Source organism: Saccopteryx bilineata, chromosome 11 (assembly GCF_036850765.1).
Source record: "Saccopteryx bilineata isolate mSacBil1 chromosome 11, mSacBil1_pri_phased_curated, whole genome shotgun sequence".
Taxonomy (NCBI): domain Eukaryota; kingdom Metazoa; phylum Chordata; class Mammalia; order Chiroptera; family Emballonuridae; genus Saccopteryx; species Saccopteryx bilineata.
The window spans coordinates 35,695,596-35,961,103 of record NC_089500.1 but is presented as its reverse complement, the minus strand read 5'-3'; the positions used below and the strand labels follow the sequence as shown (position 1 = coordinate 35,961,103).

Sequence of the window (265,508 nt, the reverse complement as noted above, 5' to 3'; positions counted from 1 at the left end):
TGTAAAGTGCTTAAAACTACGTCTGGCACATAATAAGCACTATGTGTTTAAGAGCTGCTATTGTTAGAAGAGGAAATATGAAGAGAGTCTAAGGAAGCAGGATGAAAAATCTTGGATGATATGGATTCTTTTTGGTGAACTGGTAAGAACAGTTAAAGGTAGCTTTTTATAAGTAAATCAGAAAAAAACAGGAACTGCATTATTCCATATGTAGGTGGGACATAAAAGTGAAACTAAGAGACATTGATAAGAGTGTGGTGGTTACGGGGGGGGGGGGGGAAGGGGAGGGGGAGGGACACAAAAAAACTAGATAGAAGGTGACAGAGGACAATCTGACTTTGGGTGATGGGTATGCAACATAAGTGAACGACAATATAACCTGGAGTTGTTTTTTTTGAATATATGTATCCTGATTTATTAATGTTGCCCCATTAAAAATAAAATTATTTTTAAAAAGTAGCTTTTTATAATGGTCTAATTAGCTAAACCATTGCATATGAGCCTTGCCTCACAACCCTTGTTCGTGGCTCTTCACAGTAAAAATCCTGGTTAAGAAAATTCAGCCCTTTAAAGGTGGATCTCATTGTTTTCTATGCATAATAGTGATTGTTCGTGTTGCGAGCCTATTGGTTTCTAAAGTGGGGTTCTTTCTAACACAATCAAGTTATGGGCAAACTGTTACTACTTCATAATCAAGAATTTCCAAATTGAGATTGAGATAAACTTTTGAGAATTTTATATTTTTTATTCTAAGTCCAATAGAGTGTTCCATATTGAATATAATCTTATTACTCATATGTAATATATGACTATATCACAAGGACAAGGGAAAGAGCAAGTATGCATAAACTTTAGTAAAATGCCATTCATTAGTATAATGTACATATTGTTTCCAAATTTTAGTTACCTGTTAGTTTCAGACATTAAGCATTTTAATAGTGTATGATTTTTATTCTTTAACTTTTATTTTTCCCCAGGAACACAGGCTTCAGGTAAAATTTAACATTGCCAGAAATGTCACAAAATTGTAAATACATTGAGATGAGGAAGCAAATGTTGTTATCTGTTGTCTTTGACATTCACAGTACCCTTCATAGATCTTACGGTAAAATGGAAAAATACCCCTTCCTGTTCCTGGACAGGAACTGGGTCCGATGTTTGTCTGCCTTGGGCCAGCCTATGGTGTATGGGTTCTTGACCTCGTGTGGGGAAGATTTCACAACACAAGTCCAGGTGATTTTGAGAATATGTTTATTAAAGCTGGGGACAGTGAAACAAGAAGGGCCTAGGGTAAAAAAAGCAACAGGAGAGAGACTAGACAGGGCTACTTGGCTCTCCAGAAATGTTATAGAAAAGAAATGAAACTAGTTTGGGCTGTATGGCTCACTGAGAAGTCAGAGAAAAGGGCCCTTGGAGACAAGGTCAGGGAGTTAGTTTGGGTTGAGCTGCCCACTGCTCCTCTGCCGCAAGTTTCATGGGGACCCTTAAGCTTAGGAGATGCACGCCTGAGAGGGAAGAAGACGGGGAAGGGAAAGGCATGGGCGTGTTTCTGGGAGGGGGAGCGCACTAAATTTATGTTTTATATTTGTTTCCAGAGGTTATAAATGGAGCATATAACAGTTACAAAAGGTTTCCTCTTTTTCAATTATAGGAGAATTCCCATACCACCCCCAATTATCTTTAAAGTGGTGGAGAAATGGAGCATCTCCGTCTGTCGTGGCTTATACCTGCCGTGATCCTCACACCCAGACACTTCCCTTTGATGGCTTTTTCCATAGTCCTTGTTCCCTGTGATTATTTAAGAGAGGTGTCCTGAGGTAATAATTAACTCACTGCTCCCCTAGTGGGTGGAGTTCAAGTATCATATATTTTCAGCATTATTTCAAGGCAGAAAATAGGCTCCTTCAGTGGAAGGTTTCAATCCTGTAAAATGAAGGGCCTGGACTTGATCACCCAATGACTTTTCCCCATGGAACCGTGGGCCCATGGTTCCACGCCCGCCAAAGCCGCACGGTTGTCCAGTTATATAGACTTGTGAGGGCTATGACTGTAAGTTTGGGATGCCATTGGTTTCTACCAATTTTAACTGACAAAGGACAATGTGTATTTCTGGAAACTGGCTAAAATGGCACTGCCCTGTGACTAAAGCATAACCACAGTTTTCAATTGATATGGGCCACCAACTTTACAATTATGAGATTCTTGAAGAATTTTATATTTAAAATGTTTCACATTATTTTCATTTTTGTACATAGAGAGAGACTTCAAAACATTTAACATTGCTATTTCAAATAAAAAAAATTCACATTCTGTATAAAATTTAATTACACCTGATTTCAGTGATTTTCAACATTTTTCATTTCATGGCTCACATAAATTACTAAAATTCTGTGGCACACCAAAAAGATAAATTTTTTTGCTGATATTACCAAAAAGCAAACAAGTAAGAAAACAAACAAACAAAAACACCCAGGGATAATTTTGATTCATTCATACCAAACAGCTATTATTGTGCTGGCTATTGTCATTTTTTCTTAAAATTGACAATCTAAGGGAAAAGAGGCCAGAGTCCCTGACAAAATAGTCACGTATTACATGTTTTAAAAATTCTTGCACTGGTGTGCCTCTTGTGGCACACTGGTTGAAAATTGCAACCTTAATTCATAGGCAAAAATCATGCCTTGGTAGTTAAACACTCATGGAAGCACATGGTGTAAGGCCAGTAGGTGCGGCCATTCACAAGCAGGTTCCCATTAGATTCGGACAGATGGTAATGAAACTGCGGAGCCAAAAACTGGTGGGTCTTGCCTTTATTCTAGCCTTGCACTGGCGGGCGAGTAAATACACACAGTGGGAAAACACTTCCCTTTCCATTCAGGGCTCCCAAAGCTACTGACTTTCTCCCAGTTTTCCTAGAATCAAAGGTCCCCACCAGCTCAGTCACCTCTGGTTCCCCATCTGCACACCTTCACCCTGCCATCCTGGCTGCTTTCTCCCTTCTCTCTCTCTGAAAAAACATGGCCTCCTTCTTCCTCCTTCTCTTAAAACTTTTTGGCATGAAAACCCCTCCTCCAGTACACATGAACATAACAAAGCCCCTTCCTAAACAGGAAGGTAATGAGCAGTTTCACAGATCACATATCTGGGCAGCTGCCATTTTTAACAATAAAAGTGAGCAAAATCAAATAACACAAATTTTACAAACTTATTTGCCCAACATTCCACCCCCTTTGCTCACTTTGCAATCCACACTACAGGCATTCCTGTACAAAGAATTAGGCACATCACACAAATTACAACAACAGCACAAGTCATATAATTTCAACAATTACAAAGGTGCCCTTCACAGTGTCTCTCTGAGCACTTTACCCAAAGTGCAAAATGTCCTTGGAGCTGCTCCCCAACTGGATGTAAAGCTTCCTGGTGCATAAGCCTCCAGCAGAGCCATTCCCCTCCACCCCCATCAGGTCTCTCACATTTTCCAAAAGCTGTATGTCCATTCAACACAGCAGCTAGTGCCCCCTCTGGTCACAGTCCAGGAATCAGTCCACACACATGAGCTCTCAGGCCTCCCCCCTCATCCCTGCCATCCTGGCAGCTCTTAAGAAGCTGTTCCAAGGAGAAGCACATGGCAAATTGTGGCCAGCATTTTCACCTTTGCTCCAGAGAGCATACTGCCATCCACTCCTTTGTCCCACAATCTCAAAAAACTACCAGGGGATTAGTGGGTACTCCTTGCTGCTGAGGTCTCACCCTCTGGAGTCTGTGGACGGCATCTTCAGTCCCAGTCTCCTCATCCTCAGAAGAGGAGCTGGAAACATCTGCTCCCGCTGACTCAGACTCACTCTGCTGGCATGGCTCCATCTTAGGCTCCTGTGGCTGCTGGCCCTTGGCAATTTCCAGGGTAAACTGCAACTCATGAACCCCTAATTCTTTCTCCAGAGACTGCTCCATTTCCAGGCGAAACTCTCAAACGTGGTCAGTCTCTTTCTCCAGCACTTGCTCCAATTCCAGGATCTGCATCTCTTTCTTCCACGGCTATTCCAACTCCTTCCATTGCTCGGTTTGCAGGCCTTGGGCAGCCTCTTGCACAGAGCTCTTGGTTTCCTCTTGAGTAAAAAATATCCAGCCCAGGGCCCCTAAAAGGACAGCCATGGGGAACCATAACAGCACCCAGTCCTCTACCCCACCCATCAAGGGTGGTGGTGGCTCCATACCGATCTGATCCGAATCCTGCCGCAAACTACGCCATATGTATGGCCAGTAGTCACGGCCGTCATGGCCATGCATGCAAGTTCCCATTAGATTCAGACAGAGAGTAATAAGACTATGGAGCCAAAAACTGGTGGGCCATTTCTTTATTCTATCCTCGCACTGGTGGGCGAGTAAATACACACAGTGGGAAAACACTTCCCTTTCCATTCAGGGCTCCCAAAGCTACTGACTTTCTCCCGGTTTTCCTAGAATCAAAGGTCCCCACCAGCTCAGTCACCTCTGGTTCCCCATCTGCACACCTTCACCCTGCCATCTGGGCTGCTTTCTCCCTTCTCTCACTCTGCAAAAACATGGCCTCCTTCTTCCTCCTTCTTCTCTTAAAACTTTTTGGCACGAAAACCCCTCCTCCAGCACACACGAGCATAACAAAGCCCCTTCCCAAGCAGGAAGGTAATTAACAGTTTCACAGATCACATATCCGGGCAGCTGCCATTTTTAACAATAAAAGTGAGCAAAATCAAATAACACAAATTTTACAAACTTATTTGCTCGACACATGGACTCTTTCATTCACTCTTTTGGGTTCCTTGTTATCTAGAAATATTGATGCATTAACCTGCTCCTTTAATCAGGGAGAGATTGGACATTATTTAATCTTAGGACTCAAAATGACCTTTTAATTCCTGTGTTTCTGTGGACACCACTGTTTAGAACCTGGAAAGAATAAGGTTCTTTTTCAAATTATCTTCAATATCACTAATCATATTTAAATAATACATGGACTGTAGGAAGAACAGTAATACTTTGGCATCTAGAATTTAAACATAAAACCAAATTTCACCATTGAAGTAAAGTCTGCCTGCTAAAAGCATTAGACTAGAAGTTTTCTATAACTCTAAGCCTCGATGTACTTCACATTAGAAACCAAGTGCTTGATGTCATTAGAGTGATCAGTTCTGGGAAATTTTGTTCAGAGCTCTCAGATGCTTGGGGAGAGCTGCTATGGGAACATATAATTGATCACTGTTCACTTACATATACATTTCAGGATCTGGCTGGGTGGTTCAGTGGATAGAGCATCCTTCCAGTTCACCAGGTCATTTGTTTTGATCCCAGGTCAGGACACATATGAGAAACAATCAATGAGTACACATCTAAGTGGAAGAATGAGTTTATCCTTCTCTCCCTCTCTTCCTTCCTCTCTCTCTTTCTGTCTTGCAAATCGATGCAAAAGGAAAAGGAAACATACCCATTTCAACCAACAGGTGAAAATAGGCCATGGTGGGGGTAGTGCATAAACTTTTGGGAGCTTGGAGGTCAAGAAAACCAGAAAAAATGGGAATTTAAACTTCCTCTTGGTCAGAAGAAGAGTACTAACATTTTTTTGTGGAAGGGCTATACTCAATTCTAGACTTTGTGTGAGGTGTTTTATATATTTACTTCTCAAAAAGTCCTTTGTGATGAATGATGTAAAGCCAGTACCCAGGGCCACCATCACCGCCACCTGGCCCATGCAGGTTTGCATTTGATTTGGACAGACGGTAATGAAACAACAGAGCCAAGTACTGGTGGGCTATTACCTTTAATTCTAGCTTGCACCCAGCAGGCAAGAAATACACACAGTGGGAAAACACTTCCCTTTCCATTCAGGGCTCCCAAAGCCACTGACTTATCCGAGTTTCCTAAGATCTAGGTTTGTACCTCACCAGCCTTATTCACCTCTGTTCCCCATATCCTTCTCTCTGCACAAACTCTGCACAAACTCGCCACAAACTGGCTTCTCCCTCAGCACTCTGCCATCTTGACTGCTTCTCCTCTCCTCCACATGGCCTTTCTCTCCTCTCCTCTCTAATGCTAATCTAAGGAACCAAGAGAGAGCAAGCTCCTGGTCTGTCCATTTTATAGTGTAGAAATCAAAACCTTTAATCCAATATACAAATAAGGAAGTCTCTGATACAAAGTCACTTAGGGTGAAAAAACTTTAGTCTTAAAACTAAGCCTTAGGGTATAACAACCCTGCCTGCTTACAGCCTGTCCCTCACACCCAATGCGAACTATAAGCGAGCAAACATATACATCATATTTGCAAACTTATTTGACCCACATTCCACCCCTTTTGTTGGCTTACAATCTAAAGCACAGGTATTCCTGCACAAGGAAATTAGGCACATTACACAAATTACAACAACATGACAAACCATACAATTTCAACAATTACAAAGATATACTTCAGTCTCTGAGCACTTTGCCAAAAGTGCAAAATGTCCCCGGCCTTTTTTCTAGCCATTTGAAAACCTTCCCGGGGCAGGAGAAGGGCCTCCAGCTAAGCCGCTCCCAACCTCCATCAGGATATTTCACATTGTCCAAATTCATAATCCATCCAACAAAGGAGCCAGTGCGCACTTCGGTCATAATCCAGGAATCAGTCCAAGCACATGGGGCCTCAGCCACTCCCCTCATCCCTGCCATCCTGGCAGGTCTTACACTGTCCCAAAGGGAAATACGTGGCAATGGCAGTCAGCATTTCCATCTCTGCTCCAGAGAGCATGATGGCAGCCACCCCTATGTCCCAAAATCGCAGACCTATCAGGAAGATAGCAGGTACTCCTTGCTGCTGGGCTTTCACCTTCTGGAGACTGTGGATTGCAACTCCAGCCTGATTCTTCTCATCTTCCAAAGAGGAACTGAAAACACCAGCTCCTGCTGTCAGGCTTGAGTCCTGGGCCACTGCCTTCTGCTCTGTGGGCCTTGTAGTCCTGGTCCCGGCCTCCCGCTGCTGCTGGCTCTCCACAATGTCAGGCCAATCTGCAACTCATGAACCTGTGATTCCTTCTCCAGCGGCTGCTCCATTTCCAACCAAATCTCGTGAACCTGGTTGGCCTCCTTCTTTGGTGCTTGTTCCAGCTCCAGGGTCGGCATCTCTTTCTCCCACGTTTGCTCTAGCTCCTTCCACTGCTCGGTTTGCATGTCCCACGCAGCCTCTTCCACAGAGCTGTCAGTTTCCTCATGCATGGCTGTAAAAGTCAGCCAGCCTACGGCCCCCAAAAGGACAGCCACGGGGAACCATAACAGCAGCCAGTCCTCTACTCCACCACTCAAAGGTGGTGGTGGCTCCATACCAATCTGTATTGAATCCTGCCACAGACTACGCCAAATGTAAAGCCAGTAGCTGTGACCACCATCACAGCCGCCTGGCCCGTGTAGGTTCGCATTTGATTCAGGCAGATGGTAATGAAACAACGGAGCCAAGAACTGGTGGGCTATTACCTTTAATCCTAGCTTGCTCCAACGGGCAAGAAATACATACAGTGGCAAAACACTTCCTTTTTTATTCAGGGCTCCCAAAGCCACTGACTTATCCGAGTTTCCTAAGATCTAAGGTTTGTACCTCACCAGCCTTATTCACCTCTGTTCCCCATCTCCTCTCAGCACAAATTCTGCACAAACTGGCTTCTCCCTCAGCACTCTGCCATCTTGACTGCTTCTCCTGGCCTCCTCCACATGGCCTTTCTCTCCTCTCCTCTCTAATGCTAATCTAAGGAACCAAGAGAGAGCAAGTTCCCGGTCTGCCCCACTTTATAGTGTAGAAATCAAAACCTTTAATCCAATATACAAACAAGGAAGTCTCTAATACAAAATCACTTAGGGTGAAAAAGCCTTAGTCTTAAAACTAAGCCTTAGGGTATAACAACCCTGCCTGCTTACAGCCTGTCCCCACACCCAATGTGAACTATAAGCGAGCAAACATATACATCATATTTGCAAACTTATTTGACCCACAGGTGATAATATCCTTATTTGGCAGACAAGAACTATTATGCTTAGATTGGTCCAATCTGGTCTCCAACCTGTGATTATTCTGCTCCACCGTGTACGTGTGGTGCTGCAGACAGGGTGTGTAATTGCACAGAGGGGCGGGCAATGGTACATCCTACACAGAACTTACATAGAATCTTTAAAGTGGTAAATTATCAAGCCAAGCCAAATCAAATCTCTACGTCCAGAACAAACAGGAAAAAAAAAAGCTGTACTGATAAGCATGTCTGATATTGTGATTTGTAATAAGAAAAACACGTTTGGTCTTCCTGTTCCTGACACAGAGTTCCTAAACCCTTGTAATTTCCTAAGTGGTAAGAGCATTAAAAGTGTCTTGTGTTATGTTAATGAGGAGACTTTTGGAAAGCACTGGTGGTGCATGGGGGTCGGTTGCCAGGGAAACCAACTGAGATTGGAGGGTTGGAACATTCAGTCCCACCCTCTGATTTCCAGGGTTGGGGAAGTAAGGCTGGAGGTTGAATCGATAACCAACGGCAGATGATTTAATCAAGCTGCTGGTGAAATGAAGCCGCCATAAAACCCCCAAACAGTGGAGTTCTGAGAGCTTCCGGGTTGGTGAGCACGTGGAGATTTGGGGAGAGTGGCCTGCGTGGAGAGAGCGCAGAAGCACAGCCCTTTTCCCAGTTGCCGCCCTAGGCATCGCATCATCAAGCTGTTCCAGGGTTATATCCTTTTGTAATAAACCAGTGATCTAGTAAGTAAAATAGTTCTCAGTTTTATGATCTGCCCTAGCAAATTAATGAAATCTAAGGTGGGGGAGGGAGGGTTGTTGAAACCTGCAATCTATAGCAGGGGTCCCCAAACTTTTTACACAGGGGGCCAGTTCACTGTCCCTCAGACCGTTGGAGGGCCGGACTATAAAAAAAACTATGAACAAATCCCTATGCACACTGCACATATCTTATTTTAAAGTAAAAAAACAAAATGGGAACAAATACAATATTTAAAATAAAGAACAAGTAAATTTAAATCAACAAACTGACCAATATTTCAATGGGAACTATGCTCCTCTCACTGACCACCAATGAAAGAGGTACCCTTCCAGAAGTGCTGCAGGCCGGATAAATGGCCTCAGGGGGCTGCATGTGGCCCGCGGGCCATAGTTTGGGGACCCCTGGTCTATAGCCAGTAGGTCAGAAATACTGGTGACAACCTGGGCTTGTGCCTGGTGTCTGAAGCAGAGGGCGGTCTTGTAGGACTGAGTCCGTAACCTGTGGAACTGATGCTATTTCTGGGTAGGTAGTGTCAGAATTGAGCTGAGTTGTCGGGCACCCACCTGGTGTATAAGAGTTGCTTGGTGTGTATGCAGCCCCTCTGGACCCCCAATGCATCAAAATTATGAATGGAATCATTAGTATGGAAACATGGTAAAAATATGAGTCACAGTTTGAGACTACAGAGAAATTCCTCAAACTGACCACTTTGCTTTACCCAGGGACTAAACTGATCTGCCGATCTAAGGACTAGGCGTCAGACCTAAGGTTTGACTCACCCCTGCTGTTAACTGCTCCTCACCTCCCAAAAACTTAAGGCCTGGGTTCCAGGGTCTAAAGTTCCGTACGTCCTTCTGTCCCAGGGCTGATGGCCACTGCAGTTCCAAAAATAATACTTTGAGACCCTCTCTCTTTTCCAGCCACACATGTGCACACCATGCACAGACTTCCCAGAGGCTTAGGAAGGGCATAACAGGAAGGAGCAAGAGAGAGAGAAGGTGCAATATTTTCCTTCTTAACTTTTTAAATTGTTAGATTTTTTACTTTTATTTATTTAATTAATTATAATTCTTTTATTCAGTGAGAGGAGAGGAGGCAGAGAGACAGACCCTCGCATGCACCCCGACTGGGATCCACCTGGCAAGCCCGCTAAGGGGCAATATTCTGCCCATTTGAGGCACTGCTCCATCGCTCAGCAACCAAACTCTTCTTAGTGCCTGAGGTGGAGGCCATGGAGCCATCCTCAGCACTCCGGGCCAACTCAATTGAGCCATGGCTGCCAGAGGGAGAGAGAGAGAGAGAGAGAGAGAGAGAGAGAGAGAGAGAATGAATTAAGAGGGGAAGGGGTGAAGAAGCAGATGGGTGTTTCTCCTGTGAGCCCTACTGGGAATCAAACCCAGGACATCCACATGACAGGCCAATGCTCTACCACTGACCCAACCAGCCAGGGCCATGGTTAGATTTTTTTTACATATTTCCTAATCATTATAATAGGACATCCAAACGGTAAGGAGAATTTTATTTTTTACAAGAATCTCATTTGTACATCTTTCATATAACTACCTCAAATAATTATTGTTTATATAATATGCTGTTAGTTACCTTTTTTTTAAAAAAAAATCTTTTTCTAAGTGTTTTCAAATATTACATGATCTTTTGGGGTTTGCTTTTGTTCTTACTCTAATGGTCACAATACAAAAATTAAGTTTTGTCCTTATTTTTTGATATATGTATAACAAACAAAACAAAATTGACACCCAGGTTCTCAAGACTAAAGTTTTCTGGATAAATAGCTTTAGGTCAAAGGTGTTTCCTTTCTGAGAAATGACTCAGGCATCATAAACCTTAATGAGAGTTAGTACACCACAAATCAGCTAGGATTATAAGACATCTCCTTTCAGGTGGAGCCTCGGAAAACGATCACATGCAATGAACACATACGATGGTCAGGGTGGTGCTGATAATGTAGTAACTGATGCAGCAGCCTTGCTGTCAACAATATACAGCAAACAACTGCTTATCTGTAAACTTCAGCCTCGAGGCACCCTGATCACAGTGAGTCAGCCCTCCATCATTGGGCAGTATTTTATGAATTAATTTTCATAGCCTCCTCTGAAAGCCTGTAATCCAATACCATAACTATGAGAAAGGTAGTTAATATCAGAAAAGATCTGAATACATTTCTGTCCTTGGAAGCTCTAATCAGCCAAAGGAACTTATCTATTTTCTACTAAAACCAATACCATGATAACTATGAGGAAGGTAATTAATATCAGAAAAGATCTGAATACATTTCTGTCCTTGGAAGCTCTAATCAGTCAAGTTCCCTCCAGTTGTGTCTTCTTTTGGTTGCTGCTGCCTGTGTGTCATTCTTTCTCTTGGTTATAGCTCCTTGGATCATTTATAATGACAATAGAAGAAGGAACAAGGAAGGAAAAGCTGAAGAATGATGGCTGCGAGTAACAGAATGAGAACGTTTTCTGGAGACCATGCTATGAGAACCCACTGGCTAGAGACATTCATAAGCCCTATGAAGTGCCAACCTACAGGTAGCCTACAAAAAGGATTCCCCATTAAATAGAAGCCATTTAAATCCCAGCTGTCACCACTGTGCTTTTATCTCCCAGCTAGTAAATGCGCAAGCTGCGATTTGACCAGGACCATTCATTTAACCACTGCTACTTGACAGAATATATGGGAAATAAGAAAGAAATAATAGTCCCTAAAGATAGTATAATCACTGCTGGCTAGTTATAGACATCTTTTTTTTTCTTTTCTCATTTTTTGACAGAGACAGAGAAAGAGTCAGAGAGAAGGACAGATAGGGACAGACAGAAAGGGAGAGAAATGAGAAGCATCAATTCTTCGTTGCGGCATCTTAGTAGCTCACTGATTGCTTTCTCATATGTGCCTTGACTGGGGGGGAGGGCTATAGCAGAGGTAGTTGACCCCTTCCTTGTTCAAGCCAGTGACCTTGGGCTTCAAGCCAGCAACCTTTGGGGTCAAGCTAGCGAACAAGGGGTCATATCTATGATCCCATGTTCAAGCCAGTGACCCCTTGCTCAAGCTGGTGAGCCCGCACTCAAGCTGGCTACCTTGGGGTTTTGAACCTGGGTCCTTCATGTCCCAGTCCGATGCTCTATCCACTGCGCCACTGCCTGGTCAGGCAGTTATAGACATCTTAAGAGAAGTTCAGAGAGGTGAGAAAGATAAACTCCAGAAACAACTGAGTGAAAACTTGACCTTTAACTGATTAATTAAGGACTCCTTGGGTTATAAGTGAAGGAGTTACAAGTTTGTTTAAGCAATTGAGGACTTTATTGGCTTGAAATTCTGACCTTGAGAAGGCTGGTGCCAACCATGCATGACAAAATTAGAAATGTGCATGCCACCAGGACCTCCTCTAGTCCTTGCTCTGTGTTGGCTTTGTTCTATCAAACGGGCCCCCTTTCTGTGGCAAAGAATGTAGAAAGGGTGGTGCTCAATTCAGGTTCTAACAGCTCTGCCATTGACGGCACTTGGAGCTTTCTGCCTCCAGCTCCACTTCAAAAAAAATATTTAAAAAAATTTTTATTTATTGATTTTAGAGAGAGAGGGAAAGAGAGAGAGAGAGAAAGACTGATTTGTTGTTCCACTTATGTACGTATTCATTGGTTGATCCTTGTATGTGCCCTGATCGGGGATAAAACTCAAGCTTGGTGTTTTGGGACAATACTCTAACTAACTGAGCTATCCGGCCGGGACTCCAGCTCTATTTTGAAGCATTGTGGAGAAGGATTTTGATTGCCATGGCTTAGGTTATGTGACAATGGCTCACCGCCAAGGGTGAGGTGTTGTGATTGGCCCAGTGTGGCTCAAGTGTGCACCCCTGTGGCCAAGGGAGGTGTGGCAACCTGGCTGCTGGAAAAGCACCCTGGATTGGGTGCGCATTCTATTTTGTGCCTGCCATGAGTAACTGATGTTGGAATAACAAACACAAGATAAGATTGTGTGTTTCAGGCGGGTATGCTAAAAGCCAGATTTCATTTTTTTAACCAGTTGACCATAGAACTAAACTTATTGATTATCCTTTTTTTCTATTTAAAACAACAACAACAACAACAAGAAAACAGGCAGTGGAGAGAGAGTTGGGAGGGTAACTTCCTGCTCCCTGTTCCACTAGAGACATTCAGCTCGGATTATTAGAACCCCCCTCCCCCCACTGCCCATTCACAGGCTGTATGATCTTTGAAAACCTCAGGTAAAGAGAAAGTAGATAACGGACCCCAAAAGTTGGTGATTCTTGAGGTATGTCCTAAATAGTTATTCTTTTTTAAAAATTTTTTATTAATTTTAATTTATTGTGTTTACATGGATTCAAGTGTCCCATTGAATATAACTCCCTCACCCCCACCCCTGTGTCCCTTTTCACACCCCCTGTGCCCCCTTCCCTCTAACTCTTCCCTCTGGGATTTGCTGTCCTGTTAACTGTATCTCTGTGTTATGTATATATAATTTCACTAATCCCTTCACCCTCTCTGATCCCATCCCCTCATCCCCCTTCCCTCTGACAGCTGTCCCTCTGCTCCCTGTGACCCTGCCTCTGCCTCTATTCTGTTACTCAGTTAACTTTGTTCATTAGATTCTGCATATAAGTGAGAATCATATGATATTTGTCTTTCTCTGCCTGGCTTATTTCACTTAGCATAATAATCTCCAGGTCCATCCATGCTCCTAAATAGTTATTTTTTAGAGATCTTTTTCTAATTCATTAAAAGGAACAAAATGCTGCTATTCTACTTAGCATTTGAATTTCTTATACTGAATCGTATGTGCTTTCCATTCCATCTTAAAAATCGCAATATGCTAAGATTTGTAAAAGTAGCAAAAATTGCTTAATTTAACATTGGAGATAGTCTTAGTAGACAGAAAAAAGCCTCAGTTAACATTAAAAAATTTTAATGGTAGTTGAGAAAGAAAATAATAATTATAAAGAACTAAAAAAAGTACATCAGAGGTAATAAGGTCCTTTAATTGTATATATAAAATAACTGTGCAACATTTATTATTTGTACATGCAAAATGCTGTAATGCTGAAATATTCAATGATAATAAAAGATTTATTTATTTTTATTTGTGCAAATATTACTTAACTCAGGACACACAATGTGTAAGAAAATCATAAAGTCCTAACATGAGAAATAAAAGAGAACAGGAATAAATGAACAGATATATAATATTCCCAGCTGAGAATTTTAAATAAGGAAGACAATAATTTCTAACCAAATGTGATATATAGGTTTATGCATCATTGATGCATTATCAGTTGAAGTTATAACAAAATAGAAAATAGAATTTAACTATACTGCTCACAAAAATTAGGGGATATTTTATAGCTTCATATTCATTTTGAAATATCCCTTAGTTTTTGTGAGCAGTATATTTGAGAGTTACCTAGAGGACTAAAAGACTCATTATAAATTTACAAATATGTATATATTTACATCAAATTGTTCTATCATATTTGAAACATTTTAGAAAGTAACAAAAACCAAAACATTATAGTTCTGTATTAAAAAAAAAAATTGCCCAAGGCAGTCTATTTTATTGCTCATATATGATAAAATTAATGTCTGACAAGACAGATGCAATGTGACAATGGAGGGTAATGCTGCCCTCACCGTTCCTCTCTGCCTCTCAGCCTCCAGGTCTGAGCTGCTTCTATGCACCTGGCTAAGGGGACTCAGAGCCTGCCAGGTCTCTCTTTTACAGGCACATCTCAAGGTGCAGGTCACTGCATTGCCACACCTTGCATCTGGTTAGAGCAGTGGTTCTCAACCTTTCTAATGCCGTGACCCTGCAATACAGTTCCTCATGTTGCGGTGACCCCAAACCAAAAAATAATTTTGATGGCTACTTCATAACTGTAATTTTGCTACAGTTATGATTTGGAATGTAAATACCTAATATGCATTATGTATTTTCCGATGGCTTTAGGCGACCCCGCTGGGGTCACGACCCACAGGTTGAGAACCGCTGGGTTAGAGAGTAGCATTAGCTTAGGTTTTGGGTGCAGGCTTTTAGCTGAGAAGCCCAAGTTGTACGTTCCAGCCCTGTTCAGTCCCAGAGATGTACTGGGACATTGGACACTAACTCACGTCTATCAGAATGGTACTTTCTTACTTGCTGTTTCAATTGTAGCAAATTCCTTGGGAACCCAAGGTAGAAGGGAAGGCTTAGGTGACTATGGCTGACAGAGTTGGACTCGAGAATTCTTGCAGAGAGTAGAATGGTGGTTGCAAAGGGTGTGGGGTGGGGAAATGAGGAACTTTTGGTCAACGGATACAAACTTCCAGGTATTACACAAGTAAGTTCTGGAGAACCAATGTATAGCATGGTACTATAGCTTACAATATTGTTTTCTATACTTGAAAGTTGGTAAGAGAGTAGATCTTAAATTATTTTACCACATTAAAAAAAATAGGTAATTATGTGAAGTGATGGTGACAGAAGTGTCAACTAACTCTATTGTGGTAATCATTTCCCAATATACTGTATACGCATATCAAACCATTGTGTTGTATACCTTAAACTTAAACAATGTCACATGTCAACTATGTCTCAATAAAACTGGAAAAGAAAATTTATTATACCTTATTAAAATATCTTTAAAGTAATAAATATTCATTATTTTAAAGTAATAAATAGTTTTCTGCCCTGGACAGATAGCTCAGTTGGTTAGAACACCATCTGGATACTCAAAGGTTGTGAGTTCAATACATACAGAAACAGATCAATGTTTCTCCCTCTCTCTCTTTCCCTCTCTCTCCAAAATCAATAATAAATAATAAGTGAATAAATTGTAAAAAAATAAGTAAATAGTATTTTTCTGTCTTTTGCCTCCAACCGCTTCTGTGGAACCTCCCACCACTTACAAGGTCCACACACTAGTTCTGGGACCCACAGGGATTTTCTCACGTGAATTCCGCTACACGGCACCCCACCCCCTTTGCCTGTTTCAACTCCCTCCAGAGTTCTGCTGCTATGGGTTGGGTTGTGTCTTCCAAAATTCATATGTTGAAATCCTGACCCCAGTACCTTAGCATGTGACTTTATTTGAAAATAGGGTCCTTTGTAGATGTAATTAATGAAAATAAGGTGGTACTGGAGTAGAACAGATCCCTAAGTCAAAATGACCAATGTCATTATAAAAAGGGGAATTTGAACACAGACACACTCACAGGGAGAATGCCAAGATGATGGCAGAGATCAGGGTGACGCTTCTGCACATTAAGGGAATGAAAGATTGCAGTAAACCATGTAGGTGAGAGAAACAGATCCTTCTCATAGCTCACAGGAGGAACCAACCCTGCTGACACCTTGAGCTTGGACTTCCAGCCTCTGAAACTGTGAGCCAAGATATTCTGTTGTGCAAGCTACTCAGTTTGAGATACTTCATTACTGCAGCCCTAGTAAACTAATATACCTGCCAAGTCTTTTCTAGAATGTCAATGCCATGAAGGCAGAAACTGAGTTGTCTTCCTTGTCATTGTGTTACTAGGGTCCAGCCCAGAGTCTAGCACCCGGTGCTCAGCCAGCCTTTACTGAATGAGTGCCTGGATCCCTCTTCATACTGCTATTCATGCCCACAGATTGGCAGTGGAGCTGTGGCATGGTGGCTAAGCTGCGATGCTATGCCAAGCTGGGAATGGCGGTCGTGAGGACACATTTCCTTTAATGGAAGGTCGGTCACTACTGTTGCCACGGCTATTCTCAGTGGCAAGTGTCTGCTCCTCACATGCTCATCAGCTCCGTGCTGCTGATAATACTGGAGCTACCTGTGTTCTCTGAAAGCTTGTTATGCTGTGTGGCAGTGTGACCAGAGCTGTGTAGGAATTTTATAGTAGGATCGTTTCTTTGGGGTTTTTTTTTTTTTCCTTTGCATTTCACTGTTTCCCTGGGACTTTGAGTTCACAAGAGCTTCTCAGAGGAAAAATACTAGACTCACTCATGGTGTGCAGATCTTAACGTATCACCTTGCCTCCAAGAAACCTGGTGCTTTTTTTTTTTTTTTAACAGATCCTGGGGCTGATGGCTTCTAAGTAGCATGGCCTCAGTGGCCATCAGTGACAGTCTCTGGCCATCTGGACTTGCTCTGTTCTGTCTGATCCCACAGGTAAGGGCTGCCTAAGGGAAACTTCGGTCCCAATTTACATTTTAGTGCCTCAGGGTGTACTCTATAATGGTACTGCAGTATAACTTATGTTTACAAGTCCACTGAGGGATTATTTTCAATGTCCACTACTAAATGCAATTACAGGATCCATTTTTTAATAATTTTTAAAAATATTTTTTCAAAGTGAGAAGTGGGGGCGGCAGGCAGACAGACTCCCGCATGCGCCCCACTGAGACCCACCCAGGATGCCTACCAGGGGGTGATGCTCTGCCCATCTGGGGCGTTGCTCTGCTGCAATCAGAGCCATTCTAGTGCCTGAGGCGGAGGCCATGGAGCCATCCTCACTGCCTGGGTTAACTTTGCTCCAATGAAGGGAAGAGAGAGAGAGAGGAAGGAAAGGGCAAAGGGTGGAGAGGCAGATGGGAGCTTCTCCTGTGTGTCCTGGCTGGAAATCGAACCCGGAACTTCCACAGGCCGGGCTGATGCTCTACTGGTGAGCCAACCGGCCAGGGCCCAGAATCCATTTTATCCATCCATTTATTTAACAAATACTTTTGAATGAAAACGTTTTGAATTTTAAAATGGTAAGGTTCACCACCTAGATAATTCTCTTCCACATGGCAGTGAACGAATAATTTTTTTGTATCTCAGCGTCCTAGAAACAAGAAATATGATGTGATTGACTCATTTCATTAGCCCGTGTTTGGGTTGAGAGTCTTATAAAATGTCAATGGTTGTAATTCAACATGGGAAGAGATACAATACTTTCTGAGACCTATGGGAAACATCCAATATTCTCCCCGTGGAATTCTTATCTTTATCATTTAACAGCAGCCCCTGTCGCTTGACAGCAAGCTGAAAGAGGACTTAGAACTCTTTCAGAAAAACAAAAAGAAATACATCTGTAGAAATATGGGTTATTGCTAATCTTTTTTCAAAAAATATAAAACAACCTAAAAATTCCATTTTCCTCCTTCTGTTCAAATCCAATTGTCCATCTGCTCTGCATTTCTGGCTCCTGGGTGGCTCACTGTGTACCTTTTCCCGGGTTTATTAAGCACTCGTCACGCAGTCATCTGTCCTCCCAAGCCAGCGGCAGCCGGAGTCTAATTTAACAGCTAAATGACTGGCTGTTCCTCTGGCTTGAATGTGGCTAATTCGAACAATCTGCTGTCCTCTGTTCCTTTTATTTTGATTTGCAGCCTTCTGTGGATGTGGCCTCCTGCAGCAGCGGCAGAGGGCGTTTTCATTCCCGAGCTCAGTCAACAGATGCTCTGTTACTATTCCGTCAGGGAGGCGACCGGAGCACCAGAGCCACGCAAAGCAGTTTGGGGGGCAGGGCGAGCCTGCCCTAGCCGGGTGCCTCCGTGACAGCAGGGCGCTTCCTCTGACCTCGTTTTCAGTTTGAATACTGAACACACAAAATGAAGAGAGGCACGGTCTTTTTCAGTACGGGGCATTGCATAACAATGTTCTAGAATGCATGGTAAGGCACAGCGTTTTAGGATGCTGAGGCTCCTACTCGTCCGTTGTACAACATTCCCAGGCACCCCCTCAGACAAATGCTTGGAAGTACCCAGTAAATATATATTTGTGGAATTGAATTGAATAGATTAGCACACCCAAGGCATGATAAAAGATAACGATGCCTTTCAGAGAATTATTATTATTTTTTCTAGAAAGAAGCTTTAGAGTAGACACAATATCCAATTGGATCATTATTGTTAGCAAGTTAGACCTAAATAATATTCAGGGTACATTTTTCACTTGTCTGTCAAATATAATTGTGCTATTTTCTCTTTTCTTAGAATGGCAATCCTTTTTGACAGAAAATATTAGAAAATGAGCAAAACACATCATCCAAAGTAAAATTTGAACAAAAAACCCATAAACTTATAGAAAAAAGACACTTCTTCATAATCCAGGATTTATTTTCTTATGTAGCTTATACAGTTATTGTTTAAAATTGTATTATTATAATTTGATATTTGTGCAGACTTAGCTCAAGTTTCAAAGTTGTCATAGGCCTTGGTTTTGACTGTGACTCTTCTCTAAGGCCTCAGGGCATGTTGGGAAGGCATCTGTGAGGTGTGTTGAGAATTCTGTAAGATTTATTTCCCTGTGGGAGAACACTGGATATTCTCCAGGACTAACATTGGTGGGGAAAAAGAGGGCAGAATGTGAAGATTCAAGAAGGGAAAAGTGGCTTGTACACAAGGCTTATTTGGGAATATCCTGTGTATTCATCATTTATCCACTCAAAAATACGACTGGACACTTTCTCTGTGCCAGGCACACAGGCTTGGGGGCACAGCTGGCAACCAAACAAAGTCTTGGCGGCTTTCTATGAGCTTATAGGCAATGCATAGAACCACGAGAAAAATAGTACATTTTTATTTATTTATTTATTTTTTTTTGCATTTTTCTGAAGCTGGAAACAGGGAGAGACAGTCAGACAGACTCCCGCATGCGCCTGACCGGGATCCACCTGGCACGCCCACCATGGGGCTACGCTCTGCCCACCAGGGGACGATGCTCTGCCCATCCTGGGCGTCGCCATGTTGCGACCAGAGCCACTCTAGCGCCTGAGGCAGAGGCCACAGAGCCATCCCCAGCGCCCGGGCCATCTTTGCTCCAATGGAGCCTTGGCTGCGGGAGGGGAAGAGAGAGACAGAGAGGAAGGCGCGGCGGAGGGGTGGAGAAGCAAATGGGCGCTTCTCCTATGTGCCCTGGCCGGGAATCGAACCCGGGTCCTCCGCACACTAGGCCGACGCTCTACCGCTGAGCCAACCGGCCAGGGCAAAAATAGTACATTTTGACAAATGTTAGGCAAAGTCTATCTATATAAAAGAGAGTGACTGCTGGCTACTCTATTTTGGGAAGTCTGGTTACATTTCCTGAAGATGACAGTTAAGTGGAGACCTGAATAAGTTATAGAACCGGACATGGAAGATACCAGGGAATACCTTGCAAGCAGGTATGCTTGCTTTAGGAATATTTTCTAGTAAGTCCTTGAAATGAGCATTCAAAGGAAGTGCTGAAAGCTAAACTCCTGCTCTTGGGGACTTCTGCACCATTCCCACCTGTGTGATATCTTCCTTTTCCGAAACTCCTTTTGGTGCTTTCTGTGTGGTCAGCATTCTACTTATATCTGTGTCAGGGCCCTAGAGCACTTTGATGCACTAATTTCTTCACATGTCCATCACTGTTCTTTCCTGTAAGTTCCTGAGGACAAGCTTCTGTCTTTCATTTTTTAGCTTTGCCTATGGCTGGCAATTCCTGGAATGGTCTAAGTATTTAATAAATGCAAGTTCAAAGAACATAGTTGTCTCATCTCTGCAGTTAGACAGAAATGCAGTACTGTGTCTCATGCATTTGTTGATCTCCCCGAGTGCCCAGCATTGAGAGGGACAGATAAGTGGTGAGTAAAGACTGCACACTGAGGGCTCGCTTCGGCAGCACATGAGTGAAGAATCTGCCAATTGCAGGTTCCTTGACAGATTAAAGCACACCAAAGTCTTTGCTCAAGCTCCACTTGGCCTTTGAGTTTTTTCCTCAATAGGTAAAATGAAAAGATGGGCATAGCCTAGGTTAGAGGGAGATTCAGATTTTTCAGGTATTTATTAAATTTTAAAAATTGTTGCTTGATTTTAGAGAGAGCTTGGAAAAGAGAAAAAGAGAGAGAGAGAGAAACATCGATTTGTTGTTCCACCCCTTCTGTGCATTCACTGATCACCTGCCTTATGTGCCTTGATAGGGGATCGAACCCGTGACCTTGGCCTATCAGGATGATGCTCCAACCAACTGAGCAAATTTTTGAGTAGCTCAAAGTTGGAACTTACGGCTGGTTAAAAGGGGGAGAGTAAAGAGATGTGAAGAGTTTGGCGTTGGGGTTGAGGTATTGGACACAGAATATTTGTGAAAAAGGTCAAATGATGTTCTCAAGGATAAAAAATGTTTCCCATACAAGGCAAGCACGTTTTTATACAAGAAAATGATGACACAGTAATTGTGCTAGTTTGGCTTTTTGTTTTCTTGCTAATATTACATCACCGAGCCATGCAAGCATGTTGAGGAGGGGAGAATAAAAATAAGTTATCAATGCACTATTAACTCAACGTGCTCTTACCTATTAATAAGACATTGATGTCTCCTCTTATGCGTATCCCATCGAGAAGTACTTTCTCATTACCTCCAAGCGGCATACACAAAATGGCTTTTTTAATATACTCAGGCCTGTGGATGCTTGGTGCTAAAGACTTGTTTAAATGGTCAAAGATATCCTATTTAAGAAACAGGAAACACTTACACTGCACATTATCAACATGCGAATAGAATCTCATTATCCGTTAGCTAGTATTTGTGCGATTTATAACTTACTTTAGATGGAGTTTTGCAGAATTTCAGGATCTTGGCCACATCATCAGCTGAAACGTAGGTGCAGTGTCTTCGCTCATCAGTTTATTATTAGTTAGGATTACGGTCTTGTGTTTTCCAGACTGTGGAAATCTTTTAACAGGTGCTGCTAATTAATTATTCAATAAATACTTGGATAAACTTATCTTCACAATGGTGTGCTACTTGGAAATTGCTTTCAATAAAATGCAATGAGTTAAATTTCTATATTTGTTAACCTTTACTGGTTTTCTCTAAATCTCAGACAAAAAAACCTATACTGTGTCTTTTTATTTTTAGACTTGTGTTCTCTTAAAACTTTTGAAAGAAGGGACCGGGAAAGAGATCATCTCTGAAGTGACCTGTGGGAAATAAAGATGCTTCCCATGACTTCTCGTGTTCTCTTTGCTTTGAGACAAACCCGGCACAATGCGTCTGGCTGTTCGCACAGAGAGGGAAGGAGACCAAAGCAAAGCAACTGTTTCAAGCCACAGAAAAAATATCACATTATAATTTAGTGAGAATAATATGTTCATTAAGTTGCACATTTTTATTTTTCTTATCATTTTCAATGAGGGAAGGATAAAGAAAAAAACTGAAAGCTTGGAAAATTGGGTGCCTTTTTTTTTTTTTTTTTTTTACAGTGACAGAGTGAGTCAGAGAGAGGGATAGACAGGGACAGACAGACAGAAACGGAGAGAGATGAGAAGCATCAATCATTAGTTCTTCATTGTGCGTTGCAACACCTTAGTTGTTCATTGATTGCTTTCTCATATGTGCCTTGACCGTGGGCCATCAGCAGACCGAGTAACCCCTTGCTGGAGCCAGCGACCTTGGGTTCAAGCTGGTGGGATTTTGCTCAAACCAGATGAGCCCACGCTCAAGCTGGCGACCTCGGGGTCTTGAACCCGGGTCCTCTGCATCCCAGTCCGACGCTCTATCCACTGTGCCACCGCCTGGTCAGGCTGGGTGCCTTTTTAAAAAATGGTGATAGATTATTTCATTGAACTGAAAACTCAATGTAAACAGCAATTTTAAGTACAAAGATGATTTCTTTAAATTTTTTAAATTAAATTTATTGCTGTGATATTGGTTAATAAAATCATACAGGTTTCAGGTGCATAATGCTACAATGCATAGTCAGTATATTGCCTTGTGTGTTCACCACCTCGAGTCAAGTCTTCCTCTATCCCCATCTATCCCCCCTCGAAGAGAGTTCTTAAGTAGCTAGGTATATACAGTGATCTAAAGACATTTATTACTTTTGGCAAACATTTATCTTCTTTTTTAAAACACTGAAAAGCAGCGTTCAAACGGATAATTTGCTTAAACTCACCAATCCAACAACATCAAAGTTATTGGGTGTGGCCAGGGAGGGACAGTCCGACAGGCAAGGGTAGACCAGGACTAGGAAGAGAGGGGAGCTTACAACCTAGTGAAAACACGAGTTTAGGCCCAAATTCTTCTTCTGCTGGAGAACAGCCCTTTGTGGTACTAGTATGAGAACATGCGTGCTGGTTCAAACATTATTAAAGACAGGGCCAGGGTAAGGCATTGCACGGCAGAGACCAGGAGATTGAGAAAAAGACTGCTCTTGTAACCATGCAGAAACTTCATTTCTTTATTATGACTTACCTTCTTTCTTTCCTTTTGTTTTAAACTGGCCTCATCCAGCACCCTGGTTTACCTGCTTCCTTCTCCCCTGCAGGATCACTTCCTTAACCCTCAGGACAGTGAGATTTTGGTTGGCACAAAATAATCTTAGGAACAAAGCCGCAGGTCTGCTGACCTCAGAAACAGAGTTTTGGTCAAACATGAGATAATGTCTAGGCCTCAGTTGTGTTTTAGATCCAGGCCCAGAAATGTGTTAAAACCACACAAAGCAATGCCACAGCTGACATCAGGACCAGGTGCAGTGATCAACTCCATACTTCCTATCCCCACGCTGACCAGTCAGTAGGGACCACGACCCTGACCACGACCCTAATTCCCTTGGTCAATACGATTAATGTATTTTCTCTATATAACCCATCACGTGGAAGCCACTGGCGAACAAGGTCTTTGAGCATTACTCACGAATATGTTGTTTACAGGAACTGGGAAGGATTCCTGATCTCAAAAGGAAGAGGGCTGAGCACAGAGGCCAAGGTGCTGAGTGCAGAGGCCAAGGTGCTGAGGGCAAAACCAACATGACAATGAAGCACCGTGTGCAATAAGGACCATATGCAAAAAGGGTCGAGTGCAACAGAAGAATAGCTATGAATACCTAAAAAAGAATGTAATCAGGCCACACAATAGTCTATAAATACAGAAGGCTCCTTCTCAGTCGGGAAGAAGTTGCCATTAGATCATAAGTTCACCTTTCTCCATTCTTTGATTGGAGAATAAAGTTTCTGTTCTGCTTTCATGAATGGGTCAAAGTCAAAGAATGTTAGACATGAATTATCCTAGGCAGAGAGGTGCACTGATTCATACACTATCCTTTGTGGAGGAAACCTCTCTCTCTTTTTTCCTGTGATGCCTTGTTTGCCTTCTATTCATGGGTTATGGTGATAGGGGTCATATAAACACATGTTAGGTTAAAAGTGGTAGATTGGGGGGAAAATACTTTAAAAACTGCATATTTACCTGCAAACGAGGCTAAAGAAATCAGCTTCTCTATTATTTTTGTTAGTTAGACTGTAAGTCTTTTTATACCATCACATCATTCTTGCCAACATCCAGAGATTTCAAAAAAAATTTCTAATCGTGATCTCAAACCTAGATTTGAATTGTGTGAGGTTTGTCCCTGTTTTTAGTTATTTTCTTCAATGTGGAAGAACAGATTGGTGGTTGCTGCTTGTGTGTGTGCATGTTGTGTGTGTGTGTGTATTTGTGTCCTTTGTAGTCACATGACTAGTTTCTACTCTGGCATAAGTTTATGCTCCAGAGCCCCAAACAAAATTGACAAAAAAATTGATTGGCAGCAGAAAAATAGACTTTGGTTTTCATCAATAGGCACTGGGTGCCTGGGTCTCAGCTCTGGCTGCCTGGAGAGTGTCTCTAAATTCTGGATAAGCTGCGTCAAATTCATTCATTCATCAACCACTGTTTCAATTAATCAGCCAACCGGGTTCTTACTGTAGTATGTGTACTCTGTGATATGTTGACTATTTATAAATTAATAAAACATGATTCCCCTCCCCAGGCACTTAAGGACAGTTTGCTTTAATGCTTTAATTGTTTTCCAGTTATAAAAAGGTTTCCATTAAAGTCCTCTCCATATCCATTTGTGATAACAAAGTGAGGCTAATTTCTTTTTTCACTACATTTTATACTACCTAGACATGACGCTCGCCCCCTAAAACATGAATGGGGGAGGTGCGGCCACTAGAGGACCAGTCTTTGTCTGAGCATTTTCATGTTTATGCGTGCCAGCAAGACGGGCACACAGTTAACCAGCAGGGGGCGCTTCTTCTGAAATAGGAAAAAGCTAACAACCCGAAGCATAGATGTCTGGTCTTTATCCTGTTTGCCTGAGACCAGCTATACAGCTTGCCGGGCTCAGTACAGAATAAAAATGTGGAGTCCCTTGCTCAAAAATTAATTTCAAGATGGCCATGCAGAGCATTGACTCCATTGTGACTGAGTGCACAGGGCTGCACACCCACCCAGGGAACCGGCTTTGTTCTTATTATTATATGGGGTAGAGATCTCATGATTCTTATACCCTAGTTTTTAGTGAACCACAAGGCCAAAAAGAACTAAAATAGATGATCTCAAGTTACTGGCTTAGACCAACATTTCCAAAGCTGTTGGAGAAATGTTGGGTTAAATATAGTCAAGCAGGTTTTTACAAACTTTCTAAGAGCCTTTAATATTCTAGTAGGCATTATGCATTTCCAGAAGGTGCAATATAAACTGTAGCATTTCTCAAAAATTTTGGATGGGTTTGAGACAACTGCAAATACAGGCAAGAATAAGGACGTGATCCCAGATATTAATGACCTAAGCTCTAGAGCTGAGCTCTGTCCTTGACTCCTGACTCATGTATGAATATATGTCCGGTGGGATGGCTGGCATTCTTGTAGTCAACACTGGGGTGGTGAGTCTGCACTGGGTGAGTGCCTGTGTAGACACTGCTGGTGGCTTATCCAATGTCTGATGTCTTTTCCTTGCTCACAGAACCCTGAACTATTCAGGCTTAGAAACACCTATGCAACTCTTGCAGCTGGGGGTGGTCATGTAACCTAGTTCTGGCCAAGTGGAAATCTATGGGGTGGAGCTTCTGGGAAATACATTTTTTGATTTAAAAAAAACCAGAGTGATTTGGTGTGTGTCTTTTATTCTTCCCATTTCCAAGCTTTCTTTCTGTTTGGAGGTCTGGAAAAATGCTGTCATACAGGATACAAGCTATGATTGCGAGGACAAAAGCCATGGTTGCAGAGGTCAGTGAGGCTGGCGACCAGTCAGGGGGATAGCCCCTGTCAGGGATGTCCCCTGGGCAGGTCCCCACCCAGCTCACCCACTGAGGGATGCTGCATGACTGGGCTCCCGTTGCATCCTTCCAAGCAGGAGAGGGTCCAGCAGAGATTCTGCCTTGAGCATCATCGATTGCAATAAAATTGATACCTATTATTTCTCCTTATATTTCGCAGCCCCCGAATATTATCATAATATTAATCTTTTATTTCCCTTCCCCATATTGCATTAGGAGGGGGAGCAGTAGAATTTAGAAATTCACAGGCACATGGGGCTACGAGAGGGTTTAGGCCCATGCTTCAAAGATAAACACTAGCTGCCACATTTGATCCATTCCCAAGCCCTTTGTTTTGCCTCCTGAGTTTGGCTCTGGCTGGTCCACCTCTCTGGGTCCCCGAACCTGGGTGCTCCTCCCTCCAGGCCCTGGTGCTGCATGCACCAGTTCACCTATGACCTCCTAATTGTTCTCCTGAACACGGGTTTGGGCCTGTTTTTTCCAACGCATTCCCCACCCTGCATTCCCAGTGACCCTATCTGCTCATGTTGCTTCCCGACTTCCCACAATGAAGTTTCTCTGTTGATTTCGAGGTGAGACCAGACCCCCTTGCCTGCTTTGCAATGATCTTCACGGAAAGGTCTCTTCCTACTGCTCCATTTTTCACAGATGTTCTTCGCTCACTACGCTGTAATCCTACCGAACGATTTCTGAAAAGGATGCGATGTTTCTTCATATCTCTAGGCCTTTGAAAACGCGATTTTCTTTCCCCAGATATTCTTCAACTTCTCCCTCCTCCCATCATCTTCCTAATTCCTCCTTACCCTCCCCATTCCTGGTTAGATGTTACTCCTCTCGAGAAGGTCTCGTTGGGGCCCGCCAAAGGGCCGGGGCTGGCAGATCCAGGAGCCTAAGAGTAATTTCAAACCTGTCGTTAGCATTCATGCACATCGTGTTAAAAAGACAACCTTTTACTGCTCGGGAATAATGGTGGGCACTTCTCCCTAATTACTTCAATTAACCCACATAGCTTATACACAGGCCACCCTGCCTTCTCCCATCTGCCTGTGAGATCAATCCAGTCTCTCCAACGTCGTTTGCCTGGTGGGTCTCTGGTTGTAAGAAGACGTGTATGAAAATCAGTTTGGAGAATGTGTTAAAGCAGGGGTCCCCAAACTTTTTACACAGGGGGCCAGTTCACTGTCCCTCAGACCATTGGAGGGCCAGACTATAAAAAAAACTATGAACAAATCCCTATGCACACTGCACATATCTTATTTTAAAGTAAAAAAACAAAACAGGAACAAATACAATATTTAAAGTAAAGAACAAGTAAATTTAAATCAATAAACTGACCAGTATTTCAATGGGAACTACGGGCCTGCTTTTGGCTAATGAGATGGTCAATGTCCGGTTCCATATTTGTCACTGCCAGATGTAACAAGTGATGTGACGTGCTTCCGGAGCCGTGCGTCCCACGTCACTGGAAGTAGTACTGTATGTGAGCGATGCCATGCTTTGCGTCTCTCACTGACCACCAATGAAAGAGGTGCCCCTTCTGGAAGTGTGGCGGGGGCCGGATAAATGGCCTCAGGGGGCCGCATGTGGCCCGCGGGCCGTAGTTTGGGGACCCCTGTGTTAAAGCATCACGATGAGCTAACTGGAGATGGGATGAGAGAGCAACAGAAGAAGTCAGGAAGATGTAAAAATTGGGCTAAGTCTGGGTAACGATCTAAGATATTCCAGGGAAACAAGTGTGAGGAGAAACCCAGGATGGGAGAAGACAGAGGAGACACGGTCCCGGGTCTCAACCAGGGGCGTGGGCAGCGGAGAGAGCGGGAGAGCAGCGGGGCCAGGCCAGGAGACCCACTGAGACGGGTCTGGGGAGATCCACAGCCTGCAGCACGGCGCTGGTCGTGCCGAGAGCATGCTGGGCATTAAGTTCTTGTCTCTAGCAACCAATGCCGACTTCTCCTTTAGACTCCGACACCAAAATCACACCCTAGCTCTGCGACAGACAGGAGAGGACAAAACCCGTGGATGGAAGATGAATGGTCTAAACACGGCCAATATTAGCAACACGGTAAGGCAGCAAATAAACAACATGTCTTTCAAAGAAGCCGGCAGGGGTTAAACCAGAGCATTTTATCCCTTGCACATTAATTCTGATGAGACACACCTAATAGTTAACTGAAGGAGGACAACATGTACTTCATTTTCCCATTCCACACTTCAACCTCCTTTTTTTTTTTTACAGTTAGTTATCTGTGGAAGATAAGTTAGTTATCTGAACCTTCCGAACAACAAAACTATGAATGATTAACTGATTCATGGAATCGTGGTATCTCCACAACCCTTATTCACCAATCACTGACATGTGATTAAGAACAGGTAAGTATGGTTATAGAAGAACCTTTATTGGCAACTATACCGTTTCAAGATGGCAACCTAAACTAGAACTGAAATCATTGATAAGTTTACTGAATTTGCAACAGAAGTCATCTCCTTAGAAGTTGAATTGAAAAAAAGGCTTCTTTACTTTGTCAATAAGTATGCTACTTGCCTGACCTGTGGTGGCGCAGTGGATAAAGCGTCAACCTGGAAATGCTGAGGTTGCCGGTTCGAAACCCTGGGTTTGCCTGGTCAAGGCACATATGGGAGTTGATGCTTCCAGCTCCTCCCCCCCTTCTCTCTCTCTGTCTCTCCTCTCTCTCTGTCTCTCCTCTCCTGTCTAAAATGAATAAAGAAAAAAAAATAAGTATGCTACTTACTGAGAGTCGTAAAAGGCGTAGAGAATGATGCATGAACATATTTATGCAAAGACTGAAGTTAGATATTCTCTTTATTAGAATTTATCTTTTCTTTGGTCTTCCTTCTAGGATCAGTTAGGTAGGTTCATGGCTTGACTGTTGAGGTGAAGGAGGCCTGAAGTCGATGCTCTTTCTCAGCCCTAACTTGGAAGTCAGCTTTGCTGTAGTGCTACTTGATCCATTTTCTTTCTGGTAGAGGGTTTCATTGCTCAAAACCAACCCATGGAATTTAAAAAATGAAGTACAACTTTGCTCACTCAAGAGCTTCTGATTTGCACTTTTCACTTTCAAAATTCCAGGCATGACCTGTGGTGGCGCAGTGGATAAAGCGTCGACCTGGAACGCTGAGGTTGCCGGCTCAAAACCTGCACTTGTCTGGTCAAGGCACTTTCAAAATTCCAGAGACTCAAAACTCAGAAGGAGAAAGGCACCTGACAGGTTGGTTTTGCACCCAGAAAATCCCTCTATCCTCCTCCCCGTGGGCATATGACTTGAGAAAAAGAACCATACGGGCCTCATTTTCAACGTACTTACCTTTTTTTGAAACACTTTGTTTATTGGTTTCCATAACATCAGGATTCTAATGCTTTTGCTAACTACAGAAAGTGGGAAAGTGACTGGTGGGAAAACATATGTATATAAACCTGTTAGAAAAGTTGATCTATCATTGGAATCTAGGTACCAAATGAAAGTGAGCAAGGAAACCACTTCACTCATTTAAATCACTTAAAATGGGACAGCTCCTCAATTAATTCTAATGTTACATAGATAGACTACTGGAGAAAAAATACTTTTAAAATTTCCTCAATGTTATATTGTGACTTTTTAGAAGATAGAATATTTAAACGTAGCAGTCTTCACCAACTGTCAGCACTATAGCACAGAAAGAGTTCAGGGTGAACTTTTGCACTATTACCTTGCAACAATTCTGCAGCATGTGACTTTTAAACCTTTGATCTGCAAAATCAAAGGTTAAGAAATATCCATTCAACATTGAAAGGTATGGTATATAGTAAATCACAGCTGTGGGGAAATGTATAATAAAAATAATTGTTACAGAAAAACAAACAAACAAACCCAACAAAATAAACAAAAACAAAAAAGATTTGACTGCACTAATCCTGGGGTATAGTCATTAGCTGGTCAGAAAAGTCTGACACCATGTGGCCATATTTAGTACTACAGCTGCTTATCCTCTGTAAACTTGCTGGGAGCTCCTCTGGATACAGTGAGGTGGAAGGTGTGTGCTCTCTGTGTAAATTTCTTACATTTTTAAAATGTTATACCTGTTTCACTAATATCTCCAGAGTCAACCTTTGTGATGAACGAAGCAGGAGACACGGTCAGAACCTCCATGTTATTTAGAAGGAAAGCAGGGGAGTTTTCTCCTGAGTTCCAGCTAGCACAACCTGGGGAGCATCTGTTCAAGATGACCTTCTATTTTTTTTTCCCTCTTGGAAGAAAGAAGCTGGAGAACCAGGTTAGGGCTTTCCAAGAGCTAAGAAATATAAAAAAATAAAATGTTATTTATTTATTTATTTATTTTTTATTAATTTTAGAGAGGAGAGGGAGAGAGAGAGAGAGAGAGAGAGAGAGAGAAGGTGGGGAGGAGCTGGAAGCATCAACTCCCATATGTGCCTTGACCAGGCAAGCCCAGGGTTTCGAACCGGCGACCTCAGCATTTCCAGGTCGATGCTTTATCCACTGCGCCACCACAGGTCAGGCCTAAAATGTTATTTTTAAAAGTTAAAATTTGAAGAAATTAGGAGACAATGTTATAGTGGAGTGAGTACAAAATGGGGAACCGGGAGATTGTATTTCTAGCTCTGGTTCTGTTGTAAACCACCTGTGGTCTGGGGGAATCATGTACCATCCATGTGCCCTCCAGAGGTTTCATTCCTATGAAGAGGTAGGACCAGATTATTTCCAAGGTTCCCTGTGGCTCTCTGAACATCTGTGATCTGCCCGCAGATAGTATTTCCTAAGCCCTGCACAGTGTCTCTTCCCCAGCTGTGCTTCTGAGCACACAGAAGCTGTTTCTTATCTTCACCCATCACTGCCTCTGGTCCTGAGATCAATCCTAACTTAGGTCATTCAACCTTACCCACTACTTTTCAATCATGTGTGTCTTTTTGAGTCAATTTTTGAGTCAAACTATGGGAACACACTGATCTTTTTTTAGTTCATTTTTACATCCATCAAAAAATGAAGTCATTGGCTTAAACTGTTAGAAGAAAAATGGATTCATTGGTAAATGAGGCAAACTTAGTCTGGGATCTCTAAACAAGTTAATCTCTTTCTCTCTTTTATTCTACTCAGAAGTTTTATGATCCATACAAGTTTCACGTATGTCGTCCTTTTGACTTCCTTTTATCATCATCATGTGGCTGCAGAATTTTGATCTGGGTGGTGGAGACTGGCCGCCCTCAGAAATGTGATGGCATTCACGCTGACATTCGATAGCATGAACTCAAGTCGCATTTACTTTTGAAAACACACAAAGCTTACAGCATACAAGGGGTCAGGGATATGCATGGAGAATTATGTCAGCACGGAACAGTGATACCTGATCAACTTGGGGAATGATAACTTGGTAAGTTCTGAAGGATGTGTATGAGTTAGATAAGCAAGAAGTGGCTGAGGTAAGGAAACGGGCTTAAGGGAAAATTCATTTGGTGAAATAAGAATTTACCTGCACTTATGTTCTTTTGAATGATTTGGCTTTTTCTAACTGCTGATATGTAGGCTTCCAAACATATTTGATTCTAACCCAACTTATTTCTAAACTTAAGTTTACTTTGCAATATTCAATTTGGAGGAGTCATGTATCTTAGTGTGTATGCGATGTAAGTACTCCTAGGACCCTGTTGTAGAGCCTTGGAATTTTAGACCTCCGTTAATCCTATAGTTTCTTCCAGCACATGCGCCTGAAATCCAGGAAAGTGATCACTTCTGGGTTGGGCACAGCCTGCATCCCTACAAAGTAGGACAGAAGGGTTGTAGGCTTGAGGACTAAGATGGAATGAGTGATTTGGGAGTGCACTGTTTAGAAAGAAACCCAGTAAGCTTTTCCGGTGTGAGGCTGGGAAGGTCCCAGTAGGCTTAGGATACCTGATCTCATTGTCCTCCCAGACCTTTGAACCTTCCCCAAAGCCCCTCAATCAAATAGCTGGAGAGAAAAAAAAAAAAGACAGGAAAATTTAGGGCATAAATGTTGGGAAGCTATTTCATGCTCTTTGGAGTACTATAAAAGCTCTCTTAACCAATCTCCACTTGCCATTTGCCAATTTTTCTGTAAAACTTCCCAGTAGATGCCACAGCCTACTAAATGCTCCTAACTTTCTCTAGTACCCTCAACCGTGTCTGCTCACTGTTCACGCTGGATGTACTTGTGTAACTTAAACCAGAGAGAGACGATGGAGAGAAAAGCCATAGATCTGTACTATCTTTTCCCTGTACAAACATACACTTGCTTTTTTAAAGCTCACCCATTCATCCATAATTGTCCTTTGTTCTAATTCCTGATCACATAGGTACTGAATTCTGTTTGAGTATCAAACAGGTTGCCTGATTCCTAGCTTCTTCCATGCATGATAGCCATAGTCTTCAATCTCTTGTTAATATGGAATGGGTTGCATCAAGAATCCCCTCAGACGAGTTCTCTTCTTAATGAGGACGGGAAGGAGAGATTCTAGAAATTATACACTAGGCATGACTCACTGAGGAACAATTGCAAGAGGAGCAACTTTTAAAGTTTCTTTATTTATAGACATTTCAGAACCATTGAAATCAACAACTAATTTTTTGAGACATAACATACCATGTTTATCTTGAGGTACACATTGGGCCCATTAGATAATGCTCTGGGAACTAATGCAACTATTAACTGGTTGTCAACAACCCCACTTTTCCAAGCAAAGAAACAGTAAATGGTTACAAAATTCTTTGAAAAGAATATACCATTTCCATTTAAGAAAAATTCCCCAATTTTCAATTGAGTTCATTTTTTTTAGGCTTAAACAATATTTTAAATAGAACTTAATACAAAAATGGGAGCAGAGATTTATAGCTAAGAAATTATCTGAGCCCTACTACATGTGATTGTAAACAAAGGAAATGTGTCATCTGATAAGCTCATTACAAAAAATCATAGCCTAAAAATTAGAGCAGCAAAATTACAGAAGATATTTCTATGTCTTTTAAACTGAAATCACGTTTCCCTCTTGCTTCTGGCTTTCATAATTAGACGGATTTTAAAACACCAAGTTTTCAAGACTGATTGACATGATTTGACAAGAGGTGGCCTAAGCACTCCACAATACTACAGCCCCACACTCAGAGCCCCTACTCTCCACGTGCACTCTGGGAATTTACTCTTGCCCTAGCAGCCTGTAGCATTTACATTACTAGAAAAATACTTGGAATTGATCTAATGGATATAGTTTCTGAGAGTCTCATGTGTCCAACATCAGAATTAACTTTTCCAGTGAACGAAGTTGAAATGTTCTTTGAACAGTTCATGAGGATTTTTGGAGAACTGTTTGGTTTTCCAAATTGTTATTCAAAATATTAATCTTCCACTCGAGAGGCATGATGAGTAGTGACTTGCTAAGCACAGTGCTTGGAAAAGAAAGGGCCCTCCATCCATCCACACCACCCCGACTTCTCGAGGCTACACAGATGACAGACGTACAGGTGGTTCCGGAATGGGAGCCAAGGGTGTTTATGGATGTGTCTGGAAACAGCTGGAATGGACTGTCATAATATTTTCTTACAAGGTTGTTGTTTTATTTCCACACGAGACAAGAATAAACACTGCACTTTTGTGAAATGGGCAGCCTGCTGCAACTTGGTCACCTTCCACGGGGCATGTGGGTTGAAGGAGTATACATGTACGTTTCGCAGTTCCTAAGGCTGAGCAGCTCAACCTGAAGGGGAGAGGGGTGCGGGCGTTTGCGGGATTCCGAGAAAGAGCTGATCTGTGAATTCTCCCTCTGGACAGGAGCCAGCTCCACATTTTTACATTTCAGCTTGGTTTACTGCTGATTTTCTTTTTCTAAGGGGGCTGTGATGGAATTAGGCATGAATTTAAAGACCCCACCCCCCAAAGGCTCCTGTTTTGACACTTTGCCCCAAGCACTGTGGTCACAGCACTGTCTGCAGGGAAACAGCCAGATGTATTAGGGCTTGACCCGGCTGGTTGCTTGTGGGACTCTCTCCGCACCACTTGTCACTACAACACTCACAGCTCCGGGAAGGGAAGGGCTGCTTCCTCCCGGCCCCCGCTCTCCTGTCTCGGCTGCAGCTGCGCAGGCCTCCCCTGGCCAGGGGGCCGAGGTCCTCTACGGACAAGAGTTCCGCTCCGGAACGGCAATCACCTGTATTTGTGGCTTCAGAGATGCCAGAAGCTATTTATTATAACTAAAAATAAAATGACAAATCATTAAAAGAGAACGGTAGCCAGTGGAGTCAGAGTCACGCCCTGCCCCCAACACATCCCAAGTTTTCATTGCCTTGAGGTGTTGGTTTTATATCCCTTTCCTGGAGGCTGCACTTCTTCCGTCTGTGGGTTCTTTAAACTGCTTAACTCTCCCTACGTCTAGCTTCCCAGAGGATTCCATGTCTCCCCCCCCCCCAAGTCTCAGCAACTGATTTAAACTATAAATATATAAGTTCCAAGAGGGCAGGGTCCGTGGCCTTTCCCAGGCGTGTCGAGTCACCCCAGCACAGTGCCTGGCGCATGAAAGACGCTACACAAACTTTGAACCCACGAATCAAAGACCTCGGTTCCGGCTCTCAAGGAGTCTCTGTTTTCCCATCAACATAAACTCAACGTAAATATACCAGACCAAAAAACGGAAACTATTTTGTGGAAAGTTTTTGAAAAAAAGAAAATCAAAGGAATCAGTTGTTCACGTGGGACAACTTTCCTAGTGAACCCAAGTCTACCCTTTCTCTTCCGCTTGAACTTGAGAATTGTGTCCGAGGCCTAGGTGTTTAAAAACGGATTGGGCGAGAGTTTGCAGAAGAAAACACGTAGGCTTTCCAGGGCATCCCTCTGGTCTGTTTTCTTTTTCCAGGAGAAATTCCGGGAGGTGAACGTCACTATAGAAGGTGCCCCTCAAGGAGAAGGATGCTTTCTTTCTACACAGGAAAGAAACCAAGCGGTCTCTTGTCCTGGGAGTGCAGTACTGGAAACTTCTACATAGATTTTCATTTTTTTAAAAAATTTAAATAAAGGACATTTAAGATGGAAAAGAAAGGGGGCATCAATTCACCTCAATTCTAAACCACAAAATAGATTAAAAATATCTTGCATGCCAAGAAATAAAGCCATATTTGCACAGGTCTGCAAAGTTAGATGGGCGGGTCTGATCTTTACATTTATTTATTTTGGGAAGTAAGAAAAGTGAATAATAAGATATAAGCCAATCCTGCAAGTCACACTGCCGCCTCAGTCACATACTGTCTGTACAGCTAGGATCCGGGGACACACTCAAGGGCTATACGGGGACGCTTGCTCGGAGAACTGAGACTTCACTAAGATTTATATTCCTGCAAAAGTAAAAAATGATGGTGAGGCCGTTACATTTTGGAATATTTAATCACATTTGGCAAAACCGGACAGAATAATGTTCTGAAATTCTTGGAATAAAAGTATAGTAATAATGTACTATCTTTGGAAGAGGAATGAAGAGGTTTATGAACTAAACAAGTACTCATCAATACTTTTAAAAATTACTCAACAGGTACAGCCCAAATCGTTACAGAAGATTGTATGTCTGGTATCTGAGTACACTTAACAGACTCGGGGTAATGCACCTCAGACCAAACTTTCAGAAATCAGGAGAATAAGACCCTCAAACTCAGAAAGAATTTTCGTTTGATGGAAACAGTCATTTCCCCAGATATCAGCATGGGAGTATTATATGCAAAACCCAGCCGCACAATTGGCTTCAAATCAAATTTAATTCCTCAGTATTGACTTTCCACTGATTTCTTTCAAGTTTTCAGTGATGAAGCTCTAATAAACCCGAGCTTTAAAGGTTGGGGTTCTGAGGACCTTTGGGTCATTCTGCCAACTCTTCCTAAGAGAGTCAGCTTAGCTAATGGCCCCAAACCTCAGTGGATATTTGGAAGTGAACAGATGTTTTCTAAAATATCACTCAAATTGATGTTTAAAACATACACATTTGTATTGTGTATACATATATACACATATATGTATCTATCTGCTTTTTTGTTCTTCTGCTCAATAAAATTAGCAGTCATTAGAGATAAATTATTGTGGTCATAGTTTGTATTATTTCTAAGGACGTCATATATTTTCTATCAACACATGACTTTTGGAAAAATACCTTTTGATGAAAAGATTCCCCACCAAGCATGGAACATGACGGTGTCATTTCATATCACTAACATTGTCAGGCATAAGAGTAAAACAATTAGCATTGAGCAATCCAAACAACAGAGCACAGAACAGAGTTAATTGTTTAAAGTTGATTCTCCCAAAGGAAGGAAATGTTGTTCAAAAATGTGTCCCCTCCCCCAAGATTCTTATGTCCTTTAGCTTTGGCTATTTTGTAATAAATATCATACCTTCTCGCATAAATCTATTTGGGTAAGAATGATTTCTCTGAACATGCCTTTTGCCTTTTAGCAGCTGCTGAGCGTTGAGTGATGTACAAGGCACACCTCTAAGTGTCTGCACAGCGTTTTTATTGATGTACAAAATAGCCTGTTCACCATTCAGAAATGTAATCTGTATAGGAAGAGTTTCTCTTATCCCTATTTACAGAGAAGTTTTTTTAGTGCAAAAAGAACCATGAAATTGTGTCCCAGCCCGCCCCTCCTAGCACACGAATGTATCAGTTTTGTTCAATTGCTAGTGGGGGGTTATTTGGCTATATCTTGGGCCTCCAGCCATTAATGAATTGCATAATTTTCTTCACCTGCAGTTTGCTTAATTTGAAATCCTCTGAGAGGATTTCTTCTGTTAGTTGAACAAGCAGATTCCCATCAATCTTTTCAGTAACAAAGAATGATATGACATCTTCAGACAGACCAATAAAGCGTAACGACTTGGACACTTCTTCTATGGAGAGTCCAGACAGGTCAGCGGGTGGCTGCCACGGGGAGCCGTCACCACAGGACCTGGGGGCCAGCTGGAGGTGGAGCGGGGATGAGAAAGGGTAAGAGATGGAGAAGATGTCCTGCATGCCCTTTTTAACAAAATACTGGTCCTCAGAGAGGTCCGGGGACCCAGACTTGAGGTCTTCCTCAGCACCATCAATTTTCAGGGGCAAAGGAGAAGTTCCAGAGGAGGCTTTCTCTTCCACTGGCTTGGGGGCTCTGGGGGGCAAGGCAGGGCACGAAAGACTCTGCTTTGTCGTGCCAGCTGCAAGAGGTTTCTCATCTGTGCTCTCCAGAGAGTAGCTGGCTGACTTGGGACAACCGGAGACACTGCTAGTGACTTCTGCAGGGACCGAGCTGGTGGGACTGGCCGAGGGCTCACAGCCGTCAAAGTCAAAAGGTGCCGGGCAGTTTCTCTTTGGTGTGCCGGGCGTCTTCTGTCTAGGGTAACTGTAACTCCGGCTCGGGTCCAGCAGGAAGCCGCTCCTGGTCTGGCTCTCCGACGCTCCCGAATAACGGTTGGGCCACGAAAGCCTGGAGGATAGCGCTTCGGCGGGACTGGGAATCGGGGACTTCAGGTCAACCGAGTCTGTCTTCCCTCGGTTACACGGATAGCAGGAAACAGGAACGCTTTCAGAAGGACTCGTGTCGCTTTTAGTAACGCTGCTTAAAAGCAAATACAGAAAAGGAGATTAGTTAAAAAAAAAAAAGTCAAATTCCAAGCCTTTCTTTCTCTCATAGATGTGACTTCTGAGTAGAAAAATGTAGTTAGGATAATATATAATATTTCTCATTGTGAATTCAATAAAGTACCTGCTAACCTGAGTTTTATATATATAAAAGAGAATCTTTTTATTACTGAAATATATTGGTAATTATGAATACGAACATAATGATTTAAAATGCTACAGTGGAGATGGCAAATACGTAATTTTTTTTTTTAAAACTAACAAGAATAATATTGTTAGTACCTTGATCTTTATGATGAGAAAAATTCTTAAGCCATGTGTGGGCTCATCATCAACAGACCCTGTGATTGATTAGTGATGTCTGCAATGGGCAAAGGCGGAGTGAGAAAGCGGTCTATGGGTGCCTCATGCTTGCCATCCTCGTGCTGGTGGTGACATGACTGCGTCACCACTACCCATGACTCTATTTCCACCCAAAAGCCTGAGGTAGGAGGAAATGCTTCGAATAAAATGCTTCTGCTTGCCTTGATTCCCGTACAACTGAATCACATGAGCATCAAGGTTCAGCTATCTGGAGAACCAAAAAACACCTGCCAGGTGAGCTACTTAAAACTGTAACGATCACAGGGAGTTGTGCAAGTGCGTTCAGCTCTGGGCCGTGGTTTCAGAGTGACAGTGAAGCCACAGTGTGCGCAGAGGTGGGTGACCCGGCGCTGACGTGCAGGGAGACAGCAGATGGACCCAGGCCGTCCCCTTGGGAGAAGAGAAGACCTACATCCTAGCTGCCTTCACCTCTTCACAGGCTGGCAAAGAGAAGTGAGGGGGGGCGCCTACCTCTGCTTTCCTAGACATAAGAAATACCTGGAAGTTAAGTGGATAGGTTTCGACTCGACAGAATGAAAGATTTCTAAAAAGGTGAACAGCGTTTGCCAACAATGGAACGAGCTACATTGCAAAAGAATGAGCTCCCAGTCCCGGAAGGACCCAGACGGAAGCGAACAGCTACCTGATGCAATGGTCAAGAAGGGCTTCCTGTCTGGGGTGGAGATTCTGGGGAGAGAGTGAGCCAGGGGACCCCTTTAATCCTACATCCCGGTGAAGGAGCCGTCTGGCTGCTGGTGTTGACGTCAAAGTGGAAGAACTCGATGCTGCTCTGTGAGGATGGAGGGCGGCCCACGGGTTGCTTCTAAGGGAACCCAGTTGGCTTTATCACGGGATTTCTCAGACTCTGGCATCTCTGCTTCCTAGGCTTCTGGCTCTTTCATCTTAGCTCAAAACCATCTTCCTGTTGCAGGAAAACGTTTTACAGCCAGAAGGAACGTTTTCTCTCCCACCACCGGCCTAGCTGACGGCTCCCTGGACACTGCTCTCAAGACCCCGGCCCCGGCTGGTGAGGAGGGTCGTGCTGGGGAAGCGGGCCCTAGCGCGGAGACTTACATGTCGTGCAGCCCTGAAGAATAGTAGGACAAGGTGGGGCTGGGAGAGCGAGTCTGCGGCCGCGCTGGCTTGGCTGAGCGAGCCGGGATGGAGGGGCTGGTGGACAAAGGCTTTGAGCTTCGGGGCGGAACAGGTGGGGCGTTCAGGAGCCGGCACTCTTCCCTGACCTGGCGCAGAAAAGAACACTCCGAGTTAGCAACGGACTGACAATGCCACAAGGCCAGCTCCACCCCGCGGGGCCAAGACGCTGCTCCTCAGCAGTCACAGCAGGGTGGCCGGAGGGCAGAGAGAAGACCAGAGCAAACCAGAGCGAAGGGACGTGCAGAGGCCGCCGGAGGTAACATCAACGCCTTTCACATCCTTGCTGGGACGGGACGATGTTAAGAGGAACTGCTTGGCAAGTGCCAGCTGCCACGGAATATGGCAAACAAAAGAGCCAGCGATACATGAGGTCATACCCGAACCAAGAGTATTAAGAAAACAAGGGCATAAGGCAACCATGATCTTCACAGGGGTCTGAACTCTCCTATCCAGTTGTTTAACCACTGTTCAAACTGAAGTCAGTTTGATCCAAACCTTAGGGACCAGTAGACCTTGTTCAGTGTCAAAGCTCTTTCTATAGTTATGCTCAGGGCATTTCACATGTAAATGTCCACGTGACTCGCCTGGGGATCTTGTTGTTAACCTGTAGGTTCTGATTTGGGGGCCAAAGTGGGGGGCTGAGACTGCACTTCTAATAAGTTCTCCGGAGATACTACTGCTGCCGGACCATGGGCCACTCTTGAGAAACAAGACTGTAATTGGAATAATTAAGGCAGCTTTCCAAAGCCTCTGAACAGTGCTTTAGTTGAGGCATCGTAATGCCTCAACTCTCTCACCCTCCCTTCGTCTTCACATCGGAAAGGATCTAGGTGACCTGTGATGTCCTTGGCTTCAGCAAGGTCCCCTGCTGTCACTCTGGTTTGTTTTCCATTCACTACGGGCGGGCGTTCAGAGTAAGACTCTTGAATGAAGTTGGACATTTTCTATGTACTTCTCTGTATCAGACAGCAGGGGGCAGCTTAAACCTGGTTCTGCTACTCTACCCTGAAGAACACAGGTATAAACAGAGCCAATTCTGACTTCGTCAAAAACACCCTTGCCTGCTTTTAGGCTGTCTTCACCGATTTCTTCACTTTTGCCTGCAATTCCTCCCTGCCCCAGCAGCTCTGGGGTATAAAGACAATGTACTAGCCAGCCCTCATTAGCTTTGGTATTGCATTTGCTTAAGACCAAACGCAAAGGGTTCATGTTACGTGGCATTCTCTACCACCTGCACTGCACACCGGGCCTCTGACTGGCCTCCCAGGCCTGACTCACAGCCCAGTGAAAATCAGATGGGAAGAAAAGCCATGCGTCCATGGTGACCGGGAAAACCTCAATTCTAAGCGAAACAGAAGTAATTTTAAAAATCTGACCCACTGCACTTCTTTTGGGGGCTGGGGATCAATGCTCCCCCACCCCACCCCGCCCCAGCCAGAGGATCTACTGACCTACTTGCTGGGACCCACTGGTTACAGTTTTTCATCTGGAGCAGCTTTTTAGACTAAAACAAAATACGCCAACAGCTGCAGGCTTTCCCCTTTTGAGCTTTTAAAAAGATGGTAGTGGTGGGTGCTGGCAGAGAGAAACCTGGAGGAGGGGAGGTATGGGTCAAGAGAGAGGATCGCTGGGCTAGCTCAAGGAAATGCGTATTCCACACTGGGATCTTAAGAAGCTGAACCCAGCAGGACATTGGAAAGCCCTGGCTGGGTCAGCATGGTCCCTGGCTTGTGCGAATATACCCCGTTTACGAAATCTGCCTCCTTAGTGAATTGTGCAGCAACCACTTGGGTTTCTTTTCTTGCTCAGCAACATCTGTAGAAGCTAGGATAGGTGGGTGTAACTTGATGAGAGATGTGTTTGGTTGTGTTTATGCTTACAGTGTTTGTTATCATGGAAAATGTGAGAAGGTGAGTCTGTCAGTTAATTTTCTTGTTTTTAAAATGAACACTTAGTCATTCCTCAATACCGGGTTCAAGAGGAAGAAGAGGCAAACATGGTAATGCTGAATCTGATTTAGAATTTTCTGAATTTTGTAATTAGTCTTATAAATGCGACATTGCATTAGAGACTGCTTACCTAGAAGCCCATTACCGTTTGCTGAGATGTCACTTATGATATGCATTATAATGTAAAGTAATTCGCTGGCCTAGGTCTTAGAATTCAGAAAAGTCACTTCTGGTGGATTCTGACCTCTGGGAAGTCCTCTCTCCCTGTTCTTAAAACCAACCCCAGGCATTCAAGGTCACTTAGAGCTTGTTCTGCACCTCCTGCCATACCTGGACACCCAGAGGGGCATTCCGTAGGTTTTCCACGTGAGAGGAGATGGGGGGGCGCTGCAGTGCAGCGAAGCATCTGTAGGCACAGGGCCCTAGGAGGTGAGCTGGGGCAGGCGGGGGTGTTCACACTCAATTCCAAACAGCATCTGAAATAGGGACAGCTTTTGGGGTTGCCACTTCAGGAGTTAAAGCATAAATGGGCCCTGGCTGGTTGGCTCAGCAGTACAGCCTCGGCCCAGCATGTGGAAATCCTGGGTTCGACTTCCGGTCAGGGTACACAGGAGAAGCGCCCATCTGCTTCTCCACCCCTCCCCCTCTCCTTCCTCTCTGTCTCTCTCTTCCCTTCCCGCAGCCAAGGCTCCACTGGAGCGAAGTTGGCCCGGGCGCTGAGGATGGCTCCATGGCCTCTGCCTCAGGCGCTAGAATGGCCTCGGCAGCAATGGAGCAACGCTCCAGATGGGCAGAGCATCGTCCCCTGATGGGCATGCCGGGTGGATCCTGGTCGGGTGCATGCGGGAGTCTGTCTGACTGCCTCCCTGCTTCTCACTTTGGAAAAATACAAAAAAACCCAAAACCCAAAAAGCATAAACATCCATGTGTGAGAGAGTGCCTGTGTGTGACTCTTACTCTGGGAAGCTGGATATGGTCTCTGATGCATTTTCTGCTGTTATAATGATGAGGCAGTTTGGGTGTACTCATTTGAGTGCAAAGGGGAAGAACCAGGCTTATCTGAGACCCATTTTAGAGATAAGGTAGTGAAAAACAACTAAACAAAAAAATGACTTTAAAAATCCCAACCATGACAAGAATTCAGATGTCTTTCTGTCGAGGTACAAAATGTGCTACCCCAGACCAGTGCGCAGGGGCGGCCCTGGGGGGACCAGGGCGCCGAGGACCCAGCAGACCCATACCCACGGGTTCTTTTCAACTGGCTGCGGGGTATGTGCTCCTTCAAGTGAAGTCACACTTCACTGCATTTTGTGGGGAAGAGGATACGCTTTGGTGGAATGTGTATATTTTGGGATTCAGAGGCTACAAATTGTGAGGTTTACTGTACCATGTTGCTTCCTCCTACGTCCTGGATCAGCCAACACTGTCCCTTCCTTTCCCTTGCCTCTCAGTCTGATTCAACGTGGGTCGTTTCTATCCAAGAGGAGTGGAGCCACGTTGGAAATGCATTTTATCTGACAATAAAGGCAATTTACAAGTCTGGATGGCTAATCACCCCATTTCCAGTTTTCCCTCATATTCAATTTCACTCTTAAATGCTACATTTTCAGCACATTCCTTCTAAAGTCTCAGTGTGGCCTTCATTATGTTACTTCCCGTCTCCAGTGGCCCCTCTAATGGCCGGAGAAAGTTCAGCCACTCCTCCCTTCCGCTGGGGCCCTTGGCTGTCTTTTCAGCTATTTTCTTCTTGCTAGAAGAAATTATTCCAACCTTATTCATCTTTCTAGTCATTTCTCCCACCCTTCCTCTGTATTAACACACAGGTCCATCCAACGTGGTCGATTCAGTGTCACCTAAACACCTAGTGTTTTCCTGCCCGCCCCCCCCTGTTTCAGCTCCCACTGCCCAAGCCCACCTAAATGCCGGTTCCTAAGGCCTAGCCCAAATGTCACATGCTCGTGCTAAGACCATCACAAACAGGCACCAGTCCTGAGCACTGCTCCTGAACTCTGCTAACATAGTTCATATGAAGTTACTTTCCATGTGTAGTCAGTTGGTAGGGACTGTCAGTAGCATTATTACTGCCCTGTGGATAGCGGAATTTGGGGATCTGTCACCTCTCATGCAAATATGTCATAGAATACCAGGTAGAGGTTAACAGATGCCACCAAAAAAAATAATACAACAAAAGGTGCTTTTATCTTTTTGACATATACCATAAGAATGCCTTTTATATCTTTATGCGAAAATTATAGATAAAGTCATTTAGGATGGACGTTAATTTTTCATGTGTCCTCATAGAAATGTCAATCTAGGAGAAAAAAAAAATGCCCACAGATCTGGCACATGTCACCGCCATCAACTCCACCACCACCACAGCTGACCTAGTATTAGTGGAAAAGACAGTGATGGTCTTTATAAACTGGGAACTGTGGCTTCCATCGCCAGCAACCCCAAGTGGTTTACTCCTATTCTAAAATGAGGATATAATGGCATCCGCCGTGCCTGGGAGACTGGGGCCCTCTCTTCATTTCCGATGCAGCATTTAAGACTGAACTGCGCTCACAGCACGGATGGAGAGGTCTCTGCATCAGCAGGAACAACGCTCAGACCCTGGTGCTCAGCAGGGGTAGGGGTTCTGCTTTGGTGCAGGTGTCTTTATCCATCGCAGATTATGGGGGGACCTTTGCCTTTGGGGAGGTAATGTCTGGGTATGAGTAGCATGGGTGTTCAGAGACTCTCCCGGCTCCCCGTTCGTGACAGGGTCAGGGAGCACGGTGTGGACTCCCGAGGCTGCGGGAGAGCCGACACCCACCCGTGCCCAGAGCCTTGCTTCACCAGCGGTGCCTGGGTCGGAAGCTTTTCTTTCCAGCAGTTACACTTCCAGCATAATTCTCTCCTCCTTGCTCTTCCAATGCATGTCTTCCCTTTTCTACAATGCTCGGTGGTTCACTTCTTATCACACACAAGATCCCACTCTCTGAGATTAAAACAAGTGCCCTTGTTATTCATGCAGAGCTAGCCCAGGGCTCAATACAGAGCTTATTTATTGTAAATAATAATAATAATGAGTTCTCTACTTTCTAGATCAGTCTATGAGGCACACAGGATGGGGCAAAAGTAGGTCTATAGTTGTTTGTAAGGAAAATGATGCAATAATTAATGAATAATAATATAAGAATAAACTGTTTCATGTACTCACAGCTGTAAACCTACTTTGCCCCACCCTCTGTTCTTAGTGTGGCATGCATATCCAGGTGACTGCCATCTAACACAATGGCATGATTTAATAGTGGGGGTTTGAAGTCGGCTATAAAAGGTGCCTATCCTGGGGACTACCAGCTGGGATGATAGGAACCACCCATTTCCATGGTTCCTACATTCTCCAGAACATGGCCATCACCTTCCCTCTTTCTACATACTACATTAATTCCAGTTTGCTATTAATTTGTTCAAATATATGTAGTATGCTTATCGTATGCTCACCGAGCCAGTGTTTGAGTATACGAAAAGAAGTAGCTTGTGGAACTAATTGGTTGGGGGGGGGAGAAAAGCATCTAATTGAGATACAAGTTGGCAGTGTAACAACAGAAGTAGGAGCAAGGGTGAGCGGACGCACCAAGACTTTATTCAAGGTGTCAGGAGAAGAACAAATTCATAGGGAATTTCACCGAGAAGAAGGAAGAAGAAATGACCAGTGTCAAAGGTACATGAAAAACCCCACCAGAGACTCTGGCCTGGGGGCTTCGATGAGGAGATAAATGCTGGTGCCGTCTGTCAGACAGAAACGCAGAAGGAAGAACAGTCTGGGGAGAAACCAGGTTCAGTTTGAAAATGACTGAGATGATGGAGCTCCACGTTCTAACGATAGAATCCGGAGGGGTGAAGGCGTGGAGATCTCAAAGGAGAAGCGAAGAAGGCCGAAGAGGGTGGGCGGATGAGAAGGCAAAGAAGGAGAAACACAAGTGACCACATCTCATCACTTACAGAACAGAGCCATGCCCGAGTGGTGTCAAAGAAGCCAGGGGAGGGGTGAGGACGGCTGGAGAAGGAGTAAAGGTGGAAGGATGTCAGGAAGTCTGGAAAGGTTTGCATTTATGTCATAGTTAGGTCACTGGAGATCTCAGCAAGAGATCTCTCAAGATGACGCTTGAGTCAGCTGAGGGGAGCGGAAGCCCAATTCCAGTGAGGCAAAGCTAGAACGGGAGGCGAGGGTAGAGTTAGTGAGGACAGATAATCTTTTCAGGGTTACTGGCTGCAAAGTAAGGTGAGCCAGTTATTAGAAAGGAATACAGGATTGAAGGAGGCATGTGTGTGTGTGTGTGTGTGTGTGTGTGTGTATATATATATATATATATGACATGTCATTCATAGGTAATGTGTGTAAAATACTCCAGTTCTATGTAAGGTTTGAATTTTTATATATATTTTATATATATAGCTTGGAAGAAACTTGAAAAATGTGCCTGGGTATGTACATGCACCCATGTAACCCAGAGGCTGAGTGCACGTGGACCCTGGGCACATGGGCTCTCCTTTCACTGAAGACAGAAAGGAGGACACACACTCAGCTATTGCTCCTGCCTTCGCCATGCCATCAATCGCCATGTAAAGCAAAAAAAAGGAATCAATGCAGCTTATTATCCAGCAGCTAAAGCAAATATGGAATTGAAATATACCCAATAGGATACATGGCTTTGACTTTGAAAAGCTTTCTATTTCTATATAAAGGCAGACAACAAAGTCAAAGCCCAACTCCAATCTGTGGTCAAATCAAATGCATCATTGAATAGGGCTATTTTTTTTTATTTTCAGAATACCATCCAGAAAGCTTAACTTGACTGCCTACCCCTGGAACAGGCATTTAGCCTTCCTTTCCCCTATCCATTCCCTACATCTCTAACTCTTTTTAGTTGGAAGGGAACAGAGCACAGGGTAAAGAACCAATAATTTGTCAACAGTGGAAAACAACTTCCTCTCAGCAAATAGCTGCAAGTGAAAAATAATGCATGAGAATCTGTTAAAAGTACACAGCTCATTGTCATGTAATAGGCAAACAGGGTCACATGCAGATGGTTAGAGGATAAAAATTCAAACCTTACATAGAACTGGAGTATTTTATACACATTACCTATGAACTAATTTCTTTCCCTTGTGACCATAACTTTCTCTGGTACTTCCTAGGGATGAACAGAATATAAGAAAGAAAACGCACACCCCATGTTTAAGAAATAGCATAGTGATGGACTGGGGGCTTTTTGGTATGATCATGTTTCTTGGAAAGTCTTTGTTTGTTTCTTGGAACTCCCTATTTGTTGTCTATGGAAGAAATGACATGTTCACAACCCTTCACTAACGACCAAGGACACAGCTTAAGAAAAGTAAATGGTACACTTACTATGATATGTTTTTGGCTTAACTGGCTTTCTTTCTTTTTGAAAAAAAAAAAAAAAGTCAATTTAATAGCAGTGGTTACTAAACTTTTAAATCAAAGGCAGTGGGCCTGGAGACACCTGTTGATAAGGCCACATAGTTCCCTATCTATAGTCTAAAATCTATACACACCTATGGGTGAAAGTCTCCTGTTTCAAAGGCATATGGACAGTCACCAGAGAGATTCTGGAATACTTAGGCGGGGTAAAGATCACTTTGTTTCTATGCAAAAATGATTCAGGAAATATATATATTACAGATAAGCTTGATTTAAAATGGGGCTCACCTTTACTATGAGTTTTCTTCTCTAAAAGTCAACTTCAGGATGGCCAGCAATCCTAAGAGAGCAGTTTTGTAACCACGCTTCCTTGAACTTTGTAACTTTGCCTTCACTGCGTGCCCTCTGCCCTGTACTTCACATTTCTTCCCACACTCCCTCTCCCAGATAACAAAATCATTACAGCCTTAAGAAATCTTATTTATAAAGAGGCTTTTATACAAAGAGTTCATAACCCTGTCATGTACCCATCAGGGATATTTTCAGCCAAATAGAAATTAAAGTTTTATAATGACAAGGTGGCAATAAATGAGCCTCTATTTGATTAATGACACAAGGGCAGATGTGATTTACAGTCAAAATCCTGATTCTCAGATGCATACATTTCTTGTTCCGATTTTCTACACTGATGATAAGGACCCAAGACAGACCTGTGTCTGAATGGCCTCCAATTTCCAAGCCTCAGGGGAGGGAGGCAGAGGGGGTGCAGGAGGCCGCTTGCTGGGAGGCAGGAGGGCAAGTGGTTCTGAAAAGAACACTTGTTCAAGTTCTAGGGTGCTTCCACGGACTCAGAGAAAGAATATGCCATTGGGGCCGAGAATAAAAAGACCTTTCTGAACAAGGAGTATAATAATACATGACATATACATTTAAATAGTATATAACCCTCCTATTAATGCAATTTTATGCAAGTGTTATCTAAGAGTACAGATCTGAAGCAAAAACCATCCTACAGAATATTATAATAACTCTATTAACATTGTAATTGTTGAAACTTTTAATGGACACAGGAGAAAAAAATTTCTTGGCTTGGAAGGTTTCATTTAAAAAATAAATAACCTACATGAAACTGAAAGCAATTAGTTTCCAAATTACTAAAACACAATAATAGTTTAGTCCTTATTTCAATTAACAAGTGGGAACGTAGGTATATGGCTTACATAACAGAGTGCTCCTCAAAAGTTGTAATTAAAATTAATTAAATGTCAAACGTCTTAGGAGACCTCATTAATTAGTGAAATCTTGAGTGAATCCCTTTGAAGAGCAATTATTTTGAAAAGTAAATATCACTTCCAGATTAATATTTTTAGTACCAAAACTTGAACACGAATAGGTCAGCTTCATTTAAGAAAATCTGTCCTTTAATGCCTTCTCTAATATTAATACTTGACAGAGAGAAAAAGTCCATGGGCAAAATAAAATAAAAATTCAGAGTAGAATCAATTCTCATGGCCACTTTTGTCAGTTTATAAAGAAACTTATTTTTGTAGCTTTTTTTTTTTTTTTTTTTTTTAGACTTTGGGTATCACGTGAGGCCCCTGGTTCTCTGTAGGGTGGACACATCCAGGGCTGTGACATCTGGTAGCACTGTGACCTAGCCTAGCCATGCTTGAGAAAGAATTATTCAAGGCAACTGTAACTTCATGTTACTGGGGTCCACAGGATGCCGAGTTTTCTGCGGCTCCTTTTTTGACATTTTCTTTCTCTCTTTTTTTTTTTTTGTATTTTTCTGAAGCTGGAAACGGGGAGAGACAGTCAGACAGACTCCCGCATGCGCCCGGCCGGGATCCACCCGGCACGCCCACCAGGGGCTACGCTCTGCCCACCAGGGGGCGATGCTCTGCCCCTCCGGGGCGTCGCTCTGCCGCGACCAGAGCCACTCTAGCGCCTGGGGCAGAGGCCAAGGAGCCATCCCCAGCGCCCGGGCCATCTTTGCTCCAATGGAGCCTTGGCTGTGGGAGGGGAAGAGAGAGACAGAGAGGAAGGGGGGGGTGGAGAAGCAAATGGGCGCTTCTCCTATGTGCCCTGGCCGGGAATCGAACCCGGGTCCCCCGCACGCCAGGCCGACGCTCTACCGCTGAGCCAACAGGCCAGGGCCTCTGCGGCTCCTTTTTTGATTTCTCGTGATTACAAAGTTGGCTCCAGAGCTGGATAACTATTACATAACACCTAGCTTATCAAGTAGACATTTTATAGTCAGATGAAAAGAATGTTTTACTATTTCAAAACTTAATTAGGTTTTTGTAATATCTTGGAGACCTAGGAAATAAAATGATCAAACGCATACTTGGAATGTGGGGACAACTGGCTCTTGCCTGGGTTTCAGGGCCTTCGATGGTCCGGCTGTGGAGGTAGATGTGCCTGTCACCCCCATCAGCCACCATGCCTCTTTGGAGAGGCTTTCTACCCTAGTTAGAAAAGGACAGAGGAAAAGATTCCCCCCAAATCATTCTTTATCTGACCCTAAATCAGAATCCATCCTATGTCAAGTTACTGCTATTATTTACTGAATGCTAGGGAAGGTGTCAAGTACTTTGTATAACACAATGGTACAATGAGGAGGTTATTACGCCCACAGGGAAGGACTCAGGGAGGTAAAACATTTTGCACAAGGTTCGAAGCTACTAAGTAGTAGCGTGAGGATTCCAATCCATGTGTGGTTCTTAGACGCCAAGCTAGTCTCCTCTGATTATCTATCACATGCATTACAGAACTCTCTGCTTCCCATTCAGCGACACAGAGAGAGGGGACATGAGCACTCCCAGGATGCTTGGTATTTCCTTTCATGTTCTCATCAATTGTTCGGCCTGTCTCAGGCACAGACATACCAACTCGCGTCTGTATAGCTCAATCAGGCACTTACTGAACTAGGGCCAGTCAACAGGCATGAAATTTACCCTTTAATTCTTATTTTTCTCAATGCCATCAACACAGTATGCTCCGTTACAGGAACTTTATTTATGATGAACTTTCCGCCTTACACCAATGCACACGTGCTACGATCCATCTTGCAACTCAATTCCTACACCTCGTTTCTCATGGGCAGTGGGGGCATCCCTGTCCATCAGAAAGATTAACAATTTCTTCTTCAATATTGCAGTAAACCTTGGTTTAAACCAGCACTTTACAACCAAGAACTTCTTCTATGATTTCCTTTCATGAATCTCGGGAATCACTATAATGTCAACAACTAACCAAGACTAATTACACCTTTTTTTTCTGTTACTGAAGAAGACAGATATTAATTTCTGGGTTCTCAGCTCCCCAAGTGGACACTGCTGCTTCAGTGGTTTCAGAAGAGCTGTGATCCTGCAGTTTGATATTCACCGAACAGGTCAGAGGGGTCCGGAAGTCAGACATTCTATTTATAGAGTATCACGCAATAGAAAGTCTTCCCATCATTGCTCTCCAAAATGGCACTTCTAAAGAGGAAACACAAACAAAAACAGCTCCTGCAGACTGTCGCTCACAGAAGGTATCCGGGTAAATATTTTGGAAATAATCGCCAATACCCAGAAAACTGGGATTATGGAGAGAGGCCCACAATGTTATGAAATAGAAGTGTGTTTAGAATAAATGCATAAAACAGTAATGATAATCCACTTGAGACTGTCAAGTCATTCTGATTTGAGGGCACTTCGCACAATTTATGCAGCAGTGTCACCATTTAATGTGCTGGGCCTGTGCCCTCAGCTTTGGGCTCACCTGCAACAATTCTGCGGGATACAAGTGGCTGCTTCTCCTGTAAGCCTGGAACCAGAGCTGTTTACTTTTCCCTGAGACATTCCTGTTAGGAAGGGGATCATCTGTCATAGGCTGGTGAGGTAAGTGGCAATTTTGTTTCTTAAAAAACCATATTAAACAATCTTTACAAAAATATACGAGGACTATAGCCTAATTATAAATAGCCGTATCAAGTACACTTAACCCTCCGAGGCGCACTGTTTGACCCACAACCCCACTACCCAGGACACGGGTGGGGAAGCGCGGACAATCAAACCCCAGCCGACACCGAACGGCCGCGCAGGGCGCGCAGGGAGCATTCCCGACAAAGGGGAACAATGTCTCCCCGCTTTCACCAACAGAAACAAAGATGGTCAACATCTATTTGCTGGACAGAGAACCCAAATACGTTTTATAACTCAGGACATGGAAGCAGGAAGTGAAGAATAGAATTAGAGGAAAGGAAACAGACTGACATACCCTGCCCTGGGGTCACTGTACCCCTAGATCTCCGCGGGGTCACAGACTGCAGCAAAACAGAGTTCACTCGCCCATTACCAGCTCTGCTTCCCTTACTGTGAAAGACACACTTTCTCTGACTGTTCCATTGCTTCAGCACCTTCTGTTCCTAAAGACTGGGCCGGACCTGTCCCCTTCCCAGATACTGTCTCAGTTGGAAGCTGATGACCATCTTCAGTTATCAAGCAGAACAGCTACTGGACACATGGCATGTCCCTCCTCCAGGATTTACTCCACCGTAACTACCCAGAGAGTGTTTACTGAAGTCTGTGGGAGCACTCTGAATTGATGCCCCATTAAAGTTCCCTTTTGAAAATTACATGCTGAAGCCACATCTAACAATTGTGACGTCCTTTGGATCCCACATACATCCTAAAGACGGAAAACTCATTTCAGGATCACAGAACCAATAAAAAAATGACCTCATTTCAAATGTCTCATTTTTTAAAGTAAATTAAATGATTTCAGGTATTTATAAAAAAATCGTTATGATTATAGCATTCTGTAAACACTGGGCATGCTCTGAAAAGATTCTCTTACGTCGTAAGAAATTACAGCTTAGGCTGGAGGCCAAAATATTTTCTTTCCCTGTAAGATTTGCTTTTAGTTTCAAATTTAACATTTTTCTTTTTAGTATCAAGATAGAGCCTCAGTATTTATATTCTTACTAATCTTAAGATGAGCCACAGGGGGGGAAAAAAACAGCAACTAGTTTCCTATATTTAGATCTGATTACATAAATGACTCTGGGTGTGACCATCATGGATGAGTCAATCAATCAGTCAATAAACACCAGTCTCCACTATGTGCTGGGTCGGTCCAAAGTTCTATAGGAACAGCTCATGGGGTCAGGCCTCGAAGCTTCAGGTTACATCAACTACAGCTGAGTTGAGATATACTTGAAATTGCCTAGAGTTCGGTACTTACTTGCCAGAAAGTGTGTTTTCACTTTTTACCTGTTTTTTGGGAACACTCTCTGACATGGATAAAGGGACCAATGACTAAGCCCACCAAGACTTCCCCCAGATACTCCACAACCCCTACTGGGTACAGAGATCTCTGAGCTGGGGCCTTACCGTCACTGGGAGATCCTACAAGGAGCTGGAGAGAGTCTAGAGCTGCAGTTTCTGGGGAGTTCTTAGGTCCTAGCACAAACAGCCAGGGTGGGTCCTCTCTCAGGAAACTGCGACGAGGGCTCTGTGTGGGTGGCTGCGCAGGACGCCTGACGAAGAGCTGCCCGATGTCCCGGGCTGTCCATCACCCGGCTCCAGCCTTCCAGCCACCACTGCCCTTCTTCCACCCGCGTCCACCCCGTTCCGCTGGCCCAGCTCAACTTCCTGTTTCTCCTCACCTGTCAGCTTCCACACCTTGGCTCATGCCATTCTGAAGTGCCATTCTTTCTCATCTCTCTGCTTTTCCAGTTCGTACAGAGTCTCTCAGCTTATTTAAAATGTCATAATTAATCTCCATAGAACCTTCTCTCATACATTATCCAATTAGAAGTTTCTTTCCCCTCCAACTCCCACACACATTACCCACTGTAGCTCTCTTTCATTAACTACCACACTTTAACTTGTATGATAGTCATCTCTGTTCATCTCTTACCTTCCCTGTAAACTGAAAGGTACTAGAAATCAGAGTCCACGTCTTACTGATGATGGTCACATTTCTAGCACCTCACCTACTAAGTGATTCTGTGGTTTTGAAACGGGGCTCAGCACAGCTCTCAGGGTTCCAGACGGGTGTCCCGAGACCACCTGGTGGGGGCAGAGACCACTTAGGGGCACAGGGAGATCCTTTCCTCCAGTCTATGCTTCCATCAGAAGGGTTTTTATTTTGTCTTCTATTTATTGTGTAATATGTTTTTTTTCTCCCTTTCAGGATTCTACTGAAGATAGAAAAAACAAACAAAAAACAACCCTGCAACAGATATTGTCAAATAAATGAAGAGAATTACACCCAATGCCTCTAGTGCTTTCTCCTTTCAGATATAATGAAATCCAACAATCAGAAATGAATAGCAAATGGTCAGAGTGCCTGTCAATCAAAGACCATGGTCAAAACAGAGGGCCCTTTCTCCTCTCCTATAATGACATTAAAATTTGATAGAAGCCCCCTCAAGCTCTGAGTTATATTTAAGGGACTAACCGAGTTACCCTGGCACCTGGCTCTGCTCTGGCATGTGTGTGTGTGTACATGAGCACACCCACTACACTTTGATCCCAATGTAACCTCAGGGATACAAGGAAGAGATATAAATTATGCTGATGTCTCTTGATCCTCCTCCCCAGCCCAAATATACATCTACTCCTCCTTCAGTCTTGCTGGTCACTGTAAGTGCCACTAATATCCACTCTGTTGCTCAGGCTAACAATCTAGGAGTTTCCCTTGATTTTTCTCTTTCCTTCACTTCCCTCATCCAATTGATCAGTAAATATCATCTACAGTACTTCTAAAACATATTCCAAAGCAGCCCATTTCTGCCTGCCCACCAGCCTACCAGCTGCTGTGGCTCTGGGCACCGTCGCTCAGCCCTCTGGTACTATAATCCCCTCTTTCTTGTCTCCTGGCTTCTGCTCTCTCCTCCCTATTATCCATTCTATAGGCAGCCGAACAAGTCATATTTAAACCTCTCCTGCTCAAACCTCTCAAGGAGTTTATCAAACAGAAGAGTAAAACCTTAATCCCTAACTGGTAAAAAATAATCTAGCAAACCTTAATACTTCGCTCCATGTTAAGCAAATTTGCTCATTCTGATAATCTTCTGCTGGGCAGTCATCCTCTCTTTAGAAAAGAAAACAAGTTAGTGGACGACTGAGCCGAGATGGAAGGGGCGGCAGGTCACTCAGCAACGGAAAATACTTACGGCTTCCGATTTGGGAGGCACTGGAGGTGGAGGTAGGGCAATCTCCGAAGACTTCATTGCTGGTCCCAGAGTCCCGGGGGCGGGAAGAGGAGAGGTTGCACATTTGGACCGGACAGAACCTCTAAACTGATCACACCTGCTCTTCTCACTCAGGGAGCGAGAGAGAGGCTGGTGGCTGGGGTTGCTGTCCTCCAGCCACAGCTCTTCATAGGGAAGTTCTGACTTTCCTGGGACGCCTGTTGATTCTTCACTAGATTCTGGGAAAAGGTAGTCGCTCCCACTGTCACCCGAGTCCTGGTAAGGGAGGATGTCATGAGGGAAGGGGGCCCACTCTCCCCCGAGGTTCCTACAGCCATGGAGGTTCACCTCACTGTTGCCATGGAGATTGTTACCATACACACAGACAGAGAGCCGATGGAAAGACTGTGTGAGCTCATCGCGAGCATAGCTAAGGGAATTGGGCATGTGGTTGTGGCCAGAGCACCGGCCCTTTTTGGGGCTCTTGCAGTCCTCATTCCAGTCGGTTTTCACATCACGGACTGCCCGTGAATACTCATCGATGTCGAACTGCTCTTGACAGATACTCAGCCAGTGATGGACCAGGGTTTCTGGCCATATGTCCCCCTTCACCAGGTGTTCTGGGAGACTAAACTTGGGGACAGTCAAGTGCAAAGGGAAGTGCATGGGGAGGATCTTGTTATTTCGCAGCACACAGCAAACCACTACCGTCTTGGTCTGGATGTTGACGAACTTATAGCGGTGCCCCTCACGGATGAAGTGCAGGTCGTACGGATTTCTCGGCGGAGGACTGGGCACAGTCACATTCACAGGAAGCCTAGTTTTCTCCACAATGTTGCGGATGGTGTGCTCTCCCTCCTGCATCTGAAGCTCCAGGGGACTTCGGGTGCTGAATCTGCCCTTGCACTGGAAGGGAAGGCTAATGCTTTCGTTGGTCCGGTGATTCATGCAAATGAGGCAGGGCATTTTGCCTTTTCCCAGCTTGCTGATGGAATTGAGCTTCCCGATCTTTTTGAAAATTGTGTTGAGTCTTGACTTTTCCTTAAAAGTCTTTGCATAAAGGATTTCTGCCTGCCCCATAAGAGTGAGTTCATCCCCAGTACACAGAGTGATGTTGTAAACTTCAGTATCCTCATTGCATTCACCGGAAGCAACCTATGAGAGGAGAAATCAAATTTGAGGTTAGTATCCTTCAGTCTATTCACACAGAGGAGCAGAGAACTTTCCTCTTAGGATACACAGGCACATACACAAAGGAGAGGGAGGTGTTGCTCAGTATTAAATTTAGTCATTCCATTTTTAAAATAGTATTTATATGCCTAAGAATAACAAGATGACATTAGTTCAGATTTTTAAAAATATGCTTTGTTCTGAAAAAAAAATGAAATCTATTCCTTAGTAAAAATTGTGGAAATAGGCCCTGGCCGGTTGGCTCAGTGGTAGAGCATTGGCCTGGCGTGCAGAAGTCCCGGGTTCGATTCCCGGCCAGGGCACACAGGAGAAGCGCCCATCTGCTTCTCCACCCCTCCCCCTCTCCTTCCTCTCTGTCTCTCTCTTCCCCTCCCGCAGCAGAGGCTCCATTGGAGCAAAGATGGCCCAGGCGCTGGGGATGGCTCCTTGGCCTCTGCCCCAGGCGCTAGAGTGGCTCTGGTCGCAACAGAGCGACGCCCCGGAGGGGCAGAGCATTGCCCCCTGGTGGGCGTGCAGGGTGGATCCTGGTCAGGCGCATGCGGGAGTCTGCCTGACTGTCTCTCTCCGTTTCCAGCTTCAGAAAAATACAAAAAAAAAAAATTGGGGAAATACACAGGAATAAGACAAAAAGAAAATAACCCCATGAGCCTAGGTCACAGATAGCTCTGGTTAATGGTTGATCAATATTCTTCCAGTTCCTTTTCCTGTGTAGCAGCCTGTCATATGGATAATTATTTTGGGACATTAATATTTCATTATATCTTTTCCAGTTATAAAAATTGCTATCATAAACACTACTAGAGAAAATTCCTTTTTTTAAAAAAAATATTAAAATTTTACTGAATTTTCTAAAATTGGAATTGGGATAGATGTTCACTGAAAGAAAGATTAGAAAATACAGATACTCAAGTGAACACATTCTATATACTCTTAGCACCAAAGATAATCTATGTTAGCAATTTTATGTAAATAGAAAAAAGAGATGTATCAATCTACCTTAGAGATATAATTTTGTTGCTGAGTTTCTCACTATAATTGATTCATTTTCTTATGTATACATAGATAGCATCAATTGTAAGACTGATCTAACATATGCCATTATATATGATGTGCCTTCATTTATTTGACCAGTTCCTTATTGTTAGACAGATGGGTTTTCCCAATGCTTAGCAATTATAAATAGTACTACAGTTAACTTTTTTTGGTGTGTGTGTGTGTGACAGAGACAGAGAGAGGGACAGATAGGGACAGACAGAGAGGAAGGGAGTGAGATGAGAAGCATCAATTCTTTGCTGCGGCACCTTAGTTCATTGATTGCTTTCTCATATGTGCTTTGACTGGGGGGCTACAGCGCACTGCGTGACCCCTTGCTTAAGCCAGCAACCATGGGCTCAAGTTGGTGAGCTGTGCTCAAACCAAATGAGCCTGTGCTCAAGCCGGCGACCTTGGGGTTTTGAACCTGGGTCCTCTGCGTCCCAGTCCAACACTCTATCCACTGCGCCACCACCTGGTCAGGCTACAATGATCATTTTTATAGTTCAACTATTTCCTTGGAATAAAGGTTCAGAAGTAGAATTACATGGACATGGCTATCTATAGGTTTGAAAAGTCTAATGCGTATTGCCAATAGTGCTCCATCAATGTTATCCTTATTTATACTTCTTCAAGTTTATAAAATTACCTGTCTCCTCTGCTAAATAAGTTTGATGTTTACTAATATTAAAGGTAAAGCATACATCCTGTATTTTTATTTTGAATAGCTTTGATTACTGGTATGGCAAGTATTTTTTGGTATTTATGTGTCTGGCTATTTAGATCTCTTCCTTTGTGAATTGTTTATGTGTGTCTTTCACCCATTTTTCTATTGGGATAGTCATCTTATTGATTACTTTTTATGTAATGTGAATATCATTTATACTACATATTTTTCTATTTGTTGCTTGACTTTCAGTTTTATAGCTTATAGCTTCTTAAAAGTACTAACGTTTTTTTCCTTCTAAGTAGCAAACATTTTCAAAATTTTCCTTTGTAATTTCATCCTTAGATATTATGCATCTATTAGTTGAGAGAATACAGATCAGTGGTTTTGAACTGGGGGTAATTTTACCACCACCTGCTAAACCGTGGGAACATTTGATAATGTTTGGAGACACAACAAAAGATTATCCAGTCCAAATTTCAATAGCACCAAGGCTGAGAAATATTGATATAATTAACCAATGTTTTCTTCTAGAATTTTGATGGTTTTGTTTATTAACCATTTAATTTATTTAACCACTATTTCTTTGGTGGATTAAGGTAGAAATCTACCTTTAGTGTTTTAAACAGTTCACCGAGTGTCCAGTGCACTCCCTAAACAAACATTCCCTTCACATATTAGAAGTGTCCCTTTTATCATATACTAAATTTATAAAACATGTACACTCAAATGTATAAATACATATGTGTCTATTTTGGGGCCATTTTATCCTAATGACTTTTCTTCCTATTTTCCCATCAAAATTACACTTTTAATCTCTATAGCTTTATCTTACATTTTCAGATCTGAAAACAAAAGGCCTCACTTTTGGTTATTCTGACACAAAACATTTTTGGGTGGTAAGAAACAAGAGAATCAATGTCAAAAGTCAAGTGACACACTTAGAGAAAATATCTGCTACAAATATCACAGGCAAATTATATATATATATATATTCTTATATAAATTATATATATGTATATATATATATATACCTAATACATAAGAAACTTTAAAAAATGTCCAAAAATCCTCCAGAACAACAGGCAAAAGTCATGAAAAAACAATTCACTAAAAGTTGCACAATGGACTTATAATCTATGAAAAGATATTCATTCAACTTTTATAATAAGAGACATGTAAATTAAAATTACATTGATACCATTTCTCACAAGGAACAGTCATAAACATTCAAAAGCCTGAGACATTGTACTCAGTAAGGCTGTGGGGAAATGGGTACTCTTATTCATAGCTGGTGGAAATGCAAAATGGTGCAAGCTCTGTGGTGAAGAATTTGGTAATATCTAATTAAACTAAACACGTGTTTATCCTTCTACCCAGCAATCAAACTTCTAGCAGTTTGCCCTGAAGACAGTCCTTCAACAGTATGAAAATCCATATGGACAAGCCTACTCATTGTAGCAGGCGGTAGGGGAGGGAGGAAGCTGGCGGAAGCGACACAGGAGTAAGGGATACCACTGTGAGTATACTTTGCCATGGAGCTTTGACTTTTAGGAGGTATGCTAAAGTTCTACATATTCAAAAGTAAAATTAGCAGAATTAGAAAAAACACCTTAGATTTGAATACAAATGAAAACAGATGAATCTAATTATATTCCAAATGAATAAACTACGCTGGAGACATAACCCAAGTAACTCAGGAACACTGCTTTTGACTATATGTTACTAGTAGGATATGCCTACCCCTGCCCCCAACTCCCAACAAATATTGTGTTCTTCCAAGGTCTGCTTTGCATAGGATATGCATACAGTGATTTTGAAACAACTTCCTACATACTGTAGGACTGAACAAATAAGTAAATGTATTGATATTTTGGGAGCCAGAGAATTCTCTGTGGAAGGAAGGACAGAAATATGGCTTTGGAAAAGACAAGAAAGAACTCCATGGGGTTGCACTGAAATTAGTTATCAGCATTAACTCAGCATTTTAAGAAACTACACATGAGTCTGTTTAAGGTGACTTAATGGACTCAAAGTTAAGTACTACACTTTTTTTCAGTAAGACCTCAACTCAACTGTGCTTAACTTTAGACTCAGTACTGTATTCACCTTGTCTTCATGTGGATCCTGTGCTTCTACACTGTAGGAAGTTTAGAAATGTAAACAAACAAACAAATACATTTTAACTTTTTATCTGAAATAACTGCAGGTCTGCAGAAAAGTTGCAAAGGTAGTACAGAGAATTTCTGTATACCCTGAAGCTTTTCCTATTAACATCTTATATAACCATGGTACATTATGAAACTAAGAAACTAACATTGAGCCTGACCAGGTGATGGTGCAGTGGATAGAGCGATGAACTGGGATGCGGGTCCTCCAGGTTCAAAACCCTGAGGTCACTGGCTTGAGCACGGGCTCACCAGCTTGAGTGATGGGTCGCTGGCTTGAGTGTGGGATCATAGACATGACCCATGGTCACTGGCTTGAGCCAAAAGGCTGCTGGCTTGAGCAAAGGGGTCACTGGCTCTGCTATAGTCCCCCCCACGCCCCCGTCAGGCACATAAAAGAAAGCAATCATTGAACAACTAAGGAGCTGCAGTGAAAAATTGATGCTTCTCATCTCTGTCCCTTCCTGTCTGTCTGTCTCTATCTGTCCCTCTCTCTGATTCTCTGTCTCTCTCTCTATATATAAAAACAAAACAAAAACAAAAACAACTAACATTGATACAATACTATTATCTCACAAGCTTTGTTTGGATTACACTAATTTTTTCCCTCTCCTGTCCTTTTTTCTGTTTCAGAACCAAACCAGGCTACTACACTGCACCTAGGCCTTTGATCTGTGAGCTTCTTGGTCTTGCTTTGGTTTTGGGGATCTTGACAGTTTTGAAGAATACAGATTAGTTTTTTTTAAAGCTAACAAATAATTTATAAATGACAGTATTTGGCACATATGAAGGTTTTCTTTTTTATTCTCTTGACTTGGGTCACCAGGAGTCCTTATAAAGATTCATTTGCTATTAATTCTAACTTTTGGGTTATCTTGAAGGCTTTTACTTTCAGCTAGCATCTAGTTAAGCTTATAACAATATATATCAAAGGTCAGGAAACTATTGCCCAGGGTCCAAATCTGGCCCACTACCTAACTTTGTAAATAAAGTTTTATTAGGATTCTGCTATGCCATTCATTTATGTAGAGTCTATGGCTGCTTTCACTCTATGACAGTGTCAAGTTGCTGCAACAGAGACTGTATAGCCTGCAAACTCTAAAATTACAGAAAAAGTTTGCTGGCCCCTGGTATATAGACAAATGGAAAGAACTATGGCCTTTGAAAATTAATTGGCACAATACAATTAATGGTAAAATACTATTAACTAAACTACACACTGAGTTTCAATTCTGCTTTTATTGTGAGGTGGGCTCACAGGAAGTATTTTACTTTTTAGAATGTTAGTTTCTTCACCTATAAAAAGGGAATACCACTATCTACTCTGTAGGCTAAATCAATGTGTGCAAACAACTTCTTACATTGTTTGCATATGGTAGGCTTTCAATAGTGACCATTATTGTTACTTATATTAATAATAAAACATTTTCATTCTTACAATTGTTTCACACTGCCTTCCACATCTCTGTACTTTCATGTTGGTTTCTATTCGATCCACTACTGTTTTCAAGCCCAAACCACTACTACTTCTATGCATGTTCTTCTCTTCTGCACTGTGAATCGTTCAAGTTTTTTATTGATGTTTTATCCCAGAATAAGACTTAATGTTAGAATAGGTCCTGAAATATCATTACAGTTATGTCTCAAAGGAAGTGAATGTACTAGTCTTGAAAACGCTCAGCTGCATTGCTATGCTTCCTTCTGATTGAAACTTTGTGAAAAACTTGGCAGTTCATCCACTTGGATCAGGATGGAGACAGGGATGTTGAGAGGCAGGGTTCTCATGAGACTTGAGAAACACACACGTTCACTCTCAAACAAACTAGTTCCAGCTAACATATAGGAAAGCCAACAGCTTTTCTCAAATATGAAGAAATAATAAAGTAGATGTCATTTAGCTCTTTAAATTGATACTTACTATAATTTTCCTAATTTATCTTTATAAATATACTCCTTTCAGAATGAATAAATTACAAGTCTAGTAAGTACCTCACACCAAATGAATGGAATGAGAATGTCTACACAGCTTTTGAGATACAAATCAGACAGTACGTGCACAGATTAAACAGATGAAAATTATCTCTTCTAAATGGCACTCTGGGCACATTCAATAGTTTTGTCAACATTTTTGTGTATGTGTGTACTTCTAAAGGAAGTTATTCCTATTCCCATACATAAAAATGCATAACATATGCGAGTACATCTGTAATTTCATGCCCTCAACTCTGATATCATCATTAATGTGAGCAACTAGTTCTGAAAAAAAATTATGAGACTAACGTACGGACCAATCTTGTGATCACTGTCAATGACAGATGGAGATATCTCATAAATAAATGTTCTTCCTTTGGCAGTTGAGCCAGTCTCTTCTGGTTTCTACAGATGTGATTTATTTGCATAATTTCTTTCCTTTTTAATTTTTTTTAATAGCAAAAGAAACAATGTGTTCTGTCTAAGTGCTCTGGTATGCATGCCTGGTTAACATTTCCAGTTTCAATGTTTCCTGAGAGGAAGTAATTCAAAGTGTGTTATCTAAACAACTCCAATAGGTCTAATCCAGGAAACTATCAGGGTTTTACTCTTCATAATAGCATTCAGAATTAATACTCTATGGTCAAGCAACATTTTAAAGCACTGATAGAAAACTTCACACAGATACATACACACACACTTTCTCTAAGAACAGTTGTTCTGAAGATCGAATATGTAACACAGATTAAAATTTCATATCTTGGGAAAAATCAGGATTGATCTGACTGATCCATAAATTAAATAGACAACATTTGATTAGTATTAGCACATTTCTTCCCAAAGTTCAATTTTTGTAACTCTTTCCTTTGGGAAAATGGCAGAAAATGAGAAAGAAAGGGTATGAACAGTTCCGATAAATGTCAATCCTGAGCCTGACCAGGCAGTGGAGCAGTGGATAGAGTGTCGGACTGGGATGTGGAGGACCCAGGTTCAAGACTCCAAGGTCACCAGCTTGATTGCAGGCTCATCTGGTTTGAGAAAGGCTCACCAGCTTGGACCCAAGATCGCTGGCTCGAGCAAGGTGTTACTCGGTCTGCTGAGGGCCCATGGTCAAGGCACATATGAGAAAGCAATCAATGAATTAAGATGTCGCAACGAAAAACTGATGATTGACGCTTCTCATCTCTCTCTGTTCCTGTCTGTCTGTCCCTATCTATCCCTCTCTCTGATTCTCTCTCTGTCTCTGTTAAAAAAAATAGTCAATCTGGAGTGTCTTTTTTTGTTTTTTGTTTTTTAACAGGAAATAGGGCAAGAATGACAAGTACAATGGCAATGATTTAATCTGTGATGCGCACCAGATGACTTGCCAATTGGTGGTTTTTCAGAGGAGGTCTTAAAACCTCAGATGACATAAAAAGCACCAGTCTGTCTTCAAACACTGAAATAATTAACTTCACAACTGTATCCAATTTGTCATTCTGAATAAATCTTAAAAACAAATGACATCTGATTCATAGTAAGAAAAGCATGCAATTTTTGAAGACTGAAAATAAAAATAAAAATGAGCTACCTCTAACTTCATTCACTTTTCATTTTTAAAATTCAGTCTTACAAAAAAAAATTCAGGTTGCACAGTAATCAATAATTTCTGATCTCTCTGTATGAATATAGTCATGCACCACATCATGAAGTTTCACTCAACAATAGACCACATGTGTGACAGTGGCCCATAAAATTATAACGGAGCTAAAAAATTCCTATTGCCTAGTGACAACCTAGCTGTTATAACTTCCCACTGCAACACACTGCTGATGTGTTTTTGGTGATGCTGTTGTAGAAACCTACTACACTGTCAGTCATATAAAAGTATAACACATACAATTATATACATACATTGTACTTGATAATGACAATAAATGACTGTTACTGGTTTTTACTATACTATAGGGGTACTTGGGTTACGACAGTCTCGATATAAGACATTTTGAGTTTATGACGCTCACTCCCATAAAAACTTTAAAAAATTGAGATGTGAGTGTTTTGGCTTACTCCGTTAGCGTTATGCTTACAGACTACATGGGTGAACTATTGTATATAGTAGTTTGATTGCATGTGGTAGAAGAATATGCAGTAACGTGGCATATGAGTGAGGGAATTGGCGTCCCCCAGTAGGCTGACCTATGCCATTTTTTGGCTTAGTTGTGTTTTTATGTTCTAGATCATGATTTTACAACTGTGTTAGGAGAGGTAAGTAACTTAGGCTAGGATATGTTATGGCTTACACCAAAATTTGGGTTACGTCACTTTCATAAGAACAGAACTGTGTTGTAACCTGAGGACCCCCTGTATAGTTATTATTATTGTTTACCACTTCTCTCTCTCTCTCTCTCTTTTAATTCAGTGAGAGGAGATGAGGCAGAGAGACAGACTTTCACATGTGCCCCACCCAGGATACACTTGGCAAGCCCACTAGGGGGCAATGCTCTGATCATTAGGGGCGTTGCTCTATTGCTCAGCAATTGAGCTCTGTTTAGCACCTGAGATAGAGGCCATGGAGCTATCCTCAATGCCCCAGGCCAACTTGCTCCAATTGAGCCATGGCTGAAGGAGGGAAAGGGGGGGGGAGAGAGAGAGAGAGAGAGAGAGAGAGATATGAGAGACAAGATGCGATGGGAGCTTCTCCTGTGTGCCCTGACTGGGAATCGAACCTGAGATGTCCATGTGCCGGGCCGATGCTCTACCACTGAGCCAACCAGCCAGGGTTTACCATTTCTCTTGATTGCATCGTTTTCTCTTGTGCTTGATTTAGTCTTGTGTTGTTTTGTATAGTAACATGTGGTGGAGACTTATAATTTAGGAGCAACAGACTACACACAGCCTAGGCGTGTAATAGGCTGCACCATCCGGGTTTGTGTAAGTACATTCTATGATTACACAACGATGAAATCACCTAATGACGCATTTCTCAGAATGATATATATCCTTGTTAAATGGCACATGGCTGAATAGCCAAGAACAAGGCAGTAAGCTTAAAGACCTCCGCGCAGTTGCTGATGTCAGGGCTTACAGTAAAACCTTTCGGACCTGAACTCAGTGCACTTGCTCCTATCCAGTCACAATCCCATCCAACCTGCTTACTAGTTCCCAGCCCACAGTGGGATAGAACTAAAAATTAAGACTAGAAACACAGACTGTTAAGGCAAGAATTCTAGAACAAACATAAGAGGCAACAAACAAAAAATTTAAATGAGACCGTAAGTAACCACAAAACAGGGTTTGTAGGGCCTCTCCATATAAAGGCAAAAGTCATACAAGTCTCAGGAGATGAGGGTAAGTTTTCAATTTTGTTCAGACACTTCCTTTAAGACGGCAGAAAACTGCAATACACGTACATTTTAAGAAATTGAATGGAAATGAGAGTCATTTCAGGCAGGGTTTTTGTTAAAATTTACAGCTACCCCATAAGCTGGCTATTTAGAATTACTCATGCTCTAGAGGCTCCAGAGAGGCGGTAGAAAATGCCAGAGCAAATGATCCCTATCCTTTTGAAAACTCTCGAGAAAAAAGTGTCTTCCTGACATTATTATAATCTCACACCATGAGGAGATTTCTCTTCTGAACTATCAAGATAGAAACTAGGAATATATCTTAAATGAGGGATGATGGTTATGATTAAACTATACTCTTAACACAGAACAACAAACTAAAAACAAAACAAAACAAAACAATTCCCAAAGAACAATAATGTTTCAGCACCATTATTTTGAATTACTTTACAGGACAACTTTGGGACCACCAAGAATGCGCCAAAAAAAAAAAAAAAAAAAAAAGGCTACTAGTAAGCTGTTTTTGCGTTTTAGAGGACAAACGCAATCAGAAAGATGGCAGAAAGTAAAATAATTATGACAAGAGCAGAATCACAAGCAGTCGAAAACCTCCCCGTTAATGTATTTTCAAGGCCTCCTCTGTAGTTTGTTCTGCTAAAATGAGTAAAGAAAGTAAAATAGGTTTAATTTGTTAACTTCATTATGTAGGGAAATAAGCAGCAGTTTAACTCGCTGGCAGAAGAGGGAAGATCTTTAGTACTTCAGGGCTTTTTCAGGAGCAACTTTAACTAGGATAACTACTATGTTAAGATAAAAGGCACACGGATAGCCTCAAATCCATGACTTGGAGGAGAGAAAGCTGATTCTCAGTAACCTGAAAGCCTTAGGAAAGAAAAATTCAAAAATTCAGCATCAAGTTGCATGAATCATATTAAAGTTTAGAACTTTTGTTTATTTATTCAGTAATGTATTTTAGCCACTTTGATATATCGTTAACATTTTTTTTAAGCAACAACACAAGAACTCAACTCTAGTCTTGTTTCTCTATTAATACTGGTTAAGATTCTGGGTTAATATTTTACAGCAGTATTTTTGAAGGGGTTCATTTTGACATGTGCTAAGCTAATCAGGAACTACACGGATGTTGACAGAAGAAACATCAGGTTAACTCATAGGAATTCATTTTTAAAACACCGACAAGGTACTCCGGTATGAAATCGGATGCAAAAATCTACACGTATAACATTCATAAAAGCTGCCAAATCCTGTGTATCAGATCACAAATGTTTTAGAAACTCAAAAACAAAAGGATTTGGTTAGGTAATAATTATTTAAAAAAAATGAATTAAATATGCAAATTATTGTGTCAGTGTGAAAAACCATTCTAATCACAGTTGTAAGCCTTAGCAGAAAGATGACCAGGTTGAATTAGGAGACCTAGCTTTGCTGCCGAGTAGTTCTGTGGCTGCTTGTGAATCAACGAAGTCAGCTTAGTGTTCATATTTGTTACAAGAGGGAACAGGGCTAGGTGACGTGTAAGGGCCTTTTAAAATTTATTGATGATAAAAACTCCACATCTGTAAACTTCTACCCTGTTAGATTATCTATAATATTTTATCATTTTATTCTTGGTCATGTCTCTCAGTACTGAGAAGCTTAGCGATCCCTTAAGTTGTCCGAATGTTATATGATTATTTTCCTATTAGTAAAAAAAGACAACCTTGACATCCTTCCTCCCACAAATGGCAGCTCTGCTGCTAGACACTGACATCCCTGCCAAGAACAGGTGTCAAAGCCAGTAATCAGGAGCTGATATGCAGGTGACAGGATTGTCAGTTCAGCTCCCTTCCCAGACCACATGGTAATGGTTTTTAAGAGCTCCCTGCATGCTGAAGTGCTAGGCTTCACATCTGACTGAAAGCTCACATGTCCTGAGTGGGGCACTTTTCCCCATTGAGAGAATGCAAACTTGTTATTTTGCCTCTGGGGAAATATCTATGTGAGAACAGCTGAAAGCTTGGACCTTATTAGCTGGAACAAAAATAGCAACATTATAGCATCCAGATTAGGGTATTTGGGTTCCCTCTGATTTGAGAGCTGTAATTTTAATGTAGAAAGCTTTTGGGCGTCAGCAGTCAAGTCAGGATGCCTTTTACCCACTTAAAAAGAGTTGCGAGCCTCCTCAAGCCAAATCTGAAGGCTGCCCTTCCCTCCTCTCTCTCCACAAATGACACAGTAAAGACAGAGCTTAAATTAAGACTTAATTTGTTAGTTATTATTTTGATGGCAGAAAAATATTGTGTGGAAAAATTTCTCATCATCACTGGGCTGAGTTTGAAAGGTCAGAAGACATTGGAAACTATTCACTCAGTACCAGTATAATCAGTTTCCAAATAAGTATTTGAGGTGAAGGGGTATTTGGAAACAACAATAACAGCAACAAACAAGATACCATGTTCTAAATATTAAGAGACTTGCTATCAAGTACTAAATAAAGAGTGAATGAAATAATTTGTGGTGGGCTTTTTTTTTTTTTTTTTTTTTTTTGAGAATGTGAAACTTATTTTAGTATGATTTTATGTTTTAAATCAGGGATTGGCAAACTTTTCCTTACAGGGCCAGATAGTAGTAACTGTCTCTGTTGTAACTCATCAACTCTGCTGCTGTGTCGTGGAAGTAGCCACAGACAACACTAAATGTACGTGGGTGGCTGTGTTCCAATAAAACTTTACTGGCAAAACAGGTGGCTTCCCCCAAGACTGTAGTGTGTTAATCCCTATAGTTAAGACACTTGGAAAGCCCTTTGGTGCCTTACTTCATTTAATTCAAACGACAAATCTATCACGTAGGTAGTGTCACTCCCATTTTGCAGGTGAAGACACCTGGGCTCACGGGGTCATGTGATCTGCACGTGGCACAGTCAATGTCTGAAGCTGGGATTTTCAACTCAGCTCTGATCCAAAGCCTGGGTTACATGACACAGTCTGGTGTGCTTTTTAGATAACAGCAGCTTGTTTAAAGAAAGATATATGTCAGAAAAATGTTGGTGCTGCTATTTTTCTTATTAAAAGGTAGAGGAACGAGTCTTTGGTGGGGAAGGCCAACTCAGAAATAGGGTGTCTTCTGGTCTTCCGGGCAAGATGGCAGCATAGGTAAATGTGGTACTCGCCTCCTCCCACAACCACATCAAAATTACAACTAAACTACAGAACCAGCATCATTCAGAACCGCTTGAAATCTGGCTGAACGGAAGTCCTACAACTTGGGAATTAAAGAAGAATGACAGGAGGGGTGGGGACAAGACTGGGCTGGTTCCACACCCAAATCAGGAGAGATATCTCTGCTGTAGAGGTCCTCCCCAAGGAGGAAGGGGCCCCAGCCCCACACCAAGCCCCCCATCCCGGAGTTTCAGTACCCGGAAGAGAAGTCCTCATCATTTCTGGATGTAAAAGCCAGCAGGGATTGAGGCAACGGTGAAGGAGAGCTGCAGAAGTCCTAGGCAGCTCCCCTTAGCAGCGGTTGCCGGGGTTGCGACCCACAGGTTGAGAACTGCTGCCTTAAAGGGCCCAGACACAGATTCCCTCTGAGTTCCAGTGCAGGGGCAGCAGCTTTAAAGGCACCAGGGACATATGGGAAGGACTGGATTGTCTGGCACCACAGTAAGAGCTTGGGAGGCACATTTCTGACAGATAAAAGTACTGGCAGAGGCCATTGTTCCTTTTCTGAGGCCCTCACCACAGAGCTGACAGGCATATCTGAGTCTCTATCAACCTGGCTTACACTGCTCACCCTGTCCAGGTGATTTCCTGAGACCCCTCTCCACCAACTTGTGGGTCTGCCCAAGCTGTTTCCAGAGGCTTTTTCCAAACAAATGTCTTCTCTTGCCTCATGCTTCAGACTTTCCTAAAATCTTCAAACAAGCAGCATCTGGCCTCTGAGTACCATGTACCTCACGTTAAGTGGCCCCAGGCTTGGCACTAACGGCAACCAAGCGTGGTTCACAGCTGGGCACCTCCAAGCCCAGCACCAGAACAGCTATCTGCACACTGCTCTGTAGCTCACGCCAGGGGCCCCAGGCAGGGCAGCGGTGGTGGCTGACCTTGCAGTCACTCCTAAGTGATCATTCCTACCAGAAATACTTCTGTCATTTGGCTTCTGGGACATCTACTGTACTTGCTTCACCATCTTTCTATCATCTCACTGCTACGCATTTCAATCCGCCCTCTAGACCCCAGCGGTGGCCTGTGCCAAGCTCAGTGCTCACTCTCCTCTCTGTTATCCAGTCTCCAGGGCAGAGCTTCTCAGCCTCGGCTCCACTGGCAGTTTGCGCCAGATCGTCCTTTGCTGTGAAGCTGTCCTGTGTACTGTAGGCTGTTTCGCAGCATCCCTGCTCTTTTCCTACCAGGTTCCAGCAGCACCTGCACGCCGCCCTCCGCGAAGCTGTGCCAATCCAAATTGTATCCAGACATCATCAAATATCCCCTGGGGGTAAAAATCACCTAGGGTTGAGTACCACTAATGTAGGTGAACTCAGCTAACCCTAGGGCTTCAACTGCCTTCTAGGAGCAGATGAGCTACAAACACATGATCGAAGCTCAGACCCTGCCGCAAGCTCAGACTTGTATCTTCAACTGTCTTCTCTGTCATTATTTAGAGGTCGTATTTGACTTGTTTATTGTGTGCCACTCCAAAAGATTGTAACCTTCTGGCAGGCAGGAACTTGAATAATCACTACTTATCTCCAGAGCCTAAACAGTGTGGGGTATACAGTTGGTTCTCAAAATACAGTGTGTCCGTCAAGTCATGGTGCACCTTTGACCAGTCACAGGAAAGCAACAAAAGATGATAGAAATGTGAAATCTGCACCAAATAAAAGGAAAACCCTCCCAGTTTCTGTAGGATGATGTGGCAGCATGTGCGCATGCGCAGAAGATGACGTAACACCATGAATACAGTGGAGCAGCCCACGGCCATGCCGGTCGAGATGTGGACAGTACAGAGGAAAGTTCAGTGTGTTCTGTGGCTCGCTAAATTCGAATCCGTGACCAAAGTGCAATGTGAATATCGGTGCATTTATAATGAAGTGCCACCGCATAGAAATAACATTACTCGGTGGGATAAGCAGTTGAAGGAAACAGGCAGTTTGGTGGAGAAACCCCGTTCTGGTAGGCCATCAGTCAGTGACGAGTCTATAGAGGCTATATGGGATAGCTACCAAAGGAGCCCTAAAATATCTGTGCGTGAGCCCACATCAAACTGCACTGAATAGGTATGAAACTGGGAGGGTTTTCCTTTTATTTGGTGCAGATTTCACATTTCTAATGTCTTTTGTTGCTTTCCTGTGACTGGTCAAAAGTGCACCATGACTTTACGGACACACAGTATTATGAGAACCAACTGTATACCCCACACTGCTTAGGCTCTGGAGATTATTTACGTGGGTGTTTATTCATTAAGCACACAGACTTGCATATTTCTTTACAAAAATTTTCTGAGGTTTCTTTATCAATTCTTCTTTTGGTAGAATTGAATAATATATTGATTATTGCAGCTGAATGTGATGGCATCTTTAAACTTTGTAAGTAAGAGACTGCGGGTATTAATATTTATGCATGCATAGCCAGGAACTAACCCAAATCCAGGCAGCTCTGTGGATGATATAAGCTTGTAATCCATACACTTATTTGAGGCTCTGAACCATGTTTTTCTTTTTACAAAAAAATTTGGGTACAATGTACATAACATAAAAGTTACCATGTTAATAATATTTAAGTTCATAGGTCATTAGTGCTAAATACATTCACATTAGTATGCTGAATTCTTAAGAGACATCTTTATTCTATACATTTTAACCAATACAATATGGTATTCTGTTAAATCTACCAAAATATATTCATTTCAATATTACTTTCAATCACTGCTGACTTCATACAAATTGACAAAACATAGCTGCTAAAAGCATCTTTAAAAAAATCTTTAACATTAAATATATGTTGCAAAAGACTGAACGTTAGGCCCTGGCCAGTTGGCTCAGTGGTAGAGCGTTGGCCTGGCATGCAGGAGTCCTGGGTTCGATTCCCGGCCAGGGCACACAGAAGTGTCCATCTGCTTCTCCACCCCTCCCCCTCTCCTTGCTCTCTGTCTCTCTCTTCCCCTCCCGCAGCCAAGGCTCCATTGGAGCAAAGTTGAGGATGGCTCCATGGCCTCTGCCTCAGGCGTTAGAATGGCTCTGGTCGCAACAAAGCAACGCCCCAGATGGGCAGAGCATCGCCCCCTGGTGGGCATGCCCGGTGGATCCCGGTCGGGTGCATGTGGGAGTCTGTCTGACTGCCTCCCCGTTTCCAACTTCAGAAAAATACAAAAAAAAAAAAAAGACTGAATGTTAAATTTAATACTTGATGAAATATTAAAAATTACAAAACATTTTTTTATGCTTGATTTTTCTTCATCAGGAAATGAAATGTTTTCAGAAAAAGGCTTAAAATTATTAGCTTTCTTTTCTAAATATTTTCCTCCCATTTAGGTAATTCTAAATATAAATTTTAAGGAGAGATTTAAATCATAGCAAGACACTAAATGGATTAAAATTTGATTAATTTCGTAAATTTAAAAATGAATGTGTTCTTACAAATCATCAATGTAAATTAATGAATATGAGTTGTCTTGAATACAAGTCGACTGGGCCAGTTAAGGACTAACAATTATAAAGACTTTAATATCAGCTTATTGTTTTAGTAAAAAAGTTTACGAAGTACAAAATTTCACCCATTTTAATAATAAAATTAAAGAAAGTAGTCTATAGCAGCTATATTTCATAACTGGAAGAGGACTTAGCCAATTAAGTGGACAGAACCACTTCTGCCATAAGGAGGCTGTCTTGAGCGCTCCCTCATTTCATGGGGTGTGTGGGTGAGTGGTTCACCCACAAAGACAATGCTGCCCTCTTGGGCTGAGCTACCAAGCGGTCTGTTTTTCACACAGAGTGAATTTCTAAGAAAAACGCATCTCGCCCTCCACATCTTGAAATGTTCAGAGAACGTGACTCAGTTGGACTTCCTGCTGAAGGGAGGTGAAACAGAAAGGCCTTTCTACGGGAACACTTTCTAAACGTCCCAGTGTAACCGTGGCTGCTGCTGAAGAGATAGATGCAGGGGGTTTGCAGGCAATAAGGCTGGGCCTGGGTGGTGGCATTTCTTCTCTGGGTGCTCCCTTTCTGAATGCAGAAGAACACAGCATGGGGAACACTATTTAGCCTGTCTCTGGCGAACAAAGGTCAGTAAATACTCACTGGCAACATTCTATACATTAACTTTCCCTCTGTAGACTGATACAGATAGTCTACAAAAAAATGGAATGATTACATGGAGATCTCAGGCTATGCTCTCGAAGTCTCCCTCTCTTTCTTTAAGTAGGTGCCCAGTATTAGAGTTTTCATATGCATTTTGCTTTCTCCTACAAGTGAAGCATCCAGCCTCTCAGAAGATCTGGCTAAATAACTGCTACATATTAGCGAATAAAGTCCAAATTAAACAAACGAACACTTTTGATCTGTCTTAACAGTTATCCTAGCAAAAAATAATGCTTAGTAAACATACTTGCCTGTGTGGGCATTAGCTACAGCACATGCAAGTCTTAAAAGACCCGTTTTGTTCATTAATACCTACACATTAGGAAGGTGAAACTCTCCTATGAGGCCCAGATGGGCACTTTCTGTGGACATACTGCCCTCAATGTTGCATTATTTTAGTGAGGATAAATATTTGAGTCTTCTTAAGCTACCTTCACGTTGAATGTTATTTCCTCCATGACGTACACGCGCTCAGGAAATGCTTTAGCCACCTCCTCCACACTGTTGAAATATTGCACTGGCTCCTTTATATCTCGGTCCTGTTCCAGCAGCTTGAATTGGCCTAAAATACACGATAAACGGAAGAGATGTCAAATGTTTATGCCGGACAGCTGTCACCTTGGTGACAGCATCCCCCCCCCTCACTCCTACTCTTCTTGTCAAAGGCTTCTGATCATTATCATTTAAAAAAAAAGTTACCATGGCAGAAGGTTTTCTTAAACATTGGCTTAAAAATAAAAACAGACATGTGTTTTTTCTTTTTTTTTTCCTGCTTAAATTTAGAGTTTATTACCAGAGGACCCAAATCACAACTGAATGGATGCTCACTTATAATTCGATCTCAAAGTGAAAACTCAGTCTGTTATAAATGGTTGCTCATTTTGTTTTTAACAGGAAGTCATGTTTTCATTTGAGTGGTAATAACACGAATACATACACGTCCATAGTCTAAAACCAAGGCCATGTGGCTTGCGGGACTAATTTTTTAAATTAGTATTCTAAAAGTTTGCAAATAGAATAAAATAATCTAGTGACCATCAGCTTTCACAAGTATTCTTGGTTTTGACCCCACGAAGGTGACGCTGAGGGCTCCTGAGTCGATATAATTTGGGATGCTGCTATGACACAAGCATGAAGCCTGAGCACAGAGAAGCTGGGTAGGGGGGTAGGGAGAGTCAGCCTTCTTCTAATGAATGAGCCACCGGACACCTGCAGCAACCAGTGGCTTCCTTCTTTCCGCTTTATTGCTATGTATGAAATCCACGAGAGTAACAACACTATTGGGGTATCCATAGTTGGGGGGATTTTTGAAGAATTTTGAGCATATTCCTAAAAATATCAAGGAGCTATTATGTTGTTTACACATTTCCAATATTCATAATACCACTGCTACATTCTAGAGGAGTTGTTGTCAGTTTAGAATAAAAGACCATATACAATCAAGTCAATGACACAATGTTTCTCAGCAGTCATTTTCTGAATGTTGTTTACAACATAACACTTGAGAAACTTGAAGAGGAATTAAAAGCTATTCTGAGGCTGGTTTCTCAGCAAATGTGCATGGAGCACCACGCAGAAATAGGGAAACTTTCATTCATACTCTCAACACATTTATTTTTAGCATTTATTAGGTGGAGGCATTATTTTAGATGCTGGAAATAATGAAAACGTAGACTGGGTAAAATTTCTGTCCTCCTGAAGCTTACACTGCAGTGGGAGACAGATGAGAAGCAGAATGAATGAGTCGAGTGTAGAGTCTGTAAGAAGGGGGAAGGTGCTATTAAAAATAGGGCAAAGTGAGGGGGATGGAGAGTGCAGGGTGGCCAGAAGAGGTGTGGCTGAAGCGACCTGTGATGTAGATGGGAGCTGAGTTCCCAGAATTATAAACATTGGCCACAGCCTCCACAAAGACCCTCCAGTAAATGGTTGTGACTGCTTGGCATGCTGCCAGTGTGGCTACAGTGGGATAAAAGGTAAGAAAGAAGACTCTCGTCCCTTTCTCTCATTCTTTCCCCCCCTGTAGCCAGTGGCTTGGTTGGTTTGAGTATCAGTCCAAGCGCTGAGGATGGCTTGGTTGGTCCGAGTGTCAACCTTAGGCACTAAGGATAACTTGGTTGATTTGAACATTGGCCCCAGATGGGAGTTGCCAGAGGATCCCGGTCAGGGCACATGTGGGAGTCTGTGTCTCTATCTCCCCTCCTCTCATTTAAAAAATAAAAAGGAGACCCTGGCTGGTTGGCTCAGTGGTAGACCCTCAGCCTGGCGTGTGGATGTCCTGGGTTTGATTCCTGGTCAGGGCACAAAGGAGAGCCACCCATCTGCTTCTCTACCCTTCCCCTTCTTGTTCCCCCCTCCCCCTCCTTCAGCCATGGCTCGATTAAAGTGAGTTGGCCCTGGGTGCTGATGATGGCTCCATAGCCTCAGCCTCAGGTGCTGAGAAGAGCTCAGTTGCTAAGCAATGGTGTAAGGCTCCAGATGGGCAGAGCATCCCCCCCACCCCACCCCGCAGTGGGTTTGTTGGGTATATTTCAGTAGGGGCGCATGCAGGAGTCTCTCTGCCTCAACCTCCTCTCACTGAATAAAATAAATAAAAATAAAAATAAATAAAAAAGGAAAGAAAGAAAGAGAAGAGAGTGTCAGAGAAATAACAGGTGGTCAGATTGTGGTCAGAACTGTAGCTCTTCATCTGAGTGCAGTGGGAGCCACTGGGGGAGAGGAGGTAATCTAACCAACATTACAGAACACTCTCGTTGCTGTGTTGAGAACAGCAAGGTGTGGAAGCAGGGTGAGGAAGTTCCTGCGATCGTCCAGGCAGCAGACGGCAGGGGCCTGGGAGCAGTGAGAAAGTGCTGGGAATGTGCCCTGAGCAGCTGAAGGGACGGAGCTGCCACTTACTGAGATGGGTCGGACTGGAGAGGTTGGGGTGAGACCAGGGGCTAGGTTGGACAGGGTGAGCCTGAGATGTCTATTAGACAAACAGAGACATCCCCAAAACTCTCAAATGGACATGCAAGTGTGGAGGTCAGGAGAAAGGTCTGGAAATAATAAATCTGGGAGTCATCAGCACATGGCTGCTATTTCAAGCCATGACCCTTTAATGATGATGACCCTGAGCTTAAGTGTAGACAGAGAAGAGATCTCAGATTTGAGTCCCAGGAGGCGGGGAAGGACTGGCCAGGGGAGAGTTAAAGGAAACTCCAGAAGGTATGCATTCTAGAAGTCAGGTGATCCGCGTGAGGAGTGAGAGCGATATCAAGTGCTGCTGACAGGACTGAGATAAGAGGACTGAGAACGAGAATTTAGCTGCTTGTATATTTATCTGGAATAGTTGGGCCACAAGCCTGGCTGAATTAGATTTAAGAGAGAGTGACAGAGGAGAACTGGAAATAACAAGGGTGGACGCCAGAAGATGTTTGGGGAGTTCCGTGGTGGAGGGAGAAGAGAGATGGAGGGTGGCCAAAGGGAGGTGCAGTGGGATCCAGGGAGGGTTGTTGTTTTCCTTAATATGATGGGTGCTGATGGGAGTGGCCAGCAGATGATGAGGAGCATTACTGGAGCATGTCCTTGCGTAGGCGGGGGACACTGGAGTGGAGGGGCTGGCCTTCCACAGCAGTTCATCTGAGACAAGTTCCGGTGGCAGCTGGTGGAAGCCGTCTTTTATTGCTTCAGTATTTCCAGCGAAAGTCAGACTGAAGGCATCAGTTGAGAATAAGCTTGAGAGAGAAGGTGTTTGAGTGTTAAGGAAAGAGGAAAAGACCGGAAAAGGTCCAGTGAGAGTGAATATCATAATCCGACTGCTGGGCAGCCATAAACTCCCACCTGAGGTGCACAGTCATGAATTAAAAGTGAAATCAAACTGTACAGTTTGGTGTGTTCTTCTCCAGCTAATATCTGATCTACCGGGGTTGGCATGGAGCTGGCAGAGACTTGGAATCAGCCAGGATGGTGAGATTGCCAAGTGAGGTGTGAGATGTGGGAGAGCAGAGGGGGCAGGATGTATGGAATTGAGTGAATATGACAACAGCCCAAGGAACCTGACCTCAACTAACACCTTAGAAGGGAGGGAGAGGATGAAAAGGGGAGTGGGATTAACGGATGGTAGGTTCTGATGGAGCTGACTTCTGTACCCTGGAGGGGTGAGCTCAGGACCAGGAGGGAGTGAGCTCAGGACCAGGCAGAAGAAAGTGGTCAGAGAACGGCATGCATGCAATTGAGATATCACGGGAGCGTGCAGTTTTTGGTGTCGATGTGGTTGGTCTAGGGCGCAAGCATGGGAGGCAAGGCTTAGGTGGTGAGAAGCCAGGAGTATTACAAGCATCACATACGTAAGCATCAGAAGAGAAGTATTGCTAGAGAGAACGGCAGTGAGCCAGGAGTGAAAATGAGGGAGAAATGAATGAGGAATCACGCTTGGCAGATGACTATAACACTGATGGATAGTGGGTGATGGAGGCTGATGACAAGAGACTTAAAGGTGAGGTTGGCAGATGACTATAACACTGATGGGTAGTGGGTGATGGAGTCTGATGACAAGAGACTTAAAGGTGAGGTTTTAGGGAGGACTGAAATGAAATGAATGGTCAGGTTTGTAATGAAGAGCATAGAGACCAATTATACCCCTTCAACTTTGGGGCAAAAATAAAAATAAAAATAAATAAAATAAAAATAGAGCTGTCCCTGGGAGGGCTTCAGGGAAGCAGGTTTTCAGAGGATATTCAGGTTTGGATTTAACAAGATGAAAGTAATTTCAGAGAAGAGTTTAAGGATATAGGGATTTTGCTGGTGATGGGAGAGTTTTCAGGAGGTAAGGGGTAGGCGATGAGGACAAAACAGAGAGGCACCTAAACGTACTATAACAGCACATGTACCTTTCAGAAGTATACAGAGGCAAAACAATACATTTGAAAATACACTCAAAATATGTTAATTATATCCTTTTCATAAAAAAAGAGAGTGTTTTAAAAGTCAAAAAGATTATGGCAATTTCAATATACTTATTTAAATGAAATCTGCCATTGTAACAAATTAAACTTTCATTTGCCTCTTACTTTGTCCATGTACATATTCTTAATAATTATGAGGAAGCTACGGTTTTCTACTCTGTTCCTTCCCATATTTTTTTTTACATTTTAACTATTATCCTATTCTTACATAATTAGTCTGAGCTAGGCATGTGCCTAATTTGAGTGCAAACTTTGCCACTTACAATTTTTATGACACGACAAGTCTCTAATCCATCTGAGCCTTGCTTCCTTGCCCATAAAGTGGGGACACTTCAAAGGGCTGCTCTGAGGATTAACTAAGATGACGCACTGGAAGTTAGAAAAGAAACCATCTAGCAACTCGCAGCTCCTTTGCTTCTCAAGATGGGGAGATTTTTCTTTATCTTTCTGGTTTACATTTTTTACATAATTTTCTGGGGTGGGATTATTAAATCAAAGGGTACCACACGATTCTTTGTGTTTAATATGCATGGCTATATTGCTTTGCAAAACTCTTAAACCAATATATATTTTTTACCAACAGCCTACACATACTCCCACAATCTACCAGCACTGAAAATTAGACAATTCCATGAGTATCAAATAGCATCTCTTTTCCGTATTAATCCGCATCTCTTCAAGTATTAGTGAAGTTAAACATTTCCATGGTTCTTGTGAAAACAATTGTATAAATATATAATAAACATATCTGATATAGTTGAAATTTCTCTTAACTTTTGGAGACATGTATCTAAGAGTCTACTGGATATTTATACTTAAAAAATCCCCTTAGCACCAAATTCAATGAAACACAACACAGCACCTCACATGCAATAGGTGATTAATAAATGTTTACTGAACAAAAGACAGAAGCTACTTTAATCCTGGTATTGGCAACAATAAAGCAATGCCAATAGTAACTGCAGGTTTTCAAGGTTTATTTGTTTATGAACATTAGGTGAATATCACTCATCAGAGTACGAAAGCAATGGGATATTATTGGCCTACATAAAAATCATTATATGAATACTGTACAAAACCTCAAGAAACATATACCGTATCTTTCACTCCATAGATGCACCTGACCATAAGACACACCTAGTGTTTTAAGGAAGAATATAAAAAAAATATTCTGAACCAAATGGTTGTTAAAATATTTAATAAAATACCGTATTTTTCACTCCATAAGATGTATAGGCATTTTCCCCTCCACTTTTTGGGGAAAAAAAATTGCATCTTATGGAGCAAAAAATATGGTACTTTTCAGGAACCAATCCAACCAAAGAATAAGTAGATAAGCAGTTAAAATGGAGCCAGGGTGAAATAGACAGTCTTCCAGCATCGGATGTGATACCCAAGGCGACAAAAGTAGTCATCAGGGAGAGTTCAATTGTTTAGATCCGCTGGATCTGAATTACTTAGGACTATTTGACATAGACACGATATTTGCCAACATTTCCAATTATCCGTAATTGTGATTTCTATTTTCTAACAAATTAGAAAATAGAAAAGGAAAGAAATTGGATGCGGTACCTGAACACATTTCAAGCTGATCTATCATTAAAGCAGGTATGGTTTAGAAAAACCTACAAATAATTTTCCATGCATATGAACAATTAATTTAAAATTTGTGATCAATATTTTAGAAACATTTTCCTAAGACGAGGATCTGTATGTATGCCAAACATTCATTAAGTGGTCTACAAATGTTCAATCTCTGAGCTAAGAGATTACCTGAAAGTTACACGGCTATACTAAATTCCATTCTATCTTCAGAAATGCATTCATAAGCCAAGGTGAGTCACTGTAACTTAACACTTCTATATCAAACGAGACATTACACTATAGAATAGTCATGCCCAACAGAAATACAATGAAAGCCATATATGCAATTACACATTTTCTGGTCATCACATTAAAATAGTAAAAAGATATTAAGTTAATTTTAATGTCTTATTTAAACAAATATATCTAAATTCAATATAAGAATCATTAATAAGATATATTACATTCTTTTCTTCAGAGAAAGTCTTCTAACTCCTGTACATGTTGTACACTGTAGCATACCTCAGTTCACATTAGCTACATTATAAATGCTCAATATCCACACGTGGCTAGTGGTTCTATATTAGTGTCTGTCTAGAACATCTCTGCATTGCCTTAACACTGTGAATTCAGATACTGTCCTTAAATAAAGATCAGATGATAAAGTTCTCTTAGGGAAAAATGTATCTCCTGACAAAATAGTATGTTTCTTCTCATGACATAAGAGTATTAGAACTTATACTTTTTCTCACCCATTTTGTCATGATTGCTGATATTTTGGTTCAAATAATAGAGCCTGGGTTTCTTGTTATAACAACATCTATCTCTTTAACACCATTTTTCTTCTCTCCCAACTTGGGGGCTTGTTCTTTAAGCATTTATTTTTCTATTATATTTGTGATCTTATATTATTTAGCAGTTGCAACTTTATTTTGGCTCATGATCAAATGAATACTCTATTTGGTACAATTGTGGTGTCAATATAGAGCTGTACAGTGTCTAAACTTCATTCTCACCTGTATTTGTTGTTCGAACAGAAAGGAAAACTTCAGAATCACATATATGGGAGCACTTAAAAGAAACTATTCTGAGAACAATGAACATAAACAGATGAAAGAATAAGAATATAAATTAAGCTAACAGCTAAATATGAACAAATGTTACAAGTTTTGGCATTTGAACATACTGTACAGCAAAAAAAATAGATTCCTTTCATTCATTCTTTTAACTGTGTATTGACTCTCCAAGAGTCAGTTGACTTCTCCCTCCTCTTTTCCATGCTGCTTCTTCACACTGTTCCAGAAGACTTTAGTTTCTATGTTTCTCTGTGTCCATGTATCATTATTTTAAACATTTTCCTGTCATATGTTTAATTATCTAAAACCAAATAATTATTTTACATGTTTTACACCCAATAGTGCCTTTAAAATTTAAACATAGCAAATGTCTTAATGTAATATTTTAAATAGTGGGTCACAGTATATATGTGAATTTTTCCTTGAAGGGGTTGGCAAACATGTTCTACGAAGATTTTAGGTTTCAGGGCTAAATGGTCTCTGTTGCAACTTTTCAACTTGGATGATTTTTCTCGAAAGCCGCCATTGACAATATATAAACAAATTTGATCAGCTGTGTGTCAATCAAACTTTATTTACAAAAACAGACGTCAGGTCAGACCTGGCCCTCAGGCCACACCATTTGTGGACTAGTCCTGCTGGCCAGAGCGAAAAATCTAGATCTGGGTAGGAACAAGAAGATAAGACATTAGAAGTGAAAATGATCAGGCCTTACATGCAAACTCTCCTAAAGAGTTATACTTAGGTCTCTGGTAAGGTACTTGAAACCACATTCTAAGTGACCCATGTTTATTTGAGAATGGGAGTTTTCCCTTCCAACAGGAGTCTAAAATCAAGAAGTGTAAACTGTAACATTGGATTACATTACGAGAATGCAAATCATCACAAATGTGAATGCCCACACCCTCTCCCTATACATATTTTACAAGACCAAATGTCTACAAACTTTTACTTGGCTTCTCTTTTATCAAAGACTATGACACTCTTGGAAGAATCAGGTGGAAGTACTTTGGGAAAGATGCTGGGCTACTGTGTTGCTCTCTTCGCTGTGACTGCTGTCAGAGTCAAGCCCTGGAGACAGCCTAAGAGTTAAGAGCCAGTTCTCCGCCAAAATGTGAAATCAATTTACATAACACATTCCCACAACCCCCACAAGGAGGAACTAATTTTTTAACAGACCATTTCATGAATAACAGAGTCTTTGTGCCACCAAATAAAAACATTTGGAGATCGCTGAGACATCTGTTCTGAGATGTTACTGTCAAACTCAGTTCTCCAAGAGGGAGGAAACTGCATTGTCTTTCGACAGCTTTGATGATTTCATAAAACGTCTCCACTGGGAGGGCTATCCCATCTGCAGGACCCTGAGAGGCCCAGGAATGAAATCAACACCAGTGACATGCTCATCTATCAGAGCTTAAATATTATAAATTTGAGGTAATATTTAAAAGGAAAGATTAGTCTTCTGCATTGCTTTCACGATGTGTTTCTAAAACTATATCACATAATTAATATGGTGACAAGAAATAACTGTCATACAGAAAATATCTATTTTTGTATGTGTCACTCAAAATAATCAGTGATTTAACCTCAAAACAGATGCACAGTAAGCAGAGCTAAGAGGCCCCAGTCCTACCTGAGGTGTCTATAAGTTTTGATCACCTGTCCAAGGCCAAAAGCGCTAGTGTACAACATACTCTTTTATTTTCTTGCTTAGACATAAAAGGTCACTTGTCAGAAATGAAGAATGGAGATAAATTTTGCCAATAAGGAAAAGAGAGCAACAATGCATGTAGAATTAACAGGGAGAGTTTGAGGTGGTCAAATTCAGGTCCGTCACATTTGTCACTGGTTGTAAAGTTGTGGTCAGTGGTCTGTGGGGAATAGGTTCCATGCTACTGGCAGAAGATGGGGCTCCCTGGGACTTGTAGGTCCCTGGTTCCCATCCTTGCTGGTAAATGGTTTCACTGTCCACTGTCGCTTCCATACAGTGGTCGACTTTATGTGTGTAAATAAAAAGAATCAGAATGAGAGCCGAAGCCTTTGGTATCCATTTGGGGGCCCATCACTCAAATGAACAACAACAGTATGCTGGCATTCCCCCCTTGCAGGGGGCAGGCAAAGGCCGCACAAACCAGCACAAAATGAAAAAAACTAGGAGAGAGAGTAGCAGCAATAAAAATGGCACCAGAATACCAAAACAACCTGCAAATGGCTAAAATGGTTAAGAAGGAATCCTGGAATGCTGAAAACGCCATGGCCTGTGTTATTCAGTGTGATACCCCAGCATTTACTGCATATGACATGAAAGGGTGCTTATTAAGCACTGAATCAATGAATGAATGCCCAGAGACAGGCCACTAACATCAAGTTAGATGGTTCCAAGTCAGTTGTGTGAATGGGATACAATCTGGGTTAAATAACTGAATCTTAAGACCATTCCCAAATGTAAAGAAAGGAACAATTCTGAAGTCATAGAAAAAACAAAGCAGTTGACGTTTTTCAGAAAGCCAGTAAACCTGAACAGGCATCTGCAGTTATACTCAAGAATTAACTTGACAAACATTCTTGTATTTTTATCTCTAGGTATGCGTGCAGGCTGGAGTTTCTATAGGATTAAAATGTAAAAGTAGGATTGCCAGGTAAAAGCTAAGCACGTTGTTATTTTGAACTGCACTAACAATATACTGCGCTTTAAAACGTTTCTGTCAATGTTCACTTTCACCAACAATGCATGAAAATTCATCAGTGCTGGTGAACCACTTAGCTTCCCTTTCTGGAGCAATGTGAAGTGTTCTGAAGATGACTTAATATATGTAATTGCCCCAAATTTCAAGTACCAGAGGGTCGAGGGTGAAAAGTAAGTCTCCTTCCCAATCTTACTCGAAGGTATCATCCCAGAGGCAGCCGCTATCCGTCCAAGCAGAGTACCTGGTATCTTCTATCTGCACACATAATTCCACTCTTTTCAGAACAAATGGTAGCATTCTGCTCAGCTTTTTATCATCCATAAAAATCGGTTTCATTTTAAAAGAGCTGCACAGTATTCTACACCGTGCAAATACCGTCACTAATTTCACCAGGCCTCTGCTGATGGGCATTCAGATTTATTCCAATCTTTTGTGGCCACAGTGATGCTGAAGTTAATATCCTTGCACTACAGGGTTTGTGTATTAATGTAAGTACATTGGTGGGAAGTGCTTACATGTGGAATTGCTGGGCTAAAGGGTAAGTCCATTTTTATTTTTGATAAATATTGCCAAACTCATTTTCATGGACTTTGTGCTCACTTACATTCCTATTACCAATGTGTTTCCTCATACCCTTCCTACCAGCTTATCGACAAACTCTAAAAACAATATATCATTGCCAATCTGATGGGTGAAAAATAGTATCTCACTGGGGGTTTAACTGCATTTTTATTATAAAGGTAGATCTAGTTCTTTTTAGAAATAAGCACTTAATTTTTTTATATTCTGTGAACTGTCTGTTCATTTTCTTATTACCAAGTTTTGAAATTTCTACTAATCTTTTTAATTTAAAAATTAAAAACACAAACTTGAAATACTATTACACAATACCTTCTATTCTAAAATCTGACTCTTTATATCATCTATAGTTAGTTCCTATTAGAATTGGGTGGAGAGAGGAAGAGTGGAGACAGAATTGGGGAAAAAAAAGATAAAGAACAAATCTCAGCACAGAGGCTCAAAGCATATAGCCTCAGAGAATCAGAATAAAAGCCAAAAAACAAAGAGAAATCATCAACCAAAATATAATAAATTTCATAATAATGATCTGTGGGTATTTCTATTTATTTCTCCATCTGAGATTACACATATAGAACAAGTGGTCAGAATTTCAGTTCTGAAATTCTGTTCAGGAACTTAACCAGGTTTAACGGGATTCCAAATTAAATCATTCTAGGACACGTATTATAACCAGCCAACCTACTCCACACCATGCCAGTGGTTTTCTCATTTTTTGAAAATGAGAAAATAAAATTTTTCATCACATCTGATTGTTTAGTTGCTTCTTCAGAACTACCGGTATCAGAAATTTTCTGAGGCACAATGATCATAAATATCATGGAACCTAAAAAAGGTTTGTAGACCTGAACAAGGCTGCTAACATGTCATGGTGGAATTTGGCATCACCTTCACTTTTCTTCTTGGAGACTCATTTTTCCGAAGTCTTGCCCTTTCTTTCCTTTCTTTGCCCTCTACACCCACTGCTACTATGCTGGTTTCGATCCTCGTCACTTCATAGCAGTGTTATTGCTTCAGATTTTAAGCCCAACTCTCTCTGCCCTTCCATCACAACTTTACTCACCTTAAAACACAACCTGAGGCCCTGGCCGGTTGGCTCAGCGGTAGAGCGTCGGCCTGGCGTGCGGGGGACCCAGGTTCGATTCCCAGCCAGGGCACATAGGAGAAGTGCCCATTTGCTTCTCCACCCCCCCCTCCTTCCTCTCTGTCTCTCTCTTCCCCTCCCGCAGCCAAGGCTCCATTGGAGCAAAGATGGCCCGGGCGCTGGGGATGGTTCCTTGGCCTCTGCCCCAGGCGCTAGAATGGCTCTGGTCGCAGCAGAGTGACGCCCTGGAGGGGCAGAGCATCGCCCCCTGGTGGGCAGAGCGTAGCCCCTGGTGGACGTGCCGGGTGGATCCCGGTCGGGTGCATGCGGGAGTCTCTCTGACTGTCTCTCCCCGTTTCCAGCTTCAGAAAAATACAAAATAAATAAATAAATAAAAAACAAAAAACACAACCTGAGTGGGTTTCATCTCTTTCAAGAACCTACGTGTACAATACACACTTGCAGACTAAACAAACAAATAAAGTATAAGAATTCTTCAATTTCTAACCCAAGCCCAAGCTTTCACGTGCCTCCATGGGTTGGCTCCACGCATCTGCAAACGCTTCCCCCACCACCTGTGTACAATCAATACTCATCCTCTCCCCTTTGTCTTCACTCATGTTCTTTTTTCAGTCTGTGTAGAATTATGATTGTTTCAGTGACATTTTAAAGTTCTGTGCATGGCAATCTTTCTCTCTTATTCTGATTCTTTTCCCACTTTCTCAGGTCTTCCGCGAGACTTCCTCTATCACCTTGGCTTCAAGTACCACCTATAAGATGACAATGTACCAACTTTCCCTCCAGCCAGATCAGTGCTGAATTCTGCATCGGTTTACTCAACACTCTAACAGTCCTACCACAAAGATCTCAACACTGACACAATGCAAAACTAAGCTCATATTTTCACTTCTCGAACCAAGCAGCCACCCAAGTCAGAAACCTGGGTGGTCATCCTTGACTCCTCCCTTTCCCTAATCTCTCAGCTCTAAATGGTGCCAATGCAACTTTGTACCCTCTCCTGTATCCATCGCTCCCTTCCCATCTCCACAACGACTGCAGATTCCTAATCACATCATCTCCCACTGTGGCCAGTTTTCCTAGTGGATTGCTCGGCCCCTTGACTTCCATTCCAGAAAACTGTCTTGTTACACTGCTGCTTAACATTAAAATCAAATCATACTTTAAATGAGGATAATCTATCTGCAGAGGATTTATTATAGCAGGACTACTGATAACAGTATGGGTGGGCTGCAGGGGTAGCACCGTGATAACTGGGGACAGCACAGAGATAAAGATAGTACAGAGTTGAAGACACCACCACCAGAAGGCCAGAAGGGAAAGGAGTAGTTACTGGAAGGAGTAAGGTATGTAAATAATAAGGTTACCTTCAGAAGCAGATATGAAGCTGTTGCCAGTGATTCTTTAAGAAAGGAAGGCAGGAGAAGAAAGACTTTGACCCCACTCTCTCTTCCTGCCCATTTCCTGCTGGGACTATTTATCCATTGTCTGAACTCAACTGGAACTCACAGGGCATGAGAGTCTGCTGATTTAGCTGTATAGGTCAGCCTCTGGGGTAGAGAGGGTGGAGGCATCAGAGAATGGACTGGGGTGTGTGCCCTTCCATACTCTGATTAAAAGACTTTGGGGGCTCTCTACCTCCTATAAAGATTAACTTCTTTTTTTTTGTATTTTTCTGAAGTGAGAACTGGGGAGGCAGACAGACAGACTCCCATATGTGCCTGACCAGGATCCACCAGGCATGCCCACTAGGGGGCAATACTCTGCCCATATGGGGTGTTGCTCTGTTACAACCAGAACCATTCTAGTGCCTGAGGCAGACACCATGGAGGCATCCTCAGTGCCCGGGCCAACTTTGCTCCAATGCAGCCTTGGCTGTGGGAGAGGAAGAGAGAGATAGAGAAGAAGGAGAGGGGGAAGGGTGGAGAAGCAGATGGGTGCTTCTCCTGTGTGCCCCAGCCAGGAATTGAACCTGGAACCTCCACACGCTGAGCCAATGCTCTACCACTGAGTCAACTGGCCAGGGCCAAGTTTAACTTCGTAATGAATAGACGGCACTCCAAGATCTGGCCCTCACTTTCCTCTCATGATGCTAAAGCTTACCTAGATCCAACCATGGCAAACTATGCGTCTTTTCATCCTGAACTTACTATCAGCAATGCTCCTCCTCCATTCCTGGGTTTGGTCAATCTATTTAACCAAAATCAATTTACTCATCACATACCCTATAAATAATTTTTATGTCTCAGGTATAAGATTGGCCACATTCTTTTGTGATTTCATTATCTATCTATATTTTATATAAACATGTATAATTTTATTGTCCTTATATGCTTACATATTTATCTTTGTACACTAAATAGTAAACAACTCTCTACAGAAAGCAGGGAATGTGTCAATCACCTTTTTATTCCTAGTGCTCAGTACTGTGCATGACGTGCAGTAGGAAAATCAAGGATGGCTGAATGAAGGAATGAATTCAAGCATCAGCTCAAGTCCAACACCATCCATAAGGTTTCCCTGACAACTTCACCCCATGCTGATCGTCACTGATACTCATTACCAGGGTTTAATGTTTAATTATCGCCTACTTATTTTTGCATTGTTTTCTTAGTTAGACCACAAGTACCCTGACAGAAGAAATCATGTCTTTGTTTCTCTGAAAAGAGTTTCTAGTTTGAGTCCATACTAGAAATTTAATAAATGCTTGCTTTGAGGAGAAGGCATTTAGAGCAGAAGAAATATATATTTCTTGGAGTCTCAAAATCAAATCAATAACCAGAAAAGTGTGTAAATTGATAAAATTGATAGAAAAGGTGGAGATAGAGACCTCATAGCTCTAATTCATGCTTATTTCCAGAGGCAGGAAATCTAGCTTTCATGTAAACATGTCCAATTTTTGACGATGTTTAGTGGTTGTCTCAAATAAAAAAATCTCATTGAACCAGGGACCACTGTGTACTTCTAAGAGACGAAGGCATAGCTGTGGTTTGACCAAGGGCTTAGAACATCACTGATCTGGGTGATACTATATGTAAGTGGATGATTATTGGTCAGGAACTGCTCAAAAATTTTAGGTGGGAGGTCTAGGCTCTTGGAGCGCTTCATTCTCCCTTAAATTGAAACCTTAAGTGGGAGGCCTCTGTTTATAACTTTTAGCATAAACATTATGAGCAAGCTCATTTAAGGCCGATACTGTTGACAGCTTTCTGTCTGGATGTATCCTGAATTCCTTTAACTTCTGGTTTACCAAATAGGTTCAATTAAAAAAAAACAAAAACAAAAATAAACAGTAATAAAGTATGGTAGGCCTTATCTGACTCTGAAAGCCAGACTATATAAAATGACAGCACTGACAAAGGACTAAAGAGAGACTCACATACCAAATGACCAGCTTCCTAAGAAAGAGACTGATGAGACGTGGAAAGACAAAATAGGAAAGCGCAGCCCGAGCCCCTGGGCCAGAGCCACGCCAGGAAGCATCCCTACGGCCAGCCTGCTTTCTCACCACACATTACCTCACCCAACCACCCAAGGACGTAGGCGGGGATTATTAGAGATTTGACCTATGAGGCAACTGAAGCCTGCAGAGATTAAGGAATATGCTTTGGTCAGTAGGAAATCCAGGATTCTAACTCATGTGCTTTGACCTCAGCTCTACCTTTCTTACACTGCTGCTCCAAACTGCCAGCACCTCCTTCCTTAGGAGGAGGTCGCCAGGGTGAGGGGCTGGCTATGCCCTGCCTGTTACTGAAAAAAATACACAAAGGTTTGAAGGAAGAAGGGTCATTTACTATTTATATTTTCAATAAATCCTTCTCTGACAGAGTCTGAAGGGCTATTCAGATTGTTTTATTTAATCCTCAGAGTGACCCTAGCAGTTGATTAAATGATAAAACCTATCTTCATTTAAGTGTAACTCAGAGTGACTGAAGCCTGAAAGGTACCGGTGTCGCTGAGAACTCACCCCCGGCTGGGGGGGTCAGAGCCAGGTTCTCTTAATTCCTCTCGGGCACTGTAACTAGTCACCAGGACGAACCATCTGCCTTTATGAAGGATAAAACACCTACATTAAAAAAAAATCTAGTCAATTCTATTTGAGGTACTAGCCTTTTTGAGAAATAGAAAATGATGTTTACTTAAAAAATCAACAGCAGCAAAAATAAGATATATTTTTATTTGTAGAACTTAAAATCCTGTATTATAAAAAGTGAGGAGGACAAAAAGCACTAGACAATGGAGAGCAGGAAAGAGAACATGAGAAAGGGAGAGATGAAGAGACATTAGAAAAAAAAACTGAGACAACAAAATCTACATAAGAAAAAAACATTATACACAGATAAACACAACTTTAACCTAGACAAAGGAAAGACCACACCCACGAACACAGATGTACAAAATACAGATGTTACACAACACACACTGTAGAGCAATGCTGTCATTTTATAGCTATGGGCAAAACTAAAGGCAGACTGTATAGAATCAAAGTCAAGGTCCAGGAGTTTTCAATACAATGGTTCTTATGATACATGCTTCTCCTTCATGCCTTATGGAAGCATTTAAAAAGGAAAAAGAGAGCCAAACTGCATGTCCAAAGTGTAGGGAGGGTGAGGAAAACACCCAGGGTTTGAACATTCCACCATTATTTCTCTATTGAAACATGACCCCATTCTTGGCTTCTTATTTGCTCCCTTTTCCACAGCCCAACAGTAAACTCCCACACACCAGAGGAACCGCAGAGGACAGACAATAATACAAGCAGCTGCTCAAGCTGTGGTTTTCATTAGGAAAAAAAGTGCCTTGATTATAAGGGATGTAAGTTTTTAACCTGTGGGCCTAAACTGAAGTGATTAAAACTCCATGCACAGAAAAACGAAGGGTTTCTTAAAAGTATGATTAGAACATACTCAGCATTATCTATGGGGGTGAGAACAGTCCAAGTTTTAACACCCACCTTGGCTCAGTGCGTGCACTTGGATATGGAAAACTAGTGAAAACAAAATATAAAAACCTATTTGTATGGGTCCTAACTTGCATTTCTATGAAGGTTAGGGATATATTTTCACTGAATTCTTTGGCTACAAAAAGCAAGGCCATTAAAGCCATGAAAAGACACAGAGGAGTCTTAAAATGTGTATTACTAGTGAGAGAAGACAATCTGGAAGGCTGTACATTCTGTGACTCTAAATATATGACCTTCTGGAAAAGGTAAACCTACTGGAGACAGTATAAAGATCAGTGGTTTCCAGGGATTAGTAGGAAGGGAGGGATAAATAGAGGGAGAACAGAACATTTTTAGGGCAGTGAAAAATACTCTGTATGATATATGATGGACGATACATGTCATTATACATTTGTCCAAACCCACAGAATGTACAACACCAACAATGAACCCTAAGGTAAACCGTGGACTCCAGGTGGCCAGGGCATGTTGCTGTAGGCTCCTCAATTGTAACAGATGGACCGTTGTAGTGGGGGCATGCTGACGATGGGGAGGTACGCATGTGCTGAGGAAGGCGTATACAGGAAAACCTCTGTACCTTCCCCTCAATTTCGCTGTGGACCTAAAATTGCTCTAAAGAATAATTAAGAACAAACAAAGCAAGGCAACTCCTTGAAGGATACAAGAGTGAGCTAAGGTATAACACAGTGGGGAATTCAAATAATGTAACAACCAGTTCTCTGCTCTAATGGCCGTTTTAAGTATAAAAAAAGATTTACTGAAAGGTAGTTTATTATTTCTTGCATTTAATATTTAAGAACAATAAAGGAGGTACTTGAAACTAGATTATAAGAAAGAGTTTTAAAATATTAATAAAAGTAATAAATAATACCAGACAAAAAACAATAAAACTGTTAAGATATTTTCAATGACAGCTTGTCATCCCCTGGTTGTTAGGTACTTTTTCTCTTTGCGTTAAGATTTTTACTGCAGTAACAAATGCAAGGGAATTAAAATGTAGCATTTTGTCAAAGGTATAATGAGTTTTATGAAATGAATAAATAAATATTACAAGCAGAGTTCCATCAAATTTTTTTCACCTACGGATGGAAGGAACATTACTACTGGCACTTAGAATACACTGTTGTGCAGATGAACATTAAAAAAACACTAAGGAATGTAAATTTGTAATTTCCACATTAGGCGGCTGCCCGGGCACACATCTTAGAGAGAACCCTGATTACAAATGCCATTTTAACAACCGGTTCACTGAACTCAACAAAAAATTAGGTATCGGTTCTACTTAACTGGTGTGAACCGACTGAATCCCACCACTGGTATGACGCCAGAGCCAGGCACGGTGTATTCTCACAGTTCAGTACACGGGTTGTGACTCCGATTCAACATGTACTCACTAGTTATCATTCTGCCTCCACATCTTCCCACAGCAGTTAAGTGCGTGAACTTCTAGAGTTGAAATCCTGGCTTTCCTTCCTATTGTGCAACTTGGGTTAGGTCATAGTCACACACACCTCCATCTGTCTCCTAGTTCTATATAATACACCATGGCAATAAAGCGAACACCAGCTTTTGGGATGATTAAACACATCGAAAGGGCTTATTCACACAATAGGTGGCACATGATAAGGAAAGGATCAGCGAACATCACAGGGAATTCAGATGTGACAGAGATATACAGTGTGTCCGTAAAGTCATGGTGCACTTTTGACTGGTCATAGGAAAGCAACAAAAGACAATAGAAATGTGAAATCTGCACCAAATAAAAGGAAAACCCTCCCAGTTTCTGTAGGATGATGTGGCAGCATGTGCGCATGCGCAGAAGATGACATAACACCGTGTATACAGCGGAGCAGCCCACGGCCATGCCAGTGTAGATGTGGACGGTACAGAGGAAAGTTCAGTGTGTTCTGTGGCTTGCTAAATTCGAATCCATGACCAAAGTGCAACGTGAATATCGGTGCATTTATAACGAAGCACCACCACATAGGAATAACATTACTCAGTGGGATAAATTTGAAGGAAACCGGCAGTTTGGTGGAGAAACCCCGTTCTGGTAGGCCATCAGTCAGTGACGAGTCTGTAGAGGCTATACAGTATAGCTACCTAAGGAGCCCTAAAAAATCTGTGCATGAGCCCACATCGAACTGCACTGAATAGGTATGAAACTGGGAGAGTTTTCCTTTTATTTGGTGCAGATTTCACATTTCTATCGTCTTTTGTTGCTTTTCTGTGACCAGTCAAAAGTGCACCATGACTTTACGGACACACTGTAGTTGTCATGAGTGCAAAGGAATACAGTCATGCCGTTATCCTGAATTTCTTACTGGTTAGGATAAAAGTGCTAGCTCCTACTTGTATTAAATCTGGACAAACTCCTCTGGAAGAAAAGTCCTTGAAAAACATTTTAGCTTTGACATTGTCACGAAAGAAGCGGCGGTGGTGAGGAAGAGGGAGAAGAGAGAAATGCAGAGGACGGGAATTAGGGCACCAGGGACACTGCCACCTGGGTGGAGCCTCCATCCTGGGACTGACAGAGAACGGGAAATCCGTGTTATCTTTTCTCTGACAAGCTGCCCAGTGAGACCTCTGCTCAGTGAAGAGCAATGGCAACGGAAATGTCTCCTAGTTAAAATACAATCGCCCTAATTATTTATGACCATAGTGACTGTGGATGCGAGTCCTGGGCTTATTAGGAATCAGTCAAAGCTGCAGTAAAAATGGAACTCCAGTAAAATAAAAAGACCCTGCATGACTGACAGGCCCTGCTCTGTGGCATCTTTTCTTTTTACCAGCAATTAAAAAACGGAGAAGCGATAGCCACGCTGCTGCTCTGAGACTTGCGGATCCCATTTGTGTTCAAGTGTTTTAATGAATGAGCAATCTTTCCAACGCTAAATACTACCTTTGTCCTACACTCCTGAAGCAGCCAATGGCTTTCCCCTCCAGCCCCTCGCAAGAGAACTACCCTCTCTTCTTTTGTTTTCTTTAGTCTTTGCTGACAAAACGCCCCTGCTCTTGCTCTCTGCTTCCAATCCTTCATTTTCATCCAAATGCCTCTACTTTTATTCACCGCAGATCTAGCTTATTGAGCATTCTGTCTTGCCTTTCAGGTTTTGTCCCTATTCCATGTTAAACAGGCTGTGGTGCAAGTGTAGGACTTTGCTCAGTAAAATATTCCATCCAACAAGGGCAGTTATGTAAACAGGGCTGCTCCTGGCAGGAAGGCCCGATGGGGTAAACAAGGCTGGAGAGAAAAAAGTACTCAGAGAGGAGCGACTTGTCAGGGCACAGAGATAGATTTCAAATAAAAATACTCTTGTTTCTAATGTGAGATCAGGCTTTTAATAAACCCCCATTGCTGGGGAAAATTTAAAAGGACAAGGAGGACTGAGTCAGCAACTCTGGTTTCTGAAACTGCTTTTAAGGGGACTTTTTCATTTTCTGGTTTCATAATTTTATTTCTTTAAAAATAAACACCAAAACATTTCAAGTGCCAAGGATATGAACAGGACACTTTAAGAGTTTATAATATTTAAGAACCTATATATAGTTGCCGAATGGAAATTATGGCTAATAATCTGTCAATTAAATAAAATATGTAATCATCAGAAAATTAGTAGACTGTCCCCATGTCAATGTTTAGTGCTTACTGCTGTCTTCATTAATATTTGGCCCACAGGAAGACCGATGAAAATGCAGTATTTACTTCACAAACAAGAGCATATATAGGAAATCCACTATACTAAGGTGATGATCACTCATGATGAAGAAAACAGGTATCAGTAAAAACAAACAAGAGATGCATTAACTGAAACTGGACACCAGCAAATATGTGTGAGAAGGAAAAATGACTAGAAAGTTAATAGGCTTTGTTTACAATTTAACTGTAACACATATAGTGTGAACTGATATTAAATGTCTGAGCCCAAGTTCATAGTATGAAATGCAGAATGTGCTGGTCAAATATTTCTGTGTAAATATAAACATACCTGCATTTAGCAAGACATTACTTAGGTTTAATCTGCATTAGTAGGAGGCAATGTGAGTAGTGGACAAGAGCCCAGTGTAGGAGCAGGCAGACCTGAGTCTCCGCAGTAGATACATGTTTATAACCTTGGGGAAAGGACATCTTTCTCTGGGCTTCAGTTTCCTCATGTATAAAATGGGAAAAGTGCTACCTACTTTATGGGATTATTGCAAAGATTAAAGGAGATCGTGTATGTCCAATACTCAGCAAGGAGCAGTATGTACTTGATTAACATTATGATGATTAATATATTTTTATTATTAGAATTCAGTAACAGAATTATGAATAAGACCCTGAATTGATTTTTCCTCCTTCTTTTAACTATTAGTCAAAATAATAAAATAATTCAAAGTATATTTCATTACTTATGACTCTGTCCAAGGCAGTGTGCAAAGTGCTAAAGATATTTCAGGCACTCAGAGATTAGTACAGGTAGGTAGAAAAATACTTAGCAATAGGTGGTATTTTTCTTTATCTACACATAGATTTAAATTTTTCCAATGCCTATTCAATTTCTAAGATGTGAATGATTTAGTGTAGTTTATTTTGCATGCCTTGCAAATAATTCATAAATCCAAATAATTGGATAGTTCATAAATCCTATCACTGAAAGATACAGCGGGCTGGGACCTGAATTTACAACGGCTGGATATGGTCGACACCCTGTAGGTGGAACAGACAATGTCAACAAATAATATTTTCTTTCAGCAGTTACACTGTATTTCCACCTAGGGTCCAGCTGACCTTTTCCAAGGCCAGGATAAGGGGGTGTTGACATTGTTTCCATGAGTGTTATTCTTACTACTCATTGAGTGGCAGCTTATTCTTCTAGACATCTGAGTCATCTAAACTTATACAAACATTTTTGTGGAATGAAGTTAGAGAGGGTTGGAAAAAAAATCTTTGCATGATAAAGATAACTGGAAAAGACTATTTAATTTCTGGTGTTGGTGAAACTGACTCACTATACAGAGAAAAGACTAAAAACGAATCCTCACCGCAGTGTGATTCTTGCTGCCCGCCCTTGTGTGTTCTGTCATACAAACACACAACAATAAGAATGAATTTTAAAACCCAGTGGATGTTTAAAATAGTGCCGAATGAAAATAAAAAGAAACAGGAGATGTAAGTCACAATACAGTTTTCTGTAGATTTAAAATATTTGCACATAAATCACTGTACTTTTGTAAAAATACATCCAAAAGAAAAAAGGCACAACAAACACATTAAAGTGGTTTGCATATGGGCAGGTAATGTACTACCAAGACGAAACAGTAAAATACAATCTTCCCTCACACTTCTATTTCTAGAGAGGAAGCTCTACCACTAGTATTTTTAAACACTTATTTAATATATCAGGAAGGAAAGAAAAAAGGAAGAAGTGAAGGAGGGAAAAAAGAAGAAAAAAAAGCTTTGAGTTTCTTACAGGTCAAACATTTGGTTTTATCAACAAATTAAAATATTCTTTTTTGAAACAACAGCTGCCTTCCAGCACTCTGTGAAATTCCATCTAGGCCCCATAGAGACACACTCTGACATAACCTCCCCTGGCCTGTGACGTGAGTGGAACTATCGCTCAACCTACCCACGTGCTTTAGCTCACACACAAAAATATCAGTTCCTCCTCATTTTATTTTATGATTTCCACCAAACTGATGTCACACAGAAAACAAGGTAACTTTTACACTCTTCAGTTCTATTGTAATTCATTTTAGGGACAACAAAAATCTAATTATTTCAAGAACATTTATTCTCTGTATTTAAAGAAAACCGACAAAAATTAGTTTTAGAGTTATAAGCCTTCCTGTGTTATACATACTGCGCTTGGAACTTCTCAACTGGTTTCAGAGCCTGGCTGTAAAGAACTGAATATGGCTCTACCTAGACCAAGGATCCCTACACAGACCAAGATGAAATTACTAGTCCTATGAAAAGTAGGTGAAAATGGATTGAAATCGCTTCCAGGGATGTTCCCAAATGTATATTAAACTGTTATATGTAACACTGTGTAAAAATATGAATGTGAGCAAAATAGAGGGCTTACAATCTCAGTGTGGAAACAAAACATCAATATATGAAATATGAAGTAAGGAAACAAGGCAACAACCTTAAAATCTAAAGGAGGCATATAACTAGTGGCTTTCAAACTAGTATCAAATTCAACTGGGGGGCTTGTCAAAGCACAGACTGTGGGTCCCCACCCCTATCTCTGCTTTCATGGGTGTGCGGTGGGGACTGAGACTCTCCTTTCCCTTTCCCTTTCCCTTTCCCTTTCCCTTTCCCTTCCTTTCCCTTTCCCTTTCCCTTCCTTTCCTTTCCCTTCCTTTCCCTTTCCTTTCCTTTTCTTTCCTTTCCCTTCCCTTTCCTTTTCCTTTTCCTTTTCCTTCCCTTCCCTTCCCTTTCCTTCCCCTTCCCCTTCCTTTCCTTTCCCTTCCCTTCCCTTCCCATTCCCTTCCCCTTTCCCTTCCTCCCTCCCTCCCTTCCTCCCTTCCTTTCTCTCCTTCCTTCCTTCCTTCCTTCCTTCCTTCCTTCCTTCCTTCCTTCCTTCCTTCCTTCCTTCCTTCCTTCCTTCCTTCCTTCCTCTCTCCTTCCTTCCTTCCTCTCTCCTTCCTTCCTTCCTCTCTCCTTCCTTCCTTCCTTCCTCTTCCTTTCTTCCTTCCCTTCCCTTTTCCTCCCTCGCTCCCTTCCTCTTTCTCTCTTTCTCTCTCTCTCCCTGCCTCCCTCTCTCCCATTCTTTTTTAGAGTGAGAGGAGGGGAGATAGTGAGACAGAGTCCCACATACACCCCGACCGCAACCCACCTGGCTACCCCCATTTGGGGCTGATGCTTAAATCAACTGAGCTATACTTAGCACCCAGGGCCAATGTTTGGACCAACCAAGACATCCTCAGTGTCCAGGGCTGATGCTGGAACCAGTTGAGCCATTGGTTGTGAGAGCGTAGAGGGAGAGAAAGGGGAGAAGGAGAGGAAGAGAAGCAGAGGGTTGCTTCTCATGTGCGTCCTGACCAGGGATCCAACCTGGGACATCTGCACAGCAGGCTGACACTACCCACTGTGTGAACCGGCCAGGGCCAAGACTCTGCATTTCTGTAACAAGTTCCCAGGTGACGCTGCTACTGCCCATGCCCACTTTGAGAATGCCACAACAACTCAGAAATGGCACAAACTGTTAGGGGAGAAACAAATTACAATGGCACTGTTGGGACAGAGGAGAAGCTGGGACACTAGGGAGACCCTGGAGTTGAGCTGGCCTTTTGCATAGAGAATATGGAGGTGGAAGAGTGGGGAGGAGAACATGGAGGTGGGGAGAATTCCTGAGCATAGGTAGAGCTGTGTGTGCGAATGACAAGCAGCAGGTGGCAAGACAAGTGGGAGGACTCAATCTACTGCAATGCAGTGAGCTGAAGGCTGACCCGAGCAAACGGCTGACCTGGATGGCCATCCTTCCCACTGGGCTTGCCCTGTCCAGGTGCCATCCTATACTTACAACTCCTGCGGCACAACACTGGGAGACAGGACAGCTGAGAGCCCCCACCAATGAAGGCTTCAGTCTGCCTGCCACACTTCCACAGCACTTATCACAATTCCTGGGAAATAATAACTACAGAATGAGCTATATAAACTGTATTTCTCCTAGTCGCACGTGAGAGCTGAGACTATATTACTAGAGTGTTACCAGCTCTGCATAACAGCTACCTACTGACTGAATGAAGGCTGGTGTGCAGGACCTCAGACCCAAGCTAGTCCCATACACAGAAACTACTGCTCCGGAGCCCTTAAGACCGGCCCATCGCACATGCGCGGTACAGTCCTGCTGCACCCTTCCCTGGGACACTGGCACAAAGGAGAAAGAGTGTGAGTGACCAATATGGCGGTCTAGGACACGGATTGAAATGACAATGACAGAAACCGACATAGCATTAGAAGGATCCTGTTTAGGGAACAAAAATAAACTTTTTTTTTTCGAGACTTGAGGCTGAGAAGATAAAATAAGAAAGTAGAAGTATACTAGTGGGTAGATGAACTTTGAAACAGGAGAAGCCCAATTAAAGAGTCAGGCCTACTGGAGGGAACAGGGAGCTGTGAGGGTTAGGGGTCCTGTTAGGATGGAGAGAGGGAGACATTTAGAGGAGGAGAGAGAAAAAACAGGTGCTGAGTTTTGAGGTCTGCATAGGAGAGAAGGAACCACAGAAGACAAAGAAAGGATTGAGAAACTAGAGGGAAGGAGGAGAGGGGCTGTCAGGGGGAATGGGAGAGAAGTGTTCAGAACAGTCCCCTGAGTGCCCGGTGTGCCCGAGCCAAGGAGCAGAAATGGAAAAGACCACAGCTCTGACCTTTAGAAGTCAGTATGACTGCAAGAGCCAGGTTTCATTTAGGGAGTGCCAACTGAGAAGACCAAGTCCCCTCCAGGCAGTACTGGGACCAGTTGTTCAAGCCAGGGTTTGAACACTTCTTGAGTAACTTACATGACTTCATGAGCTCGGAACACAAACTCAGAAGGTGGAAACATAGCCTACTCTTTTTCATTCAAAAGATCCCCAGTTACTTCAAGTCTGTACAATTTACCGCAGAGAGGCAGCTGGTGGATGGCTATAGATTTCACCCTCTGCAGCATTAGCAGCGTCAGACACTTTTCTTGGGTTTATAATGACCCTTGATCTGGTGCTGATTTATTTATTTTTTTAATTTTGGAAATTATCTCTAGGTTTCTGTCATTGGTGTACATAATGGGGAGGATGGAGGCATTGTGACCATTTGGAATGAAGACTCAGGTTTCTGTGCAGACTGGTGTGTGATCTGTACAGAGAAGAGCGAAGGCTATTTCTGTTCCACCTAAGCCTGAAAGCCATAACCACACAGGCTGGCTCCTGCCGTGCTCAGGAGGGTGACTCTGGGCAGGATCCATCGGGGATGGATGGACCATATTGTGTACTGAGCAGTTAAGAACATTGTGAAATTACAGTCAGAAAGAAGCAGGTGTCTGGAGAGAGGGAGAAAGAACAAAAACCCACACACACTATAACCGAGCCAAATACTTTAATTCCCAACCTAATTTAGCCCCTTTCCCATCAGGAAAAAAAAATCTATAAGAGAAGAGAGAGCTTTACAGAAGGCTTAGTCAATCAGACCCTGAGGGGTGCAAATTTTCGAGGTGGTTCTGATGAGTGACAGGAAGCCTGGTGGTATATTTAGACTCCACTGGGAACAACCATGAGACAGATGAGATGTCAGAATTGTTATTTTTGTAGAAATATAATCTGCTGCCAAGTTCTTCTATACCCAAACTTCCCACCTTAAAGGAAAAAATAAATAGAAAAGTACTAATACTCAAAAAACAGTTACATATTGAATGGGAAGAGGATGGAGAAGTGAAAACAGAGACGGTCTTGATACTCCTCCTGCCCGGTTAACACATGCAGAAGAAAGCTCCCACTTCAGGTGGCAGAAGGCAGTTTTCCCAGAGTGGGGTCCGCTTGGGATGAGGGAAGTCACGGAGGGAGGACCCTGGTTCCAGATGGAGTCATTTCAAAGGGCACACACTGGCTGTCCTGACACAGCATTATACATATACTTATGATGCATATTTTTGCTGGTTTTTGGTCTCTGACAAGTGACAAAAACTAAGGATATCCTAATCTTGTCTTCCTCCCTTCTCACATCTCTTGAGCAAACCAGGGAGATGATGACCCTATTAGATGATCACTTCTTTGCACTTTCTCAGTGAAAATCCTACAATTCTTCCAATTTCTTTCGTACTGGTAGAAGAGGAGAGAGGTTTTAAGTAAGTGACATGTGGGACACCCAGAGGGGGGCCTGATACCACCCTATCCTTGTTGGCTAATGCCCACCCAAACTAGGCAGTTTTTAGGAGTGCTATTTCCACCCATTCCTTCCTTCCTCCTCAACTACAGCCACCCCACTGCCAATTTTCAAATTGGCACAATGATTAATGACCCAGGCAAGAACTTAATTTCCTGTCCAGTAGTACCAGGCTGATTTCCAATAAAAGAACTCACTCAAGCCCACTATTTCCTCTCCACAGCTTCTAATCTCTTATTCAATCGTGGGCATTCTTCCCTCTCAGTATGAAAGCAGAATCAATTTTCGAACTTCCATTTGGTGAATATTCCAAAGAATCTCGGAGAATGCTAAAGCTAGAAAGGACCTTAAAGGCAACGTAATTCGGCCTCCCCTTTTCCTGCGATTCAAACAGGCCTTGAGGTGAAGGCCCTGCCTCACATCTTCTGTGTGCACAGGATCCATCTACAAGGGAAGAGGGGATTACTACCATCACAGTACACAGCTTGGGCCCTCACTGGTCTCATTATGAAGTTACCTTTAATGAAACAGTCTAGTTTAAATTGGGAACTAACCACCATGGGAGAATTATTTCTGCAATTATGGGCTCAGGCAAAACACAAACAAAACAAGTGTCAGCGAAACCCTCTGAATACAGCAGCACAATTACCATGTTCAATTACTTCAGTACTCGCTCTTTCAATACCCACTCCAGATGTAATGAGTTGTCCTAATATGAACTACATGTATCCATATCTTGTATTTATTTCTCAGACGTGCTCACAGGTAACTCCACTGCTTTCTGTGAAATTAATTCTGAAGAAACAGAGGTTCCTAAACAAGATGCTGATGACTGCACAATACAGTACCTTCCTTAGCTGCACAATTTCCAGATAATTCCGGTTACAATTCAGGAAATGCTTTCTGGGTTGATGCTTAAATTATCTGAAATTCACAAATGAGGGTATGCAAACAGCAGGAATGGTTTGGGCTGAGAAGTTAAGGGGTAGGAGAAGGACCATAGTAGCAAAAGAGCGTGTTGCCAGCAGCAAACTTGACATTGGTAGAAAGAGTAATGAACATGAAGTTAAAAGACCATAGTGTATATGGAACTTCACTTACTGGCTTTGTGCCCTTCGCCAAGTATTTTGTTCTTCTTGAGGCTCAGTTTTCTTATTTGTAAACAAGCAATAATTAAGATCTATTGGAATGCTGTAAAAATCATGTTAAATAATATCCATGAAAGCGCCAATCACAGCACCTAACCAATAGTGGTACTCTGTAAATACCCATTGAATTTAAATCTCTTAATCCAGGGGTCGGGAACCTATGGCTCGCGAGCCAGATGTCGCTCTTTTGATGGCTGCATGTGGCTCGCAGACAAATCTTTAATAAAGAAAATAATAACGTTAAAAATACTATAAAACATTCTCATGTATTACAATCCATTTATTTTCTACCGCTCATGTTCATGGTTGCAGGTGGCTGGAGCCAATCACAGCTGTCCTCTGAGACAACACCAAATTTTTATTGGATAATGCATAATGTACACTGGTTGTTCTGAGGTAAGGAAGTAAATTTCCCTCCTTTTAATCAAGTAGTCAGCTAGCTAATTGTAGAAACCCTTTTGACGAAGAAGATGGCTAAAAGAAAAAAATATGATGAGTATCGTACTTTTCAGTAGGAATGGACAGAGGAATTCGCCTTTGTGAAGAGAGCAGGTTCTGCAGTGTGTCTAATATACGATGATAAAATTGCATTGATGAAATGGTCAAATATAAAGCGGCACTTCGACACATGCCATACTACACTTGCATTGAAATATCCGGCGGGGGATAGCAGGAAGAAAGCATGTCAAGAGCTACTGTGCAGAGTGCAAGCTAGTCAGCAGCAACTCTGTGTTTGGACCCAACAAGGTGACTGGAATTTGGCTACCTTTGCTGGTGCTTTAGCAATTGTGAGAAACAGAAAGCCATTCACAGATGGGGAGTATGCCAAAACATTCATGCTTGATGTTGCCAATGAACTTTTTGACGACTTTTCAGATAAAGACAAGATAATCAAATGAATAAAAGACATGCCTCTGTCAGCAAGAACTGTTCATGATCGAACCATCATGATGGCAAATCAAATTGAGGCAACACAAGTGAAGGACATAAATGCAGCATCATTCTTTTCTCTCACTTTGGATGAGTCAACAGACATAAGCCATTTATCCCAGTTCAGCGTGATTGCAAGGTATGCTGTTGGTGACACACTACATGAGGAAAGTCTTGCTGTTTTGCCTATGAAAGAGACAGCAAGAGGGGAGGATTTATTCAAGTCTTTCACTGAGTTCGCTAAAGAAAAAAATCTACTGATGGATAAATTTATTTTGGTGTGTACTGATGGTGCTCTGTGCATGGTGGGGAAAAACAGAGGATTCACAGCACTTCTTCGTGAGCATGAAAAGAGACCCATCCTAAATTTTCACTGCATCCTACATCAGGAGGCGCCTTTTTTTTTTTTTTTTTTTTTGTATTTTTCTGAAGCTGGAAATGGGGAGAGACAGTCAGACAGACTCCTGCATGTGCCCGACCGGGATCCACCCGGCACGGCCACCAGGGGCGATGCTCTGCCCACCAGAGGGTGATGCTCTGCCCCTCTGGGGCGTCACTCTGCCGCGACCAGAGCCACTCTAGCGCCTGAGGCAGAGGTCAAGGAGCCATCCCCAGCGCCCGGGCCATCTTTGCTCCAATGGAGCCTTGGCTGCGGGAGGGGAAGAGAGAGACAGAGAGGAAGGAGGGGGTGGGGTGGAGAAGCAAATGGGCGCTTCTCCTATGTGCCCTGGCCGGAAATCGAACCCGGGTCCCCTGCACTCCAGGCCGACGCTCTACCGCTGAGCCAACCGGCCAGGGCCCAGGAGGCACTTTTGTGCTCAGATGTGTGCCGAGCAGCTTAGTGAGGTGATGTTGCAGGTCATTCAGGTGGTCAACTTTATTGTTGCCTGAGCTTTAAATGATTGCCAGTTTAAAACACTGCTGGATGAAGTTGGGGATAATTATCCTGGTCTGCTTCTGCACAGCAATGTGCGTTGGTTGTCAAGAGGGAAGGTGCTCAATCATTTCTCAGCTTGTCTGAGCAAAATCCGGACTTTTCTTGAAATAAAAAACGTTGAGCATTCTGAGTTAGCTAACACTGAGTGGCTCCTGAAGTTCTACTATCTCGTGGACATGACTGAACATCTGAACCAGCTCAATGTGAAAATGCAAGACATTGGAAATACAATCGTATCCCTTCAACAAGCAGTGTTTGCATTTGAAATAAGCTGGAACTCTTCATCACTGACATCGAAACAGGTTGTTTACTACACTTTGAAAAACTGAGAGAGTTTAAAGATGCATGCACAGCAAATGACCCTGAACAACATCTTGATCTCTAGCAGCTAGCGGGCTTCACATCTAATCTCCTGCTGTCATTCAAAGCGCGCTTTGGAGAATTTCTTGAGTGTACTCGTCTTTTTAAGTTCATCACCCATCCACACGAGTGTGCAGTGGACAGTGCTGACCTGAGTTACATCCCCGGTGTCTCCATCAGAGATTTTGAGCTACAATCTGCTGACCTGAAGGCCTCAGACATGTGGGTGAATAAGTTCAAGTCACTGAATGAAGATTTGGAAAGACTTGCACGACAGCAAGCAGAGTTGGCGAGCAAACACAAAGCGGGGAGAAATGAAAAAACTTCAACCCGCGGACCAGCTGATTGTCAAAACTTGGAATCTGCTTCCCATCACATACCACACACTACAGCATGTTAGTATTGCTTTACTGACAATGTTTGGCTCTACGTATGCATGTGAGCAGTCTTTCTCACATCTAAAGAACGTTAAGACCAACCTACAATCATGTTTAACGGATGGAAGTCTCAACACCTGCATGAAGCTTAACCTCACCACATATCAACCAGACTACAAAGCCATCAGCAAAACCATGCAGCACCAGAAGTCGCATTAATGGTAAGAAGTACTTTATTCATCATTGGTTAGCAACAGCATAACAATGTTATTAAAAAGAATTCAGAGACTTATTGTAATACTTTAAACGTGTTGGTCTGACATAAAATGCACACATTTACTTGTATTTAGTGTTAAACATATTGTATGGCTCTCACGGAATTACATTTTAAAATATGTGGCGTTCATGGCTCTCTCAGCCAAAAAGATTCCCAACTCCTGTCTTAATCACTTCTTGTTATGCTTTCTTTTTAGTTGAAACACCTCCATTGCCATAAAAAAATATAAATATAGGGATTAACAACGTTTTATTATTTAAGTTCATATGTAGCAGTCCCAAAAAATCTGCACTGACTCAGATCTATTTCCTACTTAAAGGCACTGATGAACTAAAAATAAAATGTGGGCTATCAACAACCATTGAGATTAATGATACTGATCTGCACTTTGTAATGAGATGAAGCTTCAGACCAGATGGGCTCCACTTACTCGTAGCAAGACATTGAATAGATTATTTAACTTTCCTGAAACCTACCTTTCTCATCTATGAAGTGAGAACCGTACCTGAGACTTCACCAGTTGTTATGAGGAACAAATAATAGCAGATGCATGTAACACAGCCAGCTAGAATGATCACTGACTCGAAGTAGGTGACTAAAAATGGTAATTGCTAAAAATATGGAGTCCAGAATCCATCCTTTATGTGAATCCTATTCCTGTTTCCACTTACTTTCTGAAACAGGACACAAGCTGCTCTAACTACTGCATGGATTTTTTTATGGAAATCCAATGAGCTAATATGCTCAACTATAAATTATTAGGTATGTCTATATTCAAGGCAAACATATATTTTGGTATTGTCTTTGGAAAACGAATCCTTGGAAAACACACATTTCATCTTTAATGTCCTACTTTTAGCTCCAAAAAGCTCAAGAATTGGTATTAACAAAGTTCTAGGCAATTTCATTTGTGCAAGACCAAAGTAAACTCTGACTATAAACTTCAATTTCTTTCACACAAAGCAAGACAGATGATGTAACATTTTTTTTGGAAAAGTTACAATAGGTAGAGATGGTCAATTAGTGCATATTTTGCACTACAGTTCATTATCTGGTATACAAGCTTGCAAGTGGTAACTGGGGAGAATTCTGTAGCGCTGTGTGCTACTATGGAGCTTAGCCACTTAGGGTGAGATTGTTGCCAGAGGCTCATTGCTTCCCATACACATCACTCATAGGAAAGAAGGACAAGCTTCCTTTTCATGACCTTTGAGATCTAGATGATCTAAGGTAGAATGTTACATTTTCAAAACTAAAATCTTTACCACACTTAATATGATAATGAGTAGGGATATGAGCCTTCAAAATGCCCAAGAACTAGACCGCCAGAAGCTATTTCCAAGGGCTACAGAATGTCTTAGGAGGATATTATTTTCTATTGAAAACTTGATTTCTGCTCCAAGCTTTCCCAGCCTAACATTAATGGGTGATTTGCTCAATCATCAGCCCGTCTGCCACTCGTAAGTTGGACAGCACTTCTACCCTAGCTGGCTCTCTCAGAGACAGTATTTTGAACTTTCTTGGTTGAATGCAAAACACATTAGCTAACTAACCAAACAAACTGGAAGGAGGCATAACGCAAGGACCAAACCTGGCAGACTTTCACTTGGTGACTGTGAAAACACTCTTAAATGCTACGGGGCAGAGGGGAGGGTGACCCAGAGAGAGTGAAGGAGGTGGCTTCTTTAAAGTTTAAATATCTATTCGTCCACAAATATATCACTAGAAATGCACAACTTAGAAAGGAATGAACTGGAAGCCTAAATTCCTCCAACTTGAAATGCCCACAACCCCAGAAGGATCAAGTAAGGCATATAATTTGGAAAATTTTTAAATTTCTCTTATCCTGAATTCAGATTGGAGGTCTACTGTAAATATACATTTCTCATATTCATTCATATTCTCTTCTGCTGTCCTCCTTTAGAAATAAAGTATCTGGGGGAAAGGAGAGAGGGGGATGGCACAATTTAAAGTGAGCAGACCTAGGTTCAACCCAGCCACTTAATGACCATCAGTGGAACCAAAGTGTGCTCACTTCTCAGTTTCCTTATCTGTAAAACAGAAAGGAGCTATGAAATGCTGATTTCTGGGTGTGAGTGCACATACTTTGCTTTTGAAAGGCAGTGCAAACTGCAGAACAAAATAAGGAAACAATGATGCAATAGCAATGCTATTGAACTTGAGTAAATAACAAGTCTGGTTTTCTAAGACATCCAAAATTGTGACTGTGTCCAGCATTAGATGATCAGATTAAAGTCTGACCCTCACACAGAAGCCCTTTATTATATACTTGAAGCAAGGCAGAACTTTCCCAAAGCAGACTAACGGCATAGCCAAGGCTCAACCATGCTTCCTAGATGGTTGGTTAAACACTGTTTCTGAGAAGGCGCTTTTGGAATGGGATTAACACTTAAGTTAATAGAATTTGAGTAAAGCAGATTGCTCTCCATAATGTGGGTGGGCCTCATCCAATCAGTTGAAGACCTTAAGAAAAAGACAGGTCCCCTGAGAAGGGAGGGGGCAGGACTCAGTCAATAGACTGCCTTCAGACTCGGATTGGAACTGGGTCTCCAGCCTGCAGATTTTTGACTTGCCAGCCTCAACAACTGCATGAACCAATTCTTTAAAATAGTCAATCAACCAACCAATCTCTCAATTTCCCCCTCCCTGTCTCTCTTTATATATTTCTATATATTAATGCATATATCCTATTGTTTCTATTTCTCTGGAAAAGCCTAACACAGTAGGCTTCACCCTTTTTAATTTTCTGTAACAATAAACCATGAAAATTCATTTCATATTGTCCTTTGTTTCCACACCAATTGTTGATGTGACTGCTAGTCCTGTGGTCCACGATTGGAGGAAGCAGCACCCAGCTGTGATTCCTACCTACCGACTATGTGGAAACACTGGTTTACTGCGGCAGGGAAGTCTCTGAGGGTATGAACAGCACATCTGTATATAAGAGCTTCTCTGCAGGCTTCTAAGAAATACTTTTGAAATAAAAAAGTGCTTGGGCAGCCATATTTTGGGGCAAATAAAACTTATAAAACATACTAGCCTCAGTTAGTATTTTCTGTCACACAGTTGTGTAGCTTAGACAAAACAGGTAGATTGAACTGGATCCCCTGTGGACTGAAATTTTCTTTGTAGATGATGGACTTGCCTGGACCTATAGGCAGGACTGCTGCCTAGAACCCCTGACCACACCCTCAGCATCCACCATGTACAGACTTGTGTCTCCTCAATCTCTCTCGCTCTTGAGCCAAGTCCACCTCGAGACTCCACTGGACAGTTTCTGAGGATGCCTCATAGGCATTAAACATACACAAATCTCATTTCATTATAGTTCTCTCTACATCTGATATTTACCAGCTGTTTCTCAACTTCCCAAATGAAAGTCACAATCCATCAAGTAATACAAAACCGGGAATGCAGAAGTCATCTTCATCATTACCTCACATGCCCACATCCACTCCACCTCTGGGTATTATTAGTCTTCCCTCCCAATATTTTGAATATTTCTTTGTTCCGATCCCTCCACACCACCCCTGCTGCCTAGGTTCCAGCTCTCAAAAACTTCCATCTCTGTACGGAACTACACCCTGGCTCTGGACTCTACTGTCCACACACCACACTGGTGCTGGGGTGACCACTCTAAAATGCAACCGAATCCTGTAATTATGGCCCTGGCTAAAATCCTCTCACCAGCTTCTCAGAGGTATTTGTAGACCACTCAAAGTCCTCGGCAGAAATGACAATGTCCTTCGAAGTGCAGCAGCAGCCCTTCTCACGAGTCCTCATCGAGCCCACAGTCTCGCCTCCACCCCGACCTGCACTCACAGTTCTGTGGAACCTCCTTTCCATCTCCGTTTGGCAAGCTGCTGTGCTAGGCCCTGCGACAGAATGGTGAGTGACACAGTCGTCTTGGCCTCTTAGGGGTTCTAGTCAAGTGGCAGGGGTGAACAGAGTGTCATTTATTAAACAATCCCTCAAAGAAATAAGTAATTACAACTTGATAAATGTTGTATAGAAAAAGTGCTGAGTCAGGGGGGTCTGACCTTGTCGAAGGGCTAGCGTCCAGAGGAAGTCACTTTGACCTGAAAGATGGGCAGAGGTCTGGCTGCAGGAAATAAGAAGCCTGGGGTGACTGGGATACAGAAGAGCAACGGGAAGAAAAGAAGCATAAGATGCAGTGACCAGTAGGCAGGGCCTGTTGTACAGAGCCTTGTGGGGAGTAATGAGAACTTCCCCCGGATCTCCTTGAACCTCTAGACACCCCTTCTCTTTAAAACTACTAAATGCACTGTAAAGAGAAGGCAAGTTTATTGTAGCTCAACAATAGAGGGGGGGGGAATAACAGTAACAGGGAGGAAAACAGCAGAACATAGTACTAGATGCTAAGCACTTCCCAAATGCTTTCACGTTATTATTACCCTTACTGTGGCGTAAAGAGATGAACAGTGCAGGAGGCAAGTGAGCACTGTATGTGGACCCCGCAGTCTAGTCCTAGAGTTTGATTAGTAGCCACCACGCTACGGCCACCAATTGGTTCCATCTCCAACCCTACCCCCTTCAGTGTTTTATATACCCCTGAATAGGTTTCTCTGAGCTCAAATTCATAAAACAACCAAACAAAAGAGAACTGAAACACTGGCAATTTTTTCCTACAGAAAAGAAAATTTGATATTTCTCTTAAGTAAAAGCAATGGGAAGCCACTTCAGTTGGTTTCTTCAACATGGAAGGAACATGACGAGATGTGTTTTAAAATGGCTCCCAAGTGGAGAATGGGATGGGTGGGGCAGGCACTGGTGAACCTATCAGGACCCCACTATGATCCTCTGGGCATGTTGCTTCATGTGGCAGAATTTCCTTCTTTTTAAAGGCTGAATAATATTTCATTATATATACGAAATGTAGCTACCATTTTTCCTTTTCTTTCTCTCTCTTTCTTTCTTTTTTTTTCTTTAGCAGGAGAGACAGAGACAGACATGGAGAGAAATGAGAAGCATGAATTCGTACTTGTATCACTTTATTTATTTATTTTTCTATTTTTCCAAAATGAGAAGCGGGTAGGGAGACAGACAGATTTCGCTTGCGCCCCACCGCGATTCACCTGGCATGCCTACCAGGGGGCACTGTTCTGCCTATCAGGGTTATTGCTTTGTTGCAACTGGAGCCATTCCAGTGCCTGAGGCGGAGGCCATGGAGCCATCCTCAGCACCCGGGCCAACTTTGCTCCAATGGAGCTTTGGCTGTGGGAGGGGAAGAGAGAGAGAGAGAGAGGAAGGAAAGGGGGAAATGTGGAGAAGCATATGGGCACTTCTCCTGTGTGCCCTGGTGAGCAATTGAACCTGGGACTTCAACACACCAGGCCGATGCTCTACCACTGAGCCAACCGGCCAGGGTCTAGTTATTTATTGATTGCTTCTCATATGTGCCTGGACTGGGGGGCTCCAATGGAGCTGATGAGCTCTTGCTCAAGCCAGAGACCTTGGATGTAAGCCAGCAAACTCGGCGTGATGTCTATGATTCCAAACTCAAGCCAGCAACCCTGCACTCAAGCTGGATGAGCCCACTCTCAAGTCAGAGACCTTGGGATTTTGAACCTGGGACCTCAGTGTCCCAGGTCGAAGCTCTATCCACTGTGCCACCTCCTAGTCAGGCTCTACCATTTTCTTTATTTATTCATATATTGATGAACAATAAGGCTGTTTCCCCATCTTGCATATTGTGAATAGTACTTCAATTACTACTGGGGTGTTATTATCTCTTTGAGATCCTGATTTGAATTTTTTTTTTTTTTTTTTTTACAGAGACAGAGAGTCAGAGAGAGGTATAGATAGGGACAGACAGACAGGAACGCAGAGAGATGAGAAGCATCAATCATCAGTTTTTTGTTGTGACACCTTAGTTGTTCATTGATTGCTTTCTCATATGTGCCTTGACCGCAGGCCTTCAGCAGACCGAGTAACCCCTTGCTTAAGCCAGTGACCTTGGGTCCAAGCTGGTGAGCTTTGCTCCATCCAGATGAGCTCGCGCTCAAGCTGGTGACCTCGGGGTCTCGAACCTGGGTCCTCGGCGTCCCAGTCCGACGCTCTATCCACTGCGCCACCGCCTGGTCAGGCCTTTAGCCCATTTTAATTGGGTTGTAGGAGCTTTTTATATATTTTGGAAATTAAATCCTTTATCTAATATACAGTTTGCAAATGTTTTATTATGTTCTCTAGGTTGTTTTTTCATTCTGTTGATGCGTTTCCTTTGCTGTGCAGAAGTTTTTTTTTAATTTGATGTAGTTCCACTTACCTATTTTTGCCTTTGTGTGTTGTCTGTGCTTTTAAGTGTCTTTATCTATAAAATCATTGACAAGACCATTGTCTAAAGTTTTGCTCTGTTTTCTTCTAGGAGTTCAATAGTTTCAGCTCATATGGTTAGTTTTTAATCAAGGTCGGAGTGAGGTCCATATGTGGATATCTAGTTTCTAATACTATATGATAAAGAGACTATCCTTCCTCGTTGTGTATTCTAGGCTCCCTTGTCAAAGATCAATTAATTTTATATGCATGAGTTTATTTCTGGGCTCTATTCTGTCTCACTGATACATATATCCATTTTTATGCAAGCACCGTACTGTTTTAATTAGAGTGGCTTTGCAGTATATTTTGAAATCAGGACACATGATGCCTTAAGCTTTGTTCTTTCTTCTTGAGATTGATTTGGCTTTTCATAAAAACTCTAAGAGTCCTTTGTGGCTCCATATGAATTTTAGAATTTTTTTTTGCAAGAGTACTCTTAAACCAAGCTAATTAAAAGAACACCAAACCAAACCTGTACTTCATACAATCAATCTTTTACAGATTATATATTTTAGTAGAACATGTTACTGTTTGCCTAACATGTGTTTATATCATCTTCACAGGAAACAGTGGTTGCCACCTTGAGTGCTGTCTAGATTCATCTTAACAGTTAGATGTACACACAAGTGTCAGCAAGCCACCCACTCCCTGGCAACAAGCTGAGGGCCGCGGTCTAGGATATTCAAAGACACCTCCCACTCCCAGCTCTCCTGCCCAATCAATGCCTGCACACAGAGGCCGCTGCGGGTTCCCTTGCATCTCAAACACCGGAGCAGGGTAGTTTTTGCGATCACCTCCGGGCACACTGGCAGACTCCGGGTCCTTTCCTGCTGTTTCTGCCCAGGCTCAGATCTCCAGGGGCCTGTGCGTCCCGTCCTGTTCCGGTCTTCTCACATCCTGCCCTGGAGGAAGTCTTGGAAATGCCCAGCTTGGGAACTGATATTAATTCCACCTCTGCAATACATTTGCACAACTGTATTGCCTCCCCCATCCCACCTCCAGACCCCATCTGTCAGACTTTTTCTTTGAATTTGATCTTTTTTTGGACCCATATATCCAACGGGACTTAGATTGGGTATAATCTTGTTGAAACCTGGTCCTACACTGCTGGCTTCCTCAATAAAATTATCAACAGTTACAACTAATCATCTTAAATGGGAAAACTGTTACTACTCACTAGTCTCAGTAAACAGCAATTTACTATACCTAGACATGCCTAATTATTTGAACAATTTTTTTGGAAATTAAATTATATGGGTAAAATATTAAGCTTAAGAATTTTTTTTTTGACAGAGACAGAGAGAGAGAGTCAGAGAGAGGGACAGATAGGGACAGACAGACAGGAAGGGGGAGAGATGAGAAGCATCAGTTCTTCATTGTGACACCTTAGTTGTTCACTGATTGCTTTCTCATATGTGTCTTGACCGCGAGCCTTCAGCAGATCAAGGGATCCCTTGCTCAAGCCAGTGACCTTGGGCTTCAAGCCAGCTACCTTTGGGCTCAAGCCAGCGACCATGGGGTCATTCATGTCTATAATCCCATGCTCAAGCCAGTGATCCTGTGCTTAAGCTGGTGAGCCCACACTCAAGCCGGCGACCTTGGGGTTTCGAACCTGGGTCCTCCTTGTCCCAGTCTGAAGCTTTATCCACTGTGCCACCACCTGGTCAAGCAAGCTTAAGAATTTTTGACACAAAAACCACTTTCAAAATAAAATAAAACACTACCACATGATAAAACACATGATTTCACTTACACATAAATTTGTAGTAATGAAGTGACAGGTCAGACAGCTAGTGAATAATCTATAGTAAGAGTCTATAATTATAAGCAAACATAAAAAGTAAAATGTATGAGCAAATCAAATATATGCACAGAGTACTCTCTATTATTCAGGAATAGATTAATTATAAAATCATAGCATTTGTGAAAAGGTTAAAATGACTATAAATGAGTGGTCTATCTAGAAGGCCATTGTTAGGTACCCAGTATTACTGGGCAATTGCCTTTCACCTCATTGTTGATATCTAAACCAACACTAACATTTGGCAATTTTTAAGAACTGATAATCAGAAATGGCACCTAATAATAAGATAATAGAACAAAAAATGATATGAAAGATAAATGATAAATTAATTCAATTTTAATCTATACTGAGTTCCGCTAGTAGACCAAAAAACAGAAAAAACCTTCCAGAAGTCTTCGTACTACAACCTTGATAAGACCATTCTAACTTATTCAAACTGGCAATTAGCATAGGAAATACTAGTTTCTGGTTTAAATTTACTGAAATAAGCATATGCTTATTTGACTACTTTCAGGATGAAAAGTAACCGATACATTTCTGGCTGGGATTCACATTGCTAACTTGATAACGTTGACACTTGGAGCAACTGGCCTTGCCTTGGGTCTTGGAGCCAGGAGATGATGGCGCTACTGCCACAGGTAGTCGGAGGGAGAGTCCAGCCAGGTAGAAGCAGGTCACCTGTGGTGAAGTGGTTGATCATCTCAACGGTCTAAGCACTGGATGTGCTTTCCACTAAGATTATAGTAAGTCTATTTTATACTACACTCTGGGCTGGTTTCATTTTAACTCTGACTTGTGTTCAAGTCAGTCAGTACGCACATAAATAGCCATGTTTATTAAAAGTTGACTACAATATCAACATCAACATACTGCTTAATGTAAAACTAACTGAAAAAGAAGGATAGTAAGAAAGTATAGAACTTCAAGTGTAACAATTTAGGGGAACCCTCATAAAAATAAAATTACTGACCCTAACTGGCTTAGTTCTATCCTTCCAAACTCCCGATACAATGGGACTATCCTTCTATGAGAATTCTTTCAAGTATTCTGCAAATGTTTCATTAATAGAAAGCAAGTCCTCTTATAAAGAGACATGTGCTGTTAAAGGTAACCTGCTATATGAAAAACGTGTCCGAGCCCTGGTTGAAGGTTCCTTTGTTTCAGATCATATTAAATATAAAATTCCGATACAATGAAAGGATTTGAGCTCTCCTTTAGTGGCAGGAGAACAAGTGTTTTATTGTTCTGCTTATTTTTTTAGTGCATTAATAATATGACAATCAGAAAACTGATCAACTTATTACTTCTGCTTGTTTCAGATATTGAAAAGTAAAGGGATGTGGAATCATTGGATTTTGTAGAACTTAGTAGCATCTGATTCTAGAACTTTTGTAAGGTTTCCAAAAACACAAAGTTAATATTACAAGAATATTTATAAAGCAGAATTGAACTGCAGGGGACATAAAACCTTGCAGAAGGCCCCCAGTCTGAGAAGCTCTCCCCACAAAAGGGAAGGAGGTTGTGACCAGGATTAAAGAGAAGAGAGGGGACACGGTGTCCGCACCATCTCAATTCAGTTCAGTCTCAGTCTCAGCTTTGTTTACACTCCATTTCTGTTTGGAAATGGAATATGGAGAAGTCTGACTATAAACTTGCCCTAGGAGAGCCAAGTTTGAGGCCTTAATTTATGGGACTATACATATATTGTGTCTCCAACTGCTAGCTGTGTGCATACAATAATAAAAAAGAAGTGATTTTAAGACAGCGAAATATAAAAGATTAAAGTTTAGTAACAAGAACATGAGAGACAGCAAACTAACAAAAGGCAACTCTGGCCTATGCAAAGCAATGTCCACCGAGGGAATGAGCAGAAGCCCTTCCCTGTCCTGCTGAGCAAGGAGCCCTTACTGCTCCAGCTGGCTGCTGCTGGAGGACACAGGAGCAAGAGGGAGCTCAGGTTCAGAGGGAATGAGCAGCCTGTCCCTGCTGAGCGAGGAGCCCTTACTACTCCAGCTGGCTGCTGCTGGAGGACACAGGAGCAAGAGGGAGCTCAGGTTCAGAGGGAATGAGTGGCCTGTCCCTGCTGAGCGAGGAGCCCTTACTGCTCCAGCTGGCTGCTGTTGGAGGACACAGGAGCAAGAGGGAGCTCAGGTTCAGAGGGAATGAGCGGCCTGTCCCTGCTGAGCAAGGAGCCCTTACTGCTCCAGCTGGCTGCTGCTGGAGGACACGGGAGCAAGAGGGAGCTCAGGTTGAAAATAAGAAGACAAGAGAAACATTAAAAGGAACCAAATTTTGAAAAACAACATTTTCAAAGTTGACCTGAGAGAACTGTATTAATTAGGTAATAAAGTTTGGGTTAATTTAAGAAGACTTCTTGAGAAAAAAAAGGGGGGATTGTCCTTCTTTAGGAAGCGTTACAGGATGCAGAAAGCAATCAAAGAATAGCTACTTTAACTCAAAAATCACAGAAAAATTCCAAATAAAAAATACACATTATATGCAATGTACAAAAGTAGGAAAAAGAAGTAAGCACATATAACAGAGTTTGTAAGACAGCTCCTGTCCACAGACAAGTAATATTTAAGAGTACAACAAAATATGGAGCTTATGAGACACTTATCTTGGCCATCCACCTTGTCATGCCAGATAACAACCTCATCTGTTGAAAACTCTGTGGTATTCCATTGTATACCTAATACCTTAAGCCAGTGGTTCTCAAAGTGTGCGCCAGGGCACACTGGTGCACCCTAGAAGATTTCCAGGTGTACCCTATGGTATTCCAGAGAAATATGTGCCTGTTGGGGACCAAAAAACCAACAGGATTTTTGAAGTTTAGATTTTTTGGGGGCAGAGGTGTGGGGAATTGGTTGTAAGCTGACAGTCTGCCGAACCCCCCACCTCACTTGCCTGATTAGGTTGCAAAAGGCTGTTAAGCTGTGGTGCTGGATTGTTTACACTACCCCCCATGTTCCCTGGAAAGACTGGAGGCAAGTTTCTTCTATCCTTTGTTTGGTGTAAAGTTAAGATGATATGTATGGTGGGGGTTTTCTGTACTCAACACAATTAAGAGTATTGTATTGATGAGGAAATGAGAGTTTTTCTTTCAAATATACACCCAAACATTGAAGAACTTGCTAGGATACATCAGGCTCATGTTTCTCATAAACACAAGAATGAAAAAACTTAACACATTTGCACCAGGAGCTGCCGAATTTACTAAATCTTACTAAGAATGTGTGTGTGTGTGTGTGTGTGTGTGTGTGTATAAAGCTAATTTTTAGTTTTTTAAATTTTTTAATCCCTTTTTTACAAATTCTAAAAAGCATAACTCAAAGAATGTAACATAAAAGTGTTTTTTAATGTCAGAATAAATGTAATTTTGTCATATTTATTTCATTTAATTACCATAAAGGCATGCTTGGACTTTATATTTTTTCTTTAATATTTGACTTAATTATTATAACATATTTCTTGGAAATCTGTATATAGTGTGCCTACAATTATTTGTAAGATTTTAAATGTGCCCCAACTTCAAAAAGTTTGAGAACCACTGCCTTAAGCAATTCACCAGCTTGGGCCTATCACTGTCAGGAATTCATATTGGGAAGGCAGGATCTGGAAGTCTGACATGGTTGGACTTCAGGTCCCTTTCTAATTCTGCAAATTCACTCTTGAAATTCTAGACAATGTGATGAGTTCCAGCATAAGAATGAAACATGGGATGAGGCCTCTCGCTAATTTGAAAACTACTTTTGGAATCTGAAATTTCCTAAAACAGAGAATTCAAAATCTCTGCATTCAAAGTTGATTTTAATTTGCCTAGTTTAAACTTGTTTTGAAACTTTTTTTTTTTTTTTAATTTTTCTGAAGCTGGAAATGGAGAGAGACAGTCAGACAGACTCCCGCATGCGCCCGACCGGGATCCACCCGGCACGCCCACCAGGGGCGACGCTCTACCCCTCCGGGGCGTCGCTCTGTCGCAACCAGAGCCACTCCAGCGCCTGGGGCAGAGGCCAAGGAGCCATCCCCAGCGCCCGGGCCATCCTTGCTCCAATGGAGCCTTGGCTGCGGGAGGGGAAGAGAGAGACAGAGAGGAAGGAGGGGGTGGGGGTGGAGAAGCAAATGGGCGCTTCCCCTATGTGCCCTGGCCGGGAATCGAACCCGGGTCCCCCGCACGCCAGGCCGACGCTCCACCGCTGAGCCGAAACTTTTGTAAAAAGACTCAAGGTAGTGCTCTAGAAATTATCCAAAGGATACAGTATGCCACTCAAAGAGAAGCAAGGGCCAAGGGCCAGGTTGTGCCTACAATTAACAATACCTCTCTTAGTTTTGGCTAGAATCTGTCTCAAGAAATTCTATTATTTTGAATGAATCAAGATTTGGTGATTAAAAGAAAATTATTGATATCTCACATTATCATAAGAGAAATGAAAAGTAGGTAATATCCAACATCAGCCTAGAAAGTCAACCAGAGCTCAATTTAAAAATTAATATTAAGAAAATCCCCCTTTCCCACATTGTAAATATGTAATTTAACTGCTCACAAAAATTAGGGTATCAAGGAACTTGCAGATACTCCAATACTTTCAGCCTTTTGTATAGTGCATTTTCTCCAATGAAATAAAAGTTAGTGTTGCATCTCATTTGCTTAATTGAACAACTTTCTTTGACTTGTCATTTGCTTTTCTGATGTTCTTATTTGATAAAAAAAAACCCAAATACTTCTTTTTACTTCTTCATATTCACTTTGAAATATCCCTTAATTTTTGTGAGCAGTATACTAACTCACGAGAGGCTATTTAAAAAATCGTGTCTGCCCTGCCTGGTTGGCTCAGTGGTCGAGTGTCGTCCCAGCATGTGGATGCCCCAGGTGTGATTCCCGGACAGGACACACAGGAGTGCAACCATCTGCTTCCCTACCCCTCCCTCTCTTCCTTTTATCTGTTCCTCTCTCTCCCTCCTGCAGCCATGGCTTGGTTGGAGCAAACAGGCCCTGGATGCAGAGGATGGCTCCATGGCTAAGCTCCATGGTTAAAATAGCTCAGTTGCTAAGCAACAGAGCAATGGCCCCAGATGGGCAGAGTATCACCCCATAGGGGGCTTGCTGGGTGAATCCTGGTTGGGGCACATGTGGGAGTCTGTTTCTCTATCTCCCTGCTTCTCACTTAAGAAAAAAACCAAGTCTATTTAAAGTATAAATAACTACTAATTGCCATTTTTTAGGTTAATTAGGTACATTGTAAGAAATCTACATAAACACAAGTACCTATATTTCCTTGGTATTTACAAAAAAATTTGTCTGAGGACAAATATGTTTCAAAATTTAACATGTTTAGTCCAGTTTTCATAACATGTAGTTAAAATGTCCAGAATTATTCAATTATTTAGGCCTTTACCTGTAGTATTTTCGATTATTTATTTTTCAAAGCTCATCAGAATTTTGGATTATATGGGAATAACTAGATCAAAAGAACAAATAGAAAATAGAACAGGTTTTGTTCTATACCTTTGTTCTCCGCAAATCCATAGAATTAATCTTAACCACATTTTAAATGTTGGAAAGACTGAACTCCTCATGGTTCTTATAACTTCTCCATAAATGAGAAGTCCATTAAGTTTACCAAGACAGGAATATACGAAGTTTAACTACTCCCTTCAACTATAACTATATCTCTAAATAAGCTTTAAAAAAAACTCACCAGGTTTTTCTAATATTTATGGCTCACAGGCCAAAAGCATTTATTAAATAATTATAAATAATTACCTACAGCACAGTGGTTCCCAATCAGCTAGCCAAGAACTAAGAAGTAATGCAAGACATGTGAGAATTCGGTACATTAACATTTCCTACATACAAGTATTTATTTCCAAAAATAGGTAGATGCTGTTGTTACTGGTAATCTAAAATTCAATAAAATATAAATGAACATAACATAGATTCAAAATAAAACAAATATTTGCTGAATGAGGAAATAAAAAATTAATAAAATTTCAATTTATTAGGCTAACAAATCTTACCAGTTTCACCACCAGAAAAACTTCTAGTCATTCTGCATTTCCTAATTAATAAATAAAAATGTGTCACGTGGGCTTTTTAACTGAAACACTGTTTAAAATGGGTCCTTGATTTTGAAAAGGTAAAGTACTGAAAACAAGACATGTTTTTAAAATCCAACCCTAAAACTTCAGTGAACTCTGAAAGGACATTTGCTCGAGTCAGGGAATGTGGAACACAGCATGAGAAATCTGAACATTCCTGGTAAACTGACGTCATCACGACAGCTTTGGCACCGCTCCAAGTGTCTGAAGCAGAACTGAGTCTTGTTTATGAAGTGGGAGAAGGAGACTCGGGCTTTCTGATTTACACCTTGGCAACAAGCGAAGATAGTTAAAAAAATAAAATAAAAAGGATCACTTTTTATGTATAGTAGCTGCAAGTTTCAGCGAAGAAATAGGAAAAAGAAGAAAAAAAGTGATTTGAAAAGTTAAAAACTGCCTCCTGTACCCTCTCTGGAATGAGTCCTTCAGTCTTTCTTCCCTCTAAATATATACACACGGAGACATAAAAAAAAGTCTATTTGTGAAAGTCATATAAACACTCTACAGTTTAGAAAATAAGAAGTAAAATAACCTATAACAGTTCAACCTCAACAGAACTGCTATTATAATATACTGATTAGGTTTTTTTGGCTGATAGTATGTTCTTGCCTTGGTCTCTAGAAAAATAGTCAGGGTCTTCTAAGATATTAAATGGGGACTCAAAGATATTTAAATGAAGTATAAGGAAGAATAGGCATTTCTATTCCAAGTTGTGGATGTCCATATTTCCAGGTCTAACATGCAGTCTAGCTGGTACTGATTCAAGCTAAAGACAAGACCCGTTTCCCTTCTCTCTAGGAAACTGAAAAGAGTTTTGAAATGCAGTTTTAAAAATAGCTTTACATGTCAAGTCAACTCTTGTAGGTTGTGGATCACTTTTTAAAGTTCTAATTCGGATGTTTGTCCCTCATTATTTAGCAAGCTATAAATTGTTTTCCTTTTTACTTCATGCAATAAAAAGATTACGTGAGTTATAAAAACATCAAAGTTCATATTGTAAAAACAAGCTGAGTGATGGCCTTCTGGTTTCAAAATACACACGAAACCAAGTGGCCAGGGTCTTACATTTCTGTTCCACATTAAGTTTTACGGCCTATCGGGAATGTAAAGCATGACGTTTTAATAAAATTGCCATTTATTAGGTAAGTTTCTACTTTTTGATAAATGTACTATGTTTTTGAATGGTGTGCCTATTTTTATCTGGAAAGAGAGCAAACATTAGCAAAATAGTTTCTGAGAAAGTTGACGTAAACATTTATCTAGGACACTTTACCTTAAACTGATGTCTTAGTTCTTTGGTTAAACTTCTGGTTCTTTTGTCTTCTCAATTGCTAATTTGCATGGTACACTGTTGTGTTTACATCATTAAAAAAATTTTAAAGTAATCAATGATGCTATTTTAATGTAAGGAGAAAGTATTCTAGTTTTCATTCAACTACATTAGCCAGAAAGGAACACCCATTCACCACATGAAATGTATTTGAGTGCCTTAGTCACATGTCCTTCTAGATCACAATTATATATTCACTTTCTTGGCTTGCCAATGGTTTTAAAAGGTTATTTTTAGATTTATTACTCACTAATCTGACTCAAATTTATCAGTAGAGAAGACGTAGGCAAAACTACTGTTGCAAGCAAAAGAACAATAATTATAGCTCTTGGCCCTAATTTAACTCGGTTATAAACAATACATTAATAAAGGTGCAGACATTTCCCATGAAAAGCTGTAAAGTGTGGATTAAAGGGCCCGGACAACACAGGTTTCACACAATTCAAAAGAGTTCCTGAAGGCATATTTCATTTCATGGAGTTTAAGCAAGAGAAGTGTGGAGATAATTAAGTTCAAGGATGACCTTAAACATTCAATGTCCTGGAAACCTGGTTAATAAATATTCTAAGTAATATCTTAACAACATGAAAATGTAAGTGTTTCTAAAGAAATAACTTCTTTTGTTCCCCCAGGCTTTTTACTTGAACAAAAAAACATCACTAACACACAAGAAATTCTGCTTGCCATGACGCAACACCACAGTTGAAGTCTGACCAGCCACCCTCCATTCAAATTCTCAGCACATTCTTTGAAAAGATGGATTAAAATATTAGTTTCCATGGCATAAAGAAATGCATGTGAAAAGGAATCTTTTTCAGTGTAGGTACACAGCTGTTGATATGTGGATCTATGGATCTATGGAATGATATGTGTCTGAAAAAAATGTTTTCTGTGCAAATGCATTATTGTCTAAAATGCCCAAATTTTTATGGAAAAATAATATAAATGAAAATTATTAAAAAGTGCTTTGAGGGATAAAAACTCAAATGTTAAGGGGAAAAACAACAATCTCCTTTTCCTTCTCACCCTAAATCCCTCCTAGGCAGCCCCCAGATACCCTTATCAGAAAACAGGTAGTTACCAAGTTACAAAAGGACGGTATTCCAAAAGTTCATTTAGCAGTCCCGGCTTCAAAAACTTTTAACATTTTCCCTGGGAAATAAGATTACAACTGGGAATTAAGTTGCCAGATCAGCACACAAAACTTTATGCAAAACATAATGATACTAAGAGAGCGCCAAGAATTCTACAGGCTGCTGGGAAAAATGCATCCCAGGCCAACCCTCCAGGGGGCGGCAGGAACTCCTCCTCTTGCGCCGCCATCTGGCCATCCTCACTGACAGCCCAGAACCCGCTCTGCCACTGTCAGTCACTGCTGAAGAATTTGGGGGTACACTTCATTAGTCAGGACTGGGAAGTGGACTCAAAGTGAGCCATAGTTTCAGGAGATGAGGGACAGAACTGAGGGTTTGGGGACGGATGACAAGATGAATGGGAACATGGGGGGAGGCTCTGTGTGGGGGGAGGAGGTGACATGGAATAGAAAGCAGAATAGACAAGAGGCTGGGTCCAGGGTCCAGGGGTAAGTTAACAAAGGTTGATTTGAGTCACTGTTTATCTCCCTCCTCCTTCCTGTGATCCACCTTCTCTTTCCCCAGGACAGGATTTCAAAGACCTCTGTGATTATGAGTGAAGGCAAGAATCTTTATGGGATGAAGGGATTTGAAGGATGGGGGTGGAAGAGAGAGAATTCCAGAATTTCTACAAAATTTGGGATCTACAGTATAGAACAAGTCCCTAACAGGGGCAAGGGGACAGAGGAGTTCCCAACTATCTCCCTTCCGGAACTGCTTATATTAAGTGGTATAAATTGAGGACAACAAAGTTGCTAAGAATATGAAGAACAAAATAAAAGTTTAATTAAATTTTTTTATTAATAAGAGACCAACTCACATTCAATTTTTCAACTATAAATTTCCATGCCCCAATCAGATAGATCATCTATTGCTTCAGACAGAGTATTGAGTTTTTAAGAGTCAGTGGTTACTATGGAAATAGAAGTCACAGTAATTTTCTATTTAGAATGAGAACCTATATGGACATCTTCTTTTCCCTAAATTTTATTCCATTAATGTTAAGTTATATTTTCAAGTATTCCCATATGAAGAAATCTGCAAAAATGCCTGACCTGTGGTGGCACAGTGGATAAAGCGTTGACCTGGAATGCTGAGGTTGCCAGTTCGAAACCCTGGGCTTGCCTGGTCAAGACACATATGGGCTTCCTGCTCCTCCCCCTTTCTCTCTCTCTCTCTCTAAAAAAATAAATAAATAAAATCTAAATTAAAAAAGTGCAAAAAAGTTCTAATCAGATACTAATGAGATCAGAAGCATTTTTTCCCCCAACCAATACCTTTTGAAAGCCTACTGTATGCAAAGCTTTTTTGTTTTTGTTTTTTTTCAGTATAAGGGATACAACAGTGTTGGGTCAGAAAAGTCCTAAATGCTACTTTTATTTCTTAGTGACAATAATGCCACATAAAAGAGGGATCTCCTTAACTTTTGGCTGGCCTTTGAGCACCACTCTTTATTTACATAATAGCTATTTCATTCATGCACGGCCAACTTTTTAACCTTAGCCTATCTCTAAGACTTAAAAGAATTTGCTACACTTTGTTAAGTTCTCAAGTAACTGACATAATGTATTGAATATCTTCTTTTGTTTACATTAGGATCTTCCTTTTAGGGTTTAATTTCTGAGTTACGTTGGATTTTACATCAAGTTTACCAATAGATGAAGGCGAAAATGGTTAATCGACTTGAAATCACACCGCTTTGGCCAGTGGATTCCAAGGTGCCTTCTGATTGGGAAATGATTCTACGCTGTTCTATGACTGTGTAAAAATCCTAGCCAGTGAAAGCTGAGTCTTTATGACTTAGAACTATTAGCAGGCCAGGGAGTAGCTCACCGAGGGGAGAAGGGGAAGTAGTGAAACTTGTGAGTGGAAAAAAGGAAGAGGAGGGGAAGAAGGGACTCTCAAAAGTAAAAAACAACAACAACTATTTGTCCTTGGAATGATAATACAGCCTTTTATTAATAAATTGACTAGTTAGAAATGCATGATTGCAAATAAAAGATGTCCTACATAGTCTATGTTAAGAAATCGAGGAATGAATATTAATGAAGACATGGGTGACATATGTGACATGTAATCATCTTGATAATCTGAACTGACAAACTCACTGGCATTCTACGGTTGGAGTGAACATGAAAGAATAACTTAGTGCCAGAGGCTGGGTGTTTTCTGTGCCATACTCACGTTCTGTGTCCCCTATATTGAAATTTCTATTAGTGGTGAAAATATTATTTAACAATATAAGCAAAACAAAATTAGGGAAGGTTATATGACTTTCATAGATTTTATGTGCACTTCTAAATATTAATAGCTTAGTTTTAAAGTATGAAAAAAATCATTAAATTATGAAGTTGCCAAGTTTATGGTAATTTTATTATATAAAGCATTCTATTTCAGTGCCTAAGAGTGCCTGGTATGCAGCACATCAGTTAATAAGTGTTGGTTATGTGACTGAATGAATGTTAAGACAAAGGAGAAATAGCTACGGGCTAGAAGAATTGCAGTTTTCATCTGGGAAAGTCCAAAATTAACTATAATTGCCACTAGGTCTACCTCCACGTGAAACCTTGTTTCTTTTCTATCTACAGTGTAAATTTAAAGCTTTAATAACACATTGTAGCTAGGAGAGACAAGCTATAATTTCTCTCAAGCTTGTCCACAAAAGGAGGACCGACATTTTGATCATCCCATAATGACACAGAAGAGACCTCAGTGAGAGCAGAGTCCAACTCACTGGTTAAACTTGGCCCAGAGAGGTTAGGTGATTTACCTGAGGTCACACAGCTGGGTAGCACTTAGAATTCTATTCTTATGACCGCTTTCCAATATTTCACTAACAGTGTTTAAATAATGTTTTTTGAAGCGACCATAAGTCTTGGGCAAGATAAATGAAGGAGTGACAAAAAAAAGCTATTGTATTTGCCTCAATGATAAATTTACTACAGAGATAATTGAATCAATGGAATGTTCAAATAAATTCCACAAACAAAACTGTCTTTATAGGCCATTAAAAGAATAAAAATTGGTGCCTGACCAGGCAGTGATGCAGTGGATAGACCGTTGGACTGGGATGTGGAAGACCCAGATTCAAGACCCTGAGGTCGGCCTGACCTGTAGTGGCGCAGTGGATAAAGTGTCAACCTGGAAATGCTGAGGTTGCTGGTGCGAAGCCCTGGGCTCACCTGGTCTAGGCACATATGGGAGTTGATGCTTCCTGCTCCTCCTCCCTTCTCTCTCTCTCTCTCTGTCTCTCTGTCTCTCTGTCTGTCTCTCTCTTTCTCTCAAATGAATAAATAAAATCTTTAAAAAAAAAAAAAGACCCTGAGGTCATCAGCTTGAGCGTGGGCTCATCTGGTTTGAGCAAAAGCCCACCAGCTTGAACCCAAGGTCACTGGCTCCAGCAAGGGGTTACTCGGTCTGCTGAAGGCCCACGGTCAAGGCACATATGAGAAAGCAATCAATGAACAACTAAGGTGTTGCAACGTGCAATGAAAAACTAATGATTGATGCTTCTCATCTCTCTCCGTTCCTGTCTGTCTGTCCCTGTCTATCCCTCTCTCTGACTCACTCTCTGTCTCTGTAAAAAAAAAAAAAAAAAAAAAAAAGAATAAAAATTGGGAATCAAGATGGAAGAAAAAAATTTTAAGACAAAATAGTCTAGTGTTCATTATTGATACTGAGGAACTCATGTGTAATTATGACATACTATTAATTCCTTTAAAAACAACTCTCCAAACAAGAAGCTTATGAAAAAGAACAGAATCATGCCTCCTAGAAGCATTCTTTTGGATAAATAAAAGTTTGTTAGTTTGCATATCTGGAATAAATTTTAGGTATGGCTGAATTTTAGATGGCCATTTGACCTGGATTTCTGTTTATGATAGTTTGTCATAAACTTTACTTTAAGAAGTCAAGAACAGAGAGGAAAATGGTCATGTCTACAATCAATATTTCAGTCATTAACAACAGATGAAAAATTCAACAAACATACAAACACATTAGAAATTTCTTATTTCATTATCATCTTTTAAAATAACGACAATTAAAAATTATGCTTTTATCCTGATACTTACAAATATGGGGGGAACTAAAGACTTCTTTCCTAGTATCTTGCCAAGTTTCTTTTAAATTCACAGAGAGGACAAGGACGAGTGTGTTAACACGTAGGAAAAAAAAGATACTGTATAAAAGCAATGGATATTTGGTTAGATATCTCTCACCAAACAGAAGGAATCAAAAAGTTATAAGCCTACAAAGTTGAATATGATTTAAGTCCACACAATCGTTGAAAAAAAGAACATGCAGAAGTACAGTGACTAGGAAAATTCCACACACACTTATTATTAGAGAAGGCTTATTTTAGAAAATAAATGTGTCTGTAAGTGCTCTTTGTTGCCATGAGCAACGTTCTTACAACCACATTCGATTGCCCGAATCAGGTCATGATTACCTCTAAACAGATCTTGCCATTCTGGAAAAGCACTTTTTCTTTCATTCAGGATTTCTAAGGAAACGGCTTTCATCTTAGGCAATTAGACAGCTGGCTTCTTGGTTTGTTTTAAGGAGTAAAATGGGAAAAGAATGAATCACCACGAAGCAGGTCGGGTTAGCAATATTTTCCTATTTCAAAAAAGTTATGGTCTCCAAAAACATTTTCTTGAGAAAATGAGTAATTCAAAAGGCACTGATAATTATATGTCAGGGATTTTCAAATATGTTGAAGGACCATTCACCCCAAGCTATGTTTGCTTTCTAAACTCTTACATATAAAGCTCTTTAACTTTGTAAATTCATAAAATAAAAACACCCAGGAGGAAAAGGAGTGAAATTATTCAAGTTCCACTGCTAAGTCTTCTGAGTTTTCCCACCACAAAGACAAGTAAATGTATTTTTTCTTGGCTCTTCTCTTTGATTATTAGAATCAAAATTTACCCCTTATTTAATGACTAGATTGTTTATTTATCCCTGTGCCCCTCTGTCCACTTATATTTGTTTAAGTTCCTCAAATACATAACAAGAACAAAGTTGACTAATATATCAGTATAGATTCCCACCACCATCAGAGAATCTACTAGATATCAGACAGCATACAGATGCCTTATATATGTCTTTCAATTTTCAGTGTGCTATATGGTATGGTCCTGTCAATGTTATAAGAAATGGAGGCTCGCGGAATTAAGCCATTTGCCCCAGGCCACACAGCTAGCCAAGAGCAAAACCAGGATTTAAGAGATGGGGTGGTGAACACACAATACAATATACAGATGATGTATGCCTGAAACCTACATGATTTTATTAATGTCACCTCAGTCAAGTCCATAATAAGACCAAGATTTGACACCAGGTTTATCTGGCTAAACCAAAAATCTCCTGTAAAGTGTGAAAACCGCCTCCTAAGAGAACCATCATTATGATGATATTTGAAGATCTAAGACTTCTAGTTTTGCTGGCTAAATCCTTTCCCTGTATATTAACAATGGTCTCCATTACATGTATAATTTAGACATAAAAACCTCAATGGAGTTCTTGGTCCTGGCTGTGTGGCCCCAGCCGCCTCTGTAGCTCTGCCCCATGCCACTCTCCTCCTTCCACTCTGAGCTCTAGGGACACAGACCCTCTCTGGATTCCTTCATGCATGAGCTCGCTCTGCCTTCACAGTCCTCTGCGCACTCTGTTCCGGGCTGGCAACACTCTTTTCCCTACCTCGTTCAGGTTCCAGCTCACAGGTCATTTCCTCAAAAAAGTTCTTCCTGAACTCAACCTAAATGAGCTCTTCCTTTCCAACTCCCAAGACACCTTGCACTTTAGCTCAACATGTACCTGATTAGTGTCTCTTGTTTCTGGGCTGTGAGCTCCCAATGACAGAGACTGACTTTATCTTGTTCAACCTTGCATGTCCAGGGTCCAGCACAGTGTCAACCGTGTGACCTGAAAGGATGCCAGGAAGAACCGTCACAGACCTGGGACAAGGAGGCCTGTGCCTTCAGCTTCACCAGCACCGATGCATGCCTGAATTAATGTTACCAACAATGGGAGTTTTCCCCCTGTATAAAACATTTCTATCCAAAATGTAAAAAAAAGAATTTCATCTAAGCCACAAGTCATAAATATTTCCTTATACTAAACGCAACTATTTCCAGAACACTGTAATTTTAAATAATTTAAATGACCAAAGAAGATATAACTATCAATAACTTCTTTTAAGAAATACAGTAGGGCCCTGACCAGTTGGTTCAGGGGTAGAGTATTAGCACAGAGCGTGGATGTACTGGGTTTGATCTCTGGTCAGAGCACACAGGAGAAGTGGCCATCTGCTTCTCTACCCCTCACCCTCTTGCTTCTCTCTTTCTCACTCTTCTCCTCCCGCAGCCATGGCTCTCTTGGTTCGAGTGAGTTGGCTTCAGGTGCTGAGGCTGGCTCCTTGGCCTCCACCTCAGGTGCTAAAAAAAAAAAATGGCTCAGTTGCCGAGCAATGGAGCAAGTGCCCCAGATGGACAGAGCATCGCCCCCTAGTGGGCTTGCCTGGTGGATCCTGGAGGGGGCGTAGAAAGAAAGACAGCACAACAGATATGGCCAAATTGTTGCGTCTGTCAAATGCATCATTTGGGGGGGAGGGGGGACAGCACAATGACTACCATGACACTGTTACAACTCTAGACATTTCTAAGGCTCCTCTTTGGTAACAGACTTTAAAATCAATTTACTAACCAAACAGGAAGTCCTGCTTTTTCACTTTAGGGGGACAAGCCATTATCCCTCAGTTGGCACTGTCTCAATCCTCTGTAGATACATGACAGACACCCTCAGCCTAGTTCTCACACTAAGCTTGAATGACACCCACCCCCACACCTGGGCCTTGTCTGGCCAGGAGCGTAGAGATATGCAGCAGAGTGGACAGGTTCAGGCAGCCACAGAGGAAGGGTACAGAGGAAACACTTTCAGAGAACACACCAGGAGTGTACATCCAAAAACCGGCCTTTGCAATAATACAAATGGGATGTATGAACAGCCAAGTAGTGACCAGCAGGAACTGAGAACTGCCTGCAGAGGGCACTGCTCAGTATAGGAAGTCAGGGGCAGCCTCTGAATGGGCCATCAGGTGCCTGACCTCAGCGGAAGGGGGAGGTCCTTTCCCACCTCAGGGTCACCATAACCTTCCTCCTCCCAAGATGGTGCTGCAAACTTAAGTTTTCCACTTCTCCTGACCTGTGGTGGCGCAGTGGATAAAGCCTCGACCTGGAATGCTGAGGTCGCCGGTTCAAAACCCTGGGCTTGCCTGGTCAAGGCACATATGGGAGTTGATGCTTCCTGCTCCTCCCTCCCCCTTCTCTCTCTCTCTCTCTCTCTCTCTCTCTCTCTCTCTCTCTCTCCTCTCTAAAAATTAATAAAAAAGTAAAAAAAAAAAAGTTTTCCACTTCTCTGTTGTGCAGAACCTATGTTCTTTCCTAGGAAAACCACTTAACTCAGTACCTAGTTCAGAATGAAAGATTACCAGGGGTCACGGAGCAAGAGGAATGAGTAAATGGAGCACAAAATGAATGTTTGTGTCCCCTCAAAATTGCTATGTGGAAACCCAATCCCCAGTGTGATGGTATTGCGAAGTAGGATCTCTGAAAGGTGATTAGTTCCTGATGAGGAAGCCTTTGGGAATGGGGACTTGTCCCCTTAGAAGAGATCCCAGAGAGCCCCCTTGCTCCTTTGGAGCTGTGAAGACACACGGAGAAGATGGTCATCTAGGGGAAAGCAGGCTCTCACCAGGCACCGGATCTGCCCACGCCTGGCTCTGGACTTCCCAACTTCCGGAACTGTGAAATAAATTTGTTGTTTGCAGTCCACCCCGTCTATGACTAGCTGCCAGACTGGACTGAGACAAACACAAAGAGTGAACCCTAATGTAAACTACGGACTCTGGGTGATAATGATGTCATCAAGTAGGTTCATAAATTGTTAACAAAAAAACACTCAGGCAGCGGATGTTGATAATGGGGACTATCCATGTCTGGGGACAGGAAGTATATGGAAAATCTTTATCTTCCCTCAATTTTGCTGTGAACTTAAACTGCTATAGACTTTATAGCAGTTTGTATCGTGTCTTCTTTAAAAGGACAAAGAATTAACCACAGTTTGTGTCAAATGTCTTCTTTAAAAGTACAAAGAATTAACTAATAGAAAATGCCACACAGTTTTCTGAGGTGTTGTGTAATACATGACTTTCAAATTCCCTTGTGAGAAATATCAGTTCATGCTAACCCTCATGACCATAAGCCATGTCTGGGTGGTGAAAACAGGCCTCCAGAAGGTCAGAGTCAAAGGAAGTAACAGTAACCTCAGTCGGACCAGAATCCAGTGTATCTATTAGAAAGAAGCAGGACCAGCTACATAATTTGCAAGGCCTAGTGCAAAACAAAAACGTGGGGCCCCTTCTTCCCAAACTATTAAGAACTTCAAAACAGCAGTGGCAGAGCATGAAACCTCGCATGGGGTCTCTGTGACCAAGTGGGGTCCAAGACTGTGAAGCCAGACCTGAGAACCAGAGAGCTGTCCTCAAACTGCCCTGCTGTGCCCGAGTTCAAATCCCTCATGCTGTCACATTGATATGTTGTTTCAAAATGGCATGTGGCAGGCTTTGTGGAGGGAGGGAGGGGAGGGGAGGGGAGAAGGAAAGGAAGGAAGAAAAGGAAAGGAAGGAAGGAAGGAAGGAAGGAAGGAAGGAAGGAAGGAAGGAAGGAAGGAAGGAAGGAAAGGAAAAAAGGAAGGAAGGAGAGGAAGGAAAAACAACCTTTTGCCTCCTGCTTTAATTTAAAGTAAAACATGCCCATAGTTTTAAACTTCCTAATGTTTATGGAAGCTTAAACAGATAGTACTAAGTGTGTTATGACAGCCAAAAAAAAAAAAAAGAAGAAGGAGGCAGCCCCTGCCTCACACCTTCCAACCTGATTCCTGCCACCCCGCCTGGTGTCTACCCTCTGACTTCCTGTCGCAGAGGAGGCTATTACACCACACACTCACCCCACACCCTCCTTCTCCAGTTCTCCCAGTTTGGTTCCATGTCCGTGTGGGGATTATAATCAATAGTCAATGTTTATATCATCAGTTCACATTAGTTCACAGTGGCACCAACTGGATTACGTCACTTTCCTGTGCAACATTTCCTCCTCTCCCCTCAGGTAAATAACTGCCTCACCTCTCCAGGTGTTGAGGGTTTCTTTAGGTAACTCTAATTTTTGTTAATCCAAAGCATAAAAACGCTCTCCTTGTGGTCAAACACACAAGGTAATATATCAGTTCTCTCTTCACAACAACAAAAAAGGATGGTGACGGTCCCCTCCATCCATTCTTTTTCGGAACACCTGTCATTCAACATGGAGCCTTGTGGAGACATTCTACAGTTTGTTCCTTTTCTTCCCTGTACATCTCTCCTTTAGAAAATTCACTTTCTGAGAAAGTTCCTCATCTTTAGCTATCTGATCATGCCACTGAATTTCTTTATCTTTGAAGTATCTTTAATTTTCAAAAAAGAGCTTGCTTACTCTGCTTCTTTAAAAAAAAAAAAAAGGTTCTGTTTTTGTGTAATAAATATCCTCTACCCTCTTATCTCTTTCAGACAATCAGAGAACGTTTCTTCTGATTCCTGGATGGCATTTCTGTCAAGATTCTCTTTTTCTGGCGTGCGGTTTGCTCTGGACAGTCATGTGGCAGACATTCCTCACAAGCCTGCTTGCCAGCTCTTATCTGTGAGGGAGGCACTGAACTCAGATAAGTTTCGTGTGCACGAATGGGTTTGTTGACTAGGTGACTTTGCTAAAGGGTGATCAGTTGGGAAACCTACTATTTCATTGGGGAATCCCAAATGTTGATATCTATAGACTTTTGGGGGGAATCACTTTCCCAACAAAGAACCCTCCTGCTTGGAGGAGTTACACCTGACCAGCCAACATCCCAAAGCCAAGTGGGGAGGGTTCCAGGTGTTATGCCGAGTGTTTCATCTTCCACAGAACTCCTGTTTTTAGTACCTTCCTATGGCATCTCACCCTTGCTATGGCTCCATTCTGCTGAAAATCTGACAGATTCTGGGGGAAATTTCTGTAATTTATTCTAGAGATTTGTTACTACCTTTCATTCTCCGTTCTCTTTTCTCCTCTTCCATTTGTTCATTGTCCGGGGTTTGGTGGAGAGCAGATACTAAGGCCCCGTGCTGACTCTGCACACTGGATCCAATCAGACTCTCTCTTTGCTAGAGACTTTAAATAGAAAAACTGTTATAGCAGCGTTTCCAGCTACGGGGAACTATATGTCCACCGACTACTCTTTTTAAACCAATGTAACTTTCACAGGTGACAGACTTCTGATTTTGATCTAATGGGTAGCCCCTGCCATGCAACCGTAGAAAATGAAGCCCAGTCCTGTCAGGTCTTCTTTCTTTTTCCTCCTTATTGTCACTACCACCACCTTCCTCACCACACACAGGAACAGGTTCAAACCCAGACAGCCCACTTCAGGGGTCCCCAACAGCTAATCCTGCGATCTGAAACTGGCTTACCCCACCCCCAGAACCTCATATACCGGGCCTACTACATTTGTTGGCATGACTCTATTTTTTTTTTTTTTCTGAAGCTGGAAACGGGGAGGCAGTCAGACAGACTCCCGCATGCGCCCGACCGGGATCCACCCGGCATGCCCACCAGGGGGCGATGCTCTGCCCATTTGGGGTGTGGCTCTGTTGCGACCAGAGCCACTCTAGTGCCTGAGCAGAGGTCATGGAGCCATCCCCAGTGCCCGGGCCATCTTTTGCTCCAATGGAGCCTTGGCTGCGGGAGGGGAAGAGAGAGACAGAGAGGAAGGAGAGGGGGAGGGGTGGAGAAGCAGATGGGTGCTTCTCCTGTGTGCCTTGGCCGGGAATTGAACCCGGGACTCTGCATGCCAGGCCGACACTCTACCACTGAGCAAATCGGCCAGGGCCGGCATGACTCTATTTTTAATGTTAGAACCAGTCAAGCATAGCAAGGAAGGCAAATCTACTGCAAAAAACAATCAAAAAATAGAATATCGCCCCAAATATTTTGGATATTTGTTTACCCTCAATGAAACTAATGTAGCTACAACAAGGAGGAAAGAAAATGTTACTTCTAAACAACTAGCTCTTGTCAACGTTAACATTATGATCAACCACAAATTCATCTGGGTGCACAGGCCAACTCTCTTTAAGTTTTGATTTTAGGTAGAAAATTAATTTCAACAAAAGTGTTTGGAAATTTGACCCCCCCCCCCAATAAAAAGGAAAAGAAAGTAGAATGAAGACATGTTCTGTAAGACTTCGCATCAGTATTTTATTATTTTCCACTATCCTGTTTAAGCCAATTAAATTAGAAAATTTTGTAAACTGTTTTTATTTCCTAGTAGAGTTTATAAACTGTTCTGTGTTTACCTCAAATAAAATCAACATCAAGAGGTTAAACTGATAGGTAGAAACGGAAAGGGAAGATATCTCCTTTAAATCCATTTATCCAATTGTCTTATAAAGACATATGTGCCAGGTTAATAACTAAGATGTTGAGTATGGTACATATCTTTATATTGATGTATATTTCCATTTTATGGGTAATCATCTATATGTAATGTTTAACAATGACTTTCAAGCAATGATACCAAAATCAAAGTTCATTTTAAACCATTTCTGTCACTTTTAATAGCTACTGGAAACTACCATGGTTAGCCTGGCAAGGTCGGTGGCAGGAAGGCAGAAGATGACATCAGACACGTGGATCCTCAATATTGAGAGGAAGTAACTATGGTCTTCAGCATTTCCCATTTGAGGGGCTCTGGCTCCAAGAACTCCTATTTCAGGATATATTTCTTGTTCACTCATATCTGCATCAGTCTTCCCAATTCACACTTTGTTTCCAATCTGATTTCTTGTTCACTCACATCTGCATCAGTCTTCCCAATTCACACTTTGTTTCCAATCTGATTTCTTGTTCACTCACGTCTGCATCAGTCTTCCCAATTCACACTTTGTTTCCAATCTGATTTCTTGTTCACTCATGTCTGCATCAGTCTTCCCAATTCACGCTTTGTTTCCAATCTGATACACTGACCTACAGGCTACGCAGCGCGTCATTTTGCAGGATACGAACTTTGTCGTATCCTTTATAAAAACCTTTTTAAGAATTTCAGTGGGTTAATAACCTAACACCTACTGTATTTCTAAATTAATGTACTTTAAATTAAAAATAATATTTGAAATATTTTTTCTTCAGTTGTTAAATATATGTAGGCTAATTAATAATGGACAAATGGGATGTGTGATCTCAGTTTTTGATATATGAGTAGTAAGGCCATATTACAGAAAAGAGACAAAAATTATTGGGAAACACAAATACTTCTACTATAAAATGACCAAAAGAGACAAACTTACATGATTTGTCTAGTACTAACTGGGATAAAACTTCTAATACTATGCAAGACATCAGAGAGAAAAACCTGTTTATTTATATTATTTATTTTTATTTTTATTTTTTTTTGTATTTTTCTGAAGTTGGAAATGGGGAGGCAGTCAGACAGACTTCTGCATGCGCCTGACCGGGATCCACCTGGCATGCCCACCAGGGGGCGATGCTCTGCCCATCTGGGGCGTTGCTCTGCTGCGACCAGAGCCACTCTAGCGCCTGAGGCAGAGGCCACAGAGCCATCCTCAGCGCCCAGGGCCAACTTTGCTCCAATGGAGCCTTGGCTGCGGGAGGGGAAGAGAGAGACAGAGAGGAAGGAGAGAGGGAGGGGTGGAGAAACAGATGGGCGCTTCTCCTGTGTGCCCTGGCCGGGAATCGAACCCGGGACTCCTGCACGCCAGGCCAACGCTCTATCACTGAGCCCACCAGCCAGGGCCTATTTATATTATTATACTTTAATCTGTTTCAGTTTCCAAAGAGCAAAATTGAGGATATTTTAACTATCAAAACAAAAGAATACATACTACTGAGGAAAGAAGAGATGCTTCTAAGCAGCAATACAGACAGCCACTTAGGTACCTCTCTGTAAAAGTACCTATTTGTATCTATATTGAATCATTTTATATCAACTAGCTAAGACTGCTTTTCCAAGGGATCCTATGGTAGATACTTACAAAAGGTTAACTTACAACCTTTTATATCTGGATTCATATATAAAATTAGCTTAAGTTGGAGTAAACTGGAATTGTAGCTTGTAAGTATTCTGCTTTGTCAGTAAAGTATATGGGGTTTTGATTTTAAGTCTACACTGATGGGCTTGTCTTAACAAAAATAGAAATATTCCTGATAGATGTTTACCAGAGTTTTCCCGTGATTATTACAGAAGCATAACCTTTGTTCTGTTTTTTTTTTTAATTGTGTTTTCTTTTAATTTGGAAATTAAATTTAATGGGTGACACTGATTAATAGGGGTAGCTATGTTTCAGGTGAACATCTCCACAGTATTTGAACTGTTGATTGTGTTGTGTATCCATCACATTTTCTGTCACCATGTATTTGTCTTTACTCTTTAATAAGGCAAAACATATCTTTTCTATTTAAAGGCAAAAAAATCTTACTTAAAAATACAGTAAACTTTTTTTAAAAAAATACCAGTTATATTAAGGGAATCAAACACAATTGCTTGGATATTAACTTGAATCCATGGCTCCATTCCTTTGCAAAAGTAAATTTATAAAATAAATATGGTGTTTTAAGTGTATAGATAACCATCCTGGTAAGAGTTATCAGTGATCATCTAAATATTACTTCTAGTAGGTAAAAATGGAAAAAAATAAAATTTCTTTAGAATTTCCCTGATTCAATTAGATTTTCAACTCTTATAGGGAAACCCCTTTAATCCGGGCACAGAAAGCCTTGGTCTCAGTCTTCAATCCTAAGAAATCAGGCATTAGTAAAAGGTTTGAAACTGCTGAAAATTTTCAAATGCAGAGGTTAGAAAAATTAACTCAATCCTGCTCTCCCCACTCCAGGAACACTGGGACATTCTGAACTTTTGAAGGAGACAAAGTTGACAGTTTGCGGATTTTCTGTCAGCAGCCTCTAGAAGACAGGGTCCTTTTGAAGAGGCTCAGGTGACTTCCTGGGAGTTTCTGAAATACCACAGGAGAAGCTCTGCTGGACCTGACTTGTCAGGCGCACTCTGGTCAAGGCTATCTTTCTGGTCCCATGAAAAGCATAATTTCCATATCTCACCTCCATAAGCACTCTCCCCTGCCTCCCTCCCCCACACAGAGCAGGCAACACAGAAGCAGTGTGTTAGCAAAACAAAATCTCGAAGCAAGAACTAGAGTTATTGATTTTATAAATGTCTGGTGGTCTAGTGTTAACAGAACATTCTATCTTGAAAATATACTTAAGTTAGTAAAGTACATTTTATAAAGTTCTGATTTAGCATATAGAACTGATGTACAAAAAATGAATTTATAAAAATAGAACAAATGTTAACAGCAGTGGCAAAGTGTGAAAAAAGTACACCATGAGATGAGTATAATCAGATCAATGTTTTTAAACATAAGAATATACCCTGTGCCAGGCACATATAAGAGCACAAGCAAAACAAAACAAAACAAAACATAAAACCCTTTACGTCTCTTAGGACTTCTCAATGTATTATTTTTGAAATAAACTGACAAGGAAACTGATCTCCAGGGTGTTAGGTTAATGGAATCACAGAGTAGTGAGTGGCAAAGCAAAAACTCAAGCCCCAAACTGCTTAAAATCCATACTCTTACTCAGCTATAGAAATGATTTTAAATGGGCAAGGGTCAGTGAGATGGAATTGTCTTTACTCCTAGGATTCGGGAAGAACATTGGTTTAGAACAAGGGGTCCCCAAACTTTTTACACAGGGGGCCAGTTCACTGTCCCTCAGACCATTGGAGGGCCAGACTATAAAAAAACTATGAACAAATCCTTATGCACACTGCACATATCTTATTTTAAAGTAAGAAAACAAAATGGGAACAAATACAATATTTAAAATAAAGAACACGTAAATTTAAATCAACAAGCTGACCAGTATTTCAATGGGAACTATGCTCCTCTCACTGACCACCAATGAAAGAGGTGCCCCTTCCGGAAGTGCAGCGGGGGGCCGGATAAATGGCCTCAGGGGGCCGCATGTGGCCCGCAGGCTGTTGTTTGGGGACCCCTGGTTTAGAACAATGCTTGAAAATATAACTAGAACCTTTATATATACTGACTTAATTTTATTGGGAAACATTCCAACTGACTTTTAACTTTGATGTTCTACTCTTCTGCCGATAGACATTTTTGTTTATCTGACAACAAAATACTAGCCATCATGAAATACAGTCATTCCATACCTAAAGCTAACACGAAAGTACAGAAACTATACAAACGTATGCTGGAGGTTTCCTGTAAACCCCAATATTGAAGGATCTGAATATTTCACAGGAAATGGTTAAAAAAAAAAGTCTTTTAAAACATTATGATTTAAAAAAACAAAAACAGCCAGATCTGCTTTCTAGGTTTATGTTCACATGATTTACATTGCCCTTTTATTTTTAGTCTTTCTGAATCACCTTGTTTTATATTGGGTTTTGCTTTGTGAATACATCTTATACTGTCTTTCTATTGATAAATAATTAAATCCTATTTTCATATACTGATAAAGCTGGTATGTTTGATCCTAGCTCTCTCATATTTTATATTTATTGTTAATATTATAATTTCTGCTTTAAAAAACATGGAGACTATAGGTAAATGTTATATGGGTAAATGTCCTTTATATATTATCATGTGGAAATGGAGAGGTAGGGTTGACCAAAATTCTCAGGATGGTGACAGCATACTTCCTGGTTCATTCCATTCCCACCAGCCTGCCCCATCCCGCCCAAGCCTCCTTCAGGGTCCTTTTGCTTCACACTCCAATTACCTATTGGTCATCCGCCCCTTCACCACAGCACTTCATCTGAAGGCCTCCTCTGAGCACCAAGTCTAACTTCCTCATCAAGAAAGGAAAGCAACAGTCTGACCAGGTAGTGGCGCAGTGGATAGAATGTTGGCTTGGACGCTGAGGACCCAGGTTCAAAACCCCAAGGTTGCCGTTTTGAGAAGGGATTCATCTGGCTTGAGCATGGGATCACAGACATGACCCCATGGTCGCTGGCTTGAAGCCCAAAGTCACTGGTTTGAGCCCAAGATCACTGGCTTGAGCAAGGGGGCACTTGCTATGCTGTAGTCTCCTGGTCAAGGCACATATGAGAAAGCAGTCAATGAACAACTAAGGTGCCTCAATGAAGAATTGATGCCTCTCATCTCCCTTCCTGTCTCTTTCTCTCGCTTAACAAACAAACAAAAAAAATGAAAACGAAGTAATACCATTAAAATAATGCAAAACAAATTTGATTTCCTTTCTTTGTTGTATGAGTTAATGCTATGAAGGTAATGCACTTGTAAGTTAATTTTATTTTTATTTATTTTATTTTATTTTTTTGTATTTTTCCAAAGCTGGAAACGGGGAGAGACAGTCAGATAGACTCCCGCATGCGCCCGACCAGGATCCACCCGGCACGCCCACCAGGGGCGATGCTCTGCCCACCAGGGGGCGAAGCTCTGCCCATCCGGGGTGTCGCTCTGCCACGACCAGAGCCACTCTAGCACCTGGGGCAGAGGCCAAGGAGCCATCCCCAGCGCCTGGGCCATCCTTGTTCCAATGGAGCCCTGGCTGCGGGAGGGGAAGAGAGAGACAGAGAGGAAGGAGGGGAGGGTGGAGAAGCAAATGGGCGCTTCCCCTATGTGCCCTGGCCGGGAATCAAACCCGGGTTCCCCGCACGCCAGGCTGACGCTCTACCGCTGAGCCAACCGGCCAGGGCCTGTAAGTTAATTTTAAATGAGGAATTCCACTCTTGGTTAGGTAGGGGAGGATTCACAGAGGAGGAAGACTTCTAGAACTCTTTTACATAATATTCCTTAGATGATGCTTAAAGGCCTTAGTAGATCGTATATGGTCCTCCAGATCTGACTCTTGTTTATAGTTCAGCTCATCTCCCCATTTTCCCTTCTTCAAATCACTGGCTCCAGCAGTTTCAAATGTATAATTTTATTTCACTGAAATATACTGCTACTTTTCCCTGCTGTGACAATTCTTAGCTCCCCCTACCCCGTGGACCAACAAGAACACCACCTTGTAGTCCCCCTCCCCCATAGACTAGTTAGGGACCCTAACTAGTAGGGGTCCCTCTGTAGATGGTCTGGTGTCCGTACTTCCTTCTGTCGCACTACTTACTACCTTGCATTGTAACGGGAAGTGAACTTCTGACTTCCTTGTGCTTCGGTGACCAGTACAGTGCTTGGCATAGAAGAAAAAGTCCTCAAAAAATATTTGCTGCATAAATAAACTTATAAATAAAGTTATGGCAAGGGCCAACCCAGCAAAAGGCAAAAGGAAGAGTTTTAAAAAGATATTACATTTATACATAGCTACAGGAAGAGACCTGTATAAAATAAGAGAAATGTTTTCGTTCACTAGGATCCATCCATTCAAAAACCTAAAGGGTTGGTCATTTAGAAAGCTGTGATAATACATTTTTTTAATCCTCTTCTTCATCTATTTTTATAATGAAATCTAACCATTACATCATAATATGAGATAAACTTTGGTTAAAAGCATCAACTAAAACTAAGTACCAGTTTTGCAACAAAGAAGAATGACTTAAATTATATTTTGCTTCCAGCTAGCTGGGAGGTCTACATACCAAAACTGGGTTGGCAGCTCTGAGTTGTTGAGAGTCCTGCAAATATTCTGGAAAAACCAGTGGGTGGAATTTATGTCTTCAGTAAGACAGCATCTACTGTCAACAGGTGAAGGTAAGGTTGAGAAACAAAGTTATCATCATCATACTAGGGTCATACGCTTTACACTAAACACCCTGCATATCAAAAAAACACCCTGAATGCCAAGAGTTCTTTTTATTTAAACAATTTTAAAAGAGAGAGGAGTTATTAATGTTTGGCTGCATGGACAAGAGCAAGTTGAAAATCTACTTGAAAAGCTTCATCTCCCCTAAGCCCTTCCCTCCTCTTGTAGTCATCTAGCAGTGTTAACGTCCTTAATTTATTAACTTGAATTTCAGATTTTTCAAATCAATTCATGTCAAACAAAATCAATAACAGTAATAGCAACAGAAAGCCCACACAAAAGAAAAACAGCAGGCCCTGGCCAGTTGGCTCAGTGGTAGAGCGTCGGCCTGGCGTGTGGAAGTCCTGGGTTCGATTCCCGGCCAGGGCACACAGGAGAAGCGCCCATCTGCTTCTCCACCCCTCCCCCTCTCCTTCCTCTCTGTCTCTCTCTTCCCCTCCCACAGCCAAGGCTCCATTGGAGCAAAGTTTGCCCGGGCACTAAGGATGGCTCTGTGGCCTCTGCCTCAGGCGCCAGAGTGGCTCTGGTTGCAACAGAGCAACGCCCCAGATGGGCAGAGCATCGCCCCCTGGTGGGTGTGCTGGATGGATCCTGGTTGGGCGCATGCGGGAGTCTGTCTGACTGCCTCCCCGTTTCCAGCTTCAGAAAAATACCAAAAAAACAAACAAACAAACAAACAAACAAACAAAAAACAGCAAATACTTCCTTTTAAAATATATCTGTGTAAATTGTTTCATTTTCTGCAAAGCCCAAGGAAGTTGTCTATTTAAATAAAACTGATCAGCTACTGTTTTCAAACAGTATTTTAAAGGAATATCATTTAATTCACAGTAATAATGCTTAGGGTTTACATCAGATACTGATTTCTGAATGGCAGAGCATTGTTCAGTAGATATGTACATGCACGTAATACCAGCTGATTTGGGTAAGAGCATCCTTTTCCTTACTATAAATTCAGAGGCAATAAACTGGTTGTCTAAGACTAAGATAAATACTTGGAGCCTAAGACTTAAACTAAGCCTTTTTCTTCTCCTAAGGTATTTTATAACATCTAAGAACAGCCCAAATTCCAATGAGTTACAGAAAATATACTCCTTTGAGAAATTTCTCACACTTCCTCTGGTTTTGAGGTTACTTCTCTGTTATTTGAGGGCACTTCTATCCTGGGCACTCTCCTAGGTTTTAGGATACAAGCATGATACACAGTGTCCAGAGCACAACAGGGAGTCATACATGAGATAATCATCACACAAAGCAAAAGGTTCCCTGGAAGTAAGAGGAGCAAGCTCCTGCACAGGGAGGGCGACTAACTACCCAGGGGGACAGGCCAGGCTCCACCTGGGAGGTGACAGGATCTGGGCCTGGGGCACAGACAGGGAGAAGGGCGTTCCTGGCAACTGAGGCAAAGCCACAAAGAATATAACACGTTTTGAGACTTTCACCTGTAAACTAACCTTCAACTCCAGGCAATTCCATCTACTTGCTTAGAAAAAAAAATCTTTCAGAGCAGATCTAGGTTCACAGCGACACTGAGAAGGTACAGAGATTTCCCGTAGGCCCCTGTCCCCCACACATGCGCAGCACCCCCCGTTACCAGCCCCACCACAGTGCTCTACTTATTACAACTGACGGATCTAAACTGGTATTTCATTACCACCCAAAATCCATCGCTTACACTAGGGTTCACTCTTGGTGGTACACACTCTATAGGTTTGGGCAAACGTATAACGACACGTATCCATCATTACAGTGCCACACAGAGTAAGTGTCGCTGCCTGTAGTCCTCTTCCTTGTATCACCAGGGCTTGGCCCCTCACAGGGACAAAATGCTTAATCAACAAATGTCTGCTACCAAGGAGGAACACCAATCAACAGTGAAGTATAAGTATTATTTTAAAACATGATCAAACATCTATGAACTTGTGGATGTTCACATCTGTTCGCAAGGTGTCACTGTTGGTGACAGTCAAATAATTTCCATGGAATATCAGGGAAAAACGGTATATAGTAGAACAGAAAGAGAGGTCTAAATATTCCCTCTGTTAGCAAAACACCACTCTCCTCTTCCACTCAGAGCCATTTTCCCCCTGCCTAATTGATAACCCCTGATTGCAGGATCCCTTTTATATATCAAGGTCATTGAGTCTCCCCAGACCCTGGGGCTAAGTACGAAGTGGTTAAATGATTCATTTTAATGAATGGATGTGGATGTATAAGATTCTTCACAATCTAGGTCTAGTTACTTTTCTAGCTCATTCCCAGCCACCCCTTCTCATTCTTTCACATCCTTCTCTCTCCTCTCACCTCACCTCACAGGCACACAGAAATATAATGTGGTCTGTTAACAATAAGCTCTGCATTTTGACCAGGAATCTAAGAAATCTAAGTCCCTGGCAATAATAAGTAACAGTAAACTTAAGCAAACAAAAGACATGGCCTAGCACTTTCATTACCTACAGCTAATCAAGAAAGATCTGCTTGGGGAAGGCAACAGAAAATCGAAGAGCTGTCCTTTTGGAAGGTGGACGAGTAGTGTGCACTGGATCTCCCGGTGCACCTGCACCCTTGCGCCTGGTGAAGGAAGAGCAGAACAGCTGAGGCATCTGAATGTTGCTTTTCTTGTATTGCCTTGCCCACAAATCTCCCACACGACTATGTTCCAGCACCACTGCGTGTGATCAGAAGTCATCAGAGTGACTGAACTGCGAACTGACTTCAAGTGTGTATTCACAGGCTTTTTAAAAGAAGGGTGGGGAGAGATGTGGAATGCCTCTCACTCACATCATGAATTGGACAGTGTTCCAAATTACTTGAAATTTGCATAGGTTTATTTTTTGTATGTCTTAGAGATCAGATGGTTAGAAATTAGCCATGTAGAGAGTTGTTTAAAGCCTATCTATTTACCAATCTGAAACTCTTTCCTTTTACTTTTAGCATTAACAGACACTTGGCTGATAATGGTATTGGTTGCAGGTTAAATATATATATACCTATCTCAAGCCCTCACAGGGTTTTAAAGTGAGAGAATGATAAAAATATGGTTGCTAATAATCAATCCTTTTAGTTGAAAACATCAAGGATTTTTTTTTTTTGAGGGGGTGGTTCGATCAGGTATCAAAGTAAAGACTTCTTATTTATTTTCTGATGAACTCAATCACATCACAGGACACCTTGGACACAAAGAAGAAACCAACTATAATAGCATTAGTGAATTCTTCCAACGTCACTCTGACACAGTCATCATTTTGGCGTCTCCTGGATATAGATTTGTCCATATCATGCAGAAAATAATGAGCCAAAAACTGTGCACACAGCGGCCTGGCTGTCTGAACACATGCTGGATCCTCTGACAGGCACTTGAGATACAAGGGAGAATCTGTACTTGACCTCAAAGAACTCAAGATGTACTGGGAAAAGATCATGATGAATGGGGAAGTACAACATCAGAAACAGAGTGTTACAGGAACACCACCACCGAGGCTTCCTAGATGATGGATGACCACAGGAGGTGGCGAGGAGAGCATGCCCAGTGAAGGACACAGAAGGGAGCAGCACCGAATGTTGCAGACCTGAGTCATACAGTCCCTCACTTTGTCATACCAACTTCCGCTTGTTGGCCTGGGGATCTAGGAAACAAATTATAGCAAACATGTAAGGTGGTTAAATTAAAAATACCATGTGGTTTTAATACTGACAACCGTTCTGGCTACCATGTGGGCAGCAAATTTTAAGGGAACAAAACTGGAGGCAGTTCAAAGGCCACTGTATGTAAAAAAATGAAAAGGTTTTGAATTAGGGTAGCAGAAACATGCTCGCTCTATCTATCTATCTATCATCTATCTATCTATCTATCTATCTATCTATCTATCTATCTATCTATCTATCTATCTATCTATGGGGTTTTTAATCACAGGATGTGGGGGATAAAGTTGTGGGAAGACTCCCAGATTTCTGGCTTGGGTGGCAATGCCACCAAACAGGATACAGGAAGAAGAGCAGGTTTCAGGGTGGGAGGTAACTTTAGAGTCAGCTATGCTGAGTTGAGTAGGACACTTCTAACGACACATCTCAGAGAGGCGTGGGCCATGGATGGCGCTCAGGGAGAAATGGAGTACCAAGGGGCAGGTGACACTGAGAGTGACAGAGCTTGGAGAGGGTACCAGGAGCATGTGGTGATGTCCTGGCAGCCAAGTGGCCCTGAATTTCAAGGAGAAAAAAAAAATAGTTTCAACTGGGATAGAAAGATCCAGCAAAGAAAAGACTAGAAAATGTCCATTAAGGAGAAAGTGGGAGGCACTAAGGACCTTGGTAAAAGCTATTTCAGAAAAGCTGTAACAACAAAAGTCAGGCTACAATTAGTTATAAGGTAAATAAGTGAGAAACAGAGATGATTGATTGAGGAGCTGTTAGACATAAAAACAGGGTTAAAGGCGAGGTTCAGGTACGTTTGTTTTCTAAATCAGTTGAAATCTCAATACCTTGAGATAGCCAACATTGACATTGCGGTGACCACCTGTTCATACATTCTTCTGTGCACATGCATATATAGAAAATATTTACATAAGTGTATATGTACACATATGTACATATACATACATAATAATGCAGACACAAAGAAAATTTATTTCCAACAAGATTATTATGTACTCATAAAGTAAAATTTGTCTTTATACCTAAACCACCCTTTCTCATCAGAACATACACTTAAAACGACGAAGTACGTATAGTCTCTCTTCTAAATCAAAACCCAAGCCTTTTATGTTATGTACACTATCCTTTGACAAAAGAAATCTTTCTTACTCCTGAGAAATGTAGCACAGAACGGTCAGCTGAGGAAGAGACACACCCAATCCTATTGATTTTTAGAACATAAAGAGCACTTACCCACTGCAGACATTTCCAGGGGTTTATACACTCATATGGGTAGACCCTAGGAGCTACACTTAGAGGGCAAACCACCTCCCAGCAAGGGGTACTGACAATATACACCCAAAACAGCGGCACCCAGTGAGTCATCACAGAGGAGCAAGTTCCACCCTGTGAAGCTTCCACACCTGCCTTCTGTCTCACCACCACAAAAAGAACACACAAAGCTCTCTAGAGTGGTGTTACAATGTCAACAAAGCTGGGAATACTGGTTAAACTGGCCCAGTCAGCTGAAGGGTCACTGGATTTGGTTTGGATTTGCTCTACTAGGAAATGGGGCAGAGGTCAGAACTGCAACACAGAAAAGGTATCCCTCAAGGACCTGCAGAGAGGAGAGCATGACATGGGTCCTTAAGGAAAAACTCTGAGTGTCATGTCATTTTTTTTTTGGTACAGGAACACAGACACAAGCGGCCTCATTCTGGCCACCGCTCTCTCCTCCCTCTCACTCCTTTCCTCACCGTTCTTATGCCAGTGTCCCTTGTACAGAAGTTTTCCTAGTAGTTATTAGAAGAAACGTGTTTGATAAAATAAATACCTGAATTTTAATTTTCAAACAGAGAATGAAAAACTAAATAGTCAAATAGCCTAACTGGAGGTGACACAACAAACTGTTCTATCAACGTGGAGCATCATCCCTTTTCTGATTCAGAATGTCAAAACTCAACTCTTTTGGTCTTCATAGACATGTTTTAAGGGAAGGAAATATTATCTACTTAGGTAAGAACTAGGTCCAATTGGGGGAGAGGGGATTTCTTTCCACCATCATGGAACAGACCCAGGTACAGAGTCAAGGACCGCTTTCATACAGCAGACACAATTATGTGGAACTCAAATGCAAAGCGGTGCACTGGCCACCCCGTTCTTCAGGAAGAGTGGGTAAGGGGCACTTCCTGCTGGGCTCATCACTCCCTAATCTCCTTGGCTCAGTTCTCCAGGGCACGGAAACACTCGCTCCCAGAAACAAAGTAGAAAATGATGGAGAAGATAAAGAGGACTTGCATCAACTGGTTTGGCTAAATTAGAAAAATAATAATAATTTTTTAAAAAGTCTATATTTTCTCTTCCTCCAAACTTTCCCATGACTCTGACAAGAAACAGTGAGAACAAGTGAATTTTTCAGGTCTTGAGGGCATACTGTTTTACAATCATAGCCACCTGAAAATGAGGCATCTGGAGGAAGAAGCCAAAATGGAACAGCTGTTACATGATATGCTCACAAGTATTTCCATAGCAAGATCATGTAGGATGGTCTCTATGTGTCGTCCCCACTGTTTTTAACATTCAGAGATCGATGAACCTGGTAATTTTCCATCATCTGCTTTACAGTAAACCAGATTGACTGAAATTTATGAGAAGATTCCTATATTATTTTTGTAAATCAGTCTCCAAGATCTTATAAAGCTACAGCTAATAATATCTGGCAAATGAACATATTGCTATTCACCTTGAATAAACTATGCAAACACAGTTCTCACGATTGACAGGACAATGCACTCACAAAGTTCATTTTGCCAATACCCTGAGAGCTTTGACGCTTAAAACCAGTATGTGATTCCAGCAGCTTTCATAAACAACAGTGATAACACTGGGTTGAATTCTCACAAGTGAACTACTTTAGCTTTCACTGACAAATATGAACTGAGTGTTCACGCCATGCATTTCCTATCAGATGTTTCATGCATGGTTTTCAAAGACATGAGTAACATTCAAGTAGATGTTGGAAAGGTGACACTCTGTCACTATGTGAGGTTGCATGGCTCATAAATTCCTTCTGGCAGTTAGCCAATTCTGTAGATTGTGTTCTTTCATTAGCTAGCACCCCACTTCTTGTTCTATATCTGCTCAGTAGTTAGAGACTTTCCTTTAATTTGCAGGTTTTGTAGATACAAGTTTATGTGTTCTTGGAACAATGACTTAAATTTCATCTCCCCAGCAAGTAACATTCCCCTTGATGGCATATGTCCATATATATGATAATATTCTACCACTAGCTTATTCAATCTAAACTGATAACAATCATTATTCATCTTATGCTAGCCCTTACCTTAGATTCAAGCAAAACAATATAGCTCCAACAAAAACAAATATTGCAGTAGCTGAAATGTATATATATCTCAAGATGACAAAGGAAGATAAAAAACGATGAATGGGAAAAAGAAAATGACTGAAAGATTCTAAGAATAAAAACTATCTGTATCATATATGCCTTGGAGACCACTTCTAAATGGTAAATGACATGTAATTTAATACTTGTTCATGTCTTTAATTGTTCAACCATTTAAACGTTTATGATGTACCTGGTTCATTGTAAGGTACTGTGAAGAATGTAAACATAAACAAAATATACATATTATAATATATTCAGAAGCTTACAATAAAGTAGCAGATACATGCAGAAAGCATTTTATATACCAAGGTGCCAGACATGGTTTAAACAAGTGCTATAAGACTTATAAGTAGGAAAGCCCTTCCAACTGCAGGATGTAAAGTGAGGCATTTAGACCGGCTTGAAGGTCAGGTACCATTTATTCTAGGCACAAAAAACACCCAGTCTTCAGTCTAATTAATATCTACTTTCTTTGGAAGTGGTCAAATAATTTTGTCGAGATTCAGTACTGACTTTATACGCCCACTCGGGAGCAAGAACTGCCCTAATCCCTGCTGTGTAGTCACACGTGTACTGCCAGGTACCTTAATTTCTGTTGGGGGGGAGGCCTGCACGTACTTAGTTCAATTTGAAGAAAAAAAAAAGTAGACAGTAATCTTAAGAAAATTGTTTCATCATACCTCATCATGATCAGACAAATGGCTGAATTAAAAGTATGGTACAAACTATCTGTAATAAGATCCTCTGTGTAAAGGTAGGAGAAACTTTAAATATTGAAACAAATCTATTTAATGTCTTTTCACACACCAGCAAAGACTCACTTGTCTTACTGAATAATGGGTGTATTGATATCGCAAGCCTTCACTGGCTTCATTTAGGTCATGTGAAGCAACGTCTTTGCAATGGAGAGAAGAAGGTATTCTGCCACTATACTACTTTGTAAAAATCATAATTGGTTATTTCTAGTATATTGGAAACATTATTGATTTTTAAAACCTAATCTTACAGCTGACCACTAAATTCTGATATTAATTATAATCTTTGGTTCAGTTTATTTACTTGGATTTTATAGTATGACAAATAATATTTTCCCCTTCCCTTCCAATGTTAGAAATCTCATTTCCTTTTTTGTCTTACTAGATCAACTACAAAGTAACAGCGATGGCTGCAGAGAACACTGACATGGCTCTCAGTATATGCTAGATGCTCTTCTAAGCACGTTATAAGCTCATCTCAGCCTCCTGACAAGTATATGAGATAGGTATTATCTCCATTTTATAAATGATACAAACAGGGCACAGAAAGATCAGGTAACATATAAAAAAATAAGAGCCCCTACAGATGTGAGCCAGGACAATACACCTCCTCTGCTCATCCTCATTTGGGTATAGTACATACTCAAGTTTTGAACTGCGGAATAAGATTCAAGTGTTAGGCTGCAGCTACAGACCAAATGCCCCCTACTGCCTTCAGACATTGAGATCCTAAAGCCCAGAGGGCTAGTATTTGCAGGGAGGGCCTTGGGAGGGTGCTTAAGTCATGAGGACGAACTCCTCATGAATGAGATTACTGCCCTTATAAGAGAGACCCCCCCCCCCCCCCGCAGAACTCCCTATGAGAGGAAGGACAGTGTGAGACACAGTGAGGAGTTGGCCATCTGCAACCTGGAATGGAGCCTCCAGCAGAAGGCGACCAGAAAATGTGAGAAAATAAATCTGCTGTTTCTAAGCCACCCAGTCGGAGGTATTCTGTTACAGCAGCCTGAACGGACTGTGATAACCTCAGAAGAGGAGGTGAAAGTGCGAACCCTCATCTCGTTCCTGAAACTAATGGAATCTGTACTACCTTTTGGTTTGTGTTTTGCCATAAAAGAGGGGTGAATTTGAGCCTTTTCCAGGAATCAGAGAGGACCCAAGGTGTCTCTCGCCACCTTAATGTCTAGGAGCCCATGTCATTCAAAGTCTAGCTTCACTCCTGGGCCAATATGCACAGCCCAACTGGTCAGTCATGATGACAGTGGTCCGGGGATGACTGGGCACCAGCACATGCTTGACAGCCGCCACATGGGAACTCACTATATCATAGAGAAGATAATGTCTTCACGGTTCCCATAACAGTTAAAATGTGTTACCTGCTTTTCCTTCTACCACCTCACAAAAAAGGCTACTCACTCACTATTCAACAATGGGTATAGGCCCTGGCCGGTTTGCTCAGTGGTAGAGCGTCGGCCTGGTGTGCAGGAGTCCCGGGTTCGATTCCTGGCCAGGGCACACAGGAGAAGTGCCCATTTGCTTCTCCACCCCTCCCTCTCTCCTTCTTCTCTGTCTCTCTCTTCCCCTCCCGCAGCCAAGGCTCCATTGGAGCAAAGTTGGCCTGGGCGCTGAGGATGGCTCTGTGGCCTCTGCCTCAGGCGCTAGAATGGCTCTGATTGCGGCAGAGCGACGCCCCAAGATGGGCAGAGCACTGCCCCCTGGTGGGCATGCCAGGTGGATCCCGGTCAGGTGCATGTGGGAGTCTGTCTGACTGCCTCCCCGTTTCCAACTTCAGAAAAATACAAAACCCCAAAAAGCAACGGGTGTAAATATGTGTATCCAGCAGGTGAAGTGAAGTTACATATGCCAGGAATTCTGTTGTTCAGCTTAAGTGCCTTTATTCTGTGTGTCTATAGTTTTCTGTGCTGATAACAAGACACGGGGGCTTTGTTCAAATAAAAGAAACGCTCTTTCCCCTACCTGTTTACACCCTGGAAACACCTAGAAGACTAGACTGCATGGCGCCCCAGTGGAACATGTGAGCTTTTCCTGTTCAGTGAGATGAGAACTAGAGGAGCAGAGCATTACGTGTGTCTGTTGTCGACCAAAAAGGTTAAAGGTAAAGGAAAGGTGGAAAAACAGAAAGAACAAGTACAGCCTCAACCTGAATGTTTTCTCATACCTGAGATGACACCCTTGTTCGCGACTCACACCGCCGGCCCGTGAGAGACTCTGGAAGAGTCCCAACAAACAATAGAATGGATTCTTTTTCACTTCCGCCTGACTGATGCAATGTGCTAGTCACAAAGGGCCATCCTCACCTGCTGCCCAAGGGTTATGTCTGAAACACAAATATGATGTCATGGGAGTGAACTCCCTGCTGATGGGATAACAAACCAAACCCAGGAGGTTCCTGAGAACTTTGTGATCTGGCCACTGTGGCAGGTTTTAGGTTGAGTGCTCAGGCTTCGCAGTTGAGTGGCTCTGGGTTTGAATCTTTTCTTCACCAGCTATTGACTATAGGACCTGGGTTAAGACCTCAAGTCCTCGGTTTCCTCATCTAGAAAGAAACAGTTTCTAAGATGAAATGAGATCATGGTTCGGTGTGATGCAGGGGCCCAGCTACCACAGAGTAGGTGCTCCCCTAGGACTTGCTGTGTGGGTCTTACCTGCCCCCATGACCCCCCAGCCCTCGCACCACTGCCCAGAACCTAGCAGGTATTCAAGTATTCCGCCCAGGTCTGAATATATCCCGAGACCTGCAGCCGCACGGTTTCAACACAGTCTCTCCTTCCTAGATTTGGACTTGCTATGTATCTGCTTGAAGTTAAACAAAAAAAAGTATAGTTAAAATGTTGGGTAAGGAGAGGATTAGCAACAGAAGAGAACTGGTGATATACTTCTTCTGAGGGAGGGGCGTCTCAGATCTGGACTCCACATTGATACAAAATGCTAAAGTCTTAACCATCTATTATGTGGACCAGGCTTTATAATGTTGTTTTAATTCTTTTAAAATCTGTTTATCCTGGGTACTTACAGATATCTCCACTTTAAACATAAAGGGGGAAGAAAAGAGCCAGGGTAGTTCTGGAGAATAATAATAGCTTTGCAATAAAGAGATTGCTCCTTTGCTGCCCCCTGAATTTTTCTGCCATGACACACACGGTTGCTGTCAGTCCCATGCAGTGTGTGCGGAAAGTAATGTCAACTCACAAACTATTTAACTGGGTTTTTTGTTTTGTTTTTTTCAGACTAGGCAGTGGCTTGTTATATTTTCAGCTCTGACAGTGGTTTTTTGGACAACATCTGTCAGGCAGCCTCTATCCAAGAAAAAATTTTGATAATATTACAGAAAATGAAACTAATTTCCAATATTAATAAGACAGAAATAATAATAAGTACCTGGGTTTTTCCATCTTGCACCAGTGACACTAAGCTAGATAACTCTGTTATTATAGGAGGTTTATCAGCATCCTCAGTTCCCGCCCCCCAGACTACAGCAGGCCCCTCCCCTCCCCATGTGACTACCAAGAAACGTCTCCAGAGGTTGCCCAATGTCCTGGGGATGGGAAGGTAAGAATAAACCCTCACTTAGTTGAGCAACCTTCTTGCTTAAACTTGGTTGAGAAACCTTGTTATATTGTTAAAGAAAAAAAGTCATTTTTTCTTAAGCAAGGAAGTAACAGTTAAGAATTGTGACTTATCCCAGGACCTGGCCAGTGGTTCAGTGGATTGAGCATCGGCCTGGTGTATGGACATCCCAGGTTTGATTCCCAGTCAGGGCACACAGGAGAAGCGACCATCTGCTTCTCTTCTCTCCCTCTCCCTCCTCTCACCCTCTACTCTCCTGTAGCCAGTGGCTCAACTGCTTCGGTCATGGCACCAGGTGCTGAGGATAGCTTCCTTGGAGTGCATCAGCCTCAGGTGCTAAAAATAGCTTGGTGTACTGGAGCAACAGCCTCAAATGGGGTTGCCGGGTAGATCCCAGTCAGGGTACATGTGGGAGTCTGTCTATCTTCCCTCCTCTCACCTAACTAGATAGATAGATGATAGATAGATAGATAGATGATAGATAGATAGATAGATAGATAGATGATAGATAGATAGATAAAAATAAAAAAAATTGTGACAAATTCCATTAGGGAAGTTTTAATCTCAACAAGTCAACCTACAATATCTATACTCTTCTTCTCAGAAAAATTTCTGTATCACAATATTGAAAATAGATCATCAGACTATTTTATTCAATTCATCAAACTTTCCTACATTTTTAAACACAGAACAAAGAATTCTTATTTGATGTAGGATATAAGTAATTGCCAAATATAGATAAAGCTATTAAATATGGTGTCCATTTCTTAGAACTTGAGATTTTTGTACATTTTCCCCCTATCGTCTGATGCTTCACTCCAAACATCCTTTTCTGTGGAATTTCTATCTCTGATGTTCCTGGCCTGCTCAAGAATGAAAAGGATGAGAGCATTCTTGCCAACCTCAAATTCCAATACCTGAGATGATGGGCTAACTTCTACTAGAAAGACCCTAGTACCCCAAAAGGTCACAGAGGGGTTTGAAAAGAAATCCAAATCGGTATATTCTTACTCATTTCTTTTCGGACAGATTTTATTTTGTTGACAAAATATATTTTAAGATGAAAAAGTTTTTTAGTATAAAACAGTAGAAATAAATTAGGACCATTAGGAAAAGTGTGAGTGAGCATGTACCTCTGCCTGGGGGTTAAAAAAAGTTTGTTTCCTTAAAAAACGGACAAAAATTTAACCTCAATATCTTTTTCTGCTCTTTCCTTGCTTACGACATCTAGATATCAACTCTGACTTCATCAGCACTTCCCCTTGCCTCGGTCAGGACTTTATTATCTTTGATCAGGTCGGTTTCAACAACTTTCTATCCGGTTCCTCTCACCTTCTCCTCCTCCTCCATTCCAAGCCAGTGCAGCAGGCAGGGGGTGGGGGTGGGGAAGGGTGGTGGCCTCATGTAATCTCTTTAAAACAAAGATCATGTGAGGCCCCCTCCTAAAGCCCAGAGATTATAGTTTCCATTACTCATCCTAGAATTCAAATTCCTTCATTTTTGTTCCAAGCTTGGTTTTTATTTTATGTTTAAGATTTTATTTATTCATTTTTAGAGAGAGAGGAGAGAGAGCGAGCAAGAAGGGGGGAAGAGCAGGAAGCACCAACTCCCATATGCGCCTTGACCGGGCAAGCCCAGGGTTTCGAACCAGTGACTTCAGTGTTCCAGCTCGATGCTCAGCCCACTGTACTGCCACAGGTCAAGCCCAAGCTAGGTTTCTAAACTTATTTTCTAAATACTCTTTCCCCCTCTACCTGACAAACACTTAAATTATCTTCACAACTGCCCCCAATCCGAACCTCTGCTCAAGCCGGCAGCTTGTCTAGGATGCCCTTTCTCCCCACATTCACCTGAAGGCCGCCCCTCCAGCTCCCCGAGGGAACTGATGTCTCCTTACTCACAGCTCCACCAACCAGGAAGGGGCTTCAGGCTGTTATCTGCCTCCTCCAAGGGAACAAGAAACCGGACTTCTTCTCTGGGCACCTTTATAAACCTACTAAAAAAGTGTTTGTCCTTTAAAGAGCAGTCAATTTTAGTTTGGTCAAAACTACTTACTGAGCCTAACTTCAGTGAGTTAAGCCTGCGCTAGGTTCTGGGAGCCAGGGCTGTCTTCAAGGAGCCTTTCGTGGAGAGAGGAGTAAGAGCAAAACAAAGACTCTTGGGCACAGATTGTTATGGATTCCAAAGCGGAAGGAAGAGAAAGGGTCTGATCTATACACGTGCTGTGGGACACTAGGAGAAGTACCTGGGGAAGGTGGGTTGGACGTAGGCTGTCACAACTGCATGGTGACTCTCCTGGTGAGCCCCCCAAGTGCTAGCAACAGCGAGGAACTGAGGTTTGGCGGGGGGGGGGGGGCTCTCTGAGGAACAACACCCAGCCCAATGGGGGCCCTGGCACCCAGGTGCCCACTGGCGAGCAGCACTTGGTCCAGTGGACAGAGCCTAGACCTCAGATGTCAGTCAGGAGGGTCCTGCATTAGACGGCAGTCTGCCTTCCTGTGGGGAACGTCTCTAAAAAGGCCAGGCCGGGGAGCAGATAACGGTGCCGTAGCTGAGGAAGAGCAGCCTGACAACGGCACAGAGCCCTGCCTGGAGGAGGAAGGAGGCACGTGGGGCTGGGGCATAGGGGAGGCCCAGCGAGGGCAGCTGGGAAGCAGGAGCAGCTCTGATGGGGACTGTGGAGACAGTGTCAGCAGACTTGGCACACAATCACTGCAGGGCCTTGGGGTGGATGGAGAACTGAAATACCCACCCAGCATCACTAACTTCTTCGCTACTAGCTTTCTTTAGCTAAAAGAAAACCGGGTGGAACGGTGTGAAGGGCTGTAAGGGAAAACACAACTGAGTATTAAACTCACGGAATACAAAAGACATGAAGGGAGAAACGGAACTCTTCAAATGCCTATGTACCCACTACATTTTATTGACCTCCAGTGATTTTTTTAACATCTAGAAAATAAAAGCTCTGTGTTGATTTTGCTGGTCTCACGCTCATTGATTGGCTTGACTCACTGTTAGGGACAAACCCCATGTTCCACAGACCAGTTCTAACAAGTCAGAGGCCCTGGTGATGTTTACCTCAGTAACAACGCACATGGATGTCTGAATCATCTCTCCTCCGGCCTTAAATGTCAGAAGAGTTTGCATGGGACAGGAGGTTCGCTGTTTTTCTATGTAAGAGTATACCTGACAACTACCCAGATGGGTAAGTGGTTTAACAGAAGGCCAGCACACAATTTCACGGAGAGTGAGTCATGAAGGTAAGTAGTTCCAATTCTTAGAAATGAAGTGGGGTGACTTCAGGAAGTTTTACCAGCATAGCAATCAGTTTTGGAAGGCATTATTAAGTCTGTTTTCCACAAAGAAGAAGAAAGAAAAGAAAAGAAAAGAAAAGAAAAGAAAAGAAAAGAAAGAAAGAAAGAAAGAAAGAAAGAAAGAAAAGAAAGAGAAAGGAACCTTAAAGCAATTCCTAAAAGCTGGAAGGGAGCCTTTTAAAGGTCACACTACTTCTTAGAGGTACAAATTCAAAATGGAAATCAAATTATGAAGCAAGGCGAGCCCATCCCCACCCATGCTATAAACACTCCATTAACAGCGTGGTTTCGGGAAGCTTGTTCAAAATTTCCACCTGATGTTAATCACATTATCTCATAGGTTAAATTATACTTGAACCAGAGTTATCCCTTTCAAGCCCCGACTTTCCGTTCAGTACCAACATGCGAGTAGAAAGGCAGCAGCAAACGGCAGCGCAGGAGTTCTGACCCCAACAACCACCCCAGTTTCGTGCCAGAGTTTTTGTTCTGTTTTCTTGATCCCAGGTGTTCTGTTTGTATATGATCTGCAGTATTCTGAGGGCAAACAGGGTAAAATGTGGAAATAGCAATCGAGGGATTCCCAACTTTTTATGAAAGGTACTTTATTAATGTTTTTAGATCAAGAAAAGCCACACAGTATGACACGAAATACCTTTCCACAGTATCTGCTCATGTTCCTCCTTTCTATATTTCCCATGAAGCTTGTATTTGATTTTTTCATTTTTCTTTTTTGTTCTAATATTTTTAAGAAGAAACTAATAAAAAAAATTTTCTTTCTCCCCAAATCTTACACACACACACACACACACACACACACACACACACACACACATACCCTCTTCCCCCTTTCTATTTAAAGCACTACTACCAACAGGGTCAGCCCCTAGAAACCAGCCAGAGCTGTGAGTAATCAAGTCTCCCTGGGACACCGCTAGCTGAAGGTGCCACCACGCTGTGAAAAGAGAATCATGTCTTTCTGAGGTCACCTTTCATCGGATGGTCTCCATACCTACTTCACACGGGCACAGAACAACCCAGTAAAAGGACTTTCTTTCGCTCTTACAGAAAGTACTTAAGACTACAACAGAAGTAAGATTCAAGGAGTTCTACACTACAACGAATGGAGTCACTGGTTGCTATGTCAGAGTCAACTTTTTCTTGTTTATTAATATTTTCAAACATATAGAAAATTATGGTAATGTGGACACACATATACCCTTCACCTAGATTTAATATGTTTGATATCTTGTCAAATAGTCATTCATATTTATGGGTTTTTTGCTAAGTATTTTATGCTTTTTAATCACATGCTCTCCCTAAATAATTCAGTATGTGCCTCTAAAAAACAAAAATATTTTCCTTCATATTTATAATACTAGTATTGCATTGATAAAAATAATTCCTTAATATTATCTTGTCATGAATATCACTCCAATTCTAATTTCCTTGGGTGATTACTCTGAAGCATTGAGAAGTGAGAATAGAAAGTTATATACAAGGTTAGTAACAACCTTTGAGTCATCCTTCTACTGAAGGTAGATACTTCTATAATTTCTTTATCCTTTTTTTGAGTTAAAATATCGGGGAAAATACCCATGAGTGAACAACATTGCCATCTAGCCTCTGACCACAAACACATGGTACATCAGCTACAGAAATGCCATCATTATAGAAAGAGGTGGAGTAGGAGAGAGTAACAAGCGTCTCTCGGGGGTAAAAAATGGCAATGACAATATCCCAGACACCAAGCTATTATATTACTTATATTACTCTTTCTTCTTTTCAATAATTATTCCTAAACTAGACAGATTCTTCTGACTCCATTATTCTTTAAAACAATAAATATGAAAAGCCTTTAGCTCCTCTATTTTATTTCCTGACTTCTCTTTAACATATCGGGACTATTACCTGATCCTTGCTTGCTGTCCCATTTTCCACTCGTTCTTAACCCCCTTGTGTAAACTAGTTTGCTCTCTGTAATTAACTGAAGTGCCCTTTTGAAGACCACCACTTTCCTAAGTCACACTTAAAAGACCATTCCCTCCCCAGGCCTCCCTGCGTCCAGCAGTTCCCATATTTCGCTTGCTCCTTCGTCCACCGGGCTGTCCTGAAAGCTCTTTCTGTCTGTGCCTTCTTCCTGGTAATTTACTCAAGAGATGGGAATGTCACCTGGATGAAGATGACCCCTAAATGTAGACAAGGACAAGGTTATGATAAATATATAGTTACTTAATTTTCTCCTAGAGCTGTGTGTGAAAGGAGAGAAAAGTGAAAGCTTTAGTCAACTAGCTAATTCTAACAGATCTCTTTCCTCTAGGACAGTTAGAATGCCTTCCAGTGGAAAATGACTTCCAACCGTTTCCAGGAAGAGCAGGAAGGGAAGCAGGCATGGAGCAGGTGGCATGGGTTCCAATCACGCTTATTAGCTCTGTAATATCCCAATATACTTAACATCTCTGCATCTCAGTTTGTACTTGTGCAAAATGCAGATGATACAACCTGCCTCATGGGATGGTTGTGAAAATGACAGGTGCGAACAAAAGTAAAATGCTGAGTTGACAAAGTGCCTAGAAAATATTAAGCACTAAATAAATTCTAGTTATTACTGTGACCTAAAGATTCAATTATGAAAAATGGTGATTTCTTAGACATCTAATATATATATATTTAATTTTTCTTCTTTTCCAGGTGAGAGGAGGGAAAATAGAGAGACAGACTCCCGCATGTGCTATGACTGGGATCCACTCGGCAATCCCTGTCTAGGACTAATGCTCGGCCCATCTGGGGTCATACATGTAATAAAGCTATTTTTAGTGCCTGAGGCAGAAGCTCCATGGAGCCATCCTCAGTGCCTGGGCCGAAGCACTCAAATCAATTAAACAATGGCTATGAGAGGGGAAGAGGTGTGTGTGGCGGGGGGAAGGGTGGAGAAGCAGATGGGTGCTTCTCTTGTGTGCCCTGACCAGAAAGCAAACCCGGGACATCCACACGCCAGGCCGACGCTCTACACTGAGCCAACCAGCCAGGGCTGACATCTAATATTTATTACTGGCAAAACTGGCTGGGATAATGCCCTTTAGCACATGATATTTGTTGTTCAGGAGTTTTTCAAAGAAAGTTTGGTTACTGTCCCTCTATCACCTGAGCTTTATTCCACCTAATAGAGATAGTGCACAAAATGTTGTTCAGCATTAGTAGTTACTTTGTAAATGGATGGTTCCTGCTAATTAAACTCACAACCAGAAGAATAAAATTAGCTTGTTTCAACATTTCCTTTTGTTCAGTAATTACAATTCAAGGTTATGTTAGTATAATTTTGCCTGAGACACACAATACACATCTATATGTCTTTTTTTTTTTTAACAGGCACTGTGGATATAAATCCAGGTGCTTGCTGAGTAAGGGCCTTGCCGAATTCATAAGCAATTCTTCCCAACCTTGTGCTCCAGTGTCACTTATTTCTGTACATATTGAAGCGAGGAGGGAAGTACTGAGATCATTTGAGCTTGTTAGAGATTCTCACCGGATTTGCAGGAAGATGAGAATTTAAAAATAGAAGCCAAATGTGGCTGGAGTTTATCTCAGATGCTTAAGTTCAAGCAGCAATCTGTTCACCCATGATGACTGTATGCATTCCATTGAACCATTTATATTTCTACACACGCAGTCAGAATTCCACTACGTTTCCAACTGATAGACCACGGATACACAGGAACCTCATGTTATGGTCCATTTGGTTTCTCAAAGCTGTGTCTCTACAGAGAGATTTTTGGGGGGCTGGTTTCCAGGAGAGAGGTGACCACAAGGAGGTGACATATACTTAGCACTCATCAGGTTCCAGACACAGCGTTGTGCCATTTACAGCACTTGGAACTTAGAGACTCATCATGACATTTTCTAAGGTAAATCTCCATTTTATAGATTGAAAACTTGGGAGTTTAGAAGGGAAAATAAAATTCCAGAGGCAACGGCAGGATTTTGTGGAGCCTGAACTTTATATTAGATTTAAAGGAGAAAAAAAATTGTCAAATTGTGAATATTAAATTCCATTTAAGGCCCTACAAAGGGTCAGCATTAAAGAGGGACCCTGAGACATGAGCTGCAATGGTAACCAACTGAGCTACAGAGAAGAAAGGAATTTGACGAACAAAAAATGAACTGCAAAATGAAAATCATTCATCTTTAGAAGCTCTTGCTATAATTAAGTGGCACTAGGTTAAAAATTTTTTTAAAAAAAGACAGATTTTGTTGTTCTTATTGTTGTTTAATAAATCAGGATAAGTGGGAGGAGTGCAGGGTAAATTAACCCTCTGATAAAGTGCCAGACAGTAATTTAGACAGACTGAGTAAGCAGAATGCATAAAAATTCTGATTTCTGTACTGTACGTTTCTTAGGACACATTTGCCCTTCTAGAAGCATTGAAAAGTTAGAAAGTTTACCTAAAATTTATCTGTGATGCTTTTCGAATAAAACTTGCATGAAAGCAGCAATCACTTTTCTAAACATGATGCCAATATTTTTTGAGTGGTTTCTCTACTGTTAGCAAAATACGTGATGCTGACTGAACACATTCCCTCTCCCAGAATCGGTTGTTGGTTATACCAAGAAACTCCTTCCATCCAAAATGAAAAAGTTATTTTGCCAGAATAAGGAAAGTCTTTTATTTTTTCCCCATAGTACATCTCATAATTTCAGAATGCAGAATAAGGCGATCTTATCACTGTATCTGAGTGCAATTTTGATAAAAATGTCAAGTCACATTTATCTTTTCTCAACATTTGATGACGTTATTTCTTTTCACAGGAATATTTCTGATAAAGATTAAGGGAAACTCACTCTGAATTGTGATTTTCTAAAAATACGGAGCTTTACTACTGTGCAGAGGATCTGTGAACAGAGCTGCCCAGGGCTGCCCAGGCTGGGTACTGCATAGTTCCCGGGACACCATGTACAGAGACCACAAAGTGAGGAGTGCCACCGAGAACAGGACAATGCAGTGGCCCCAACTGCAATAGGATACTGACTGAAAAGATGATTGCTACCCACTGCAGAAAATAAGGACATGCTTGAATAACGTAGAGGGGGCATATCATAGAGATTCATCAGCCAGCTTGTACCCAAACGCTAAATTTGGGACAATTTGAGCATCAAAATAAATAAGAATAAAAATTTTTATAACACATTGAATGGAGAATCCATAACTCCATGTTGATAATAATAAGTGAATATATAAAAGGAAAAGAAGAAAACTGAATCAGACAGAAACATCAACAGCTGCCCGAGTGGGTGAGGAAAGGAGAGTTGGCAAAAGAATAGGATACATCCTTACAGAATGTCCAAGTGTTTCCTTCTAAATGTTCTAGTAACCACAAAGTAAATGGTAATAATATAGCAGACAAATCAGACAACACCTTAACCAAGTGATCAAAATTAATGGCACCAAAAGGGACATCACAGGCCTCCAGATGTGACTGTCTGAGGAAACATCCCGTACATAAGTAATCCAACCAAAGGCTTTATCCCAAGGAGACCGGGAAGCCCAAACTGAGGGCAATTCTATTAAACAACTTCCTATTTTTTTTTAAAAATGTCATGAAACACAGGAAGGCTGAGGCATTGTTGAAAGTAAAGGAGACTAAAGGGACATGACTGTTAAATTCAGAAAGTGGTCCCAGACTGAACTCTGTCCTGAAGGGGGAAAATGCAATAAAGGTCATTCTGGGGGCATCTGACAAAACTGGAACATGGACTGTAGATTAGATAAAAGTATTAAATGTCCTGAATTTGCTAATAGCACAGTGATTACATAAGAGGATATACACAGTGAATTATTAGGGGATATATGCTGACTACTCTCAAATGGTTCAGAAAAAATACTCGTGCTCTGTGGATACAGAGAAAAACCAGAGGGAGGACGGGAGGAAAGGAAGACAAACACAGAACATTAATGTTAAAAGTGTGTCAGGCTAGGTCCATGGCAAAAGGGAATAGATGACACTACTGCAACCTCAAAACAAAAAGGTAAAAAAATATGACACTATTGCAACCTCAAAACAAAAAGGTAAAAAAAAAAAAAAGAGCAGCCAAAACCATTTTGAGGGGATCAGTGTTCAGCTTGCTTTAATGAGCAGAAAAGTAATTCAACTTGTAATCAGTAGTGCAAAATAAAGAGTTAAAGCTTTAGAAACATTTCGTTCCTATCCTTATAATTATCCCCATGAACATATATGAGCCCTTACTAAGTGATAAGTACTCTGAAAAGTGTTTCATTCACGGTACCTTAGTCTTCACAACGACCCGAAGAGCAAGGCGCTCTAGTTTCCCTCACTTCACAGATGAGGAAAACGAAGGCTTAGAGGTATCGTGACTTGCCTAGAGTAATACAGACAATAAATGGCAGAACCAGAAATCTAACTAGGTTGATTGCAAAGCTGGTTGATTTATTACTATGTTAAACTTATTTAATTTCTGATTATTTATTAATTTTCTTCAAAGAAAGAGGGATGAACCTCAACCTAGGTGAAATTCTGACAAATGAGTAAAGTATGCTTGGATAAATTATAATTACAGCACTAAATAAACCAGAGAGATAAAAATGATATTTTTGGTCTCCATAATTCACTTTATATTCTTTTCTTCCAAGGGCTGAAATTTGTAATATACAAATTCATAGAAAAAATATATACCCCAACATGTCCTTCAAAATGATCTTTTCAAATATCTCATAAACCATTTGGTTCTTGTAATAGAATGAATGTTTGTGTCTTCCTCAAATGAGGTGTTGAAGTCTAAATCCCCAAAGTGATGGTATTTGGAGGTGGAGCCTTTGGAAGGGATTTAGATCATGAGGCTGGCACCCTCATGAATGAGATTAGTGCCCTTACAAGAAGAGACATAAGAGATATGATTACTCTTTCTCTACCATGTGAGGACACAGCAAGAAAACCAGGCATCTGCAAACCAAAAAGTGTGCCTTCATCAGATACCAGACCTGCTGGTGCCTTGATCCTGGATTTCCCGGATGCTAGAACAATGAGAAATAAATTTCTATTGCTGGCCCTGGTTGGTTGGCTCAGTGGCAGAGTGTTGGCCCAGCGTGTGGAAGTCCCAGGTTTGTTTCCCACTCAGGGCACACAGGAGAAGTGACCATCTGCTTCTCCGCCTCTCCCCCTTCTCTCTTTCCTCTCCTCCCACAGCCATGGCTCAAATGATTCAAGCAATTTGGCCCTGGGTGCTGAGAATGGCTCCATGGCCTCACCTCAGGCACTAAAATAGCTTGGTTGCCAAGCAATGGAGCAGCGGCCCCCAGATGGGCAGAACATCGCCTTGTATGAGCTTGCTGGGTGGAAACCAGTCTGGACATATGCCTGAGTCTGAGTCTGTCTCTGCCTCCCTGCCTCCCGCCTCTCAGTTAATTAAAATAAAATTTTGTGGCTTACAGTCTGTCCAGTCTATTGGTATTTTGTTCTAGTAGCCTAAACTAAGGTAGTCTTATTTCAAGTTTTTCTTCCTTGAAATATATTTTCTCTTCTTTCATACAAAGTGGTGGTTCTTAGTGGTCATACTTCCTTTTAGTCTTCACACCTCAATATTACTTTAAACACGTATTATTTGCAACCCACTGCCCAATTTCCCTATTCAGTGTAGTACGGCCTTCCTTGCCTATGAAGAGTACGACTAAACGTACTGTATATTTCTTCCCAGTGGAAGCTGAATGACTGTTCATAAAAAATAATATGTTCAAAACAATAAACATCTGCAAATACTTGCAGGTGTTTGGGGACATTTTATCATCTGACCCAGTGAATACCCATCTCAGAACAATGAATCCTCAACCATGAATGTATAATTTAACCACAGGAGGAGCTTTTAAAATCCTGATGCCTAGTCCATACTCAAGACCAATTCAACCAGAACCTCGGGAGATGGGACCTGGGAATCGATCATTTTAAGCTTTCCTGACAATTCCAATGTGTAGCCAAGTTTGAGATCACTACCTCAAGTGTCTGTAGCCATAAAGAATCATACCTTTTGGGTAGAGAACCAAAGGATTCACAAAAGCTTTTTGGAATTGGTCTCACTAGTTAAGGAATGGTGAGTGAAGATATGTGTGAACGTAGGAAACAGTAACTGAATGAAGACTGAGGACATGTGCTAAATGAATGTGATACACAATGGGTACATCAGGAGACCACATGGGGACAGCAGGTGACACCTGCACCTTCCAGACACAATGACAAGCTCACAAATGATAAATGATAAAAGCAAAGCTCAGGAAGTCAACTTCAGCCAGGTAATGGCGTAAATAGATAAGTATCTGGATGGCCCAGGAAACAGTGAGGCGATGAATGGAGCTGGAGTGGGAGGTTGACTCTTCAGAGCAGGAAAATGAGGCATGAGGAAGTAGACTGGCACTAGCCCTGAGGGGGCCTGGAGCAACACGGTAGAGAGGCCAGCGGTGGTCTGGAGTCTCTGAACAGGTTTGAGGAAATGATCAAATGAAAACTCTCCTTTGGAAGGAATGATCTGACAGCTACTCATATAGTTTTGGGAGAATAACTAAAATTCTATCTACAAAGAGAGAAAAACATGATAGGTTCGGTAAAATTGGATGTTCATGAAGCATAATCTTACACCTTGCTTTTCAATTTTCCACAAAAGAAGGAACCAGAAATGGGGCCTGCTAAGAATAGTGTGGATCGCACCTGCTGTGGGTCCCACACACAGGAGACACTGGGCAGCCTGAGGGTCTGACTCATCTCTGCCCCGTTGGCTTGGCTCCAGCCTGAGAGTAGTAACACTTTCTCTACTACACGTTCCTCTTTTTTCTACAAAGGCTACACCTACGGGTAAGAAATAGAATTCTAGAGGACAATATTTCAGATCAGAGAAATGCTTTCTTATTTCTTTTTGGGGGTGAAAAAAAGGATTTTTCAGAAGCTGAATAATTTCTAGGTCATACTGGCAATTAAAGACTTCTATGAATAAAAAAAGGGGACTGAGACATTCATTCATTCATTCATACAGCAAATATTTATTGAACATGTAGCATTTGATGCTGTTCTAGACATTGGGAAGAAATACAACCAGATCCCTTTTCCAAAATAAAAAAAACTCTCTGGGTACCGTGGAGGTTTCATTCAAAAACTTAATAGCAATCTAAGGCTACAAAATTTATAGCTAATTTACTAAAGTATCTTGCTACAGACCTTTATAGCCCCCCACCCCCCAAAAAGTCAAGGTCCTTTATGTAATAAACTGTAAGTACCAGAGAAAGTACAGAGTAACATAAATTCTTTTTTAAAAACTGAATTTGTATATGTATGTTCAAGCCACTAGATGTACCCTAAACTCCCAAAGAGTACTAGCACATAAATGTGCTCAATAAAAATAATACGGCATCCTGACCAGGTGGTGGCGCAGTGGATAGAGTGTCGGACTGGACCCAGGTTCGAGTCCTTGAGGTTGCCAGCTTGAGCGCGGGCTCATCTGGCTTGAGCAAAAAAAGCTCACCAGCTTGGACCCAAGGTCGCTGGCTCGAGCAGGGGGTCACTTGGTCTGCTGAAGGCCCACGGTCAAGGCACATATGAGAAAGCAATCAATGAACAACTAAGGTGTCGCAACAAAAAACTGATGATTGATGCTTCTCATCTCTCTCTGTTCCTGTCTGTTTGTCCCTATCTATCCCTCTCTCTGATTCTCTCTCTGTCCCTGTAAAAAAAAAAAAATTACAGGGCATTGTTGAGGGGAATGGTGTTCAAAGGGGGTTGAGAAGGCAGCTATTAATCCAAATTCACAAAAGCAGTGAGGTCATCTCAGCTGCCTGTGTTCCAAATGCCGCGTCTGCAGAGAGGGGCATGTCCAGGTGCCTGAACTTCCCATTCAATCCTTTTAAAACCAGACCACATCGCTCATTTGTGGAACGGTATCTTGTGAGATCGTGCCATCAAAGTCGTTCACAAAAGCAACATTCATATTGTGTCCAGGGTTATTCAAGACCCGGAGCTCAGAGGTTGGCTACACCTACTGACTGTCATTCCAAGACTACAGAGGCATTCTTTGTGTTTGTAAAATTTTTATTTAAAAAATATCTAATAAGAAGACACATTTAACTACATGCACTAATTAGAAATGCCTATGACAAAATGAACCTCAGCTTTCAATGATCAATCAAATAATCACATGGAAATGTTTGATTCTCCTTTTTCAATGTCTTTTATACTCTCTAGTTCTATTATAAACTTTCTAGTTTATAGAAAATTCCTATGTTTTCACTGTGGAGGAAAACATTAGCCTATTCAAGTCCCCTCCCCCTCCCCCTCGTCCTTCCCCATGAGCGGAGCCGTACCTGCGTAGTGCACTGGTATCTCGATCTTGGGCCCGATGACGTAGTGCCCTTCCTCCAAGCTGTGGGCGGTGATGGTGGTCCACTGGCGGCAGGAGTGAATCAGAAGGTAGTCGTTCTCCCTCAGCCCTTCGACGCATTCTCCTGGAAAATATAATTTTACATAAGAAACTTAGAATTAGCGTGTGCTTGCTCCACACTCTGCAATAAAACTTCAGTAGTTAATACTTTACTGGTGCTGCCCTGGCTGGTTGGCTCAGCGATAAGAGCGTCGGCTTGGCGTGCGGGGGACCCGGGTTCGATTCCTGCCCAGGGCACATAGGAGAAGCGCCCATTTGCCTCTCCACCCCCCCCCTCCTTCCTCTCTGTCTCTCTCTTCCCCTCCCGCAGCCAAGGCTCCATTGGAGCAAAGATGGCCCGGGCGCTGGGGATGGCTCCTTGGCCTCTGCCCCAGGCGCTAGAGTGGCTCGCCCCAGAGGGGCAGAGCATCACCCCCTGGTGGGCAGAGCATTGCCCCTGGTGGGCGTGCCGGGTGGATCCCGGTCGGGCACACGCAGGAGTCTGTCTGACTGTCTCTCCCTGTTTCCAGCTTCAGAAAAATACAAAAAAAAAAAATACTTTACTGGTGCAGAAGTTGATAGTTCATTCCAACAGGAGATAAAGTTCAATAATGAATTAGCAATAAAAAAAGGCATTCCATGCCAAGTTGACAATTTCACTCAAGATTCCATAGAAATGTTTCTCAATTATTTACAAAGAAACTTTCAAATACCTCATTTTATCTAAATAATTATATTTCAATGATTATGAAACAAATATTATGTACTTACATTAGGTAATACTTAGATGCTTTGCATATATATGTTATTGCATGTGGTACATTTAACATGGAGGTAGGTATTATGCCTCCCTTCCAGGTAGAAAAAAGATCAGTGTCCAGAATTTAAATAACATATCTAAACCCACAGATTAAATGTGGAAAAGAGAAGATTCAGGCCTAGATCAGATTGATTCCAAAGCTCATGCTCTTAAACACTACAATATAACTACCAAAAATAAATAATAAGCTTATCTCTCTGTTGAAACAGTACTTAAAAATATATGCCTCTTTCTCCTTTTAAATTTTATGTGTTTTGCCAGTTCTCTCTGGCTTCCTACCAAACTCCCCAATTAAAATTATCTTCACTTTACCATTTTCTGATGTATCCTTTTAGCATTTGAACCGATGACAAACTACTCCAAAAGTGAGATCCATTCCTTAAAACTTAAAAGATGGTTTTCTAGATGCTGAAATGATCCATCCAATTAATCTTGGTTTAGTGATTTTAAATGTTCCAAGAAAATACCTGAAAAGGCTAATTCCTTTATATAGGAAACCATCAGCCTTTCTTATTGTAGATGTTCATTATATTGCAATAATTAAAAGTTACTGGTGATTTAAGTATATGTTTTGAAATGGCATTTATAGAACCCCCCCCAACATTCTTAAAAAGTTTCAGTAATTTTTCAATAACAACAAAAAAGCAGAGATGGCTGTAATGATCAACTTATCATAACCCTAAAAGCCACCAAATCTGTTCCCAAATCAGTAACAGCATAATCTTTAATACAGTCCTAATGCAAGAAATATGCTATCTTTGTTGCAGGAAATACTAAAAGTTAAAAGCTTTACTTGTGGGGAGGGCGGAGGGAAGAAGCAGGCCTAGAAGTGGAGGCCCCTTAGCAGGAGGGGGAGGGTCCTGGTGAAGAAAACACATTTCCAAGCCTGACCCCCCGCCTGTATGCTTTGGGAGGGCCAGTATTATAAAGATGCTGTCTGGGGAGGCTAGTGGTATTTATTCAGCAGCCCTTTGCGTCTCTCAAGTACGTTAGGGCAGGAAAGAAAGATCTAGAAGCACTTCCTGTAATACAGCCCCCTTCAGAGGTCTCCATCAAAGGCAGAGGGTGGGAAGGGCACATCCCCAGCAGTTAGGAGTTCTAAGCATGGGCTTTGAAATCCAGCTGATCTGGTCTGGTCAGCACTGTGTGGTCCCGGCCGGCCCCTTCTCTTCACCCAGGAGATGGGGCGACAGTCCTTGCTTCACAGAGCGGCTGTACAGATACTTGGTGGCAGTGATGGGAACTGTGGAACACTAACTCTGTCATATTAGGTTAGGAGTAATGAGGAAACATCAGCTCTTACTTATTTACTCTAAGCTTGTTCTCCCTAAAATTTAATCCTATATATACACACTGTAATTTAGGTCGTATCGTCCTTTTATAGGTGCTGAAATGATCTTCAGAAAAGTCAAGAAACTTACCTGGAGCTGCACAGCTAGTAAGTGGCAGAAACTGACCCAGGATTTCTCTCTTCTTATATGATATATAGCTCTCCTGTTCTTCCAACACCACACTGTCCGAGGCCTTGAAGATCACTGAGAGTGCGGTGTTAGAAGAGCAGGAGGAGATGCAGAGATAGAGAGAGAGATCCTGAGTCAGTTTCTGCCACTTACTAGCTGTGCAGCTGTTACCTTGAGAACTACTGACAGCCCTGGCTGGATAGCTCAGGTGGTGAGTGACATCCGGGTACGGGAAGGTGGCCAGTTCAATTCCCGGTCAAGGCACATACAGAAAGAGATTGATGTTTCTGTCTCTCTCTCTCCCTTCTTCTCTAAAATCAATCAGTCAATCAATCAAAAAGAAAACCACTGACAATAATCCAAGAAACAGGGAGAAACTGCCCTTTGGCTCCAGTCTTGCTCCTTCACTCAACCAGTATGACAAGCATTGTTCCCAATACTTGAGACACAAATTGGGAAACAAAACAAAGATCTATGCCCTAGAACGCTTCCTACCCAACAGGAAGGAGACAGAGAGGGCTGTGAAGAACGATCAAGTTATGAATTAATTAGAAAGTGAAAGGTACTTTGGGTAAAGGGTCAGACGATCAGAAGAAAGGGGAGCAGTCTACAAGTTTGTCATTTTATCCAGTAAACATGTGTTTACTTATTTTGCCTTTAAAACACAACTTTGAGAAATAATAACAAAGAAAGGTAGATATTTAAGGTGTACAATTTGACAACCAACACTTATTGAGTATCTTTTATGCACAAAGCAGTGCGTGAGTGGGCAAAAATGAAACGATGACTTTTTTCCCTGCATCCAGGAAGTCAGATTTTTGTGAGATGGATTCACACTGAATTCAGTGTAAGGGAGGACATGAAGGGTGCTATGCCAGAGAAAGAGGGTATCTAGAGTGTAGATGGGGGCTTGAGCAGAGAAGACCAAGAAAATGATAACCGGCCCCAGCCAGGCGGTGGCGCAGTTGATAGTGCGTCAGCCGGGGACACTGAGGACCCAGGTCCGAAACCCTGAGGTCGCCAGCTTAAGTGCAGGTTCACCAGCTTGGGCGTGGTGTTGCCAGCTTGAGCGTGGGATCATAGGTATGACCCCATGGTCACTGGCTCGAGCCCAAGTTCGCTGGTTTGAGCCAAGGTCACTGGCTCAAGCTGGAGCCCTCTTGTCAGGGCTCATATAAGAAAGCAATCAATGAACAACGAAGGATTGATGCTTCTCATCTCTCTCCCTTCCTGTGTGTCTGTCTCTCTTTCTGTCTTTCTTTCTCTTGCTTAAAAAAAAAAATGTTACCATGAATATAAAACATCAGGGTTGGATTCTTCTCTGACGGATGAGATAGTCTGAGATGAGAAAGAGGCAATGGGGAGCCACTGAAGGGTTTTGGATAAGAGAATGGTGAAAACATTACTTTGGGAAAATTAATCGGGTGGTGCTAGAAAAGATGAATGGGAGAAAGGAGAAACCAGAGCCACGGGGTGTATGCAGGAAACTCGGAGGGAAAACACAGTGCTATTCAGGGAAAAGAGAAAAATGTCATTTTCTGCAACTAAATTGTTATATCATAAAAACTGTTTTAATCTTATTCCACAGTGGGCTCTAAAGAGGCAGCTAAGAAACAATTGCAGTCAAGTTAATCAAAATGAAATTTTAATGTTAAATCCTACTGCTAGCTGATGTAGTAAACTCTATCAAGAGGATTCAGAATGATTTTCAAAGCTATAAAGTAGTAAGAAATCATGGCCTATTTTTAAGCTTAAGTCTTTTTTTAATTTTTTTAAACAGCTAAACCATGTGCCTGCTTTAGGCAAAAAAAAAAAAAAGTTTCATAAAAATTGTCTAGAAATAAAACAATGTAATCCCTTAAAATATCCTAGGGCAGGCCACTAATAGAGAAATTGCATTAAGTGAATTCATAAAGTAAACAATTTTTTTTGTGATATAATTATCCTGTTGCTTAACTGCTATGTATAACATACTAAACATATATTTAGCTCAATGATGTAGTAACTGGGAGTCTAAAAGAACAGTTTGTTAAATTCCAAAATATAGTAATACTATCCTGAAGTTTCCCCATAACCAGTATGCTTCTGGGATATATTTTTCTTGTCAAATTTGAACTTGACCTCTTCAACATTAAGTCTAACATACCTGTTTAGTTATGAATCCTTCAAAGAACTAAAATCTATGAATCCTTCAAAGTAACTCTATTTAAAAAAATAGAATCGATTCCAAGTTTTAAAATAACTATTGATTACCTGGACATGCACAGATTCTGCTTGTTTGGCTGTTGGGTTAATATAATCTCCATTTCCGACTTCATCTTGTTACCTTCTCTCAGTCCCCCCTCCCTTACATTAGCTGTAACTGTAGGAGTTAATCAACGTTCCATCCCTAGACCATACAGCTTTTCTCTCTCCTTTACATTTTTTTTAGCGAGACAGAAACAGACAGGAAGAGGAGATGAGAAACATCAACTCTGTAGTTGTGTCACTTTACTTGTTCATTGATTGCTTTCTCATACGTGCCTTGACCCAGAGGTCTCCAGCTGAGCCAAGAACCCCTTGTTCAAGTCAGCGACCTTGGGCTTCAAGCCAGGGACCACGGAGTCATGTCTATGATCCCACAGTCATGTCAGCAAGTTCTCAGCTCAAGCCAGCAACCTCCAGGTTTAGAACCGGGGTTCTCAGCATGCCAGGTCTATACTCTATCCACTGCTCCACCATCTGTTCAGGCTTCTTTACAATCTTATATACCTCTCAAGGATTCACTTCCAAATCCATGTTACCAGCTACTAACTTTTATTCTGAGCTCAGAATGCAGATTTTTATCTTCTACACATTTCTACCTGAATGGCTCCTTGCCATTTATTCAGGCATCACAGATTCTTTCAACTAATACTTCTTGGAGACCAGAAGTAAACCAAGTACCTGCTCTCGTGGAGCTGACCTCTTGGCTGCGTTTTCAATCTCCTATTCTTCACTCTGTAGATTTATGTAAATACTGCTGCTGATAAAACTTTTAAGAATATAGCACTACTCATCTTATTCTTCTGTTCACATCTGCCTTTTTGGTTCTCATTCATACAGAATGAGACCTTAACTCCTCTGCCCAATACTCAAGGGCCCCTTGATCTAGTTCCAAAGGGTCTAGACCTTATGTCCTCACACCACACGATAGACCAACGAACATGTTCTCAGTTCCATATGAGGAGCCACTGAGCCATTTCACCCGCAGGTGGTGTAAAGTACCAAAGGCTACAGAATTAATATTAATATTTTAAGAGGCTTGGAGAACATTTTATTAATTTGGGTGTGCAGAGAAATTGTGAGAATAGTCTCTGTACTGTGTGATTGGCATAGCCAGGATGGCCCTTGGCATTGTATTGTAAATGCAAAGCAGAGGAAAACATGGATCCCCAGACATTCCACCACACCTGTGGGGAAAAGGGTGAATGGCTAGCCAGGTGCAGGAAGAGAAAAGCCAAAATAAACCTTTTCTCATAGCAATGAGCCATTTGCAGGCATCTGTCCCCACGGAAACTACCTATCCTATGTAAATGCGTGTGGTTAACACATGTGACTCTGGACAGAGAGATAGCAGATGAACACTAGATAATATAGGAAGGCCTTTTAATATGTAAAAAGGCATCTTTCTACCATTGTGTTGGCTTGTAAATTTTGTTTTTCCCAAAATGATGTATGGCTTGCAAATTGAACATGGTCCTATCATGTTAAAGGACATATGACTATAACCAATAGTGGTAAGAGGCTCCTAATTACAATTTTTGCTTCTGTACTTCCCACTTACAAAACTATAAAAACTAAAGAGAACAAAGGGCCAGCGCGCTCTCCTTCAGATTTCTGTCAGTTGCTGCCTTTTGGCCATGCTAGACAATAAAGCTTTGATGTGTAATCGATGGACCTTGTTCATGTCTTCCATGTTTTGGGTCCCTCCGAATTAGGCTTAACACCATATAAACGTTTCACTCTCACACATTTGGCCCTCTCCTCATTCCCTACCGTGGTCCTTACCTGTATCACCCAATCCCTACGTTCCCATTACTTCCCTTACTCAGTCTTAAAAGGCCAGCTCAAATGCCACCTTCAGGACTGTCTTCCTGACGTGCATCTTTAACATTATCAATTTAAACTGCACTGATTCTATAACTTTGCTTCTATTCTAGGATGCATTTATCAATTTCTTTTAGAGCTACACGCGTGAGGAACTTAGACTGACTTTTTAAAATGTTTATGTATATTTAAATAACATTTTAATAAAAAATTTAACACTGTGGGAATCAAAAGCAATTTTTTTCCCTTTAAAAACTGTTCTTGTTTATATATTCCTCAAGTGTGAGAAACACGGCTACTGAGGTTAAGGAACAAAGATATTTAAGACCATCAAAGCTGCTGGATGAGATCCTCTCCAAACTGCCCCTTGTTCCCAGTAGCTACAGCAATGTGGCGAAACGGCCCGGAGTCACTGCCTCACGGGTTTGCTTTAATGGTTTACTATAATACATTTATCTTCTTTTAGAATAGTTTACCCTGGACATTGACTCTCATGTTTTTTATGCTAGGCTATTTTAGCTTTGTGTGAGCTATAATTAAATTCATTACAGTTGAATGTGTGAGCTAGTGCACAACTGTAGTGCTTTTACATATGAATTACTTCATTGTGTCTGAATCAGTCCACATGTTGTGATTTTTGGCAGCTAATAAATTTAAATGTTTTTGATTTTCCACATTTGTGTCTTTTTGTTCTTGGTATTGTATTTCAAATCAGAGTAACAGGCTCAGTCACAAATTTGGGGCTGCATCTCTACAGAAGATACAAGCTTTTAATCTTTTTAACTCCTAGAATACCTGACTTTCCACTTTGCATAGCAATGATGTAATTTCATCATGCCGACTTATTTTTTTACACTTGACCTTAGCCAAAAAGCCGAGAAACGGTGCCAACTTATTTTTTTAAAGTATGCGTTTATCCCTGACTTGCTTGGTTTCTTCTCAGCACATTGGTGGGACCCTTCTCTGGTAGATGTTCATATTTGTTGACTGATTAATAAGGCTCCATTGAAACAGTCTGATTTGTCAATACATGTGTAATGAGAATCAGATTTACTGAACATGGTACTGTTTCTATCTGTTACAGACATAAACCGTTCCTTTTATCATAGCTAAATTTATCAACAATGGATAAATTAATAGGTTCTGAAATACCTGTGTTCTACTTCCTACAAATCTAATTTAACAGTGCGCATTGTTTTATTTTTACTGATGTTAAAAGAAAAGCGGGTCAAGCGATAACATTTTATTTTTACTTCCTCACTTTTATGTTAGTTAACAGTATGCTGCTTCATGCTGTGTGTGTACCTGACCTGACAATCTTTCCCATGTAGACAGGAATCCTAGTGAGTTCAATACTCAAACCACTGTCTTTCTCTTACAACGTAAACAACTGAAAGCACACCTCCACTCTCAGGGGCTGACTGACTGCCAGGCAGGACTCCTTTTCTCGCTGACTTCCCCTTTCCAGCTCCGTGGTGCCATGCCACGGAGTTCTAACCAAGGGTGTGTGAGCAGAAATGACATTTCCCATTTCCTGTCCCGGCCTTGCTCATGAAAACTGCCCACAAGCCATCCGCTGTACTCTCTCCTCAGCCAAGGGCTGAATATTGATTCCCAGGAAGACCTTGGAACAAACTGAAGATAGCACAGCTGTCGGCAGTCTGGGCTCCTTAATTAATACATAGTAGAACAAACAGCCTGCCTGTGCCCTGACCACACACTGAGCTGCGATGTGAGAAATACACTTTAACTGGGACATTATGCCAAAGATGTGTTCTCGTTTCCCTTGGTTTCAGTAGGGGTGGACTACGTTAACCAGCACATCTCTGTGCATAACGTTCAACACGCCTGATTATAATGATTCCAAAGGTTTTGTTATGCAGGCTCTTCTTTCCATAGACTCTTCATATATAACAAACGTACCTTGAATTTGCAAAGGCAGCTAGAACTAAAAATTATTCTCATTCTTTTAGTTACGTTTCATCCCATAAACTAAGGGATATAATTAAATGCTATTAAATTAGCATCCTCAAACGTTTTCAGTGTATGAAGTCCTAGTTCTTTTAATGTCTCCCAAACAAACAAGAACTATTTACTGAGAGATTAGAACATGGCACTACGGTAATATTTCTTTGGCCCAAAGAGCCACAATCCAAATGACATGGTGAGTAAAGAAAGGTTATGGGAGGGGATGGAGGCAAAGGAGGTAGAAATGATGTCACAGCAAATGGCTCCAAGACAGTGAAAGAGCAATTATAAAATAATGAAATTAAAATGTTGTCTGCAATCAAAAAGCAATAAGGGGTTCCAAAAAGTAAGTATTAGAAGAGGAGGAAGATCCTGAAAGAAACAACTAATAAGCAATTAACTAATTAAAACAGGGAGAAAATTATAAAGCAATTAGAAAGAATATGGTTACAGGAAACCATTAAAGCACAGGTAATAATTTTAAGTTCAATGCAGTAAAAAGCTCTAGGGATAAGAAAAGGTACTGCTTTTAGCCTAATGGTTGAGGTATTATGAGAAACTGTAGGACTGAAGAGGAAGAATCAGACATAGGTATCAATCAAATACAGGTATCTGAAGCCACTTGATGATAAAAGCATTAATATCACATGATGAGAACCACAGAAAGGAAAAGTCACTACAGTCTGCGGATTATGCATCCATCTGACCATTACTAAGAACGAAGACTCAGTAACTAATTCTCATCTCTCCTACTAGTATCTCACTTTGGCCAGGAACCTGCAGCACAGAAATACTTATGTAACCATGATTAGGAGGTCTGTGTTTTCTGAAAATTGGTAAGAATTTAAAGGAAGCAACTTAATTCTTTGGAGCAGAATATAGAATAATATGCCAACCTATTTAAAAAGGATATTTTATTTTTGGAAAAGATTCTGATTAAATGAAGCCAAATTATTTGCTGCCATAGCATACTGACTAATCAAAAAGTGACTGCCAGTTCCTTTATTGACCGAAAGTATTAAGTTTAGGATGATGAGACAAGTGCGAAGGAAATATTTAAATCTGCATAGCACCTATCGTTACATTGGGTGCACAAATAACAAGGAGCCCTCTGTCTTCCCTTCTAGATCATCAATTCTTTAGGCCCTACATTGTCTCTTTTTCTGCTCTGTCTGCAGTCTATGGGATGCTGAGCACAGGGCAGAGGCACACTAAATCCTTCCCACATGAACAATCTTGGGTATAAGTTGGATAGCATTTACAAATAAATTTAAGTGTGAGTTAGACATTCAGGTTTTATTCAACATTTAAGGCCCTCAAGGAAAGCAGAGCATTTAGAAAAAGCTATTATTTTTTAAAGTATTTTCTATTGAGTCCTTCCTACCCTGAAGAAAAAAAAAAAATCCACAAATCTACATGGTCTAAAATCACTGCCCTGGCCAATTGGCTCAGCGGTAGAGCATTGGTCCGGCATGTGAATGTCTATCTAGGGTTCGATTCCTAGTCAGGGCACACAGGAAAAGTGACCATCTGCTTCTTGGCCCCTCTCCTTTTCCCCTCCTGACTCAAAGGAGTTGGCCCCGGGCGCTGAGGATGGCCACGGGGCCTCTGCTTCAGTTGCTAAAAAAAAAAAAAAAGGCTCCATTGCTGAGCAATGGATCAGCGGTGGCCCCAGATGGGCAGGGCATCGCTCCCTAGTGGGCTCGCCAGATGGATACTGGTCTGGGCGCATGAGGGAGTGTGTCTCTCTGCCTCCCCTCCCACCACTAAAATTAAAAAAAAAAAATCTCTTTTTAAAATGCATATTCTATTCAAGAGTCCAAGGACTATAATCTTGGGTTCTAAGCAAGTGAAAGAGTTATTGTGTTTTTACCTATTATGCTTTACTGTGAAATTCCAACAAGAACAGAAAGAAGTAAAGATGAATTCAGACAACAAGCAGTAGTGAAGTCGAAGAACTTCATGGTAAAATCTAAGCAAAAAGGAATATATGAAACAAAAGAGAAAGATGTTTTAAAAAGAGAGAGAGATAAGGGATATATTATTACTTCTTTTCAAATGAATCCTTGGACAAAGGGCCTCTTTTTCAATGGTAGATTTACCAGGCACTATCTATCAGCAATTCTTGCTATATGAAACAGGAGTATGCCTACTTAAGTTAAACCTGAAATTTTAGGCTCTGAAATACCAGACTATACCTAATATTTAAAAGATAAGAATTCCATGCCAAGTAATTTTTAGAAAAACAGGTGAGCAACTGCAGTATCAGTATTTCTACAAACATTCAAAATAAAGGAAATCTGCTGGCACAGTGCCTGGCGCATACCAGGGAATCACATTACTGGCAGGTGAGAGAAGGGGCAAAGAGTTACATAAGAAAACTACTCCTTGGCAATCCAATAAAAGAGAGTATACAGACATTCTTCTCTCGATAGGTCTGATACATCTGGTGTGCCCTCCAGTGTTGGACAGCGAATGTAAGAGGACACTTTTGGTTAATGCGATGTATGCATTTATCACCGTGTGAGATGTTCACACCCTAGAGGCATGCAGAGACCAAGAGCAACTGAGAACCACAGAAGCAGGCCGGCATCGTCTCGGGCTCCTGCAGACACTGAGCTATGAAAAGGCAGAGCAGGCCAAGCCCAGTGTCCAGGCATATTTCCTGTGAGCTCTCCCTCACTGCCCCCAGCTCTCTGCTTCCACTAATTCAAATGAATAGATGCCAACTCCACACATTAGGTAGGAGGAGGAGTGTGAGATCTCAAAAGTGGCCGGAATCGGGCTTGGGTTATGGTTCTAGTATTTATTCACTTATGATGAGGGTAAATTAATGACTTAACCTCTCGGAGCCTCAGCATTCACACATTTGAAATGATAGTAATACTGTACATCCACCTAAGGTACCATGAAACCTGGAACTCAGAAGATAAAAAATAAATAAATAAAATGATGGTGATCCTAACAGAGTGGCACGCTCAACCTCTCTGACTCCATCTTGTTCAAGCCTGCTTTGCTCCCATGGCCTTCAGGCTAATGGCTTCTGCTTACTCTTGCATACAGACATGCTAATCATTGGAGGAATTCTGCTTGAGTTTTACAAAAAAAACCAGCCCCTTACCAGAAAACGCCTCACCAGGAGATAAGGGAAGCATGTACTGCTTATCAAAGACCTGCAGGAAACTCAGGAGCAGACTCCCATCGACTTGCCGCTCAACAGACAGGCACAATCTGCCTCCAACACCTGCTGGCGCCCAGATGTCTGGTCATCAAGCAATAAAATGTACCTTCCTCCAAACTCTGACGTTTTGCGTTTTGGGCTTTGCAAGCATTGGGCACACTAACTTTGGACTGGTAAAAAGTTGGGATAATTGAATGACAATATGCATAAATGACTCTGGATAGCACCATGTATATAAAAAGCTCACAAAAAATAAATATGGCTTTGATTTTATTTTCCTCCCCCATTGGTTCCTTTTCCCTTATTAACCTGGCTCAGATATGCTGTACAGTTTCTTTGTCCAGTGAGAAACTGCTCTACTAATGTGCCCTGATTTGCATTTTATGCTTCACTTCAATTAATAAAATAAAGGAGTGATTTTCACCAGGTATAAAATGTTGTGTTAAATCCAATAATTTTATTTCAGGGGAAAAAAACCAAACCTCAGATCAAACTTACAGGATTTTTCACTGTCATTTTTAATTTAAATTTGGTCTAGAGTCATTCCCTTGAACTTTCTTATGTGACAAATAAATCAAACAAAGTACTAAAAAAAATATGTTTACAGCTATACAAGTTACAGCAAAAGGATCCATCCTTAGAAAAAATACTTGAATCCCATAGTTGATAGTTTTTAGCGTTTTCTCACATTAAGTAGAGATCCAGAAGCTCTGCCTAGCCTTAATGCAAAACAAAACAAGAATCTGAAATAAAGAAACAGATCCACACATATTTGTCCAGTATCAACACACAGAGCCATGATTTTAACAGTCTCTGTACATTTAAAGGAGGTATCCAGATACCAAGTATACAGATACCCAAAGACACCTGAAGCTTTTACTTTTCCAGGTTAGTGGCCCTGAAGTCAGAAGCTAAACAACATTTTACCTCTCTGACCTCAAAATACATGCAGTAAAGAAGTTCGACATGAAAGAATATATGGGAAATAAAAATCAAAAAATGTTTATATATCAGATCACCATATTTTAAAGACATGTCTATAAAGATATAGTAGATCTGAAAAGAAGTACACAGCGTCTCTGATAAATGGGGTGCAACTTATAAAAAGAGAACTGGAAAGCAAAAACCATCCTTTCTTCCTAAAAATGTAACCCCCCCCCCAAAGCAAGCAACTAGAAATTTATAGATACTGACTAAAAGATATCATTAACTGAACTGGTACTATGGTTAGTTATATCCCCTACCCAATTATATTCCTTACAGATAAATGTAGGCAAAGGCATTAAGAAAAAAAAATCACGTTGACATTTAATCCTCTGTAAACAGGGCCATTTTCTAAATACATAAGCTGAGACATGGAATATGTAGCTGAAAAAATGTAGTTTCGAGTGTTCTCAAGTGTATTATGTACACGTATGCTTTTTAAAATAAAAAATCTATTTCAGTGGACCAAAATTATGTTGGCAATTATAGACAAAAGGTCACTATTTGCAAAGCTTAGACTCCTGGTCGGCAAACAGCGGCTTGCAAGCCACATGCGGCTCTTTGGCCCCTTGAATGTGGCTCTTCCACAAAATACCATGTATGGGCGCGCTACCTCGATAAGGAATGTACCTACCTATATAGTTTAAGTTTAAAAAATTTGGCTCTCAAAAGAAATTTCAATCATTGTACTGTTGATATTTGGCTCTGTTGACTAATGAGTTTGCTGACCACTGCTTAGATTATGCTAAATTTAAATAACATTTTAAAGGTTTCACAGACACTGGCAAATAAGGGGTCACAAAGCCTGGCTCAATAAATGAGAGGGTGTCCCCCACCAAAATGTCAGTGAGTTGCTATGTGACTGTAACCAAATTACTCAGAGTATTCTCAGTTTGCTCTGATAAATATATGTTTGCAATATAGTTAATCATATATAGATACATTTGATTTTCTTTTCAGATCAGGGTAAAACTAATTAAATAAATTTACCTAAATAATGTGGATACATTAAAAATCAATATGGAAAACTTTCTGGCCTGACCTGTGGTGGCGCAGCGGATAAAGCGTCAACCTGGAAACACTGAGGTTGCCGGTTCAAAAAAACCCTGGCTTGCCTGGTCAAGGCACATATGGGAGTTGATGCTTCTTGCTCCTCCCCCCTCTCTCTCTCTCTCTCTCTCTCTCTCTCTCTTTATCTCTATCTCTCCCCCTCCTCTCTAAAATGAATAAATAAAAAAAACATTAAAAAAAAAAAACTTAAAAAAAAAAAAAAGAAATAGTTTACAAAAAAAAAAAAAAAAAAAAGAAAACTTTCTGCCTCATCCCATTCTCCCTTCCAGCTCAAATAAATAAATAAATAAATAAACATACACATTATCCAGTAGAACAATGTCCAGAATGTTATTCTATTAACTTCATAAAAAGAGAATATTTTCTTCTATTTCATTCCTTCCTAGCTGCAAAAGAAATACCAGGTAGAAGGTCTAACTAAAGCCAATGAGACGAAAATAGAACAATAGCCATGAATAACAGAACTAACAACCTGTGTTCTTTCCTCCAAGTGAGATAGTCAAAATGAGAACCTGTCTCCTTGGAGTACTTAACAGCTTTCCCTGGTGGGACTCTCAGGTCAGCTGCTCTGCATTGCTGGGTGCTAAACACACCCGCCAGCCCACCTCACATGTCCTTCTGTTCTAGGTCTCGATCTTGCCTCTGCCAGGGAATAGCCAACCATTGCTCTTTTGCTTTTTTTCTGCATGTGAAATGGGAATAACAGACACACTGCGATGGATAATGTGATAAACATCTTCTGCAGCATGATGTAACATCATCACGAATTATATCAGCAAAGTAAAAGGGAACAGAAACCAACATTTGCAAATGACTTTAAGCATGATGATACTTTAACAATATAAACAAGGAGAGATTGAGGCCTTCCTTATCTTCCCCAAGAGAATGAAACCTAGATCAAGCATCACAGTAAAATAGCGCCAATTAGATTGGGCTCAGAGTTTAAAAAGAGAAATTCAATGCAATAGTTGTTATTAAGAAGACAGATGGGCCCTGGCTGGTTGGCTCAGTGGTAGAGCGTCAGCCCACCATGTGGAAGTCCCGGGTTTGATTCTCAGTCAGGGCACCCATCTGCTTCTCCACCCTTCCCCCTCTCCTTCCTCTCTATGTCTCTCTTCCCCTCCTGCAGTGAAGGCTGCACTGGAGCAAAGTTGGCCCGGTGCTGAGGATGGCTCCGTGGCCTCTGCCTCAGGTGCTAGAATGGCTCCAACTGCAGCAGAGCAACATCCCAGGTGGATCCCCATCGGGCGCATGCGGGAGTCTATCTGACTGCCTTCCCACTTCTAACTTTGGAAAAATGCAAAGAAAAAAAAAGAAGACAGATGGAAAACATACGATAAGCTTGAGAAATGGTAACACTGCAACTCTGAAGACCAATACCAGTATCAGTAAAGAGATATGGAGTGAACGACAGTGTATGTTTTCTACTGCTGCATAACAAATTACCACAAATTTAGCAGCTTAAATGTAGGTCAGAAATTTGGCGTGGCATTGCTGGGTTTTCTGCTTAGGCTGCAATCAAGCTGTTGGCTGCCTGAGTTCCTATGTGGAGCTCAGGGTCCTTTCCTAAACTCATTCTTATTGCTGGCAGGATTCCGCTGAAGTGGTAAAACTGAAGTCCTTGTTTTCTTGCTGTCCGCAGACTAGAGACTACTGTCTAAAGGCCGCTTTCAGGGCCTTGCCCTGGGCCCCCCCTGCTTATCTTGTTGACAGGGAACCTGCCTCATGTTGAATCCCTCTCATGCTCTGACTATCTCTGACCTCTTCTTCCGTGACTGCCCAGAGAAAAGTTGACTTTAAAGGGCTTGTCTGATTAAGTGGAGCTCATCAAGATAATTTCCCTATCACAAAATCAACTGATTAGGGACCTTAATTACATGTGCAATACCCCCTTTGCCATGTAATGTAACAATCTGGTATAACACCAGCAGATGGAGATCAAAGGGGCCATCTCAGCATTCCACACACACACACACACACACACGCCGCCGCCGCCACCACCGCCACCACCACCACCACTGCCACCGCCGCCGCCACCACCGCCACCACCGCCACCACCACCACTGCCACTGCCACCGCCGCCGCCACCACCGCCACCACCGCCACCACCACCAGGCAATTACACGGAAAGGAAGCCAGTTACTGAAGAATAAAGCAGATACAGAGTTTGAGTCAAGTACATATTATGCATTAATTTTGTGCTTATATAGTAACTTTCAAAGACCCCTTATATATACAGCAATTAAAACCAATTTATGCTTTGAAATATTAGGACATAGTAACAGTTATTACCTTGCCCAAGGTGAGTGCAAGAGCCAAGTAAGAATGCAATCCTGCTTTATTTTTAACACCTCAAGTCGGCCAAAAGAACATAGTTTGCTTAGACTCTGGAGACAAATAAAATCTCATAATCAGATAAATTTGAGAAATAAATGCAGGCAAAATATATTAGTCTGTATTTAAGAATAAAGTTTTAAATAATTTCCATAAAATTCACTTGACTTTTTAAAGTTAATTGAATATAATTATTACTGCTTTAAAAAGTTACAAAATTATTACTCTCTACATTTGATGCGCAGGTCAAGGTCTCAAGACTTTGTTGCTATACCCTCTTGTATTTTTGTAGGTCAAGGTCTCAAGACTTTGTTGCTATACCCTCTTGTATTTTTGTAGGTCAAGGTCTCAAGATTTTGTTGCTATACCCTCTTGTATTTTTGTAGGTCAAGGTCTCGAGACTTTGTTGCTATACCCTCTTGTATTTTTCAACCCTAGATTAGAGGGGGAAGGAAGAGAGGACGCTCTTTTTATGAAAAGGAAAGAGTCACTGGCATGGGGGAAATGAGCTCTACCATTTAAGTTCTATGCATCTCTACCTCTTGGATGTATCCTGCTGAGCCCTCTGCTCTTTGGTTTTCATTTTCCTGACCCTAAACTCCATCCTGGCTGGGATGAAACCCACCAGTTTGCTCATCCATTTCAAGGACCAGCAGGAGACCACAACTTCTGGGAGGTTTGTGAAGAATGGAATCCAAAGCTGGATGCAAGGGAGCTTCATCGTACTTAAAATCGCACTGGTTTCATAAACGTGAACAGTATGTGTTGTGGAGCTGTGTTTATTACAGAGAATCCACAACCATGAGATTCCTCAGACTATTTCTATTTACACTGATGCTGAAGTTGTCTCCTTAGTATTTGTGATGCATGTAATCTAAGTAGAGAAATATTTATAAGTACTTCTGGGAAAATACAGAAAGGGCATAAAGAAATGTTCTACCCAGTGTCCTTCAGACAGAGGGCAATTATGGAAGGGTCACTATATTCAGTTTTACCATTTCATTAGCTTGTCCTAATAGCAGTTGTACTTAGAGTTCTACTTAGTACCAAGCACAAGTCCATCCTGAGATCCTGGTCAGCATATCTAATTCCTTCTGGATATCACCAGCTGAGCTCTCCATGAGAACTTACTACCTTTCCTCCAAACGTCCCTACCTACTCCTCCTGTTTCAGTGAGTGGCAGCCCCACCCTCCCAGTCAACCAAGCAGTCATTGTCCACGGCTCTTCTTCCCTCATTACCTACATCTACCTCCTCACCACAGCTTACACAAGCCTACTGATTACAAAGACAACAGAATGTAGTTATTAAGAGTGTAGACTCCAGAAATGAGTCTCAGTTCACATACCCAAACTGCTACATACCGGCTTTAAACCTCAGTACACTATTTAATGTCTCTGTGCCTTAGTTCTCTCATCTGTAAAATGTAGACAACAGTAACAGCATTTACTTCATGGTTTGTTTGGGGTTTTTTGTATCTTTCTGAAGTAAGAAGCAGGGAGGCAGAGAGACAGACTCCCGCATGCGCCTGACTGGGGTCCACTCGGCACGCCCATTAGGGGGAAATGCTCTGCCCATTTGAGGCATTGCTCCTTTGTAACCAGAGCCATTTTAGTGCCTGAGGCGTAGGCCGTGGAGCCATCATCAGAGCCTGGGCCAACTTTGCTCCAATGGAGTCCCAGCTGCAGGAGGGGAACAGAGAGATAGAGAAAAATTGAGAGGGGGAGGGGTAGAGAAGCAGATAGGCGCTTCTCCTGTCTGCCCTGACTGGGAATTGAACCTGGGGCATCCATACACCAGGCCTATGCTCTACCACTGAGCCAACCGGCCAGGGCCTCCATGGGGTTTTTGTAAGGATTGAGTGAGTTAGTAAATATAAAGCATGAACACCAGGCACCAGTACACAGCAAACACTCAATAAACCTTGGCGAGTATTACTATTGTTGTTATTCCAACTGGGTATCTCTCAGCTCTGTCCCCCTCTGTCCTCCGCTCATACAGGAGCCCAAATGCTCTTAGTAGAAATATTATAAGGGTGTCCCTGTCTGAATTCTGGCACCCCTCCAATGTAGCTTCCATTTTGCTGCAATTCGAGTCTTCTAATGCAGCTCTGCTCTCATTATTACCCTGTTGGAAATCTGCAATGGCTCTTCACTGCTCAGAGAAAATGCTCCAACTCCATGGGGAATAGTATAAAACCTTTTCTGACATGGCCACAGCAATCACACTGGGTAAGTCTGAGGTGTGTGCGGACCGGAGAAGGGCCTACCGACGGACACCAGTCTGTCCCCACATGCTGTCTCGGGTCTCCGTCAAGCTTATCCTGTTGCCTGGAATGCCCTGCCTCCTATTAGTTGTTCAAGCTAGAAATTTCAGAGTCTAACACTGCCTCCTCTCTCATCTTTACAAGAGATCTGTTTTTTCCTCAGTTTCTTTTAGAAATCTCCTTAATGCCTAAGACAGTCTCCAGACCAGGTGAGACTTCCTCAAGCTAGACGCAGGGTCCCTTCCCAGGAGGTCATCTGCCAGCTCCTGACACACAGAACTGCCTGACACTCTCAGAAGCCTCTGCTCCCCTGGACACTGTTCACACTTCCTTCTGCTTGGGATGGTCTGTGACCCTTTCTCCATCTCGTAAACCTCATTTCTCAGTGAAGTCTTTGCTGGTATACCCTTCTAGTTTCCATCCCAGAGATGAAACTCTTTCCATCTCTTCCCTCTTGGCTCTCTGTACACTTTTTTCCCAGGGTCCTTCTCATCGTAGAGACATTTTGTATTTGTGTGCCTGCTTTCCATGCTAGGCTGGAGCTCAAGGTCTTGGCAGCATACATATTTGGTACTAATGCTCATCTTACGTTTGCTGAATAGATTCCTCTGTAACTAGCATCCTGCTGTAATTTCATATTCTTCAAATTCAGGATGATAGTCTCACCAGATGACAATATTTCTTATATACATAATTTAGTATAAAGAAAGTTTTCTCAGAGTTACCACAAAGGAATTCTGTTAGTACTCTTATCAATTTTTGGCAAAGACTGTTAGAAAAAACTGAATGTAAAAATTGGGGCTAACCCCAGGAGGCAGATATTTTTTTTAAGCAACAATTCTGATTGAAAGAGTAATAATTAAATTTGGAATTACAGAATTTTAAAAGGAGAAGGAAGTGTGGAAAGCCAATTGCCTTCACTTTACAATTGAGGAAATGTACACAAGGTCTCCGATCAGTTAGCGGCAACAGACTAGACTCCAACTTCCTGCTTCTTAGTCTTAAGCCTCTCTATCCCATTACGCCAGATGAAAAGGAAAACAAAATCGCCTGTTCTACATTGGGGATGCTCAGATTTCACACAAGCACATGTGCGGTTCACCTAAGTGGGGTATCTCAATGCCGTTTCAAAGCACACTCAGTCCAAGGGAATACTGCGAAACAACAGAAAGACAAACAGCTGGCTTTGAAGTCTCAGTGCCCAGTCTGAATCCTGGCCCGACACTAGCTAGCTGGGTAAACCCAGTTAAGTCACAATAATCTCGGAGGCAGCTTTCTAATTGAACTGTGAAGAACAGTACCTCTTTCATAAACTGTTGTGAGGATTAAATGAGAACACTGATGAGTGTATTCTATGAATCATAAATGCCACACAATTGCCAGATATTAACAAAGCAAAATGCAAGGTATTCTTTTTAGCATTGAAAACTAATCACTAGTTAATTATTTTGTTCATCCTTATATGCTTCTCTCTTCCTCTCTCTCTCTTCTCAAACTCTGGCACTTGTTCCACTCTAGAATTACTCCAGCACCTCAGTAAGGAAAAAAGGGAAAGGTATTATTTGAATAGGCAAAAATTCAGGTTTTCAGTTTCACTGCCGGTAACAGAATAGAAATATCTCTTCAAAATAGTTACAAGTATATTACCAGCCTACAAGGATATAACACAGAGGTCGGGAACCTATGGCTTGCGAGCCAGATGTGGCTCTTTTGATGGCTGCATCAGGCTCGCAGACTCTTTAATTAAAAAAAATAATAACGTTAAAAATATGAAACATTCTTGTGTATTACAATCCATTCATTTCCTACCGCTCATGTTCATGGTTGTGGGTGGCTGGAGCCAATCACAGTTGTCCTCCAGGACAACACCAAATTTTTATTGGATAATGCGTAACATACATGGGTCGTTGTACGGCTCCACAGAATTACATTTTAAAATATGTGGCGTTCATGGCTCTCTCAGCCAAAAAGGTTCCTGACTCCTGATATAACACATACCGCTCTTTATCGTTATATTCAGACTACAGGACTATAGATCCTATACAAGTTCAATGTCAATGAAGCACGGAATCCTTAAGCTGCAAGGAGTATGAGGGATCATCTAAATTCTATCACTTCTTTAAAGCACATTTAAGTGAGAAGTCTAACGAGAAAAACAAATCGGAAACCATACTGTTATATACTCTAAGTTATTTCATAGTACTTGTACCTGACCATAGATTATAGATGTCTGTTAATACAAAGAACTACACTGCTCACAAATATTAGGGGATCAGGGAACGTGCAGACACTCCAGTATTCTCAGCCTTTTGGACGGTGCATTTTCACCAATGAAATAAAAGTTGGTTTTGTATCTCATTTGCATAATTGAACAACTTTCTTTGACTTGTTTGCTTTTCTGATGTTCTTGTTTAACAAAAAAAAATCAAATCAAATGCTTCTTTTATTGCTTCATATTCATTTTGAAATATCCCCTAATTTTTGTGAGCAGTATGCATTTTGAATGTCCCATAGAAGTCACTTCATCTGTATTGAAATATATGATAAATTAAACTTGAGATAAATACTTAGCTTGTGATACTGAAATGTAAAGAGAAGTATTATAAACACTCTTGTCAGGTATTTCTCCTTGGGACACTAAATCTCACTGACCTTTATTAAACTAGTATATACATACATAGATACACAAACGTATGAATCACAGGATAATTTCCATTTAGGAAGGAAACGTTTATCATTATAAACTAAGATAAGATACCAGGATAAGGTTAAAGTCAAGGTTGACAAAAAGGAAATAATCATAAAGCTGTCCCATGTTACAAATCAGCACTGCACAAATTTGGTTAACATAAATAAATTTACCGGGACTTGATACATTTCAAACCCATATCAAACCAACAGGGCAAAAAAACCAGATTCTGAAATAGGACCAAGTATATCAAGTTATGGGATACACGTTTTGGAACCAGATAAAATCATTTTCTCTCAGCATACACATTCATAAGCATTGAATAAAAATTTAAAAATAAAGCTTGAAGCATGGCTTTATATTGCTATCAACTTACATATAAATAGAACTTGTAAACATCAGATGTTTTACCCACTTTCCTTTGTGAAACATCCTTATAACATTCTCTTAATTCAGCATGTTGTCAAATAGTACTTATTAAGCACTATTCTCAGTAAATGAAACAGAACAGTCCCTTGTTCTGGGCTGTAATTTGGCACAGACACCATCTACACAGGCCAGCCTTCCGAAGGGGATATCAGAACTGTTCTAAAGAAAGATCACAAGTAAGGCCCAAGAAAAAGGCACTTAAAATTCTGTACCAGTCCCAATTTAGTGTTTGTCACTGAGTGAAGTGTCACCCAAACGATCACTCAGCTCCTCCCTCCACTATTTTAACCCCAATGGGTTGGCATTCATTAATTCATTAGCACACACTTATCTATTCCACTAGAAATGTACTTAGGATTTTCTACATATTCCCCTTTTAAGTTCTATTAACTGAGTACTTCCCACTTAAAAAAAAAGAACTTATTTTTCCAAATAAGGATAAGCACATTTACTTAATTTACTATAGTGTCATTATGACAAAAAAATTGATTTGGAGACTCTTTTAATTTGACAATTTGTGAAAATTTTCCTAAAGAATAATTTCCCATTTTTAAAATGTAACTTACTACTGTTGGAGGTAAATAGTGATGCCAAGTATATTTATAAATAGTGTGTCGGGGGGTGTGCCTCAGGAGTCCGCTAATTGATCAGGTTCAAGAAAGTCTCTTTGGAGCAGAGAAAAAAGGGAGTTGGAGAAGCAAAAGAGAGAGACTAACATGCATGAAAGAACCAAGATATACCCAATAATACAGGACAAAGTGCTACCTTTGTGGCCAAGAGTTTAAGACAATAACGTTTAGCGAAGGCATGTAACTGAGAACAGAGTCAGTCAAGGACCCAGGGCTGTCTAGTTTAGTCAAAGACATGCTGAACCCCAAATCTGACTATAGATGGCATGCCTTAGATTCTCCTGCAATTCTGAGTCTTCTGACGCATTGCTACTATTTTCTGTGTGTGTGTGTGTGTGTGTGTGTGTGTGTGTGTGTGACAGAGACAGAGAGAGACAGAGAGAGGGACAGATAGGGACAGACAGACAGGAAGGGAGAGAGATAAGAAGCATCAATTCTTCGTTGTGGCACCTTGGTTGTTCAGTGATTGCTTTCTCATATGTGCCTTGATGGGGGCTGGGAGCTACAGCAGACCAAGTGACCCCTTGCTCAAGCCAGCCACCTTCGGCTCAAGCTGGTGAGCCTTGCTCAAACCAGATGAGCCCACACTCAAGCCGGAAACCTTGGGGTTTCGAACCTGGGTCCTCCAAATCCCAGTCCGACGCTCTATCCACTGCGTCACCACCTACTATTTTCTTTATTCCATAAAAATCCCTCTTTTAATTTTACTTAGATCTTTCACAATTTAATCAACCCAGTCTATTTAATATTACTCAATGAGCTAATGAGCTTTCCACTTATTTCACCAATTCACTCTTAAGTTTGTATTACCCTAATTGTCCCATTGTCCCATGACAGCTTCCGGGAGCTCCAAGTTTTGGAAAGTCACCCACGATTGCTGCTGCAAAGCAACAAAGTAGAGAGCAAATGAACTAGGACAGGCGCTTTCCATTGGTGAAGTTACATTTTGCAGGAAACCCGTCTTTTCCTAGATATTAATAGTAACTACTACTACAATACTTAGCGAACAGCGATTATTTTCCAGGAACCAGGTTAAGTATTGTTTTTAATGGTCAAGAGCTCTATAAACTCTTTCCCCCAAATTGATAGATGAGAAAGACTGAAGCTCAAAGAGGTGAAATGATTAGCCCAAAGCCATTTGGTTAATAAGCCAAAGAGCTGGAGAGAGAACCAGGAGCTCCTGCCTTCCTCAGCTGGATGTAGAAATCGAGGGCTCTGTCCTCAAATAGTGTCCATGGTGATAAGTAAGGTAGCTAGGGAATGGGTGTAACACCACTACTGTCAGAGACATGAACAGAATAGCTGATACAAGGAAAATGCTTACCACTCACAACTGCACAGGCCGATACTATTATATTCTGTCCTGTCACAAAACTAGAATCAGGCAAATGGAGGATCAGTGACCATCTGTATTTAAATTAAGCATCTAACCTTAGAGAGAAAGCTGACATTAAACTCACTTAGACAACTAAAGTGACTGACAAATATTTCCAATTTTCCTTCCAACCATAAAAAATGTGACCTTTCAAGGATGTCACATGATTTACTGACATGTTAAAGCTATATTTTCTAAATTTGAAAATTAAACTTCTTAGGTCTCATAAACATTCTAACACACAACAGTACGAGGAAAAGGAAGGAAAGGATCCAGTGCAATTGAGTGAAATTGCATGAAAAATATGACTATATATGGAGGAAAAGTGTATTAGAGAGAGTTCTAAAAATGGTGGTAGATTATATAAGAAGAAAGGGAAGTCATCCCTTTTACACATGTATAATCCCCTTGAAAATGCAGTCATCTCTGAGACATAGAGATGTTCCTTCTACCTGAAGGGGAACTGTTAGAACAGTACGACAGCTTGTGAATGAAGATGGTTGAAAAACTTATTTGCAGGTTTGATACATTTTACAACCTTCCTAACGACTACATACCATTAGAGGCTTTAATTGTAATAATCTGGAGAATTGAAACATGGTATTACAATAGATCGCTTTTGGGGGTTCTGCCTAGCTTAGCCCTTGACCATCAAATGCCACCCCTCCCCCACAGAGGAAGAACGCCAGGTAAAACATTTGGACTACATGCCCAACTTATGTGACCGCAGATGAGCCAATTAGTCCATTTTCCATCCTTTCTGTTTCTTGTCTTAGTCTTTTTGTTTTTAGGTTCTTATCCTTGGATTCCATGACACTCTTGTGTTCTCCTTTTCCGATTACGTGGCTCAAGTTTGTTTGCGTAATTTGCAAAGCCCTAGTAAAAGGTGACATTTTTCAAAAGCATTTATAGAATAAATTTTACGTTTCTTTGTGTACTGTACCTTCCTCTCAAAAAATGACCTTCTAAAAATGAAGACTACAATGATCCCTTCTTTTTATTAGTGGGGGGAAAAAGAACAAGGTCAATTCTGGAGATTCTAGTCTCTCAGCCATATTACCATTTACTATCTCCGTCACAGAATAAAGAGAAATGCCCCATTTCAAATCTGAATTCCATATTAGCCTTTCTGTATATCAATAACAATGAGGTCAATTAAAACTATGCATCATTCTAGACTATATTCTGAAATGTATTCCTCCACTCAGGTCTCACCAATGGTATCCTAAATCATCTTAGTAAAACTCTGGTCCAATGATCTGCCACTTAGGATTATTTCTATCATGAGAATCAAATAAATATAAAAATTTCATCAAAAAAAACCCTTTAGCACTCGGATAATAATGTCCACCTCCCAGGATCACTGTCACCGACACTCAATAACCAAGCCTAAAACTTTGCTCCTAAGAAAACAAATCCTTTCTCTGAAGGTAGAGATAGTCACCTCAAAAGAAGTTCATGACATTAAATTCTGGTGCTACCACCTGACAACACAGTACTATAATTTCTAAAGTGAATTCTAGCTGTGAAGATATGAATGAGGTAAGCCAGAGAATGCTTCAGTTTGCTGGCTGTGTTTCTGGCTTGGGCTCTTGATAACATTTTAATCTATGCTGATAAACGACACTTTACTTCTTTAATGAAAAGCACTGATCCAACTAGAGGTGATCTTTAATTCTAAATGAACAGACTTTCCAGTTCACTTCTTCCGGGTGAAGAAGGTAAAGAATGACATTCTTTAATTTCAACTGCCGTTGGACTCCAGGATGCATGTAAAAAAGCAAAACAAACAAACAAACACAGATAACTACTTGGCTACTTTCCGTACTACAAAAAATCAGTTAACATGTTCAAAGAAGACCAGAAATCATAGTCTGTCACAGACAATCTGGTAACATGAAACCGAGGAACATGAGATAGTAACATTTTGGTTTCAAACACCATGTCACAGTATTATATCGTCATTTGAACTCTAAAACATAATGGATGTTATGTAATTTTTTAAAAAGTTTTGTCCTTTTTTGTTAGCGAGTACACATTATAGGTCAAATGTCATGGCACAGTCACCAGTTGAGCCCCAGAATACTGTTTACATACCAGGACTATGGTACTTCGATGAGAATCAACAACAGTTGCTGCTGAGTGGGGTCAACGTGAGAGGAGGGTCGTAGTGGAAGCAGGAATTAATGCCCCAGGAGAACTTCACATGCTTTCTGATCCAGAAAACAGGCCAGAGGCAATCATGTTGCAGAGTTCAGGGTATCTTAAAAATGTGAAATCCAACCTTTAAAATGTTGTCTTATCAAATGAATCTAAACTGTATTGCAAATGAATGGTGTGCATGAATACCCTGGAAGGGGTGGAGGCGCTGGCCTCAGCGGCTTCGGAAACAGTATTTCTGACTTGATACTGGAGTGTTCAAGAGAAAAATACCTGTACACAAACACACTGCTAAATGTGTTTACACACACACACACACACACACAAAGGTCAAACAAGGAAGTAAATACATCGAAAGCAAGGGGCCTCAGCCTGGCTGGGACTCTCAGAAAAGCCAGACTTTTTAGTTTCTTTTGAGACTCCAGGTAAGACGACTAAATATGCTACCCCGTCTCTCCACTAAATGCAGTTACCAACCCTGGACAGGACCCATGGAGCAGCATTCAGAGGGCTCAGAAGAGCAAGTGCTAACAGACAGACTGGGGAAGGAAACAAGAATTTGGCGTAGCAGAACACCAGTCTTCAACCAGTCCAGTGGCAGTGGCGGCGGCGGCAGTGGGGGCATTGGCGGCGGTGGCTGCGGTAAGGGATGGGGCAGGTCCATAAAACTCCGAGGAAGGGAATCCTCTTTGACCAGAGTAGTGGTGGTCCCAAGACAATAGGCACATCACCACTGCCTTTTTGTCTCTCTGTCCTCTAGCAATGTGGACACAGGTGCGATTGGGGGAAGTGCAGGGAGGAGAGAAAATACTAGAGCTTTTGACATTTTGGCTAGAGGAATGGGAAGGCGCCCAAAGGTGCCAGAAAAGGCCAGTGAGGTCACAGAGAGAAGGGACGTCGCGAGAGCAACTGCACAAAGCTGTAGAGAACTCCTGGGTTCAGGTCTGAGAGGAGCCTAGATCTAACCTTCCACCGCCTACCAACACTCTGAGAACCCTGCGCAGACGCGGACTGGCTCCGGGGTGGGGACAGGGAGGTAAGCTCCAGTCGGCACTGCGAAGGCTGTGGAAACTGAACTGACACTGGAAGGCAGACTGCAAAAGCAGGCTGAATCCTGAAACGGGAACCTAACCTGTTGAATGCCACTAACACAAAGCAAAACAAAAAAATCAATTTTCTGCTTAAAATTTAAACAAGACCCTGCATTTCATAACAGAACATTCAACATCACCACTACTTGGCATACAACCAGCAAAACAGCAACTTGTAAGGGAAAAAAGAGCAACCAACACAAATATTGAAACTATCAGAAAAAGACTTTAAAGAAGCTTTTAAAACACATAGTTTAAAAAGTAACAGTAGCCTGACTGGTGGTGGCGCAGTGAGCTCATCCAGCTCGAGTGTGGGGTCACTGGTGTGAGCGTGGGATCATAGACATGACCCCATGGTCACTGGCTTAAGCCCAAGGCCGCTGGCTTGAGCAAGGGGTCACTAGCTCTGCTGGAGCACCCCCTGCCTCGCCCATCAGGGCATGTATGAGAAGCAATCAAAGAACACTTAAAGTGCCGCAACTATGAGTTGATGTTTATCTCTCTCTCTCTCTCTCTCTTTCCACCTCTCTCTTGCAAAAAAAAAAAAAAAAAAGAGTAAACATTCATGAAATAAATAGATAAAACATCTGCCAGAAACCAGAAAATATAAAGGAAGAGCAAATGGAAACTTTAAAAGTGAAAAATACAATAATTGAAATAAAATATTAACTGACAGATTTTATAACAGAATTTATAGAAATTATCAGTAAATCAAAGAAATTATCAACAGAAAGAAAAACAAAAGACATAAAAAAATGAACAGGCCCTCAGGATCCTCTAGGATAACACCAAAAGGTCAAATATCTGTGTCATCAGAGTCCCAGAAGGAGGAGAGAAATAGTAAGGTGCTGAGAAAAAGGTTTGTAGAAAACATGGCTGAAATTTTTGCAACCTGGTAGACAGGAACTTATAGAATCCAAAGTTTTAGCAAATAACAGACAGAATAAGCCCATAGAAGTCCATGCCCTGAAACACTAGTCAGGCTTCTGAAAGCAGACTGATTATGATGACAGGAAAAAAAAAAAAAAAGATTGATATGACCATTGATTTTTCACCAGAACTCATGGAGGGCAGAAAGAACAACATTTTTCAAGTCCTAAAAAGAAAGAATTGTCATCCAATGAATTCTACAGCCAGTGAAAATACTCTTGACAAATGAAAGTGAAATAAAAATATTCTCAAATAAAGAAAAATTCAGAGAAAATTTGTTGCCAGCAGATTTACTTTAAAAAATGCCAAAGAATGTTCTTTGAACAGAAGGGAAACAGTACTAAAAGATAACCTGGAACATCAGGAATGAAGAAAAGCAACAGAAATGGCAAGTGTCTGTGTAAATACAATACACTGTTCTTCTCTTAATTTCTATAAATTATATATTCTGGTTAAAAGTAAAAATTATAGTGCCATTTTGGATTTTCAATATATGTGGGATGCTACCGGTAAGTGTTTAGAATACTTGTAACACTAAATGCTTGTGTTAGAAAGGTCTCAAATCAACAATCTAAGTTTCAACATTAAGAAACTAGAAAAAGCAGAATGAGAGAAACTCAAAGCAGTCAGAAGGAAGAAAACAAGAGCAAAAGAATTTTTTAAATGTTAAAAGGAAGAAGAAAACGGAGCACAGATCAATGAAACTGTAAATAGAAGAACAGTAGAGAAAAATGTCAATCTAACCTAAAGCTGGTTCTTAAAAAAAAAAAAAAAAGGAAAGAAAATCGATAAAATTGATAAATCTCTAGCCAGACTGACACAGTACAAAAGAGATAAAAATTATCAATATCAGAAAAGGTATCAACACAGGTCTAGCAGGTATGAAAGAGAAAACAAAGTTAACACTTAAGAACAACTCTACACAATTAGAGTTAACTAATTAACCACAAAATTCAATTCCTGTATTGTAGCAATGAACAACTAGAAACAGACATTTTAAAAGGTAACACCACTTACAACAGCTCAGAAAGAAAGGAACAGATAAGTATAAATCTAAGAAAACACACAGGATCTGTATGCTGAAAACTAAGACCTTTGGAAAACTCCAAAGAAGATGTAAATGGAGTGACAGCATATTCATGGACTGGAAGACTTATTATCATTAAGAATATCAATTCTTCCCAAAATGATAATTAAAATCCTGGTAGGACATTTGTTTTTTGTAAATACAGATAAGTTGATCCTGATATTTATAGGAAAATGCAAAGAAACTAGAACGTCAAAAACAATTTTGAGTAAAGAAAATAAAATTGAGAACTCACCCTACCTAATTTTAAGATTTACTACAATCAAACCTGTAGTGTTGGTGAATGGAAAGAAACAAGGATCAATGAAACAGCACAGAGAGCCCCCCAAAAAAGATTCACACAGATATGGTCAGTTAGTTCTTGATAATGAAAGCCCATTTCCCACTGTTGAGGGAAAAAAAGTTCAATAAGCAAAGGAGGAATGTTAAAATGTGCCTTGTGCTAGGTGTGACTCAGAGGTTATGCAGTGTGAACCCCCCCAGTTCATATACAGTTAGCTGGATGTGAAACCATACAGAGATACGTGTATGTATATACATTGGTTAGTTTCCATACATACATGTCCTAACTCTGCTGAGAAGTCTAGAGCAGTGCCAGCCCAGTAGCAATAAATATACCTTTATTTAAAAGGAATCAGGGCTCCTTGGAGAAGTGGCTGATTCCAAGGCTAAGGCAAGGAAAAGAGAATATTAGTTTGGAATATCTAATGTGTAAGAAAATAAGAAAGTGCTTAAAATAAAAAAGGATGGAGCCACAATGAAGGACACAGAAGCCAACATGAGAACTGCCTACTGCCAACGCTGAAACAATTTGAGCAACAAATAGTGACAATACGGGGTATAACTCAAAGAATAAAATACTCATAATTCCATGCTGATATAAATTAATGATGAATAAATATAAAAGACAAATCTTCCTTACAGAATAATTCCAATTCATAACTACAGAAGCAATGAGGGAAATAGAAAAATCACTATTAGAAGAACACTACTGAAACACTGCTGAATACAAGATCCATGGATCTGCAATGAAGAGGCAAGGTTTAAGGAGAAACAGGACATACACACAGTCTAAAGCAGGGGTCTCAAACTCAACTCAGCATGTGGGCCGCAGAGCAAGATCACAGCCGTTAGGCGGGCCGCACTAGGTCTACAAAAGGCAACTGTTACACAACACTTTTCTCACTGCAGTTGAAAACAAAAAAAAAATCAGTACAAGCACAATCGTACATGCAGTTTACTCAGTGTCACAATACGACCAGAAACTGTAGTTCGCATCACAACTGCTGTTAACTAAGCTAATATCTAGCTAGGATGCTAGAGAAATGAAAAATACAAGTAGGCCCCTAGGCTTACTTAATTTTATCCAAAATATTTTGAACTTTGTGGATTAGTCTGCAGGCCGCACAGAATTGTTCGGCGGGCCGCATGTGGCCTGCGAGTTTGAGACCCCTGGTCTAAAGTGTCTCCCCAAAGTATTCGTTGCTTACAAAGGGAACAATAGTGACTTTATGATGATGAAACCTGGCCAAGACCACCTTGCCCAAGGGATCAAGGCTAGCATCACCAGTAATGGCTGTACTGACATCATGCATCCCTGACATAACTCACTGAAAGCAAACCACCCCTGCAGTAAGTATCCTTCCCAATAACGCACAACCTCAGTCCCATCAAGAGAAACAGCAGACAAATCCAGATTGAGGGGAATTCTATAATATAAATGACCAGTACTCTTCAAAAGTGTCAAGATCATCAAAGACAAGGAGAGACCAAGAAACTGTCACAAATTACAGAAGCCTAAAGAGACAGGACAACTGAATATAATGGGGGATCTTGGACTGAATCTTGGAATAGAAGAAGACAACAGAGAAAAAACTGGTGTAATCTAAAGGAAGTCTTTAGTTTAATTAATAGTATTGAACCAATGTTATTTTTGTAGTTTTGAGAATTTCATTTTGGTTATTAGGGAAAGATGGGTTAAGGCTATATAAGAACTTGCTGTACTATTTCTGAATTCTTATAAATCGAAAACTATTTCAAAATATAAATCTAAAAAACAAGGCAAAAGTTTTCTTTCCAACATTTATTTTTAAATCAGATGTATGAATACTGGATCATTCTGTCTGTAGAAACATTATACACAGTGGTTAAATTTACAGGATATCCGGCGAAGTCTATTAAACCAATAATGAGATTTTTTTAAAAGAAGAAAAATTAGTACAGTTATAATGATACTAATTAAACACAATGATGACATAGACTAAAAACCTGGTTTTTAAAAATACTGTTATATAAGCAGTGCATTTAAAGTAGACAGTGTTGCTATAGACGTAAAATTTCATGAAACTGCTCAAGTTATTACGCCTACTTTCATTATGGAATTTGATGAAGAATTGGGGTAAGGAATACTCATATTTGAATTCTAAGAGTGTGTCAGACACAGTTTAGGTGCTTTGCATGTATGATCTTAGCTAATCTTTCTTATTACCTAAGAGGGAGATATTATTAGTCTTCTATTATAATGTAAAAACATATCGTCACTGAGGTCTCATAGCTAGTTAAGTGTCAGAACTAAGTTTCAATCTCAGGTCTAATTCCAATGTCTCCTTCTGCATCTAATGAAAATTGAGAGTAATTCTCCTTAAAGGACATAACTTTAGAAGCTGAGGAGTTGAAGGTACAAAAGGGGCTTGGTATTATATTAGAATAAAGAGTTGTTCAATGATAAAAAAAAAAAGAGGTTTCAGTGCTCCTCACACAGAACTTCAGGGTTGGAGAGAATGGCAAGGAGGTAAGAGCTATGGAACCAGCTGTGTAGGAGCTGCTTGCTGGAGAACCTCTGAAGGTCAAGTAAGTGAACAACAGGGCACAGGGGGCCATTATGGACTTTCATTCTTGCAGTTACTGTAACTCTGCTTTATTACTCATTTGGATGTGTGTGTCTAACTTTCAATGCTTTAAATCTAGTGATTTTCAAGTAAAAAAAATAACAATTACAAAAAGGGGGCATATTTATCTATACCTTTCTGATAGAAAAAAAAAACACTTCAAAGTAATAGCTGGTACATAAATTCCGGGTGAAAGTTTACAAAGTTAAGACAAGACCTCTTTTTACAGCCAAACATCAATGTCTTTTTTCATCCAACTAACTAACCTGATAAAGCAGCTAGAGTCAGGTGTCAATTCTGCAACTTTGGCTTCATGATTAGGACTGTTTAAATGCATCACCCTCTTCATTCCAACAGTTTCTCTTGAATTTTATTTTTAAATTAAAGCAAAGCCAGATAATAGTTTTATTCTAATTAGACATTTTCAGATTTAAAATTGACAAAATCTCAGGCCTGGCTGGACACCTCAGTTGGTTCAAGTGTCATTCTGATACACCAAGGTTGTGGGTTTGATCCCCAGTCAGGGCATATACTAACTCCACCAATGAACGCATAAATAAGTGGAGCAACAAATTGATGTTTCTCTCCCTCCCTCCCTCTAAAAATCAATCAATGCCTGACCTGTGGTGGCACAGTGGATAAAGCGTCGACCTGGAAATGCTGAGGTCGCCGGTTCGAAACCCTGGGCTTGCCTGGTCAAGGCACATATGGGAGTTGATGCTTCCAGCTCCTCCCTCCCTTCTCTCTCTCTCTGTCTCTCCTCTCCCTCTCTCCCTCTGTCTCTCCCTCTCCTCTCTAAAATGAATAAATAAAAAAAGTAAAAATCAATCAAAAAATTTTTAATTGATAAAATCTCAAGTGTGACAGATTTACCTGATTATGTAACTGTGAGGTAGTGAGAGAGCAGAGATTTTTAAGACTGAGAAACAGTTTCAAATCCTAGCTCCCTTCCTTACTAGCTGCAGGCCCTACACAAGACATTGTTTTGAGCCAAGAGACATGAAAACCTACTTTAAAGGTTACCGTGGAATTGAGTGAGAAATCCTATGTGTATCTCCCCACCCTGCATCAGCAGACAGTGAACCTTTAAGAAAGGGTTGAGATCCTGACCAGGCAATGGTGCAGTGGACAGAGCATCAGACTGGGACGCGGAGGACCCAGGTTCGAGACCCTGAGGTCACCAGCTTGAGCGTGGGCTCATCTGGTTTCAGCAAGGGGTCACTCGGTCTGCTGTAGCCCCCCCCAGTCAAGGCACATATGAGAAAGCAATCAATGAACAGCTAAGGTGCCGCAACAAAGAGTTGATGCTTTTCATCTCTCTCCCTTCCTGTCTGTCTGTCCCTCCCTCTCTCTGATTCTCTGTCTCTGTCAAAAAAAAAAAAGGGTTGAAAGTAACCGTATCACATAGTGCATGGTTCTTCATTTCACACGTGGACTTGAAACCACTTTAGTGACACATAATCATTAAAATACAAAAGTGACAGCTGGGCAACAAACAAGTTTACCCAACCAGAGCAATGTGTTATAGTTAAAATAGCCCCAGACAGAGCCAGGAGACATGGGCTCTAGTTATATTTCGACAGTCCCTTAGCCCATGACCTTGAGACGACGTCACCTCTTGCACTTGCCTCCTCCTGCTGCCCCTCCCATTACACGAAGGGGAGGCTTTCTAGCTCCAAAATTCTACAACCAGAGATTCTGGTGGAAACTGACTTTCTAGAGTGGCCAGAGGTAAAGAAGTTCATATGGGATGATGAACGGTGAGGACGATGACGACACTGTGGAACAGCTGCCAAGCTGAATGTCCCTGAAAAGTCAAGGCCATCTCACTTCTGTGGGGACAGATTTACCTACAGACAGAAAAGGCAAGGGATTTCAAACACAAGAAAATGGAAGAAAGAATGGCACTTCCGTTGCTGTAGTTTCTCCCATCTTAAAAATTCAATACAAATAACTCAAACACTTGTAAAGGATGTTTGAGTTTTAAATTATTTGGAAGTGTGCTTTTCTTCAGTTCCTGTACCCTTCATGCCATTGAACAAGGAGACGGAGCTCACCATTATGCAGTGTGTATTACCTTCATGTTTCATCTAAAAACAACTGGCCTGGTCTCTTTAAAACGATAAACCAATTCCCAACAGATCACAATAACCAAAGTCTAGCACTTGTGAAGCCTAGAATAAAAACAATTGATTGACCAAATTCCTGCTTCCAGGAAGAATATGAAGAACTAAACGTGTGCACCCCAACCCCCCATTCCCATAGTCTTTTTAGTGGAGAAGGAATAAACTTCAGCTGCCATTTCTACTCTAAGCAAAAAATAAGAAAAAGAGAAGGCCTAGAATATTCACGTAAATAAGAGACAAAAATAAACACACTTTAGCTGGCAGAGAAAGTCTGTTTACTCCAGTCTAAGCTGGGGCTCACATGAAAGCCAGCAGTCTCGGGATGGCCACCAGCCCCGTGAATTTATGAACTTCCTTCCCCACGGTCTCGCTGACCCCTCACACTTTCCTCACACTGGCCCCTAGCCTGGCTCCTGTGATGACAGCAAGCACTCCTCCACGTGGCCCCCAAAGCCCTGGAGGCAGCAGAACCCCTTCTCAGACGGACTCTTCCCCTCGGGGAGCTGTGACTCACTTGCCCTGACCAGAGAAATGGGGTCAGAAACAATGGCAGCTCTCCATTCTTTCCTGATGGAATAAAACACTGTCAGGAACAAAAACGTGTCAAGTCCACATCCTGATCAGTCACACTGGAACAAGAAGACAAGGAACTGACTTGGGCTGGTTTTTAAGTTTACAGTGGAACTTATCCTTTGCGTTTGGGCACTTCCCTAACTGCTGGATCTCGGTCTTATTTGTAAAATGAAAATTATTCATACCACTATCACCTTCCAAGACTGCTTTCAGGATATCTATGGCTGCCAATAAGGATTTTAAAGTAATTATCACTAAAATAAGTTTAAGCTTCTTAACGCGTGGTGTCCCCAAGCAAGAGCTTCAGGGATGAAGGCTGGAAAGAGAAACAGCACACAGGTCAGGGCTCACTGCAGTAAGGACACTGGGGGAAGGGAACACATATCATTTAGAAGAGGTACCCAATTCCCCAGTCCCATTCTCACCCCTGCTTTAACGAAGCAGAGATATCTAACTGTGTGCATGTTCTACTAACTTTATTGAGCTGGTGCTATTATTTGTAAGACTAAAGGCTTAAGATAAATGATTGCAGAGAACCCCCACAACAGCTCACCAGAGTATACACTGGATCACTATATGAGAAACAGAAAAACCAAGGCTCTGCAAGGCACTGCAAGGCAGATCTGCAGAATTCCAAAGCCCACTTTTCTTCACCTTATAGTCACAACTTCCGTTATATAACATGAGGGATTGTAGAGAAGTGAAAGTTGAGTTCTTTCCCCAAAAGAATATGGCAGAAGAAGGTACAACTGTGGAATAAGGGCCTTGGCTGACATCAGATAAGCATGCAACTGGCTCCCAGGCTCAAGAGCCCAAGGTTGTTGGTGTAAGGAGAAACTCCACGTTTACTTCAGACAAGGTGATGCTCAGAAGGATTCTCCAGTCCTCCAGAACTTTCCTCCAACTGAAGAGGGCTCATGAGGTTTCCAACCCTGCGGGCTGGGCTTTATCCTGGGTCCTAGCTGGACCAAAAGTTACTGAGGACACAGTTAAAATGCTTTTTTTTGGAAAGAAACAGAGTGACCAAGCCACTGTTAATAATAATAAAAACTTCAAAAGGTAGAGTTATTTTCAGTGAGAACAATCCCAGTCAGTGGTTGTGACAGAGGACAATGTTGGGTGGAGAACCTTAGCACCCACCCATTGTTTTTAATCACCCCCCCCCCACTGTCTCCATCAGCCACCTACTTCCATTCTGACACATGTGTGACCTTAATCACACTCGGGGGCAGTGCTATGTAAAGGGAGGTGCAGCCCTCTCTCCCACTCCGCAGCCCCGCCCAGTGTCAGGATCCTGCAGCGGGGAAGGGGAAGGAGACCTCGAGGCCAGCAGGGCCCGCGCCGCAGACTCGCACACCAGCGCCGTTCTTCTCTCTGCTGCCTGGCCTCTGCTCACATCTTGTCCTTACCTCCTGATGATATCAGTCATTTATTTGTTTATTCACTAATTTATTTAACATAAATAGCACTTACCCGCATATAAGGCAGTATTTTAAAGGTGCTGTAGAAATTAGCTCATAGATTAAAAAAAAACAAAAAACTGTGAGGTGGAAACTATCATCTTTTTTTCCCATATGAAGAACATGGAGCACAAAAGTGAAGTAATTTGCTTAAGATCACACAGCTTCTACGTGGCTATAATGAGCTTTGGGTACCACTTTACATCATGATGTTTTAGCTTCCGATTACAGGACTGTTGAGATTTCCTAGTTCAGATTCTCAAGAGTAAATTAACCAGCCAGGCTGCTTGATATTGCAACTAGCACATTGCCTGTATTCCTGTTATCATTACTAATAATTAGCACTAGTCCATTCAAGGGGTAAAATGATGAGCCCCATTAAAGGTGACAAAGAAATCTAGGCTTTGGTTTTGTTTCTTCCTTTAATAGTAAATGACTGTCTTTTAATTTTATGACAAATCTCCAACATTGGGCTACACCTTACAATCACTGCTGGCCAGGTGGTGGCTGTGATGTGTCCTCCTTTCCTGGGTGTTACCTTAGAACATGGAATTTGGGAAAGAGTCCTGGAGGCAGTAATAGAGCGTTCTGGAGACAGTAACAGAGCGTTCTGGGGACGTGGACTCAACAATGCTCCTGATGGCACAGAGAACCACTCTGTGGGACATCACGGACAACTATGGCTGCGTGGAAAACTCAATGCAGAGTAGAGCTCAACTCGGAAAGCAAGGAACACTCAGAAACACCTGACTTTACTTCTCATATATTTTCTTGTTTCTACTGCCAAGAGGAAAGGTCGATGTTTAAGAAAGTCTTAAAGAGCTTATTTAATGAGTACAAAATATTTTTAGTTGATAAAAAGCAGTGTTAAGAGTTTATCTGGCACCTATTTTCTTTCTTTCTTAGCAATATATAAAATAATAGTGCTTCCTACAACTGATGCTTTTGCAAGATCTAATAAAATACAGAACTATAATCATAACCAGCAGACGCTTATCTCAGAGACAGACGTCCGGGGCTGCAGTTCTCTGATTTTCTTTGAAAGGGACAAAGATCTTGAGAATGTCTGGAGGTACAGAAGCAAGTTATCAGATAATATGCACTTAAACATATAGAAAGCAATATCTATTGTAATTAAAAAGAATACTTACAATTCCCCTTTCCCCCAAAAAAAGTTCATGACAGAACTTGGGCTCTGGCAGCTCAACCCCGTGGACAACCTTCATTTACCACCCTCCTCCGTAAGACGGAGATAACAGCAGCGCTTCACCTGCTGCTGCTGAGGTCAGGACTAAGTGCTCCATCTAATGAAAGCACACCACTCGGTACAGAGTAAACACTCAAGGAACCTGAGCTTCCTAGTAGCCAGCAATCAAGTAAATGCCGCTTTTCAAGAAACGGAAGAAGCGGATGAGGAAAGCTGCTACCTGCTCTACCCAAGAACATGATGGCTGTGTTCTCTATTTAGTGACTGTTCACCCAGACACCAGGAATTCTGAAAGAGACAGAAGCCTTCCCTCAAATCCAGAAACAAAAGCAACCCCCACTGCAGTTTTCTTTCTCCGCTTCTGTCATCAGATCTGAATCTGAAAGGGTTCCTTCTTCGGACACAAGCCAACCCACACAGCAAATCTCTCCATGCAGGGCTCACCCTCCCAACCCTGCACAGAAAGGAAAGTGCTCTGAAAGTCATCTGGAGAGACAATGTGCCAATATTTTTGCTTGCATTCCAAAATACAGCAAACTTCCTGCCCCCGGTGCAGCCTACCAAGTTCCCGGGAAAGGTCACCGTGGCAGCACTGGGAGCCATTCACAGCTGGCCCCAGCATTCAGCTCCACGGGGCGAACACTGCTTCGACCCATGTTCAAGGCAGGTGCAAACTGCCATTTCTTTCTGCAGAAGAAATCCCTCTACGTTGTCTAGAGGCAGTTTTGCTGAATACTAAACTGAATTACAGAACTGATACATGAAAATTATGACTGCTCTATCTTTAAAAATAAAAATCAGAATTGAAATCTGTTGTTCTATGCAATACTGCTAATAAATAAACCATTTTACAGCTTTATATACTGCCCACTACCCTTTATATCACAACTATGACAGTATTTATCAGACAAGTCCCAATGTTTATATTCATCACCATAAAGTGTGAACCTAAGCTACTTATAATAAAATACTTTTTTAACAGCCTGGAAAGCTAAGCACTGTATATTAAAATAATAACAAAAACAGAAACCAATTCATGTGAATGCAGTATAAGACTTCCACTTCAACTTTTTATTCAATGTGTGATATTTCAGGGTAGCTAAAGTTTTTAAATATACATACACTATATTGTAAGAGATACTAATACCCTTACACTTAAAACATGTTATCTATAGGAAGAGCAATATCACTGAATACTGAAATAAGCCTATTAAAGAACTAAAAGTCATCGTGTTTTAGTGACTAATAAAAATAATGTCTTTGCAAGAAAACTTGGTAGCCTATTTGAGAACAGACCGGGAAGTTTCCCAAACTCAACTCTGATTTAAATTTCCAGCACTTGTAGCATATATGGGAGGTAGCAGTTTCCAAGTCACCTGCATGTCTTAAGCTTTTGCCCTCTACTCAGTTGCTTTGTTCATTGTGCAGATAAGAGGCCGATGGGAAGAGAGATGCTTTCATTGAAAGATGCCAAACAAATGTTCTCAGAAAATGAAGATATTGTTCTAGAACAGAGACCAACTGTTCAGGTTAACAGAGCCTGAGTCTCCAGCGCCCTGCTGACTTGTGTTGGGTCCTGTAAAAGAGAACATGGGTATTCTTCGGCTCACAATAGCATTAGGTTTAAAAAGATGAAATTAATCACTGTATGTCAGTAAGTAGATTCCCCCAAGTGAGCACACACAAGATACAGACAAGTAAAAAAATGGAATTTTTCTTAAACTTTTTGTGTAATTTCATGAGGACTGAAACACAGCAATACTTTCAAGATAAAGGAGCTGGAGAACACAGAAAAGTCATCATTTAAAAGTAATCTATTCAAAAATCAACTCTGAATCAAAGGCATGAATGTAAGAGTTAACACAAAACAACATAGAAAACTCTTAGAACACATAGCAGTCAATTTTTTGAGAACTTGGGTTAAATATTGATTGCTTATACATGTGACACCAAAAGTACAAGGGACAATGTAAAAATCAGATAAACTAGAAATCATCAAAATGTAAAACTTTTGTGCCTCAAAGCCCAGCATCAAGAAAGTAAAAAGAAAACACAGAAGAGGAGAAATATTTACAAAACATGTATCTGATAGAGGATATGTATCCAGAATGCATAAGGAATTCTTAAAATTCAGCAATAGAGAAAGATAAATAATACAATGAAAAAACGGGCAAAGAATTTGAATAAACATTTCTCCAAATAAGATACACAAATAACCAATGGGCACATGCTTAATGTCATTACTCATTAGGAGAATGCAAAGCAAACCACAAAAATACCACTTCAGACGCTCGCTCGAGGATGGCTCTAATCAACACAACAGACAGTAAGGATGTGCAGAAATTAGAATCTTTGTACATTGTTGGTGGGAGTGTAAGACAGTGCAAATATTTTGGAAAAGAGTCTGGGAGTTTCTCAAATGATTAAATAGAAAGTTATCAGATGACCCAGCAATTCCATTTCTAGGCTTATATCCCAAACAAAAACACATGTCCACACAAAATGTTGTACACAAATGTTGCTATCAGCAATATTCCTAAGAGCCAAACATGAAAACAACACAAACATCCATAAACAAAAGAATAAATACATAAAAAATGATAACTCCATATAGTGAAGTACTTTTTAGCCATAAAAATGAATGAAGTAGCCGGCCCTGGCCGGTTGGCTCAGTGGTAGAGCGTCGGCCTGGCGTGCAGAAGTCCCGGGTTCGATTCCCGGCCAGGGCACACAGGAGAAGCGCCCATCTGCTTCTCCACCCCTCCTCCTCTCCTTCCTCTCTGTCTCTCTCTTCCCCTCCCGCAGCCAAGGCTCCATTGGAGCAAAGATGGCCCGGGTGCTGGGGATGGCTCCTTGGCCTCTGCCCCAGGCGCTAGAGTGGCTCTGGTCGCAACAGAGTGACCTCCCCCCCTCCCCTGAGGGGCAGAGCATCGCCCCCTGGTGGGCGTACGGGAGTCTGTCTGACTGCCTCCCCGTTTCCAGCTTCAGAAAAATACACACACACAAAAAAAATGAATGAAGTAGCCCTGGTCAGGTGGCACAGTGGATAGAGTGTTGTCATGGTGCGCTGAGGTCTCGGGTTCAATCCCCGGTCAGGGCACGTACAATAAGCAATCGAGTGCACAACTAGGTAAAGCAACTGGGTGGGATGAGTTGATGCTTCTGTCTCTCTCTCCCTTCCTTCCTTTCTCTCTCTCTAATTAATGAAAAAATTAACAAACACAAAAACAAAAAACAAGGAAGTTCTGAGACATGCTACAATGTGGATGAACCTTGAAAACAAGCTGTTATATCAGCGGTTCTCAACCTGTGGGTGGCAACCCCAGCGGGGGTCGAACGACCAAAACACAGGGGTCGCCTAAAGCCATCGGAAAATACATATTTATTATACAATACATTTTTAATTAAAATATGTATTTCCAATGGCTTTAGGGGACCCCTGTGTTTTGGTCGTTCGACCCCCGCTGAGTTCGCGACCCACAGGTTGAGAACCGCTGCGCTATATGAAAGAAGCAGCAATTACAAAAGGCCACATATTGTATAAATCCTTTTATTAAAAACATTAGGCAAATCCATACAAACAGAAAGTAAACTGATAGTTCCAAGTTTCCAGGGAGGGAGAGAAGCGAGAAATGATTGCTAATGGGTGTGAAGCTTCTTTAGGTAGTAATAAAAATGTTCTGGAATTAGATTGTGGCTATGGTTATACAACTCCACGAATATACTAAAAATCTCTGCATGTACTCTTTAAGAGAGTGAATTTTATGGGTTGGGAATTATTCCTCAATTAAGCTGTTCAGTAAAATTTAAAAAGTCATCTACTCTCTGCAAATAGCGAGGGGCTCAGAGGTTTAAAGTCCTGCACTACTTATATACCTAGACTTCCTGAATGGTAGTGGCTCTTGGACATCAGTTCCTACCTGTGCCAGCTGTTTGGCCTGGGTGCTAGGACAAAAAGCCCTCTCTGGATCCAACAAAGTGATGCTACAATTACCAGACCTCAAAGCACAGCAACAATCCCATCGCCTATTTGGGAGTCACTAAAAATTTCACATTCTATCCTGTTTAAGATACAGTCATCACATGAGGGGTGATCATCAAGAGAGTAAAGATTTCCAAACACAAAGAGGGTCCAAAAGGAAGCAGTAAAAACAAGCTGAACCAAAAGTAAGTAAAGCCACCCTGGGAATGCCAACGACCCAGCAGTGCCAGATCCCACTCTACTTTCTTACAACCTACCCTGATGAAATACCCTAGCACTGGTGGGGGAAAACTGTATATTCTTTTTCCTAAATGGACTAGTTCAGGAAATTGTATATTAAATGTGTAGGAGCCCTGGCTGGTTGGCTCAGTGGTAGAGCATCGGCCTGGCGTGTGGAGGTCCCGGGTTCGATTCCCGGCCAGAGCACACAAGAGAGGCGCACATCTGCTTCTCCACCCCTCCCCCTCTCCGTTTCTCTCTTCCCCTCCCGCAGCCAAGGCTCCACTGGAGCAAAAGATGGCCTGGGCGCTGGGGGTGGCTCCTTGGCCTCTGCCCCAGGTGCTAGAGTGGCTCTGGTCGCGACAGAGTGACGCCCGGGATGGGCAGAGCATCGCCCCCTGGTGAGCGTGCCGGGTGGATCCTAGTCGGGCGCATGCGGGAGTCTGTCTGATGGCCTCCCTGTTTCCAGCTTCAGAAAAAAAAAAAAAAAAAAAAAAAAAAAGAATGTGTATATTCTCACGGCACAAACATTTAAAAAGGTATCAATCACTTTCTAAGATCAATAGATGGCCACATCCAGGTAAGATGTAGTCTAGAGCTAAAGGAAAACAGAGCAGCCCTCTTGAGCTGCCTGGTTCCTATCTGTTCTTCAAGACTCAGCACAGGAAACAACTCCTTCTGGAAGTATAGCCTGTCTTCCTTCCCAACCACCAGGCTGGATCCACTTCCTATATGTGATCAGAGAACACGTGTGCCCATGGATGGGAGCAAGTAACTGCCAGTGGGACATCCCTATCTGGAGGGCCCACCAACAACTCAAGCTCAGCATGTGCAACCAACCCCTGGCCTCATCATCTAGGCTCTCCACACCACACACCGCACACCTGCTTTTCTATTCCTCATTTTTGAGAAGGGCATTGTCTATACAGACTATTGTAAAAATCTGGACATATTAGTAAAAAGCATGTATTATAGAATTAAAAAAAGATATATAGCTTTCATTCATGATCACACACACATAGGCCGAAGAACTATTATAGATAGGTCCTCCTGAGCATATCTCTCTCTCTTTTTTTTTTTTTTTTTTTTTTGTATTTTTTCTGAAGTGAGAAGCAAGGAGGAAGAGAGACAGACTCCTGCATGGACCTGACCGGGATCCACCCGGCATACCCACTAGGGGGCAATGCTCTTCCCATGTGGGGCATTGCTCCGTTGCAACCAGAGCCATTTTAGTGCCTGAGGTGGAGGCCATTGAGCCATCCTCAGTGCCTGGACCAACTTTGCTCCAATGGAGCCTTGGCTGCAGGAGGGGAAGAGAGAGACACAGAGGAAGGAGAGAGGGAAGGGTGGAGAAGCAGATGGGAGCTTCTGTGTGCCCTGGCCAGGAATCGAACCAAGGACTTCCACACACTCGCTGGGCAGACACTCTGCCGCTGAGCCAACCGGCCAGGGCCCTGAGCATCTTTTAGGAACAGAAAAGAATTTATTTTTTTTTCTTTTTTTTTTTTAATTTTTATTTTTAATATAATTATTTATTTATTTATTCATTTTTAGAGAGAAGAGAGAGAGGGCGAGAGAGAGACAGAGAGAGAGAGAGAGGAGAGAGAGACAGAGAGAGAGAAGGGGGGAGGAGCTGAAAGCATCAACTCCCATATGTGCCTTAACCAGGCAAGCCCAGGGTTTTGAACCAGCGATCTCAGCATTTCCAGGTCGACGCTTTATCCACTGCGCCACCACAGGTCAGGCCAAGAAAAGAATTTATTAGAAAGTAGCATACCTATAGTCCATGTGTAAAATAGTTCATCAGAAATGCCTAATAGCAGTCTGCTCCTCAAACAGAGGTATATATTAACCCAGAGAACCATTCACAAATAACTATTTGGGGGGGGAAATAAAGAAAAAGAAAAATGAATGGTATAAATAAAAAGTCAAAATTGTCAAAATTACTGCACATGGTAATATTTAGAATTCATGAATTAATAATTTCTTAACTTTGAATATAAACCAGACACCTTCCAATGAAAGATGACTAAGTCAAGCTGAATGGCTGAAGCTAAAGACTCCTCATTTAAATTGCCTAAGCTCAATGTGTAAATATGGTTTAGTGTGTCTTAGAGGATTCAAATGCACAATTAATCATCTTATTATTGCATAACAAATTATTTCCACCTCCTAAAAATAGTTTAAAATCCCTACAGTAAATTCCAAACACTTAATTAGCATATATCATAATCTCAGAAGCAAATCACATGGTATTAAACTAGATTCATTTTTCTAGGAAAAAATATGAGATTACAGTAGCATGATAGAAATTACTCTCACAAATTATCATCTCAGGAGTGAAACCATATTATCCCAGGAAATGTAATGTTGAGGTAAAAATGCATGTTGCTAATCAAAAGAATTGCTCTAAATTTTAAATGACGCGAGGCAACAAGGGTCCCAGAGCCTTCAAATGAATTCAAATAACAGATGGGGACACTGCTGTGCAATAAAATCTCTAATGACATAAATAATTATGCCTTTCAAAATACAGAGAATGTTGATTACCAATACACAGTAAATGGTTATCAAGAGTCTCTCCAGGCCTTGGCTGGTTGGCTCAGCAGCAGAGTGTCTGCCCAGTGAGCGTGTGGAAGTCCCGGGTTCAATTCCCAGCCAGGGCACACAGGAAAAGCACCCATTTGCTTCTCCACCCTTCCCCCTTTCCTTCCTCTCTGTCTCTCTCTTTTCCCCTCCTGCAGTCAAGGCTCCACTGGAGCAAAGTTGGCCTGGGTGCTGAGGATGGCTCCATGGCTTCCACCTCAGGTGCTAGAATGGCTCCAGTTGCAATGGAGCAATGCCCCAGTTGGGAAGAGCATTGCCCCCTATTGGGCATGCCAGGTGGATCCTGGTTGGGCGTATGCAGGAGTCTCTCTGCCTCCTCGCTTCTTGCTTCAGAAAAATATAAAAAGAAAAAAAAAATAAGTCTCTCTAGTTCTCAGAGAGTAACCTCCTCATAGTATGCATTTTGTATAACATATTATAGTTTACCATAGAATTCAAGGTTATCTCCTGTAACAAAAATTTTTACTATGTAGACCAAAAGAACTAAGCTGTTCATTTTCATATCATGCAATCACACATTCATCTGATCCCCATTTCACTATAAACAGGATGTCCATACATGTGTTGCCCAAACCAGGACACTTCAGAGCCTCAAAGAGAGTGCTGTTATTAATTATGCTGGGACAAGAGGTACAAACTGGGACTTTCCTAGACAAAACTGGGATCTTCATACAAGGAATCAAATTCAAAAAGGCTCCTTACTTTCCCAAATTCACACACACACACACACAGGTTCAAAAGGGAACCGGGAAGGAGATCCATGTCAGACTGGGGTCCAAAAAAGTAACAGTTTCCAAAACAAAATACAAACAAAACAAACACTCAGGAAAAGTCAACTAATATAGCATCCGTGCTTCTGTATTTCATATATCACTATAATCGTGGGTTCATCACTTGACTTGTATGAGGCATCTTGAGTTGATTATTATTGCTTCTACCAACACTTTCTCAAATCCCCTTGCAATTCCTGTAATTATGTCAGGTAAGTATATGTGAGAGTTAAAATTTCAAGACATTGGGAAGATGAAACTCGATAAAGTGTAGAATGAAATCAGAAAAATCTAGCCCCTTGAGTGTTACCAGGCACAATCTCCCCGTGGTAACTGGGCAGCAGTATCTTATTAAGGGACGTGTGCTGTATACATCATCCCAGCAGGCTCAACTGCCACAAGCCATCAATGGCCCTAATTGTACTGTATACATAGAGAACTTTAAGCCCATGCAACTTTGCTGCTTTTAAAACTATATATGCTGCTTCTATGACAAGCATGCACAAACAGCGGTCACAACTGTTCGTACAGATTAACAGCTCCAGTCTCCACCTAATTTACATTCAGTAGGAAGCTCTGAGTGGGTTTCTGATCATTCATTTACATTTACTACACAAATTATTCCTCCATGTTTTAAGCCAAAGAATCTCTGAATATGTATTACCAAATTTAAGTTTTCTTTTTCCTGGTTGGACTTTATTATGTATAGCTCTAATATAAAATCAGTTAACTTAGCTTTTTCAAAACCTTCCACTAAACTGTTTTGCAAATTTTACTTTTGCGTATTTAAAAGTTTATTATACAAAACCATTCATCAAACAAATTTCTCCCAAGTCGTAGTCCTACTAGTATTACCATACACACTCCTCTTTATATTTTTAAAAAATATTTCCTTGGCTTTATAGAAAAGTAAATGTTTTAAAAGAGAAAATATAGACATATTAATGCAACCTTTTCTTTTCTTTTCTTATATCCCATCACTGAAATGTTCGAGTAAAGAAAGCTATATTTGTTTTACAGAAAAGCAATAAATGATTAACAAATACTTCTCGGGACCAATATAGATTCAGATCTCTTTCTTAAATTTCTCAAATCTACTGGAATGGTTGTAAAAAATGATATAACGTTAGTACTAAAAGATACAGTATTGAAATTTTAAATTTCTCAAGGGCAGGGGCCTAATGCTTGTTTGCTCTTCCCATTTGCCAAAAACATTACAGGCATGTTCCCAAAGCTGCTATTTGTATTTCTATACAGTTCTCAGTGACATTAATCAAAGGAGGCCCACGTATTATAGAAGAGGCCACATAGTTTTAAAATAATGTTGAAAATTTTTATATGTGATTCCTGAGGTGATTCTACTTTCCTGATTCTATGTGATGCAGTGTTGTACTACATAATTCAGTCTGTACTGGCCACGTATACCGAGAGGGCACTGGGGATCCTGGCCTAAGACGAAAAATAAGCCACTTCACAAAGGGATAAGGATACAAATCATAAAGAATCACTATATTTTATCTCTAAAGGGGTTTCTTTTGGGATCTCTCTTACCCCATTTTCAGAGCTGGGTACCCATTTATTGAGCCACTGTTAAATGAGTATCTGGGAGACCGGTCTATGCCTACCTTAGTTTTCCAGAATCTAGAGACATCTCTATTTTCATCTATGGAAATAAACACTTCTCTCAAAGTAAACTGCGTAAGAACAGATGGCTTAGGACAAGGGTTGGCAACCTTTTTTTATGTCAAGTGCCAGAGAGTAAAAATTTCAGGCTATGTGCGCTATACAATCTGTGTCACAACCACTCAATTCCGCTGCTGAGATGCAGAAGCAGCCACAGACAACATGCAACAGCACGGTATGACTGTCTTCTAAAACAAAACTTCAGTTACTGCACGGGCGGCAGGCCAGATCGGGCCCATGAGCAACACTTTGCAAATCCCGGATTCGGTACACTCACTGCTCTCTGGTGATGGGGAGTGGGGGTGGGGGCAAGGCACAAGAGGGGACCCATACAGGAAAATCAGATTTATGTGAACAGCAACTATTCGAGAAACCTTCTCTATTACTTCCCACTCCAGAGTGCAGTCAGCTCCTCTACTCCCTTACTGATGATAAAATCCCAACCTGCCGAAAACCTTCTAATAAACTCGAGGTTTAAGATACAATACTATGCTGGGGTGTAGCTGTCCATTCCTAATGATATCACTGATTGAACTCTGCCAAACGGCTATTTGCCTCATAGCAATGCAGGGTTCACATCCTGTGCAGTGACAGACAGAGCAGCGTGGGGTTCTGAGTCCTTGGCTTTGGGTGGGGAGGGGCAAGTGATGTACACTCTGAAACTGCGTGAAAACCTCGGTGCTTATGCACCTGTATTTGCAGCTTTCACCAGACCTCCAAAAGGTTAAGCAAGAATCACTGCTCAGGTTGTTAAAATCAATGCACAATGTAAAAATGCTGCCCAGTACAGATGTGTTTCAGGGGAAAGGGGATCATCAGTTGGTGCCTGAGTCTAAGTGTGACCACACACCCTGATGGTGTCTCTTACGTTGTTTCCTGTCACTTTGAACGGTGCTTGCTCATCTTGGTTTCTACAGGGCTTGTCTGGATTCCACAGCGCTTGCTATTTTACTTCATGATCATAAAAATGCTATTTTATTTCGTGATCATAAAACACACTACTGCTGGTCAAAGAAAGGGTCTGACTGCAAGTGTGGGCTTTGCGACTGAGGTTCCTCAGAAGCAGAGCCTTTCTGGAAAGAAGGCTAAAGTTTCACCAAGATGCACCCCAAGGCACATGAAGGATATTATTAAACATATACTTTTGTGTATAGAAATACCATATGTATGTATGTACCACTGGAAGCAATTAGGAAACAAGCATTTTAAATGCCAAGAAGGAAAAAGAAAACAGTTCTTACTTTGCTTTTACATGTCACCTTCCAACCCACATCTTCCTTCTTGGGGAGGATGGGATAGGAAGACAACATTTAAAATACAAAACCCGGCCCTGGCTGGTTGGCTCAGCGGTGGAGCGTCGGCCTGGCGTGCGGGGGACCCGGGTTCGATTCCTGGCCAGGACACATAGGAGAGGCGCCCATTTGCTTCTCCATCTCTCCCTCCTTCCTCTCTGTCTCTCTCTTCCCCTCCCACAGCGAGGCTCCATTGGAGCGGGGATGGCCTGGGCGCTGGGGATATCTCCTTGGCCTCTGCCCCGGGCGCTGGAGTGGCTCTGGTCACGGCGGAGTGACGCCCCGGAGGGGCAGAGCATCGCCCCCTGGTGGGCAGAGCATCACCCCTGGTGGGCGTGCCGGGTGGATCCCGGTCGGGCGCATGCGGGAGTCTGTCTGACTGTCTCTCCCCGTTTCCAGCTTCGGATAAAAAAAAAAAAAAGAAATAAAAAAAAGAAATAAATAAATAAAAATAAAATAAAATACAAAACCCATCCCACCGATTCTCAGTGTCAAGTGTAGTTATCATCCTCTGTGCACAGCTCTGTGGGGCTGTGGTTTTCTTTACTTCAGTTAGTGCCACAGGCTTTTCCTTGGTCCCTTGCCTTTCAGTGGTTCAATTTTCTTTTTAAAGAAAGATGAAAGACAAAAGATTTCTCTCATTCTATAATGTACAATATGAATGGGGAAACTAACTCCTTGCTGGTCTAAAAACTGGAGAGGCTGGCTAGAGGAGTGGTCAAAGGCAGGGTTCTAGAACTTGCTGGCTGCTGGCTGCTTCCACTTTCCAGCTATGCAAAGTTGAGCAAATTATTTCCTTTCTTCAGCCTCTGTTCCTTGTAAGCAGCCTTATGTCAAAGAGTTATGGTAAGAATTCAATGAAATAATGTATATAAAATGTTGTATCATAGCTAACAAGACAATTAGCCCTAGATAACTGTTAATAATAATTACCATCCAGGAGTAAACACCAAGAGCTTTGTTTGTTTAGGAGAATACAAACAGTAACGTTGAATAGTTTTATGCATCTGTGTCAAGAAGGTAAAAGGTATAGCTTTCTTCTTCTTAATTTTTAACCATTCAGGGTATAATGCTATCAAAAAGTAGAAGTTGGTCATGACTGTGAAGACCAGCACTGTCATTTTTACCATCATTATGCTGGTGATTCTGCAAAATTTCCTTCAAAGAAACAATGGTGATTTGCACTAAAACAGGTTTTTGTTTTTCATTTTCCTGATAAGTGCATAATCTTGAAGGGAGGAGAGTTTATTCTGGATAATCCTACACATCCGCACAGAAAGTAAAACACTTATGGAGGTTGTGCAGGCAAAAGCGCAAGAGCCTTTAAGAGAGTGGAGACTGGCCTGACCTGTGGTGGCGCAGTGGATAAAGCGTCGACCTGGAAATGCTGAGGTCACCGGTTCGAAACCCTGGGCTTGCCTGGTCAAGGCACATATGGGAGTTGATGCTTCCAGTTCTTCCCCCCTCCTCTCTCTCTGTCTCTCTCTCCTCTCTCTCCCTCTCTGTCTCTCTTTCTCCCTCTCTCTCTCCTCTCTAAAAATGAATAAATTTAAAAAAAAATTTAAAAAAAACAGCAGTAAAAAAAAAAAAGAGAGTGGAGACTGGAAAAAGCATGTTTCCTTATGTACACTGGCCAATGGGGAAAAGTGCTATTAACTACCTCCCTTGGCCAGTAATTGGGGCTATAAAAAGAATATTGTTACAGCAAGGTTAAGCCTATATATTTGTCTGAGGCACAACCAGTCAGGAAATTTTATAAGGTAGTCTAATTTTTTAAGTACTCAGCAATCTAAGTATCATTCAACTTGTAACTGATATTCAGTTCAAATTATAATGGCTATTCTTTACAATATTTTTTTTTCCCAGTGGGGTCAGAAAGTTGGCTGAAATCTTACTGCAAAATCTGAAGGCACCTTTTAAATTACTAACTGCAAGTCAGCGATTTTAGAATCTGAAAAAGCTAAATTCCATTTAAGTGATTAATTCCACCCCTATGCCAACAGTTACTTAAAATTATTTAAAAGTTACAATTAGGCTGCTAAAAAAACACGGCCTCAGGGTTGCAATATTTGTAACCACAAACTTATTAACCTTGATTTTTTTTTACACCATCATTAGAATAGGTTCTATTCCCTCCTGATCAAAGTTATTCACTCCTGTGGCTTGTTTTACAACCATTACATTAAAATCTTCCAATAATGTGCCTCTAGCCCTGAGCTCTCTCAAGAAGCAAGCCCAGATTTTCAGTTCCTTCTGAGCTGACTTTCCCTTAAATCTTTCATGCTTAACATATTCATAAATTACATACTGCCTTCCCACGCCTCCCACCACAATCATTGCTGCAGTCACACCCCCGGAATGTAGAAAGACTACACGTCTCCCCTTCTGAGAGTTAGGTGTGGCCATGGGGTTTGCTGCTAACAGTGAAATGCTAGAGGGGATATTAGATGCATCAGTTCTGGGCAGAAGCTGGAAGGGGCCAGAGTGTGACCTGCCACATTCTCTCTCCTGCCTCAACAAGTCTGGGAACATAAACAAGGGCCTGTAGGTGACACAGAGGACAGCCTCCAGCCAACTCATGACAAACATGTAGCACAAGGAAGAAATACACCTCTGCTATTTGAAAGTACTGACATTTTGGAATTGTCACCACAGCCTCTAACCTAGCCTCCCCTGAATAATGCAACCCATCTGCAATCTGCCTCACCATCTGTGTTTTTATCTCCGAGAAGGGCGTCAGCACCCAAGCCAGTAACCTCGGATTAACTGAATGCTTTCCTCTTTCTCATATTCCAGACCCAATCATGAGTCCTAGAAATCTCGCCTTCAAAATAGTTCCAATTCACCCCTTCCTCTGTATTCCCACTTAACTAGTTGTGGCCGGAGGTCTTCATTCTTGATAATAGCCTTACGCTTCCAAATATTTGTCATGCTATCTAATTCCAAATTTTTCCTGCTGTAAATGATCTTCCAAAATACAGATCCAGAGGATCCTTCCAAACTAAATTTTTTTTTTTTTTTTTGCATTTTTCTGAAGCTGGAAACAGGGAGAGACAGTCAGACAGACTCCCGCATACGCCCGACCGGGATCCACCCGGCACGCCCACCATTGGGGCAACGCTCTGCCCACCAGGGGACGATGCTCTGCCCATCCTGGGCGTCGCCATGTTGCGACCAGAGCCACTCTAGCGCCTGAGGCAGAGGCCACAGAGCCATCCCCAGCGCCCGGGCCATCTTTGCTCCAATGGAGCCCCGGCTGCGGGAGGGGAAGAGAGAGACAGAGAGGAAAGCGTGGCGGAGGGGTGGAGAAGCAAATGGGCGCTTCTCCTGTGTGCCCTGGCCGGGAATCGAACCCGGGTCCTCCGCACGCTAGGCCGACGCTCTACCGCTGAGCCAACCGGCCAGGGCCCAGAAACTAAATTTGATTGGGCCTTTACCGTATTTAAGGCCGTTGAACATTTTCTCAGGGCTCGTATCAATGAACATTTAAGGAAAAGTTTTGTAAACAGGCCCTTGTGTTAGGCACTCCAGAAGCAAAGATGAGTCCTTTGTCTATACACTGATTCTCAAATTGTGATGTGACTACTGTAGACTATGTTGCTGCAAAGTGATATTTCGAATAATGTTAAAGTTTGTGAAATAATTGATTCTTAATAATAAAAACAAGAGTGGATTCAAGTTTCGCTATGAAAACTTGACTCACTCAAATTCTAAAAGGTTTTCTAGAGACAGACAGAGAGACGGAGTTTTATCATTAGCTACGCAAAGAAGTGCACAGGGCCCAAAGACTACCTTGAGTTCTTTTGAGACTGCTACTGATATTAGTAGCTTACATGTCACTAGAACACATATCATTGTAACTCATTATTTACTAATTTTTATAGTGGAGTTCACAGAAATTTGGGACACAAGTAGATTCTGTTGCACCCTATTCTGTTATAACACCATCTGTTACTTGTGTCCCTGGAATAGTGTGTGTGTGTGTGTGTGTGTGCGCGCGCGCGCACGCACGCACGCAGGGGGTGGGGGAGATACTTGAGCCATCAGTTTAGCCACAGGATAAAGGTCAAACTTCAACATGTTACAACTCTTCAAAATCCACTTCCAACTTGCATTTCAAGCTCATCTGCCATTAACCTCCTCAGATGCCTCTGTTCAGAACATTCTTATCCAGACTAGCGTTCTCCCTTTTCCAGACACATCCAAAGTCTACTCACTCTTCCCGAACTAGCTCAGTAGTCCATGAATGTTATGCAGTACTTTCCTATGGCTGCCATACCAACTTTTCATAAACGGAATTGCTTAAAACAACAGAAATGTATTCTCTCACACACAGTTCTGGAGGCCAAAGTCCAAGATCAAGCTGTCAGGGCTGCCCTTCTTGGGAAAGCCTGAGGGGAGATTCTGTGCCCTGTCTCTTCCAGCCTCTGGTGGGTGCAGGCAAACCTTGGCTTGTGGCTACAGCACTCCAATTTTGGCCTCCTCTTCTGTCTGTCTCAAATCTCCCGCTGTCTTTCTCCTCTTGGAACAACACATGTCATTGAATTTAGATCCTGCTCAGGTAATCCAGGATGATCTCATCTCAAGACTTAATTATATCTGCAAAGAGGCCTTTTCCAAAAAAGGTAATAGCCTTCCAGCAATTTGGACAGGATATATATTTTGAGGAGCCAGTATTCAACCCACTACACTGTGTGTGTGTGTGTGTGTGTGTGTGTGTTGTATACTATGCCAAGAGTTCTCTAAATAAGGCTCTACAGAACACCTATATGTTGCCAAAGTGACCGTTTGGAAGCTGTGTTGGGTGCTGGAAACATACAGAAGAACATGAAAGACAGTCTCCGCTCTCATGGAGGTCAGCGTCTACTGGGGGATACAGAAATCAAGTTATTCTTTAAAGGTGGAAAAGGTCGTATGAGGAAAAATTATACCATGGGTGTATATAACAGGCAATATCACCTACTCTTCTGTTAAATTTTAAATGTAACCCTGATATTTTCTCAATCACATGAAATAGTTCAGAGACCATTCCTTGTTTTTCAGTTGATTATCTCCCACTCGGTACTGGGACACCCACTTAAAGTCCTTGTTTCCCATATGCACTTCGCACTTTAAATTATCTGACTCAAAGGTACTCTGTGGAACTACCATAGTTTATGTAGTTTAGGATGCCATCCCTTGTAATGTAATCATTATTTTACCACAACCAAGAAAAAATAAATACAGCTGATTAAACTGGGATTATTAATCATAAGATACATCCCAATTTCAGAGATACTAAGATGCACACCTTAGAATCAGTGAAACCATGTTCATTTCCATTTTTGACACATATTCTCACAACGCATCAGGACAAATTAAACAGTTTGTGACCGAATAGTACACATCTTAGTGCTCTGCCAGCCAAATTTTAATGCTGAGATGCCTTCACTCAGCCTCAGCAAAATTTTCACCTTCTTTCCATGAGATCAAGATATCTAAATATAATTCAGTAAGTCCTAAAATAAGACATATAAATGGAGTCTTTTGGAGGCTTGAGATAGTTTGAGAAGTCAGAGATTGGGCAAGAGCTCTAAAACCCTTGAGCTGAAGCAGGAAGGAGTGGCTGCTGGAATGATTACTTCTTTCCTTGTGCAGAACTTGCTAAAAGGTGAGGAAATAGACTATGCACCTGTGTGTGTGCTGGGCGGGACCAGCAAATACTTCAGAGATAAGGCAGAGTATCTGAGGACGCTGTGGCGGAGTCATTCAGACAAGATTTTTGATCCACCTAGTGGGCATCTGGTGGACCCTGTGAAATGTACAATGGAAAGAAAAGACAGGATGCTGGCTTCCCATTGGTTTAGGAAGACATATCTAAAAGAGAAGCGATAACACTTTTAAAGATATCTGACTCAACCTAATAAAGTTCCTCATAAAATGCAGGATTGAGATTTTTGTTGTAGCTTTACACAAAGGTCATATAGCAGAAAATGTCTCAGGGAACAATAGACATTATGAGTGCTCTTCTCACCCTATTTCACTTCTGTTTATATAGTCTGGGTTCTGACATTGAGATATGAGGTCCACACTGCCCTACTTTTTTTTCTAAAAAGATTTAACTTTGGTTCTTGTATGAGAAATTAAGAGGAGTCAGGAAGGCCATGCCATCAAATATTTTGGTGGTGGTGAGGAAAATGTGAGAGAAATTTAAATCTTTAAAAATGAGGCCCTGGCTGGTTGGCTCAGCGGTAGAGCGTCGGCCTGACATGCAAGGGACCCAGGTTCGATTCCCGGCCAGGGCACATAGAAGAAAGCGCCCATTTGCTTCTCCACCCCGCCCCCCCTCCTTCCTCTCTGTCTCTCTCTTCCCCTCCCGCAGCCAAGGCTCCACTGGAGCAAAGATGGCCCGGGCGCTGGGGATGGCTCCTTGGCCTCTGCCCCAGGCGCTAGAGTGGCTCTGGTCGGGGCAGAGCAACGCCCCAGAGGGGCAGAGATTGCTCCCTGGTGGGCAGAGCGTCGCCCCTGGTGGGCGTGCCGGGTGGATCCTGGTCAGGTGCATGCGGGAGTCTGTCTGATTATCTCTCCCGTTTCCAGCTTCAGAAAAATACAAAAAAAAAAAAAAAAGAGTAAAAATAAATAAATAAATAAATAAAATGAACAAATGTGGGTAACTAAGGGATTTTTTTTAAAGCAGTAGACACATATCTATTATGAAGTGTGCTAAAGGGTGACCATCATCCAAAAAATAATGAGGAAATGCATTTTCAATTAAAGTAGTCTAAAGTTAAGTGCAACTTGCAAATGCCTCTTAAGTAAGGAAAGACTCTCTGACACACACACACACACATACACACACACGAACAGCTTAGTAAAGTATCATTTTAAAACAAATTCTTCCCTGGAGAAAACTTATTGCCAAAGCTTCTGGACTACGCTTCCAGAAGGCATTTAACAAGTTACCATCATTTCCCAGACTCAACAGAGAAGTGCTGCCTTTAGAATGAATTAAAATTTCTTTAGCAAAACAAATCTCAGGCTTCCCACAGCCATTGGGGGGAGGGGGACAAGTAAATCAAGATTAGAGGCCAGTTAGTCACAACTTTAAAAATAAAGAATTGTTTTCAAATCTAATAGACCATAGGTGTTCTTAGATCACAGCCCAAGACATTCCCTAAAAGATAGGTGTGGCTGAAGTATGTTTTTTCTACTGTTAAAGAGCAAAATAAATTTGACAAAGAATTGTTCAATTCAGTAGTTAAGCATTCTTCTGAATAAATGGGCTTGGACAAAAAACAGTCTGGAAAAAAATAAAATTCTTACATTATATGCAAAATTAATTCCAGATGATTAAAGACTTAAATTAAAAAAAAAATTAAATCTCCCTAGAATAGGAGAGACTACATGTACAATCCAGGGGAAGGTGTCAGGGTGATATTTCTTAGCCGAGAGTGAAAATACAGAAAAAGAGCCTCGGCTATCCATGTCAGTATTAAACACTCTAAAATGGAGAAATATAAACAAAGCCAAAGGAAATTTAAATAAGGAAAAATATATAATACAGTGTGTCCGTAAAGTCATGGTGCACTTTTGACCAGTCACAGGAAAGCAGCAAAAGACAATAGAAATGTGAAATCTGCACCAAATAAAAGGAAAACTCTCCCAGTTTCATACCTATTCAGTGCAGTTCGATGTGGGCTCATGCACAGATTTTTTAGGACTCCTTAGGTAGCTATCCTGTATAGCCTCTACAGACTCGTCACTGACTGATGGCCTACCAGAACGGGGTTTCTCCACCAAACTGCCGGTTTCCTTCAACTGTTTATCCCACCGAGTAATGTTATTCCTATGTGGTGGTGCTTTGTTATAAATTCCGATATTCACGTTGCACTTTGGTCATGGATTCAAATTTAGTGAGCCACAGAACACACTGAACTTTCTCTGTACTGTCCACATCTTGACTGGTATGGCTGTGGGCTGCTCCGCTGTATACACGGTGTTATGTCATCATCTGCGCATGCGCACATGCTGCCACATCATCCTACAGAAACTGGGAGGGTTTTCCTTCTATTTGGTGCAGATTTCATATTTCTATCATCTTTTGTTGCTTTCCTGTGACTGGTCAAAAGTGCACCATGACTTTACGGACACTCTGTATACATCTAGAAATTGGCAAGAATAAGCAAAAACGTATAATTTTAATTTGCTGAAGAGCAGTCTAAATGCTAAACAAACATATAAAAAGGGCACTAATAGGGAAAATGTAAATTAACACAGCAATTTTTTTTAACTTTCCAATACCTAATGCCAACATGGAATTGGAGAAAGAGTATTCTCATACATCAATGATGGAAGTAAGAACTGTTATAAAGACTTTTTGGACAGCATTGGTACATCTATTAAGTCAATTCCTCTTATATGAACTAGGTTTTGATATTGGGATAGAAGACCCATTTTTCCTTATTTTTTTCTGAAAAGATTTAATTTTGGTCTTCGCACTTGAGGTGACGAGAATCAGAAAGACAATGCTATGAATGCTCTTTGGGGGAGAAGTAAAAGACTTGAGATAGAAACCACAGACTTCTTAGCAACAATGAACAAATTAATGACATGTACATGGAGGTTTAGTGAAGTGTAATTCACAGGGGCCAATAACTAGAGACAAACTGAACATGGATCAGTAGAATATTAAGTGTTTCCACATTATGGAATATTATGCAGCTGTTAAAAATAATTTAGCCCTGGCCGGTTTGCTCAGCGGTAAGCGTCAGCCTGGCGTGCGGGGGACCCGGGATCGATTCCCGGCCAGGGCACATAGGAGAAGCGCGCATTTGCTTCTCCACCTCGCCCCCTCCTTCCTCTCTGTCTCTCTCTACCCCTCCTGCAGCCGAGGCTCCATTGGAGCAAAGATGGCCCGGGCGCTGGGGATGGCTCCTTGGCCTCTGCCCCAGGCGCTAGAGTGGCTCTGGTCGCGGAAGAGTGACGCCCCAGAGGGGCAGAGATCGCTCCCTGGTGGGCAGAGCGTCGCCCCTGGTGGGCGTGCCGGGTGGATCCCGGTCGGGCGCATGCGGGAGTCTGTCTGTCTCTCCCCATTTCCAGCTTCAAAAAAAGAAAAAAAAAGAAAAGAAAAAGACAAAAAATAATAATAATTTGCTTTATACTAGATGATTCAGAAAAATTTTATGAGTAATATAAGCAAGAGGTTAAAAAGTGTGTAAAAGATAAAAGTACATATATTACAATCTGTTTTCATAAAGCAATGACAGAATTATGTTTCAATGTGTTTTTGTATGTATATCTAATGACAGAATTATAGGAGTGTGGAGAACATATGAAGAACACACACTAAATTATCAAAGTGGACAGTGTAGGTAGGCAGGGTTGGGATGGAGGAATGAGGGTTGAAACAAATAGAGAAAGTAAAAAAAGAAAGCAGTAGCTAAAATGTAACACTGACACACAGAGAGAGAGAATGAGAACAGAGGACACATGAAAGGCAGTCACCAAATACTGATGGTGGTTTTCTGAAGGTGTTGGGACTTCAAATTACCTTTAGTTTTTAGATATTTTTATGTTTTCAAATTCTGTATAATAAATATAGCACAATATTAACAAAACATGGCATCCATTATGTTAATAATCAAGGGGAAATAGAGTTCTGTTTCATTGTGACAATTTCTAGATAGACTAGAAATGGTATTTATACTTAGTTCATGTATTTCTCTCCTTCTCCCCTCTCTAGTCTCCACTTACTAGCATGAAACTTTATGGTATCTATCCCATTGTGTTCAACTCTATAAAATCTACTCAGACTGATATCTTTCCAATTGGGAATCAAGAAAAAAAAAAGAGTGAAGCTTAAGGGAAAGGGTGAGTCCAATTCATAAACTACTGTATCTACTGTGAAGTTAATTTGAGTCTTCTTCTTTGCCTCTAAACGGTAATCTTTTTTTTTTTTAATAAATTTTTATTAATGTTAATGGGATGACATTAATAATTCAGGGTACATATATTCAAAGAAAACATGTCTAGGTTATCTTCTCATTAAATTATGTTGCATACCCCTCGCTCAGAGTCAGATTGTCCTCTGTCACCCTCTATCTAGTTTTCTCTGTGCCCCTCCCCCTCCCCCTAAATCTCTCCCTCCCTCCCTTCTGCATCCTCCCTCCCCCCACCCCTGGTAACCACCACACTCTTGTCCACGTCTCTTAGTCTCGTTTTTATGTTCCACCAATGTATGGAATCATGTAGTTCTTGTTTTTTTCTGATTTACTTATTTCACTCTTTATAATGTTATCAAGATCCCACCATTTTGCTATAAATGATCTAATGTCATCATTTCTTATGGCTGAGTAGTATTCCATAGTGTATATGTGCCACATCTTCTTTATCCAATCTTCTATTGAAGGGCTTTTTGGTTGTTTCCATGTCTTGGCCACTGTGAACAGTGCTGCTATGAACATGGGGCTACATGTGTCTTTACGTATCAATGATTCTGAGGTTTGGGGGTATATACCCAGTAGAGGGATTGCTGGGTCATAAGGTAGTTCTATTTGCAGTTTTTTGAGGAACCACCATACTTTCCTCTAAACGGTAATCTTAAAGCCATCTAGTACTCCACTTTTACCAAATGTCACCTCAACCCTCTGATAAATACTACAGTCTTCAGGTGCCAAGTTGGCAAAGAAGTATGCATTTTATTCCCCATCAATCACAGCTATATACAGAGAAAGTAAACCGAGCCTTTTCTTCTCTTATCTCTGGCCCCCTTCTTCTTAGCCATTACATTGAAGTTGACATTTACAGACAGGCAACAGAAGAAATGAAATGACATTCGAACTATCACATTTGCTTTTCCCTGTTTGAAAGTTACATGTCAATCTCTTCTATTCCCTTTCATAAGCACTCAGACTCTTAAGTTTCAACAGGCTCTCAAGTTGCTCTAGTCCATCTCTTTCAAGAACAGGATACGGTGCAGAAAACTCTAATGGCACAAAATGTAGCACTTAAGGGTTCGTTATGGATTACAGGTAAAAAGAGTAAAATGTTTTTTATAAACTTGTCAATTTATTTTTAATTTTTAAAACCAAAGAGTGAGGAACTTAGTTTGTCATCTTAGTTCCACACAACGCACAGGATCTGATCAACCACAGAGTTTCTGTGGGGATTTCTCCATTATTGAACTCAAATATAATTATAGCTGTAAATACACAACATGGTTTTACCAAGACTTGTAGGTAATTATTTTGATTTCCACAATGGAAGGGGATTCTCTCCTTCAGAGGACTGGCCACAGCATAATAGGGAACATACACTTGAATCCTATATCTAAGTTAATAAAGAAAGTAGATTAATCACAATTATTCAATCTCAGAAACAGAGGTGATAATTAATTATGAATATCAACTGAAGAGAAACAGAAAGGAAGTTTAAAAAGCGTTAACACACACAAAACCTGGAGATTATTTTTATAAATATCCTACAGAAAACCAAGAAAAAGGATATAATTTTCATTATAGGAGCTTTGCAAAACAACTCTACCAAAAAATTGAACAAAAGGCCCATAAAATTTATGAAAGAAATATAATAAATGACTGATGATATTCTACTAGTCCCCAAAGAAATACAAATTCAAAAAAGTGCCAATTTTTAGAATGTCTAAATTAACAAAGACCAAAAAAATCTCTATGATACTCAATGATGTACTAAGTGAGCTTACTCATTCACTGGTAATGGTACAAACTTTCCGGTATACAAGTCAGCAATGCATATCAACAATCTAAAAATAATAAATTTTGAAGAATAATCTTATTTCCAAGAACCCAAAATAATGAAATGATGTAAAACTGACAAATTTAGGAACCAAGATATCCTCAAAAACATGACATTCCAAACAACCAACTGTCTAACAACTGGAAAATAATAAATAACTGTATTGGTAATGAGACAATTCAACTCATTCATGACAATTTTATTTTCAAAAATATTAATATTGAAAGAAAATGTTCATGAGCTAATGTAAAATTTAAAAAAGTTTTTATATATAGCTTGGTACCACTTTTAGATATAGTCTCTATATACCATGCATGTATAACAAGAAAATGTTAATAATGGTTATATAACAAGTTATATAAAAGTAGGCAAGCCAAAAAACAATGTGAGGGTGTCTTATAACAATAATTCCTACAAGTACACAGCTTTTTATGGCTTACTTATAAAGTACTTCCACCTCTAATAAAGGGCCTCTCAAACTGAACCACTTCAAGGTTTTAGCTCATGCTTGGGGGTGAAGAGAGGAAAGGAAGTTGGGCAAGAGGTTCATAGTATCTTGGCTGAGGAAGAACCGGAACAGATAGATATCAAGGAATTAGGGCCCAATGATGGCAATTTAATTTTGAATAGGAAAAAAAAAAAATGAAGGTACCAAAGCATATATCTGAGGGGCAGAGGCTACTAGGTGGCTCTGAATAGCCAATGCTCTTCTCTCCTGCAATAAGAGCCCCTGGGCATTGTGCCCAGTTAAAAGACAAAAGATAAAATACCTGCTAAAAGAATCCTACCTTCCTGATCATGTAGAAGTGTGTCATTCCTGACCAATGTGATGTAAGCAATGTGCAGTGTAGAACCAATGGTAAGACAAATCCTTTTGCCTGTTCTGCTGCCTGGAATGCAGATGTGAAGGCTAGAGCTCCAGCAGCCACTGAGGACCATGAAGAGAAAACTACCTGCTGAGGATGACAGAGCAAAGACATGAGCAGTCTGGGCCCTTGATTCTGTGGCTCTGCCATACCAGTCCCAGACTGGGTACTTTCACACTCCTTTTAGAAGAAAAAGGAAGAAATCTCTCCAGGTTGTATATAAAAGCCACTATTTTCTGTTTGTCTGGTTATTCACAACTGAGATTAACCTTAAGTGATATACTTGGCCATAATGAGCTTGTGAAAAATTTGTCTGATCCTCTCTACTCTCACTGGCTCCCTTCCTCTTAACTGAGCAAAGATGGAACAAAAATTAACAGAAAAAAATAATAATAACAGCAGTATATTTGTATAAAGCTTTATGGTATTTATTTTAAGTAGGTAATCTTATCTTTCTATAGCTCTTTCTCTTTACACATCACTAATTAAACTGTTTTCAACTTGGGTCTGATGCTTGAATAATTTTGTGGGTCGGTGATCCAAGGTAAAAACAGCTCTTGCATTATTTTAAATGTTAACCTGAAACAGTGAAATGGAAGATCTTGGTGCATTAGCTGCTGAGGACCAGAAATGACAGTGGAATAGATGTTAGTTCTTTGCTCCAACCATCCCTTGTTTGCCCAGTGCTGCTAGAGGAAGAGAGGCGATTCAAAGTAAACGTCAATTATGGAATACAGCCTCTGCACACGTGGATGTGCTGGAGTTGTTCAAGTGGGATTCCTTAGGAATTTCTTTTCTTTCTTTTTTTTTTTTTTTGTATTTTTCTGAAGCTGGAAACGGGGAGAGACAGTCAGACAGACTCCTGCATGCGCCCGACCGGGATCCACCCGGCACGCCCACCAGGGGCGACGCTCTGCCCACCAGGGGCGACACTCTGCCCACCAGGGGGCGATGCTCTGCCCCGACCAGAGCCACTCTAGCGCCTGGGGCAGAGGCCAAGGAGCCATCCCCAGCGCCCGGGCCATCTTTGCTCCAATGGAGCCTCGACTGCGGGAGGGGAAGAGAGTGACAGAGAGGAAGGAGGGGCGGGGGTGGAGAAGCAAATGGGCGCTTCTCCTATGTGCCCTGGCCGGGAATCAAACCCGGGTCCCCCGCACGCCAGACCGAAGCTCTACCGCTGAGCCAACCGGCCAGGGCCCCTTAGGAATTTCATCAACCCTTTTTTTGAATGGATGACCGACTCTGTTATAACCAGTGCTTCCTAACTACCTACAAAGTAACAAATATATTTAAAAATAGAAAAGTAAACATTTACCCTTTTTGTGTTACCTTTGATTTTTGAATCTAGTTCCCTGCTAGAAAGAAGAAACTGTCAATCTGAACTAATTATCAAGAGCAAATTTTCATGTCTAACATCTTAAAGTCTGGTATTGAGAAAACTGTCTTTTTTTTTTTAATATGACCAAGGAAATTTTTCTCTACTGAGTGGAGAAAAACGTATATAATAACTCATTTTAAATCATCACAAGAATACATACATAAGCACTACTCACAGATGACTACATTTCCTTCTAAGCTATAACCAGGCCTAATCATAACTTACTGCAGATGTTAAATATTAACCTGAATAACACATATCTTCATCACTAGAAGCCTTCACATTGCATTTTAAATTCAATAACTGGTTATAGGTATTTATTAAACAACCATTAAGCCATGAAAGCCCAAGTAAATTTGAATAACTCCAAACTAGGTTTAAAAATTAGCAGAGTCAATTAAAATGACTTGCCCTATAATTATAAGCAATTCATCCACAGATCTGGAACAGGGCTCGGAAACATTGTTTTGTCCTTCTTTTCCTGCTACGCAATACTTCTGCAATGGCATAAAAGGAAACTAACTCAATGTCTGGGATTAAGACACTAAGGTTCCAAGTCAATCTTGGGGCTATTATAGGAAGATGACAACTGTACCGAATTAGCAGTTGTAGTTTTGTAACATTGTTTAAACCAAGAGGCTTGCTTTGCTTAGAAGTAAAACCCCTGGTACCCTGAAAAGACAATGGTTAGTTAAATGGTTAGCTATCTAATCAGGCTTTCTTTATTAATAGTAAGAGTTGACTAGTTCCAAAGATTTATGACATTCTAGTCCATATAAGGTTAAAAATTCAACAACATAGCTACACGCCATATGTAAAGGTGGCATCTTAATTTTAGAATGCAAGAACCAGCAAGAAAGCAAAAAAAAAAAAATCCAAAAATAAGTTGTGATTTATAGAAATAATTTATTTAAAATATTGATAACTAATAACCCTAAGAATCATTATTTCATCATGATGGTCCATAAGTTTCTATTTTTCCTACTGCTAATTTTAGGACTTACCATCTATCTAGCTCCAATTCATATATTTAAATGTATAATGTTTATCTCAATTGAAACAAAAGTGAAATTCTATTTCAGACTTGCAGAAATCATAGATAACTTTAGTAATATATTTTGGATCTTAAAATTTTTAATACTAAAATTTTCTCATTAATAATCAAATGCCTATCACATGCTTCCCACATACTAATATATTTTAGTGGGTATTTTATATTTTGTCAAGTATGACAAAATGATACATAAACCAGCAATGGAAGTTATTTTTCAAGTAGCATAGAATAGCTGGTGTTTTAAGATTGATAGCCTTCCTGAAGATGAAGAGTTTATGAGTTTTCCTAGAACTGCAGCTCAGTAAGTGAAAAGGCAGATACCTTAGGAATCTCTAACAAAAATAAAAGCGTTTGTAAGTTGGTCTACTAGAATTTGCTATTCAATAAGGCAGCCAAATGAGTGAGAGACTAAAATACTTTCCCTTTAAACCACGATGCAGTCTATCACAATGGTCAGACCAGTTTTCCTTTTACAGATGAATCAAAAATCTTAAGATTTCTACTGGCCATGTAGATACTCATTTAAGACTTGCAAAACAATCATCTTATTTGAAAAGCAAAAGGAACTATGTCCAATTCTTGTCTTGTAGGTCTAAATCTACTGTCCTCTACAAGGTCCTCTCCTATTTTATTATATATATATATATAATATATATATTATATATTGTATTATATTATATATATTATATTATAGAGAGAGAGAGAGAGAGAGAGAGAAATTTTAGGTATGGCCAATTGGAATAGATGATAACTAGAGGAAAGTAAAAGTATATGACATATAAAAGAACATTCAAGAAACTTTCTTCTTCATCTGCTATGTGTATAATACTATACTAGCTATTTCTTTCCTCCTAACAGTTACATAAGTAGAGGTGCTCAGAAAATCACCACCAACTCAGTAAAAGTAGCAATGAGTACATGCTAAAAAAAGATTCAAGTGTCTTGGTAGCACTGATGAGACTCACATAGGATTCTGGATTAAGTTAAAAGTTCCTTTCCTAATTTTCTGCTCTGATTTTTCCCAAGCTCAATCTTGGGTTAATTAGTGCTTAACACTTTCTTTCTGATAGACTTCACATCACTTTTTTATAACCCGTGGATTACTAGATCAGTAACCTGGATTACTCAAAAGCAGGGGTTGGGAACCTTTTTGGCTGAGAAAGCCATGAACGCCACATATTTTAAAATGCAATTCTGTGAGAGCCATACAACGACCCGTGTACATTACGCATTATCCAATAAAAATTTGATGTTGTCCCGAGGACAGCTGTGATTGGCTCCAGCCACCCGCAACCATGAACATGAGCAGTCGGAAATGAATGGATTGTAATACATGAGAATGAGAATGTTTTATATTTTTAACGTTATTATTTTTTTAATTAAAGATTTGTCTGCGAGCCAGATGCAGCCATCAAAAGAGCCACATCTGGCTCGCGAGCCATAGGTTCCTGACCTCTGCTCAAAAGGAAACTGACTAAAGTCACTACAGCATTTCCTTCAGTTTTCTTATCTGTACAAGGAAAATAAAATCTATTATCAGTGGATTTCTGTTGCTAAATGATATACTTTGAAGCCCACACCAAGCTGGCCAGGCACCTCTACTATATCATATTGTTTTGCAATACACATGTGTTTCACATACAGTTTTGCATTTAATTAGCATAGAGGTAGATATACAAGAATGGAAGCTCTACAAGGTTTTGTCTTGATTTGTTCAGTGCTGTAGTCCCAATATGTATAACAGGGCTTGACATATGTATAAGGGGCTTAATAAATATTAGCTGCTTGAATAAACAATTAGTGAACAGCTATGAGATACATGGGCAAATATATGTTTGTCCATTTCTTCTGCATGAGAAAACTACAAAGCTAAGGGATTTAGACACCTGACCAAGATCACAGGGCTATGAAGTGGCAATTCGTGTTACTGAACACAGGTTTCTGGGGTCCAAACCCAGCATCCTTTAAACTACCATCACTGTCACCTGGGACTTAGGTACCCTCTTACGATATAGAATGTCAGGGGAAATGAAGCCACACACAGAAGCATGGCACATCTTCCTGGAGCAAGATTTACACTAACTTACTTTAGGAAAAAAATCATACATACACACACACACACACACACACACACACATACGTATACATAATATCAATCATGGGGTAGATTTTGAAAATTTACATTAATTTCAAAGATAAAACATGGACCTAAAAATATTTCTGGCATTTGCAAACAGCCACTTGGAGCCTCTCTTTGATCTGAGTATCCATGTTTCTGCTCCTTCCGCCTTCCAATCATTTGAAGGGTAAAGTTAGAGACGCAGGGCAGCAGGAAGCAAGGACCAAAGACCTTCAGTCCTAACACAGCTGTGCAACTAGAAGAGGTCGGGGATCTATCTAAACAACTGCCTCTGACTACTATCATCTTTCTTCTCTCTATCGGTCCACACAGCCTTGGTCTTCCTCTTCCTTTTAGCAAACAGGGCCATGAACTCATCTTTCACTGCTCCAGATGCCCGTTCTTGGAATTGGGGTAAATGTCTGGAGAAAAGCCAACATTTCTCGAGGGTTTCACCATCACATCTGTAAGAGAATCAATTTCCAGATCCCCAACTTCCTAAGTGTCGTCTTCTCTAAAATCTGATCTGCCTGAGACATGACAGTGATGGAAGGACTCCATCCCATTGTGAATGGAAGCCATCCCTCAATACCTCCCCTTCACAATGGCCTTTCACCCACTTTACAAAAGTGATGCACTTGCATTCCCTTCCTCAGATCTTTCTAAACTGCCCAGGTGCAAAGCCCTCCGGGTGACAAACAAAGGAACCAATAAAAATGCTAATATGGAGGTGTGAAAGTCTCCAGTATCTGGGTAACAACTCCTTTTGTAAATCAGGTAATTTCCAATTCGTTGTTTAAACAACCGGAAATATTTAAACACCAAGAGTCTTAAGGTCAAAAGAAATACAAATACAAACCACTAGGTTTGAATTTATATGTATTTTGTTACAGAAAATATCACAGAGTGGTCAGTAAGGCACTTTTAAACATAAAAATACATTCTTTTGGGAATGGACTTCTGTAGCAGAAAGGGAAATGTAAATATAAACTTAAGGAGAAAAAGAAAAGGCATCAAATTTTCTTTTGTGTGTGTGTGTGACAGAGACAGAGAGGAACAGATAGACTGGAAGGGAGAGAGATGAGAAGCATCTATTCTTTGTTGAGGCACCTTAGTTTCTCAGCGATTGCTTTCTCATATGTGCCTTGATGGGGGTGGGGAGGCTACAGCAGACTGAGTGACCCCTTGCTCTAGCCAAAGACCTTGGGTTTACGCTGGTGAGCCTTGCTCAAAGCAGATGAGCCCATGCTCAAGCTGGTGACCTCGGGGTCTCAAACCTGGGTCCTTTGCATCCCAGTCCAACGCTCTATGCACTGAGCCACCGCCTGGTCAGGCGGCATCAAATTTTCAACTGATGAAGAATTTATCCATGCATTTAAAAAATGATTGCTACTAAGAATCAAATATAGATCCTGTTAGAACTTTTCACTGATGTAACACTTTAATTTAAAAAGTCAATATTTATATGCTGAAACATTACATCTTTGCAACTATTTAAATTTAGGATAAGAACTTTTAGGAATTAGCTTAAACATGTGCTTAGGGTTCAGTTTTACAGAACCTTTTAGGAGTACAAGGAGCAAAAATGTTGGGAGAAAATTGCTCTAGACCGATCAGCCTTTCCAAGATAAAATACTGAAGAGCCAGAGAATGAGTCATTTCCCACCTATGAAGTTTTGAGCATTCTTTCTACCTTCTTCTTGGTCATAAACACATTTGTCGACTGGTTCTACAGCCGACAGTCCCTAAGACTGGTGATCACTGCTGGCGGAGGTAGATCCTGGCTGATGAGATGTATCTCACTGCTTAGGAGAATCACTGGAGTGCTTTTCTTTGACTTCTCCAGAAAGATTCATTAGGCAATACCTATAAAAGCTTACTAATTTTGTATTAATATTATCACACAATGACAAGTTTCACTACTGGGGATGTAATACTGAAGGCATCTATCTGTAGGTATTTCATGAGGCACAGGTATACTGCAAAGAGTTGTGGAATTATTACTTATTACGTAGTTAAAATTCTAAGCATGGCTAATGTATTGAGGAATTATCTTGACACATCTAGTTACCCTAAGGCCTCAGACTCCACTTTTTTCCTTCTCTTCTTCCCTCCTGCTCCTTACCTCTTTTCAGCCACTCCTTTGGGAAGTAGAAAGTTGTCTACATTTGATGGATGGGGCCAGCACTTAATTCGGTGTCTACACTGTTTTAAAAATATTGACTTTCCGGTCCTCGGGCTCTCAGAGAGACAGTGGGGCTATTTAGAGCAGATGTCAGACCTACTCTACACCTACACTCCCATTTAGTCTGAGGAGGTAGTTTGAGATAAAAGTAAGGCAAGTCTTCTGAATCCAAAAACTGGCTGGAAATCCCACTCATCCATTTATGTCAATTCTCTGAATCTCAGGTTTTCAAAATCCTAAAATGTGTTGCTGAGGATTTGAGACAATATACATTAAACACCCTAGAAATGTACCTGCACACAGTAGGCATTCAGTCATCAATAGTTATGAAATTAGATGTTTAATGTTCCTTAATGATTGCTTAAAATTAGCCAATAGTTTTCTCTTGGCAAAATGTCAACCAGTGGCATGTTTTCCAATTTCTTTCTAGTCTCTTTTAAAACAAGTGATTTGGAAAATGACTACCTTTCATGCCTAACTGTAGGGTGTGTGTGTGTGTGTGTGTGTGTGTGTGTGTGTGTGTGTGTGTAAGATACCTACTGTACTAAAACTGGCAAGTGGTCAAACACAGGATGAGGACCACATGAAACTTGAGATTTGTCATGTAGCTTTTTTAATATGGCCACATGTCCTATACATGTTCTCAACATTGCTGTGAAACACATTTAAAAATAAGCATGGAATCTACGAATGACTTTTAAAGTCTATCCAAATTTAATTGAGAAGGTAACACTTTACCCTCATCAAACTAGCAAAGTTTTTTTTTATTGTTGTTTGTTTTTAAGAATATAAGGTTGTGGGAAGAGTTAGTATATATCTCACCTTTAGTCTCTAAATCACTTTGATAATGTGTATGTATCAAAGAATTAAAAAGGATTCATGTGCTTACTCAGCAATACAGAGATTTAATCTAACTCAAACTAACAGATTTATGTACAAGACTGTTAGTTGTATCACAATTTATAATAGTAAAAAGTAAAGCAGCTTGATGATCACCAGAGGGAATAGATCAAATGGGATAGCCATCCCATTGGATATTACACAGCTATTCTTTTAAAAATTAAATAAGATGGGATTGTTAAGTGACAGAAGCAAGATATAAAGCAGTATTTGGCTGTGATTCCAAATTTGAGTGTGCCACTGTGATTCTCAAGCAGTGATAAGAAATTTACAATCAAGAGCTGAAATTACACAGTGATCAAAATCCATCCCACATCTTGAAAGGATACAGTGTTAAGACTTGCTACCCACTTCCTAATTTTCAAAAGGAGTGTGGGATGAGTGCACTGCTGATTCAGATCCTTTTTATGAATGGTAGGAAAAGTGGATAATGAAGCTCAAAGTTATGTCTGTCTGATATTTTCAGTTTAATAAAGCCTTTGGGTGACTTTTAACCATACATACCAGTGCTCTCTTCCTACCTAAGAAGTTTGGGTAGAGTGTCCAGAGATGAGACAACGTCGGAAAAGATGAGGACTCACAGCTTTCCAACATACACAGTTTTACACAGTGGAAGTGGAAATGAAACACTGAACACACGAACACACACACACACCACACACAGATTCAGATCTGCAGATACATATTTAAAGCACAAAACACTCCCCTCCCCCCCACTCCTCACCCCTACTCTAAGCAGAAATACCAGAAAATACCACCTGTCCCTTCCTGGATTGATCCGCATTTCATTACTAGTTTTAAAACTCCTAGTTTATTCCCAATGCCTACCACTACCCACCACCAACCAAACAAACAAGGCTAGCAAGCATGCCCAGATTGTGTTCAGCTTTCATGAACTTTCCTCCATTTATTTTCACATCAGTACTTCAAAGGTCCAATCTAACCCCACAGATAAGGAACAGCCTGAGTATGCTTTTGGCCATTGATACATCTCATGTTACTGCACTCTTGTACTACAGAAAAGAATGAGTAACCCAGTTCCTTGTGACTTGAAATGACATCTTTCTGCTCAGTGCCCTTCTAACTTGGCCTGTGTGACCAAAGACCTATCCGCTGGCCAGCTAGCCAGGGCCCAGGTGCTCCCAGCAGCCCCAAGCAGAGCAAGCTTCTTTCTGCAAATAGTCTGAAATCATACGAGACCAAAATCAACTGAAGCTTTATTGAGAAAACACAAGAGAAGACAAAACACACTAAACTGCCACTCTGGAACTGAAAGGTGTCTGTTTGCTCGACAGTATGCACACCTATCTACTTGTTTGCAGATGTCACACTGCAGAATCAACAGCTGGGATATATTTGGTTAGTTTCTGGTGGTCAATTTCAAGAAATACCTACCAGTATTTCTTAGCTCAGGTTCTACGTATACAGGTTTGGCTGAGTTAATTGTTTCCCAGGCTGGAAATGCGCTACGCTAATAATCAACCTTAAGCATACCACCACTTTTGCTAAGAACATTTTCTACCCACAGACATAATTTACTTTCAATTCGGTTAAACATAACAGACAAGCTGTAATAAAAGGTCTCTGAGAAATGTGGTCCCTTTCATTGGTCACCCAGGAGCTTTTTCCTTAAATCTGCTGCTTCTTGGGGGGTGGGGGGGAATGAGAGCATCCAAAATACAGATGCCACCCAAAGCACAATTATTTTGTAAGAAAGTTGCCTAAGTAACTCTTCAGGGTTTCCCAGGTTAAGTAATTCTTGCAGGCGAGTGGGAGGGACAGCTCGCCTCCAAGATTACTATCTTCAGAGGTTTCCCCTATGTTGGGTTTGTTTTTTTTTTTTTTTTTCTGGCGTCCTTTTTAATTATACTGCAAGGGCTCTGATTTCCACATCTCTAAGCTCCTGCTGGGGGGAGTGGAGAGCGGTGCGCCAGCGCTGCGGCAGCAGCTCCGGCCAACTCCGGCGCTAGAGGCTGGCAGCCCACTCCCCACCGGGTCCCACCCTCCCAGGCACCCGCGCCCAAACTGCGGTCCGCGCCCGTCTGCCCTGCGCCGGCAGCCGGGCTGGGACTCACCGCTGTCCAGCCGCGCGATCTGTGGCAGCCGGTAAGTGCTGACCAGCAGGTCGAGCGGAACGGCCACCGAGCTCCACTTCACATCCTTGAGGCTGCAGCCCAGAGAGGGCGCCGGGTCCATCTTCCCCGGCTCCTCCCGCCCCGCGCTCCCGCCGGCGCCGCCGGCACCACGCGCCTCGGCGGCCGCCGCCGCTCGCGCTCGATGTCTGGGCGCGCAGAGGCGCCGGGCACTCCGGCAGCGGGCAGCCCGGGCGCAGCGGCCGGGACGGCGGGAAGGAGCGGCCCGCGCCGGGCTCGGCTCAGCTGCCGCTGCGGGGCATGGCTGCAGCGCCCCGCGTGCCCTCAAGCCCCGAGAGGACTCGCAGCAGCCCCGCGGCGGGCGGCGGCCGGGGTGGCTGCGGCGGCTCCCGCTCCGCCTCCTGCTCTGGCCCCGGGTCTGCAGCTGCGGCGGCGCCCGGCTCGCCTCCTCCTCCTCTCCCCCCTCCTTCCCTCCGCCGCGAGCGAGTGAGGAGGAGCCGCGGGTCTGAGAAGCGCCATAGCAGCGCTCCCAGCACTGACTAATCAACAAGGTGCGAGCAACGCCTGCGCAGCTCCGGGGACACCGCCTCCGCCCCCGCCTCCCCAGCGCCGCCCCTCAGCCTGCCCCTCCACTCGGCCTCCGCCTCCGGCCCCCGGCTCGGCTCGGCTCCGCGCGGAGGCGACAGCCCCCGGTCGGCCACGGCGCCTCAAGCTTTAGCTCTCGCTCCCCCGTCCGACCGCTCGAGCGCCCTGCAGCCTCGCCGAGGCCGCTGCGCGCCTGGCTCCTTCCTGGAGCCCCGGCGGAGCGGGACGAGCTCGGGAATCACTCAGTCACGGTGTCGGGCACCTTGCCCTGCTGGAGTTGCTAATAGCGGGCACAAAGGGGACCGACCTATTTTGAAAGTCTGGGAATGGCTAGCGTGGAGCACGCCTTGGCTTTTCTCACTGACCCTACAACTCTACAAACGGAGCTGAGTGTTGATCCTACCAAGTCTAGACTTTAGCTGCTAGACAGAAAGAAAAAGGCCGAAGTACGGACGAGGAGAAAGGTGATCAATGATCAGTACCCACGTAAGGGAAGGTGACAATTCTGTTTAATACCTTCATTGTATGAACAAGCTTCTGGAGACCGTGAGGGATGAAGCCACTAACCACCATAGACACACCCAGGGAAAGGGCAAACTAGAATACTGGGAGCGCACTGGGAATAGCTCTTTTCACATCCTTTCCCCACTCAATTCTCCTCCAGTCTTAATGGTTGCGATCATTTCTGTTTTCTAGGTATGCGTTCCAAAACATTAGGAAGTTTGGCAAGATTACACAACTTGTAGATGGCCATGCTGGGATTCAAACCCACAGTCTGCTTTCTATGACATCATCCTGTTTCTCTCAATATTGAACGTGGCCTACTCGATGCGGACAGAGCTCAGCATGTAAAGATGGCTGTGAGACTATTTCTTCAGGTATATCCTGACGTTTGTGGTTGCCAGGTGAAAGGGTTGCATATCAACTTTCCCTATTCTTCAACATGTATTCAGTGTTCAGTGCATTGGAAAGGCAAAATAAGCACCTGTTTTTGCCCGTCTGAGGGGACTTGAAAACATCCTGCTGCTTTTCAGTGGATTGACTTAGGTCTGTGCCAATGAATAAACCACTCCAGTTATCAACTGAAGAAAAACACAGAGCTTCTTCTACACCCACCTTTCTCGGCCAATCACTTTGAAGCATTGGCGATAATCTTGACAAAATTCCTTTGCTGAATGTGTTAACCTCTGTATCATGCACGTTAGTTTTTTGTGAAAAAGTGAAAAACAATTTAGGACATATTTTACTCAGAATCACAGGTCCATAAAGTTTTGAGATTTGCTCACCTAAAGTGAATTTTTAAAAACCATAATGAGCTAAATGCCAGATAATTTTTATTCTATAAATTATTCATCATTTCTGGAAATAAAGCTCAGACTCCGAAAACAATATAGAAAACTTTTTTTTTTTTAATGGGCAGGGTCAGGGGTTCTTCAACTAGTAAGTAGATCCTAAAACCTTACTTAGTAGATTGGTTTTTAAGAAATAACTTTCTGCTACTATTATAAAAGCTTCAGGGAATAGATTTAGTTCATCATCTAAAAGGATCAGTGACTTATGACTTAAAGATAAAAAGTAAAAGGATTAATGCAACCAACTTTTTTTCTTCGATAAAAGATTTACATTAAATTTGCTCTTACTACTGACCTTGTGTATTAAAGGGAAGAGATTTTAATGAGATACAGATTCTTATGTAAATTTCATGTTCTGGCAGAGCTCTTACTGGAAGACCTTAATTGTGAGATGGAGAGTATTGGGTTCAACTGCAAAAATCATTAGCAGAAAAGGGTAATTTTTAGTCTGGTTCAACTTCACTTCCAAACATGGTATGAGGAAGTGTGTTTCTTAAGATTGTTGAACAAATGTCAGTCATATATTTAAAAGCATAACAACCCTACAGGGGCAAAATGTATAGGATTTTGCAGTTTGTGAAGAAGTAACACTCAAAAAAAAGTTTTCTGTAAATCAAAATGTGACATATGGGTCCCTTGTTCCTACTGTGTACCTTCTTTTATTTGTATTTATTTTTTGAGAGTAGATTTATTAAAGCTGGGAACAGTGAAACAAGGAAGGGCTTAGGGCAGGGGTCCCCAAACTACAGCCCGCGGGCCACATGCAGCCCCCTGAGGCCATTTATCTGGCCCCCGCTGCACTTCCGGAAGGGGCACCTCTTTCATTAGTGGTCAATGAAAGGAGTACATTGACCATCTCATTAGCCAAAAGCAGGCCCATAGTTCCCATTGAAATACTGGTCAGTTTCTTGATTTAAATTTACTTGTTTTTTATTTTAAATATTGTATTTGTTCCCATTTTGTTTTTTTACTTTAAAATAAGATATGTGCAGTGTGCATAGGGATTTGTTAATAGTTTTTTTTTATAGTCTGGCCCTCCAACGGTCTGAGGGACAGTGAACTGGCCCCCTGTGTAAAAAGTTTGGGGACCCCTGGTTTAGGGTAATCTTGCCAAACTTCCTAATGTCTTGGTATGCTGTCTAGAAAACAAATTTTTGCAACTTTTACAATTGGAAAAGACTTGAGTGGGGAAGCAACAGGAGAGGCTAGCCTGGCAGCTTTGCTAGAAATATTAATGTTATAGGAAAGAATGAGCCATGGCAGGGCTGCTACTGGCTGAGAAGTTGGAGAAAGGGGGCCTTGGAGACAGGTCAGGGGTTTTGCTGTCTATTATTCCCCTGGTTGCAAGTCCTGTGGGGGTTCCCAGAGCTGTTGTTTGTTTTAAAGTATGTGCCCAAGAGAAGGGCACGGTATGCTCCAAGGGGAGGGGGTGCATGTACTGGGTACATTTTTAAATTGAGATATGTAGGTGGCAGGATATTATGTGATTAAAATATTGAATCTAAAGCTGGATGGCTTGAGTTTGATTGGTAGTTTTGCTCCTATTTCAAATCCAGAGCAACTTGCTGTTTCCTCCTCTGAAAGATGAGGAGGACTGCTAAGGACTGAATGATTGTGCCCAGCCGCCACCAAAAGTCTCATGTTGAGATCTAGTCCCCAATGTGATAGCATTTGGAGGTGGGGCCTTTGGAAACTGATTCGATCTATGAACTACAAAGCAGGCTCTCACTGGGTATGAAATCTGCCTGAGTCCTGGCTGGTTGGCTCAGTGCTAGAGTGGTGGCCCGGGGTGTGGAAGTCCCAGGTTCGCTTCCCGGTCAGGACACACAGGAGAAGCGACCGTCTGCTTCTCCACCCTCTCTCTCTTTTCCACCCACAACCATGGCTGAAAGGTTTGAGCAAAGTTGGCCCTGGTTCCTGAGGATGGCTCCATGGCTTCATCTCAGACACTAAAATAGTTCATTTGCCGAGCAACAGAGCAGTGGCCCCAGTGGGCTTGCCAGGTGGATCCCAGTTGTGGTGCATGTGGGAGTCTGTCTCTGCCTCCACATCTCTTAATAAATAATAATAATAATAACAAAAGAAATCTGCGTGAGCCCTGATCTTGGATATCCCAGACTGCAGAATTGTGAAAAATAAATTTCTGTTACTTCTAAGCCACCCAGTCCATGGCATTCTGTTATAGCAGCTGGAAAGAACTAAGCCAGCAATAATAGTTCTCACCTCATAGGTTTGCTATGAAAATTCAGTCATTTAATATATGTTAAGTATTTAGAATAGCATCTGATACATGGAAAGTACTATGGAAGAATATGCTATTATTATTAAAAGAAATGTTGGCTTCGAAGAGCCAAATTTAGAGAAAAAAATAGAAAGCAAAGCAAGCTGTAAGGTCATCATTAGAATTGGAAGAATACTTAGATCAGGCAAGGAGTAAAAGAACATTCCTCAATGGCAGCAGACACCTAGGTGTCTGTGGGATTACACTCCCCACATCTAGAGCCTGTGGAAGGTTAACTTATTCCACAGTGAGCCAGCACTGCCACCCAGCAGATCCAGGCTGTGACCACGATGCCTCTTCCTATGCTGATCTAACGATACTGATAAGCCCAAGGGTGAATCAGGCATATGATACTATAAGATTCATAAGGGATGTCTCACAGCTTCCTAACTGTGAAACTGTTGTTTATACAGACATAACTTGTTCATTCTCTGCATTATCAACCTTGCAAGATAAAAATATTACATGTTGGTTTTTCTCATATCAGTGTCCTGGGTCACATAATGTGCTAATGGTCAAGTGTGCTATCAGAGCTCGCAACCTCAGCTGTTTTCTAGGTCTCTAAACTCCTCTCTCTTTCAGTTCATTTCCACACTGTTGCCAGAATTAACTTTAAAGTTACTGCCTGGCTAAAACCTTGTACAGTATTTGTATCCTCATTGTCTGTAGAATAAAGGGTAAAGCCCTCTCTCCACATCATATAAAAGGCTCTTTCCCTATGTGGCTGGGTCTGTCACCCTTCCCCCCCCCACACACACACACTTCATTTTGGTTGACTACCTCCTGACGCCCTAATGTAGTAGTAAGTAGTACCTTCTTGTAATTGCTCACGCGTGCCCTTGAAGAGGTGGTTCTCTAAGCTTGGGATGCCCTTCTGCCTTTCTCTTCCTGGGAAACTCCCAGTCCAGCTCCCACTACTTGAAGTGCTGTGTGTCCTTCAAGGAGCTGACCACTCCTTTTCTTGTGTTACCATTATACATGGCAGCCCCCCCTCTTTAATTGTGCTGATGGCATAATGACTTATTATCTGTTCTTATGTTAGCTTTCTGTACCAGACAGCAATTAATACAGTGTATTTTATTCACTTTTGTTTCTCTGGCTCCTGTTACCATGTGTGGCACATGGGAAGTGCTCAATTAATGTTTGTTGAATTAAGTTACCAACGGCTGAGTCATTCTCTCCTCTGTGTTATTTCTTAGGTTATTACATCTCTTGATTATAAAAAGGAATGTTTATCAACTCTAGAAATCTTTGAGATTTTTAAAGGTTTGAGTCTCATTCAACAATGTTGGCAATTAGATTGGCTCCCAATTCTTTTTATTTATCTGAAAAATTAATTTCATTGAAATCAAGATTTGCACTTTTGTCACTGAACTGGAGATAATACCTCTAGACTGTCAGTTACAGCACTAATAAAACTGTTAGCATATTGTTGGCTTATTGTTTGTTAGCTTATTTGTGATCTCCCTACTCAGATTTTACCCTCAGAGGCTTGCTTTATTTTTGTGTCCCTAGCACCAGGCACATGGAAGTCTGTCTGTCAGTCTTTCTCTTGCGCTCTCTCTGTCTCTCATTCCCTAGATCTCTATCTCTAGATAAAAAAAGTATACATTTTAGGCCTTGGCCAGTTGGCTCAGCGGTAGAGCATCGGCCTGGCGTGCAGGGTACCCGGGTTCGATTCCTGGCCAGGGCACACAGGAGAAGCACCCATCTGCTTTTCCACCCCTCCCCCTCTCCTTCCTCTCTGTCTCTCTCTTCCCCTCCCACAGCCAAGGCTCCATTGGAGCAAAGTTGGCCCGGGCGCTGAGGATGGTTCTGTGGCCTCTGCCTCAGGTACTAGAATGGCTCTGGTTGCAGCAGTGCGACACCCCAGATGGGCAGAGCATCGCCCCCTGGTGGGCATGCCGGGTGGATCTCGGTCGGGCGCATGTGGGAGTCTGTCTGCCTCCCCATTTCCAACTTCAGAAAAATACAAAAAAATAAAAAATAAGTATACATTTTATATACCTTATGTGTACTTTCAGGAAGGATTTATAAACATATTCATTTTTTTTCTTAAGTGAGAAGTGGGGAGATAGAGAGACAGACCCCCACATGTGCCCTGACTGGGATCCATCTGGCAAGGCCCCTATGGAGGTGATGCTCTGCCCATCTGGAGCCATTGCTCTGTTGCTTGGCAACCGAGCTATTTTAGCTCTTGAGGTGAGACTTTGGAGCCATCCTCAGCGCCAGCCCAGGGCCAACTTGTTCCAACTGAAACATGCTGTGGGAGAAGAGAGAGAAAGAGAGAGAAGGGGGAGGAGGAGAGGAGAAGCAGACCAGTTCTCCTGTGTACCCTGACAGGTCGTGAACCCGAGACCACCACATGCTGGGTCGATGCTCTACCACTGAGCAAACCTGCCAGGGCCCGCCCTCCCTTCCTTCCTTCCTTCCTTCCTTCCTTCCTTCCTTCCTTCCTTCCTTCCTCCCTTCCTCCCTCCCTTTCTTCCTCCCTCCCTTTCTTCCTGTCTTTTTTTTTGTGTGTGTGTGTGGCACAGGCAAGAAGAGTCAGAGAGACGGACAGATAGGGACAGACAGACAGGAAAAGAGAGAGATGAGAAACATCAATTCTTTGTTGCGGGTCCTTAGTTGTTTATTGATTGATTTCTCATGTGCCTTGACCAGGGGGCTATAGCAGACCGAGTGACCCCTTGCTCGAGCCAGTGACCTTGGGCTCAAACCAGATGAGCCCACGCTCAAGCTGGTGACCTCGGGGTCTCGAACCCGGGTCCTCCACATCCCAGTCCAACGCTCTACCTACTGAGCCACCGTCTGGTCAGGCCCAGGGCCCTTTCTTGATTTTGATATAGGACCGCCTCCCTTAAGTAGATCTTCTGGTAATACATAAATTACAGCGCCAATACGAGAATATTAAGGGCAAATATTCCAAGTTATAATTCAGATTTCATGGGCATGTTTGATTTTCCAAATAATACACAACATATCCTTATTTAAAAACACATCACATTGCAACCCAATACACGTATACATAGATAAGACCAAAGCAAAAGTTTTTACAAAATAGTATTTTTGTATTTGTGCTTCTAATGTGCACTGCATCCTGATCTTTTAATCCATTCTTTTATGTTTATTTTTTAATGTTAGTCATGACCCACTAATTTTATTTCAAAATCTATAATACAGCCTACAGTGTTAAAACCACTATTTTAGAAACTAGTTTATTGTGCCTACTCTTTACAATTCAGCAAAACAGGGATTATGGCTGAAGTTTTAGAAGCTTCTAAAACTAAAGAATAATCAGAAATAAGAAATCAAATAATAATGTAATTGTTAAATTTACTAAAATCATTATATATGTATGTGTGTGTGTGTGTGTGCATACACACACCTATGTATAACTTCACAGGTTATATATTTGGATTTATGAAGAATCTACCTCTTTGTAAATAATGTTTTTCCTCCCAACCAAGTATAAGACCTCAGTTTGAGAAGCTGCTGGTATTGAGTAGTGGTCCTGAGTCAGGTCTACGTGGTTTCATAAATTATGGACAAAGCTTTCGAAAGGAGTAGCTGGTGAGTAATAGGTTAGCTATATCATTCTGCAGCTTCAAGAAATCCTTTACTAAAATAAAGCTCCATTACTAACTAATCACTAATTATTCACTTTGCATAAATTAATAAATTGTTATATTGATAAATTTAAAGTATAGATTAAAGAAATAGCTTAATTGGCTGTATCACTTAGGAAGCGGATAAACTAGGGTTCTTTCTACCGAGAAGAGTCTATGGCTCATGACACAGTTTAGGTGTTTTTTTTGTTTTTTTTAGCTGGAAACGGGGAGAGACAGTCAGACAGACTCCTGCAAGCGCCTGACCGGGATCCACCCGGCACGCCCACCAGGGGGCGATACTCTGCCCATCCGGGGCGTCGCTCTGTCGCGACCAGAGCCACTCTAGTGCCTGGGGCAGAGGCCAAGGAGCCATCCCCAGCGCCCGGGCCATCTTTGCTCCAATGGAGCCTTGGCTGCAGGAGGGGAAGAGAGAGACAGAGAGGAAGGAGAGGGGGGGGGGTGGAGAAGCAAATGGGCGCTTCTCCTATGTGCCCTGGCCGGGAATCGAACCCGGGTCCCCCCCAACGCTAGGCCGACACTCTACCGCTGAGCCAACCGGCCAGGGCCTAGTTTAGGTTTTTATTGATAATTTTATCTATTTAAAGTGACAGCATATGTAGGAAATCTTTCATTTTGTTTTTATCAGTGCCAAAATCCTAACTGATATTATTACATATTTATTAGTGCCAAAAATCTTCACAAGAAACACATAAGTTTGTTGTTGGCTTTCTGGTGATGCGAAGCTTCAAAGGAATTTTAGTGTCAGAGGCAGTTATCGCTTCCATTTTTAAGCCTCTCCCTGGAAAGATAATGAGATTTCAGCTCCCTGCTGACAAATCCTCTATTATGCTTCTGCTCCTTCTTTGTAGTAAGCGGTGGAAGGAGGAAGACAAGAGGACTCTGGTTCTGCTGAGCACCTTTCCTGGCCCAGTGACGGACTGCCCTGGCCCAGACTGCTAACGTTTTCTTTCTCTGACCACTCTTGTCATTCACATCCTTGGTTTGTGAAGGATAGGGAGTATTAATTTACTTAGAATCATGAAGATCATATTTAACTTCTCCAATCCATTATCTAGCCACTCTCAAATCCTTCTCTTAAAGAGTTTATGCCGCCCCTTCATCTCAAAAACGTACTGAAAATTTTCCTCAAAATGGTGTTTGAAAATGTCTATTTTGTAAAATGTTTAAAATATGGAAATATCCAATGGGAATAAAAATGTAGCCTATAATTCCATCACCCTGGGTTAACTATTTATCACTCTTGATGTTTGGTGTATACTCTTTTGTCTTCAGTGTATATGGGTGTGTGTATATACCGATTTAATCTGGATCAATCTATAATACAATTTTGTAGCCTACTTTTCTCACTTAACAATATATTGTGAACATTTTCCCATGTTGTTATATATTTCAAAATGGGATTTTTAAAGATGGCTATATATTGAATAGTATTGCATTATGTGAACATACTATAATTTATCCAGTTCTATTATTTGGTACTTTTATTATTTATATTTTTCTATTAATAATACCTTCATAGCTATCTTTGTAGGTAAATCCTTGGGCATATTCATGATTATTCACCTTAATACAAATTTCTGTATGTGGAATGGCTGGATTAGAAAGTAAGAGCATTTTAAAAAAAGTTTTGATACATTTTGTCAATTTGCTTTCTAGAAATGTATGCTTTTTCAATTCCACCGCTTGGAAACTAAAGATTCTACATTATATTTTCTTTTTAAACAATTAAACACAAGCTGTAAAAATAGTGAACAAATATTAAGAAGTAACAAAAATTGAATGTAGTTAGCAGTTAGCCCATGTATTTTTATGAATGGGTAAGAATATTTATTAATAGATGTAAAACATTATTTATACATTTAGTAACAACACCTAGAAGTAGATTTTAAAAAAATCTATAGGTACATTTTTTAAAAATTAAAGATACTCAAGGATGCCAAACTTAGTAAGAAAGTTACCAAAATACCGTAGAAAGAGGCCATCAAATATTAAGAAACTATGGGGGAATATTTATGTATACAGTTATGAAGATAACGTTTTTTATGCTTCTGCTGAGATCTACATTTGTATTTCCTCTACATGAGCTTGCAATTTTCCCTTTCTTGATTTTACTACAAATAAAAAAATTCCTTTACATTTTAATAGTTCTCACCATTAAATCTATAGGAAAATATACATACATATCTAGCTTAAGATGATCTACCCTGAAAATCACACTATATTTAAAATAGGCCCTGGGAAGTCACGGGGGGCTGGCTGAGACCATACACTTCTACTTTGCTCTAAACAATACAAGCTAATGTAGTGGAAGATGGTACCATTATAATTATTACTCACACTCTTTATAAGTCTCTTCAGAACTTCTGACTCTACTTGTGAAAAACCTCTCTGTTTTCCTTTCCAAACTCCCATCCAAATTTTATTTGGAAATAATTTATCTGGCATTATATCTCAGATAATTAAAGTTTTTATTTTTTCCCCCACTACTTCATTTGTAGAAACAACTTAAAGTCCTATCTATCATTTTAAAATATTTATATTGTTAAATATCATCTGTTCTTTGTAATTTCTTTTTTTCTTCCTTACTATGTACTTCAGAGTCACACCTGAACTTAATATCATTAGTCTTTTCCAAGCTCAAGTAATTTGTTACATTTTTTGGAATGGATTTGTGAAAATGAATTCACTAAAAAGAAGAAAAAGATATGCGATATTAATATAAACTTTGCTCTTTCCTCTCTATATTCTAGTGTTATAAATGCTTTACATTTACCATTTAGCCTGACCAGGTTATGGAGCAGTGGACAGAGCATCAGACTGGGATGCAGAGGACTCAGGTTCGAAATCCCGACATCGCCGGCTTGAGCACGGGCTCATTTGGTTTGAGCACAGCTCACCAGCTTGAACCCAAGGTCGCTGGCTTGACAAGGGGTCAGTCTTTTGTACCCCCCCACCCCATCAAGGCACATATGAGAAAGCAATCAATGAACAACTAAGGTGCCGCAATGAAGAATTGATGCTTCTCATCTCTCTCTTTTCCTGTCTGTCCTTATCTGTCCCCCTCTCTGTCTCTGTCACACACAAAAAAGCTTTACATTTACCATTTAAAAAGAGTGTAAATATACCCATTTGAAAATTTTGACTATGTTTCCATTCATTTATTACTTGTCTAACTTATCAGGAATTTTAGCAGGAGAAAAGAAAAAATATATAAAAATTGTTGGAACAGTAACCAACTCTATCCTATTCTTGATGATTTTATCATGATAACTCATGCCCTTTCAAAAGAACACCATGGTATATAGTCCATTTTTCCATTCATTTAAATTTTAAATGTACTATGATTAATTGCTATATAAATGTTCATAGCTCATCTCCTACTCTTTGTTCATTTATCTATCTACTCATTCTATAAATATTTACTGAATACTGCGTGCCAGGCACCATTCAAGCCAATAGGGCTGGAAAGATGAGTTTTGCTCTCAAGTGTTTTAATCTAGTGGGAGAGCCAGAAACACAGTAAATAAATGTAATTACAATCCAATGTGGTTAGGGTTATAGATATGTGGTGGTATTTTGAGAATGTAAAGGAAGCCTCTTACGTGGCAAGAAATTGAATCAGAACATTACAGACTTCTTTAAGAAGATGAACAGGTAGAGAAGCATGCAATAGAATGAATTTGCCAAGTCAATACAGAACATGTAGAGTATTAAGAAGTGAACATTAGGAGAAAAGAACAGTGTAAGAAAGCATGAAGTCAAGAAGTAGCATACTGAATGGGAAGAACTCTAATGAGCTCGACTTTGTTGAATCTTGAAATTGGGGGTAGGGTTTGTCTGAGATGAGGCCAGAGGGTTAGATAGGATTTTGATCAAGGAAAAATTTATCTGTCTTATGAAGGAAACTGGACCCTGGCTGGTTGGCTCACTGGTGTATCATCAGCCTGGTGTGTGGATGTCCTGGATTCAATTCCTGGTCAGAGCACACAGAAGAAGCACCCATCTGCTTCTCCACCCCTGTCCTGCTCACTTCTCTCTCTCTCTTCTCCTTCTGCAGCCATGGCTCAATTGAAGCGAGTTGGCCCTGGGTGCTGAGGATGGCTCCATGGCCTTCACCTCAGGTGCTAAGAAGAACTCAGTTGCTGAGCAACAGAGCAATGCCCCAGATAGGCAGAACATTGCTCCCTAGTGGGCTTCCAGGTTGATCTCAGGTGGGGGCATACAGGATTTTGTCTCTCTGCCTCCCCTACTCTCACTGAATTAAAAAAAAAAAAGGAAACTGAAGCTTACCTTAAAGGACTTGTAGTGAATTACCTGTGGTGTCTGTTATGGGGGCTACTGGGGAGTTTTAAACAGGAATCTGCTAGTCGGGTTTGAATTTTGACCAAAAAAAAAAAAAACATTTTGGAAAGAGTACAAGAGATTTGAAAAGTTAAGACTGAAAAGACCGGAGAAAAAGATGGCAGCGGAGTAGGCGGACGCCCAGACTCCCAGCTCTCACCACCAAACTGGAATACAAATCAATTTAGGAAAAATCAGCATGAAAAACCAACTCTGAACTGCAAGAACAGCTCTCAAAGAGCAAGGAGCAAAGAAGAAGCCACGGCAAACCTGGTAGGGAGCGCCTGGGTCTCCTCTGCTTGCAGAAACGGAGGGGGAGGGTAAGGCTGAGAGCCCAGAGGGGATCTCACACAGGGAAAAGAGCAGAAACTGCTGCTCACAGCCACTTGCCTGGCGACCAGGGAGCGAGGTGTGTTGAAAAAACCAGCTTATCTCCAAAGTGGAAAGAACAGGGAGAGGGACAGACTGTGAGGGGCTAAGGAATGCAGGAAACAAACTAAAAAAGCTGACTCATCTGTGCTGGAGGTGGCCATAGCAGGGGGAGGGACTGAACCTTTCACAAAACAGAGCTGAAGTACTTCCGGATCAGAGATCTCCGGACATCTATCCAGCTTCAATCAGCGCAACAGACATAGCTGAAAACAAGAAGTGGGGAGGAGGGGCAGTAACTCAGGTCTCCATGGAGATCTGAGATACACCTCCCCCTAATGAAGCTGAGAAAACACCCTGCCCCCAGTGAGATTAGCTGGCTAAAGAGGCCTTCAGAGTCTCAGGTTACACCCATCGTATTCCTGGATACAGTTTCAAGGAAGCCCCCTGCTGAGATCAGTAAACAAGACTATCACCTGTTAAGAAAACAAACAAAAAACAAACAAACAAACAAAAAGAAAACAAACAAATCAAGACTTCAAGCTGCCCAAATCTGAAAGTGGATTACAGATAACAGCTGATACCAACCCAAGAAGACCTAGAAATAACACAATTGAAAACTGGAGGTAGACAACACCAAGCCTAGACTCAACCAACTCTACAAATAAAACACCCAAAAACAGATAATGAGAAGACAAAGAAGTGCAATCCAAATGAAACCACAAGAGACACCTTCAGGAGATGAACTGAGTGATATGGAAATAATCAAACTTCCAGATATGGAGTTCAAAATAATGATTGTAAGGATGCTTAGGGATCTTAGAACAACAATGGATGGTCATTATGAACACCTAAACAAAGAAATAGCAAGTATAAAAAAGAATCAGTCAGAGATGACAAATACAATATCAGAAATAAAGACTACAATGGAAGGAATTAAAAACAGGATAGATAGAGCAAGGATCGAATCAATGAGTTAGAGGACAACTGGAATGAACGCATGAAAGCAGAGAAGAAAAGAGAAAAGAGACTCAAAAAGTCAGAGGAAACTCTTAGAGAGCTCTGTGACAACATGAAGAGAAATAACATCTGCATCACAGGGGTTCCTGAAGAAGAAGAAAAGGAACAAGGGATAGAGACTTTGTTCAATCATGTCATAGCTGAAAACTTCCCTAAATTAATGCAAGAGAAACTCTCACAAGTCCAAGAAGCACAGAGGACACCATTAAAGAGAAACCCAAAGAAACCTACACCAAGACACATCATAATTAAAATACCAAAGCTAAGCGATAAAGAGAAAATATTAAAAGCTGCCAGAGGAAAAAAGTTATCACCTACAAAGGAGTCCCCATAAGGATGACATCTGACTTCTCAACAGAAACACTTGAGGCCAGAAGGGAATGGCAAGAAATATTCAAAGTAATGCAGAACAAGAACCTACAACCAAAACTACTTTATCCAGCAAGGCTATTATTTAAAATTGAAGGAGAAATAAAAAGCTTCCCAGACAAAAAACAACTCAAGGAATTCATTACAACCAAACCAATGCTGCAGGAGATGTTAAGGGGCCTGTTGTAAACAGATCAAAGTGGGAAAAAAATATAGCAAAAAAGGAATACACCTTTAAAGAAGAAAATGGCAATAAACAATTACATATCAATAATAACCTTAAATGTAAATGGATTAAATGATCCAATCAAAAGACATAGGGTAGCTGCGTGGATAAGAAAACAGGACCCATATATATGTTGACACACCTTAGAACAAAAGACACACATAGATTGAAGGTAAAAGAATGGAAAAAAACATTTCATGCAAACGGAAATGAAAAAAAAGCTGGGGTAGCAATACTTATATCAGACAAATTGGACTTTAAAACAAAGGATATAGGAAGAGATAAAGAAGGCCACTACATAAAGGGAGTAATGATAAAGGGAGTAATCCAACAGGAAGATATAACTATTATAAATATCTATGCACCTAATATAGGAGCACCCAAATATATAAAGCAGACTTTGATGGATTTAAAGGGCGAGATCAACAGCAATACTATAATAGTAGGGGATTTCAATACCCCACTAACATCACTAGATAGATCCTCAAGAAAGAAAATTAACAAAGAAATAGCAGACTTATTGGAAACATTAGATCAACTCGATATAATAGATATCTTCAGAACCTTTCACCCTAAAGCAGCAGAATATACATTCTTTTTAAGTGCTCATGGTACATTCTCTAGGATAGACCACATGTTAGGGCACAAAAGTGCTCTCAACAAATTTAAGAAGACTGAAATCATATCAAGCACTTTCTCCGATCACAATGGCATGAAACTAGAAATGAATCACAACAGAAAAGCTCAAAAGTTCTCAAACACATGGAAACTAAATAGCAGGTTGTTAAATAATGAATGGATTAAGAATGACATCAACTGGATAAAGAAGATGTGGCACATATACACTATGGAATACTACTCAGCCATAAGAAATGATGACATCGGATCATTTATAGCAAAATGGTGGGATCTTGATAACATTATACGGAGTGAAATAAGTAAATCAGAAAAAACCAGGAACTGCATTTTTCCATACGTAGATAGGACATAAAACTGAGACCAAGAGACATTGACAAGAGTGTGGTGGTTATGGGGGGAGGGGGGAGAGGGAGAGGGAAGGGGGAGGGGGAGGGGCACAAAGAGAACTAGATAGAGGGTGACAGGACAATCTGACTTTGGGTGATGGGTATGCAACATAATTGAACTTTAAGATAACCTGGACATATTACTTTTGAATATATGTATCTTGATTTACTGATGTCACCCCATTAAAAATAAATAAATAAATTTAAAAAAAAAAAAGAATGACATCAAAGAAGAAATAAAGAAATTCCTAGAAACGAATGACAATGAGCATACAACAACTCAAAATTTATGGGACACAGCAAAAGCAGTGCTGAGAGGGAAGTTCATAGCACTACAGGCACACTTTCAGAAGCTAGAAAAAGCTCAAATAAACAACTTAACCCTGCATCTAAAAGAATTAGAAAAAGAACAGCAAGTAAAACCCAAATGTAGTAGAAGGAAGGAAATAATAATAAAGATCAGAGCAGAAATAAATGACATAGAGGCTAAAGAAACAATACAGAGTATCAATTAAACTAGGAGCTGCTTCTTTGAAAAGGTAAACAAGATTGATGAACCTTTAACTAGACTCACCAGGAAAAAGAGAGAGAGGACTCAAATAAATAAAATTAGAAATGAGAGTGGAGAAATAACAACTGACACAACAGAAATACAAAATATTGTAAGAAAATACTATAAAGAACTGTATGCCAAAAAACTAGACAACCTAGATGAAATGGAAAAATTCCTTGAAGCATACAATCTTCCAAAAATCAATCTGGAAGAATCAGAAAACCTAAACAGACCGATTACAACAAATGAGATCCAAACAGTTATCAAAAAACTCCCAACAAAGAAAAGTCCGGGGCCCGATGGCTTCACAACGGAATTCTACCAAATATTCAAAGAAGAACTAACTCCTATCCTTCTCAAACTATTTCAAAAAATTCAAGAGGAAGGAAGACTTCCAAGCTCCTTTTATGAGGCGAGCATAATTCTGATTCCAAAACCAGGCAAAGACAACACAAAGAAAGAAAATTATAGGCCAATATCTCTGATGAATATAGATGCTAAAATCCTTAACAAAATATTAGCAAACCAGATCCAACAATATATGGAAAATATCATACACCATGATCAAGTGGGATTTATTCTGGGGAGGCAAGGCAGGTACAATATTTGTAAATCAATCAATGTGATTCATCACATAAACAAAAGGAAGGAGAAAAACCATATGATAATTTCAATAGATGCAGAAAAAGCATTTGATAAAATCCAGCACCCATTCATGATCAAAACTCTCAGCAAAGTGGGAATACAGGGAACATACCTCAACATGATAAAAGCCATCTATGAGAAACCCACAGCCAACATCATACTCAATGGGAAAAAGTTAAAAGCAATCCCCTTAAGATCAGGAACAAGGCAGGGGTGCCCCCTTTCACCACTCTTATTTAACATGGTCCTGGAAGTCCTAGCCACATCAATCAGACAAGAAGAAGAAATAAAAGGCATTCAAGTTGGAAAAGAAGAAGTAAAACTCTCATTATTTGCAGATGATATGATATTGTATATAGAAAACCCTAAAGTCTCAGTCAAAAAGCTACTGGACCTGATAAATGAATTCAGCAAAGTGGCAGGATATAAAATCAATACTCAGAAATCAGAGGCATTTTTATACACCAACAATGAACAGTCAGAAAGAGAAATTAAGGAAACAATCCCCTTCACAATTACAACCAAAAAAATTAAGTACCTAGGAGTAAACTTAACCAAGGAGACTAAAGACTTGTACTCGGAAAATTACAAAGCATTGATAAAAGAAATCAAGGAAGATACAAACAAGTGGAAGCATATACCGTGCTCATGGTTAGGAAGAATAAACACCATTAAAATGTCTATATTACCCAAAGCAATCTATAAATTCAATGCAATACCAATGACATACTTCAAAGATATAGACCACATATTCCAAAAATTTATATGGAACCTAAAGAGAACATGAATAGCCTCAGCAATCTTAAAAAAGAAGAATAAAGTGGGAGGTATCACACTTCCTGATATCAAGTTATACTACAAGGCCATTGTACTCAAAACAGCCTGGTACTGGCATAAGAACAGGCATATAGATCAATGGAACAGAACAGAGAATCCAGAAATAAACCCACAGTTCTATGGACAACTGATATTTGACAAAGGAGGTAAGGAAATACAATGGAGTAAAGACAGCCTCTTTAACAAATGGTGTTGGGAAAATTGGACAGCTACCTGCAAAAAAATGAAACTAGATCACCAGCTTACACCACTCACAAAAATAAACTCAAAATGGATAAAAGACTTAAATGTAGGCCGTGAAACCATAAGCATCTTAGAAGAAAACATAGGCAGTAAGCTCTCGGACAATATATTTGCTGATTTATCTCCACGGGGAAGTGAAATAAAAGACAGGATAAACAAATGGACTATATCAAACTAAAAAGCTTTTGCACAGCTAAAGACAACAAGAACAGAATAAAAAGACAAACTATACAATGGGAGAACATATTTGACAATACATCTGATAAGGGGTTAATAACCAAAATTTATAAAGAACTTGTAAATCTCAACACCAGGAAGACAAACAATCCAATCCAAAAATGGGCAAAAGAGATGAATAGACACTTCTCCAAAGAGGACATACAGATGGACAATAGGCATATGAAAAAATGCTCAACATCACTAATCATTAGAGAAATGCAAATTAAAACCACAATGAGATATCACCTCACACCAGTCAGAATGACGCTCATCAACCAAACAACACAGAATAAGTGCTGGCAAGGATGTGGAGAAAAGGGAACCCTCCTGCATTGCTGGTGGGAATGCAGACTGGTGCAGCCACTGTGGAAAACAGTATGGAGATTCCTCGAAAAACTGAAAATCAAACTGCCTTTTGACCCAGCTATCCCCCTTTTAGGAATATACCCCAAGGACACCATAGAACGGCTCGAAAAGGAGAAATGCACCCGCATGTTTGTGGCAGCATTGTTCACAATGGCGAAGATCTGGAAACAGCCCAAGTGTCCGTCAGAGGACGAGTGGATTAAAAAGCTTTGGTACATATATACTATGGAATACTACTCAGCCATAAGAAATGATGACATCGGATCATTTACAATAACATGGATGGACTTTGATAACATTATACGGAGTGAAATAAGTAAATCAGAAAAAAAACTAAGAACTATATGAATCCATACATAGAAGGGACAAGGGAAATAAAAATGAGACTCAGAGACATTAACAAGAATGTGATGGCAACATGGGTGGGGGTTGGGGGGAGGGGGGATGGGGTGAAGGAGAGAGGGGTTGGGGGAGGGGAAAGGCACAAAGAAAACCAGATAGAAGGTGACAGAAGACAATTTAACTTTGGGGGAGGGGTATACAGCAAAATCAAATGTCAAAATAATCTAGAGATGTTTTCTCTCAACATATGTACCCTGATTTATCAATGTCACTGTGTTAAATTTAATAATAAAAAAAAAAAAGACTGAAAAGACCAAGGACACGTAGGAAGCAGTAGGAGAAGCTGGTGATAGGTGATCAAAGGTTGAACCAGGATATTGTTTTTCCAGAGGTGAAAATAAGGGGACAGAAACAAGATATTTATCAAGGAGGTAAAATCCTCAGAACTTGTTTATTGATTCACTTCATGGGGTAGAGCAACTCTCCAAAAATAATCATGAGTCCATTGGATACCAGCCAGATCTGACTGTAGAATCCAGTCTGGGTAAGCATATAGCTGGTTCACAGGGACAATTATGAGGGGCCAACAAGAACTTTGAAATAAGAGTATAATATTGAACTGTCCGGTTAACTGATCAGAACATCAGGAAAGCAAAGACACTCTGAAGGGACAAAGCGAGTCTTAATTGACAGTAACAACAGTGAGCAGATACTAGCAGCATAGCTTATATAAGGCCAATATTATTAAAATAACTTTCGTGGCTCTGATGACAGGCCTGTCTAGTAATGAGAATTCCTTATGGATTTCTTGTTTGATGGCTCAGAAATGATTATTCCTTTAAAAGTTAAAGGGAGGAAGAGAGAGAATGGGTTCAGTTTTGGACGTAAAATTTAAGTTACCGATAAAAAATTTAGATGTGAAGTAAAATATTGGAATTGGGAGCTAGAGCTTGGAAAGAAATTAAGAGACAGATTTGCATATATGGTGGCTGACGTCACATGAATGGATAAAATTTCCCAAGAAAGAACATAGATTTCAAAGAGGAGTGAGACAATGATAGACTGTTGGGGGATTCTGACAACAGAAGAGATAGCGGTAAATGCTGAGAAAGAGTGGTCAGAGAAATAGAAATAAAATTATGATTTTTTATGCTTTCTCTTTCCCATACAAGTTCCTTTCCTTGACTTCCCACATGAAACTGCCTCTTGGTCAGGACCAATTTTGTCCTTTTCTGTAGTATTTTGGACAACTATTACCACAACTATCACACATCATGGTTATCTGTGTGCTTTTCTTAAACTCCTTATTAAATAGTAAATGTCTTGATGGCACTGTCAAAAACTCCAACGGTCAAAGATTTAACATAGTTATAAACTCACAAGCCAGCCTGCCTCTGTTTCATGGATTCTGGTGAAATACAGGCAACTTCTGGATCTGCGACACAAGATTTATGACTAGCATCCCAGACAACATGAACTTCATGTTCATGTCAGTTCTTGTCCTCCAAGTTCCGCGCACACTCAGAGTTGCCCAGGTGGATGCTGTGCACACAGCAGTTTTGTGTTCTGGTGAAGAAGCCCTGAGATTAAGGAACCAAATCTTTAACAAGCAAACTTGAGCTACCTGTTCCCCAGAAGGAGATGGTGTTTGCATTGTATTAAACCTTTCCCAAATGGCTCTCTGTACAAAGGGAGACATGATCTCTACCTTCTAAGGCCATTCACGGTACAAACGTCCTTGGGAAGATAATCCAGAACAAAGGCTATCGATGTTTGTGCTCACAGATGTGCAAAAGCACTGGAGACTCTGAAGAGCTGCCTCTCTATAGACACACTAAATGTCTCGTATATTTTTACGTATCCCTTGCATCTTCCAGGTTAGTGCTTTGTATGTGATAGGTGCTAATAAATATTTGCTAAAATAATGATTTAGAAATAATGTCAACAACAGAGAAAGTTTAGAAAAGATACTCCTTAGAATTATTTGTAATAGACCAGTATAAAGATTTTTTTCAACTTCTGCTATATGCTGTTTAGACAAACAGTTCAGTTATAACTGTAACAGTTTTGAGAATAATGTGTATTTAACAGTTTTTGCTTCCTAGAGTCTAAAACAGAGTATAGCAGGTAACAAAACGTAAGGGTTTGTTAAATAAACTGATCTATGTGGTGGGTCACACAGATCCAAATGATGCAGGATTATGAAGTAGATTGCTCTCCACTACTCCTTGGTAACAATGCTAGCAGGTATTACACTCTCCAAACCATCTGAAGAAAGGAAGGTGAAAACAATTCATGATAAATGCTAGCAACTTGGTAGATTACAGGAGCAGTTTGGATGTCAAGCATATGATGAAATAGGCTTTCTCATATCTTGTTGGTGGGAATGTGAATTGGTATAATCTTTATTTAAGCACCTGGCCATTTTCAATGCCTACCCAGCAATTCAATTTTTGGAGAAAATACCCTAAATAAATGAACTACAGGCCCTGGCCGGTTGGCTCAGCGGTAGAGCGTCAGCCTAGCGTGTGGAGGACCCGGGTTCGATTCCCGGCCAGGGCACACAGGAGAAGCGCCCCACCCCTCCACCCCTTCTCCGCGCCTTCCTCTCTGTCTCTCTCTTCCCCTCCTGCAGCCAAGGCTCCATTGGAGCAAAGATGGCCCAGGCGCTGGGGATGGCTCTGTGGCCGCTGCCTCAGGCGCTAGAGTGGCTCTGGTCGCAACATGGCGACACCCAGGATGGGCAGAGCATCACCCCCTGGTGGGCAGAGCCTCGCCCCTGGTGGGCGTGCCGGGTGGATCCCGGTCGGGCGCATGCGGGAGTCTGTCTGACTGTCTCTCCCTGTTTCCAGCTTCAGAAAAATGCAAAAAAAAAAAAAAAATGAACTACAAAAAATAATTTTTATGCAAAAATATACTAAACCCAAGAATGTATTTGTAGTAGCATACACTTTGAAGATTCGTATTGAACTTAGGAAGGAACTATACCTTGAAATTCTACCATGAAGGGGAATCTCTATATAGATCATGAACAAAACTGCCAAGTTTTCCTCCTTGGAGATTTTATAGATTATCACATTGCCAGACAATTTAAGTATTGGTGCCATGTGTTTTTCTCAAGGTTTTTTCATTTCATTAAGCCTAGATTATATGATCTATACATCTCCATAAGGAAAAGTAATAAAGTTTTCAATTGCTTCTCATATTATTGATGGTGGATATTCTAGTACAGTGATACTCAACCAGAGGGAGGAGTTGAATTCTCTGGGAATGCATTTTCATTATTAAAACATTTTATGCTTTTAATACTGAAAGAAAGTATTGACTTCAAAATTGATTCAGAGTCCAAAAAATTGCTTTTGAAATTTTATTTTAATATATAATCACCCAATAGTTTTGTATTTACTCAAAGCCATTAAGGAAGTCACATAGGATCTTATCGATTTATGTCTTATTATTTTGCTCCCAAAAAAGTGTCATGGATTCAGATCAAATCAGGAAACAGTAGGCAGAGGAAAAGAATACTTACTTCAAGCTTACTTCATATAAAATAAAAAATCCACCAGTGCTTTTAGAACTTTGCACTTAGATTCAGTGTTGTTCTTGGTTTGTGCAATGTCAAAAAGCAAATTCCACCTCTGCAGGGGAGGTGACAATAATTTAATAAAGCATTTGACCTTTCATATTAGTATATACTTGAAAATGTATACATTCTCCTTGTTCAGTATAGTGTGTTATACCCAACCATTTGTGCAAGCTAATTAATTTTATTGTTGAAATATTTTCTATCCAATTCCTTTTATTGGTTTAATATGTCTGTATCTGTTAGGCATTTGTTAGGATTGCCTACTATGATTCTGGATTTATCAGTTTCTACTTGTAACTGCATTTTGTGACTCTTCATTTTTTTTTCATGAAATTTACTTGTGGAAGAGACTTGATAAGTTTTTTACTCTTCCACTCTTTTAAATTGATTTTTAGAGAGAGAGAGAGAGAGGAGAGAGGAGAGAGAGAGAAACATTGATTTGTAGTTGCACTTCCTTATGCATTCATTGGTTGATTCTTGTAGATGCCCTGACCAGGGATTGAACTCATAACCTTTGCAAACAGGATGATGCTGTAACCAACTGAGCCACCTTGTCAGGACCTTGTAAATATTTGAGATTATAATATCTTTATGGTGGCTTGTTCCTTTTGCTATTATGTTGCTCATATTATCTCTATTTCTGTTACTCTATTTCCTCTGCTTTTATATCCTATACCAGCTTTATTTTGGAAAGTATTTGGTTAATATAGCTTTTCCATTATGTTTCTTGATATATTTCAATGTTGTTATGTTTTAGGAGTTTCTCTTCAAAACAATGAATAGCTAGATTTTCAAAACGTACAATCTGGTCTAAGAAACAGGAGGGCTGCCTTTTTGTAGTAGAGGACCGGGTTTACCTGAGCCATTCCAATTGGTTTATTGCCTTAATCTCCTTTTTTTCTTTGATATAAAACTTCTTAGTGAGAAATGCAAGATGCCTCTGTCCAACATTTTCCAAGGAAACTGAGACTTTAATTTACATAGTAGCATGTCATGATGCCCAAGGCAGGGAAAATATTTAATTTGGTTTTCTTGTGTGCCTCTGGAAGTTGGATAGAAATATTCTGCAGGTACACTAAAAGAACAATTTAATAAATTTCACTTTGCTTTCTATTATTTTCCCCTTAAGTTTTTATAGAAGATAAATCTTGTGAAGGAATTTTGTCATAATCTATGCGGATAAATGATTTCATACCCCCTCTATTTTAAACTTTTTAAAGGAAGACATGCCTTTACATATTTAGTGTATACAACTGAAGCTCAAATGTTGACCTGATCTGAGATATTAATTTTACAGAGGGAGGAAGACAAAAAAAACATAAATTTACACGATAGATTTTTTTCTTTGTGACATAAATTATTGTGAAAGAATTTTATTGTGTTTTATAACTGATCTAAGATATGGCCTCAGTGACCCTTTTTTTTATTTGTAGAGAGTAAGGAAAGTAGAGAAACAGAGACACAGTGGGAGAAAGAGAGAGAGAGAGAGAGAGAGAGATTGAGATTTTGTTGTATTACTCATTCATTCACTCCCATATGTGCTCTGACTGGGGATTGAACCTGCAACCTTGGCATGTCGGGAGGACATTTTAACTAACTGAGCTACTTAGCCAGGACCTCAGTGACCATTTTAAAAAATATGGCCCAAAATGATAAAATATTACTAATGTTTCAAAAGTAAATGATAGGAAATTTCAGAGTAAAAATGCCAACTATCCCCCTGTATCAATCACTGCACTGTAAGCCCCTTGAAGGAAGTACCACGCCTTCTCATTTTTGTGACCATAGTATATTGTAACAGGCATATAGTAGGCTTTCAATAAATGTTTGAATGAATAAATAGGTGGATGTCATGCAGGTCAATATTACATAATCTTACCTGCACTGGAAATTGCAAATTCATATCATTTCTTTCTGAACTTTCAAATATGGGTTGAAATTCTACCATTTCTGAAAAAGACGTCTGACATCTCAAAGACAGGATTAACCATTCCTTTGTGTGTGTCTGTGTTCCCACTTTGTCCATTCTGTTAAGATAGCACTTATATTACCATATTGTGGGTAGCTATTTATGCATCTGTCCCCATTCTCATTTATGGAAGGTTGTTTCTTAGTCACTTTTTAAATCTGTTTTGCAGCTGTGGCATGCTATGTCATAGATGGCTAAGCAAATCTTTCTTGAATTGGATTGTAAAAGAGTACATATTAAATGCCAATACGTGTGTTGAACATCTACAATGTTTTAGACCCTACACAAGAAAATTTAAAGAAGTTTTCCCCTTGGTTCTTATAATAATCTTATAAAGTGTTATTATTCATCCCTTTTAATGTAGAGGCGACTGAAGGCAGAGAGATTAAGCCAGTCATCCTAGGTCAGGCATTTAGCAAGTGAAGGAGGTGGGACTAACTCATATGCTTCTTTCACCTAAACCACTACCCCTTTAGGTTACTGCCAGAGCCAACTGAACTCACAATGAAATCTGCACATATTTTATTTCAACCACAACAGCCTCTGAAAGCACATCAGATGAACATAGGCTATTACTTGCTTATCACTGGAGTCTGTTTAGGATTGTACTATATACCAAGAATGGACTCCATTGTTTTCACTTGAGACATGTCCACTGCTAAGAACGAGTATCCTAGTTAGGATCAAAACATCTGGAAAGCAGGGACTATGCCTATTATAGTAAGTAATCCCCCATCAAGTGTCCAGAGCATTCCTGGGTGTGATACTTAGTCTGCAAATCTGCCTTTTGGATGCTTACAATCTATGAAAGAATTGAAGGCAAACTCAAAGCTAATAATTAACATTAATGTACATGATGATGATTATAAAAAACATTCTTCTTTTTTTTTTTCTTTTTTTTTTTTTTCTGAAGCTGGAAACGGGGAGAGACAGTCAGACAAACTCCCGCATGCCCCGACCGGGATCCACCCAACACGCCCACCAGGGGGCGACGCTCTGCCCCTCCGTGGCATCGCTCTGTTGCGACCAGAGCCACTCTAGCGCCTGGGGCAGAGGCCAAGGAGCCATCCCCAGCACCCGGGCCATCTTTGCTCCAATGGAGCCTCGCTGCGGGAGGGGAAGAGAGAGGGAGAGGAAGGAGAGGGGGAGGGATGGAGAAGCAGATGGGCGTTTCTCCTGTGTGCCCTGGCGGGGAATCAAACCCGGGACTTCTGCACGCCAGGCCGACGCTCTACCACTGAGCCAACTGGCCAGGCCAATATAAAGAACATTCTTAACATATTTTGGCTTTGTGGCCTGATACACCTGTGCTTAAATCCTTGTTCTAATTTCTTACTAGCTGAAGGCTCTGGGTAGGTGGCTTCATCTCCCCAGGCCACAGTTTCCTAAGCTGTAAAACAAGGATGAAGATACCTGCCTTAGGGGTTAAACAAGATAATATTTATCCTAGAAATGATAGACATTATTGCTATTACCACCACCAGAAAACCATGTTATCCAAGAGTAATGAGTATGTTAGATTGGTTATATATGGGTTTAATGTCTCTAGCTAATACCTATTTATTTAATGCCACCTTTTGGCTACTCCTAAACCATACAGAGACAAATGGGCAGAGATGTAATGCCCTAGACAGAGATTACAGAGAACACAATAGAAGGAAAATGTAATTTCCTTCTATTTCTTTGCAGTAGTTTAGAGGGGCATTAGAGCAGGATGTGACATAAATTTTATGAAGATAATTGTACATTAAATATACATACCATTATATTCCATCTCGAATTACAACAACATCAATTACAAGCAGTACCTGTCAGTCACTATTACTGGTGCTCTCCCTATAAACAAGCCCCAAAGTCCTGTGGTGATCTATTAGAGGTTTTCTGTATCCTTCCTCCACCCCCTTCTGATCCTTTTAGGCTCTTATGAGCAAACCGTTGATCATGACTAAAAGCAGCTAAGTGCATTCTTTCTTGGTGCTTAGCAGTTTCTCTGGAAGTCAGCAGACAATAATGTAGCCCTTAATACAGACTCAGACCAAATTTAGTGAGTGGGGGAAAGAGCAGGACATAAAGTTTAAAAAAACATGGCCTTTCAAGAGGACAAACAAAGACAAAATATTTTCAAGGTAACCTTTAAGTCAAAAGCATGGCTAAGAATGTTTTTTATTACAAATTTCCTTTGTAAATTACTCTGAAGCTTCAGTCCTATAGGAAAAATGACTTTTTAAACAAAGGTGATAGATTCAGACATTGTGATCTAATAAACTTAATTTTTTTAAATGAAAATAAAAATAAAATGAAATGAGGTAATTGCTTAAATGATAGAAATAAAAATCTGTAAGTTACACATACCAGAATTATTTCTGGAAGTCCTAATAAATCTTTTAAACGTACCCATGCGATGTTGATATTGCTATTCCTACTATGTTGATGTATATCACAGGAAAAATCAAGTATGCTGCCTTATTTTAACTACTTGGATATTTGTAATGGGAGAAAAGAAGTATAGAAGTAAGATGAAAATTTTAAAGAAAAACCCTATTGTCCTGATTTTGATAGGAAGTATGCATATGAACTTAAAAAAATATCTATTTTTTTCTAAATCTGTCATCTGAAATGTTGAGAAACAGTGATCATTGCAGTAGCAGTCAGCATCCTTGGCTTTCAGATTGAGGTCTCAAAACACCATTTCCCATGAGCAAGAACCATATATCCTTGAAGAAGTGACTACACAGGTCTGGGACAGGAATTTTACAGAATGAGCCTGGAATATCCTGTCATGTCAGAAAGTAAGGATGCAATCCAAGATTCAGAAGGATGTGTTAGAAAGTGTCAGGAGCCAATTGTGGTAGGCTTTCACTGGCCAGTTTGAGCACCAGTTTCTGAATTAGATTGAAATACATAAAATACATTCATGAACAAACTCATTGATCATCATGAGAAGATACCAGAGAGCCAACTGAATATACTTAAAATCAGTAAATAAAGACAAAAAAAATCAAGCATACTGCCTATTTTTAATATCAACTGTATCTTTGAGTAACCAAATAGCTGATGAAATAAAGTATCCCTTAATAGAAATAGTCTAGGCTGGCCTGTGGTGGTGCAATGGATAGAGCATTGACACTGAGGTTGCCCGTTCAAAACTCTGGCCTTGCCCAGTCAAGGCATATACAAAAAGCAAACAATAAAAACTAAACTGAAAAAACTGAGTTAATAATTCTCACTCCACCCCCCTTCTCCACTCTCTGTAAAATCCATAAAAATAAATTTTTTAAAAAAAAACAAAATATTCTAATTAACCAACAAATAAGGACTTGTAGTATCAATACTTTCAAGTCAGGCCTCTATATGCCTCTTTCTTTCTTGGTCTTGGGAACTATGTCCTTCTTTCTTCCCTTTGGGCCCAGAGCTTGTATTAGTTTTGTGGCACAGTTTTATTATCCCTTGTTGTTTTTCTCCATCTTACCCACACCTTTGTGAATAGTTTCTTTATTAAACTCTCCTAGAATTATCTTAATTTGTGTGTGTTTTCTGTTTCCTGGGTGGACTTTGACTAGTACTGTAATTTGTTCCATCATTGACCCATAAAAGAAGCCCCTCAAAATAAACTTTGGGATTGGTTTATATATATTTCAGGAGTACAGAAATAGCAGCTTTTCCAGGGTGTTTGGGATATGAGTAATCAATATTATGCGGTGCTTTGATGACTTTCTAATTATTACAGGTGATAGCAGAGGATGGAGAGCATTAGAAAACAGGGTTGCAGAACAGCAAATGGCTGTGGCATGTAGTTGCTATTGCAACAACAGTGATTATAGATTATGGAGTCACTTGGCTTCTTCTGGCCCTAAAGAGCATATATAAGGAAAAAGAGAAGTTAAAAGTTTTGAAAACTCAACGAAGAATATATACGGAGAACCAGAAATGCACCATGGCATCTTTAGAGAGGTTTCTTTCTTATAGTTGCTTGGCAGATATTGTTGAGGATGAAGTTTCGGGTACACTTGGAATAAGTGCACTTTTGGCTAAGCAATGAGACTTTGCAACAAGAAGTATGGACATACTAGTATCATAGATCTGAGAACTTTGATCCTCACAAATTGATGCCAATTCTTCTCATTTCTTCTAAACCCATAATAAGAGTTAGATTCCAACATAACATAGAAGAAGAGGGAAAATGTTTGTGCAAAGAGGATACATGGTAAGAGTCACAAGAACTTTCTAATCAGCAGAAGCTTGGGGAACTTGCTGGGCCAAGAAAGAAGACTTCTTTTACCCAGGATTTTGGACTTATATGTCTTAAGCACCTGGAAGTAGCATAATCATTGTCGAGGTTGGTTAATTAAAGTGTGGACTCAACCATATCCTATAGATAACTAGGTCAAAATGGTAGAATGTCCTTGGCATACTAGTGAGGAAAGAGTGAGACCAAAGGCTGATGGAACTGAACATGTTGATATAGAGCTTATTAGTCACTCTATGACCATATCCCTTGGGTAAAGCCAGAGAAAATTCCTTTCATCAGAGCACTTGGAAATGTATTGGGGAGAAGGATCACCACCTTTGATGAGGTCTGTGAAGATTGTTCTTTTAGGCCAGAGAAAATAGTGGGGGCTAACATAACATGAGTTGTCTGATACCATTTGGAATAATGGGATTCTGGGTTAGAAAGCCAGATGGGTGGGCTTAACTGCCAGAGATAAGATAGGCATAATTATCACAATAAAACCATATTTACAGTGTTCTGAATTGCAGGGATTTCTTACAATGGCTAATTGACCGAAAAGGGTCCCTAGAAATGAAATAAATAGGTAGATTCCACTTAGTGTATTTAGGCAGAACATTCTAAGTCTACCTTGAGTCACTGTTGAAGGTCTTTATAGACATCTACCAATTACCTATACCAAAAAGAGTTCACACACTCAGAAGTAAGTGTCTGAGAGGAGCTCTGTTTTGTAGTCACAGGTATAAATCATGAATTTTCTCCTGAGACTTACCCACAGGGACCTGTGGCCATGATAATAGGCAATGCACTCAAATTTTATGGTAAGGAAGAAATGAGAATATTTGAGAAGATACTAATGAGCCTAAGAAATTAGAAATTCATCTCTAATCCCTGGAGACCCAAAATGCAACTATGGCCTACTAGCAAGATGGATACTAATAGAATTTAAATGATAGATAAAGTTTGGTTCTAATTTGTTTAATACTGTGTCCAGTGGGACTGTAGACCCATTCTGTGATTTTCCTACAAATCTGAGAATATACAGCAACAATAGATACTTAATATGTAGCAGAAGCTCCACATTGATTCCCTGACCCATGGAATGAGGGTTTTTATGTAAAAGAATTAAAGAAGCCCCTAGAAATGATCTCTCAAAATACTAGATGTAAAGCAATATTGCATCCTGAGAAAATTCCAGATATCAGCACCATAATAAAAGACTTGTAAGACTCAGAGGTTGTGATTCTCACTGAATAGCTTATATCTCACATGTTAGTTGGGGCAAAAGCATGGTGAGCTATGAAAAATGACAGAAATTGTTACAAACTCAATCACATGATGGTACCTAGCACAGCTTTGGCGCCAGGCATGGTATATTTACTGGAGCAAATCAAAAGATCCCATGGCACCTCATATGCAAATACTTTCTTTTCTACTTTCTCCAGTAAGTGAAACCAGAAACAGCTTGTATTTACATAGTAAGGACAACAGTAAGCCATTATAATCTTGATCCAGGGTGGGTCACAAATTGAGTCCTCTAAGAATCACATTATGAAGATTTTGGTGTTTAAAATGTTGATTAGGAATTAACACCCATGGAAAGAACATGACATATGCTTGCCAAAGGGCGAGAGAGAAACTGAAAATTCAAGGGCCAAATATCAGTGAAGGGAAGGGAACCAATGGTCTAAAGCAGAAGTTGGGAACCTTTTTGGCTGAGAGAGCCATGAACGCCACATATTTTAAAATGTAATTCCGTGAGAGCCATACAATATGTTTAACACTAAATATAAGTAAATGTGTGCATTTTATGTAAGACCAACACTTTTAAAGTACAATAAGTCTCTGAATTCTTTTTAATAACATTGTTATGATGTTGCTAACCAATGATGAATAAAGTACTTCTTATCATTAATGTGACTTCTGGTGCTGCATGGTTTTGCTGATGGCTTTGTAATCTGGTTGATATGTGGTGAGGTTAAGCTTCATGCAGGCGTTGAGACTTCCATCCATTAAACGTGATCATAGGTTGGTCTTAACGTTCTTTAGATGTGAGAAAGACTGCTCACATGTATACATAGAACCAAACATTGTCAGTACAGCAATACTAACACGCTACAGTGTGTGGTATTTGACGGGAAGTGCGTTCCAAATTTTGACAATCAGCTGGTCCGCAGGTTGAAGTTTTTTCATTTCTCCCCACTTGTGTTTGCTCGCCAACTCTGCTTGCTGTTGTACAAGTTTTTCCAAATCTTCATTCAGTGACTTGAACTTATTCACCCACATGTCTGAGGCCTTCAGGTCAGCAGATTGTAGCTCAAAATCTCTGACGGAGACACCGGGGATGTAACTCAGGTCGGTGCTGTCCACTGCACACTCATGTGGATGGGTGATGAATTTAAAAAGACGAGTGTGCTCACGAAATTCTCCAAAGCATGCTTTGAATGACTGCAGGAGATTAGATGTGAAGCCCACTAGCTGCTAGAGATCAAGATGTTGAGCAGGGTCACTTGCTGTACATGCATCTTTAAACTCTCCCAGTTTTTTAAAGTGAAGTAATTGACCTGTTTCAATGTTGGTGATGAAGAGTTCCAGGTTGTTTTCAAATGCAAACACTGCTTGTTCAAGGGATAAGACTGTATTTCCAATACCTTGCATTTTCATATTGAGCTGGTTCAGATGTTCAGTCATGTCCATGAGATAGTAGAACTTCAGGAGCCACTCAGTGTTAGCTAACTCAGGATGCTTGATGTTTTTCATTTCAAGAAAAGTCCAATTTCGCTCAGACAAGCCACAAAACAGCTGAGCATCTTCCCTCTTGACAACCAATGCACATAACTTTGCAGAAGCAGATCAGGATAATTATTCCCAACTTCATCCAGCAGTGTTTTAAACTGGCAATCATTTAAAGCTCAGGCAACAATAAAGTTGACCACCCGAAATACCAGTGACATCACCTCACCAAGCTGTTCACCACACATCTGAGCACAAAGCGCCTCCTGATGTAGGATGCAATGAAAACTTAGGATGGGTCTCTTTTCATGTTCATGAAGAAGCGCTACGAATCCTCTGTTTTTCCCCACCATGCACAGAGCACCATCAGTACACACCAAAATAAGTTTATCCATCAGTAGATTTTTTCTTTAGTGAACTCAGTAAAAGACTTGAATAAATTCTCCCCTCTTGTTGTCTCTTTTATAGGCAAAACAGTGAGACTTTCCTCACATAGTGTGTCACTGACAGCATACCTTGCAATCACACTGAATTGGGATAAATGGCTTACGTCTGTTGACTCATCCAAAGTGAGAGGAAAGAATGGTGCTGCATTCATGTCCTTCACTTGTGTTGCCTCAATTTGATGTGCTATCATGATGGTACGATCGTGAACAGTTCTTGCTGATGGAGGCATGTCTTTTATGTGTTTGATTATCTTATCTTTATCCGAAAAGTTGTCAAAAACTTCATTGGCAACATCAAGCATGAATGTTTTGGCATACTTCCCATCTGTGTATGGCTTCCCATTTCGCTCAATTGCTAAAGCACCAGCAAAGCTAGGTGAATTCCAGTCACTTTGTTGCATCCAAACATGGAGTTGCTGCTGACTAACTTGCACTCTGCACAGTAGCTCTTGACATGCTTTCTTCCTGCTGTCCCCTGCTGGATATTTCGATGCAAATGTAGTATGGTGTGTGTCAAAGTACTGCTTTATATTTGACCGTTTCATCAATGCAATTTTATCATTGCGTATTAGACACACTGCAGAACCTGCTCTCTCCACAAAGGCGAATTCCTCTGTCCATTCCTGCTGAAAAGTACGCTACTCCTCATCTTTTTTTCTTTTAGCCATCTTCTTCGTCAAAAGGGTTTCTGCAATTAGCTAGCTGATTACTTGATTAAAAGGAGGGAAGTTTACTTCCTGACCTCACAATGACCCATGTACGTTATGCATTATCCAATAAAAATTTGGTGTTGTCCCAGAGGACAGCTGTGATAGGCTCCAGCCACCTGCAACCTTGAACATGAGCAGTAGGAAATGATTGGATTATAATACATGAGAATGTTTTATATTTTTAACACTATTTTTTTTATTAAAGATTTTTCTGTGAGCCAGATGCAACCATCAAAAGAGCCACATCTGACTCATGAGCCATAGGTTCACGACCTCTGGTTTAAAGCATATTGGGACATCCTTCCTCAAGTGAAAGAGAAGCTATTAACCTTTATCACTCATGATTTGTAATCCTTTAGGGGGTTTTGAGGCAACATATACTACAATTAGGCATCCTATATCAATCTATTTACTGGGTCACTCCATAAGCTGGCAGTTTTTAGTGGGACCTGATATAAGAAAGAGCTCTAAAACAGTTCAGGCTAAAGTTTGGTTGTCTTGCCACCTGGACCCTGTGACCAAGCAAAACCAATGGTCTGCTTTATCTGTTGATGGCAGACAGAAATGCCATACAGCATCTGGCATGCTCCAGTAGGACAACAGATACTCCAGAGTTTTGGAATAAGGCTATGTCCCATTCTGCCAACAACTATTTATAACAAAAGAAGATCCTGATTGACTTCTGGTCCCGGAACAGGCTAAATTCTTGACCATCGGGTATTCCAGTTGCCAAACCTGTGCTTTCTGATTAACTGAACATAAAGCTGGATGTGAATAGTGCATTTCATTATGAAACAGAAGTAGTATATATTGGGGCTCAGCAAATTTTATTTATAAAGATCCAGACAATAAATATTTTAGGCTTTGTGGGCCATATGGTTTCTGTTGCAACTGTTCGACTCTGGTGCTTTGGCTCAAAAGTGGCCATAGACAATATGTAAATGAGTGAATGTGGTGTGTTCCAATAGAACTTTATTTATTGACATGAAATTTGAATTTCATATCATTTTAAGTATCATGATATATTATTCTTATTTGGGTTTTTCTCAACATTTTAAAACTGCAAAAACCATTCTTAGTGTTCAAAGAATACAAGCTACAAAAGACAACAGGCTGGATTTGGCCCATGGGCTGTGGTGTGCCAACCTTTGAAATATATGGAACCAGACCCAAGGAGAACCAGTAGGCACAATAGACTGCCTGGGCAGAGAGCCACTGGCTCTGGCTCTTGTGGTGCTTACTCCTACTGCTTTTCCTTCTCTTCTTCAGTTTGTTCTCTCTCTGATGAGCTAACAGAAGGGAAAAGGATGTGGGCTCAGGTTGTGGATGAATCTGTATGGTATGCTGGAGACAGGAAGACATGGATGGCCACTGCACCATTATCTCTCTAGCACTGTTCAACTTTGAGTGGGCCATAGAGTTGCCCACCTTGTCAGGGGGAATAAATGGCCTGAGAGTAGTTCTACAGTCACCCAAGAGCAGCTGGTAATAGGTTTTTACACCTAAGAACTTGGAAAGAACCCTACTGACATACTGATCACCAATGAAAGTGGGGAGAGGTATACAGATGGGCTTCTTAGAGTAAACAAATTATGAAGACATTTGTGTCTCAGGTAAATGCCCAGCAGAGGCCATTCAGAAGGAAAGAGGCTCTCGTTACTCAGGTGAACTAGGTGACTCATCAAGTCGCTGTCAGATGGTAACTTTCTCTGGACACCTCAATGTATGTCTTAATAGGCTGTGGTGGCAGAAATAGTGGCTATGCACAGGCTCACCAACTTTGTCTCAGCCTGACCAAAGTTTATCTGACTACTAGCATTTACAGAGTGGATTAGACATCAGATTGTGATTCCTGTACTTGTCCATTAACAGTTAAAAACAGACTAGGGAATAGCAAGAGATGCCTCAGTGTATCTTTTGAGTGATAAACATATTCTTCTGTTCCAAAATTATATAGTAGCAACTCTATATCCTTATAATGATTAGAGTCGATTATCCTCCGCAGGATGTTAACCCCTTTTG

General features: G+C 41.2%; 1 protein-coding gene, 1 long non-coding RNA gene and 1 other non-coding gene across 4 annotated transcripts; 1 reads left to right on the top strand and 2 right to left on the bottom strand.

The window, feature by feature from the left end:
* Positions 1 to 8,465: 8,465 nt before the first annotated feature.
* LOC136315002 (uncharacterized) lies at positions 8,466 to 18,238 on the top strand. The gene is made up of 4 exons (XR_010727449.1): positions 8,466 to 8,746; positions 11,154 to 11,314; positions 16,824 to 16,920; positions 18,123 to 18,238. It is a non-coding gene; the product is annotated as an uncharacterized lncRNA (long non-coding RNA).
* A 1,407-nt stretch (positions 18,239 to 19,645) lies between these two features.
* On the bottom strand, positions 19,646 to 19,721 carry TRNAT-AGU (transfer RNA threonine (anticodon AGU)). The gene has a single exon. It is a non-coding gene; the product is annotated as a tRNA-Thr (tRNA).
* Positions 19,722 to 32,324: 12,603 nt separating this feature from the next.
* On the bottom strand, positions 32,325 to 231,525 carry GAREM1 (GRB2 associated regulator of MAPK1 subtype 1). 2 transcript variants are annotated; one of them, XM_066246166.1, is made up of 6 exons: positions 231,392 to 231,525; positions 161,660 to 161,800; positions 71,622 to 71,752; positions 53,470 to 54,642; positions 38,841 to 39,007; positions 32,325 to 37,380 (listed from the first exon to the last, which is right to left on the bottom strand). In XM_066246166.1, the coding sequence occupies exons 1-6, from the start codon at positions 231,510 to 231,512 to the stop codon at positions 36,486 to 36,488; spliced, it is 2,628 nt and encodes an 875-aa protein (XP_066102263.1). In that variant the 5' UTR covers positions 231,513 to 231,525; the 3' UTR covers positions 32,325 to 36,485. The 2 variants fall into 2 exon arrangements, with proteins under 2 accessions (XP_066102263.1, XP_066102264.1); XM_066246167.1 differs by having other exon boundaries at positions 32,325 to 37,377.
* Positions 231,526 to 265,508: the final 33,983 nt, after the last annotated feature.

Bases quoted from the DNA above. Each gene is read 5' to 3' on its own strand.
- GAREM1 (XM_066246166.1), bottom strand. From the start codon at position 231,512: ATGGACCCGGCGCCCTCTCTGGGCTGCAGCCTCAAGGATGTGAAGTGG. The intron at 71,753-161,659 runs GTACGGCTCCGC...CGTGTATTTTAG, and splicing joins GATACCAGTGCACTACGCAG to GCCAATTCAAGCTGCTGGAA. The intron at 54,643-71,621 runs GTAGCTTAAGAA...CTCCTCTCATAG, and splicing joins AAATAACATTCAACGTGAAG to GTTGCTTCCGGTGAATGCAA.